The 226,477-nt window shown below is 47.3% G+C and overlaps 1 protein-coding gene across 4 annotated transcripts; it reads right to left on the minus strand.

The window, feature by feature from the left end:
* Positions 1 to 79,267: 79,267 nt before the first annotated feature.
* On the minus strand, positions 79,268 to 205,980 carry LOC144753099 (lysophosphatidic acid receptor 6-like). 4 transcript variants are annotated; one of them, XM_078640888.1, is made up of 3 exons: positions 205,655 to 205,980; positions 205,503 to 205,563; positions 79,268 to 81,256 (listed from the first exon to the last, which is right to left on the minus strand). In XM_078640888.1, the coding sequence occupies exon 3, from the start codon at positions 81,200 to 81,202 to the stop codon at positions 80,087 to 80,089; it is 1,116 nt and encodes a 371-aa protein (XP_078497014.1). In that variant the 5' UTR covers positions 81,203 to 81,256; positions 205,503 to 205,563; positions 205,655 to 205,980; the 3' UTR covers positions 79,268 to 80,086. The 4 variants fall into 4 exon arrangements, with proteins under 4 accessions (XP_078497014.1, XP_078497012.1, XP_078497013.1 ...); XM_078640886.1 differs by having other exon boundaries at positions 205,339 to 205,563; XM_078640887.1 differs by lacking the exon at positions 205,503 to 205,563.
* Positions 205,981 to 226,477: the final 20,497 nt, after the last annotated feature.

A 226,477-nucleotide genomic window follows, 5' to 3' on the forward strand; every position in this document is an offset into this window, starting at 1 on the left:
TAAGTGAGCTTGGGGGGTGAGGGGTGGTTCTCCCCCAATAATGTTTTTTTTTTTAATGGCAAAAGTGGTGCCATATACAACATATTTTTCATTGTATATTCAAATGTATTAACTTTTAAAACATAGCAAATGATGACCCTACAGTGCATTGGGATACCCAGGCATACCCACATTCTTACAGAGAACATAGAAGATAGACCAGAGAAGCACCACTAAATATGTATGACTTGCTTTTGCACGTTTTCCATCAAGGTCACTGCTTTGTCTGTAATGTTTGGCACCTGAGGGCAGACCGTGGGTGGCAGACAGAAGCCACATGGAATTCTGGCTCATTTTCGTGTCGAGGATCCCACCAAGAAGAGCTGAGCCACAGCAATCATCTGCACAAGGGTCCGATCTAGCTGCTGTGCCGTGGCTGGTCAAGGCCCATCACCCGACTGGAAGCAGGATATCAGGAGAGAGGAAACAGGTCAGGCTGAGCCTATCTCCCACCAAGCCTCATTTGGAAAGCACCTTGCGCAACTGGGGGCTGCCAACACTGTAAACATCCCAATAGAAGCAACGCTTTCACACCACCTCTCCCTGAGAAGAGAAATACAGAACCCCCAAAGAGAAAGAATGCACAGAGGTTCTGAAGTCACTTCCTGCTCAGGTGGAAATATGCCTCAGAGGAGCTGGTACTGCCCACAAATACTGAGGCGATGCAGCTGGAAAACTGCTGGATGGTGCCCTTCACCCACGCAAGGGAGCTGACTGTATAAACCTTCTTGTGCCCACCCCCTTCCCTCGTGTGTCTTAGTGCACTTAAGTAGACCTCTATCTGCCTGCAGCGCTCTTTAAATCAGCAATGGTACACCATATCACAACCCAGTAACTTAACACAATATAAAAGCATAACATAACACAGAAAAACGTGGCACACCATACTATTTAACAACATAACATATCATGCAATTTCATAATACAATAAGCCAACATACATGACATAGCAGCTCTTATAAGGTGGTCCGATTCTTACAATGTTGCTCACATAGTTTTATGTTTAATATAACCTTTCATTTAAAACAGCAGGATCACAGATTTTTAATGTTTTCAAAATCATCTTTAGTCCAAAGTGTGAAAGGAGGATCTAACTTCCGGGAAAAGGTTTAATGGCAAAGGGTCGTTGTAATGATTAAAAGGTTTCAAAGTTGACAACATTTTTCAAATAGTGCATTCATCCTCGGTTTAGAACAGGCTCCAGAATGCATTGTTTTTTGGGAGGTAGGGCTGCGCAGGACCAGTGATATCCAAACCTGGGGGATGGAGGGTGTTCAGGGCACTGATTGACTGGTAATCAAGGGCAGAGATTAATTCAGACTCAATCTTAATAGCCTTATCCGTGAAGGAGTCATCAAATTTTTCACAGTTCTGCAAAGACCCTTGACCCGGTGACAAGAGATTAGGATGACGATTAGCTTGGGACTTGAGTTCGAACAGTATTTTTGGACTTTTTTTGCTTGGTTTAGTTGAGTTCTGAAAAAGGTGGCCTTCAAGTATCTTTTGTATTTATTGTATAAAGCAAAACCAAATGGGATGATGACAGCTGATCAGCCAGAAAACGGTCTCAGGATGCTTGTTTCCGGTCCAGGGAAGACATGGCTTGGCAGTTCGGGCTGGACTGTTCCCATGAGGCACAGGGTCAGACTGATTTGCATATGGCTATGTCTGAACTGGGGTGGCGGAGTGAGCTAAAGAACGATGATGGATTAAAGCCAGATCAGTTGACTGGGGGTGAGTGCTTGCAATGTTCAACATTCCGTCCATCACCCCCTTTGGTTTTGCTTTGTGTGCCATAAGTTGGCAGGGTATGCCCAGACGTGGGACCCTTGCTCACTTTGCCACTAGATTCAAGCTAGCCTGGCTGATGACGGCTGATTAGCCAGAAACCAGTCCCAGGATGCTTGTTTCCGGTCAAGGGGAAGACATGGCTTGGCAGTTCGGGCTGGACTGTTACCGTGAGGCACAGGGTCAGACTGATTTGCAAATGGCTATGTCTGAACTGGGGTGGCGGAGTGAGCTAAAGATTGATGATGGATTAAACCCAGATCAGTTGACTGGGGGTGAATGCTTGCAAATGTTCAACACTCCGTCCATCATCCCCTTTGGTTTTGCTGTATTTATTGTATATGCTTCTCAGGGATCTCAAATGGTAGAGATGTTCAAGGGAGGGATAGGATCGCCACAATCTTTCTGCAAGTCTTAAATTTCTTCTTTCAGAATTAAGACTCTCAGTGAACCATGCTTTGGAGAATTTAGAGGACATTCTTTTAAGCTGTAGTGGAGCAACCGAGTCTAGTACATTAAGCAGTGAGTGGTTATAGTGGTCCATGAGGTCGTGTGCATCCGACATGTGCGAGGGAGGGGGCAGGATGTGATCACAGAGAGCAGTCAGATCTTGCAAGTTGATGTTCCGTAGACATCTTTTCAACTGTTTTGGGTTCTTAGGCTGGGATCTACTAGCTCTTACCAAATCCAAGGTGAAGAAGGTGATGCAATAGTGGTCTGTCCAATCACATGGGAGGATAGAATCCAGGAGGATGGAGTTGGGCTTATCAATGACAAGATCTAAGGTAGCTCCTTTGATAGGAGTCAGGCTGTCACAAATTTGGATTAGGTTGAGGTCAAGTAGGAAGGATTTAAGGCTATTGACCACCATATCATTTACATCATTCCAGTGGAGGTTGAAATCTCCCAGGAAGATCTGAGTACCATGGAAATCAGCGTTGGCCAAGATAATGTGAATGATCTGTTCTGTGAAGGGAAGGTTGTCGCGAGTGGGGTGGTAGAATGTATGCAGTTTGCATGAGTGATTGTTGCCACCAGTCACTTCAATGCATAGGTATTCACAGGACGGCAGGAGGTCGGCATGTAGTACTTTCACTATTAGATTGCTGTGGTGTAAACATGCGATGCCTCCACCTTGACCACTAGTTCTGTCCAACCTAAAGATATCATTACTTGGAGGCATTAAAAAGTCCAGGGTGGGAGCAGCTGACTCATTTAGCCATGTTTCCGTCAAAATTACAAGGTCAAGATCCTGGGCAAGGATGAGGTCGGCAATGTCCGCCGCTTGTTTAACAGCCAATCTGCAGTTTAGGAGCACACATTTTAGTCTTATGTTTGTGTCCATTGGTGCAGGTAGAGTGGTGGTGACTCTCGATGTTGTTCTCATTTAAAGTTCTGGTGCTTGGCCTAGGTTCTCTGAAGGGGTCAATAGGGATGGATTCAATTTGTTGCAAGTTTGGTATGGTGGAGGATGTGCTGGATCATATGAGAACAGTAGGGAATAAATATCTATCAGACAGGAAGGTTCTACATCTGGAGGGGCGAGAAGGGTCTCTATTGTGTGGAGCGGAGGCCCAACTATGTGTGATGAGGGATGGTGACTGCAGAGTATAGGGTGGGAAGGGAACAGGGTACATACCCTAGATGGAAGCGAGCGGGGATGGTGATTGTTCCTAATGGAGCAGCTTAGTCTGGAGTTATCTGACAATTCCTCAGTGACAAGTAATAAGCTACAAACCTCTGCCTTAAGTTGTTGTAGGCTATCTCTATAATAGCAAAGCGGGCAAATGCACTCCTATTGCAACCTGGTGAGTTGCAATAATTTACATAACAATAATACATATCCTGTGCTTAGGCCAACATAGTCATAAAAGCAATGGAATCATACAAATTTAAATTAAGAACATACCAAGGTCAAACAACCTTCCATTTACAATTCTGTGCACATTATCAGTAGTTACATTTTATATATTGTATAATGCAATCATCCCCTTAGTAAATGTAGTCACCAACCCAACCATGTTAACCATTACTCATCCTGCTGCAGTGTGGCAGGATGCAGATTTTTACCTTCTGGCGGGTTTAGCCAACATATAAAAACCCACAGGGACATTTGATCACGTAGATTACATCTCCTTCGGGGAGTGGACACCACCCTTGCCCTAAATTGGCACACAAACAAGATGGAGGAAACTGAAAAGTGGGGCAGGACAGAGGGGTTGGTATACTCCACTATCTGGGGATGCCATGATTGCATTTCAAAGGCAGCATCACCTTTGAGGCTTCCTGACTTGGAATGCTATTCTGGTTTGGAGGAGGTGTGAAGCACTTCCGCCCAGAGCAGGCATTGTTCCTGACCTCTGAGAGCAAAGACTCTCACCCCTTGAGGTCAGAAACAGGCCTGGTGGTGACAGCCTGGCTAAGACTAGTCAGAGACCACACCAGTACTTGGTAGGTTTTCAGGGGTCCCTCTGAGGTGCCCTTTGTGTGCATTTATTAATAACACTGGCATCAGTGTGGATTGATTAGGAGGAGATGTTTGGTACCAAATTTCCCTAGGTACAGTGAAGCCATCATGGTGCTGGGGAACCCGCAATGACGGGTGTCCAGCCCATGTACTCTATAATGCAGGCCTGCTCACTTACAAGACCTAAGAACAGACTAAGATATTTTAGGGTCATATCTGCTCAGGCAGATAAGACCACACATGTGGTATAGTGCACCCTGCCTTAGGGCAATAAGGCTGTAGGGGTGACTTACCTATATCTCATGAAGTATCTGTGGGCATGGCACAGGGATGTGTGCCATGTCGACTGTCTGCACCAAGACACCCATCCTGAAATGGCAGTTTGCATGGTCTTTGTGATAGGTATCTAGGGTGGCTCAATACAATCTGCAGCCTTAGTGGACGTTTTTAAGTTCTAATGCCCTAGGTACTGGAGGTACTATTTAGTAAGGACTTACAAGGGGGCTGAAGTGGTAACAATTGTGGAACAGTTTTAGAGAAATATCACTGGTACTTGGAACCTGGTTAGCAGGGACCCAATACACCTCAGTAAAAGTTGCATCAAAAATCAGGCAAAAAGTGAACGGGTACTGCAACAAAAGTTGTGCTTCCAGTTCCCACAGCAACAAGCAGAAAATCAGTCCTTCCAGAAAAGCAGTCCAGTTGAGTCCTTTAAGCAGCACAGCAGTCCTTCTGACAGAGGTTCAGTTCAAAATCCAGAAGTGTCTAAAGATATGGGGTCAGAGTCTCAGTACTTCTACTAAAAATGCCTTTGATGTAGCGGGGGACTTCAAAAGAGACATCAGAAGTGCACAAAGATCCCTTTTAGCCCAGCCCTTGCTCCCGATTATCAGTAGTGAGTAAAGCAGCCCTTTGTGTGAGGGCAGGACACAACCTATTCAGATGTAAGTGTGAACCACCTCTATGTATGCAGATAAATACAGATGTATCTCCTGTCACATTCAGCCCTTTCCGTGTTGTGGCTGTCAAGAGAAAATACACAAAGTGTAGGTATCACTCACCCCAGATTTGTATTGGAGACAGGCTGCGAAGCACAAAGAATTAGGAGCATAAAGGAATGCCCATTTTCTACAAGTGGCATTTCTAAAATAGTAATGTGAAATTCAACTTCACCAGTAAGTAGGATTTATCACTATCATTCCAAGCATACCAAACATGGCAACACCTCTCCTTTCTGTTCAGGAAGTAACACTTGCAAGTATATAAGGAAATTCTCAATGCTAGCCCAGTAGTGGGAGAGTCGGCCTCACAGTTAAGTCAAGTCAATTCAGCTTTATTCAGTTAAAAAGAAGTATATCCATAAAAGCATTCTAAAAAGAGTAATCCTCTTCACAGTTCATCATTGTCGGTACAATAAAACGCATAAAACTTTAAAATCAATCCATAGGTTGATAAACACAGTAAACACAGTATAATATTTTCTAAATCAGAGTAGATAAGTACAAACAATAATTTGTACATAAAGTACACGAGTGCGAATATTTAAGTATAAACGAAAGGAGCATTACATCTCTAAAGATCATTAATCATTATGTAACCTGCTTTCTTCGTAAAATAGGGCCTCAAGGTGTGAGTTGAGCTTTCTTCCTTTGATCGCCCTTTGGGTACAGACCACCAACGCATTGCAAACGTTCTCATTTTCTAAATTACAAATAAAATCAAAGGCAATTTTATAGAAATACAAGTTTTCCTTTAAAAGTAATGAGCATAAAGCGCTCTTCCTATTGTCTCTATAAAAAATACAAAATAAGATAAAATGGAGAGTTGCCTGGTACAATTTTCCATCACTGGGGTACTTAGGAAGATTTCGGTTGCACTTGCTCATGATTGGAAAAGCTACTAAGAAGTGGATGGTCCCCATTCCCAACCTTGTAAGGTAAAATATATGTTTTGTATTCGTGACCTGGAGTAGGTACCGCTGCGTCCCTGATCCAATGGGCCTATCACAATAAGCCCTACTCAACTTTTTCGTTTTTGCCTCAGTTTCTCTTAGCCGTTCTCTTGACTGAGTCCAGTTTTCAAATCTTATTTGCAATACCCAAGGATTTGTGTGGGATTATTAAAATCAATGTTCTCAGTGCACTCTTTTAGGAGATTATTAATAACCATCAGCCAGGGGATTTTTCTATTGAGCTCAAGAGTGAGGCAGTCCTTGATATTTTTCTGCGTAAATTTGGTTCCCTCCTTGCTCCAAATTCCATGCCAAACAGTGAGAGCTGCTGCATAAATATGATCGTCGATATAAGGTGCAGCCAGCTCTTCATGGACAATATATGAGGGGGTTGAGTTAGGAACAGCTAATAATCTTCTTAAGAAGATGTTTTCTTGAGTCTGAAGAATAACATGATTAGTCATTCCCCATAACGCAGTACCGTAGCAAGTTCCAATAAGGCACTTACTTCTGTAGAGGGTCAGAATTTCCCTTATTGGCTTATTCCCCATTTGTTTGAAAATCTGAAGGTAGCCTCTGTTATCCGGATACTTTTTAATTTGCAGGAGTCAATATAAACTCCCCAAAGACCCTTTGATGTAAATAGAAGGCCCAAATATGAAAATGATTGTGTTTCTGCTATAGGCATCCTGTTGACATGGTGTCCTAGTCTTTGGCTTCCCTTTTCCACAGATCATGGTAAACATTTTTTTAGGATGAGTTTCAAATCCTTTTCATGCATATATGCCGCAAATTTTTCTATTAGGCCCTGAAGCATGTTGGCAGTTCTAGACAGCAAAACCACCTCGTCCGCATAAAGCAGAATGGGGGTGACGCGGTTGCTAACCCTAGGAGCGTCAGCTTTTAAGTTTTGCAGACATTCATCCACTCCATTTATATATAGAGAAAACAGGAGTGGGGCAAGGACACAGCCCTGCCTAATCCCACGTGTTACTCTGAAACGGGCCCATATCGAACTCTTGTGGTTAAAAGCTTATATATTTGTGACAAGTAAGCAATAATGTCACATGGGGCGCCCATCATTAGGCCATGCCTAACACGGCGAGTTCTCTGACACCACTGCCACCAGACCTTCCCCACCGCCCCAGCCGCCAACACCCCCGAAGCCCTAAGATGCATCCTCCTCAACGTGCGCTCCATGTACAGACGGACATGGAAATCTGGAACCTCCTGGACTCGCTCTCTCCCGATGTCGCCTTCTTCACCGAAACCTGGAGCAATGCCTCATCGGCCCCTGATATCACCATCACCATCCCGCATGGGTACAGGATCCATAGGAAGGGCCACCCCAAGGAGGCATTGCCATCATGCACAAAAGCTCTCACCACCTCCAGCGAAAGCTACCCCGCCGCCGAACACTTGCACTTCCAGGTCCAGACCAGCCCTAACGCCACACTCTGTGGCACCCTAGACTACACCCCCCCGGCCCCTGAGCACCCTTTGCCAACACCATCACAGACTTCATCGCACTCCGTGCCATCACCACCACAGACTACATACTCATCCGAGACCTGAACTTCCACCTTGACAACCTCAACAATCCCAACTCTGCCACTCTCCGGCACAACCTCACCAACATCGGACTGAAACAACTCATCACCACACCGACCCACAAAGCAGGACACACTCTTGACCCCATCTTCACAGGAGATAGCAGCATTCACTTCAGCCACACCACGCAGCCCCCATGGGCTGACCCCCATTGTGTACACTTCATAGTCAACAAATCCAAGCCACCCAAACCGGCTCAGCGCCTCCCGCGCAGAACCTTGAGCAGAGTCACTGAAGAACAACTCAACTCCACCCTTAACGGTAACACCCCCCAGCTGCAACCAACGCTAACCTTGTTGCCATGGAGTTCCACACTGCACAGACAAGCTCGCCCCGCTGCGCATCCCCCGACAAGCAATGCCCTAGAAAAGCCACCTGGTTCACCACCGATCTCCAGAAAGCCAGAAACACCTACAGATGCCTGGAGAAGAACTGGAGAAACAGTAAGACACCCGACAACCACACCACCTACAAGGACTCTATGACGGTATACCATAAACGCATCAGAGCCACCAAAAGGACCTTCATCCAAAACAGAATCCTCGCCAACTCCGGCAACTCCAAGGAACTTTTCATCATCAGCCAGGAATTCACCAAGCCCCGCAGTGAAGCCACTGACATCACCCCCTCCCAGGACCTCTGCGACAAACTCAGCTCCTACTTCCACCTGAAGATAAAGAAGCTCTACCACAACTTCAACGACCACACGCCCAACCCCGCAGTCAACCCAACCGGCGACAGCGCCAGCCAGACCACCATCTCCGCCTGGACACTGATCACGACCGAGGAGACCGCCGCAACCATGAAAGGCATCCACTCCGGGGCCCCCACTGACCCCTGCCCACCCCATATGTACATCACAGTGTCGCCACCACCCTTGCACCTGTATTACAACGCGCCATCAACACCACTTTCAAGACCGGCTCCTTCCCCGACTACTGGAAACGCGCAGAAGTCACGCCCCTGCTCAAGAAGCCCTCAGCAGACCGGACGGACCTCAAGAACTACCGGCCCATTTTGCTCCTCCCTTTTGCAGCTAAAGTCGCCGAGAACACCGTCAACGCAGAACTGTCAAGGTTCATCGAAGATAACGCCATCCTCGACCCTTCTCAATACGGATTCAGATGCATTCACAGCACCGAGCCCACCCTACTCGCCGCTACTAACAAAATCCGCACCCTCCTCGACCACAGCCACAACGCTGCCCTGATTCTACTCGACCTGTCAGCCACCTTCGACACCGTCTCCCACCGCACACTAACAAACAGACTACACGATGCCGGCATACAAGACACCGCCCTCGACTGGATCAGATCACTCCTTACCAGCAGAAGCCAAAGGATCAGATTACCACCCTTTCTCTCCCAACCCACTGAAATCAACTGCGGAGTCCCACAGGGATCATCACTCAGCCTAACCCTCTACAACGTCTACATGGCCCCCCACACAGCTATTGTCTGACGGCACGGCCTCAGCATCGTCTCCTACGCCGAGGACACCCAGCTCATCCTCTCCCTCACCAATGACCCCAACACCACCAGACTCAACTTCCAGAAAGGAATACAGGACATTGCAGCCTAGGTGAACAACAGCTGCTTAAAACTCAACTCAGAGAAGACAGAAGTCCTCATCTTTGGAACCACCCCTTCGGAGTGAAACAACACCTGGTGGCCCACCGCCCTCGGCAGCCCCCCCTCCCTCCCGACACCCACAGACCACGCCAAGAACCTCGGCATCGTACTCAAATTCTCCCTCTCCATGAATCGACAGTTCAATGCCGTGACCTCCAGCTGCTTCAACACCCTCCGCATCCTTTTTTGAAGCCTTATTCCCTCTCTGGTTTGAAATTACTGATCTGTACACATCTCTCATTGTAGGCCCTCTGAAATGAGTGCGGTGTCCGTGGGTTGCTCTCTACTGAGTGTCATTTGAAGCCAATGGGACTTTGTCGCTGCCTGGAAACATGCTGAGACTGACTTTCTCTATGCAACAGAAATTCTTATTCTAAAGTGCTCACTCCTTCTCTGTAGGCATCTCAGTTACTCTTACTACAGCAGCATCATTCCGTTTAGTCATTTGCTACACCATTTGAAAATAAGTATTAACTGTCTTCGTTGGAGCAATAAGTGGCTACAGTCTGAGGTACAGTTGTTTTTGGGACGCAAATGCCATAAGGAAGCAGAAGTGAAAACAGTCGAGCAGGGTCCTTTGGCAATAGCAGAAAACATGTAAAATGCAAATAAGGAAGTAAACAAATCCCCCACTCAAAACCTGTTGGGCAACCATTCGTCAAATCTTTAAAAGTCTGCTGGGTCCATCCTCGGTCTCCTTGGTACACTTTGAATATAATCAGACGCATGAAACTGTCTTTTTAGGGTGTCAGCACTCAGATAAAATGAGGCCCGATGAAATGAGTGTCAATTGTCTTACTTGCTTCTTGAGTATTGAGGTATATGAGCATGTGCCATTCATAACAAATTAATCGAGGGGGCTGGAGGCTTGGTCTGTAGAATTGCGTTTTCATTGGTTAGACAGAGAGGTATGTAATCGTCAAGGCTTAGGAATAGAGCCTTCATCTCTTGCCTGCTACTTCATTGTCCTTTAAATTGGTAGCTCCCTAACCCTGGAAGAAGCAAAGGGTTTTGTAAAAACAGCACTTTGAGGCAACAGTTTTTGCCATGGATAAGGGATCCATATCAGTGCATGCTTGACCAATGGCAAGGCCCTCGTTCCCAAAGCGAAAGTAGTGATTAATTGCATGAAAGCAATTGTCACCATGTTAAATAAAAAAGAAACGAGTACAGATGTGTGGGCATGGTAATAAACGTTAGAAAAATAACCATGGGAGGTTCCAAATGGCAAAATCATGTATCTTGCGTGAAAGCGAAGTATAAAAATAAGACATCGTAAACACCAAGTGCATATTAGCTGAGCAAAAGAATTCAGATGCATTTGTATGGTTTTCTTGAATTTGTTCACCTTACGAAATACCAGGATTTATTAATTTTGAAATTGGAAATCCAAAAACAAGCGCGTTTTAGCCAGCTCGGTCCGAAATAAAACTGGACAGAGGTTTGTTGTTCCTCTGTTTTGTTTTAACAAATCCGTTTATTCGGAGAGATGCAGTCTTTCTTAGCTTAACCTAAACAATATCAATGAACATGGAGAGTCCAGGACTGAAGTCCCAATGTCTGATGTAAATGAAACCACCTGATAAAGCAGATATTGGAAGTAACTGCAGGGCTGGATATGCATGATTGTTGCAAAGAGGCAAAGGATCTTATAGGCAGAGAGTGATCCCCTTAGAGCCACCACTGTCCACAGACCCCTCTATGATGGAAACTACGGTTCTCTACACACAACCTCTGGGTGTAGGGCTGGTCAATTCCTGTCCTCAGACCTCCCTCCATGCGTGTGGAACTTCCACTGACCACAGACCACGTTCCAGGTCTCTATCCTGATCAGCTTCCCGCAGTGCTATCCCAGAGATCAGACACCCATCGAGCGCTCACAACGTGTCTCTGTTCAAAGCTGCATCAGACACTACAATCCAAATACTGAGACATCTGCAGAGCTCTCCCAATGCATCTCTATACTGAACCACACTCTGCTTTGTGCTCTGCGTTGTAGCCTTCTGCCCAAAATGAGTGTTGTAGTTTGTCAGCACAATACAGGCATATGGTGCTGATGGGTGCTTTTGTTTACTGCACTGCCTGTGCTGAGTGGGACTGGGATTCAGAGTCCAGTGGCAGTAGGAAGTGACCGCACCGGCCTGGGAGTAGCTTCCAAAGACCAATGCAGTCATAGGGGGAGCTTTTACAAAACATCTCTATCCTGAACTACACTCTGCTTTGTGTTCCTTATGCTAAAACTCCTTACAATGAACTCCCTGAAGTGCTTGCAGGGGGCAAAGCCCTGAGTCAGCCAGACCCTGAAGTGCTACTCCAAAACAGAGAGATTCACCAAGCCCCACAAGGGATCTCTATTCTAACTGCTATCCCAGTTCGAACACACACACACACACACACACGCACACACACACACCCACACACACCGAGCTCTTGCAATACGCCCAATGCATGGTATACAACTATCCCATTGCTAGGACTTCTATCCTAGGCTTCTTCTTGCATGCGTGCAGTGACAAATCTAAGGCCTTTCATATAGCATATCTTTCCTGCGTGCAGACTGGTGTTGCTGGAATATATGTACAGCTCACACTCATTTGTTTGGCCTTGTAGGACTGACTCCCATATTGCATTCCTAGCTCAGTATTCACAAAGCTCTTTCAATGTTTTCTTCTGATATTTCTAATATCACTCTATGCACAATACTGTGGTTTCCAGACATTAATAAAGCTCCTCACACGCCTCTATTCTAACCTGCATCTTGCAGTAGCACTGAAACATGTACACATCTCCCAGAACGCATTGCTGCCTGAATTGAGGTGTACACTGATATCTGAGCACTGGTGCCTCCAAACGGAAGGACCCAAGCAGCTCTTGCAAACTACCTTTATTCTGACTACAAGCTGAAATCACAGGTCCATAGCCTTGTTATTTCTTACCTCAATGAACATTGAGACCCACACTACAGGTATTTGGCTCATGCTGGTTTAATACTTTTGCACTCTGAATTATCAACACCCCACTGGTATTTGTATTTTTGGGGCGCAAAATTAAGACAGTATTGCAAAGTTAATACAGTGCTCTAAGGTATACCTTATGGAATGGACGAACCCCTGAACATTGATGTTTCCTCACCAATTTCAGCGCACCATTCTCAAAGTCTGGGACATTTTACAGGGCCTAATTCCTCCATTTCTGATCTAGTGAATTTGTCCACAGACAAATCCAGGGTAATAACCCACGAGGTAATACTGCACAAAAAAGTACAGCATTCCCTGTAATATTAATGTACATGCAAACTCCAGTTTACACCCAAATCAGTATTTGGTGGTCACTTATATTGAGGCCTTAAGACATTGTCAGGTTTGATGGCACTATAGGAAATCAATAACTGTACATTAGGGGGTCCCATCCCTGTACCTTGCAGGTGGGCCTCAGAATTTTGGTTATGCCACTGGATCCAGCAAGGCCTATATGATAATAATGCCTAACACATCAAAACTTTAAATAATACAGTTCACAGGAGGGCAAATCCCTGCTGTGGTCTCTGAATATCCTTCAAGAGCATGGAAGAAGAAAAGGGAAAACAGAGAAAGAAATCAAGTCATTATTACAGCAATGTAGACCCGTTCCCCTGAGCAGCTGTCCATAGTCCCGTAATGCCTAAAGAACCAGCAACTACCCCATCCCTGACAGTAGTGAAGCCAGTGTGTCATGGGCCCTAGTGCAAGGAAGGAAATGGGTTCCCTGGCTGCTGTTTGAATGATAAAACACAACAGAAATCAGGATTTAATGGGCCCCTCATGCCTCTGTGCCCTAGGGCCATACCAAGGAAAGCTACACCCATGATCCCTCAGAATACACCACAGGTCAGCCGAGCACCACCAGTCATGAAAAGAATTCATCCTACCTATGTACTCAAGCTGTCCATGAAAGTCTTTGCCAGGTGAACCTGTGAAAACACAAACTTCTTTCCCTTGTGTCCCGCTCTCAGTCTTAAAGGAGGGCCGGCAGAAGGTGTAAGTCTTTGCCACCACATACTGCCAGATGTACATAAAGGCCCTCTTTCTGGCTCCTCTCTGATCACCCCTGTCTTCCTTTAGATTGTCTCCCACAGTATGTTGTCCCTCCAGTCTGCAGATTGTACCACCAATCTCATCCCTGAATTTCTGAGGCTGGAGTAAAGTCTGTAGGTTTTCCTTACCCCCTGATTTATGTCACTCAGTTGCAACAATCCAGCTAGCACTTACTCCATAAGACCTGGGAGGGTCTCGGTAGAATTTTCTCCTGGAACATCCAACACCCTTAAATTGATGTTCCTCTGCAAATTATCAAGCATCCCAAGCTTCTCATGAAGTTTCAATATGGCTTCCACCACACTCAGATTGAAAATGGTCATCTGGCTGACACCCTATGGAGACACCAATAGAGTTAGCCCACACACAGCAGATAGCAGTCAGGTGGGCAGGGAGCACGCAGAGAACAAGAGCAAATGTACATGGCATAATATGACACGGAAAACTGAAGTAAGGGTAAGAGGAGTACCCCATGGGGCACAGGGTCAAGACTGATTTGCATATGGCTGGGTTCAAACTGGAATGGTATGGAGAGCAAAAAAACGAAGGATTTAGGCCCAGGTCTCTGTACTGGGGTGAATGTATGACATTGTTCTGCATTCTGTCCATCAACTGTTGTTTTTGCATTTAACATAAGTTGAGGCCCTCTGCTCGGAACAACTCTGAATGTATTATACATCTTCACCTCATTCACAACCTCAACAAATATGGTAGAATTATTGACAACCCTCTTCTTTGGCCAGAGAAGCAGAAAGACTAGAGGAACGAATAAGCCCACTGTATGTGGTGAAGTGGAATAGTGACTCATCTTTTGGGCCTGTGCATATGGAGGGCACATTTTTATTTACTGCAGTTATGTACCTGCTGTGCAAGGAACAGGGATTCTGAGTCACTTGGCACTGTGATGTGATTTCACCGGCCCAGCTGTGGCTCCACATGGACGATGCAGTCAAGAATGGAGCATATAATGCTGCTCTGCACTGTACATTGACGTTTTGCCTGCCCTTGTGGCATACCCTGGGGTCCTACCTCGGCACAAGCAGTCTCCCGCTGGACTCTACCAGAAAAGCAGAAGGACTAGTGGTCCTAAAAAGCCTTCTGCCCAAAATGAGTGTTGTAGTTTGTCAGCACAATACAGGCATATGGTGCGGATGGGTGCTTGGTTTACTGCACTGCCTCTGCTGAGTGGGACTGGGATTCAGAGTCCAGTGGCAGTAGGATGTGATCACACCGGTCTGGAAGTAGCTTCCAAAGACCAATGCAGTCATAGAGGGAACTTTCACAATACATCTCTATCCTGAACTACACTTTGTTGTGTGTTCCTTATGTTAAGACTCCTTAGAATGAACTCCCTGTCGTGCTAGCCCAGAACTGAGAGACCCACCAAGCTCCACAAGGGATCTCTCCACTAACTGCTGTCCCAGTTCTGACACTTATTATTTACTGAACAGTAAGTGGCACCAGTGACAAAGCCTGGGGGTCATGGGCCCTGGTGCAAGCAATGAAACTCAGCCTCCTCAGTCAACAATAAAATACTGCTAGAAATGAGGTGCAGCATGCCCATCACATCCCTGGACTCCGGTGTCACTACACCTGCTACACTAATGTAATATACGGATATCCAAGTTCCTCATTCTACTCGTCTTTCCTTCCCACCATCCTATATCCATCTAACCCCACTCTCCTCTCATTTCTTTTCATCGATTTATTGCGCTCTTGTCTCTACTCTATCCCCAGCTCAGTCTCTCTCTTCCCCCTCTTCTGTCTCTCACTCATCCTCATCTCCTTCCTCCCTTCTCCTAATTTCCAGTCCAATTTCCCTCCTTTTCCCTTGCCTCTTTGCTCATCTTTTTCACCCTTCTCTTTCTTGTTCAAACTTATTTCCTTCTCCCATTCGGTCACCTTTACCTACCCTTCTACTTATTCTTTTACCCTCCCCTTTTCTTTGACCCCTTCCCTCTCTCTTTTTTATTGCTTCCACATCTGGGCACCAGCACATTGCACTGGCCGCAGCAATGGTAGCTACACTCTTGAGTGGCACATACTCCATAAAAGCAAAGTTTTTTGAAGTTGTGCTGGAGAGTTCCACTATAAATTGTTAAACACTTGCAAAATGTAATCAAAATCTAATATAATCTGTAAATATGTTATCTCGTCTTGAGTACTTGACTATGTAACCTGTAAATACGTGCCCTTCTTTCCCTTATGTGTCCTGCTCCCCACACCCCTACTAATCGTTCTGTTACTGGTTGATTCAAAACCTGTCTGTATTTTGCTACGTTCCCCTTTAAATTGCACTGACACCCTCAGGGGTCAAGTTTGCGCTCTATAAAACACATGAATAAATAAATAAAAAAATAGGTATTTTTCTTTAAAGCTTACTATCACTCAGATAGAACCCATAATGGCTAGGCAGCCTTGGCTGGCTAAAAAAAGGAAGTAAAAAATGGTTATTTAAAACTTTGTACACTCTAGGGCATTCACAAAGCCTAATGAGGTGGCCCCTTGAAAGGTGGGGGCCCTGGACCGGAGCCTATCTTGCACATGACTGAAAATGTCTCTGGTGGTCAGCCAAAGCAACAAGGGGGAAGTGGAAGAAACAGGAAAGCAGCACGGAGGGCAAGAGTGTGAGGAAGCAACACGGATCATGCGGTGAGGCAAAGGGGAGAAGCACACAGATGATCACAATGGGTAGGGGACAGGAAGTGGCACTCAGAAAACAGACAGCAATACAGGGGCGAGGGGAGAGACGTTCATGAGGGCTACAGTTCGATATGCAATGGTCGGGCTCCAAGCCGCCCTCTGTACTTGCTAAGCCACAATGTGGCTCGTAACAAACAATGCATGCCCTGTCTAGTAGGCTCTGATACTAGGCTCTAAACTATAGGTGATAGTTAGAGATGCGGACATAGTAAGGGGGTGGGGCTTTATCCAGACACTGCCAGAGGTGCGACTCATACAACAATCCAACAAACATTTGCAATGCAATAGGTCTCGCATTTACGCGAGTTTGACAATGCCTTTTATTTATGTGTTGGGTTTTAAAACATAAAAAAAGGCATTGTCATTGACAATGCTAATAGCTTAAAGGTGTGCGACTTCCTTTTTTAAAGATAAAGAGAAGATGAAAAGCGCAAATCTTGCTAAGGTTATCCATGTAAGCATAAACAAATCATGTGTACTAAATAAAAATGAAAGCGCGCATGGCACGCTGAATGTTGTAGGAAAGCCTGTTGCAGGAAAGCCCGTCATGCCTGCAGTACCAGAAACTCATTAAAGAAAATAGTGCTTACGGATGAAATAAGACGTACCGTGTAACAACCAAAGTAAAAGGGCCAGTCTTCATGGGAGGTTACAAATCAAGACAGGGCCGTACTAAGGAGGGACTAACAAACCTATTAACTAATCAGAAGCCAGCCTTTACGAAGGACAATGAGAGGGGCGGGGCTTCAAGTGCATACTGTAATACAACATGGCTCTCAGAGCAGCGCATGCGCTGCCAAGGCTCGACCTAAAAAAAAACAAATAACAAGGGCTTTTGGTTCAGTAAAGTAGAAGTGGTTTAGAAAAAAATATTGAATGAAAGATACCAGCCCGATGAACAGGCATGAAATGAATAGTGGTTTTATGCTTCAGGTGTCTGACTTCCGTATTTGCTTGTATTACCCCTGAACCTTATCAGCCCTGCTTACCAGGGCCGGACTGGGAACCACAACCGGCCCTGGCAAAGTGCTCGGCCGCCCCCCCTCCCCACTCAGGGGAAGGGGGGATTGGAGGTGCCGCCGAGCTCTTTGCCGGGGCCGGTTTTCAGCCGATTCTGGTACAGTGCCGATTTTGAAGCTATGCTGCAAAAACGGCCCTGTAACAACAACAGCCCCCAGGGGCCCAAAGCCGTCCCCCACCCGTGCGGCTCATTGGGGGATTGCCTGGTGCCCTCTATGGCCAGTCCGGCCCTGCAGCTTACAGGGAATATGAGCCTTAGCATTATTAACAATTGATGATAAAACAAATCTGCTAGGATTTAAATGTCTGAGTTTCTGATTGCTCAGTCAGTAAGCCTGAAGAGTGAAGGATGGCGATCTCTATAGTATTGGCTGGCTGCTGCTGTTCTTGAGGTGTCTAAGATTTAAGGTTTTATCCCACCTTATCATTTCATGGCAGAATAATTCATTTGTCCATCTTACCAACGCCTTCCTAACTATCTGAACATTGTTGAGTAGTTACTCTTAGATGCCTTCGTAAATTATCCCCAAAACATCAAAAATGGGAAAGTTCATGGATCTGGGTACGCATCACTACTCATATTCATAAATGCAATTGTGAATTGGGCCAATCAAATTGACGTTACTCCTTGGAGGAATTTAGTCTATTGTGTTAGAAATTATTTGTTGTATTTAATTCTCTCGTTTAATCATATTAAAATCCACTCAGGCATTTTCAACCTACAAACATCTCGTTTCTGTTGCCTGTGATAACGTTTTTCCAATCGCATTTTCACTATGACGTATCTCCGAGCAGGGAATGGTGCAATATCGCTTTTTCCTAAAGACAAAGTTGAGAAACTGAAGCAAATGATGCTTCCTCTGCATCGCTCGAAGGTGTTCCTCTTAGTAAATTGTCTCTAAGAACTGCACAGAATTCGTTGCTGCACCACAGTGGAAAGCACCTGCTGTCCCAGCTCAGCTTTTGGCAATCTTGACCCGGGTGTCCTTAAAGTGAACAATAACATTGAGTTTGGGCAAACATCTATTCAAGTGGGTTCTCATTTTGGGCCAGCCCCGTCGCAGTCATTGTCAAAAGCAGTACTATTCATTCTTTACGCATTTTATGTAATACTTATTTCAACTAGTGGTGTCACTGCAGTAAAAAACAGGAACATAAACAAGTCCAATAAACCACATAATACACATTACACAGATTACAGAGCAGGTAACAAATTCAAATCACTTGATTTTGGCATCATAATGGGCAAAGCAATTGATGATGGGGTAGGGTAGTCTAAGAAAGTGTTTTGTGTATATGATGAGGATGGCCTCAGCTGTAGCCTCAGATGGAGTCTTGTGTTCATTGTGAGGGTGGAGTGCAACAGCCTTCAGGGTGTCAAGTGCACATCAAGGGAGGGGGGGTTGTGGCTTCAGATGGAGTCTTGCATTCATTGTGAGTGTAGAGTGCAACAGCCTCATGCGATGTGAAGTGCACATCAAGCGAGTGGGTTGTTGTAGCTTCAGATCGAGTCGTGCATTCATTGTGAGGGTGGAGTGCAACAGCCTTCGGTGGCATGAAGTGCACATCAAGGGAGGGGGGGTTGTGGCTTCAGATGGAGTCTTGCATTCATTGTGAGGGTGGAGTGCAACAGCCTTCGGTGGCATAAAGTGCACATCAAGGGAGGGGGATGTGGCTTCAGATGGAGTCTTGCATTCATTGTGAGGGTGGAGTGCAACAGCCTGTGGTGCTGTCAAGTGCACATCAAGCGGGTGGGGTTTTGGGGCCTCAAATGAAGCCTTGTCATCATTGTGAGGGTGGAGTGCTGAAGCCTCAGCTGGTGTCTTGTGCAGTTTACAAAGGTGGGGTTCGTCAATCGATGTCTCATGAACACCATGATGGGTTGGTTTTGTAGTGATTGTGGTCTCTGGAACATCTTGTGGGGTGCATTTTGTGGCGATCGACATCTTGTGACCATCATGAATGGTGAGTGCTGTGGTTATTGAAGTCTCATGAAAATTAGGGGTGAGTTTTGTGGTATTTGAGGTCACATGAACACCATGGGGGGGGGGGGGGTGTTATGGCAGTAGAGGTCTCATAAAAATCATAAAAGGTGGCTCTTGTGGTAATCGAGGTTTCATGGACATCAGAGGTGTAGGTGTGGTCAGACGGCTACCGGAGCCTGCTCCTAGCACAGTTAATAAGGGTGCAGCTATCGTTAAGGCAGCAAGGGCAGTGTCAATGTGTGCAGTGAGGAGCCCATTGCAGGCTGCTCCCAGCATGGAACACAGAATAGTAATTGTCACTTCTTTATTTAATTTTTATTATTACGCAGTTTTACATAGCGCAGGCTTTACCCGAAAGGTATTCAAATTCTTTACTTGAGCACCAGTTACATTACCCGCAGTCACATTATTTATTTATTTTTTTAACACCTTGGCTTCTGCGCGAATTCTGCTACGGTGCTGGACATTCCAATCGCGTGCATGGCTGGGACGGCCCCCAGCCGTCATGCGCCCACGCCCACTGTGACTCATGACGGCCGGGGGCCGTCATGAGCATGGAAGGGGTTAAGGCACTAGGAGGTTAAGTGATTTGCCCAGAATCCCAGGATGTTGAGCTGACACTGAGTCTCGAACATGGGGGCTCCTTAGGATGGCAGACGGACTTGCGTCCGTCCACCACCCTAGAGGAGGAGGGACCGTCCGCAGGGGCAGCGGCGGTCCCTCTAGTGCAATTAGGATGTGACCGCCAGCCTGGCGGTCACATCCTCAATATTTAACATTGCGGCCGGTGCTGCTTGAAGCAGCACCCGCCGCAAGGTTAAATATGCATGCTTAGCATTTGCATGCACAAAGCAGCAGGCACCGCTTCGTGCATGCAAATGCAGGGGGGTACCATAGGTACCCTCCATGTGCACCCCCCACCCCCCCCCACTCACCCAGGGCGCCCGCAACGGACCCCCAAAGAATTCACCATATGCCTTTCCACGGTGGAGAATCCGCCGCGGAAAGGCATCTGTTTTTCGCCATCCTAATATGGCTGGCGATGTCTGATAGACACCGCCAGCCATGTTAGAGCTTTTCCGCCGCGGTCGGAAGGCGACCGCGGCGGAAAAGCTGCGGACCGGTTTTGATACCCACCGCCATCCTAATTTGGCGGTGAGTCTTTTGGGCCTCCCCAGCGGTTTTCCCGCATCTTCCGGGCCGGCGGTGGCTTCCGCCGGCCCGGAGGATGCGGGAAAACCGCGATCCTAATCGGCCCCATGGTTTGTTTCAAAGTCAGTGCCTCTGCAGTAACGCCACATCCTCTTTCATCAGTGCATTAGTGCAGCAGGTGCACTTCCACCTGGACAAGGTTGAACAGTTATCATTAGTACATGAGGTGCAGTGGCACTGTGTTGCAGTAGCGATAAGAAACCCACTGCAGCCTGCTCCCAGCAGGGAGCCAGGGGCGCCGCTGTCACTGGTGCTGCAGGTGTAATGGCACTGGGCTGTAAGGATGTGAGGAGAAAGCTGCACCTTGTTTCAACTATCATTAGTGAGGCAGATGCAGGGCATAGGGGAGTGAGGAGCACACTGCAGCCTGCACCCACCTCAGACTACAGGGAAGCAGCTATCTTTAATTCATCAAGTGCAGTTTCAAGATGTGTAGGGGGTGAGGAGCTCACTGCTGCTTGATTAGCTGCTGCCTGATTCTAGCATGGAGCACCAGATGCAGCTATCTTTAGTGCAGCAGGGATTGCTTAATTTGAGCCAGTGCTTTAACCTCATCGATGCTGATGACTGCTCCTGGCTGTCATGAGTCACAGTAGACATGTGCTCATGACGGCCGGGAGCCGTCCGACCGTTGCCGCTCCGCCAACGCGCGGTTTATTCCCTGCCTGTGCGGGTGAATGAATTGGTGGGCGGAGTTCGGACAGCTCCCGGCCGTCATGAGCACAGGCCTACCATGATTTATGATGGCCGTGAGCCGTCCTGGGTACCTGATCGCCACGCCCAGCCAAGCCGCCCTTCGCACCGCGGCCGAATTTGCCACGCGGCGAAGGGGTTAAGGTGCTCAGCCCAGCACCCAATTGTCAACACCAGCGCTGGTGACAATCTGTCACAAGGTGGCACTGTCTGGCTAATTTAGAGATGATCACAACAGGTAATTATTAAATCTATATATACATTAAAAATGACTGTTACCTGCCATTCTTACAGCTTTGGAGGCCTGAAATAGTCTGAATTGTCACACTCATAGGCGTGTGATGGTTAGTAGTTGTGTTGTTACTATCATTGGCAGCATGGCATGGGCATGTGGTGCAGGCTGCATGGCCTCAAGACGAGAACCCTGGCAATTCATTTATTTACAAATTATAACTGGCAGCAAGTGCAGTTGCACCAGGGTCTAGGGGTGTGAGGAACCTACTGCATCCTTCTCCCAGTCCAAGGACAGGGCTATCATGAGTGCAGCGGGTGCAGCGTCGCTGGGGTCCAAGGGTGAGAAGAGCCATTGCAGCTTTTGCTTCCAGCACAGGGGTGTTTCTATCATCAGTGGAGCAGTGCTAAGGGTGCAGGGGTGGGTGAAACCCGCTGCAGTCTGTTCCCAGCACAGGGGCACAGCACTCAATAATGCAGCAGGTGCAGTAGCACCTGGGCCCGGGTGTGTAGAGTTCACTGCAGTCTTCTCCCAGCACAGGGGTTCAACATAAGGGCAGCAGGTACAGTAGCACCGGGGTCACAGGGGCAAAGAGCCCACTGCAAGCTGCTCCCAGCACAGTGACACAGCCATCGTTCGTGCAGCAGGGGTAGTAGTACCTGGGCCCAGTGGTGTTAGGTGATCACTACAGACCGCTCAAAACACAGAGGTGTAAATATCATTAGTGCAGGAGGGTCAGTGACACTGGTGCAGAATGGTCTGAGGAGGCCACTGCTTCGAGCTCCGAGTACAGGTGCACAACTGTCATTATTGCAGCAGGTGCAGTGGCACCGGGGTCCACAAGTTTGAGACGCCCACTGCCTCTTGTTTCCAGGTCAGGGACTCATTTAAGAATAGTACAGCAGGTGCAGTGGCACCAGGGTCTATGGAGCCAGCGGCAGCCTGCACCAAGTCCACAGGCACAGATGTCATGAGTGCAGCAGGTGGAGTGATACCAGGGCATAAAGTGGAAGGAGCACATTGCAGCCTGCCCCTATCCCAGATCACCGAGGCTCACTAATTGTCAATGCATCTACTTCAGTGATGCCGGGGCCCCGGAGCGTGAAGAGACAACTGGAGCCTGCACAGAGCACAGGGACACAGCTTTCAATAGTGCAGTAGTTAAACAGCACCAGTGCCTTGTGGCGTGAGGAGCCCTCTGTAGCCTGCTCCCAACAGAGAAGCTCCACTGTCATCAGTGAAACCGGTCCAGTGGCACCAGTGTCAAGAGCCCACTGCAGTCAGCTCCTAGCTCAGGGGCACCACTATCACTAGTGCAGCAGGTCCAGTGGCACAAGTGTCAAGAGCCCACTGCTGACTGCTCCTAGCACAGGGGCACCACTATCACTAGTGCAGCAGGTGCAGTGGCACCGCACACAAATGCTGACAACCACACATACGAAATGACAAACACAAACAAGCATTTGCAAAGCCAATATATCTAGCATTGGTTGCCACTCTTTTGGTTTTGCCAATGAGTTTTTGTTTTGTTATGGTTTTTGTAAAAACTTATAACAAAATTAATTTTTGTTTCATCAAACCGTCTTGTCCATTTTTGTTTCATCAAAAAGCACAAACTGGGCTACTAGGCCCTGGTACTAAAGAGGCCTAATATTCCTGTGTACGTGCACGTTGTGCAAGAGCAGGATGCCATCACTCACAGTGAAGTTTGCCAATGGCTGAAGTTGGCTGACTCGTTGCTGCAAGCTACATGCTGTAGTGGGCAGAAGGAACACGTGAATGGCATAACAAACCAATGGATGAAGATAGAGCTGGGACGCCATCACTCACAGTGAACGTATCCAATGGCTGAAGTGGGCTGGCTCATTGCCCCGTGCTGAAGGTTTGTAAAGGGTGGAAGAGAAATATGAACGACACAATAGACCAATAAAGGAAGAAGGCGTTTGAGAGCCTCTATAAGTTTTACAAACTTCAAAAAGCCTTGACTAATGCCAGACACACAGTCTGACAGCACATCAAGAGAGTCAATCAAGAGGGAGGGACCAGGAGCTATTAAAGGTCCAGCCACCCATGCTCCTAACTCTAAATATTCATACAAATATAGGGAGGCTGCTCCTGACGCAGGGAAGGTAGAAGAAAGGGGAGGCTGGAATATCAATTGGTTCTGGGGAGACCTCCTCTTCGGATGCTAAAGTCCTTACACACCCAAATGGATTTCTTGCTTCATCTTTGGGCTTTTGCTCTTCGTGGGGCCAGCACTGCAATGCCCCACGGGCCCCGCAGGAGGGCTCTTCTTCGGAGATCTTCACTGTTTGCCGTTTTGGTGAGTGCTGGAATGTGAAAGTAGGGTAGTGTGTGTAATAGTGTATTAAAACTACCTAACGTGTGTCGTATAACTTGTAATCAAGTGGTACCCTTGGTAGGGATAAAAACAAAGATGTGAGTACTATCAATAGGAGACTTATGACCCGTGACAGTCCCACAGTGGTCAATATTAGGGTTTTTCTATATGCTTAGGTCGACATGTTTCATGCCTTTATAGTCCCAACGGGATCCGTGGCGTTTCTTCAGGACCAGATCATAAATCATCTACCCTACACTCAAGTGGGAGACGCATCTGAGGTGTAAATGAAGAAAAACTCATTTTGGATTTCCTATTGCTATGCGCATGCTGAATCTAAATCTCTAAATCGAACCAATCTGGTGTTGTGTTGATTTCCCCTTAGATCGAGGCAGAGGACCGCGTCCTAAATGCGGTATCAATTCGTCCTGCACGGATTCGAGTTCAAGACCTTCCCTTCTCTGCCCGTCTGTAGGTGTGGGCACATAAACACAGACATATTGACACCCATGCCCACACACGTTCCCATACAGACACACTGAGATGAAGTGTTACAGCGCATGTGCAAAAATAAAAAAAAATACCTTGCAGGGAAACACTAATGTCAACACAAACAAGAACTGACAGAGCCAATGTGAAGGCACTCTCCGATTAAAGGGGTGAACCTCTGGCTTTGCCAGTGTTGTATTGAAATAGATTTTATTTAGAACCCACAGGCTGAATTTTACAGGAAATAAGTTTAACTATAAAATGTACCACCAGCTATTTCAGGGTCATGCATCTAATTGTTGTTCGAACACCTCAGTTGTTAATAGAAAAATTGTACTATCCTGGCGGTAGAAAGACAAAGAAACTGACTTAGCCACATTGGCATAAACCACATACTTGTTAACGTTTACTAGCTACATTTTATGAAAGGCTGATGCTGTCAAGAGTTCCGAAGAGACTTCGACTGCACTCAACACCGGCCGACTCCCCGATTGCCACCGAGCCGCCCCTGGACGCACCCATGGACCCTTCACCTGCCAAGCCTGCAAGTTCTGCTGCATCAGGACCCACACTACAACCGCACACGCCAAACAGAGCTCCAACAACAACCACCTGAAGTGCATCCTGCTCAACACCCGTTCGGTCCACAGACACGCCATTGAACTATGGAACCTACTCGACACCATAACTCCGGACGTCTCCTTTCTCACGGAAACCTGGATGAATGCCTCATCAGCGCCCGACATCACCATAGCCATCCCGGACGGATACAAGATCATCCGAAGGGACCGCATCAACCAAACAGGAGGAGGCATCGCAATCGTCCACAAGAACACCATCCGCATCTCGACCAATTCCGACGACACCCTCACAGCCACCGAACACCTTCACACCGACCCCAAGATCACACTGAGAGGCACCCTCATTTACTAACCCCCAGGACCCCGCACACAATTCAGCGAAGACATCACTGACTTTGTCAGCCCACACGCCCTCCCCTCCGTTGACTACATTCTCCTAGGGGACCTCAACTTCCACCTGGAGAATTACAACGACAACAACACCACCACCCTGCTGGACAACCTCGCCAATCTCTGACTCAAACAACTGGTGAACACCCCCACCCACTACGCCGGACACACGCTCGACCCAATCTTCTCCTCCAGCAAGCACATCTCCTTCAGCCACTCCACCGGACTCCACTGGACAAACCACAGCTGCGTCTACTTCAGCTTCAGAAAGAACACAACTCACCACTTCCCGCAACACGTCCCCCGCAGAAACTGGAACAAAATTACCGCCGACCAGCTCACCACTTCACTGAATCAAAACGCTCCCGCCAGATCAACGGACCCAAATGAAGCAGCCATCAATCTCGCACACTGGATCACCCACTGTGCTGACGACCTAGCACCCCTGAAAAACAATCCCAACAAGCCAGGAAGTAAAAAAGCCTCCTGGTTCAACGACGACCTCAAGAACTCCAAAAAGAACTGCCGCACCCTCGAGAAAGCCTGGCGAAGAAACCCAACCACAGACAACATGACCGCCCTCAAGAACGCCACCCGCAAACACCACCAGCTGATCTGCACCACCAAGAAGTCCGCATTTAAGGATCGACTAGACAACAACGCCCACAACAGCAAGGAACTCTTCAGCATCGTCAAAGAGCTCACCAATCCCAGCGCCGGCAACAACGACATCACTCCCTCTCAAGACCTCTGCGACTCTCTCGCCTCGTTCTTTCACAGCAAGATCGCAGACATACACAACAGCTTTGGCGACCAGACCACTGCCCCTACCACTGAACCGAAACCCCCCACAGCCACCCTCCGCGCCTGGACCCCGATCAGCACCGAAGACACCATCTGCATGATGAACTCCATCCACTCCGGATCGCCTACCGACCCATGCCCCCATCACATCTTCAACAAGGCCGACTCCGCCATCGCACCCCAACTCCGGGACATCATCAACTGCTCCTTCAACACCGCGACCTTCCCGGAGAGCTGGAAGCATGCCGAACTCAGCGCCCTTCTGAAGAAACCTTCAGCAGACCCCACCGAACTTAAGAACTACCGCCCCATCTCGCTCCTCCCATTCCCCGTCAAAGTCATAGAGAAGACCGTCAACAAGCAGCTCGCCGCCTTCCTTGAGTCTAACAGTTCCCTCGACCCTTCACAGTCGGGCTTCCGAGCTAACCACAGCACCGAGACCGCCCTCATCGTAGCCACAGACGACATCCGAACCCTACTCAACAACGGGGAAACAGCGGCCCTCATCCTCCTGGACCTCTCCGCAGCGTTCGACATGGTTTGCCACCACACCCTAGTACAACGCCTCAGAAACGTCGGGATACAAGATAAGGCATTGGATTGGATCATCTCGTTCCTAGCCGGAAGAACCCAGAGAGTCCGCCTCCCCCCTTTCAGATCAGAGGCCACCGAAGTCATCTGCGGCGTACCACAAGGATCATCACTCAGCCCCACCCTCTTAAACCTCTACATGAGCCCCCTCGCATCCATCGCACACCGACACAACCTAAACATCATCTCCTACGCGGACGACACTCAGCTAATCCTCTCCCTCACCAAAGACCCAACCACCGCCAGAACCAACCTACACGAAGGGATGAAAGAAGTAGCCGAGTGGATGAAGAACAGCCGCCTAAAACTGAACTCAGACAAGACAGAAGTCCTCATCCTAGGATCATCCCCATCTGCCTGGGACGACTCCTGGTGGCCACCGGCCCTTGGCAGCGCATCCAAACCAACGGACCATGCTCGCAACCTGGGCTTCATCCTAGACTCCTCCCTCTCGATGACCAGACAAGTCAACGCCGTCTCATCATCATGTTTTAACATCCTACGCATGCTCCGAAAGATCTTCAGATGGATCCCCATCGAAACAAGGAAGACGGTCACCCAGGCACTTGTCACCAGCCGACTGGACTACGGTAACACCCTCTACACCGGAACCACAGCCAAACTGCAGAAAAGACTTCAACGCCTCCAGAACGCCGCCGCTCGAATCATCCTGGACATACCTCGACAAAGCCACATAGCCGAACACCTAAGCTACCTTCACTGGCTCCCTGTCAGCAAGAGAATCATGTTCTGTCTCCTCACCCACGCACACAAGGCCCTCCACGACCTAGGACCCAAATACCTCAACAATCGCCTAACCTTTTACACTCCCACCCGCCAACTGCGATTATCCAATCAAGCCCTCGCCATGATTCCACGCATCCGAAGGCCACCATGGGAGGAAGATCCTTCTCCTACCTGGCGGCGAAGACCTGGAACTCCCTCCCCACCCACCTCCGTCTTACCCAGGACCACCTCTCCTTTAGAAAACAACTAAAAAACTGGCTGTTCGATCAATAGCGAACCCCTCCCCCTTAAGCGCCTTGAGACCCTCTGGGTGAGTAGCGCGCTATACAAATTTCTGATTGGATTGGATTGGATTGGATGAAGGGTCAAGAAAGGAACCGCTCCAAATTAAAATGGATCAGATCTATAAGGGATGCAATGTCTGATATGTTTCCATTCAGGTGAACTTGGTTTGGATGTCACGCAGCAAATAATGACCGATTTACGTCCTTCAGTTGCAAAACTTACTTCGTCTTGCTTAGAAAATGTAAGTAAAAATAGAGCAGTACTATGTGTTTTATGTCACAAGAAACTTTTCAAAAGTATTGTTGTAAAGTCTATCAGTCGGAAATGCCTTGAAAATATGGAAGTTGTGCGGAGTTCAATCAAGAACTCGAATGTCACTTCTGCGTTTCAGGTGACATCGCCTGAAAAGATGACAATATCTTTATGAACAAGCAGCACATCACGACCTTAATATCTGAGACCACAAAGGTCTTCCCTGTCTTTTAATACAAATAACCACCTTGGGTGAAGAAATGGGTATACAGCTGATGGCAGATGTCGGGAACATCAGTCCCCCTGGGTATGAATCACAGTGTAAAAAAAACACAAGATCAGGAAGTACTTCAAACTCATCATAAGAAAATTAGCTTCCTCGGGAGTGGAGCTAGGCAAGTCATTGGGCAGAAAAAGTCCAATTAGGCCCTACCAATGAGCCATTAAACAGGCTTTGTATAGCATAAAAAACGCCAAGACAGGCCAGGGAAACAGAGCAGAAGAGACCAGCAACTAAGTAAATCCAGGGGTGTTCTAGCAAACACTACGTTATGCGACCATCAAGCACCACTCAATGCATCACCAGGAAAGAGCAGCAAAATGCCTTGATGAACTAAAACTATAAGGGCCCGGAAAGCCACTAGGAAATGCTACCGAACTCTACCCGGAGGCACCAGTAAATAGTGCTGGGATAGGGGGCACCAAACACCACCAGCAAACAAGAAATATAGGAACCAGCAAACACAACAAACAGAGGCCAATAATCTTCATCAGAAGGGGCCATCAAACACCATCATAAGGGATCATCAAATGATTTAATGATAGAATACCAAAATCACCTGAAGTCCAAATGTCCACCAGGAGGTAATAGCAGACACCAAAGAAAGAATACATATATCTCAACAGATAGGACCTGAACACATCACACAACGGACCAGCAAGCATGAATAGGTCACCATGATGAACCAGCAAGCAGCCCGGAATGGGATCAACAAACTCAATCTGAATGGACTATCAAACACCACCATGTAGAAAGAGTGAAAATCATCAGTCGGGGCAACCAGTATAGGATAGCAAACAGACAGTAGCAACTATCAAACACAACCAGGAAGGGTCAGTGCCATTACCACAAGGGACCCCTTCGAATACTAAAAAAAAAAAAAAGCACACAAGATGATGGACGGAATGTTGCACAATGGTAAAACATTCACCCCCAGTCACAGATCTGGGTTTAATCCATCGTTATTTTGTTCACCAAGCCACCCAAGTTCAGACATGGCCATATGCAAATCAGACTTGACCCTATGCCTCATGGGAACAGTCCAGACCGAACTGCCAAGCCATGTCTTCCCTGGACCGGAATCAAGCATCCTAGGACCAGTTTCTGGCTACCAGACGTCTTCAGCCAGGATAGCTTGACTCCAGTGGCTTAGTGAGCACGGGACCCACGGCTGGGAATACCCTTCCCACATAGGGTGAACAGCAAAACACACAAGATGATGGACGGAATGTTGCACAATGGCAAAACATTCACCCCCAGTCACAGATCTGGGTTTAATCCATCGTTATTTTGCTCACCATGCCACACCAGTGCAGACACCCCTTCGAATACTACCATTTGGGATGTCCAAATATCTCAAGGAGTGATCCACAAAGATCACCAGGAGGCATTTCCGCAGACCAACAGGAGCAATCAGCAAACACCACTACTAGGGATCAGTACACACTAGCAGGAGGGACCAGCTGACACAGCCATGAGATTATATACAACTAAAGGCAAATTGAATATGAATAGTGCCATACCACCAAACACGCAACAATGTGTTTCCCCAAGTGCTAATCTCACTGAATGCCGGATGATGAGTTAGGAACACTTGAATATCTTTTCAGTCCTTCTATCATAATGAAGTGATTTCCAGTGTATTTAAATTGATGTCATTCAGAACTCCACCCCAATGTGTTTCAATATAAAATAAGAGGCTTGTTTCTTATTACTTCTGATTACTCCTGGGTTTCTGTGCCCATTTGCAACTAACGAGAGTAACCTGATCACATACATAACCCTCGTGGCACAAGTTATTATGAATATTCCATGCTGATGAAAGAACAAAATGCCATGCTTGTGACTTCTAATTGGAAGAATGGATTCATTGGTTACAATTAGAAGAACTCATGAAGGGTGATGTTATTTCATAGTAAACAGAAGTGTTAATCAATGACGTACTCAATACTTTATCAACATATATAAGGATTGCAAACCCTTTGAAGTGCCCCTATCCTACAGTCCTATAACCAGGACACCCAATTAACACCCAGGTACCAGCAAACACTGCCTGAAGGCACTAACATCCTCTCCTAAGATAGGACAAACAAACATCAGCAAACTCGATCAGGAAGGGAGAGCAAACGCTACCAGAATGTTTGTATATTTGTTGTATTTGTATAGTACAACGTCAGAGGCAAAGATTCAGTCAATAAGTGATTTGCTGGGAACCTGGATCCTCAAAGTGGAGGTGGAAAGTTACTGCATTGAGATTGATTGTTCTTTGAGCAGGTGCGTTGTCTGCTTTTTCCAAAACTGGAGTTGGGTTGGGCCGAAATGGAGCAGAACGGGCTAATGAACACTACCAACAGCAACCAGGAGCACTATCAATAATGAAACCTAATCAACCTCAGCAAAGGTCAGGTGCACCAATCAGGAAGGGCGGGGAACCAGCATAAGTAGTTTGTGCTAGCAGAATGAACCAGATAAAAATGGGCCTGAAAAGCCCACCAGGAGAGACGAGTAACTACCCCAGGGACCAAAAAACAGCAGGAGTGGGGTCTAACGATTTGATCATTTGAAGTTTTAGTTCCTCTAATAACTAAAAATAGTGACAGTAATTATGATAACAAAAACAACATCAACAATAATAAGAGTACACAGGCTGGGAGTTTCCAAAGTTTTTGGTATGTTAAAATCTAATTCCCATTTAAAAAAAAAACTTTATTTGAATTCCAAACAGAAGTACCTGAATAAGTCTTAGTCAAGCAGTTTCTCGGCGAACAGCAGTGCTCCTCAGACAGCCTCCCGTAGACTGCTTCTCTCAGACCACAGGGGCTATGTAATATTCCCCGGGAGTTCCTCTTTCACCCCCCCAGTCTTTCCGAGGAGACATCACATCCTGGTGCTTTCTGAACTCCGCGACGCAATCATGTAATTTCACCCAGCAAGTAGTAGTGGTGCCCTAATAGGAAGTGAAAGTGGTGGCAGAAGACACAGGGAGCGTTGGCACACGTAGAGGACACGTTCACCTAGAGTAGGCTGCCTTTTCCCCTAAGGACGATTGCAGTGGCATAACAAAACGAGAGGGCCCCCCTGCAAAGTACATGGAGGCCCCCCCCCCATGCTCTGGACCCAGTCAGTAGCTCTCAGGCCAGGGCCGGACTGGGAACCCAAAGCAACCCTGGCATATTTTGTCAGACCAGTCTCTCTATGGTACGTAGCGAGCCAGCCTGCCTTTTGCAAGTGGGCTTGGGGGGTGAGGGGTGTTTCCCCCCCCCAATAATGTTTTTTTAAATGGCAAAAGTGGTGCATTGTACAACATATTTTTCATTGTATATTCAAATGTATTAACTTTTAAAACATAGCAAATGATGACCTTACAGTGCATTGGGATACCCAGGCATACCCACATTCTTACAGAGAACATAGAAGATAGACCAGAGAAGCACCACTAAATATGTATGACTTGCTTATGCACGTTTTCCATCAAGGTCACTGCTTTGTCTGTAATGTTTGGCACCTGAGGGCAGACCGTGGGTGGCAGACAGAAGCCACATGGAATTCTGGCTCATTTTTGTGTCGAGGATCCCACCAAGAAGAGCTGAGCCACAGCAATCATCTGCACAAGGGTCCGATCTAGCTGCTGTGCCGGGGTTGGTCAAGGCCCATCACCGACTGGAAGCAGGATATCAGGAGAGAGGAAACAGGTCAGGCTGAGCCTACCTCCCACTAAGCCTCATTTGGAAAGCAGCCTGCGCAACTGGGGGCTGCAAAACTTTGTAAACATCCCAATAGAAGCAACGCTTTCACACCACCTCTCCCTGAGAAGAGAAATTCAGAACCCCCAAAGAGAAAGAATGCAAAGAGGTTCTGAATTCATTTCCTGCTCAGGATGAAATATGCCTCAGAGGAGCTGGTACTGCCCACAAATACTGAGGCGATGCAGCTGGAAAACTGCTGGATGGTGTCCTTCACCCACGCAAGGGGGCTGACTGTATAAACCATCTTGTGCCCACCCCCTTCCCTCGTGTGTCTTAGTGCACTTAAGTAGACCTCTATCTGCCTGCAGCACTCTTTAAATCAGCAATGGTACGCCGTATCACAGCCCAGTAACATAACACAATATAAAAGCATAACAACGTAACACAGAAAAACGTGGCACACCATACTATTTAACAGCATAATATATCATGCAATTTCATTATACCATAAGCCAACATACATGACTTAGCAGCTCTTATAAGGTGGTCCGATTCTTACAATGTTGCTCACATAGTTTTATGTTTAATATAACCTTTCATTTAAAACAGCAGGATCACAGATGTTTAACTTTTTCAAATCATCTTTAGAGTTGCACTTTCATCAAACAATCTACTACACTCTGTCTCGTATTAAAACAACAATGGTACAACCTCAAACAGGGCTAATCTGAGGCATGCACTTAAATATTGAGCCCTGTCCCTTATGGGGTCATCCAAGAAATCAGGCATCCGAAAGCCCAGCCAAGCTAACTAACACATAAGTCAGCCTCACCCTTGCAACCCAGGGCATTACAGTCAGGATTCTGAAAAAACAGCTTTTCAGAAAAATGGTCACATTTTTTTATTTTTTTTTAAATCAAATATGATGTCAATAAAATTCATCTTACTGATATGCTTCTTACTATTATGACCATATTATCAATACTTTCAGCCACTGTGAATCTATATCATAAATATGCCCACCCACACTTCCTGTCCATGGCATGGGCTGCGCTGGCAATGTGGTGCCAAGAACACACACATGTTGGAGAAAGTATCTCTTTCTAATAAATATTACAGTCAATGATGTCCGGCGCATTTGAACTGACTTATTGCTAACTTGAAAGCAAACCATAGCATCCTTAGTCAGCTGTTCTCAAAATTGCTGCATTGTGTATTTTTTAATCCTTTGCACCTTAGGAATGACAAGCACCACTTTAAGACTGCATTATGACGGAAAGGCAGACAATGCGCTGTAGAAAATACAGGGGCATCCAAGGTAGGTCCAGGAGGGCCGGACCCTTGCCAAATATTTAGGATATCCAAATAGAAGACATCCACATAAAATGACTCTAAATTGCATTTGTTTACATAGCGAATGAATAGCTGAATATCTTGCATGGATCCGGTTCTCCTAGACCTATGTTGGACACCCCTGAGAGACTCAACGTTTGCATTTCTTTCCGAGGAGGCACAGAAAGAAAAAGTAGCAAGAGAAGCTTTGTATTTCAAGTGGCTGCTGAATTTTAACAAGTGTAGATTTTAGAGCTAACAGTTCTAAAAGCAAATCGGCTACAGTGCCAAATGACCACCATGGACAGACGCACAGAAAGCCCAGGCTAAAAAGAAGATGCATGAACATTTGAAAAACCAGTCTGCACTAGGGGAGTGCCGCTCAAGTCAATAAAACAGTAATTAGTGGAGGTGGCAGCCTACACAAAAGTTAGTGGAAAGTGCTAGAGGCGCTTTTCTGCCTGCAGATCCACTCTTTTTGTGTAATCTAAGTCTATTTGTTCATTTCAGAGTCAAAGAGGGGAGCAGGGATCTATCTTGAAAGACGTGCCTACGTTAAAAAAATTTTTTTATTTCATCATAACAATGTACACAGTTTTGTTAAAAAAAGAATTGTTCCTGTACTGATATGACGACCTTGAGTTTTCTCAAGTTGAAAGGAGATGGTCTCCTGCATTGTAAAGATTGGTTTAAATTGCTTTTTTAATTTTTTGATTTGAAGTGTGTGCACTACAGGGCAGTCTGACAAAGGCAGATAACAATTAGCAAGGGTGCTGAGGGCGTGTGGTGTGGACAGGCAGGAGAGCAGTGTCGCAGAGACTTGTCATGGACAGGTAGACTGATTCACAGGAGTCGGCTCCTTAACACTGGGCAGTCAATACTGGCGTGGCACTTGGTTATAGTGCGGCTGGGTCTCGGATTAAGGCTAATGGTCTCATAGTGTACAGAAGAGCAGCAGAAGTGCAGAAGCAGGGGCCTCAGGTTCATCCTCCACCTTACCTATAGAAAATACAGTAAGATAATCCAGCCAGTGCCAGATCAGTAAAATGATCTAGCAGACAGGCTCTCACCACTAAAGGCACACATCAGTGGCTGAAATAGCAAATACATCCAACTCATACAGTGCACGTTGCACTCATTGAATAGTGGTTTCATCTGAATCTGTTTTCAGCTTAATGTTATGGCCTATGACACAATAATGTTACTCAAAAAGTATAACGTACTAAGATGACTTTCTTCAAACTGCCGCCTTTTGAACCAAGTCTCTTTTATTATCCTGAAAGGCATGAACTCTTTCTGGAAGAAGCGCTCATGCCAACTGCTGAAACAACATAAGACGCCGGCTGACTTTGTGTGACCTCCGACAAACAAGGATGTACATATTAGCATGTTTAATTTATATTTGAAGGAAAAAACTGCAGGTGATTAGGCTGCATCTAAGTTCTCTCCTGGCCTTAACAATGTGCTTGTAATGCTTAATCGGTCTAACTCGGTGCGGAGCGGATGCGTGCTAAACTCCTCCATATAAGTAACTGGGACTGCTGGGGGGCAGAGCTAACTAGCAACCAAGATGGCTGCCTAGGCCGATAGCTCCCCCGTCTCTTCTGCTATCCTGCAAGAATCCTGCGTACATACCGCATTTCGGCGGCTCATGACTGCAACCCCGTGTTGCTGAACACTCTTGGAGCCCGACTGGCGCTATTTTGACCCCTGAGCTGTACGGCATCCTTTTACAGCGGACCCTGCGGCCTTGCGGAGCTCCGGCGGGGCTGCGTGTGGCGTGACCGCGCAGACTTCGGAAAACGAGTCTGGTGATCTGTCGGCGGAGCAGACGATAGAGCCAAGGTGGCGCCTACCCTCGTGCCAGCTGGAAGGGTAGAGGAGCTCGCCGCTTCACCCGAGGAGTGGGCACACTGAGGACAGCCTGATTGGCGGCAGCGCCGCGAGTGGAAGCAGGAGCGGCCTGCCATCGTTGACGGAGAGAATACCAGCAGCGCCTGGGCATCGGAGCGGATGCCTATATGCCTGCCCCCTGGTTTTGCTGACGGACGGTACGGGGTGCTCTGCCCCTTGCCCCCCCCTGGCTCTACGGGGGCCTACTCGTCGAGGATTGCTGCTCTGAGAGCGGAGAGGCGGACCGGGATCGCCCCCCGGCCCCCGTGCTGCAACGTCCGCTGCGAGGAGCCGATTGTTCCCACGGACGAGACCCCTGGGGCCCGCCCTGAAGTTCCGGCGGTCTGACACCTCTCGTGTTCTGGGCCTGGTGCGAGGGGTTGAGCCTGTGGTGTAGAAGCACGATCCCTGAGCTGCGGCCTGACTGGCGGCCTGCCGTGGGCCTGAGTGGCTGGGGAGACTTCTGGGACACTCGCGCGGATATGGTGCGCGCCATTTGGAGCTGGCTGTCCCCCTTGGAGGAGTGCAGGGGATGCGACACCCGCAGCGGGGCCCCTTGTTGGCGGTGGTGCCTTCCCGCGGTCAGTGGCATTAATAGAGGCGGAGCCGGGTCCGAGTCACCCTTTGGAGCACAAACGCTGTACTGAGCTGCTGCGGAGGCCCTCGGGCCCTGAATCCCCCTCGAGGACACCCTGAAACAGGGTGAGTGACTCTCTACGATAGCCCGCTCGCCTCCCACGCGCCAGGGTAACATCTACTCACACCTGCTGTGGAGGCCCTCGGGCCCTGAATCCCCCTCGAGGTCACCCTGAAACAGGGTGAGTGACTCTCTACGATAGCCCACTCGCCTCCCACGCACCAGGGTAACATCTACTCACGCCTGCTGGGTGGCTACCCCACGCGGGGTGGTTGCCATAGACGCTGATATTTCCCCCTAGTGGAGTCTACTGGCTGTCCCGCGACGGGGCCACCTTTGGAGTGGGATCAGTTTACGGTGGAGGCCAGACGCTGACCACACAGTTTTGGGGTACGCGACGCTGGTGCCTTCATTGCTGAGCGGTCTATGCGACGCTGCTGCAGTTCTCGGTGCACCAACGCGGAGGCCTGGTCGGCGGTTGTTACCGGTCCCCGGGCGGCTCCCAGTTCCGTGGGTACGACCGTGTGGCTGGCATGGGGCGCACGGATAGATCGCAGTCTAAGCTATCCTATGGCCCTAGGGAGCCCAGGCCCGGAGATGCCAGAGGAGGTAATGAGAATGGGGAACGCGACACTACGGACGACACCCAGAAGCAAGACTTGGGTGGCCTCCTCATAGCTATGGAAAAAAGCCTACAGGGAGGGATGGCTACACTGGGAACAAAGCTAGATGCTCTCACCTACCGCATGGACCGCATGGCTGAAAGGCTAGACAAGCACGCGGAACGAATAGACATGTCTGAGCGCCACCTTACTGAGGTGGAGGAAGCGCAGACCTCTTTGGATGCTGAAAATAAACAGTTTGGTCAGGCACGGCCCGTGCAGGGCGTTATACCAGGGCAGTGACGTCAGCGGGGGAGGGTCAGGGTGGGGGGTTGTAAAATGCGGGATATGGACCATTACAGGTAAGTACCGAAAAAACTAAATAAAACAAATTTTGTTGCCCACGCTGCATCTCCAAATGTGATGCAGCGCAGGTAACGAAATTCGTTTTTTATTTTTTCGGTACTTACCTGTAATGGTCCATATCCCTCATTTTACAACCCCCCCACCCTGACCCTCCCCCGCCTGACGTCACCGCCCCGGTATAACGCCCTGCACGGGCCATGCCTGAGTTTGGTAGCGCTATGTAGTCCCTACGTGACAAGACTGAGGATTTGGAGGCCCGCTCTCGGCGATGTAATCTCCGTATTATGGGCCTGCCCGAGACCACTCAGACTGGGAAAATGGAGTTATTCATTGAGAACTTGCTGAAGAAGCTCCTTGGCGACATGGCTTTCTCCGCAATGTTTGTGGTAGAGAGGGTCCATCGTTCCTAGGGCCCGCGCCCTAAGCCGGGGGCACCCCCGAAGCCCATAATCGCCAAACTGCTTAACTATAGGGACCGCGATGTGGCTCTAAAGCTGGCAAGGGACAAACAGCCACTACAGTATGAAGGCTCGGTTCTCTCATTATTCCCGGATTTCACTGCCAGGGTACAGGAGGCACGGAAACCGTTTGCGCCGATGAAACGACAACTGCGTGAAATGGGAGCGGACTACGGGATGTTATACCCAGCGAAACTGAGAATCAACAGACATGGGAAGTCTATGATCTTTACGGACCCCAAAGCGCTCCAGAGGGCCCTCAAGGACTGGCAGAGGGAGAACCGATCGCCCCGGAACGAAGAGTCTGGCGCTGTGAGGGGCTCCATGGATGACCAACACTGACTGAACTTTGCACAGATAAGCTGCACGCTTTATACTGTTTGATGTTCCAGGGTCCAGGGGGTGAGGGGGAGTGTTGAGGAGGCACTTCATGAGCCCTAAGTTATCCCCCGAGCTACTGGTGGGTTCTGGATGGGGCGGAGTGGGGGTTCTATGAACGGGGCAGTCATGATAGATCACTGTCCAGAATGATAATATGTGGTTGTGCATAGGTGGCCTCGGATTTATAGATATGTGTTGCGCCGCTACGTGCTGTAATGAACCCTGCCTCATGCCCAGCGGGATATCACTGTTATTCCGGTAAGAGTTGGTGGGTCGGATAATGCAGCAGATGGTTTTACTTACTTGTTTTTGCAGCACGTGTGGTGCAGCTGTTTATGGTCTCCCTATTGAGGGATTCCCGGCTAGAGTTGATGGTTGTACGAACACTAGCCTTGTTTTGGAACGGGGGAGGGGCGGGGGCAATGTAAAGAGTTCTTCTTTTTCGATTGGAGATTGCTACTTGCGAGCTACCTTTGCCCTTGTGTGATACCCACTGAGTTTTGATGCAGGGGGGGAGGGGGGGGGGCTCTGTTCTCCTGTTATGGGTTTTGGTATCCTATGGTTGGGTGGGGAGGAGTGGGTGAGTTCTGTGGGAGGGGGGGAATCCACGGCCTAGTTGGGGAAGGGCAGGCGTGGGTGGGTGTGCGACGGGGGGTGGTCAGATGCTGCGGCGTCTGGAAGGGGTTGAGGGGGATGAGGTTGTGTTGTGCGGGAATGTTTTTCAAGTTTCCATGTGTGGCAATGGCAGAATACTTTGGTACGACAGTGATCCGGACACTATTGGTGGGGGAGCCACATAGACCATTTCGGAAGTGATGACCCAGAAAGGGGAGGGCTCTGATACACTCCGGTTGCTGACATGGAACGTTTGTGGCCTAAACGACCACCGTAAGGTGCGAAAGATCTTACAATATTTGGCTAGACACAGAGTGGATGTAGCCCTACGGCAGGAAACGCACCTTCCCCAGACAGCCATATACTGCGATACCGGGGCCTCATGGGTAATGTACCAGCGGCAGGGGGGGAGGACATGACGGCCGGAAGCTAACAGCGTGACGGAGCTCCTCCTTCTGTGTATGGTGTCTGCAGAGAGCTAGCACTCAACACGTTTGTTTCCTCGGTGAGTTTGTGCGGTTTTCGGTATTCGATCTGATCTGCAGAAATAACGGCACTGAACAACGAACAACGATTGACTGAGGCGGTTTTGTACATTTAAGTGAGCTTAGAGGGTAAAGCCTGCCTCCGAGCTCGAGTCCGAGCCTGAGTGTGCGATTATCACAATTCACCAGCTGCATCGGGCGGGGCGTTTTTGGAGCAGTGCGGATGGTCCTAGGCGGATACGGCGGCGAGTCGGCTGTGCCGGCGTGGTGCAAGGAACTAGGAGCCGCTAGGTTTTGGCGGCAGGCTTCTAGGAGGTTGATTTCCAGAATTGGAGGGTCTTGGTCTGCTGGATGGGAAGTGTACCAGGCTGACGGTACTGTCAGGTTTGTCTCCACCCCCAGTAAGCCGTCTAATTTAATAAGACATTTAAGCAATAGTACACGGCCTAAAGACAAGATATATATCCTCCCCACTGCACATGTGAGTCACCAGGGGAACGGGGCAAGCAATTACGGGGGGGCTCTGGGCTCAGACCTATATAACTCCACACAAATCAGCAAAAAACAGGTTTCCCGTAGCCAGTACTGGTACCAGGATTGGGTTTCCTGCATGGAGGAGGGAGATCACGGTGCTGTTAGCGTCAGTGTACAGTCAAAAAATTGCTCGGGTAATCGTGGCTGCAAGTCAGATACTTCTGCCTCCCAGGTTGGGGTAACTCGCTATACACTACGAAATCGGGCTACGAACACAAACGCTGTAACAATACCTTCAAAACTATCAATTTCCCCACCTGTGATACAACTGAAGGCGAGAGTCAGGAGAGGCAAGACAAGCCTTGGCGGGGTAGATACCCCCCAGGTAAGGGGAAAATCAAGAAAGTGAGAGCTGGTATATCGGGAGGGATATCTAGCCTCCCCAAGGTTACACCATCACTAAAATCGTACTATAAGGTCTTATCCTCCAGCAGTGTAGATCAAGGAAAAAAGATGGCAGCAAGTGGGCCTAAAAACACCACTAGTACTGTAACCTCTACCACTACTACTACCAGCGCCGCAAGCATCGCAAGCTAAATCCGCAAGCAACACCACAAGCAATATGCCTATAACTACTACTAGTGCTAAAAGCACTATAAGTGCCACAATAACGACAGGTAATGCAGTGGAGGGGACCCTCGCTGGGGGCATATAACTGGTGGCTGCATGCTTCCTATACCTCCTATACTTAGCCCATCTAGACCAACAGACCCTATAGACCCGCCACCTCATTTCACTTCATCCCCTATACAAGATACAGTACATCCAACAATAGCATTGTCGAATAGTTTTTTAGCTCTCACCATTCAAGACTTTGCACAAGACGGTGAGGCTGAGCGGGCTGAGCAGGTGGAGCAGGACAGTTGGAAAGCTGGAGATGACAATTTAGGAGAGGAAGACTCATCCACAGCCACAGCAACACCTAAGGATGAGATACTTGCAGTGACTCGCACAGATAATATCCCTATAATGCCAGCTGCAATGTCAGTCCCTGGAACATTGGCTGATATATTATTAGGGCTAAAAGAGGACATCGGAAAACGTTTCACTATCTCAGAAGCAAACCAGAATGCGATTCAGGCTTCTTGTGAGACACTTGCCCGGAAGGTGGAGGAGGTTGCATCAAGGACGGATGCGTTAGAAGCAGAGCTGCCAAAAATCAAGGAGGCCCTAGGCGCTTCCACAGTGGCTTTTGATAAACTTGCCCAGCAGAACCGGGAGATGCGGGATGACATTGAGAGGTTAGAAAACCACTCGAGAAAGAATAACTTAACATTTTTTAATGTTCCTGAGGATATTGAAGGCAGCGATATTAAGGCATTCATAGTAGCGGTCCTAAAAACAACAGCGCTAAAGGAATCCCCTGATGTGGACTTGGACTTATCAGCAGATATCCAGAGGGTTCACCGTGATCCATATAGGAGGAAGCCAGGCAAAGAGCACCCTAGAAAAATACTGGTGAACTTCCTTACTTATGCCATTAAAGAAAAGATTCTATCACTGGCCCTCAAAACAGGCCATATAAAATCATCTTCCTTCTCCAGTATATTCACATATATGATCCGTTCGGATGTTTCATATATAACAGCTACTAAACAATGGGAGTTGGGCAAGAGAGCGGTAATATTTAACTCATTGGGGGCCAGTGCTCAGCTGAAGTTCCCCGCTTCGCACCGTGTAATGTGGAGCAATCATATGCACATTATACATCAGGTGGAGGAAGCAGATGTTCTGATCGAGAAAATAAGGGCTGGCAGCGAAGGGGGGAAGTAGAGTATCTAGATAAGCAGCTGGTTATGGGTAGGATATAGGGTGCAGCTTAAGAGTATCATAGTATTCTCTGCCAGAGAACTATAAGCCCTATAGCTGTCATATTCTATATTCCCTCTTAGTATACATTTCACATAAAATATACACACTTTAGAGCACAAATCACCAATGTTTGAAAATCTAAGTTTAATTTACACGTATCTTTTTCAACCATACACAGGGGGGGGGGGAGACCGTCAAAGGGCATATGCTCAGGAAGAAAGGGAGGGTTCTCCAGGGAAGGAAGGGGGTATTGGGGTTATGGGGGAAGGGGGAGGATGGCGGGGGGTGTGGGGGGGAATGGGGGGGAAACAAAAATTAAGTTCTCATCACACTTTAGCTTGGCGGATGGCCCCATTGACCATATGGGGTTTTGGGCGTAGGGTAAGGGGAGTATTTAATGACTAGTAACAAGGTTTCTGATATCTCTTGGAATGTCAACGGGCTCCGCTGTCCCAGAAGACGAAGGTTAGTCTTGAAGGATATAGAACAATCCCAAGCTAAAATAGTTCTTCTCCAAGTAACCCATCTAAGCCTCAGTGAGGGCAATGAGATTTTTGGTAAACTACGATGGATAGGGGCTTTTTGTTGTTCTGGGCAGTCGGCTGTAAGTAAGGGGTTAGCAATCTTGATAAAGATAGGGACAGGAGGCTCCATTAGATCAACATCAACGGATCAAACAGGAAGGTGGGTCATGGCGCAGTTAGATTTTAGCGGAAATTTGCAGACTATTATTTCTTATTATGGCCCCAACACAGACGATCCCACCCACCTACTTAAGGTACAATCCAATCTGGTGGAGGTTAGATCGCCCATTATTATCGGGGGGGACTTTAACGCCCTGCTTGATCCCAGGCAGGATCGATCTAATTATTGTCAGCATGTGGCAGCACCCCGATCTAGGCGTGCTATGGTCAATATGATGCACGAGCTTGGTTTAATTGACGCTTGGAAGGTCAAGGGAGGGTCAGCATCAGGATATACCTATTTTAGTAAAAAGCATGGCCACGCTTCAAGATTGGATTATATCTTAGTAGACAGGTCATGTTTAGAGCTCCTGGAGGATATAAGAATATTACCCACCATTATATCTGACCATGCACCCATTATGTTCTCGGTTTCGACTAGTATGGCTCCTACTACGGCATCATTTAAAAAGGTCTGCACTGTACAGTCAAGATATAGTTACCTCCCTTAGATTATCTATAGCCAATTATTTTACCGATAATGTTGGTTCCACTCTCCCTGACTATGTTTGGGATGCCTGGAAAGCACATACCAGAGGTCTTCTTCATAGCCTGATTTGTTCGAAAAACAGGGAGGAGGCGAGGAAATGTAAAACTTTAGAGAATAAAATAACCTCGCTAGAGAACGCTCGACTGGGTACCCAACAACCAAATCTAAAACGGTTACTAGACGAGTTGGAACTCCTCAGATCAGAATATAGAGGGCTATTAGATCTAAAAATAAAGGCTCAATGGGATGCTCATGCCATGGATAACTATGAGTATGGGGAGAGAGCCGGCACAGTCCTGGCAAGTAAGATCAGAGCGGACTGTGTGCGGAACAATGTAGACAGGTTAATGCTCAACGACCAGGGGAACATATCCTGCCAACAGAAAGACATGGAAGATCATTTGCTTTCTATGTTCTCTAAACTCTATGAGGAAGAACCATCTTTAACATACGAGAATACCGTACGATGGTTGGAGAGTAAGGCCCTAAGGTTTGGAAGGATGCCAGCCCTCCACTATACGAAAATTGCCTCCGAGCAACACTGAGAATTGCACGTTTAGAATCACTATTAACTCATAATGTATATATCACGGTGTGGAAACCTTTTATGGAATGGGGAACAGCAATGAGGCTGGGATAAATATGCAAGGTCCAATGATTACACCATGCCTTGGTATAAAAAGGCAGGCCGGGTCGACCCCAGGCGAAAGCAAGAACTCCGGCCTGAGGCACCCAGGATAAGAATGACCCAGCAGATATCCCCCACATATGCATCGAAACGATTGTTGCAGACCCGACTCCATTGCCTGCGATGCTGGTGAATCCTCGGGACCGACGTACGGGTATTCTTGACTCTTTGAACCCTGTCATACATGCTTGCCACCGTATGATGGATATCCAAGCGTGATGCCTGCTGTATGCTCCAAAGGCGGCCATAGACTGGTGCACCTTGCTGACCCCATGCAAGGAGAAGGGAGTGCTTTCGGCAATGCGAACGTTGAATATCCACAATATGGGGGATCTGTTTGAGGGAGGTACGGCTCGAACCTGGGAAGAGATAGAAACTGACGACACAACATTCCCGCTGCTGGTACTTTTTCAGTTCTGCAGGGTGAGGCACGCACTGCGAGAACATTTGGGTGAGGATATGGAGGAGCCTCCGACGGTGGCAGCTTACGATTACACAGTCAACGCCAAGTCCCCCGTTAAATTAATAACTAATCTGTATCGCATTACTCTCTCAGAAAGAACGACGGACTATGCCAAGCCAAGACTAGCATGGCAACTTGATTTGCAAATTGAGATGTGGCAGTATTGCTGTATAAGCACTAGGAAGATTTCCCTGAATGGACGTCACAGACTCCTCCCCTTTAAGTTCCTGAATAGAACTTATTATACTCCTGAGAGATTATATAGGTACAAGCTGCGGGATAGCCCAGAATGCGAGAGATGCGGAGCCCAGATCGCTGATTTCTTACATGTGGCCTGGTATTGCCCAATAGTACTCTCCTTTTGGCACGCAGTATACGGGGAGGTTAACAGGATTGCGCAACTAGCTCTGACCCCGGACCCTTTCTTAACTTTATTGGGCTACTTGAAGCCCCTGCGACCGGCGCATAGGAGGCTAATCGACATGGCTTTTTTACTTGTTAAAAGATGTGTTGCGTGCGCCTGGATGAGGGGTCCGCCACCTACATTGAAGTCTTGGTCTAGGGACCTGACATATTTTTTGCATGCAATCTGAACTTTATAGTGAATTAATGCCTCCTCGCAACAGGCCCAAGAATTTCTGGTCCATGTTTTTGGTTGAGATGCAGTCTCGAGACATTATGGAGGAGGAAGATGAGATCGACCGGGGAGGTGTGGGAGACTTGGATAGGAACACAGAGTCGCCTCATGAAGCGACTTGCACGGAGGTGCAGTAGACGACTTAGCTACATACTTCGGGAGGTTGGGGTTACTGACGTCTGATCACTGATGAAAGTTTATCTGAATACTCCCAAGGGAGATCCTCTCATTACGTAGCTGCCTGGAGTTGTGGGACTTGGGTACATGCAAAGTGCTATTTCCCGTTCCCTTGATTGGTGTCAATTTTGTTTATGATTTCTGTGATACCTAACAATGTACATGTGTTTATTATTTATACTTCTGCAGCCACTGATTATTGCCAATGATCATGTTGATTGTTTCGCTGTCTGTCCCTTTTTTTAAATGCTAATAAAACAAATAAAACAATTTTTTTTTAAGTAACTGGGACTGCTGAACTTTTGCTGGTATGATGACACAGGGCCCGGCCGTCCTGGTGCTCACCCTTGCCTTGCAGTGCATGCCCATTCACTAAGCCCGACTCAAGAACTTCTACTGAGGCAGCCTACTAAACAACTTTCATCCTGCAAATCCAATAAGCGCAATGACCTTTTTAAGGATCAGACTGGCACTCCGCTCTGCTACAGGCTGTGCCATCTGCTGTCTTGTGAGTGAGCGCAGAGCGATGTTGTCTTTCTTTTATTTCCATGATGACTGACTTGGAAATAAAAGAAGAACAACAGCGTTTAGTTTAACCCAAGTGCTGCTACTTCTAAAGCAGGCATTTAGGCTGTGCCAAACAACTTTTAATGGGCCAGGTGGCTTGATGTAATATAGAACCTCAATAAGAAAATCGGCCCTGTAACAAAACCGGCCCCAGGAAACCCCAGGTACTGCCAGTCTGGGCCTGTCTCAGAGCAGGGACCCACTGCACGTGCACAGTTCCAGAGGGGGGCCCCTGGAGCTCAGGGCCTCCTGCGCTGTAGGGGCTGCGGGGGCTATTCTTATGCCCCTGCCATTAAGCACAGTGACAGTTAACTGGCACACTCATTTATTCCACAACGCTCCAAACACCAATCAGATGAGCCAAGGAACTAATACGAAGGAATAGTGCGGAGGGGGGAAGAAAAATTAACAATCAAGGTAACTTAATGAAAGATGTATTGCCGAGCATGAGTTAAAATCATAGTTAGACCAAAGACTTTCATAAAGAGGAGGCAGCTCTAGGAGGTGGAGACTGCCAGGAGAGAGTGACCGTCATTGATGAGAAACAATACAGGAGGAAAGAAGCAACAAGAAAATAAGAGCGGTCAAAAAGCGCGAGACAGCAGGCCATACTGGATGTATAAGACGAAAGAGAGACTGAAAGAGGATGCAAGATGATACAGTCAAGGAAAGAGAATGAAAAGGAGATCGAGAAGGACAGTCATTACAAAAAGTGGGTATAGACAGTTAGTGAGTAATGAAGGAGCCCTCTTAAATAATGTGTACGAGAGAGAGTAAGTGAAAGAGTTAGGGATAAAGAGAGAGAAAGACTACTTAGAAAGTCGGGATAGTTGGCAAATAGATAAAGGAATGAGTGAGAGACATAGGTCAGAGAGGTAAGGGTAAAAAGGAGGGACATTTATGGGAAAGAGAAGAAAACAAGAAAGGGAAAAACAGAGAAAGAAACAAAAGAGCGAGAAAAAGAATGGGGGTACGGAGAGTCCAGAGTGACCACCTCTGAGCATATGCTGTCTAGAGAGTAAGATTACCTGAAATGAGGGTCACTCACATTGCACGTAGGGGACTATATGGAAGAATCACAGACGAACAGTACATCATGACAGCAGCTAGAGAGAGGGGAGGAAAGAAAGCAGGATGAAAACTACACGTTAGGAGATAACGGAGATCAAGTAACCCACAGAGAAAAAAGTGAGGCAACCAACAGGGAAAAAGAGGGATGTTGTGTTGGGGATAGAGATTTGAAAGGTGATGGGAAGACACAAGGAATGATTGCATTGAATGCAGCGTGACTGTTTACTTTATTTCGAGTAGCAGAGCTCTGAGAGCTTTTACACAAGTTGTCAGTGCTTTCCTACAACACAAAAAACATACATTTTAAGGAAGTGCAGTGCACTCATTTGAGTGCAGTTTGAAAAACCACCCAGCTTTCAATATTCATGGAGAAAAAACATACATGTAAAAGGAGCAATGTCCACTATTCAGAGGGTCATTGGGATGGAGCTGCAGACCAGGGCTCTGAGCCATAGGGCCACCCTGTTACAATACCTAGACAGGGACAGTCTAAGCCGACAGCGCCACTGCCAGAGTCACTGGATCTGAACCTGGCTTGGCTCTCGTCTCCATCCCAGAGCAACATGTGCAATCCACATCTGCGGTAAATGTAATTCTGCTTGATGTTGTAAATTCTAAAGCAAGTCCATTTACTTGGTCAGATGTCACTTTTTTATTGGGGGGGGGCAGCAGAACCTACCTCTGAAAAGCCAGACCAAGCAATGCAAGGAGTCACTCATACCCAGATTCCATCCGCTGTCAGGCATTGTTAAAACAGTTGCCTTTGTTCAGTACTTGCAGGGGCCCCATTAGGGCCTTCTGGGTTGTGACCAGGTGGTGAGCCATAATGAATGCTATGATATCGGCCCAGTACCCCCAGGGGCTGCCAGTTACTCCATGCCTCCCTTTATTACACATCAAGGTAGAAAGAAAAGGGCTGTTGGTGGACTCATCTGTTTGGGTGACCCCAGTTAGTCCAGCGCTAGCCTCACTACTTCTTTAATCCCGGGGAATCACAGCCCTTCAGCAGCTGAAGGATGCCAGCATGGTTGGGAGAAGGCTGATGCAGGACTCATGAGACCCTGTTGCTCTTTGCTGCTTGCCACCTCTGTAGTCTGACTCTGATAATGGACTCTTACTGAGTGTGCAGGCTGGATGTGGGAGGGTCCACAGACAATCACTGAATCCGGCTTTAGTCATCCATCCAGGCCTTCTGCTACAGCCCTTCACCCACTCCTGCAACTAACAAAACCCTGGCCTGACTTCCTGTAGAATCAGTGGCTTCCTAAAATGTAACAATAAAGTGTTACTTACATTTCTTCAGAGAAGTGTCAACCTATTGCACTTTTTCTGCACAAAGAACAGAGCAAGTTGGTAAATATCAGGACAAGCAATGTGCATGATTGAGGGGTCCCAGGAGGCCTCCTGCACCATGGAGGGGGGGGGGGTGACTAAGCATTCACATTCACACACAGAGTTCTATAACTTGTCTCTCCCTCACAGCATTTCTTCTTCCTTTGAACTTCCTTTTGACTTTCTCCTTGTTTCTGCTCTGTAGACTGTTTCTTTCTGCACTCCAGCACTTGATTCACAGGTAAATCCTGGGTGCCCTTCATTCCAAGTTCCAGGCCTCTGTACACAAGCAAGAAACAAAAGCTATTAATTGCAACTGTTTATTTTGTGTGCAAGATCTTCAGAACTCTGCTACCTGCCCAAAGAAAGGCTGCAGCTTAATAGAACTGGTGTGACTTGTTCAGGCCTGTGCTTCAGCACTCTCTTCAGTGTGGGGCAGAGGGAGTCCCAGGCCCCTTTGAGTGTAGGGAAGCCTGGGGGCCCCCATGTACCACTTACACCCCTGCTTCCAATGCCTCCCAGCCAAGGACATCTTAAGCATGTTGGGGTCCTGGGCCAAACACCTCTGCCTTGCACCCTTCTCCCCTTCTACCTTGCACCCTTCTCCACCTTGCACCATTCTTCCCTCTGCCATGCACCATTCTCCCCTCTGCCTTGCACCCTTCTCCCCTCTGCCTTGCACCCTTCTCCCCTCTGCCTTGCACCCTTATCCTCTCTACCTTGCACCCTTCTCCCCTCTGCCTTGCACTCTTCTCCCCCTCTGCCTTGCACCCTTCTACCCCCTCTGCCTTGCACCCTTCTACCCCCTCTGCCATGCACCATTCTCCCCCCTGCCTTGCACCCTTCTCCCCTCTGCCTTGCACCATTCTCCCCTCTGCCTTGCACCCTTCTCCCCTCTGCCTTGCACCCTTCTCCTCTCTGCCTTGTAGCACCCTTCTCCACTCTGCCTCGTAGCAACCTTCTCCTCTCTGCCTTGCACCCTTCACCCCTCCCCCTTGCACCCTTCACCTCCTCTGCCTTGCACCCTTCTCCCCCTCTGCCTTGCACCCTTCTCTCCTTCTACCTTGAACCCTTCTCCACCTTGCACCCTTCTCCACATTGCACCCTTCTCCCCCTTCGCCTTACACCCTTCTCCCCCTCCACCTTGCACACTTCTCACCCCTCCTCCTTGCACCCTTCTCCACTTTGAACCCATATCCCCCTTTCCCTTGCACCCTTCTCTGACTTGCACCCTTCTCCCCCTCCCCTTGCCGCTTTCTCCCCTCTGACTTGCAACCTTCTCGCCCTCCCCCTTGAACCCTTCTCTCCCTCCCCTTGTACCTTTCTCCCCTCTGACTTGCACCCTTCTCCCCTCTGCCTTGCACCATTCTCCCCTCTGCCTTGCACCCTTCTCCCCTATGCCTTGCACCATTTCCCCCTCTGCCTTGCACCCTTCTCCACTCTGTCTTTCACCATTCTCCCCCTCCCCGTTGCACCTTTCTCCCCTCTGCCTTGCACCCTTCTCCCCTTCTACCTTGCACCATTCTCATCTGCCATGCACCATTCTCCCCTCTGCCTTGCACCCTTCTCCCCTCTGCTGTCCACCCTTCTCCCCTCTGCCTTGCACCCTTCTCCTGTCTACCTTGCACCCTTCTCCTCTCTGCCTTGCACCCTTCTCCCCTCTGCCTTGCAGCCTTCTGCCCCCTCTGCCTTGCACCCTTCTACCCCCTCTGCCTTGCACTCTTATCCCCTCTGCCTTGCACCCTTCTCCCCTCTACCTTGCACCATTCTCCCCTCTGCCTTGCACCCTTCTCCCCTATGCCTTGCACTCTTCTCCCCTCTGCCGTGCACCCTTCTCCTCTCTGCCTTGCACCCTTCTCCCCCTCCGCCTTACACCCTTCTCCCCTCTACCTTGCACCGTTCTCCCCCTCTACCTTGCACCCTTCTCTACCTTGCACCCTTCTCCTCTCTGCCTTGCACCCTTCTCCTCTCTGCCTTGCACCCTTCTCCCCTCTAACTGACACCTTTCTCCCCACTGCCTTGCACCCTCTCCCCTCTGCCTTGTACCCTTCTCCCTCTCCCCGTTGCACCCTTCTCCCCTCTGCCTTGCAACTTTCTCCCCTCTGCCTTGCACCCTTCTCTGCCTTGCACCCTTCTCCTCTCTGCCTTGCACCCTTCTCCTCTCTGCCTTGCACCCTTCACCCCTCGGCCTTCCACCTTTCTCGTTTCTGCCTTGCTCCCTTCTCCTCTCTGCCTTGCACCCTTCTCTTCTCTGCCTTGCACCCTTCTCTCCTCTGCCTTGCACCCTTCTCCTCTCTGCCTTGCACCCTTCTCCTCTCTGCCTTGCACCCTTCTCCTCTCTGCCTTGCACCCTTCTCCTCTCTGCCTTGCACCCTTCACCCCTCAGCCTTGCACCCTTCTCCTCTCTGCCTTGCACCTTTCTCCTCTCTGCCTTGCCCCCTTCTCTTCTCTGCCTTGCACCCTTCTCCTCTCTGCCTTGCACCCTTCTCCTATCTGCCTTGCACCCTTCACCCCTCGGCCATGCACCCTTCTCCTATCTGCCTTGCACCCTTCTCCTCTCTGCCTTGCACCCTTCTCTTCTCTGCCTTGCACCCTCCTCCCCTCTGCCTTGCACCCTTCTCCCCTCTGCCTTGCACCCTTCTCCCCATCCCCGTTGCAACCTTCTGCCCTCTGCCTTACACCCTTCTCCCCTTCGCCTTGCACCCTTCTCTACCCTGCACCCTTCTCCTCTCTGCCGTGCACCCTTCTCCCCTCTGCCTTGCACCCTTCTCCAATCTGCCTTGCACCCTTCTTCCCTCCGCCTTGCACCCTTCTCCCCTCTGCCCTGCACCCTTCTCCCCTCTGCCTTGCACCCTTCTCTTCTCTGCCTTGCACCCTTCTCCTCTCTGCCTTGCACCCTTCTCCCCTCCGCCTTGCACCCTTCTCCCCCTCGTCCTTGCACCCTTCTCTACCTTGCACCCTTCTCCACTCTGCCTTGCTCCCTTCTCCCTGCGTCTTGTACCCTTCTCCTCTCTGCCATGCACCATTCTCCCCTCTGACTTGCACCCTTCTCCTCTCTGCCTTGCACCCTTCTCCCTTCTGCCATGCACCCTTCTCCCCTCCGCCTTGCACCCTTCTCCCCTCAGCCTTGCACCCTTATCCTCTCTGCTTTGCACCCTTCTCCCCTCTGCATTACAACCCTCTTCCCTCCGCCTTGCACTCTTCTCTACCTTGCACCCTTCTCCTCTCTTCCTTGCACCCTTCTCCCCCCTGCCTTGCACCCTTCTCGGCCACCCCCTTGCAGCCTTCCCACCAAATGGAGAGGGCTGCCACCTGGAACAATGGCACCATTTTAAAAGCATGATTGACTAGGGCCGGCCCTGACTGGGCCCAAACCGGGTGCACTGGCGATCGGGGGGGGCAAGTGCCCCTCCTTGCCCTCTCCTGCGGACGCCCATGGTGATGAGTGAGAGTATATTACAGGCATTTTGCAGATGAATGTTGTGTTTATGTTTCATGCAACACTCATATAAAAGTTTATTTTATATCATAACATAACAGGATCTCATATGCAATAAACAGAATGGTGCCAGATAATATTTGCAGTAATATTAATAAGCTGCTGCTATATTGCAATGTTGAGAATTTGGGCGTGTGCCTGTGCACAGTCAGTGACCTGACCAAAGAGGGCAAGAAAGAGATGAAAATGAAAAATAAATTCAAAGCTGTACAGAACAGGGGCCCCCAAATATGTGTGGCCCAGGACCCCAAAATGCTTAAGATGTCCTTGGCTGGGAGGTATTGGAAGCAGGGGTGTAATTGGTGCATGGGGGCCCCCAGTCTTCCCTACACTCGAAGGGGCCTGAGACCCCCTCTGCCCCACACTGAAGAGAGTGCTGAAGCACAGGCCTGAGCAAGGCACACCAGTTCTATTAAGCTGCAGCCATTCTTTGGGCAGGTAGCAGAGTTCTGAAGATCTTGCACACAAAAAAGAAACAGTTGCAATTAATAGCTTTTGTTTCTTGCTTGTGTACAGAGGCCTGGAACTTGGAAAGAAGGGCACCCCAGGATTTATCTGTGAATCAGAGTGCTGGAGTGCAGAAAGAAACAGTCTAGAGAGCAGCAACAAGGAAAAAGTCAAACGGAGGTTCAAAGGAAGAAGAAATGCTGTGAGGGAGAGACAAATGATAGAACTCTGTGTGTGAATGTGAATACTTAATGCCCCCCCCCCCCATGGTGCAGGAGGCCCCCTGGGATCCCTTAGTCATGCACCTTGCTTGTCCTGATATTTAGCAACTTGCTCTGTTCTTTGTGCAGAAAAAGTGCAATAGGTTGCCACTGCTCTGAAGAAATGTAAGTAACACTTTATTGTTACATTTTAGGAAGCCACTGATTCTACCGGAAGCCAGGCCAGTGTTTTGTTAGTTGCAGGAGTGGTTGGAGGGCTCTTGCAGAAGGCCTGGATGGATGACTAAAGCAGGATTCAGTGATTGTCTGTGGACCCTCCACATCCAGCCTGCACACTCAGTAAGAGTCCATTATCAGAGTCAGACTACAGAGGTGGCAAGCAGCAAAGAGCAACAGGGTCTCATGCGTCCTGCATCAGCCTTCTCCCGGCCATGCTGGCATCCTTCAGCTGCTGAAGGGCTGTGATTCCCCGGGATTAAAGAAGTAGTGAGGCTAGCGACAGACCAACTGGGATCACCCAAAGAGGTGAGTCCATCAACAGCCCTTTTCTTTCTACCTTGATGTGTAATAAAGGGAGGCATGGAGTAACTGGCAGGCCCTGGGGGTACTGGGCCGATACCATAGCATTCATTATGGCTCACCACCTGGTCACACCTCAGAAGCCCCCACTGGGGCCCCTGCAAGTACTGAACAAAGGCAACTGTTTTAATAATGCCTGACAGCGGATGGAATCAGGGTATGAGTGACTCCTTGCATTGCTTGGTCTGGCTTTTCAGAGGTAGGTTCTGCTGCCTGCGTCTCTCCCCCCCCCCCAAAAGTGAGATCTGACCAAGTAAATGCACTTGCTTTAGGATTTACAACCTCAAGCAGAATTACATTCACCGCAGATGTGGATTGCACATGTTGCTCTGGGTTGGGGACGAGAGCCAAGCCAGGCTCAGATCCGGTGACTTTGGCAGTGGCGCTGTCGGCTCAGACTGTCAGTGTCTAGGTATTGTAGCCGGGTGGCCCTATGGCTCAGAGGCCTGGCCTGCAGCTCCATCCCAATGATCCTCTGAATAGTGGACATTGCTCCTTTTACATGCATGTTTTTCCTCCATGAATATTGAAAGCTGGGTGAGAAAGATGGGACAGCTTTTCTGTTTTTCAAACTGCACTAAAATGAGTGGACTGCATTTCCTTAAAATGTATGTTTTTCGTGTTGTAGGAAAGTACTGAAAACTTGTGTAAAAGCTCCCAGAGCTCTGCTACTCGAAATAAAGCCAACAGTCACGCTGCATTCAATGTAATTATTCCTTGTGTCTTCCCATCACCTTTTAAATCTCTATCCCCAACACAAGATCCCTCTTTTTCCCTGGTTGCCTCACTTTTTATTCTGTGGGTTACTTGATCTCCGTTATCTCCTAACGTGTACTTTTCATCCTGATTTCTTTCCTCCCCTCTCTCTAGCTGCTACTATGATGTACTGTTCTTCTGTGGTTCTTCCATATAGTTCCCTTCGTGCAATGTGAGGGACCCTCATTTCAGGTAATCTTACTCTCTAGACAGCTTCTGCTCAGAGGTGGTCATTCTTGACTCTCCATACCCCCATTCTCTTTCTAGTTCTTTTGTTTTTTTCTCTGTTTTTCGCTATCTTGTTTTCTTCTCTTTCCCATAAATGTCCCTCCTTTTTACCCTTACCTCTCTGACCTATTTCTCTCACTCATTCATTTATCTCTTTGCCAACTATCCCGACTTTCTAAGTAGTCTTTCTCTCTCTTTATACCTAACTCTTTCACTTACTCTCTCGTACACATTATTTAAGAGTGTTCCTTCATTACTCACTAACTGTCTCCCACTTTTTGTAATGACTGTCCTTCTCGATCTCCTTTTCCTTATCTTTCCTTGACTGTATCATCTTGCATCCTCTTTCAGTCTCTCTTTCCTCTTATACATCCATTATTGCCTGCTGTCTCGCGCTATTTGACCGATCTTATTTTCTTGCTGCTTCTTTCCTCCTGTATTGTTTCTCGTCAATGACGGTCACTCTCTCCTGGCAGTCTCCACCTCCTACAGCAGCCTCCTCTTTTTTAAAGTCTTTGGTCTAACTATGATTCTAACTCATGCTCGGCAATACATCTTTCATTAGGTTACCTTGATTGTTAATTTTAGTTCCCCCCCCCCGCACTATTCCCTTGTATTAGTTCCTTGGGTCACCTGATTGGTGTGTGGAGCGTTGTGGAATAAAAGAGTGTGCCAGTTAACTGTCACTGTGCTTAATGGCAGGGGCATAAGAATAGCCTCGCAGCCCCTACAGTGCAGGAGGCCCTGAGCTCCAGGGGCCCCCCTCTGGAACTGTGCACGTGCAGTGGGCCCCTGCTCTGAGACAGGCCCAGACTGGCAGTACTAGGGTTTTCCTGGGGGCGGTTTTGTTACGGGGGCGATTTTCTTATTGGGGTTCTATATTACATCAAGCCACCTGACCCATCCAAGGTGTTTGGCGCGGCCTAAATGCCAGCTTTAGAAGTAGCAGCACTGGGGTTAAATTAAACGCTGTTCTTCCTCTTCTATTTCTGTTATATTGTACTAGCTTGTATTATGCTAGCCTGTGTCCCTTTACTTATGATGTACCTGCATTCTACCCGTGAGGTCATCATGCAGTAGGCAGTGATAGTTTGACCAGCTGCGTCTGGTAGGGATCGTTCTGTGTTTCTCCTGACAATAAAGATTCATCCAGAAATCAAGGAACCTCAATCTTGTTATTCATAACATTTTTTGGCGACGCTCAGACGCAGTGGAAGTGGTGGAGCTGGAGATACATCAACACAGGATAACGAATTCGGCGTGCAATTTAAAGAAGAGGAATGAAATAGAATAAATTGAATGTGAAACAAAGAAGATGCTCAGCAACAACAATCGTGAGTAATTTTAAGTGCTCTAATAGTGGGAGTATTGTCTATGTGCGATTGGCAAAAAGAAAAAAGCTTGGAGAGAAACGAAAGCATCAAGCAATGTTTAAATTGTGAAAATTCCAAGCTGTTCGGCTCGGCTATCGCATGAAATGAAAACTGACAAAGACTGTTTATTTATGTTAGCGGGAGTGTAAGAAGAATTATTACAGTGGAATAATCATTTGGAAACTATCAATTTGATAAAAGCAAGGACTGTCCTGACATTACATAAACGGCGCAACATAGAACATTCAGAACTGCGCGCGCAAATGGAATGAAAGATGCACATTGTGAGCCCGAGAATAAGCTGAAAGCGGGTATCGCATACTCTCATTATCGACTGAATGTTTTTCAAAGACAATTCGAAGACCTATTAGGCCTCGGATAAATCGTATGTCATCTCGGTCTAATGAGAAATATCCCACATTAGATAGAGTGTAATAAATTACTCACGAAGTTGCTGAATGAAGCTGATGTTTCCAGCATGGATGCGTGCTAAGAAAAAAGAAAAAGAAGAGAATTTATCATTAGGTAAGAATGATAAGTGTTTTATCAATGTTGGTGATAAGGTTAAGGTTAAACCTGGCCTCAACACTAATTTTCTGAATAAGTTCAGAGGCCCGTTCCAAGTAAAAGCTGTTGGTGGGAATTGGGTGAGATTGATTAATGGACAGACCTGGAATTTGAGGCGGGTTGCTCTTTACCAAAGAAAGAATGGAAGATGCAAGTTTGATATGGAGGGAGATTGTGAAAAGATGGGTGTGTCACCTTGGATGATGATGGATGATGAAGAATTTTGTGGAAATAGTGACACTGCGGGACAAAAGGGGGATGTTTTAGATCGGGAGGTGATACAAAGTGATGACGGAAGGAGAGGAGATGAGTTAGTTGTATCTTCTCGTGTTTTGAGACAGGTTGGGGAAAGGAGAGCTCCTCAGTATCTTAAAGACTTCTCAGTGTCTGTTTGATTTTTTATTTTTTTTTATTTTTTCCTACTTTTGTTCTTTTCTTTTGAACGGGTTTTCTTTTAGTGTAAGATGGGGAGATACGTTATATTGTACTAGCTTGTATTATGCTAGCCTGTGTCACTTTACTTATGATGAACCTGCATTCTACCCGTGAGGTCATCATGCAGTAGGCAGTGACAGTTTGACCAGCTGCGTCTGGTAGGGATCGTTCTGTGTTTCTCCTGACAATAAAGATTCATCCAGAAATCAAGGAACCTCAATCTTGTTATTCATAACAATTTCCAAGTCAGTCATCAGGGAAATAAAAGAAAGACAACGTCGCTCTGCTCTTACTCACAAGACAGCAGATGGCACAGCCTGTAGGGGAGCGGAGTGCCAGTCTTATCCTGAAAAAGGTCATTGGATTGTTGGATTTGCAGGATGAAAGTTGTTTAGTAGGCTGCCTCAGTAGAAGTTCTTGAGTCGGGCTTAGTGAATGAGCATGCACTGCAAGGCAAGGGTGAGCAGCCGGGCCCTGTGTCATCATAACAGCAAAAGGTCAGCAGTCCCAGTTACTTATATGGAGGAGTTTAGCGCGCATCCGCACCAAGTTAGACCGGTTAAGCATTACAAGCACATTTTTAAGGCCGGGAGAGAACTCAGATGCAGCCTAATCACCTGCAGTTTCCTCCTTGAAATATAAATTAAACATGCTAATATGTACATCATTGTTCGTCGGAGCCCACACAAAGTCAGCCGGCGTCTTATGTTGTTTCAGCAGTTGGCATGCGCGCTTCTTCCAGAAAGGCTTCATGCCTTTCAGGATAATAAAAGAGACTTGCTTCAAAGGGTGGCAGTTTGGAGGAAGTTGTCTTAGTATGTTTTACTTTTTAAGTAACATTATTGTGTCATAGGCCATAACATTCAGCTGAATACAGATTCAGATGAAACCACTATTCAATGAGTGCAACGTGCACTGTATGAGTTGGATGTATTTGCTATTTCAGCCACTGATGTGTGCCTTTAGTGGTTGGAGCCTGTCTGCTACATCCTTTTACTGATCTGGCACTGGTTGGATTATCTAACTGTATTTTCTATAGCTAAGGTGGATGATGAACCTGATGTCCCTGCTTCTGCACTTCTGCTGCTCTTCTGTACACTATGAGACCATGAGCATTAATCCGAAACCCAAACGCACTATAACCAAGTGCCACGCCAGTGTTGAATGCCCAGTGTTAAGTAGCCGACTCCTGTGAACCAGTCAGCCTGTCCATGACAAGTCTCTGCGACACTGCTCTCCTGCCTTTCCACACCCCACGCCCTCAGCACCTTTACTAATTGTTATCTGCCTTCGTCAGACTGCCCTGTAGTGCACACACTTCGAATAATTTGTACTGGAAAAATTATTTTTTTAACAAAACTGTGTACATTGTTATGATGAAATAAAAAAAACTTTACAACGTAGACACGTCTTTCAAGATAGATCCCTGCTCCCCTCTTTGACTCTGAAATGAATAAACAGACTTAGATTACACAAAAAGAGTGTATCTCGTGGCAGAAAAGCACCTCCAGCACTTTCCACTAACTTTTGTGCTACCACCTTCACTACGTACTTTTTTATTGACTTGAGCTGCACTCCCCTGGTGCAGACTCGTTTTTCAAATGTCCATGCATCTTATTTTTAGCCTGGGTTTTCTGTGCATCTGTCCATGGTGGTCATTTGGCACTGTAGCCGATTTGCTTTTAGATCTGTCAGCTCTAAAATCTACACTTGTTAAAATTCAGCAGCCACTTGAAATACAAAGCTTCTCTTGCTACTTTTTCTTTCTGTGCCTCCTCAGAAAGAAATGCAAATGTCGAGTCTCTCAGGAGTGTTCAACATAGGTCTAGGAGAACTGGATCCATGCAAGATATTTAGCTATCCATGCGCTATGTAAACAAATGCAATTTAGAGTCATTTTATGTGGATGTCTTCTATTTGGATATCCTAAATATTTGGCAAGGGTCCGGCCCTCCTGGACCTACCTTGGTTGCCCCTGTATTTTCTACTGCAAACACAACAATGATGGACAGAATGTGGATCAATGTCACACATTCACCCCAGTCCAAAGATCTGGGCCCAAATCCATAGTTTTTCCACTCCACACCACCCTGGGTTAGACAATGGCGATATGCAAATCAGCGCTGATCCTGTGCCCCAATGGAACAGTCCAGTCCGAACTACAAAAGCCATGTCCTTCCCAGAACGGAAACAAGCATCCGAGGACCGGCCCGGTTTCGAGGTAACACCTCTCTTCAGCCCGGCTAGCTTGATTCCAGTGGTGTGGAGTGCCTGGGACTCACGTCTGAGCATCCCCAGTACACTTAGAGCGGTAACTGCAAACACAACAATGATGGACAGAATGTGGATCAATGTCACACATTCACCCCAGTCCAAAGATCTGGGCCCAAATCCATCGTTTTTCCACTCCACACCACCCTGGGTTAGACAATGGCGATATGCAAATCAGCGCTGACCCTGTGCCCCATGGGAACAGTCCAGTCCGAACTACAAAAGCCATGTCCTTCCCAGAACGGAAACAAGCATCCGAGGACCGGCCCGGTTTCGAGGTAACACCTCTCTTCAGCCCGGCTAGCTTGATTCCAGTGGTGTGGAGTGCCTGGGACTCACGTCTGAGCATCCCCAGTACACTTAGAGCGGTAACTGCAAACACAACAATGATGGACAGAATGTGGATCAATGTCACACATTCACCCCAGTCCAAAGATCTGGGCCCAAATCCATCGTTTTTCCACTCCACACCACCCTGGGTTAGACAATGGCGATATGCAAATCAGCGCTGACCCTGTGCCCCATGGGAACAGTCCAGTCCGAACTACAAAAGCCATGTCCTTCCCAGAACGGAAACAAGCATTCGAGGACCGGCCCGGTTTCGAAGTAACACCTCTCTTCAGCCCGGCTAGCTTGATTCCAGTGGTGTGGAGTGCCTGGGACTCACGTCTGAGCATCCCCAGTACACTTAGAGCAGTAACTACAAACACAACAATGATGGACAGAATGTGGATCAATGTCACACATTCACCCCAGTCCAAAGATCTGGGCCCAAATCCATCGTTTTTCCACTCCACACCACCCTGGGTTAGACAATGGCGATATGCAAATCAGCGCTGACCATGTGCCCCATGGGAACAGTCCAGTCCGAACTACAAAAGCCATGCCCTTCCCAGAACGGAAACAAGCATCCGAGGACCGGCCCGGTTTCGAGGTAACACCTCTCTTCAGCCCGGCTAGCTTGATTCCAGTGGTGTGGAGTGCCTGGGACTCACGTCTGAGCATCCCCAGTACACTTAGAGCGGTAACTGCAAACACAACAATGATGGACAGAATGTGGATCAATGTCACACATTCACCCCAGTCCAAAGATCTGGGCCCAAATCCATCGTTTTTCCACTCCACACCACCCTGGGTTAGACAATGGCGATATGCAAATCAGCACTGACCCTGTGCCCCATGGGAACAGTCCAGTCCGAACTACAAAAGCCATGTCCTTCCCAGAACGGAAACAAGCATCCGAGGACCGGCCCGGTTTCGAGGTAACACCTCTCTTCAGCCCGGCTAGCTTGATTCCAGTGGTGTGGAGTGCCTGGGACTCACGTCTGAGCATCCCCAGTACACTTAGAGCGGTAACTGCAAACACAACAATGATGGACAGAATGTGGATCAATGTCACACATTCACCCCAGTCCAAAGATCTGGCCCCAAATCCATCGTTTTTCCACTCCACACCACCCTGGGTTAGACAACGGCGATATGCAAATCAGCACTGACCCTGTGCCCCATGGGAACAGTCCAGTCCGAACTACAAAAGCCATGTCCTTCCCAGAACGGAAACAAGCATCCGAGGACCGGCCCGGTTTCGAGGTAACACCTCTCTTCAGCCCGGCTAGCTTGATTCCAGTGGTGTGGAGTGCCTGGGACTCACGTCTGAGCATCCCCAGTACACTTAGAGCGGTAACTGCAAACACAACAATGATGGACAGAATGTGGATCAATGTCACACATTCACCCCAGTCCAAAGATCTGGGCCCAAATCCATTGTTTTTCCACTCCACACCACCCTGGGTTAGACAATGGCAATATGCAAATCAGCGCTGACCCTGTGCCCCATGGGAACAGTCCAGTCCGAACTACAAAAGCCATGTCCTTCCCAGAACGGAAACAAGCATCCGAGGACCGGCCCGGTTTCGAGGTAACACCTCTATTCAGCCCGGCTAGCTTGATTCCAGTGGTGTGGAGTGCCTGGGACTCACGTCTGAGCATCCCCAGTACACTTAGAGCGGTAACTGCAAACACAACAATGATGGACAGAATGTGGATCAATGTCACACATTCACCCCAGTCCAAAGATCTGGGCCCAAATCCATCGTTTTTCCACTCCACACCACCCTGGGTTAGACAATGGCGATATGCAAATCAGCGCTGACCCTGTGCCCCATGGGAACAGTCCAGTCCGAACTACAAAAGCCATGTCCTTCTCAGAACGGAAATAAGCATCCGAGGTCCGGATCGCCATTGTCTAACCCAGGGTGGTGTGGAGTGGAAAAACGATGGATTTGGGCCCAGATCTTTGGACTGGGGTGAATGTGTGACATTGATCCACATTCTGTCCATCATTGTTGTGTTTGCAGTTACCGCTCTAAGTGTACTGGGGATGCTCAGACGTGAGTCCCAGGCACTCCACACCACTGGAATCAAGCTAGCCGGGCTGAAGAGAGGTGTTACCTCGAAACCGGGCCGGTCCTCGGATGCTTGTTTCCGTTCTGGGAAGGACATGGCTTTTGTAGTTCGGACTGGACTGTTCCCATGGGGCACAGGGTCAGCGCTGATTTGCATATCGCCATTGTCTAACCCAGGGTGGTGTGGAGTGGAAAAACGATGGATTTGGGCCCAGATCTTTGGACTGGGGTGAATGTGTGACATTGATCCACATTCTGTCCATCATTGTTGTGTTTGCAGTTACCGCTCTAAGTGTACTGGGGATGCTCAGACGTGAGTCCCAGGCACTCCACACCACTGGAATCAAGCTAGCCGGGCTGAAGAGAGGTGTTACCTCGAAACCGGTCCGGTCCTCGCATGCTTGTTTCCGTTCTGGGAAGGACATGGCTTTTGTAGTTCGGACTGGACTGTTCCCATGGGGCACAGGGTCAGCGCTGATTTGCATATCGCCATTGTCTAACCCAGGGTGGTGTGGAGTGGAAAAACGATGGATTTGGGCCCAGATCTTTGGACTGGGGTGAATGTGTGACATTGATCCACATTCTGTCCATCATTGTTGTGTTTGCAGTTACCGCTCTAAGTGTACTGGGGATGCTCAGACGTGAGTCCCAGGCACTCCACACCACTGGAATCAAGCTAGCCGGGCTGAAGGGAGGTGTTACCTCGAAACCGGTCCGGTCCTCGGATGCTTGTTTCCGTTCTGGGAAGGACATGGCTTTTGTAGTTCGGACTGGACTGTTCCCATGGGGCACAGGGTCAGCGCTGATTTGCATATCGCCATTGTCTAACCCAGGGTGGTGTGGAGTGGAAAAACGATGGATTTGGGCCCAGATCTTTGGACTGGGGTGAATGTGTGACATTGATCCACATTCTGTCCATCATTGTTGTGTTTGCAGTTACCGCTCTAAGTGTACTGGGGATGCTCAGACGTGAGTCCCAGGCACTCCACACCACTGGAATCAAGCTAGCCGGGCTGAAGAGAGGTGTTACCTCGAAACCGGTCCGGTCCTCGGATGCTTGTTTCCGTTCTGGGAAGGACATGGCTTCTGTAGTTCGGACTGGACTGTTCCCATGGGGCACAGGGTCAGCGCTGATTTGCATATCGCCATTGTCTAACCCAGGGTGGTGTGGAGTGGAAAAACGATGGATTTGGGCCCAGATCTTTGGACTGGGGTGAATGTGTGACATTGATCCACATTCTGTCCATCATTGTTGTGTTTGCAGTTACCGCTCTAAGTGTACTGGGGATGCTCAGACGTGAGTCCCAGGCACTCCACACCACTGGAATCAAGCTAGCCGGGCTGAAGAGAGGTGTTACCTCGAAACCGGTCCGGTCCTCGGATGCTTGTTTCCGTTCTGGGAAGGACATGGCTTTTGTAGTTCGGACTGGACTGTTCCCATGGGGCACAGGGTCAGCGCTGATTTGCATATCGCCATTGTCTAACCCAGGGTGGTGTGGAGTGGAAAAACGATGGATTTGGGCCCAGATCTTTGGACTGGGGTGAATGTGTGACATTGATCCACATTCTGTCCATCATTGTTGTGTTTGCAGTTACCGCTCTAAGTGTACTGGGGATGCTCAGACGTGAGTCCCAGGCACTCCACACCACTGGAATCAAGCTAGCCGGGCTGAAGAGAGGTGTTACCTCGAAACCGGTCCGGTCCTCGGATGCTTGTTTCCGTTCTGGGAAGGACATGGCTTTTGTAGTTCGGACTGGACTGTTCCCATGGGGCACAGGGTCAGCGCTGATTTGCATATCGCCATTGTCTAACCCAGGGTGGTGTGGAGTGGAAAAACGATGGATTTGGGCCCAGATCTTTGGACTGGGGTGAATGTGTGACATTGATCCACATTTTGTCCATCATTGTTGTGTTTGCAGTTACCGCTCTAAGTGTACTGGGGATGCTCAGACGTGAGTCCCAGGCACTCCACACCACTGGAATCAAGCTAGCCGGGCTGAAGAGAGGTGTTACCTCGAAACCGGTCCGGTCCTCGGATGCTTGTTTCCATTCTGGGAAGGACATGGCTTTTGTAGTTCGGACTGGACTGTTCCCATGGGGCACAGGGTCAGCGCTGATTTGCATATCGCCATTGTCTAACCCAGGGTGGTGTGGAGTGGAAAAACGATGGATTTGGGCCCAGATCTTTGGACTGGGGTGAATGTGTGACATTGATCCACATTCTGTCCATCATTGTTGTGTTTGCAGTTACCGCTCTAAGTGTACTGGGGATGCTCAGACGTGAGTCCCAGGCACTCCACACCACTGGAATCAAGCTAGCCGGGCTGAAGAGAGGTGTTACCTCGAAACCGGTCCGGTCCTCGGATGCTTGTTTCCGTTCTGGGAAGGACATGGCTTTTGTAGTTCGGACTGGACTGTTCCCATGGGGCACAGGGTCAGCGCTGATTTGCATATCGCCATTGTCTAACCCAGGGTGGTGTGGAGTGGAAAAACGATGGATTTGGGCCCAGATCTTTGGACTGTGGTGAATGTGTGACATTGATCCACATTCTGTCCATCATTGTTGTGTTTGCAGTTACCGCTCTAAGTGTACTGGGGATGCTCAGACGTGAGTCCCAGGCACTCCACACCACTGGAATCAAGCTAGCCGGGCTGAAGAGAGGTGTTACCTCGAAACCGGTCCGGTCCTCGGATGCTTGTTTCCGTTCTGGGAAGGACATGGCTTTTGTAGTTCGGACTGGACTGTTCCCATGGGGCACAGGGTCAGCGCTGATTTGCATATCGCCATTGTCTAACCCAGGGTGGTGTGGAGTGGAAAAACGATGGATTTGGGCCCAGATCTTTGGACTGGGGTGAATGTGTGACATTGATCCACATTCTGTCCATCATTGTTGTGTTTGCAGTTACCGCTCTAAGTGTACTGGGGATGCTCAGACGTGAGTCCCAGGCACTCCACACCACTGGAATCAAGCTAGCCGGGCTGAAGAGAGGTGTTACCTCGAAACCGGTCCGGTCCTCGGATGCTTGTTTCCGTTCTGGGAAGGACATGGCTTTTGTAGTTCGGACTGGACTGTTCCCATGGGGCACAGGGTCAGCGCTGATTTGCATATCGCCATTGTCTAACCCAGGGTGGTGTGGAGTGGAAAAACGATGGATTTGGGCCCAGATCTTTGGACTGGGGTGAATGTGTGACATTGATCCACATTCTGTCCATCATTGTTGTGTTTCCTGTATTTTCTACAGCGCATTGTCTGCCGTTCCGTCATAACGCAGTGTTAAAGTGGTGCTTGTCATTCCTACGGTGCAAAGGATTAAAAAATACACAATGTAGCTATCTTGAAAACAACTGACTAAGGATGCTATGGTTTGCTACCAAGTTAGTAATATGTCAGTTGAAATACGCCGGCCACCATTGACTGTAATATTTATTAGAAAGAGATACTTTCTCCAGCATGTGTGTTCTTGGCACCACATTGCCAGTGCAGCCCATGCCATTGGCAGAAAGTGTGGTGGGCATATTTATTATATAGATTCACAGTGGCTGAAAGTATTGATAATGTGGTCATAATAGTAAGAAGCATATCATTAAGATGAATTGTATTGACATCATGTGTTACGGCGTACCATTGCTGATTTAAAGAGCGCTGCAGGCAGATAGAGGTCTACTTAAGTGCGCTAAGACACACGAGGGAAGGGGGTGGGCACAAGAAGGTTTATACAGTCAGCTCCCTTGCGTGGGTGAAGGGCACCATCCAGCAGTTTTCCAGCTGCATCGCCTCAGTATTTGTGGGCAGTACCATCTCCTCTGAAGCATATTTCCACCTGAGCAGGAAGTGAATTCAGAAACTCTTTGCATTCTTCCTCTTTGGGGGTTCTGTATTTTTCTTCTCAGGGAGAGGTGGTGTGAAAGCGTTGCTTCTATTGGGATGTTTACAGTGTCTGGCAGCCCCCAGTTGCGCAGGCTGCTTCCAAATGAGTTTTTTTTTTATCCTCATTTTGCGCATGAATGTATAAGGAGTATGACGGGAACTTGTGACATCCAGTTGTTTTGCCTTCACTCTCTCTGCTTTACTGTTCCGGCAACCGAGAGTATCCCTTTGTTGGATCAGTCATATTTATTTGTGTCTGGGGGGGGAGAGCTAGCCTTTATGGCTACTCGGCGGGAATGATTCCCGTCTGAATTATTGTCACCGCTTTAATCATTGGACATATTGTATTTCATCCTTCATTGCCTTACGTATTTAGCACATGGTGATTTTCCCAAATTTCCCAGAAGTTAGATTTTTTGGTGGGCTTTCCTTTCCTATTCATTTTGTGTGTTGTTATTATAGAATTTAGCCAGTCCCCGTGTAATGGAGGTACTGGTTTAACCCAGTTTAGGCATATCTCCCTTCTTGCGAGAAGTATTAATACAAATAATAGATTTTCCTGTTTTCTGGTTAACCTCTCTTTGCTTAAATCAACCTTGGTGTTAATCCCAAAAATAATTAGAGTTGTACTTACTTCTAGATGTTTTCCCAGTACCCGGCATATCGTCTTACCAACTTCTTGCCAGAAGAGGTCCAGGAGGGGACAGCCTTGGAACATATGCAGATCATCCGCCTTTTCTAGCCCACATTTGGGGCAGGACTTTACCCTGGCTCCTTTGAATTTTGACAATCTTTTGGGTGTCCAGTATGCCCTGTGCATTGTAAATGAGTGGTTTCTCTTCAGACGTGCTGGTTTAATGATTGACCAGCATATTTCACTTGATTTCTGCCATAAGTTTTGTAGGTCCGGCTCTATAATGTCTTTACTCCATACTGACTCTGGGATTGAACAACTTTCTTCTCCTGCAGCGATTAGAGCCCAATACCATCTTGATATTTCCTTCTTTATTGGGGAAGTCTTAGTAATTTCCTTCTCCAGTTCTACATTCCCTGTTCTTTTATCCTTAAGTGAACTTGCCCAGCTTGTAAGTTGATAGTATTTGAATTTTGACACTGATGCGTTAGTAATTTATGTTAGATGTTCCCAAGGTTCTATTGAGTTCTCCATCATGAGTTGGCCCCATTCATTGATTCCAGCCGTTTTTAATGGTAATGCCAGGGCATCTTTTAGGCATTCTGGAGTACCAGGGGAATCCCAAATAGGGGCCATGGAACTGTTGTAAGGAATGTTGAAGATACTTCTGATTTGATACCAAAGTTTCGCTGCGTTATTTAATATCTTTAATTTTATCTTTTTGAAGAATTTCGGGTGTCCGAATTCAAACAAAAAATAGTCAGTTTTGTTTGTCAATAGTTGGAGAAATTGAGAATAGGATTCGTTTTTATTTACAAGGGGTCTCGCGTTCTTGAACTGAAAGGCCCTGCAGTATTCAACCGGATCTGGGCTGGCTATTCCCCCTTGTTCTTTTTTCCTCCTTATTTTGTTCCAGGCAATCCTTGATCCTTTTGATGCCCATATGAAATTCGCTATCTCTCCCTGGATCTTCTTCAGGTAATCTCTCTTAAATTCCAGTGGTATTACATTAAAAAGATAAGTAAATTTAGGAAGAATCGACATTTTTACCATGTTTGATCTTCCTATAAAGCTCAGTGGTAACTTATCCCATACTTTGAGAAGTTTTTTGGTCTCAAATGCAATCCCATTAAGGTTTAACTGGGCGATTTTTCCTAGATCTTTGACCAATGTTATACCCAAATATTTTATTTTATCTTTGGAGTATGAGGTATTCTGGAGTACATTCCAGCTCATAGATTCGGTTTTTGCTTCGTTGGTCAGATATCCAGACACTTTGCCAAATTCCGCAATTGCCTTGTTTATTGCTGGAGAGGAACTTTGAAGATTATCTGTAAAAATCATTAGATCGTCCGCATATAGCGCCACCTTTTTGGCCCTCTAGTGATATTTAAAAGGGGTTATTGACCCATTGTTTCTGATGGTATTTGCAAGAGGTTCAATGTAAAGGTTGAATAGCAATGGTGACAAAGGGCAGCCTTGCCTAGTTCCTCTTTGTATCTCGATGTTATTGGTGAGGCCCGCATTGATTAAGATCTTTGCTCTTGGTTTTTTGTAAGTTTCAGCTACCAGGTGACTAAAGCATTGTCCAAGGTTATATTTAGTAATGCCTTTGTTTAGAAAAGACAAGTTGACCCGGTCACACGCTTTAGCAGCATCGAAGGTAACTATAGTCAGGGGGATTTTTTCGCAAGTTGCTACTTCAATCACAGCAAAGAGCTCGTGCGTGATCTCACATATTTGTCTTCCCTTTATGAATCCCTTTTTGTCCTGGTGTACCAAATTTGGCATTACCCTGGCCAGTCTCCTCGCTTCAATTTGCATAAAGATTTTGTAGTCGCAGTTTAGCAGCGAGATGGGTCTATAAGACTCACAGTTTATGGGATTTTTCCCTGGTTTTAAAATGATGCTGACAGTTGCGTAGTTCCAAGAGTCTGGGATTTTACCCTTTTCCTTATATATTGTGTTCAATAACCTCGTTATCGGTGGGGCCAAGATTTCTCTCAAAGCTGAGTAAAGTTAGTTTGGTAGGGCATCAGGTCCGGCTGCTTTCCCTCTTTTCAGAGCTTTTAGTGAGGCTTTCACTTCTTCAATCGTTATTTCTGAATTTAACTCCTCTTCTTCTTCCGATAATTTAGGTAGAAGTAGGGGGTCTATGTATTTACCTATTTGTTCTTCTGATGAGATGGAGTCTTCCTTGTATAAGTTGGAGAAGAAATTTTCGAATTCCTGCTTAATTACACTTTCTTCGGAAGTTATGCCATTTTGATTGCTCTGTTGTATGCTGGCTATTTTGTTTCTGGTTTGATCAGTTTTAGTTTTCCATGCCAACAATTTTCCGCATCCCTCACCATACTCATGATTGGCAAGTTTGCTAGCTTCCCACTTCATCTTCACTCTATTTTCCAGGTAGTCCGCCAGTTTTTCTTTTAATTCTCTCCTTTCCTTCTCCAATGTATCTCTTTTTCCTCTGTCATTTTCTGCTGTTATCTGTACATCAATTGAGTTTATGATTTTCTCCATGTCTTTAATTTCATGTTTAACGAGTTTTGATTTGTGGGCTCCCAAGCTGATGAGTTTACCTCTGATAACTGCCTTATATGTGTCCCAAGTAATTTGGTCTGAAGTGCCTGCTCTATTATCTTCAAAGAAATTGGCTGAGGTTATACCCAGTTCTTCCCTTATCTTGGGGTCCAATAATAACGTGCGGTCAACTGTCCATCTGTGTTGTGATTTATTTATTGTGGTTTGTAGTGTTACTTGTACTGCCGAGTGGTCAGACAGATGCTCTGGTAGATGGTCTATTGCTTTAATGTTACTGTGCAGGTTTTTACTTATCAGAAAATAGTCTATTCTGGACTTGTGGCCTAGTTTTTTATTGTGTATGGTAAAAGGACACTCCTTGTTACCCTTCTCTTTCCACATGTCAATCAAGTCTAGGTCATTTTTGTAAATACCTAGCCATTCTCTCATTTTTGGTAGATTGGCTTGTCTACCTGGAGGGGATCTATCCAATTTAGGATCCAGAATAATGTTGTAGTCACCTCCCAGTAATATTGGAACAGTAGTTGGTAATAATTCTGTGTATAATCTTTGGAGGGGATTTGGATCATCAGTATTTGGTCCGTAATAACCCGCTATAATGAGACTGTTATCATGTATTTTTACTTTGGCTAAGGCCCATCTGCCTTTGCTGTCCACTACTTTATGTTCGACTTTTACATTAAGTGATTTTTTGAAAAGTATTGTGATGCCCTTGACATTGCAGTCTTGGTTGGTGCATACGTAGGGGTCCACCCAGCTAAGGGTTTTTACTATTTGTTCCCATTCAGCCTTTAGGAGATAAGTCTCTTGGAGAATAATCACTTTGTTGTCTATTTCCTTTAAGTATTCGATGATCCTTCTTCGCCTGCTAAGTCCGTTAATGTTCCAGGAGAGAATTTTGAGTTCTTTCGAAGTTGTCGTCATGTTTTTTTTTCTTTTTTTCATGGGTTCTTTAGTTCAATTTCCATTTTCTTTTTGTCGTCCCGGTGAACTCCTAATTTAGCTAATGAGGATGTTTTTTTTCTTTTTTCTCCCTATTTTGCTCCCCACCCGTGGTGTTTTTTTAATTGTTTTTGTATTTTTTTGTGACATTCTTTAGTACCCACCCCGAGGAAGCCTCCTATCTTTTCTTTGGGCGGTATTGGTCGCCCTTTTGAGCTCCATGGTTCGCCTTATTTGCTAGTCTCCCCATCTTAATTTAGTGTCGTGGTCCGCAGCTGCTCCTTAATTGGTTCTATGAGGATCTTTACTTCGCTGGGTTCTCTAATGTTGTGCATTTTATTTCGCCACATGATTCTCAGTGCGGCGGTAAATTTCATCTGGACAGTGGCTCCTAGGGATTTTAGTTCTTACATAAATTGTCCTTGCTCCCACTGTCTATCCTGGGTGGCTTTAGACATGTCAGAGCGGATCCTGAATGACCAGTTGTCTTTATTTAGGGAACTGCTCGTTAAACCTTCACTTAAAAGTCTTTCCTTTAGTGTGTATGTTTTGAAGTTTATTAAAATTTTCCTTGGCGTCTTTCTGTCTTTGCATTTCCCGAAAGGGTCTTGGTGTATCCTCTGTATGTCATCGCTCAGGTTTGCCTCTTTAGTCCAGGGGAAGTATTCTTCAAGTAAAGAGATGGTGAATTTCTTGATGACAGGCCCTTCCAGATTCTCCGGTACGTTTAAAATCCTCAGATTATTTTTCCTTGCTTGATTTTCTAGCGATTCTAGTTTTTCTTTAATGAATCTGACAGAGTCTCTTAGTTTCCTGATCTCCTTTTGATTGGTGTCCACTTTTTTGCTAAGGGTCTCCACTACAGACTCAACTGCTGACACCCTATCGCCCAGTGCATTCAGTTTTTGATCTAGAGTTTCACAGACTTCTTGAATCTTGGCTTGGTTGGACTCGGACACTGTACATTTTTCTCTCATCTCTCCCAGCACCTTCTGCATGAGATTTTCCATGAGTTTTCCTGTTTGCTCTAGGAAGGTGTGTGGGGGGGGGGGGAACAGTCTGGGTAGCTTGTACTGGGCTCTTTTGTGGCTGATAGTATTTGATCTTCTGGTGCCACTGATATTTCTATTTGTGAACCTTTGTGGGTGGTCGTTTCTGTACTCATTCTCGGACTGTTGTCTCTTTGTTCTTCAGTTTGGGGCGGTGCTTTTAGTAGGGAGCTACTTTCTGGAGTTTGTGTAGGTTGCTGTACTTTAAAGAAGGATCTCAGCGAGGGGGTAATTCTGATTTTTTGGACTGGTTGGGTCCCTCCTTTATCAGATCTAGGCTTGGGCTGTTGATCACGGTTAGCGGAGCCTCTCTTCTTCCTTTTTGTTAATACTGGCAATATCGCTTGCTTATTTGGGGGGAGGAAGCTTTGTTTAGGGAACTGCCTATTCCTAAGGCAATAGCTCAATCTTATCCAAGACCCTTCTTCACGCTCTAGTCTGGGTTGTAGGACCCTTTTCTCCCCCTTTTCTCTTGTCTCTACCAGTGAAATCTGCGCCGCTGAATCAGCCCCACCTTCGCACTCTGCTCTTCACCCACCTTCTGCACCCTCCTTTGCTCCTTCTGTTCTCGATGAAGCCCCCTGATTAACTCCCTTGCACCCTACAATCAAGTCTAGAGTGATACCCCCTGACCTTTTTTCTCCCCTCGTACCTTGTTCATGAGGTTATAGCAGAAGCAGAAGGCAGTCCTTCTTTCCTTGTCTGCAGGGTGTGTTTGAAACCGAGTCCTCGATTCTACACCCCACTCTTCTCCCCCTCCATACAGAAGCTCTGTGGTACTGACTTCCTCCGTACTGGGCTTAAATTGCTTAGTCCTCAGTGGGTAAGCCAGGCCAATATTGAAGTTAGCAGAGGGAGTCTCTTGATTGCCAGCGTCTCCGTGTCCGATGGCGCTGCCTTGTTTGCCCCGGAAACAATCTCGACTATGCCGAGTCTGCTGGGTTCTCTGGGTCCTTTGCTCTGTGCAGCCGCTGCTGCTGCCGCTCTTCCCCCGGAAGAGGCAGTCAACTCTGCCGTGGGCCCTCCGGCATTCCCTCCTTGCACCCAAAGCCGCCGCCCAACGACCAGGAAACACCACAGCGGTGCCGCTAGTGTAACAGCCCCTGATCTCCTGCGAGCCGAAGTCCCGCATCCCCTGGGGGTCCCGCTTCACCGGAGCCTCGTCAGTCGATCAGCGCGGCCGCTAGTCCTGCGGAGGTACACCAGGTCTGTAAACGTCTTTTTCTTGTGTTTAGTATTTAGTTGGCATTGTATTGTAACCGCTATTGCATCTCAGCGGCTGTAGTGCTCGTGAGGGTTACATTTTCGGGGTAAATCTGAGGACGACCATGGAGCTCCCGACCGGACCTTCTAGCCGGCCGCCATCTTCCTCCCGTCCCCAACAGCAGATTTTCTGCCTTCCAAATGAGGCTTGGTGGGAGGTAGGCTCAGCCTGACCTGTTTCTTCTCTCCTAATATCCTGCTTCCAGTCGGGTGATGGGCCTTGACCAGCCCCGGCACAGCAGCTAGATCGGACCCATGTGCAGATGATTGCTGTGGCTCAGCTCTTCTTGGTGGGATCCTCGACACGAAAATGAGCCAGAATTCCATTTGGCTTCTGTCTGCCACCCACGGTCTTCCCTCAGGTGCCAAACATTACAGACAAAGCAGTGACCTTGATGGAAAACGTGCATAAGCAAGTCATACATAGTTAGTGGTGCTTCTCTGGTCTATCTTCTATGTTCTCTGTAAGAATGTGGGTATGACTGGGTATCTCTTAGCACTGTAAGGTCATTTTCTGCTAGGTTTTAAAAGTTAATACATTTGAATATACAATGAAAAATATGTTGTATAATGCACCACTTTTACCATTTAAAAACAAAAACATTATTGGGGGAGAACCACCCGTCACCCCCCAATCCCACTTGCAAAAGTCAGGCTGGCTCGTTACGTACCATAGAGAGACTGGTCTGACAAAATATGCCAGGGCTGATTTGGGTTCCCAGTCCGGCCCTGGCCTGAGAGCTACTGACTGGGTCCAGAGCATGGGGGGCCCCCTCCAAGTACTTTGCAGGGGGGCCCCCGTTACACCACTGGTGTGGACTTGTTATCATACTGTAGACTTTTGAATGAGTTTAAATGATTCATTTTCACCTGTAGAGAGTACTGCAAAATAGATCAATTCTAGACTGCTTAAGGATGTATCTGTTAATGAAAAGATGCTCATTATTCTTAGAGAAGCTACCACAAGTTATGCTTCTCTTACAAATGACAGATTTACTTTATTACATAATAGCTGCGTATCTATATTATTAGCATATACTAGGCGAAAGCATGAATAAATACATTTATTTACAATGAAGAAAGTTGCCAATGACTAGAATCGCATGAAAGACTGTCAGACAGTGGTCTTTATGTTGACAACCCAATGTCCTTAGTTCTCGATCACTTCATCAATGAGTCTTCAATTTCCGGTGCCTCGCCATTCCCAGAGCCTGACGATGGCACGTCTGTAACAGTGGTCCCTATAGTGCTGGGTCCAAGCTGGGAGTCCCCGGACGCAGCTCCAGAACCTGTTTTTCCTGGTTTGAACCGGTGTCTCTGATTCCTGGTCCCTTTGGAAAAAACAGTTCTCAGACATGGCAAGAAATAGAATGATTCCTTAAAGAGGGAATAAAACTTGTCTGTAGAAGAACAGTACAAAATAGGATCCAGACAGCAATTGGTTCCTGATAACAACCAGGTTATGTAATAAGCAACTTCCACCTGCTCTAATAGTCCACAATGTGTTGGAAAAAACAGCTTAATTGTGACTCCTATTGTCCTTGTAATATGCACCGGTACGTAACAAATGATAAATATAACTAAAAATACACTTATGGCTTGGATGGATTTTGATTTCATTACTTTGGTCACTGTAGTGCTTAGGTTTATTTTTAATATGAATCTGCCCAATAATGTGTATCAAATGATGGTGATTCCAAAGGGAATAAGGAGTCCAGAAAATATGATTACCCAGTTCCACACAAAGTATAGCACAGCCATCTCAATTTGATGGAAGCTCAAACATTTAGTAGTATATTTATATCCATTGTTTTCAATATAAGAAAAAGTGGAAATCCTTGGAAAAGGAGGCATCTCCATACTACAAGGGAAACTTTCTTAATGAATGAGTTTCTGGTTAGGACTGATCTCTTCACATTGTGGACAACCGTGAAGTACCCAAGTAGGCTGATGAGGGTAAGAAAATCGATACTTCCGTACATGTGAGTAATCAGGAGGAACACTTTGAACTGGCAGAGGAATGTACCAAAGGTCCAGTCGTCAGTCAAGGAATAGATGATGATAAGAGGTGCAGCCGGTGTTATGATGGCATCGGAGATGGCCAAGTTGAACTAGAGGATAGTGGTTGAGTGCCATTACTTTATGCGAAACCAAAAAATCCACACACTGATGCAGTTCAGTATAAAACCACAGAAAAAATCAAAGCTCAGGAAAACTGGGATGAAAATGTGTATCTTCTGCGGCTGGCAATCTGTGTTATTGTCTGAAGCGTTCATTGCCAAAGCACAGATTGGATACTACTTGACTAAAGTCCAGCTTCTAAGGTAAACCTAAAAGCAAAAAAAATAACACAGTTTAAGACAAACTTTTTGCATAATTTGCTTAACAAATAAAAGGACAATAATCCCCCAAAAAATATTACGTTTGCTTCTTGTTACGGTTTCATTATTTTCACACGGTAAAGGTCAGTTCCTACTCTGGTGATGGAAACATCAATGTATTTATCTACTAGTTATGCTATTAATAGTGAATTTTACATCTTACATGTAAAAAAACAGATTAACACTGCAATGGAGAAAGTATGTGTCTACTAAACGCCAAAACCAATATCCCCAGTCCATCTGCATCAGTAAAGATATAATTTACCACTCAAAAATAAATTATATTGTACAGTTCAGAAACTAAGAGGGAACAGATTCTGATCGCGCATGCATTTGAACTGAGCCAGGAAAAAGGAACCCAAAATTCACTGGATAAAAATGCGGAAAGAGGAAGAGACACCAATCCTGAAGTTGGACAGGCCTAACAGAGGAAGTATCTTACTATGTGGCCTAACAATGTTCAGGGCGTATTAACACACCTTCTTCCCTCCTTGCTGACTACTTACAAATGAAGGATCCCAAGCATGGAATTGAATAGGATAACTGCAGAGTATTCTTCATTACTGGAAGTATCCAGTTGTTTAGAGGAACAATCTACCCTACAAGTCTTAAATTGGCTGTATGGCATCCGGATTAGAGGAGGAGGAACCAGACCTGGATGAATGTATAAAAGATCCCAGAAATGAAGATATGCTAAATGATAACTTTAAAACTACAAGAGCAACCAGGAGACCGAGCAAGGACAGGGTATTTTAACTTTTGAACAAGTATCCCTATATGTATCATTTAACAAAATGTTTTTTAGAATCAATTGTAGCTTGTGAAATAAATACACTTGGATAAATATATCAATTGCACCAACTGCAGACCTAAATTCTGTTTAAAAATTGTTTATAGAGGGATATCATATAAGGATCTACAATAAACAAAGATTGGTGCCCTGTGATATAAAGCAATCACGCAGTGCAAATAGTGCAGTGATAGACACTTTTAAGTGATCAAAGATCAGGCAACAGACAATTGATAGGTCAGTAACAGGTCTAATACATAAAATGTATAGTTTTGGTAACGGTTGGATCCATTACTGTATATCCAAGGCTCCAAATTGACCAACTTATGAATTGGTTTGTCTTTATGCCAATTGTTGTCAACGACGTTTCAACCCAAGAGGTGTTTAAGAGGTCATCATCATTACAAAACCCACAATTATGCAGAGCTAACGGATAAATATATAGGGACTGTAGAAATTGGCACCTATAATATATCACGGTGAAAGGAAGAACCCTCCAAATACTTCGATGTGGCAATGATGAGTATTGCAACTTTGAATAGAGTGAGTCGTTTTCCTAGAGCTGCAGCGTATGCCTGAGTCCTGCTGACCTATTAAAAATAATGGGGTAACCCACAAAGCTGAAGGACCTGGGTACAATGTGATACATTAAACAAAACGGTCCTAATGGACACCTAGGATAAACTGAATTAATTAACATATCGTGATTCAACACAGCTAATCCTAGATTACAAATCTACAGAAAAGGTTTAAATATTGCTTCTGAAAAGGGAAAAGTACTCAGAAATTACATCAGACAAAGAAATACAATTGAATGCAAGACACTCAGTATTGAAAATCAACAGCATATATACATTAATAACATACAATGGTTGCTCAATTGAGTGCTACAAGGTGTTCAAAAAAAGTACTGCTGCATAAGTTATAGAAGAAAAAGGGGGGAAATGCACAACATAACCAATTCCATTTGAACCAGAGCCTATCTGTACATCATATCAAGCAACTAAATTGTCTTCCACTATATTGAGGTAATTGCTTGAAGAACTATTGCCTCTCTGTGGATAGTCTATTCAATCCAGGCGGTAGAAAGTGGAAATTGTCAATCTTTCAACCCGAAACTTGGGAGGGGCCAGTTAGAACCTTAGATGCAGGTCCTCATAATGACAGGGTGATCGAAAGGAGGGGAGCAACCTATGAAGGAGAGGAAGTATACGTCTCATTAAAACCATAGTAATAAAGGTGTGTGTAGAGTGGCACAAATTATTTCCCTAATGTGTAAAAACTCTGCACAGTCTGATGAGAGGACTGACGAATGGATCCTGATGACAGTGAAGGCCATCCGGCTCCTCATCTGTAGGGGAAGCACCTTCCTTTCACTATAAATTCAACATGAGACTACCATTAATTGCGGAATCACAAAGAGGAGGCCCTACCTCTGATGAAGTTATTATGAATAAGAGCTCACCCTGAATTGTAAACGTAGAAACTGGGAGAAAGCGGCCTTATGGTAAAAATCAAATCATGATCCGCGCTGTAAAGAGAAGCGCAAACTTGTGTCACTGTGTACTTGCTCTAAATGTCATCATGAGTGCGAGTGTTCACAAAAGGGGAGGAAGACCTCACAGAGAAAACATATCTAATCTGTATGGATCAGGGTGGGAGAGCCCCGCGCAAGTTAATCAACAAGCCAAAATAATTAATTAATTACTGGCATGTAAGGAACTTTGAATAAAAATGTGGCAGCCCCGACACTCACCGACCACGCATGCAACCTGGGAATCATCCTCGACTCAACGCTCTCAATGACCAAGCAAGTCAACGCAGTCTCCTCCTCCTGTTTCAACACCCTCCGCATGCTCCGCAAGATCAACAGATGGATTCTGACAGATACAAGAAAGACAGCCACCCAGGCCCTCGTCAGCAGCAGACTCGGCTACGGAAACACCCTCTACGCGGGAGTCAGGAACAAGCTCAAACGGCTACAATGCATCTGCACGACTGATCCGCAACGTACCACGCCACACCCCCCCCCCCCGAACTGAGAAACCTGCACTGGCTCCCCGTAAACAAGAGGATATCCTTCAAGCTCCTCACCCAGGCACACAAAGCACTCCACAAGAGCAGCCTAGCCTACTTCAACAGATGGCTCTCCTTCTACATCCCCAACCGCCAGCTACGCTCCGCCGACCTCTCACTCACCACCATCCCGCACATCTGGAGAACAAACATCGGTGGGAGATCCTTCTCCCACCTCGCCGCCAAGACATGGAACACCCTCCCACTGAGCCTACGACATACCCAAGACCTGCTGACCTACAGGAGGATACTCAAGACCTTGCTGCTTGATCAGTAGCGCCCCCCCCCCGCCTTGAGACCCTCACAGGTATGTAGTGCACTTTACAAATGATTGAGTGATTGATTGAAAAGGAAAAAGCGCACTGCAGCAAAACCAGTCTGCTTACCTCTCGTGATACAAGGTATCACTGACTCCCTCTCGGCCACAGCACAGAGAGCGGTCAGAAAGAGAGAAGATAAAGATGATGTGGCATCAGTGTGGTGGCGGCGCGTCCTGTGAAACCAGCATTGACGCATCACGTCCACCCCTGAAGTGTTCCGGACTAGTTTGTGTTGTAATCTTAGTTATTTAAAGGAAACCTCATTAATTCTAATTATTTTATTTATTTAGGAAGTTTTATATAGCGCGAACATGACCACTGAGGGTATCAGAGCGCTTTACAGTTTATGCATCAAGAAGGGTACAAGCAAACAGAACAAAATCGACAAAAAATGACAAATTCACAGTCTAAAAATGTCTGAACATTCTCGTGAGCAAGGCTGCTGAGCCACAAATCAACGGCTCTAGCCCCAGAATCAGATGGAGAGACCAGACTGAGACTGAGGCAAAAATGTCTTCATCAGGAGCCCTTGGACTTCTTTTTTGAGGAAGACCTTGGAAAGGTTCACCCTGGCTTCGGGGGGGGGGGGGGGGGGGGGGGGGAGTTCCAGATCCTCAGAGCCATACCTGAGAAGGCTCGGTTGTAAGTCTGTTTTTTCTTGAATTTTTGCGGTCTGACCAAAATGGTGCTGGCGCTTCTGGAGGCTCTCGAACCACATGAGAGCTCCAGTTTCTATGCGAGGTACAGCAAGATCTTGAAGTGGATGGCTTTGTGTGCCATGCATGCAATTTTTAACTGTATCCGAGTCTCATATGGAAGTCAGTTCAGGGTCAGCAAGTCCGGAGGAATATGGTTGAATATTTTTGTGCCAGTTATGAGCCTAGCAGCAGAATTGAGGGCAACCCTAAGAGGAGCCATCTTTATTCTGGGCAAGCAGCAAAGCGTTGCCCTACCATAGTCCAGCTTTGAGATCACTAATGCTTGCAAAGCAACCTTTAGGTCATGAGCAGGGAGATAGGGTTTGAGTTTCCTTTGACTACTGAGTTGGTAGTTTGCTCCTTTGGTAAGGGAGCTGATGTGCTTCTGCATGTTCAGACATTTGTCTAGTATGATACCCAGAGAGGATGCTGAATCCAAGAAGAGAGGTCTGCAGTTAAGAGCAGTAAGCTGATTCAACCATTGTTCCATGACCGTAGAATGTTTGTGGGGTGAGATTAGGAGGAGGTCCGTTTTTAGAGCATTTAGTTTCATTTGGTTACTTGTCAGCCAACTTTGTGTTTCCAGCAGGATTGAATTGAGGGATTGAATGTCCTCGAGGGAGGCAATCTCAGGTATAGTTGGGTATCATCCCTATACTTGTGATAGAAAATGCTGGATGATTTCAGAATTTCTGTCAGAGACTCCATGAACAGGTTAAAGAGCGTGGGAGACAGTGCTGAGCCCTGGGGAACCCCCAGCATGACTGCTGCAGGATGTGAAAAGGATTGCTTCTCCTTGAAGCCTTGGAATCTATTCTGAAGGAACGAAGAGAACCAATTGAATACAGGCCCAGACCGCCCCACCTGTGTTTCAGAAGGTCAATTAGGTTATTGTGTTTGACAGTATTGAATCCTGACGAGAGGTCAAGAAGGATCAATAGGCACGACTGATTATGGTCCAACATTCTTAGCGCATCAACGACAATGTGCGTTAGTGCAGACTCTGTACTATGACCCGGGCGGAAACCAGATTGGCATTGGTCTAGGAGTTGAAACTGTTCAAAGTGGTAACAGAGTTGGGCAAGCACACATTTCTCCAGAAGCTTTGCCAAGGTGGAGATGTTAGAGATTGGGTGTAAGTTATGAAGGTCTGTGGGATCAGCAGATGGTCCTTTAGAATCGGGGTAACTTGAACCGATTTAAGGCAATCGGGAATAGCACCTTGCCGAAGTGATGCATTGAGGATAGTAGTCCAAAGTGTTAGAAAGGAGGATCGAACTTCCGGGAAAAGGTTTGATGGCAAAGGGTCGTTGTAGTGATTGGAAGGTTTCAAAGTCGACAACATTTTTCAAATAGTGCCTTCATCCACTGTTTGGAACAGGCTCCAGAATGCATTGTTTTTTGGGAGTTAGGGCTGTGCAGGGCCAGTGAGATCCAAACCTGGGGAGTGGAGGGTGTTCAGTGCACTGATTGACAGGTGATCAAGGGCAGCGATTAATTCAGACTCAATCTTAATAACCTTATCCGTAAAGAAGTCAGAAAATTCTTCACAGTTCGGCAAAGACCCTTGAACCAGTGACGAGGGATTAGGATGACTATTAGCTTGGGACTTGTGTTTGAACAGTATTTTTGGACGTTTTTTTGCTTGGTCTAGTGGAAATCTGAAAAAGGTGACCTTCAAGCATCTGATGTATTTATTGGATAAAGCAAAACCAAATGGGATGATGACGGCTGATTAGCCAGAAACCAGTCCCACGATGCTTGTTTCCGGTCCAGGGAAGACATGGCTTGGCAGTTCGGGGTGGGGTGGACTGTTCCCATGAGGCACAGGGTCAAACTGATTTGCAAATGGCTATGTCTGAACTGGGGTGGTGGAGTGAGCTAAAGAATGATGATGGATTAAACCCAGATCAGTTGACTGGGGGTGAGTGCTTGCAATGTTCAACACTCCGTCCATCATCCCCTTTGGTTTTGCTGTATTTATTGTATATGCTTCTCAGGGATCTCAAATGGTAGAGATGTTCAAGGGAGGGATAGGATCGCCAAAATCTTTCTGCAAGTCTAAAATTAAGACTCACAGTGAACTATGCTTTGGAGAATTTAGCGGACATTCTTTTAAAAAATGGGTCCACTTGCTTATTAAAATATTGTTTTATTATAAGAAAAAAATGTATACATTTATCAAACACCATGCAACTGTTATTACAAACATGAAATCAGTTTGTATTTGAATTGAACCACAACAATAATATTATTTTAAATGGTTCTTGCAATTACTCTCAACCTCTCAGACTAAATGAGTTTCTGTAGAAAATAAGCTTACGTTTACCCACCAAGTAATAAAATAGCATTTATGTCTTAACCCCTGTTTCCTATGATCCAGTACGGACTATGGGCAGCACCACATTTCATCCTTTATGAAAAAGAAAAGGCCTGGAACAATCCAACAGAGTAGACCAGTTAACAGGTATTAGTTAAATATCTCACTCTGTGTAGCATTCGGATGCTGAGGAAATAAAGGCAATTGTTGACATTGTAACCATATATTCAATAATTAAAGTCTAGATGCAGAGTTTAGGAAAATAATACCTTAAGAACATTGTGAAGAAAACATAAATTGGCCTCACCACTGAAACTGAATTGTTTAGGAATGACAAAAAAAATATTTTCAAATCTTGGACGGACGGGTATGTATGTATTCTCAAAATATATATATGTACACACACACACACATATATGTGTATATATATATATATATATATATATATATATATACATACCACATTCCAAAGCGCTGACCTTCCCCCCGCCTATTATAACAGCGAGCTTGCAACTGTAGCCCATATATATATGCTTCATGTTAGTTATGTGTTGTTTCTTACCATGTATTGTACACTGAGGCCAATCTAAATAAAATGAAACCAAATGAATTGTATTGGGATCATAAATCGCTAGCAAATGTAGGTGAAAGACATGAGAATGGGTTCTCTTCTGTGACAAAGTTCCTTTCAGCATCGTCAAAATAGCCATTAAAGTCAAAAGATGCTAGTGGTCACAGTGGGATGGAAGATTCTGCCAAAATATAGTGAAATGGAAATGAGAGCTAGGATCATGCTACTTTTCCATCACCTTTCATATTGCTCTGATATTTGCCCAGTTTGTAATATGCATTCATCTCACTATATTAAGGATATCTTTGGTGAGAACTCCACAGTGGTTATAATTATGATGGAATCAAAACTGCTATTTGTGTGGACTTGTTATCATACTGTAGACTTTGGAATGAGTTTAAATGATTCATTTTCACCGGTCGAGAGTACTGCAAAATAGATCAATTCTGGACTGCTTAAGGATGTATCTGTTAATTAAAAAGATGCTCATTATTCTTTGAGACGCTACCACAAGTTATGCTCCTCTTACCAATGACAGATTTACTTTATTACATAATAGCTGCGTATCTGTATTATTAGCATATATTAGGCGATAGCATGAATAAATCCATTTATTTACAATTAAGAAAGTTGCCAATGACTAGAATCGCATGAAAGACTGTCAGACAGTGGTCTTCATGTTGACAACCCAATGTCCTTAGATGGGCTCTCAATCAGTTCATCAATGAGTCTTCAATTTCCAGTGCCTCGCCATTCCCAGAGCCTGACGATGGCACGTCTGTAACAGTGGTCCCTATAGCGATGGGTCCAAGCTGGGAGTCACCAGACGCAGCTCCAGAACCTGTTTCTCCTGGTTGGAACCGGTGACTCCGATTCCTGGTCCCTTTGGAAAAACCGGTTCTCAGACATGGCAAGAAATAGAATGATTCCTTAAAGAGGGAATAAAACTTGTCTGAAGCAAAACAGTACAAAATGGGATCCAAACAGCAATTGGTTCCTGATAACATCCAGGTTATGTAATAAGCAACTTCCACCCGCTCTAATAGTCCACAATGTGTTGGAAAAAACAGCTTAATTGTGACTCCCATTGTTCTTGTAATATGCACCGGTACATAACAAATGATAAATATAACTAAAGATACACTTATGGCTTGGATGGATTTTGATTTCATTACTTTGGTCACTGTATTCATTGGGTTCATTTTTAATATGAATCTGCCCAATAATGTGTAACAAATGATGGTGATCCCAAAGGGAATAAGGAGTCCAGAAAATATGATGGTCCAGTTCCACACAAAGTATAACACAGCCATGTCAGTTTGATGGACGCTCAAACATTTAGTAGTATCTTGTATATCCGTTGTTTTCAATAGAAAAAAAAATGGAAATCCTTGGAAAAGGAGGCATCCCCATACTACAAGGGAAACTTTCTTAATGAATGAATTTCTGGTTAGAACTGATCTCTTCACATTGTGGACAACCGTGAAGTACCGGTGTAGGCTGATGAGGGTAAGAAAATAGATACTTCCGTACATGTGAGTACTCAGGAGGAACACTTTGAACTGGCAGAGGAATGTACCAAAGGTCCAGTCGTCAGTCAAGGAATAGATGATGATAAGAGGTGCAGCCGGTGTTATGATGGCATCGGAGATGGCCAAGTTGAACTGGAGGATAGTGGTTGAGTTCCATGGCTTTATGCAAAACCAAAAAATCCACACACTGATGCAGTTCAGTATAAAACCACATAAAAAAACAAAGCTCAAGAAAACTGGGATGAAAATGTGTATCTTCTGCGGCTGGCACTCTGTGTTGTTGTCTGAAGCGTTCATTGTCAAAGCACAGATTGGATACTACTTGAATAAAGTCCAGCTTCTAAGATAAACCTAAAAGCAAAAAAATAACAGAGTTTAAAACAAACTTTTTGCATAATTTGCCAAACAAATAAAAGGACAATAATCCAAAAAACAGTCACACGTTTGCTTCTTGTTATGGTTTCATTATTTTCACACTGTAAAGGTCAGTTAAAATCTGAATCATCATCATCACTGAAAATGCAGATGTGGAAGGAGCCTGGTCGTGTTGTCCAGGTTCCTACTCTGGTGATGGAAACAGCATTGTATTCATCTGCTAGTTATGCTATTAATAGGGAATTTGACATCTTAAATATAAAAAACAGATTAACAGTGCAATGAAGAAATTCTGTCTCTACAATGATGAAATTAAGTGTCTACTAAGTGCCAAAACCAATATCCCCAGTCCATCTGCATCAGTGAAGATATACTTTACAACTCAGAAATAAATTATATTGTACAGTTAAACAACTAAGAGGGAACAGATTCTGACCGTGCATGTATTTGAACTGAGCCAGGAAAAAGGAAGCCAAAATTCAATGGATAAAGTGGAAAGAGGAGGAGCCACCAATCCTGAATTTGGACAGGCCTAACAGAGGAAGGATTTTTACTATGTGGCCTAACAACGTTCAGGGAGTATTAATACACCTTCTTTCCTCCTTGCTGACTACTTACAAATGCAGGATCCCAAGCATGGAATTGAATAGGATACCTGCAGAGTTTTCTTTCATTACTGGAAGTATCCAGTTGTTTAGAGGAACAATCTACCCCACAAGTATGTAATTGGCTTGATGGCATTCTGATTAGAGAAGGGGGAACCAGACATTGATGAATGCATAAATGATCACTGAAATGAAGATAAGCAAAATGATGACTTTAAAAACTACAGGAGCAACCCGGAGACCTAGCAAGGACAGAGTTTTTTTAAACTTTTGAACAAGTATGCCTCTATGTATCATTTATCAAAATGTTTTTAGAATCAATTGTAGCTTGTCAAATAAACCCACTTATATACATATATCAATGGCACCAACTGGAGAACTAAATTCTGTTTAACAATTCTTTATAGAGGGATGTCATATTAGGATCTACAATATGCAAATATTGGTGGCCTGTGATATAAAGCGATCACACAGTGCAAATAGTGCAGTGATAGACACTTAAGTGATCAAAGATCAGGCAACAGACAATTGTTAGGTCAGTAACAGGGCTAATACATAAAATGTATAGTTTTGGTAACGGTTGGATCCATTACTGTATATCCAAGGCTCCAAATTAACCAATTTATGAATTGGTTTGTCTTTATGCCAATTGTTGTCAACGACGTTTCAACCCAAAAGGTGTTTAAGAGGTCATCATCATTACAAAACCCACAATTATGCAGAGCTAACGGATAAATATATAGGCACTGTAGAAATTGGCACCTATAATATATCACAGAGAAAGGAAGAACCCTCCAAATGCTTCAATGTGGCAATGTTGAGTATTGCAACTTTGAATAGAGTGAGTCGGTTTCCTAGAGCTGCAGCATATGCCAGAGTCCTGCTGACCTATTAACAATAATGGGGTAACCCACAATGTGAAGGACCTGGGTACAATGTGATACATTAAACCAAACGGTCCTAATGGACACCTAGGATAAACTGAATTAATTAACATATCGTGATTCAACACAGCTAATCCTAGATTACAAATCTACAGAATTGAAAATCAACAGCATATATACATTAATAACATACAATGGTTGCTCAATTGAGTGCTACAAGGTGTTCAAAAAAAGACACCTGGGCTAAAACTGAATTCATTAACGTATCTTGATTCAACACAGTTAATCCCAGATTACAAGTCTACAGAAAAGGGGTAAATAATGCTTCTGAAAAGGTAAAAGAATGCAGAAATTACATCAGACAAAGAAATACAATTAAATGCAAGACACTCAGATAGTATTGAAAATCAACAGCATATATACATTAGTTACATACAATGGTCGCTCAAATTAGTGCAACAAGGTGCTCAAAAAAAGTGCTGGTGCGTAAATTATAGAAGAAAAAGGGGGGAAAATCCACAACATAACCAATTCCATTTGAATCAGAGCCTATCTGGACATCATATAAAGCAGGTAAATTGTCTTCCACTATATTGAGGTAATTGCTTGAAGCAATATTGCCTTTCTGTGGATAGTCTATTCAATCCAGGCTGTAGAAAGTGAAAATTGTCAATGTTTCAACCTGAACATGGGGAGGGGCCAGTTAGAACCTTAGATGCAGATCTTCATAATGACAGGGTGATCGAAAGGAGGGGAGCAACCTATAAAGGAGAGGAAGTATACGTCTCATTAAAACCATAGTAATAAAGGTTTGTTGCATAGAGTGGTACGTACTCTTTCCCTAATGGTCAAAAACTCTGCACTCATTCACAGTCTGATGAGCGGACTGACGGATGGATCCTGATGACAGTGAAAGCCATCCTGCTCCTCATCCCTAGGGGAAGCACCTTCCTTTCACTATAACTTCAACATGAGACTACCATTAATTGTGGAATCGCAAAGGAGGTGGCCCTACCTCTGATGAAGTTATTATGAAAAAGAGCTCACCCTGAATCGTAAATTTAGAGACTGGGAGAAAGCGGCCCTATGGTAAAAATTAAATTATGATCCGCGCTGTAAATAGAAGCGCAAACGTGTGTCACTGTGTACTTGCTCTAAATGTTATCATGAATGTTAATGTTCACAAAAGGGGAGGAAGAAGAACTCGCAGAGAAAACAGATCTAATCTGTATGGATCAGGGTGGGAGCGCCCCGCGCGAGTTAATCAACAAGCCAAAATAATGAATGATTTACTGGCATGTAAGGAACTTTGAATAAAAATGTTGTTAGAAAGGCGATCCCGGGGGAGGCAGAAGATGTCTGACTGACCACCCCTAGGTCCACCTCTCAGTCGAGAAGTAGCCGAGCGTTATCGAGAGGCCTCCTGGGTGAGGGTCCTCTCCTAGGATCGTACAGCAGGGTAACCACAACACTACAAACGGACACCACACAAGAGGTTAAGTTCTTAAGCTTTATCAAGGATAAAGGTTGCTGGTTCTCAGTGATATGTACAAGCAGATCGAGGGATCTGTAGAGTCTCGTAAAAGAGACGGGGTAGCGGGACAGTCTCAAGATGGGTGCAGGAAGGGATACCCTGCGCACAGCTCTCAATCCTTGAGCCGGGGGTTCCGAGGGGTCGAGCTGCGGCAGCGCCAGCAGGACTCGACAGGTGGTCGGTAACGGAGAGGAGGCCGCGGCCGTGCCAGCAGGCTCTCAAGATGGTTCGGCAAGGTGGGCCGCTGCAGCGCCAGCAGGCTCTCAAGATGGTTCGGCAAGGTGGGCCGCGGCAGCACCAGCAGGCTCTCAAGATGGTTCAGCAAAGGTGGGCCGCGGCAGCGCCAGCAGGCTCTCAAGATGGTTCGGCAAGGTGGGCCGCGGCAGCGCCAGCAGGCTCCCCGGGTAGTTTCAGGTTACAGGAAAATGAGTTCTTCTGGTGTCGGCCGTGACAGCGTCAGCAGGGCTTTCCAGTCCAGGATACAACTGGCGTCCTACTCCGGGGCTGGCCCTGATATAGGACTGGGGTCCTTTGATGTCCGGACCCTCGCGCCTGGGAGCCAGAGGGGCCGGGATGATGGTGTTCAGACACCCAGCAGGGGGGTGGAGCCAGCGCCCACGGAGGCCGGGGGGCGATCGATACCAGGCGTCCGGGGACGACTGGAGGCCCATCGAAACTCCCCTTCCTCCGGGATCGGTCGAGTGGCCACTTGACCACCTGGGCGGATCTTGGTGCCTCGATGTCGGGGCTTCGCTGGGGCCTGGGCCGGGGCCGAGGCCACGTGTTCGTGACGTGGTGGGCCCAAGATGGAGTCGGCGAGGCCTCGTGCTCAGGACGTGATGGGCCCACGATGGAGTCAGGCCGGTGTGGTGGTCCGGGATGGTAACCAGACCGGTAGTGTTGGGACGTGCAGGGTCGGGCGAAAAGGGGCCGCCTGAGGCTTGGTGGAGGCCCGATGTCGTCCTGGGCCCGCCATGCGGGAGGGGTAGGACCACGCCATGAGGCCGGGTCCAACACGCGTCCCCTCCAGCTGAAGGCAGGGGAGAGTCACCCATCTTCTTGGGGGTTCTCCTCGCCGAGGCGGAAGAATCAGGACAGGCCGTCAGCATTGGCGTGGTCGTTGCCGGGGCAATGCTCCACAATGAAGTCCATCCCCTGCAGGGAGATGGACCATCGCAACAGTTTCGGGTTTTCTCCCCGCATCTGCATCAACCACCGCAGGGGCCGGTGGTCGGTCTGGACCCGAAAGTGGGTGCCGAAGAGGTAGGGCCGGAGCTTCTTTAGGGCCCACACGACGGCGAAGGCTTCCCTCTCGGTGGTGCTCCACCGTTGTTCTCTGGCCAGCAGCCGCCGGCTGATGAAGGCAACGGGAAGGTCGGCTCCCTCAGGGTTTACTTGGGAGAGGACAGCCCCAATGCCGTGCTCCGAGGCGTCGGTTTGGACCACAAACTCTCGGCTGTAGTCGGGGGCTTGGAGCACAGGGGCGGTGCACATGGCAGTCTTCAGTTTTTCGAAGGCGGCTTGGCACTCGGGGGACCAGCGCACCTTTTGTGGTAGTCTCTTTGAGGTCAGTTCTGTGAGGGGCCCCGCAATGCTCCCATAGTCTTTCATGAAGCGCCGATAATATCCAGTGAGCCCCAGGAAGGCTCGGACGGCGGTTTGGGTGACCGGGGGCTCCCAGGCCTGGATGTCGTCGATCTTTGGCTGGAGGGGAGCCACCTGGCCGCTCCCCACTTGGTGTCCCAGATAGGTCACGGACCCTTGGCCTATCTGGCACTTGCTGGCCTTTATTGTCAGTCAGGCCCGGCGGAGGGCCGTCAGGACCTCCCAGAGGTGGTTCAGGTGCGCATCCCAGTGGACGCTGTACACCGCAATGTCGTCTAGGTAGGCGGCGCTGAACTCTTCTAGCCCGGCCAGCACCCTATTCACGAGTCTCTGGAAGGTGGCCGGGGCGTTCTTCATGCCGAAGGGCATCACCTTGAAATGGTAGTGGCCATCAGGGGTCGAGAAGGCCGATCGCTCTTGTGCTCCAGGGGTGAGGCCGATCTGCCAATACCCGGCTGTGAGGTCGAAGGTGCTGAGATATTTTGCGGCCCCCAGGCGATCGATCAGTTCATCCGCCCGGGGGATGGGATGGGCGTCGGTCCTGGTGACGGCGTTCAGCCCCCGGTAGTGAACACAGAACCGGAGCGCCGGGGGTGTGCCAGGGGCGGCGGCCTTCAGGACCAGGACAACGGGACTGGCCCAGGGACTGTCGGAGGGTTCGACTACCCCCATAGCTAGCATCTTGGCCACTTCGGATTGAATGCAGGCCCGAACTCGGTCGGGCACTCGGAAAGCTCTGTGTCTTACAGGCGGGCTGTCTCCGGTGTCCACATCGTGGACACACCATCGGGTGACTCCAGGAGTGAGGGAAAATAGATCTGCAATTTGCCCCAGCAGCTTCTGGCAGTCTTGGTGCTGTTCTGGGGTCAGGGTAGAGGAGAGCGTGACCCCTTCGATGGAGCCGTCCTTCTCGGTGGTGCTCATGAGATCTGGTAGCGGCTCAGAGTCGTCTTCAGCTCCGCCATCGGTCGCTAGCAGCAGGCTCAGTTCAGTGCAGGCAAAGTGCGGCTTGAGCCGGTTGGCGTGTAGAACCCGGAGGGAGTTTCTGGAGGACTCCATGTCCACCAGATAGGTGACGGGGCTCTTGCGCTCCACCACTTTGAAGGGCCCCGTCCATTTGTCTTGGAGGGCACACGGTTCAACCGGGGACATGACCCAGACCTGCTGGCCCGGCTCGAACTCGATGGACGAGGCGTTCTGGTCATACCAGCGCTTCATCTCCTCCTGGCTGGCCTCCAGGTTGGCTTCGGCAAGTTCCCGGAACTTCCGAGTCTGGTTGCGGAGTGCAGCCGTCTCCCAGCCTTCCTTGACCAGGCTGAGGGGGCCTCGGACCGGGTGCCCATACAATAGTTCAAAGGGGCTGAACCCCAGGGACTTCTGGGGTACCTCGCGATATGCAAACAGGAGGCAGGGCAGCAGGACATCCCATTTGCGTCGTAGGGGCTCTTATAGGCCCTTGATCATCCCCTTCAGAGTTCTGTTAAACCGCTCCACAAGTCCATTTCCTTGGGGGTGATACGGGGTGGTGAACTTATATGTGACCCCGCACTGTTGCCACAGGGACCGCATATATTTAGAGATAAAGTTAGTGCCCCGATCACTCACGACTTCTCGGGGGAAGCCGACTCTGGAGAAGATCCCCATTAGGGCTCGGCCTACTACTGGGGCCGTGATGGTTGGGAGGGGGATGGCTTCAGGATAGCGGGTGGCATGGTCCACTAGAACGAGGATGAAGCAGTGTCCCTGAGAGGTGCGGGGGTCCAAGGGTCCCACGATGTCGATCCCTACTCGCTCGAAGGGGGTGGTGACCACGGGAAAAGGCTGGAGGGGAGCTTTGACTTTTCCCCCGCTCTTCCCGCTGGCTTGACAAGTCGGACAGGAGCGGCAGTGATTATGCACATCGTTGCGCATCTTCGGCCAGTAGAAATGGGTCACCAGGCGGCTGTAAGTTTTGTCCTGCCCCAGGTGCCCGGCGAGGGGCACATCATGTGCCAAGTTCAAGAGGAAGTCTCTGAATCGGAGGGGAACGGCCAGCACCTGGCTGGCCCCTAGTTCGGCAATCTTCTGCTCGCTGTAGAGAAGGTCGTGGTCCCTATAGACCCAGTGGGACCCCGAGGGGTCTCCAGTGGCTTGAGTGGCGGCTTGTTGTCGGAGTCCCTCGAGGGAGGGACAGGTTTTTTGTTCCTGTCGGAATTGTTCGCGGGTGGAGCCACCTTCTTGGCGCCATTGAGCTAGTTCTGGAAGGTGGCCGAGCTCGTTGATGTCTTCTTGGCTGGGCCCCTGGGGGCCGGGTTCAGGGTCAGCGCCCTCGGGGACGGCGGGCGGTGGAGGTGCGGGCCACTCTGGTTCCTCGGTCGGGGCATCCTCCGTCGGTGCGGAGGCTCGGGCGGACATGGAGCGGGTGGTCGCGCAGACCCACTCTGGAAGGCCTAGCATCCCCAGATGCTCTCTCCGCTCGACGCCGGCCCAGAGGGAACTCTCCAGGTCGTTTGAAAGGAGGCTGTCCACGGGGGCATCGTCCCGGACGGTCACCCTTAGCATACCCGACACCCCTCCCCATTCGAAGGGGATACGGGCCATCTGGCACAAACTCTCTGAGTTGTCCGCCGTCCGCACCGGGCACAGGACATTGGGGAGAATTTGTTCTGGGTTCACCAAGTGGCAGCGGACCGCCGTCACGCTGGCTCCAGTGTCACGGACGGCTTCGGCCCGGCGTCCATTGATGGTGACCCATTGGCGGTATTTCTGTGTGTTGCCTGGGATCGGGTCTCGGGGGATCATGTCTCGATCACCCAGGCATGCTAAGATCATAGCGGCAGGCTCCCACTCGGCCTGCTCGGGGCCATTGTCTTCTTCCTCGCCTCCTTCTGCACTCAGGACGGCGGCCGTGATCTGGCGGCTCGGGGGACCGGTGGTGCCGGGTCGGTGGTTCATCGGGCAGAGGGGGTCATTCGCATAATGACCCTGTCGCTGGCATCGGTGGCACGTAACATTCGGGCGGGGCCCCGGTCTTGCCGGGGGAACCCCCCTTCGGCCCAGGGATGGCGAAGTGGAGGTAGGGGCGGACCCCGGGGGGCGTCTCGGCCCCTGTTCTGGCCACCTCCGCCGCCTCGTGGTTGGTGGTTCCCCGGGGATCACCGGCCGTAGTCTCCCATCGGGCTCCGTGGAACTCTGGTGCTCACCCATCTATCCGCCTCAACAGCGAGTTTTCGTGGCTCAGTCAGTTTGCTGTCGAGGAGGTGCTGCCGGAGTTCCATGAAGCAGTTGTTGGAAAGATGTTCCCATATAATGAGGTCGACCAGCTGCTGGTAGGTGGTGACCTGGCTGCCTTTGATCCACCGCTCGAAGGCTCTGCTGTAAAAGTTCACGTACTCCACCCAAGTGGTACCGGGGATTTTTTTACAGTCTCGGAATCGCTGCCGGTACATTTCGGGGGTGAGTCCGTAGCGAGTGAGCAGGGCGGTTTTCATGTGTTCATATGAGGTCATCTCGGCATCAGGAAGCTCTAGCAGAGCGTCCCTCCCTTCGTTGACGAACTTCCCCCACAGGCCGGCGCCCCAGTCCTTGAGGGGTACTCGATGGGCGGTCATGGCCACTTCATAGGCTTTGAACCACTGTTGGATGTCGTCGTTTTTATAGTACTCTTTGACGACATCCTTGGGTATGTGCACCTTCGTGTCCACCGGCGGGGGCAAGGTCTTGCTCCCGGAGGTGCTGGTCTCGTTGGTTTTGGCCTTGATTTCTAGTTCCTTCAAGCCGCGCTCATGCTCGAGCATGAGTCTCTTTTCCTCGAGGTCTCTTTGTCTTCGTTTCTCCTCCAGGTCTCCTTCTAGTCGTAGTTGCTCGAGTGCTATTTTCCTTTCCGCCAGCTGCAGTTCTCCATCCAGCCGGAGTCGGGCGAGCTCCAATTCGTGGAGCCGGTTCCTCTCTCGTTCTCGGGCGTCTTCGTGGGGGCCTGTGCCTCGATTTGCGGGTCTCTCCCCCACTGGTGTTGTGTCGGTCTCTGGGCTTCCGTTCGGGCCCGGGTTGTCTTCACTCTGGGGGGGCGCGTCACCGGCGTCCACCCATGCCTGTAGGGCCGATTTAAAGTCCTCTTTGGTGCTTAGGCCAGTGGTAGCGATGCCCAGGTCTTTGCAGAATTGTTTTAATTCCTTGTGACTGTAGTCTTCCATTTTTTCTTTCTGGAATTCCGTAGTCTGTCTCGTTTCTTGCGTAGTCATGGTCGTGGTGTGTTTTTCTCGGTAGTGAGTGAATCACTCTCTGTACGATCTGCGTCGGCTCGGATCCCGTCGCCTGCCACCACTGTTAGAAAGGCGATCCTGGGGGAGGCAGAAGATGTCTGACTGACCACCCCTAGGTCCACCTCTCAGTCGAGAAGTAGCCGAGCGTTATCGAGAGGCCTCCTGGGTGAGGGTCCTCTCCTAGGATCGTACAGCAGGGTAACCACACACTACAAACGGACACCACACAAGAGGTTAAGTTCTTAAGCTTTATCAAGGATAAAGGTTGCTGGTTCTCAGTGATATGTACAAGCAGATCGAGGCATCTGTAGAGTCTCGTAAAAGGGACGGGGTAGCGGGACAGTCTCAAGATGGGTGCAGGAAGGGATACCCTGCGCACAGCTCTCAATCCTTGAGCCGGGGGTTCCGAGGGGTCGAGCTGCGGCAGCGCCAGCAGGACTCGACAGGTGGTCGGTAACGGAGAGGAGGCCGCGGCCGTGCCAGCAGGCTCTCAAGATGGTTCGGCAAGGTGGGCCGCGGCAGCGCCAGCAGGTTCTCAAGATGGTTCGGCAAGGTGGGCCGCGGCAGCAGGCTCTCAAGATGGTTCAGCAAAGGTGGGCCGCGGCAGCGCAAGCAGGCTCTCAAGATGGTTCGGCAAGGTGGGCCGCGGCTGCGCCAGCAGGCTCTCAAGATGGTTCAGCAAAGGTGGGCCGCGGCAGCGCCAGCAGGCTCCCCGGGTAGTTTCAGGTTACAGGAAAATGAGTTCTTCTGGTGTCGGCCGTGACAGCGTCAGCAGGGCTTTCCAGTCCAGGATACAACTGGCGTCCTACTCCGGGGCTGGCCCAGATATAGGACTGGGGTCCTTTGATGTCCGGACCCTCGCGCCTGGGGGCCAGAGGGGCCGGGATGATGGTGTTCAGACACCCAGCAGGGGGGTGGAGCCAGCGCCCAGGGAGGCTGGGGGGCGATCGATACCAGGCGTCCGGGGACGGCTGGAGGCCCATCGAAACTCCCCTTCCTCCGGGATCTGTCGAGTGGCCACTTCACCACCTGGGCGGATCTTGGTGTCTCGATGTCGGGGCTTCGCTGGGGCCTGGGCCGGGGCCGAGGCCACGTGTTCGTGACGTGGTGGGCCCAAGATGGAGTCGGCGAGGCCTCGTGCTCAGGACGTGATGGGCCCACGATGGAGTCAGGCCGGTGTGGTGGTCCGGGATGGTAACCGGACCGGTAGTGTTGGGGTGTGCAGGGTCGGGCGAAAAGGGGCCGCCCGAGGCTTGGTGGAGGCCCGATGTCGTCCTGGGCCCGCCATGCGGGAGGGGTAGGACCACGCCATGAGGCCGGGTCCAACACATGTGAAAAGGAAAAAGCGCACTGCAGCACAACCAGGCTGCTTACCTCTCGTGATACAAGGTATCACTGACTCCCTCTCGGCCCCAGCACAGAGAGCGGTCAGAGAGAGAGAAGATAAAGATGATGTGGCATCAGTGTGGTAGTGGCGCGTCCTGTGAAAGCAGCATTGATGCGTCACATCCACCCCTGCAGTGTTCCTGACTAGTTTGTGTTGTAATCTTAGTTATTTAAAGGAAACCTCATTAATTCAAATTTATTTATTTCTGAAGTTTTATATAGCGCAAACATGACCACTGAGGGTATCAGAGCGCTTTACAGTTTATGCATCAAGAAGGGTACAAGCAAACAGAACAGAATCAACAAAAATGACAAATTCACAGTCTAAAAATTTCCAAACATTCTCAAGAGCCAGGCAGCTGGGCCACAAATCAACGGCTCAGGCTCCAGAATCAGATGGAGAGGCCAGACTGAGACTGAGGTAAAAATGTCTTCATCAGGAGCCCTTTGAGGAGGACCTTGGAAAGGTTCACCCTGGCTTCGGGGGGGGTCCAGATCCTCAGAGCCATACCTGAGAAGGCTCGGTTGTAAGTCTGCTTTTCTTGAATTTTTGCGGTTTGACCAAAATGGTGCTGGTGCTTCTGGAGGCTCTCGAACCACGTGAGAGCTCCAGTTTCTATGCGAGGTACAACAAGATCTTGAAGTAGATGGCTTTGTGTGCCGTGCATGCAATTTTTAACTGTACCCGAGCTTCATATGGAAGCCAGTTCAGGGTCAGCAAGTCCAGGGAAATATGGTTCAGTTTTTTTGTGCCAGTTATGAGCCTAGCAGCAGAATGGAGGGCAACCCTAAGAGGAGCCGTCTTTACTCTGGGCAAGCCGCAAAGCGTTGCGCTACCATAGTCCATCTTTGAGATCACTAATGCTTGCAAAGCAACCTTTAGGTCATGAGCAGGGAGATAGGGTTTGAGTTTCCTTAGGCTAATGAGTTGGTAGTTTGCTCCTTTGGTAAGGGAGCTGATGTGCTTCTGCATGTTCAGACATTTGTCTAGTATGATACCCAGAGAGGATGCTGAATCCAAAAGGAGAGGTCTGCAGTTAAGAGCAGTAAGCCGATTCAACCATTGTTCCAGGACCGTAGAATGTTTGTGGGGTGAGATTAGGAGAAATTCAGTTTTTAGAGCATTTAGTTTCAGCTGGTTACTTGTCAGCCAGCTTTGTGTTTCCAGCAGGATTGAATTGAGGGATTGAACGTACTCGGGGGAGGCAATCTTCAGGTATAGTTTAGTATCATTCGTATACATGTGATAGAGAATGCTGGATGATTTCAGAATTTCTGTCAGACGCTCCATGAACAGGTTAAAGAGCGTGGGAGACAGTGCTGAGCCCTGGAAACCCACAGCATGACTGGTGCAGGATGGGAAAAGGATTGGTTCACCTTGAAGCCTTGGGATCTATTTTTAAGGAACAAAGATAACCAGGTAAGTACAGGCCCAAACAGCCTCATCCTGTGTTTCAAGAGGTCAATTAGGTTATCATGTTTGACAGTATGTATCGAATGCTGACAAGAGGTCAAGAAGGATCAATAGGCTCGACTCCTTATGGTCCAACATTCTTAGCGCATCATTGACAATGTGCGTTTGTGCAGACTTTGTACTATGACCTGGGCGGAAACCAGATTGGCATTGGTCTAGGAGTTGAAAATGTTCAAAGTGGTAACAGAGTTAGGCAAGCACATATTTCTCCAGGAGCTTTGCCAAGGTGGGGATGTTAGAGATTGGGCAAAAGTTATGAAGGTCCGTGGGATCAGCGAATGGTCCTTTAGAATCGGGGTAACTTGAACCGATTTAAGGCAATCTGGAATAGCACCTTGCCAAAGTGATGCATTGAGGATTGTAGTCCAAAGTGTTAGAAAGGAGGATCTAACTTCCGGGAAAAGGTTTGATGGCAACAGGTCGTTGTAGTGATTAAAAGGTTTCAAAGTCGACGACATTTTTCAAATAGTGCCTTCATCCACAGTTTGGAACAGGCTCCAGAGTGCATTGTTTTTTGGGAGGTAGTGCTGCGCAGGACCAGTGAGCAGTGTTCCCGCTAACCTGGGCGGCTGCGCGGCCGCCCACCTTTAAGGTACCCAGCGCGCAGTGTCCCTTGTGAAGCGCGCACAAGTTCTCGCCGCTGCCCGCTTTTAAAGCACGAGCGGCGAAAAACGGCAATTTAATGGTTGCCTGAGGCCATTTGTGAAAGTATTCCTGTTAATCATTGCGCCCGTCACGCGCTGCAATTATCAGGAATACTTTGACAAATGCCCGCAATCAGCCCGCATTCTCTCACAATTGAGAAAAGACATGTAGCAAGTCCAAAAGCATGACGTGTGCTTTACACGTTGTGCTTTAGACTTGCTTCATTTCTTTTCTAAATAGAGCACAGCAGGGTACTGATTATGGGCCATTGTGAAAGGATTCCTGTTAATCAAAGCACCCATCATGCGCTGCAATCAACAGGAATCCTTTCACAATGGCCCATAATCAGCACCCTGCTGTGCTCTATTTAGAAAAGAAATGAAGCAAGTCTAAAGCACAACGTGTAAAGCACACGTCATGCTTTTGGACTTGCTACATGTCTTTTCTCAATTGTGAGAGAATGCGGGCTGATTGCGGGCATTTGTGAAAGTATTCCTGATAATTGCAGCGCGTGACGGGCGCAGTGATTAACAGGAATACTTTCACAAATGCCCACATAATTCACATGCAATGTAGCGTCCGTGAATGCACAGCTGCCTGCCTTTAAAGGTTATATTCGCCATGTGTGGACTGCGAGTCCAAACTGAGAGGAAAGTCGATTCCCTTTTTGTTGGAAAATTAACAGGTTTCCAAGCAGTACTATTTTCACAATCCTAGCTTCCTTAGACTGGCATTACCCCCCCTCCCCCACCCCTGTTCACGTGCATATGCAGACACCAAGCTACATGGGTAGATTTCGACTGTGGAAAGTCAGACAAACGAAAGAGGAACTCATCGATAATGGAGCTATAGTTCAGAGGTGACGAGAAAGCAGGCATACTGGCGAAGGCGGCCTTTCCTCAGATAGCGCCCTGGGCAAAACCAGATTTAGCCTCTTTCCCACTCGTCTTTAATTTTCTGTATGTTGAAAACTTTGGCGGGAAAAGACTAAAAATGAGGGTGAAGGAGGGGGGGGGGGGCAAGGTTAAGGCACTCCACGTGAAGAGAACGAAACGATATGATGATACAGTCACCAATAGGCTTCCTACAAAGTGTGCACACTTTACTTGTCTGCTATGTGGAAGGAAAACTGTTCCAGGAAGCTTCGGTGTCTCTCGGAAGGGGAGCGCCCTGTGCCTGGGCCCAGCTCGCCCATGGTATAGGTCGGCCCTGCATAATGGGCAAGTTACACAATATTAAACTAACCAGAGCAGTTACTTTCCCAGCACTAGATGTAGTTTTTTTCCCCAGTATAACAGAACGTGCACAACAAACCTACATCATACAGAGAACCACAGCTGATTGGCAGTCCAGTGTTTAAGAAGGGGTCTCACTCACTAGCATGGCAGGACGCAGAGCACTGTAAGAACTGCGAAGGTCGCTGCTAGTGGGCTGTACTATATATAGTCTCGCAAGCACCAACACAGCCAGTGACAAATAACACAGAGGTTATCACAATAACCACATGAGGCATGAGAGGAATAGAAATATACAGGCATAGAAAAACAAATGAGAAACAATGAAAAATTGCTCGCAGTAAAGTGGAAAATAACTTTATTACGAGTTGCTGTTTATTTAACGTGCACTGGATGGAGTTAGATATTTTTTGTCTTGCAACAATGTTTTATGTGGGATTCAGTGTCAATAGTCATGGTGTAGGAAAGACACAGCAAGGATGGCTATTTAGTGGACCAATAGCTAATATCAGAATAAGAAACATGCATAGTGCTTGAAATTGTACCTTTAAGTGACGGAGATTACCAATCACAGATACATCAACCTTTATACCTGCCACTCTCCATGCATTACTGAAGCTCACCATGTATTTAATGTATGGAATAATTTCCTCTTTAATGCTCTTGCCCAGTCATCCCTTCTCTCCTCAGTCTAAGTGTGACCTCTTGCTCTGCTGAGTTGGAGAAATGAGGCAGGGGAAGAATAGAGAGGTATTGTGAATGGCAAAGGGAGAGAGATAAAGAAGGGGACAAGCGGGATAGTAGTACAGGTAAGGTAGAGAGATGCTGAACATATGGCGAGATTCAAGCTAAAGAGATGAAGGTAAGTTAGCCAGAATGAAAGTGGCCGAGGGGAAGAGGTAGGCGGATGGTTTTACATTCAGGTCGAGTGGCAAGGAAATGCAAACGAGGGACAGGGAAGAAGTTCAAAGAGAATTGTGACAGAAGGAGGGGAGTTTGAAGCGCTAAAGAGGGAGAGACGAGTGAGGTGTTTAGAGAAATGGAGACAACAGATGCAAAGTAGACAAAGAGTGGTGAGGATCAAAGGGCAGAAAAATGATAAGAGGCGTAGGTAGACTGGTCAGGAAAAGACAGTGGTGAAGCTAAGAGAAAGCGAAAGCAATGGAGTGATGGGTAGAGAGACAAGTTGTAGAGAGAAAGGAGGTGAAGCAGAGATATAGAGGTGACATAGTTAAAGAGAGGCAGTGTTGATATAGAGGCAGAGAGACAAGGTGAGATAGAAAGGAAAGTGGCAAAACAGGCACAGCGGTGATGTAGAGTTGTATAAAGAGGGTAGGTAAATTAAAAGAGGGTAAAATGAAATAGAGAAGGAGGTACAGAAAGAGAGAGAAGAGCGCGAGAGCAAGTTATGATTGATTGGAGTAGAGGTAGAGAGAGAAGAAAGGACGAGAGATGGGATAGAAAGAAGTGGTCAGATAAACAGAGGTGATGTAGTGAGAGGTGGAGTAGAATAAGCTGAAGTAGTTAGTAAGATGCATTGTAAGGAAGGATGTGGCGGAGTGGTGAGGAAGGGAACAGGTGAAAAAAGGCATAGATGAGAGAAGAATTTAGAGGTGAAATAAAGAGATGAGATTGAGAGAAATGCAAAAGGTGAGATGGAAACAGAGCAGTGAGGTGCACAAGTAAGGACAGGGTAGAGCGATGCAAAGAACAGAGTGCTAGGGAGGTAGAGATGTAGAGGTAGGTACAGAGAAGCAAGGCTATATGAGGTGTGGTAGAAATGTGTATTTGAGAGAGATGGGAGCTAGAGAGAATTTCAATAGAGATAGAAGAGGCAAGTATACACAGATCTAGAGCTATGTAATGGGAAAGATGTGAGGTAGAAGAAAGGAGTTGAAGTAAGAAGAGAGATGATGTTGCAGAATAAGTAAGTGAATGTTTGATTTGTTCAAATGCTCCGTCCATCATCCCCTTTCGTATCGCTTTGTTCGCCCTAAGTGTGGCAGGGTATGCTCAGACGTGAGTCCCTTGCTCACTTGGCCACTGGATTCAAGATAGCCTGGCTGATGAGGATTATGAATCGAAAATCGGTCCCAGGATGCTTGTTTCCGGTCCAGGGAAAACATGGCTTGGCAGTTCGGGCTGGACTGTTCCCACAAGGCACAGGGTCAGACTGATTTGCATATAGCCATGTCTGAACTGGGGTGGCTGAGTGAACTAAAGAATGGTGATGGATTAAACCCAGATCAGCTGACTGGGGATGAGTGTTTGATTTGTTCAAATGCTCCGTCCATCATCCCCTTTTGTATCGCTTTGTTCGCCCTAAGTGTGGCAGGGTATGCTCAGACGTGAGTCCCTTGTTCACTTGGCCACTGGATTCAAGATAGCCTGGCTGATGAGGATTATGAATCCGAAACCGGTCCCAGGATGCTTGTTTCCGGTCCAGGGAAGACATGGCTTGGCAGTTCGGGCTGGACTGTTCCCACAAGGCACAGGGTCAGACTGATTTGCATATAGCCATGTCTGAACTGGGGTGGCTGAGTGAACTAAAGAATGGTGATGGATTAAACCCAGATCAGTTGACTGGGGGTGAGTGTTTGATTTGTTCAAATGCTCTGTCCATCATCCCCTTTTGTACCGCAGAATAAGTAAGGCAGGGATAGGTAGAAGATGTACAGAGAAGTCTCATAAGTAGTGAGAGAGGGGTATATAGAAAAATGAGATCGAGAGAATATGGGATAGGAATGGCTTCTGTATGGTGATCTACCATGTACCCCATCCCGACTGCCCAACTACATGTACATCTGGTATCCCGACCTATTTAGACTATGGCGGCATGCTAATCCAGCGTGTACTCCGAGACCTAACTATGCAAGGCCCAGGACACTACAAGCATGCTCTCATAGTGGACAAAGGATTGTTGTTCCGGTCCTGCTTTGAGCACACACTGGTGGTAGCAGCATACAGTGTTTTGAGATTGATAGTGTGACCAGAACATTTTATTTGAGATAGTGGGAGAGCAGCCTACTGCCTCTCTCATGCAAAATTCAAAGCGAGATTAGTACTGCGACTAGTAAATCTGTTGCGCAACTCGTTAGTTGCTGAAAAGGCGCAAAGACTGACTGCAGAACTTCAGCTGCATTAGAGGTAGCTGACGAGCGCGTGTTAAGTGATTTTATAATTTACAAAAGACCATTTTTATTATTAGATGTAGCAGAGTGAGAGCTAGCTCACTGTAGCGACTGACTCACTTTACTTACTTCAGAAACGCCGGGCGCAATTAAAACTCTCGGGATCAGCAGCAGCTGCACAATGGTGTGCTCTGGGACGCCGAGGTCGATGGGTTGAGTCATTTTTCATGTAAAATTTACTGAGGTGCCACTGGCTGCAGCCTCCCACATCTTATTCCCCAGAACTGCAGCCACTTGCTCACAACGCCGTTCTCTCCGGATGTAATGTCAGTCATCATTTAATGTGGCACCGCGCGAATCGTATTATTACATTGTACCAGCTAGACCTGCAAAGCAGCTCAACCAGCCCCCAAGCCTGCCAGGAGCAGCTCTTATGGAGCACTGTGCATGGCACACTCCACTCCAGCTTTAGTGTTAGTCCGAATTATTAGTGCATGATTACCAGCCAGCGCTAGGATTTGAGAGCCAACAGGCCCTATACTTATGCGTGACTTTGCATTTAAATGCGGTGATGCGGACCACCACACTGAAATGCGTTAGTCTAATGCCCGATGCGAGATACTTGGCAGGCCTGCATGTAAATCCAGATGACCCATACTGAATGCAGAAAAAGCTCAAAACCAATTTCTTCAAAAAGTACTATATACTCAATTCATCAAACTCGTAAGTGAATTAACGTCATTCAATTCACAGAGCCAGATAGTTATAGCACCTACATTCAAGATAAGAGGAAGTGGAGGGTAATGTGTGAAATTAAGGTTTGTCAGATGGTTCCAGTATGGCATGTAGGAGTAAACACCATGTTACAGCGGCGCATGTAGAAGAATCAGAGAGCTGCGTAAATTATCAGCTATGAATGTCTCTAAAAGCTCCATGTGTTGTACATCCGAAAGACATAGCCTTTCCTTCATCCCCTCGGTTGTTTTGTTTAAAAGTTCAAAAGACATAAATAATAAGTTAGTGCTTTTATTGCCATATGATACAGAAGAAAAAGCCAGAAGTAATCATTCTACAAGATTAGAAGCAATACCCCTTATGTTTAAATGATTTACTCCCAAAACCGTCATCTGTTAGTAGAAGAGAGATGGCTGTGGGCCCCTCATGCCCTTGGGTTTAGGGGCCATTAACTTAAAACCTTTCCCTTGCCAGGCCTTTCCAGGTCTCGCCTATAGACAGCCTTAAGCTGTTGTCAAAGACGTATTGTGGACACAGGGGTAGGCAAAGAACAAACTGAAATACCCCCGCCCCCCACCAATTCGATCAGTACCGCAAATGCCATCAGGAGAGTGAAGCTAGTATGGTCTGTCCTCCCGAGAAGAGGTCTTTCATCCCTCTTATCTATTAATCTCTCCACCCTTTAAGCCTTTCATCCAGCGTCCATTTCACCTGTCTATTCATGCTCCCATCCGTCTGTCTTTTCATCTAGTCCATCCATCCTTCCTTTACATTTCCATCCATCATTTCACCCACCTTTTATCAATCACCCAGCCTTTCACCCAGCCTTTCACCCTTCCATCCAGGTTTCCATCGATCTATCCAAACATTCATCCTTCAATCCATTCTTACGTGCACCCACCCATGCAAATATAACTTTACTCTTGCATCTCTCAAACCTTTCACCTTTGTATCCATTCTTTTATTGACCTCTCCTTCATGTCGCAGTTTCTTCCTTCTTTTCATATTTTATATATTTCATTCTTCCTTTCTGCCCTCCCTTTCTCTTTCCCTCTATATTCCTAATTCTTTCTCCATCTATTATGGTTTCTACCCCACATTTAAAAAAGGATTGCGGCAAGTTTTTAGATGCAAACTCAACCCAAAAGTATTGGAGCGCTTTACATGATTTATTATTATATATTTTTTTGTATGCATGGGGAGAATAATTGATTTGCCCAGAATCACAGGATGTTAGGCTGACTAGAGACTAAAAACCCATCTCCTAAATCGATAGCTCGAGCATTAGGCCCACAACCCCAACCGCAAGAGCGGAAGCATTTTCAATATTATATACAACTTGATGCAAAAAACAACCATGGACAAAGCCAATAGTCTTGACTTCTTGTAGGTGTAATGTTACTTGTCTTATATATCTGAATGCAATGACAGAAGCAGCTTTTTATCAGTAGGGTGGCACACTATGCGATGCACATATTTTTAGTGTAATTGCTTTTAAGCCACACCCTTATTTGCATCGGTTACGCCCCTTTGAAAGATCAACGAGTATTTTCATCTAACTCAAAGCCCTGGTCTACACACGCGGTCAGGTTCTTGGCGCACATAGCCTTGGCTGCAGCCCACACAGACCTTACTCTGCTGCACACAGAGGAAAATAATTAGAGGGAACATTGCCAGTGAGATCCAAACCTGGGGGAATGGAGGGTGTTCAGTGCACTGTTCAACAGGTGATCAAGGGCAGAGATTAATTCAGACTCAATCTTAATAGCCCTATCCGTGAAGGAGTCAGCAAATTCTTCACAGTTCACCAAAGACCCTTGACCCGGTGAAGAGAGATTAGGATGACTATTAGCTTGGGACTTGATGAGTTTGAACAGTGTTTTTGGACTTTTTTGCTTGGTTTAGTTGAGTTCTGAAAAAGGTGTCCTTCAAGCATCTGATGTATTTATTGTATAAAGCTAAACCAAATGGGATGATGACGGCTGATTAGCCAGAAACCGGTCCCAGGATGCTTGTTTCCGGTCCAGGGAAGACATGGCTTGGCAGTTCGGGCTGGACTGTTCCCATGAGGCACAGGGTCAGACTGATTTGCATATGGATATGTCTGAACTGGTGTGGAGGAGATGGATTAAAGCCATATCAGTTGACTGGGGGTGAGTGCTTGCAATGTTCAACATTCCGTCCATCATCCCCTTTGGTTTTGCTTTGTGTGCCCTAAGTTGGCAGGGTATGCCCAGACGTGGGGGCCTTGCTCACTTTGCCACTGGTTTCAAGCTAGCCTGGCTGATGACGGCTGATTAGCCAGAACCCGGTCCCAGGATGCTTGTTTCCGGTCCAGGGAAGACATGGCTTGGCAGTTCGGGCTGGACTGTTCCCGTGAGGCACAGGGTCGGACTGATTTGCAAGCAGCTATTTCTGAACGGGGGTGGCGGAGTGAGCTAAAGAATGATGATGGATTAAACCCAGATCAGTTGACTGGGGGTGAGTGCTTGCAATGTTTAATACTCCTTCCATCATCCCCTTTGGTTTAGCTTTGTTTGCCCTAAATTGGCAGGGTATGCCCAGACGTGGGTCCCTTGCTCACTCTGCCACTGGATTCAAGCTAGCCTGGCTGATGACAGCGGGTTAGCCAGAAACCGGTCCCAGGATGCTTGTTTCTGGTCCAGGGAAGAAATGGCTTGGCAGTTCGGGCTGGACTGTTCCTGTGAGGCACAAGGTAAGACTGATTTGCATATGGCTATGTCTGAACCGGGGTGGCAGAGTGTGCTAAAGAATGATGATGGATTAAACCCAGATCAGTTGACTGGGGGTGAGTGCTTGCAATGTTCAACACTCCGTCCATCATCTCCTTTGGTTTTGCTGTATTTATTGTATATGCTTCTCAGGGATCTCAAATGGTAGAGATGTTCAAGGGAGGGATAGGATCGCCACAATCTTTCTGCAAGTCTTAAATTTCTTCTTTCGGAATTAAGACTCAGTAAACCATGCTTTGGAGAATTTAGAGGACATTCTTTTAAGCTGTAGTGGAGCAACCATGTCTAGTACATTAAGCAGGGAGTGGTTATAGTGGTCCGTGAGGTCGTGGACATCCGACATGTGCGAGGGAGGGGACAGGATGTGATCACAGAGAGCAGTCAGATCTTGCGAGTTGATGTTCCGTAGACATCTTTTCAACTGTTTCGGGTTCTTAGGCTGGGATCTACTAGCTCTTACCAAATCCAAGGTGAATAAGGTGATGCAATAGTGGTCTGTCCAATCACATGGGAGGATAGAATCCAGGAGGATGAAGTTGGGCTTACCAATGACAAGATCTAAGGTAGCTCCTTTGATAGGAGTCAGGCTGTCACAAATTTGGATTAGGTTGAGGTCAAGTAGGAAGGATTTAAGGCTATTGACCACCATATCATTTACATCATTCCAGTGGAGGTTGAAATCTCCCAGGAAGATCGGAGTACCATGGAAATCAGCGTTGGCCAAGATAATGTGCATGATCTGTTTTGTGAAGGGAAGGTTGTCGCGAGTGGGGTGGTAGAATGTATGCAGTTTGCATGAGTGATTGATGCCAACAGTCACTTAAATGCATAGGTATTCACAGGACGGCAGGAGGTCGGCATGTAGTACTTTCACTATTAGATTGCTGTGGTGTAAACATGCGATGCCTCCACCTTGACCACTAGTTCTGTTCAACCTAAAGATATCATAATTTGGAGGCATTAAAAAGTCCAGGGTGGGAGCAGCTGACTCATTTAGCCATGTTTCCGTCAAAATTACAAGGTCAAGATACTGGGCAAGGATGAGGTCGGCAATGTCCGCCGCATGTTTAACAGCCAATCTGCAGTTTAGGTGCACGCATTTTAGGCTTATGTTTGTGTCCATTGGTGCAGGTAGAGTGGTGGTGACTCATGATTTTGTTCTCATTTAAAGTTCTGGTGCTTGGCCTAGGTTCTCTGAAGGGGTCAATGGGGATGGATTCAACCTGTTACAAGTTTGGTATGGTGGAGGGATGTGCTGGATCATATGAGAACAGTAGGGAATGAATATCTCTATCAGACAGGATGGTTCTACATCTGGAGGGGCGAGAAGGGTCTCTAGTGTGTGGAGCGGAGGCCCAACTATGTGTGATGTGGGATGGTGACTGCAGAGTATATGGTGGGAAGGGAGGAGGGTACATCCACTAGCTGGAAGCGAGAGGGGATGGTGATTGTTCCTAATGGAGCAGCTTAATCTGGAGTTATCTGACAATTCCTCAGTGACAATTAATAAGCTACAAACCTCTGCCTTAAGTTGTTGTAGGCTATATCTCTATAATAGCAAAGCGGGCAAATGCACTCCTATTGCAACCTGGTGAGTGGCAATATTTACATAACAATAATACATATCCTGTGCTTAATCCAACATAGTCATAAAAGCAATGGAATCATACAAATTTAAATTAGGAACATACCGAGGTCAAACAACCTTCCATTTACAATTCTGTGCATATTATCAGTAGTTACATTTTACATATTGTATAATTCAATCATCCCCTTAGGAAATGTAGTCACCAACACAACCATGTTAACCATTACTCATCCTGCTGCAGTGTGGCAGGATGCGGATTTTTACCTTCTGGCAGGTTTAGCCAACATATAAAAACCCACAGGGACATTTGATCACGTAGATTAAATCTCCTTAGGGGGGTGGACACCACCATGGCCCTAAATTCACTAGTTCCCTCACAAACAAGATGGAGGAAACTGGAAAGTGGGGCAGGACAGGGGGGTTGGTATACTCCACTATCTGGGGATGCCTGGATTGCATTTCAAAGGCAGCATCGCCTTTGAGTCTTCCCGACTTGGAATGCTATTCTGGTTTGGAGGAGGTGTGAAGCACCTCCGCCCAGAGCAGGCATTGTTCCTGACCTCTGAGAGCAAAGGCTCTCACCCCTTGAGGTCAGAAACAGGCCTGGCGGTGGCAGGCTGGCTAAGACTAGTCAGAGACCACACCAGTACTTGGTAGGTTTTCAGGGGTCCCTCGAAGGTGCCCTTTGTGTGCATTTATTAATAACACTGGCATCAGTGTGGATTGATTAGGAGGAGAGGGAGATGTTTGGTACCAAACTTCCCTAGGTACAGTGAAGCCATCATGGTGCTGGGGAACCCGCAATGACGGGTGTCCAGCCCATGTACTCCATAAGGCAGGCCTGCTCAGTTACAAGACCTAAGACCTACGGACTAAGATATTGTAGGGTCATATCTGCTCAGGCAGATAAGACCACACATGTGGTATAGTGCACCCTGCCTTAGGGCAATAAGGCCTGCAGTAGGGGTGACTTACCTATATCTCATGAAGTATCTGTGGGCATGGCACACAGGGATGTGTGCCATGTTGACTGTCTGCACCAAGACACCCATCCTGAAATGGCAGTTTGCATGGTCTTTGTGATGGGTATCTAGGGTGGCACAATACAAGATGCAGCCTTAGTGGATGTTTTTAAGTTCTAATGCCCTAGGTACTAGGGGTACTATTTAGTAAGGACTTACAAGGGGGCTGAAGTGGTAACAATTGTGTAACAGTTTTAGAGAAATATCACTGGTACTTGGAACGGTTGTATGACGTTACAGCACATACTTTTACAACGCATGCCTTTACAGCGCATTTGTCACAATGCAACATCCTTTACAACACATTTCATTACAACGCATGCCATTACAACGAATTGTCTAAAACTACCTTTACAACTAATTCCATTACAACGCATACCATTACATTGCATGTATGGTAAGTATTGGATAGTATAGGGGTAAAAATTACTATTCTAACTCCATGGGGTGCAACACAGAAGTGTCTAAAGATATGGGGTCAGAGTCTCAGTACTTCTTCTAAAAATGCCTTTGATGTAGCGGGGGACTTCAAAAGAGACATCAGAAGTGCACAAAGATCCCATTTAGCCCAGCCCTTGCTCCCAATTATCAGTAGTGAGTAAAGCAGCACTTTGTGTGAGGGCAGGACACAACCTATTCAGATGTAAGTGTGAACCACCTCTAAGTATGCAGATAAATACAGATGTATCTCCTGTCACATTCAGCCCTTTCCGTGTTGTGGCTGTCAAGAGAGAATACACAAAGTGTAGGTATCACTCACCCCAGATGTGTATTGGAGACAGGCTGTGAAACGCAAAGAATTATGAGCATATAGGAATGCCCATTTTCTACAAGTATTCAAAAAGGGGGTGGTGATGGACAGAGTATCTGAATTAAGCAGAACACTCCTACCCAGTCAACATATCAGGGCTTGATCCATCACCGTTTTTTAGCTCACTGCACCATCCTAGTTCAGAACCTGGCTATATGCAAATTAGTCCGTCCCTGGCCCAGTGCATCATGGGAACAGGGTAGACCAAACTACCAAGCCAATTCTTTACTGGAAAGGAAACAAGCTTCCGGGGACAGTTTTCAAGCATTACAGCCGCACTGAAGCATGTTGGCAGTTCTAGACAGCAAAACCACGCCGTCCGCATAAAGCAGAATGGGGGTGATGAGGTTGCCAACCCTAGGAGCGTCAGCTTTTAAGTTTTGCAGACATTCATCCACTCCATTTATATATAGAGAAAACAGGAGTGGGGCAAGGACACAGCCCTGCCCAATCCCACGTGTTACTCTGAAACAGGCCCATATCGAACTCTTGTGATTAAAAGCTTATATATTTGTGACAAGTAAGCAATAATGTCACTTGGGACACTGTGGCGGGGTTGAGGAAGCGGCACGGAGACCAGCTCTTGGGCTATAAGGTTTTATTTTGATAAAGGTTTTTTTTTTTCTTAAGGGGAGTCTCTCCCGGGCCAATATAGCAGAATTCGTGGTTGCTGTAACGACTATTGATCTTCTGAGGTCCCGGGCCAGGGGTGGTGTGTCTACTGATGGTAGCTTTTCCGGAGGGTCTCCTCGGCATACCAAACACTTGTCGGTGACATCACACGCCGTCCTTCTTGCTTCCTCTCTTTTCCCCAATGCGGGGACGTCTACGTCATCCGGGGGCATGCTCTCCTCCGCTAGGTAGCCCCAGTTAAAGGAGCCGTCTTCCATTTCTCCACTATTGTCCTTCCATAGCGCTTCCGATTCAGGCATCCATTCATTCTGGTGCGGAGGGAAAGAGGGGAGGGTATTTGGATCAGCAACCCACCATTCAACCTGTGGGGAGATTCTCTCTGTTTGGCCAGTCCCTTTGTTACACTCCTCCCTCCCAGGATTCTCCCGATCGGGGAGAGGACAACTCCTAGACAGGTAATCAGCATTGCTATGGTCCCTACCCTTCTTATGTCTAATCACAAAGGAGAAAGGTTGCAGAAACAAAAACCATCTAAGAATTCGAGCATTCTGAGACTTATTCCTGTACATCCACTGTAGTGGAGCGTGGTCTGTGTATAATGCAAAAGCTTTCCCTTCAAGATAATATTTAAGTTTTTCTACAGCCCACAATATGGCCAAACACTCCCTTTCTACAGTAGGGTACTTTTCCCTCGGGTGTAACTTCCTGTTTATGTAAAGGATCGGGTGTTCAAAATCGTCACTTCCCATCTGTGATAGCATAGCCCCTATGCCTGTGTCTGATGCAGCTGTTGCTAAGAAGAAGGTGTTATCAAAGTTTGGCGCAATGAGAACTGGACTGGTTTTAATGGCAGTTTTGAGATCATTAAAGGCATGTTTTGCTCCCGGAGGAGGGCGTTGTAGTTGTACTGGTCGTACCTCCTTTTTTAGCAGGTCTGTAAGGGGACCGGCCATTTCAGCAAAGTTAGGCAAAAATCGCCGGTAGTATCCTATAACCGCAGGAATGTTCTTAATGATTTTCTTGTGGAGGGGAATGGAGTTTCAATTATTGCTTTTATTTTCTCCTCTTGTGGAGCAATTACTCCGTCTTCTAACATAAAACCCAGGTAATTGACCTTGGAAAAGGCAGCCCTTGATTTTTTTGCATTGACATGAAACCCTGCTGTTTTTAGAGCGGACAGGACAGTTTGGATGTGTAATAGGTGTTCTGGCCAAGAGTTACTCAATATAACAATAGCGTCCAGATACACCGAGCAGAAAGCAGTATAGGACTGGAGGATCTCGTTCATTAATCTTTGAAAAGTTGCTGGTGCCCCGTGGAGCCCGAATGGTAGGACATTAAATTCAAAGAGCCCGTCATTGGTAGCAAAGGCTGTTTTACACCGATCCTCTTCTCTGAGGGGCACCTGCCAATATCCTTTCGTAAGGTCTAACGTGGTAATGAAACGAGCCTCTCCTATGCGTTCAATTAGTTCATCCACTCTTGGTATTGGATAGGCATCGAAGGACGATATTGCATTTGGGAGTGAAAGTCCATACAGAACCGAGTTGTTCCGTCCGGCTTTGGTACCATTACAATTGGGGACGACCAACTACTACGGGATGGTCGTATTACCCCCTAACCGTAACATCTCTTGTACTTCCTTTTTTATGTCTTGTCGCCTGGCTGCTAGTATTCGGTATGGCCTCATCTTTACATGTTTCCCTGGCTCTGTCTCGATTTATGTTCTATTAAGTTAGTTCGTCCTGGGGTATCTGAAAACATGTTAGCAAACTCTTGAAGAACGGTCATTAGTTCGTTCTTCATTACCCGAGTTAGTTCGTCATTCACTGGTAACATGTCCATGGTAGATTTATTAGAGCTTGGTGGTAGTCCAAACTGGGTAGTCTTGGGGATAGGCCTCAGCCATTTCTTCAGGAGGTTTATGTGGAAACATTGTTTCCGTGATGGAGATATCTGTAACCGGTATGTCGTTGTTATCTATGGTTTCTATGATGGGATATGGACCCATCCATTCTTTCTGGAATTTCTGTGAAGATGATGGCAAAAGAACTAACGCCCAATCCCCTACGACCATCTTCCTCCACTTCTTCCCTCTGCCATAATACGGTTTCTGTCGTTGTTGACTTCTCTCTATGTTTGAGTATGCTAGGTCTCTTAGCTTACCCAGTTTACTTTTTAGTTGTTGTGTATATTCTAGAAGTTCTTTTGACTCGTTCACCTCCTCTCTTTCCCAAGTCTCTCGAGTTATCTCCATCAGGGACCTAGGTTGCCTCCCATATAGCAGTTCAAAGGCAGAGTATCCCGTACTGCTTTGGACTTGAGCTCTTAAGACAAAAAAGAGCCAAAAGGTAAAACTCTGTCCCAGTCCTTATTTTCTAGTGTCAGCATCTTTCTCAATTTTGTTTTTAGTGGTTATACCTCTCCACCAGGCCATCGGTCTGGGGATGATAAGCTGAGGTGCGTATTTGGTGTATGTTCAGCATTTTACTAACTTCCTTCACCAGCCTGGACACAAAAGGAGTACCCTGATCTGTCAACACCTCTTTGGGAAATCCCTCCCTTGAGAATAGTTCTAGGAATTTCTCTGCAATGTTTTTAGAGGTGGGAGCCCGGAGAGCAAAGGCCTCTGGAAACCTTGTGGCATAGTCAATTATCACCAACGCATAGGTATTCCCTTTGGAGGTTCTAGGGCCTCCTGGCCCCCGACTACAGCCGAGAGTTGTGGTCCAAACAGACGCCTCCGAGCACGGCATTGGGGCGGTCCTCTCACAAGTGAACCCTGACGGAATCGACCTTCCCGTGGCCTTCATCAGTCGGCGCCTGCTGGCTAGGGAACAACGATGGAGCACCATTGAGAGGGAAGCCTTCGCCATCGTGTGGGCCTTAAAGAAACTCAGGCACTACCTCTTCGGCACCCACTTGCGGGTGCAGACCGACCACCGGCCTCTGCGGTGGCTGATGCAGATGTGGGGCGAGAACCCGAAGCTACTGCGATGGTCCATCTCCCTCCAAGGGATGGACTTCACTGTGGAGCATCGCCCTGGCAACGACCACGCCAATGCCGATGGCCTGTCCCGGTTTTTCCGCCTCGGCGAGGAGACCCCACAAGAAGATGGGTGACTCTCCCCTGCCTTCAGCTGGGGGGGACGCGTGTTGGACCCGGCCCCACGGCGTGGTCTTAACCCTCCCCGCATGGCGGGCCCAGGACGACAACGGCCCACCATCAGACCCCGGGCGCCCCTTGGCCCGACCTTACACAAACTACCAACGAGAGCAAACCCCCTGACACACCATCGCTCTCCTCCCCTGGAACATGGCGGACCCAGCACATCCCCAACCCTACCGGCCCGACTCCATCCTGGGCCTATCACGTTACGAGCAGGAGGCCTCGTCCGACTCCATCTTGGACCACCACGTCCCGAGCACGTGGCCTCGGCCCCGGCCAAGGCCCCAGCGAAGCCCCGACATCGAGGCACCAAGATCCCCCCGGGTGGTAGAGTGGCCACTCAACAGATCCTACAGGAGAGAAGTTTCGATGGCCCTCCAGTCGTCCCCGGACGCCTGGTATCGATCGCCCTCCGGCCTCCCTGGGCGCTGGCTGCACCCCCCTGCTGGGTGTCTGGACACCACCATCCCGGCCCCTCTGACCCCTAGGCGAGAGGGTCCGGACATCAAAGGACTCCAGTCCTATATCTGGGCCAGCCCCGGAGTAGGACGGCAGTTGTATCCTGGAGTCGAGAGCCCTGCTGATGCTGTCGCGGCTGACCCCGAGACGAACCCTTGTTCCCTGAAACCTGCAACCATCCTTGGAGCCTGCTGGCGCTGCCGCGGTCCATCTTAGCTGAACCATCTTTGGAGCCTGCTGGCGCTGCCGCGGTCCATCTTAGCTGAACCCTCTTTGGAGCCTGCTGGCGCTGCCGCGGTCCATCTTAGCTGAACCATCTTTGGAGCCTGCTGGCGCTGCCGCGGTCCATCTTAGCTGAACCATCTTTGGAGCCTGCTGGCGCTGCCGCGGTCCATCTTAGCTGAACCATCTTTGGAGCCTGCTGGCGCTGCCGCGGTCCATCGTAGCGGAACCATCTTGGGAGCCTGCTGCCGCGGTCCCTCTTAGCTGAACCATCCGTGGGCCTGCTGGTGCTGCCGCAGCCCATCCTCTCGGAACCCCCCGGCTCGAGGATTGAGAGCTGTGCGCAGGGTATCCCGTCCGTCCTAAGGACAAAGACTCTCCCGCTACCCTGTCCCCTATTTACGAGACTTTTCAGATCCCTCGATCTGCCTGTACCTATCGCTGAAGACAAACAACCTTTTATTCTTGATAAAAGCCTAAAGAACTTATCCTCCTGTGTGGTGTCCATTTGTAGTGGTGTGATTACTCTGCTGTACGAACCTAGGAGGGGACCCTCACCCAGGAAGCCTCTCGCTAACGCTCGGCTACTTCTCGACGGAGGGGTGGACCTAGGGGTGGTCATTCAGACATCTTCTGCCTCCCCGGGACCGCCTTTCTAACACGCGCCATCAAAACCTTCTTGTTTGTTTAATTATAGGCTGTTTTCTGTGCCCTCTCTCTTTCGGTGTTGTGTTGTGTTTGCCTTCTCATAGCGCCAGGACGCCCCTTCGCAAGGGCAGCTGTGCGCTGTATAAATGAAAATAACATAACATAACATAACATGTATCTTGCTCCTTCTCTAGTGCTATTATAACCTGATTTCTAGAGTTATCAAAAACATTGTTAGAACAATTGACCATTAAAATACAGAAGTTTGAAACCAAAAGAATTGGAAGAATTGTGAGTCAGTACAGACTTTCTTTAGAAGTAGGGGGCAGGTAACAGAAACCAGGACAGCAAGTCCTCCGTTAACCCTTCCATTCCAGGAGGGAACCGCTGTGGCAGTGACCGTAGAGAATCAGTCAATATGGAAAGATTCTGTAAGCCAAGTTTCTTGCAGACTGATGAAGCCTGGCTTGAAACCATTAAAAACTGCAAAATCATTCTTTATTTTATTTTTTATTCTTGCGATATTCCACGTTGCAAACTTCAGGATTATATATGTTAAGACTTCGGTTGAATCAGATTCTTGGTTAGTCTGAACTTGTGTGGTCTCTGTTGTATTTTACACTTTTCCCATCACAGAGGTCGTAATATACAGCCTTATATAGTCAATCGGGGTCGCTGCATCTTCTAAGAGATGAAAATCTATTTGACAATGGGATTGGTGTATGCCAATCTACTGGGAGGGGTCAGTTATCGGGATGGATAAATTGCTCCATGCCTGGTTTGTGAAAGAACACCAAGGGGCCTGTGATGATCGTGACATCTTGATGTCTTGGTGGCATTACACCGCTGGTCAAAGTTCACTAAACAGTGCTTTTGCCATTTCTGGGAAGCTGAAGGTTACGACAATGCAGGCCCCTTGGCATCATTTAAGGGATTTCCTTACCCAACTTACTCTTTTATTTTTATTTATTTATTTATTTTTTTATTTTATTTTTAAAAGACCTTTATTGTCCAACACATAGTGTACACAGCATCATAGCTTACAACCCAGCCGGGCCAGCAGCAGACATAGAACCTTGTAATATATAAGGCAAGTGAACACAGCTTCAAGTCCGGCAACCCTGGGGTCCGGTAGCGCATGACCGTACTTCACATTTCACCATAGCATGTATACATTCAGTGTCTAGTAAGTGTGTGGTCTATGGGTTTTTCCTGTATAAAGTCAGTGGATCGAGTTGGATGCGCCGAATCTACCCTCATCAGTGACGGCGGTGGCAGCCGTGCCCGTCATGTCTAATGTGTGTCATTAGTGAGTGCCTTTGTGCGGGCCGACATTCGGACGGGCTTGGCGCCATATGAGGGAGTGTTGAGAGCGTTCGGCGACTACGCGCGTTTGGGGCGTGTAACTTCCTTGTGTATCCATTCTGGTGGAAAGATTTGTTCCGCTCCTCACTGACCGGGCGAGGAGGCCAAGCGTCGGTTGTTACACCCGAGGGTGTCCCGTGGTGCAAAATGGTATAAAGCATGAAGTCGTACGTGTGTGGACATGGTCTAAGGGAGGATGAAACCAAATCAACAACTAACTACAAATCAGGGACATGAGTTATACAGGAGGAAGGTAGGGCAGGTATGTGCAGAGTTAGCCATAGTGTCGAGGAAGTGGAAGTCTGAATCAGCGTGTCAGTTGTGTCTCGCGGGGTATGCAGGCGGGGGGGGGGGGGGGCCGGGGCTCAGGAAAGTGCAATTCGCCTGTGCAGCGGAGCTATTAGGGGGGGGGGGGGGGGGGGGCGGGCCCATGAGCGGCCGGTGGGTGTGGCAGTCCGGTGTGGGGCTCTGACCCTCGTCGCAGCGCCACATGTGACGGTGCATCTCCGGGAGCGGGGCAGGTAATCGTCAGTGTGTGACAGGAGAGTACAAGTCAGAGAGTGTGTTGAGCCTGACGGTGACAGGAGGGTGCAATATGCTTCATGTGTGTTCATTAAAGTGTCTTATCGGGGAGTATGAGTGGCAGCACGTGCTCTTCACGTTATTCCCTGTTCCGTACATTTCTGCAGGAAGGAGTGTAGTATGTCCTCCCATTGTTGTGCGATGGGGAATTTTCTGAGCCCTGCTGTCTCCTCTCGTTGCAGGGCAGAGCTCTCAGCTCGCGCCCAGTTTGTCAGCGACAGACACCAGTGTCGGAGGTGTGGGGGTGTGGCTGCTTTCCATCTCTTGGTGAGTAGTCGTTTGGCTGTGATAAGTCCAAGATCCCAGTATCTAGTCTGGACCCTATTTAGGTGCGTGCGCTTATACAAACCCAATATGCACGCTTCCCACGTGTTTGGTATTTGTTCCCTAGTGCAATGTCGGAGTATCTTGGTCACTCCGTCCCAGTACTGCTGGAGAGCAGGACAGAGCCAGAGCATGTGGAGGAGATCTGCGCCTATGAGAGAGCAGCGGCCGCAGGCTGTGTCTGTTACTGAAAAGTATTTATTTATTTTGTCAGGGGTGAGATACGCGCGGTGCAGTATATAAAATTGTATGATTTTAAAGCGTGGGTTGCGGGGGATGTTCACTGGACCAGCCAAGATCATAGCCCATTCTTTATCCGTCCAGTCCTGCCCTCTGTCTGTCGCCCATTTCTCCCTTAGGTGTACAGTCGCCGGGTGCGTATGTAGGAGAAGTGCTTGTGTTAGCCAATGAATAATGTGAGTGCCGTTGCACATGACATGCAAGTACTGCATGAAATGGTGTGTTGGTGGCTCACTAGACACGTCCCCCCAAGCGGTGGTCAACGCATGAACGAGGGATGCGTGTGTCAGGAACTGCCCAGCCGGGAGGGATGCATCCTCCACCAGGGCTGCAAAGGGTAGTAGGGAGCCGTCAGAGTAAAGGTCGCCCATCGTTTCCACTTCTGCGGTGATCCAGCTATCCAGCTGTACAGCGGATAGGGTCCCTGCCGTCGTCGGGGTGCCTAACAGTGGCAATATCGGCGCATATGGCGTCGTAGTCCGTGTTAGGCGTAAGCAGCGGAGGAAGCATCTGCGTGCCACTGCGAGTAGTAGTTGTGGCAGTCTTGGAGTCCGAGTCAGCGGATGGAATAGTATTTAAATCTGGAACAGGGACCAAACTGTAGTATCTGTAGCCGTGTCGCTCAGATTCTTACCACCTAGCCAGCTCGACACCCACTGCATTTGCGCTGCCAGATAATACAATTCCATGTTTGGAACTGCTAGTCCGCCCTCTGCAGTGGGCATGTAGAGTTTCGTCAATGCGACCCGAGGCCGACCTTTGTACCAAATCAGGTTCCGTAGCAGGACTTCAAGGTCTCGGAATACCCGGGTAGGTACATATGTTGGTATGTTCGCAAAATAGTACAACAGCCGCGGTAGCACTATCATTTTAGCTAAGGCTATGCGGCTAGGGACATGGAGCGGTAGTGTGTTCCAGAACCCCACTTGTGCTCTGGTAGAGGCGATCGCCCTCATCAGGTTGCCCTCCAAGATGTCCATTGGGTCTCGGTAGATGTGTATCCCGAGATATCTGAACGTACTGGGGTACCACTGCAACCTCCCACCCCGATGCATATGTCACATTCGGGAACGTCCGGGCCAAAGGAGTAGGCCCCCGATTTGGCCCAGTTTACTCGTAATCCCGACATTTCCTCAAAAGGTGCCGAAGATGGTAGTAAGGGACTCTGGGACGTTGTTGAGGTCCTTAATGTATAAGAGGACGTCGTCGGCATATAAGGACACTACATGTAGTCCGTCCGCCAATGGTATTCCCCAGTCAGCTCCCTGCGACCGGAGCATCGCGGCTAGGGGTTCCACCGCCAGAAAGAACAGCAGGGGTGACAGTGGGCAACCCTGCCTAGTGCCTCTTCGCACTCGAATAGGGTCAGAAAGTAATGTCCCAGTGCGGACTCAGACCGTGGGTTTACTGTATAAGAGGCCGACCATCATCAGATAGTCATCCCCTAACTCAAACTTCTCCAACACTGCTCGCAGGTAGGGCCATTCCACCGAGTCAAAAGCCTTCTCCAGGTCGAGCACAAGGCTTCCTGCTCGTGGCCATTGTCTCGTGGCATATTCCTGCAAGCGAAATAGTCGTCGGATATTGTGGGATGTGTGCCTCGTCGGTACAAACCCGTTTTGGTCTTGATGTACCAATGTAGGAACTATAGGGGCCAGTCTACGGGCTAGTGTGGAGGCAAGAATCTTGTAGTCTGTGTTCAAAAGTGCGAGCGGGCGGTAAGAGCCCATCTGTGTGCCATCTCTGCCAGGCTCGAGTAAGGAGACAAGCGTCGCCTCATTAAGGGTCGGGGCAGGGCGAAGTCATCAGCGGCCGCGGAATACATCTTCACCAGGTGTCGGATCAGGACGCCTGAGGCGGCCTTATAGAACTCGGCCGGTAAGCCGTCCGGCCCCGGGGTCTTACCGTTCGAGAGGTTAAAGATGGTGTCGCGGAGTTCCTCGGGGTCCAGTGGTGCTCCGAGGTCATCCTGTTGTGCCGCTGTCAGGGTAGGTAATCGTATGGCAGAGAGATAGTCTATGATGGCAGGTAGCGGAACATGGAGTCGGGAGTGGTATAGGTTAGTGTAATGCTCCGTGAATGCCTCATGTATTTGGCACTGGGCGTATAGTGTCCTGCCATCTCCGGCTTGTATGGTCGATATTGGAGCCTATCGGTCTTCCCGTGCGATCAGCCAGGTCAGCAATCTACCCGGTCTGTCACCTTGTCTGTGGATCCGGGCAGAGTGTGCCGCAAAGTTAACACTTTTCAGACGGTCTAGTAGGCGGTCATGCTCCGCCCTAGCAGTAGTCAGTCGGGCGTCCGCACCCCTCCCTGCAGGGCATTCAAGGTCTAGTAGTTCCGATTCCAGTCTCGTCAGGTCTCGTTCAATTTGGAGTCTCATGTGTCCCTGCGTTCCCAGGCAGAGCCCCCGTGTCACCACCTTGAAGGCATCCCACTCGGTTTGGGGAGAGGACGCCGTGCCAGCATTTAGTTCAAAGTATTGGGCCGATTGCGTAAGCAAGGATTCTCGGAATGTCGCGTCATGTAAGGGGTCCGGTTGGAGGCGCCATGTGGGAATGGGAGGATGCGGGGCGTCCCATGCAATGGTCAGTGTGTGAGGGTTATGATCCGAGTGGGTGCGGCCCATGTATTGAGAATCTAGGACTAGCGGAAGGAGGTCGGGGAAACCATGGATCTGTCCAGGCGGACATGTAGTGCATGCGCGCCTGACCAATAGGAGTATGTGCGTGTCGTGGGGTTGCGGGTCCTCCATGCGTCTTGTAGGCGCCATTGTTGGGCCCAACTGAGGAGAACCTTCGTCGTGACGTGTGCCTGAGCGTTAGGTGGGGGAGCAGTGGACCTGTCTAAGTGTATGTCCAGGACACAATTATAGTCTCCTCCAAGGATCCACGGAAGCCCATGCCAGGGCGCCAGTGCCGTGGAGAGGCAATCGAGGAAGCCCCCCTGTTCAGTGTTAGGGGAGTATATGGAGGCAAGTACCACCGGGTGCCCATCAAGTCTGCCTCTCACTATCACGTACCGGCCTCCCGCGTCTATCTGTGTATCCATGTCTGCCCAAGGTGTCCCCGGCCTTATCCATATGAGTGCCCCACGGGCATAAGAGGAGTATTCAGTGGCATAAATTTGTCCGCGCCATCTCCTACGCAGCGCGTGGACCTCGGCCTTGTTTAGATGTGTTTCCTGTAATAAAACTACATGGAATTTATGGCGACGTAAATATGAGTATATTTGGTAACGATGGTGTGTGCATTCCTCTCACATTCCATGTGCAGATCTTAATTTCAGCCATATTCGCTATCTTGGTATGAGGCATCCGCCTCTCCTGTTACCCACCCTCCAGGCAACCGCTTCCACAAGTTACCCCCCCCCCCCTCCACCCCCCGCAGACACAAACGCCTACATTTCTATCAAGGGCATAGGCAGTACTCTGAAGTGGGGAAGGAGGAATGTAACTGGGTTCACAAACAGTGCTAAACAGCAGTAAATACCAAAAGGTCGGCAACGGAACATGTTGCCGTCCAAACACGCCAATAGGGCGAAATATTAACGTTCAAGTCTAGGGGGCAGCTTGAGCTAGGTATCAGTAAGGCAGTTCTCCAACGTCTAATCAAGTGAGATCGATTCGTCTGTTGCCCCTCCCCGGACCACAAACGATTTCCGCCATATAGTCAAATGCGGCAATCAAAAAGGCCATGTCCTCATCAGTGGTGCAGTCCCCAGGTGACTACGCTCACATCAGTGAGAGAGACAAACTGTGCCCCCCGATTGTGCGGGGTAGAAGCTCGTCCACGTGTTATGGATGGTTGAAATAACAAACCCACCCCTACGGTGCCCCTCCAGCGTCCATACCTTTGGGTGGGTACTCACTGCGCTAGGGCTTATCTGTCTGTTCCCAGGGCGGCGAGGGGCTTCCCCAGCTGCAGCCGCATCCGCTGCATCTCAGTGACCGGTCGTCCATGTGCCTCACCTCCGCCCCCCCCCAACTTACTCTTCTTACCATGTTAATACTCTGGAAGAGAGAGTTAGGGTTGTAATATCATTTTTTAAGTGAACCAGTGCACAGCCTTGTTCTTCAGGTCCCCCCATTGCTCTTCGGTCCTATCTGGCAGCTCTGGCACATTTTTCAAGACAATTGTGTAGGGGGTTGACAGGGGTGGAAGATGCAGGGGCCTCTGACAGTTTCTTGATAGACGGGGGATAGAGGAATGTTTATCCATATGTCTATTGTTAGTTATTGTTGTGTTGGCCTTATCAGAAATCGGCCAGGCAGAAGGCCATTTGCACACGTCATTAGTCTCTTTCACTTGGCAGAGGAGTGCTGGGTCTGTAATAATTACATTGACAGCTGTGTGTTGACTATGTTTCGCAAGTGTGCCACTGGTTCAGGCCTTTGGAAAGGTTACACCAGGGTTTTTATCAGGCAATAGTTTCTCTGTAATCAATTTACGTCACTTTTCATCTTGGATATTTCGGACAATAGCTTCCTTTCAATAGTGTTGATCTTCCCATGTGATTTCTTAAATTGGGTTCCCAAATGTTGTGGATGGCTGGAAATTGATGCGCCCTCCGTACCCATAGGAAATTTTTGTAGGGTGTGACTTTATAGTAAGACCTTGACCTCTGGCCTGGTTTGACTCTCACCAGCAGTTCCCCTGTGCCGTCGGCACTCCGCAGTCCTCCACCCTCCTCCTGGTGAGGTTCTCGGCTGCTGCCAGCTCTGCTAACGGATCCTGCCTGCCTAGATCCTGCCTGCCTCAGCCCGCTACACATCATGCTTTCTCACCTGCAGCCCCTAGCCATCGCCTGTTCTCCTGCATTATTTATCTATTTTAACTTTTGCTTTCCCCCGCTTTTTCATTCTTTTAATCTATTTTTCCTTTTGCGTGTTCCCGCCGCTGCTGCTCCTATGGCCCCTCCCCTGGACAGTCCCCGCTCCCGCCTCCCAGCTTCTCATCCCTCTCCCCTCCCCTATTGGACGTGTGCAGCGGGCGCGTCACTGGCTCGCCAAAGGCGAGCTCATCTGTGCACGTCCGTGACCTGACCGCGACCAGCACCGGGGACCCTGGATCTCCCACCATCCATCACTATGACCCAGCCACCCTCCTCGCACTCAACCCTGGAAGAAACAACAACAACTGCCAGCAGGCCATGCCTAACACGGCCAGTTCGCCTGCCAGCACTGCTGCCAGACCTTCCCCACCGCCCCGGCCGCCAACACCCCCGAAGCACTAAGATGCATCCTCCTCAACCTGCCCTCCATGCACAGACAGCCGTGGAAATCTGGAAGCTCCTGGACTCACTCTCTCTCGACGTCGCCTTCTTCACCGAAACCTGGAGCAATGCCTCATCGGCCCCTGATATCACCATCGCCATCCCGGATGGGTACAGGATCCATAGGAAGGCATTGCCATCATGCACAAAAGCTCCCTCCTCCTCCAGCGAAAGCTACCCCGCCGCCGAACACCTGCACTTCCAGGTCCAGCCCAGCCCTAAAGCCACACTCTGTGGCACCCTAGCCTACAGACGACCCGGCCCCTGAGCACCCTATGCCAACACCATCACCGACTTCATCGCACTGCATGCCATCGTTACCACAGGCTACATACTCAGAGACCTGAACTTCCACCTTGACAACCTCAACGACCCCCAACTCTGCCGCCTTCCGGCACAACCTTACCAACATTGGACTGAAACAACTCCTCACCACACCGACTCACAAGGCAGGACACACTCTCAACCCCATCTTCACATGAGATAGCAACATTCACTTCAGCCACACCACGCAGCCCCTATGGACTGCCCACCATTGTGTACACCTCATAGTCAATAAATCCAAGCCACCCGAACCGGCTCAGCGCCTCCCACGCAGAACCTTGAGCAGAGTCACTGAAGAACAACTCAACTCCACCCTTAACGGTAACAAACCCCCAGCTGCAACCAACGCTAACCTCGTGTCCATGGAGTTCCACACTTGGATCGCCAACTGCACAGACAAGCTCGCCCTGCTGCGCAACCCCGACAAGCAATGCCCTAGAAAAGCCACCTGGTTCACCACCGATCTCAAGAAAGTCAGACACACCTACAGACGCCTGGAGAAGAACTGGAGAAACAGTAAGACACCCGACATCCACACCACCTACAAGGACTCTATGACGGTATACCATAAACGCATCAGAGCCACCAAAAGGACCTTCATCCAAAACAGAATCCTCGGCAACTCCAAGGAACTTTTCAGCATCATCCAGGAATTCACCAAGCCCCGCAGTGAAGCCACTGACATCACCCACTCCGAGGACCTCTGCGACAAACTCAGCTCCTACTTCCACCTGAAGATAAAGAACCTCTACGACAACTTCAACGACCACACACCCAACCCCGCAGTCAGCCCACCGTGCGACAGCGCCAGCCAGACCACCATCTCCGCCTGGACACTCATCACCACCAAGAAGACCGCCGCAACCATGAAAGGCATCCACTCCGGGGCCCCCACAGACCCCTGCCCATCCCATATATACCACAGTGCCACGACCACCCTTGCAGCTGTATTACAAAGCGCCATCAACACCACTTTCAAGACCGGCTCCTTCCCCGACTACTGGAAACGCGCAGAAGTCAGGCCCCTGCTGAAGAAGCCCTCAGCAGACCTGACGGACCTCAAGAACTACCAGCCCATTTTGCTCCTTCCTTTTGCAGCTAAAGTCGGCGAGAAGACCATTAAAGCAGAACTGTCAAGGTTCATCGAAGATAACGCCATCCTCGACCCTTTCCAATCCGGATTCTGAAGCATCCACAGCACCGAGACCACCCTACTCGCCGCTACTGACAAAATCCGCACCCTCCTCAACCACAGCCACACCGCTGCCCTGATTCTACTCGACCCGTCAGCCGCCTTCGACACTGTCTCCGACCGCACCCTAACAAAAAGACTACACGATGCCGGCATACAAGGCACCGCCCTCGACTGGGTCAGATCATACCTTACCGGCAGAAGCCAAAGGATCAGATTACCACCCTTCCTCTCCCAACCCACTGAAATCAACTGCGTAGTCCCACAGGGATCATCACTCAGCCCAACCCTTTACAACGTCTACATGGCCCCGTCGCAGCCATTGTCTGACGGCACGGCCTCATCATCGTCTCCTACGCTGACGACACCCAGCTCATCCTCTCCCTCACCAATGACCCCAACACCACCAGACTCAACTTCCAGAATGGAATGCAGGACATTGCAGCCTGGGTGAACAACAGCTGCTTAAAACTCAACTCAAAGAAGACAGAAGTCCTCATCTTCGAAACCACCCCTTCGGTGTGAAACACCTGGTGGCCCACCGCCCTCGGCAGCCCTCCTGACCCCCACAAACCACGCCAAGAACCTCAGCATCGTACTCAAATTCTCCCTCTCCATGAATCGACAGGTCCAGCTGCTTCAACACCCTCTGCATCCTCTTTTGAAGCCTTATTCCCTCTCTGGTTTGAAATTACTGATCTGTACACATCTCTCGTTGTAGGCCCTCTGAAATGAGCGTGGTGTCCGTGGGTTGCTCTCTAAGGAGTCTCATTTGAAGCCAATGTGACTTTGTCCCTGCCTGGAAACATGATGAGACTGTAGCCACTTTCTGTTGTATAGAGAAAAGGTCAGTGTGAGGTATAGTTGTTTTTGGGACGCAAATGCCATAAGGAAGCAGAAGTGAAAACAGTCGAGCAGGGTCCTTTGGCAATAGCAGAAAACATGTGAAATGCAATTAAGGAAGTAAACATATCCCCCACTCAAAACCTGTTGGGCAACCATTCGTCAAATCTTTAAAAGTCTGCTGGGTCCATCCTCGCTCTCCTTGGTACACTTTGAATATAATCAGACGCATGAAACTGTCTTTTTAGGCTGTCAACACTCAGATAAAATGAGGATCTGATGAAATGAGTGTCAATTGTCTTACTTGCTTCTTTAGTATTGAGGTATATGAGCATGGGCCATTCATAACAAATTAATGGAGGGGGCTGGAGGCTTGGTCTGTAGAATTGCTTTATCATTGGTTAGACAGAGAGAATGGAGCCTTCATCTCTTGCCTACTACTTCATTGTCCTTTAAATTGGTAGCTCCCTAGCCCTGGAAGAAGCAAAGCGTTTTGTAAAAACAGCACTTTGAGGCAACAATTTTTGCCATGGATAAGGGATCCATATCAATGCATGCTTGACCAATGTCAAGGCCCTCGTTCCCAAAGCGAAAGTAGTGATTAATTGCACGAAAGCAATTGTCACCATGTTAAATAAAAAAGAAACGAGTACAGATGTGTGGGCATGGTAATAAACTTTAGAAAAATAACCATGGGAGGTTGCAAATGGCAAAATAATGTATCTTGTGTGAAAGCGAAGTATAAAAATAAGACATCATAAACACCAAGTGCATATTAGCTGAGCAAAAGAATTCAGATGCATTTGTATGGTTGTCTTGAATTTGTTTACCTTACGAAATACCAGGATTTATTAATTTTGAAATTGGGAATCCAAAAACACACGTGTTTTAGTCAGCTCGGTCCAAGGAAACCGGACGAAGGTTTGTTGTTCCTCTGTTTTCATTTACCAAATCCGTTTATTCGGAGAGTTGCAGTCTTTCTTAGCTTAACAAACAATATCAATGTACATGGAGAGTCCAGGACTGGAGTCCCAATGTCTGATGTAGATGGACCCACCTGGTAAAGCAGATATTGGAAGTAACTGCAGGGCTGGATATGCATGATTGTTGCAAAGAGGCAAAGGATGTTATAGGCAGAGAGCTACCACTGTCCACAAACCCCTCTATGATGCGAACTACGGTTCTCTACACACAACCTTTAGGTGTGGGGCAGGTCTATTCCTGTCCTCAGACCTCCCTCCATGCGTGTGGAACTTCCACGGACCACAGACCGCGTTCCACGTCTCTATCCTGATCAGCTTCCCGCAGTGCTATCCCAGAGATCAGACACCCATCAAGTGCTCACAACGTGTCTCTGTTCAAAGCTGCATCAGGCACTGCAATCCAAATACTGAGACATCTGCAGAGCTTTCGTAAAGCCATCTCTATTTGTTTATTAATTTATATAGCGTGAACTTGACCCAAAGGTTTCAGGTATCAGAGCGCTTTACATGAGCACCAGTTGCGACACACAAGGACACATTCATTTTTTGTTAATCTCTCCGTGCCTAAGTGATTTTCCCAGAATCACAGGATGTTGAGCATCATTGCCGAGACTCGAACCCGGTTCCCCAGATTTGGGATCCACCGTCCAAATCTTTCTACCAATCATCTCTCCCTCTATCCTAAACTACACTCGGTTTTGTTTGCCTTATACTAACACTCCTTACAATGAACTCCCTGAAGTGCTACCCCAGAACAGAGAGATCCACCAAGCCCCACAAGGGATCTCTATTCTAACTGCAATCCCAGTTCTGACACACACACACCCTCTTGCAATACCTCCATGCATGATATTGCAGTTCGGAGACATGGCGGACACCATCATGCATCTATTCGGACTTGCATGGTATGCAACTATCCCACTGCTTTGACTTCTATCCTAGGCTTCATCTTGCATGCACGTAGTGACGAATCTAAGACCTTTCATAAAGCATATCTTTCCTGGATTCAGAATGGTGTTGCTGGAAAATGTACAGCTCACACTCTGTCCTTTGTATGGTCTTGTAGGACTGACTGACATATTGCATTCCTTGCTCAGTATTCACAAATCTCTTTCAATGTTTTCTTCCGAGATTTCCAATCCCACTCTACGCACAATACTGTGGTTTCCAGACATTAACAAAGCTCCCCACACGCGGGGCCTAATACCTCAAATTCGGATATAGTGAATTTGTCCCCAGAAAAATCCAGGATAATTATCGATGAGGTAATACTGCACAAAAAGTACTCCACTGCCCATAGTATTCATTTACACGCAAACTCCAGTGTACACCCAAATCAGTAATTGGTGGTCATTTATAATGAGGGCCTAAGACATTTTCTGGTTTGATGTCACTAAAGGAAATGAATAACTGTACTTCAGGGAGGTCTCATCTCCATACCATACAGGTGGGCATTAGAAGTTTTGATATTGCACTGGATCCAGCAAGTCCTATATGATACTGATCAAAGAAAAAATTCTTAACACATCAAAACTTTAAATTGTACAGTTCGCAAGGGGGGCAAATCCCTGCTGTCGTCTCTGAATATCCCTCAACAGCATAGAGGAATACAAGGGAAAACATGGAAAATAGAGAAAGAAATCAAAAGTCATTATTAGAGCCCTGTAGACCTGTTCCCCTGTACACAGAGCAGCTGTCGCTAGTCCCGTGTCCCGTAATGCCTACAGAGCCCGCAACTACCCCATCCTTGACAGTACTGTAGCCAGTGTGTCATGGGCCCTAGTGCAAGGAAGGAAATGGGTCCCCTGGATGCGGTTTGAATTATAAAACACAGCAGAAATCAGGAATCTGTGGGCACTCGGGCCTCTGTGCCCTAGTGCCATACCAAGGAAAGCTATGCCCTTGATCCCTCAGAATACACCACAGGTCAGCCCAGCACCCCAAGTCAGGAAAAAAGATTCGTCCTACCTATGGACACAAACTGTCCATGAAAGTCTTTGCCAGGGGAACGTGTGAAAACAAACGTCTCTCCCTTGGTTCCCGCTCTCAGTCTTAAAGGAGAGCCAGCAGAAGATGTACGTCTTTGCCACCACATGCTGCCAGATGTACATAAAGGCCCTCTTTCTGGCTCCTCTGTGATCATCACCCCTGTCTTCCTTTAGATTATCTCCCACAGAATGTTGTCCCTACAGTCTACAGATTGCATCACCACCTGTATTGTATCACCAATCTCATCCCTGAATTTCTGAGGCCGGAGTAAAGTCTGTAGGCTTTCATTACTACCCCCCCCCCCCCCCCCCCCCGATTTATGTCACTCAGTTGCAATAATTCAGCTAGCACTTACTCCTTAAGACCTGGGAGGGTCTCTGTGGAAATTTCTCCAGGAACATCCAACACCCTTAAATTGATGTTCCTCTGCAAATTATCAAGCATCCCAAGCTTCTCATGAAGTTTTAAAATGGCTTCCGCCACACTCAGTTTGATAATGGTCATCTGGCTGACACCCTATGGAGACACCAATAGAGTTAGCCCACACACAGCAGATAGCAGTCAGGTGGGCAGGGAGCACGCAAAGAACAAGAGCAAAAGTACATGACATAACTTGACACATACAACTGGAGTCCGGGATCATTCGTAAGGGTAAGAGGAGTACAAATTAAACACTTTAAGAGTCTGATACATAGGGTAAAAAGTCAGATATGATGGTTAAAGTGAAAAGCATGATGGCCACACATGTTACCAACAGGTTTTGCCTTGTTGACCTATTGGTTTTCCAATGGTTTTCAACCATGCTGCAGGACATTACTGTAACATTAAAAATTAAAAAACGAATCCTCTGACATGAGGTGAGTTGCATTGGTAAGTAAAAAGAAAAAGTAAAGCGTAGGTGAGGTGGGAATGGCAGGAAAGGGGGGGTGGGCAGAGTCAAAGCAATGCGGGGAGACAGGAAGGGGGCAGAAGCCGCATGCACCTCCGGCAAGGGAGGTGGGCAGCAGGGAGATCTTAAGGATTTTGGGGATCCAGGGCTTACCGTAATTTGAGGCCCTCAGCTCGGAACAACTCTGTATTTATTATACATCTTCAGCTCATTCACAACCTCAACTAACATGGTAGAATCATTGACAACACGCTTCTTTGGCCAGAGAAGCAGAAAGTCTAGTGGAACGAACAACCCCACTGTATGTGGTGCAGTAGTGTCTCATCTGTTGGGCCTGTGCATATGAAGGGCACATTTTTATTTAATGCAGTTAAGTGTGGAAGGAACAGGGATTCTGAGTCACTTGGCACTGTGATGTGATTTCACAGGCCCAGCAGCAGCTCCACATGGACGATGGAGTCAAGAATGGAGCATATAATGCTGCTCTGCGCTGTACATTGACGTTTTGTCTACCTTTGTGGTATACCCTGGGGTCCTACCTCAGCACAAGCAGTCTCCCGTTGGACTGCACCAGAAAAGCAGAAAGGCTAGTGGTCCTAAAAAGCCTTCTACCCAAAATGAGTGTTGTAGTTTGTCATTCAGAACACAGTGGTCCCCTTAGGGAAAATCACGAGAGGAATAAATATAGACTCAGTCATAGCTATATTATTTGGACTTGTCCAGCCGGACAGAGGTCGTGTGGTTAAATATAAGAAATGTTACACAACAATTCACAAAGTGGGGCACAAGCCTGGACCCGACTGAACACGTGTGCAACAGACATTTAGTGACAAAAAAGGGGCTTGTAGGCAAAAGCATGAGGTTTGAAGTACCAGTAATTGCACCCTGTCATGGTACGTCAAAACATTACAAACACCTTTACATTAATAATACACATTAGTTTTGTTTGAGCTTGTATAAGGTGTTATGAGATGTCGACGGCGTTTTGATCCGTTATCTTGATACACGGATCATCATCAGGACATAGATATATATCTTGATACACGGATCATCATCAGGACATAGATATTATGCCTAACAATTATAGCCTCAGATGCCGATAGGCTGAGCCAATTAGGGTTGTGGCAGTAGGTCCTGCTGCTTAGACGCGGTAGCTTTCTGTAATGCTTCCCTAATGTAGTAAGTTAAGGACAGAATAGTCAATGTGGGCGACCGTACCGGTGCTACGGTTGGTCGGCTCAATTTCGTCCATGGGCAAGCGGCATGATGGCCGGGCAGAAGAAGGTGTAGCGGCGCGATCGCGGGGTCTAGTTTGTCAGCACAATTCAGGCATATGTTGCGGATGGGTGCTTGGTTTACTGCACTGCCTCTGCTGTGTGGGACTGGGATTTAGAGTCCAGTGGCAGTAGGATGTGATCGCACAGGTCTGGCAGTAGCTTCCAAAGACCAATGCAGTCATAGAGGGAACTTTCACAATACATCTCTATCCTGAACTACACTCTGTTTTGTTTTCCTTATGCTAAAACTCCTTACAATGAACTCCCTGTCGTGCTACCCCAGAACTGAGAGACCCACCAAGCTCCACACGGGATCTCTACACTAACTGCTATCCAGGTCTGACATTTATTATTTATTGAACAGTGAGTGGCACCAGTGACATAGCCTGGGGGTCATGGGCCCTGGTGCAAGCAATGAAATTCAGCCTCCACAGTCAACAATAAAATACTGCTAGAAATGAGGTGCAGCGAGACCATCACATCCCTGGACTCCGGTGTCACTACACCTGCTACACTAATGTAATATACGGATCTCCAAGTTCCTCATTCTTCTCGTCTTTCCTTCTCACCATCCTATCTCCTCCTCACTATCAAACACCACCATGTAGAAAGAGTGAAAATCATCAGTCGGGTCAACCAGTATAGGATAGCAAACAGAATGTAGCAACTAGCAAACACAACCAGGTACAGTCTGTGGCATCACCACAATGCACCCCTTCGAATACTACCATTTGGGATGTCCAACTATCTCAAGGAGTGATCCACAAAGATCACCAGGAGACATTTCCACAGACCAACAGGAGGAATCAGCAAACACCACTACTAGGGCTCAGTAAGCACTAGCAGGAGGGACCAGCTGACACAGCCATGAGAATATATACAACTATGGGCAAATTGAATATGAATAGTGCCATACCACCAAACACGCAACAATGTGTTTCCCCAAGTGCTAATCTCACTGAATGCCGGATGATGAGTTAGGAACACTTGAATATCTTTTCAGTCCTTCTATCATAATGAAGTGATTTCCAGTGTATTTAAATTGATGTCATTCAGAACTCCACCCCAATGTGTTTCAATATAAAATAAGAGGCTTGTTTCTTATTACTTCTGATTACTCCTGGGTTTCTGTGCCCATTTGCAACTAACGAGAGTAACCTGATCACATACATAACCCTCGTGGCACAAGTTATTATGAATATTCCATGCTGATGAAAGAACAAAATGCCATGCTTGTGACTTCTAATTGGAAGAATGGATTCATTGGTTACAATTAGAAGAACTCATGAAGGGTGATGTTATTTCATAGTAAACAGAAGTGTTAATCAATGACGTACTCAATACTTTATCAACATATATAAGGATTGCAAACCCTTTGAAGTGCCCCTATCCTACAGTCCTATAACCAGGACACCCAATTAACACCCAGGTACCAGCAAACACTGCCTGAAGGCACTAACATCCTCTCCTAAGATAGGACAAACAAACATCAGCAAACTCGATCAGGAAGGGAGAGCAAACGCTACCAGAATGTTTGTATATTTGTTGTATTTGTATAGTACAACGTCAGAGGCAAAGATTCAGTCAATAAGTGATTTGCTGGGAACCTGGATCCTCAAAGTGGAGGTGGAAAGTTACTGCATTGAGATTGATTGTTCTTTGAGCAGGTGCGTTGTCTGCTTTTTCCAAAACTGGAGTTGGGTTGGGCCGAAATGGAGCAGAACGGGCTAATGAACACTACCAACAGCAACCAGGAGCACTATCAATAATGAAACCTAATCAACCTCAGCAAAGGTCAGGTGCACCAATCAGGAAGGGCGGGGAACCAGCATAAGTAGTTTGGGCTAGCAGAATGAACCAGATAAAAATGGGCCTGAAAAGCCCACCAGGAGAGACGAGTAACTACCCCAGGGACCAACATACAGCAGGAGTGGGGCCGAACGATTTGATCATTTGAAATTTTAGTTCATCAAATATCTCAAAATAATGACAGTAATTATGATAACAAAACAACATCAACAGTAATAATAATAATAATACATGGGCTGGGCGTTTCCATAGCTATTGGTATTTTAAAATATAATTCTTCCTCTGTGTTTATGCACATTAAAAAAAAAACTTTATTTGAATTCTAAACAGAAGTACCTGAATAAGTCTTAGTCAAGCAGTTTCTCGGCGAACAGCAGCGCTCATAAGACAGCCTCCCGTAGACTGCTTCTCTCAGACCTTGGGGGTCATGTAATATTCCCCGGGAGTTCCTCTTTCACACCCCCAGTGGTACCTCTTTCCGAGGAGACATCATATCCTGGTGCTTTCTGAACTCCGCGACGCAATCATGTACTTTCACCCAGCAAGTAGTAGTGCTGACCTGATCAGAAGTGAAAGTGGTGGCAGAAGGACACAGGGAGCGCTGGCACACGTAGAGGACACGTTCACCTAGGAGTAGGCTGCCTTTTACCCTAAGGACAATTGGACACAAGACATACCATTCCATGTGTACCTACCGCACGTCGAATTTTGTACGTCATAGTGGTGGATTGCATTGTGGGTGTTTTGATCGAGTGTCTGGGTGTGCGTTACAAAGAGTCAGAGACACGCGAGGTCAGCTTGATTAGATTCTCGAAAACGTGATGCCTTTTTTATTTTTACTTATTCTCAAGGCCGGCTGTAGGGCAGTGCGGCTGGTGGGGCTGCACGGGGCTCTGACCTGTGGAGGGGCGCTGACCTCAGCGGGCGCTGTGTTTTACCAATAACTTAACATTAGAGCAATATGAGGCACTTTTTCCAGTGGTAATGGGAGAATCCGAAAAGGCGGTCATGGGGTGTGGGGGTGCCAAAAATGATTGTTCACTGGGCGCCACCAGCGCTAAAGCCGGTGTTCTGCTTATACTTGCTTGCCAGAACCGTTTCAGGACACGAGACAGTGGGCAGCTAAAATCCAAATTGTTGTTATATGCAGGGCTGCAGGTCAGGTTAACTTCTTCTTGTTCCAGGGTGACAGATTCCACTAAATTTGAATACTCTCAGCTAGATTCATCATTGTTAATTCGGCTCGCAAACACTTTGCGAGTGCAATTTTTGCATTTGGGATTCATCATCCCAAATGCAATAAATCGCTAATTGCAAAATCGCATATTTGCGAGGAATTGCATTTAAGGAATCTCTATTTGAGATTCCTTAAATGCAAATCATTAACCATTTATTATTAGCGAATTCGCTATTTCTGGCCGCTATTTACCACGAAGTCTGACTTCGTGGTAAATAGCGAAAACTTAGAAAAATGCAATTTAGTGCATTTTTCTAAGTGGTATGTTACACACACACATGTCCTTTGGACATGTGTGTGTGCAACTTCAGTCTACATTTTCATTTCAGGGGTGCCAGGGTGTCCTTTGGACACCCCTGGCACCCTTGAAATCGCATCCTTATTTGCGATTAGCAAATTGCTAATCGCAAATAAGGAATAACTCCCCATTCATTCCTATGGGCCTTTAGGCTAATCGCAAATAAGGAAGATGTAGGAATCGCATTTCTTTATGCAATTTCTACATGAATCCCGTTTTGCAAGTCCTTAATAGCGATTCCTTAATAATCGCTATTAAGGACTCGCAAAACGGGACTTTGATGAATCTAGGGGATAGTTGTGGGTTAATGCGCCCTCCTTTAAAAAAAACTGCGTATAACCTTCGGGTCTCATATTGTAATCACACTGTCCTAGCTCACAGGGTCAGAGAATTTGCTACAGTAATTTGCCTGTGCCTATGCCTGGCAGGCCAAATTTGCGAATGCAAGTGGAATTACCAGGGCACAAGTCCTAAAGAAATAGTGGGGGGACTAGTTTGATTAGCAAAGTACAACGTCGTCAAATGATATCACAGGAAGTGATGTGACTTGAAGTGACGTCACCATCCTATCAAATCCTTTTTTTGAAGGAATGTACCAGGTCTCCCTTTATTCGTTGAAATGGCCACTTCCTTTGACCGTCATGCAAGCTACATGAAAGTAAGCCTGTAGCCTGGGTGGTGGCTCTCAGCAATTTGAAGAGATGGAACAACACATACGGGTACTTCAGAAGAATCACATGGGCTGCTCCATATGGCACTGACCCACATGGCTACAACTGTAAAGTAAAACTCTGGCATCAGAAAAATAAACGAATCCACAAAGACACAACAGTTTGAAAATTGCCCCAAATGTTTTTTGATCTATCTGTATTATTGACTAGTCACGTTTCATCGTCAAGTCATCACTGCATTAATTTAGGTCTACGCTACTGCGAATGATTTGCTGAATTGACATCAACAGCACGGTCCCTACGCCAATTTTACTTAATTGTGAAACATTGATTTTTCATGAGTAATATTTCTAAAAATGCGATTCAACACTAGCCACAGGGATGATAAAGTGAGAAAGTGTATATGAGAAACAAGAGAGGAGAAAAAGAAGTAGCATGAAAGAGAGAAGGCTGGGTTTGAGGGAGGGTAAGTCCTGTGAGAGAGGAGGGAGGAAACTGATGTAAAGGAAGGGGTTATGAGAGAAAGCTGGATTTTAGAGAAGGTAGGGTGTGTGTGTGTGGGAGAGAGGGGGCGTTTTCAGTCGGAGGGCAGTGAGAGAAAGTAGATACATGTCAGTGTGTGTAAGACAGAGCAGCAGGATAGTAAGAGACTGTGGGATAGAGGAGTTCAGCAAGGAGTGAGAAGACAATAATAGAAGATAGAGGAAAGGACATTTTGAGAAAAATATTAGAAGGAGGGGAGTGAAGTGAAGAAGAAATAGAGTTGTGTGTGTATAGTCTGCCCCTGGAAAGTGTGGCAGAAGAAGCAAGATCAGGTTGTCAGAAATTGGTGCGAAATGTGAAAAAAGAAATATGGGTTGATTGGAGGATACAAAAGATTGAGAAAGGGGATGAGGAGGGTGAAAAGGTGAGGATGTGGTGCATCTGTTTGTAACAGGAGGATGGGGTGTGTTTTAAAGAGAGAAGGAATTATGGGAAGCACGGACCGATGTGTAAGACACAGATGAGTGGAAGAGCAAGGTTTGGGGAACGGAAAATAGGTGGATGCCTAGCGGTCCTCGTTCAGGGACTTGCAAATTGCCAATACAAGTGGGGAGTATAGCACCGTTGCTAGAGTGAGTTGCAGGGGAACATGTATCTTCTTTAACAGTAGTAAAAACTCCTATACTTGCCCTACGCGGTGATAATGTAGATAGGAGTTCATTTGGCAGGATATGTTTGAGATACAGGAAAGAGTGAAAAAGAAGAGGAAAATGAGACGAGAGTGAAAGTGAATATAAAAAGAATATTGGAAATTGGAAGGAGGAGAGAACGTGAGGCATAAGAAAGAAGAGTGTGTGGGGAGGAGAGTAAAAAGAGACTGGAAAGCGAAATTGTGTTTAAACTAGAGAAAGTAAGGAACAAGAACCAAGGAAGTGAACAGGAGTGGAGGAAAGGGGAAGAAGGCAGGAAGAGAGGAAGGGAGAGCGGCTGAGACAGGGAGAAGGATATATAAGATTTTTCCCTAAAATGGTTCTGCTAAGAATTGGTCTCTGCCACTAGCCCCTTTAACACGGAGTAGTGAAGGTCTCTGTAAATAATTGGCATCTACACCATCTTGTCAAAGGTTCATCTAAAATGTGAATTTGTGGAGGAGGAGCCTAGCCCGCGGCCGTAATGGTCACCCTTTAGCTCGGCTCCCGCAGCCCTCCGTCCTGATTGCCTATCCTGTCTTCTATCCTGTCCGGGGACGACACATTTTTGGGGCATTGGAAACATAACGGCTTGTTTGTACTTACCATCCGACCCCGGGGTCTCGGTGTGCAGTGGCTCCGGAGTTGTGGCCTCTGAGAGATCGGGGCCTCTGCGAGACTTGGACCGGGACCTGGCCGGTGAGATCCGACGGCTCTCGGCCCCGGCCGAGAGCGAGAACCAGTGTTGGGAGCCGATGTGCGAAGATCCCGGCGATCCTGACCCGGGCCTGCCCTGGTGGCCGCGCGACCGACGTGGGTGAGAGGCCCGGGGACCTTAGTCTGTGAAGGGGTCTCTCCCCGCCGCTGCTCTGTCCGGCGGCCCTGGTCCTCGGGGCCCGGACTCCGCTTGATTGGGGCACCGGTGCTGGTGCTGGCGGAGACCCGTCTCGGGCGGACATCCTTTTGGCATTGAGGCCGCCCTTGCTGGGACCCCCGGAGCTTGTAAAGTCCTACATTTGAGAACTGTTCTTTCCGGGGGTCTTGGTGAGCGGCGATTGGGCTGATTCACGAAATGGCGGCCGACCCTCTGAAACGAGAATCACCCTGTGGCGGCGGGCCCGTGTTGCCTATTGGTGTGGGGAGCGGAGCTGGTGGACGTGAGCCGACGGTCAGAGATATCCTGGAAGCCCTGAGATCCCTACACGCTTCCCTGGCCCTGGGCGTCTCGGTGGGTACGCCACGATCTGCCGCCATTTTGGGCGGCCATTTCTTCTTGTCGCCCTCATGTTTCGAAGACTTCATTGCCTCGCCCCCCTAGATTGACTTGAGTGTCTCCGCCACTGATCGGAGATCGTGTAGTGTGTCGGTGACTTTGAGGCGCCCTGCTTTTCAAGGTTCGGACCCCGGGGACTTGGATGCTGTACTGCGACCCTGTTCGACATTGTTGCCTGGAACTATTGGTGGACTGCCTCCTGTGCCTGCTTCGATGACTTTGCCTGTGTCTATAATTGGGGCCACCTCGCCCGCTCCAGTGGCGCAACTGAACTCCTGTTTTTCATTGCTCGTGCTGCGATATTTGATGCATCGATACTTTCTGTTTGGACTATTGCTCCCTTGTGGATCTATCTACCCCCCACGTAACTATGCTAGTCACCATTCCACTCGATTATATGCTGATTTCGTATTTAGTATGTGGTTTTACATTGCCATGTGGTGGGTGGGGTTTGTCGCTCGAAAGGGTTGGGGGTGAAATGTACAACTTCCGTTTGATTCCCGGTATACGATTTAATAGCATAATTGTTTTTAATCGTAGAAAGGTGGGAGGTCCCCTTCTCCTAATGTTTTGTGGCGCGTGATGGGGTGTCGTCCTGGTCTGTTTTTGACTGTGCTTGTCTGGTTGGGCGGAGGGCTGCGGCCGCCCGTTCGGATTATGGTTATTCTGCTCCTCCCTCCTGTCTTCTTTTCTCCGCTTTTGTTGCCTTTTTGTCTCTTTCTTCTTTCTTACTTCTCGCTATATTTCGGGTTCTGGTTTAGGGCGACAGGCACGCTGTTTGAAGGGTGGGCCATAGCCTTCTACAGGGGTGCAGGGTGGGACGGGTGGGTTGGGCTCTACTTTTTGTTTGTCTTCTGGTTCTATGGCCCTTTTGTATCTCTTTTTCGTGAGGCCGCGTCTGTCCCGACCTCCTATGGTGTGTTTCGGGTGGGGGGTGTGGCGTCGTTAATCCTCCTGCTATGTTTCGGCTGTCTTTCTCCCCGATCGCCATACCCCCACTTGGGCCGCTACTCCTTTTGTCTCCTGTCTTCCCGCCACGGGGGGCCTGTGTCGGCGTGTCTTCTTCCTTTCGTTTTTCATATTTTCTTATTTTCCTTTTATTGTTTTATTTGGTCTTCCCTCCATTTTCCTTTCCCTTCTCTTCCCCTTCCCCACTTCGTCCCCCCACCCCTTTTTTTTTTTCCTTCCTGTGTCCCAGAGGTTACTATGACGGGCTGGTTTTGATGCATTGTTTTTCCGATCCCTCTGTTCTGGCTTGGTAGTGTCTTGGGTGGCGGGCATGTTATGAGGATAATGCTCAGGGGCTGATTGTGTCTCACGTATCCTGATTTCTTGAATGCATTGTATTGTCCCCCCGATATTTTGCCCCCATGCCCCCTTATTAATGTTGAGGTTGGTTTGGGATATCGGATGCCTCCGTATTGAAAGTGAGCCTGTCATATGTCTTCTCCCCATATTATAAAATTAAGCCTTATTTACTCCTGTGTTTTAGCCCTTTGGTTTCTGTATTTCTTCTCCCCTTCTGCGATTGTACGGCCTCTGCTTTGTATTGATTGATTATGTAATATTTGCCTGGTGACTCCTGATTATTTTGCACATTGCGGCCGGCCGGCTTGGTTGTAGGCCTCGATTTGTCTCTCCTTATGATGTCAATAAAGGTTTTCAAAAAAATAAAAAATAAATAAAATGTGAATTTGTAACCAAAGCCAACATGATTCATTCTCTATGAACTTCAGGGCTACAATAAAATCCATACATATATACATTAAAAATCATCTATATACACATACTTAAAAGTAATAGGTATACCCACTCCACTCAAATGACATTGACAGATTTTACATATCATTTAGCACCCAAATCACCTGTTACAAATAATATCATATATTGTTGTCCAATCATCACTATATGAGCCATAAGACTTTCTGAATACTCTACAATTGTTATCAAATTGACAAACAATTTGATCTATGGCGATTGTTTCGAATAATGTAATTGTAATGTAAATAATTTAATGTTGCACATGTATGTGAGAGATGGTAGGATTGAGGTATGGAATTGTGGTTAGTACGAATATGATTGTATAGTATTTTAGAATTTTGATTAATGTGATGTATACATTGTATAGGTGTGTTTTCGAATTGTTAAACTGGTGAAAATGTAACCAAAAATAACGAATAAGAAATAAATTAAGAAAATAAAAAAGATTCAATCTAGAAACAAGGTGTCATGACACATAGTGTTTAATTCACATGGAGTCAGGAACTCAAGCACAAATAAGGTGAACAGTATTGGCAATTTCTTTATTTGGACAGTGTCCAATCACCACATCATACAAAACGGACGATTAACAAGTAGTATTCTATTTTGTAAGTAGAGTGCAGTACCAACAAGATTGAGCAACATTCATACCATATTTTAGAATTTCAATTTATATCCCTCATCATAAATTGGATACTTAAAAGTAAATCATTAGGCTTATCAGTATCCCATACTGGGCAATTTTACACAAATTTATATAAACTAAAAAAACCTTATGAGTACTTGTCCTCAAATAAGATACAGATATTTTGTAGTCCATAAAAGCATTGTATCCAATGTACGGGCATAGTTCAAGCAAGTTTGTAGGTAAAGAAATAATAGTCTATGTGATCCCAAGCCCACCAATTTGATTAGGTATGGCTAAGTCCTTTCCTTGTTTACAATAGGCATGCTGTAGTAAAGATCTCATTCCTATGAAAGGTCATTTATTATAAGAGTATAATGAGATCGATTGAAGAGTGATCTGCCCGATCCTAGCTATATTATATGTGCAGTAACATCGCCATATATACTAATACTAGCAGCCCGCCCCAGAGTTGCCTGGGGCAGAAAGGGGCTGGGGCAGTACACCCGCTCCTGCCCTGACCCCCTCCCGCCCCGACTCACTCCTGCCCCGACTCCCTCCCTCCCCCCTCCCACCTGTCCCTCTGTGCACACCCGCTCCCGCCCCCCTCCCGCCCAGACACCCTCCCGCCCGACTCCCTCCCGCCCTGATTTCAATGAGCCTTTACTTTACCTGAGCTGCCGCTCCTTCCCGCGATCTTCACTTCACCGCCGCTCCATGTCCGCCGCTCCTCTTCGCCATGACGCGCCCGCGCTCCTCACTTCACCGCCGCTCCATGTCCGCCGCTCCTCCTCGTCATCACGCATGTCACGGCCAGCGCTACGTCGTGGCCAGAGCAGCGTCGCGGCCGGCACTACTTTCAGTGCACTACTTTTTTTTAAAGTTATATTTTTAAATGTACGTTTTATTTTAATTTGTATAGCCTATGTCCATCTGCACACCCTGACAATTTCTACAATGTATCGGGTGTGTGAATTGGCGCTGTGGTTCCAGAGTTTACCTGACTCAAAGGTGCGTGTTCTCTCTTTATAATAGTAGTATAGATAGTAGTATACTCAATGCGTTTGTTATGGATATACAATGGAAAAGAAGTCCTCACTTTTATGACATATCACCAGTTTTACAAAGATGGATAGCAATCTATCCAGCCCCATCTACATTACTCAAGATAAAATGAACAGCATCATTATCATAAAGTTATAACCCAAAGTCATATGCATCTGTGTCTTTACATATTTTCCATGTATTTCAATATGCACACTACAGTAAAGGTCTCATTCTTACAGAATGTCATCTATTATGTGTATATAATGGGGTCTATTGAAAGGCGTTCCACCCAGCCCTAATTATATCACATTCGGAGTCCTCATGTTCAGTATCATTGGTACATATAAAAATGTAATATATTGCGAGTTTTGCATTGGTGCGCTATGGAAGAAAAGTCCTCATTGTATACAATATTACCCATTATGTAAAAATGGAGAGCGGGTTACCCAGCTCCATTTACTCTATGCAGAGATATTATCAGACATTTCAGAAAGGGGCATTCATCTCAGCTCACCTGATCCGGGAATAAGCTGTTCCTGACATATGGCTTGTGCTCCGTGTTCATAGTGGGCGCCATCTTTAATCCCCCTTTATGTATTTAAGCTGCATAGGTACACGACTATGAATACAGGGGTTGCTTCTATTAGTTCCCCATTAGATTATATTTGAGGTCCAATTTGCAGTATCATTAATATATAAAAAATTGTACTGACATATTCTGCGCGTTTGCACTCTGTGTGCTATAGGGTAAAAGTCCTACTTTTTACCCAATATCCCTCATCCTACAAAAATGGAGAGCAGCTACCTGGCCCCTATTTGCTTAATGCAGTTTTGTTATCGTAAAATCCAGAAGGAGTATTCATCCCCACTCACCTGATCCAAAATTAAGCAGTTGCTTGCATACGGCATCCGCGTTCATAGTGGATGAGGTACACAGTAGACACCTTAAGTGTATGTGTGTATTAGGCTCTTGAATCCTTAAGAAAAGAGAACCAAACCTCTTCAAATATCTGCATTTTGTTTTTTAGCTTATTTTATAAATAAGGCACTCAAAGCATGCCATGTCATACATGTTGTCTAATCAGGTCTGTAATGTGGGAATTAGAGTCGATGTCCAGAGTCACAGATGGGCCAGTTTAGCCACCTGTAGGACAGTGGAGAGCCATCTATTATTATGCTGAGCCACATATAGGATGTCAGAAGTATTATGCAGGAGCACTAGCTGAGCCGTCAAAGGCCTGTCCACCCCGAGATCTTTCCTTATATGGTCTCAAACCTGAGACTAGAAGGCGGTCAGCCGGACACAATCCTATACAATGGGAAACAGCCATTACATAGCAGCTGCTTCCCCGCATGCCATTAAAACACAAGCGTTGCCACGCATGCGTTGTAACAATGCGTAGTGCATTTTTATGTTTCGCCCTGGGCGTTGCAACTGCGTAGCAGTTGCTCCGCCCACGGCAAAATCTCATGATCCTACGTATGGGGCTTTGGTTCTGCCTCTGTCTCCCATTGGCTAGCTCCATAAATGGAGGCTAGCCATTGGGAGACAGAGGCTGTCAATCACGCTTTCCCCTGAAAACGCGATTCGGGGGCGTTTCTGGGTCTTTTTTAAGCCCCGCCCCTTGTTGCCGTGTGTCCCGGGCCGCGCTGTGATTGGCTGCCGTCCCGGGAAACCTCAATTCCATGACGGCGATAGCAAGTTCCTTCCTTCATCATAACTCTCTTTATTGTGTTAATGCCTTCTAATAAAGTTGGGCTGTCTTAAAATTACACTACAAAGGATCTTGCCACGAAGAAATGTAAAATTAGTTTCTAATCCGGGCATTACTTCCATTTCAAGGGGGTAATACAAGCAAGGAATATGGGTCTTTCCATCCCTTACGTTGGTGGGGAAAATCCTATATAATTTGAGCACAGTTTGCCCGTCATACTTCTTGTTCACCCTGTAGTCTTCGCTATTTTTTCGTGCTTTCTTCTTTCGATCTTCCTCACAGACAGAAAAAGGTCCCATGCCCGTGTTTTGTTCCTCTAGCCGTTATTCGTTTCCCTCTTGTTTCAGTGTCGAGAGGGATGCGAAATTGTTTTTGTGATGTGAAAATTACATTGGCGAAGGTTGGGCGGCAGAGCGATAGTTTACAACTGTTATTATTTGACTTTGCTCTGGAGGTCCTTGCCTCCTAAAATTACAAACATCATCCGTCCTTTTCTCAGCGCCTAAAGTACACGGTGTCAGCTGGAGGGAAAGAATGAGTTGTGAGGCGCGCAGAAGTGTTGCCTGGAGAGTGCGCCCGCTGAGAGCGGAGACAATTTGGAAACCGCAATCCCTGTGCCTTGATTGAAATTATTATTTTCTCTGTGCTTTAGGGGAGAGCGAAAGGATAGGAATGTTTGCTCCTAATGGGAATGCCCTTGAAAGAAGAACTAGGTGCAATAGCGTGGGCGAGGGGTGTGTGAAAAATATAGATATGGCATTGCTTGGATTCGAGGTCCCCCCTCTCTCCCCAAGCCCCATAGAGCAGGAGACAAGGAGAGTGCATTGTCACCGCCGCCATCTTTTGCGCCCCGGATTTGTGAAAACAAAAAAAAATGTATAGCAAGGGGTTGGCTTTTAGGCGCTAGTTTGCACTGTTACCGTCACCTTTCAACAGGCCGACAAGTGGGAGAGTGCCACTTAGCATCAGCCAGCAGGTGCCAAAAAAAAATAAAATAACAATAATGTATTTTAGCGATGAGTCAAATCTTAGTTTTTGCACTTGTCTCTGCAGGTGTCAGAGCAAATATGCACTACAGTCTTGCAGTGTTTTCTAAGGTAGTTCCTGGCGAATTAGTACCAGTTGCCATTTCTGTTACACATAACAGATACCTCCTTAATACGAAGGGAAGGAACGTACAATAGCTTTAATCAAACATTTAGAATAATGAAAGGATACGTAGTGCAGAGTCCCTAGTCCCGGCCTATCTTTCACGCAACATCGGCGTGCAGCGCGGTCTATACACAGGAGCGCCCAATGTGCACCGATCCGTGAAAAGATCCATCTCTGCCACTTGTTCACACTGTCTCTGGCTGTATCTTTGCTGCCTTGCTTCTTTCTAATCTCCATGCTGCAGGTCTTTTGTTTTCTTTCTTTGATGTGTTATCTTCACCTCTTGTATTGGGGAGCTGTTTTTGCTGTCGATGCTGCGAAACCCTAATAATCGAACAACTGTTAATGGTGGAGCCCTGGACCTAAACCATACTGCCCAGATTGATCAGTCATCTAATAAGACAGGGGACCTGCTCCCAGCTTCTCTCCCCTTCGGTGGCCTCAGCTTCTCTCCCCTTCTGTGGCCCCGATCCCCGGCTCCGGCGGCAGGTTAGCCCAGCACCATGTGACTCTGGGCAATAGCTCGCTTAATCTTCCCGACGGCCCCCAGCGCCTAGAGACCCTTACGGGTGATTGTGCGCTTTACAAATGTGGACTTTACTTTACTTTACTTTACTTCTGTGGCCCCAGCTTCTCTCCCCTTCTGTGGCCACCAGCTTCTCTCCCCTTCTGTGGCCACCAGCTTCTCTCTCCTTCTGTGGCCACCAGCTTCTCTCCCCTTCTGTGGCCACCAGCTTCTCTCCCCTTCTGTGGTCCCAGCTTATCTCCCCTTCTGTGGCCCCAGCTTAACTCCCCTTCTGTGGACCCCAGCTTCTCTCCCCTTCTGTGGACCCCAGCTTCTCTCCCCTTCTGTGGCCCCAGCTTCTCTCCCCTTCGGTGGCCCCAGCTTCTCTCCCCTTCGGTGGCCCTAGCTTCTCTCCCCTTCTGTGGCCCCAGCTTCTCTTCCCTTTGGGGCCCCAGCTTCTCTCCCCTTCGGTGGCCCCAGCTTCTCTCCCCTTCGGTGGCCCCCAGCTTCTCTCCCCTTCTGTGGTCCCCAGCTTCTCTCCCCTTCTGTGGTCCCCAGCTTCTCTCCCCTACGGTGGCCCCAGCTTCTCTCCCCTACGGTGGCCCCAGCTTCTCTCCCCTACGGTGGCCCCAGCTTCTCTCCCCTTCGGTGGCCCCAGCTTCTCTCCCCTTCGGTGGCCTCAGCTTCTCTCCCCTTCTGTGCTATGGTGTGCTAGGGAGTGCTAGGGAGTGCAGAGTGACTGCAGAGTGCTAGGGAGTGCAGAGTGACTTCAGAGTGCTAGGGAGTGCTAGGGAGTGCAGAGTGACTAGGGAGTGCTAGAGAGTGCAGAGTGACTAGGGAGTGCTAGAGAGTGCAGAGTGACTAGGGAGTGCAGAGTGACTAGGGAGTGCTAGGGAGTGCAGAGTGACTAGGGAGTGCTAGGGAGTGCAGAGTGACTAGGGAGTGCTAGGGAGTGCAGAGTGACTAGGGAGTGCTAGGGAGTGCAGAGTGACTAGGGAGTGCTAGGGAGTGCAGAGTGGCTAGGGAGTGCTAGGGAGTGCAGAGTGACTTGGGAGTGCAGAGTGACTTGGGAGTGCAGAGTGACTAGGGAGTGCAGAGTGACTAGGGAGTGCTAGGGAGTGCAGAGTGACTAGGGAGTGCTAGGGAGTGGAGAGTGACTAGGGAGTGCTAGGGAGTGGAGAGTGACTGCAGAGTGCTAGGGAGTGCAGAGTGACTGCAGAGTGCTAGGGAGTGCTAGGGACTGCAGAGTGACTGCAGAGTGACTGCTAGGGAGTGCTAGGAAGTGCAGAGTGACTGCAGAATGCTAGGGAGTGCTAGGGAGTGCAGAGTGACTAGGGAGTGCAGAGTGACTAGGGAGTGCAGAGTGCCTAGGGACTGCTAGGGAGTGCAGAGTGCAAGGGAGTGCAGAGTGCAAGGGAGTGCAGAGTGCAAGGGAGTGCAGAGTGCAAGGGAGTGCGAGGGAGCGCAGAGTGACTAGGGAGTGCAGAGTGACTAGGGAGTGCAGAGTGACTAGGGAGGGCTAGGGAGTGCAGAGTGACTAGGGAGTGCAGAGTGACTAGGGAGTGCTAGGGACTGCAGAGTGACTGCAGAGGCTAATGGCAATGTAAATGACAATACCATTTATTTATCTGTTTTCAAAACCAACACATACATACAAATTTTTTCATTTACAATGCCAATAGCTCTAACTTTTCCAAAGGCGAAACCATTGCATTGTAAATGCTTGTTTTTAAATGCATGTGGTTTTACCATGCATGCCTTTACAACTAATTTTGTTGTAAAGGTATGTATGGTAAAGGTATGTATGGTAAAAGCACATATGTTGTAAAAACATATAGGCGATCCACGTCGTTGTGAGCAAACCGAGGCTCTTCCGTTTCCTCACAAGACATGCACCGACCCTCAGACAACTGCAGGAACCAGGAATCAGGAGGAGAGAGAGGTAAAGGGGGATTGGGTCTGGGGTGGGGGTTACTATTTTAGAGTAAAAGGAAGTCGGGACATGCAGGGTAGTGTTTTAGGATAGGGAGACGACTGGGGGTTGGGGGGGGTCGTGCAGGGGTTGTGTTTTAGGGTAGGGAGAGAACTGGGTGTCAGGGAGAGTCGTGCATGGGTAGTGGTTTAGGGTTTAGGGTGGGGTAAGGGGGTCGTGCAGGGTAGTGTTTTAGGGTAGGGAGAGGACTGGGGTCGGGGGAGGGTCGTGCAGGGGTAGTGTTTTAGGGTTTAGTTTAGGGTAGGGGGCTCGTCAGCGGCGTCACTAGGGGGGTGCGGACCGCACCGGGTGACACCATACATGGGGTGCCACCAATCTGACTGGTTACGCTGTGTAACACAGCTCTGCAGCCTCGCCTCTGCTCTGCAAGCGCACCTGCTTAAAAAATACTGCAGCGTGCCCTGAGCTCGGCTTTCCTGACAGAGTCGGCCCGTGCACTGCCAGAGCCCCCACCCGCACAGCTTGGAAACAGACAGAGGATGCAGGGGTCAGAACACACGGGAACACACAGTCAGACACACATGGCACACGCACAGGCCCCCCCCCCCAGATTTAATGGTTTCATTTACATTCTGTCTCTTGCAGTTTTCCTTTTCTCGTTATAGGTAGGGATCCAGCTTTCAAAGTATGAATGTTTCACATTTCAGACTGGATTCGGTCAAATTTATTTTTCTCCTATTGGCACTTATCCAGATTTTTCAGTGATGAAGAAATTAAGTTGGAAGTAGTATATTTTCACTTTCATTTAAATGATAAACGTGCACAGTACTCGCACCGTGGTGTCTTAGTGTGTTAAGGAGACACATACAATAAAGTATATATTCGCCTGAAAATATTAGCACGTGCAGCTATGTAAACTTAATTTGGAAATCTTTTTTTAATCTCCCTTATGCGCAGCTATCGGCCGGCCATCCGTCAAGCGTATCGCAACAATAACATAGTCTAGTATTTTTCAGCGTTTACAAATAAATGGAAACAGGGATCGAACTTTGGGAAGATAAGGGAATTATGCAGTTTTGCCAGAATCACACAGTTTGGTGAAATCCGGATTTGGATCTAAGGGGCAAATTTACAAGCCTCTTGCGCCTCTTTTACGGCGCCGTTGCGTCACTTTTGTGATGCGGCGGCGCAAAAGATGCGCCATGGTGTGGGGTATTTACAACGTCACGCATCTCCGAGATGAGTCACGTCTTAAAGCCCTGCGCCAGAGGGAGGCGTTCCATCGCAGGGAGGGCGTTCCGGCACAGGAACGCCTCCTAAAAGTCGCTGAGTGAAATCTACAAGATTTCACTCAGCCACTTTTAAGCCATGCTGCGTCAAAACCCTGCGCCTGCTTGAAGCAGGCATAAGGATTGACACAGCATTTTCAGGATAGGGCACCCCCGAGCCTTGCTGGAGCTGCGTCGCGCTTGCGACGCAACTCCAGCAATGCACCGCCTTTACGGAAGCAGATGCGTCAAGCATCTGTCCATTTTTGCCCCATGATGCGCCGCATTGTAAATGTGGTGCATCCATGGTGGCGGAGCCGTGGCGCACAATAACTGGCGCATCCCTGCTGATATGCAGGGATGCGCCAGTTACTGTAAATCTGCCCTAAAGTATCCTGTTCCCACATCTTGTAATTTAGCTGCTGGATCACGCAAAAATGGAAACTAGCATGAAACATGTTAAAGGCCAATAAAAATGTATTTCCCTTTTAAATCTGCAGGCACAGGAATGTTCCAAAAGTTGTCATTTCCGATTTTGGAGTAATTTATTGCAAGAGGCTGACGGGGGACATAGGTAGACAGGAGGTGAATGTGTAGACATGATGTCAAAATTAGGAGCCGTGAGAGTAAGGGTAGGTGAGGAAAGGTAGAGATGGGAGCTTGCAAGAGGGAAGGAGCAACAGGAAGTTAATGAGCAGGATTGGGAAAGGAGCTAGAAAAGTTGGGAAGAGAAGACCAAAACAAAAAAGATGGATGCAAGAGAAAATAGCCTTTAATTTGCTTATGTGTTAGGAACATCTCTACTAGTCAGAAGGTAGTAGGAAGTTGAGGGAGTCGTTAGAAGCACTCCGGGATGAGTAACGTGCATTCTATTCCATAACAATTCAACTCTGTCGGCTCAAACTATTTTGAGAGTTTCATTATTAATTTCTTTACCAATAGTTTTCACATTCTGTTTTGTAGGTTGAGACAATATTCCGACACGTTGCGATCTGAGCTATGATAAACCAAACAGCTTTATCAAGAAATTTATATTTGCTTGTTATTGATGAGTGAGAACCTGGCTTCAGCTTTCATGTCCCCCACAGATTATGATATCTAATGCAAAATGTATTTGTATAGGGCTATGCAATGCTCAACGTGAAATGCTTATGCCAACTCCTCCAATTTTAGGGATTCATACAGACTAGAAGATGGAATAGATGAAATGCCTATATTTCAGAGGATTTTAAACTAGGGTCTAGGAGACTTCCAGGCTATCCACATAAGGTAAGCATCCTTAAAATTAATAGAACTAGAAATTAGTTACATAGCAGCTGCGGCTGCTAGCCATTACCAAGCAACTCCCCAGTACCTTGACTGCCCTTCACCTCAGCCGGGGCCATTTAGTATCCTAATGCCACTCGTAGCTAGGGCCACTGGAATTATGCAGCAGAGGTGGGCCACATTATGTGGGAGGGTTGACTAAATTATGAAGAAAGAAAAGGGATATCACCTGGTGTAATGTGGCATAATTTTTGATAGGGTGTTATGGTCCTGTTATTTGCCAACTGTGTCCACTGGCGGACTCAGAGCGGAGGAGTTCCATGCGGTAAGTCGTGAGGGGGTGACACCGACCCTAGTGACGCCACTGGGGCTCGTTCATGGTAGCGTTTTATGGTTGGGAGAGGACTGGGAATCAGGGGTTGTGTCGTGCAGGGGTAGTGTTTTAGGGTTTAGAGTAGGGTTGGGGGGTCGTGCAGGGTAGTCTTTTAGGGTAGGGAGATGACTGGGGATCGGCAGTTGGGTTGTGCAGGGGTAGTGTTTTAGGGTAGGGTCGGGGTCGTGCAGGGTAGTGTTTTAGGATAGGGAGAGGACTGGGGTCGGGGGAGGGTCGTGCAGGGGTAGGGTTTTAAGGATTAGGGTGGGGTTGGGTCATGCAGGGAAGATTTTTAGGGTAGGGAGAGGACTGGGGGTTGGAGGAGGATAGTGCTTTAGGTTTTTGGGTAAGGTCGGGGTGTAACTTACCTTAGACACTTTTACCAAGTGTATGCCTTTACCACCCATGCCTTTGCATTGTAATGGCATACGTGGCAAAGGCATAAGTGTGATAAAAGAATGCGTTGTAATGGTAGGTCATTGTAGGAGTACTAGCATAGGAATACCCGCATTGTAACGGTACGCATGGTAAAAGGGTGCGTAGCACTGTCATACATTCCTATACATTATGGACTCTATCACAGTCTGTTAAGCCACATCTCTAAAACTTGAATTCACAAAAAGGGCAATGTGCCACTTTGCTGATGAAGGATCTTTAAAAAGCTATATTTAAGGAGCACTTCTCATAATCTCTTATTATAGTCTGCCAATAGAGTAGCCTATTTAACATCCAAGAATTGTGTGTGAAGATGTGTTACCTGGCAGGCACGCAGTGCTGTGGAAGTGGGAGAGGAAAAACAGGAGCCCAACAATGTGACATGCAGTCCCACAATAGTCCCCCCAAAGTTTTTCCAAGTGTGGATATACTGATTAATGGGCGAGCTAGGGAGATCAAAATGCGCCTTCCCCATGGGATATGATAAGGCATGGACAACTGATTGTATCTTCATAGTTGGGAGGATGAAATCGAAAATTCCCATCTAAAATTGGGAATGATTTGATGGAGCCATTAAAGGCAAAGTCTTCAATGTGGTGAACACCATGAGTAACCCAAATGGACCAGTGAATTTCCTTCCCACCTATCTTTTTAGGTCTTGCGTGGCGTACTGCGCACATGCGCAGAACTTCACTAGCGAGGGTTCCGCCCCGCCCCTCTTCTCCATTGGCTGGCCTCCTAAACAGTTGCCAGCCTTTGGAGAAGAGGTCCTAGTGACGTTCTCCTTTCTCTTTTAGCCACGTCCTTTTCAGATTGGGTTCCTTGACTTACTGCTGAAGTAAAATGTTTCTTATCTTCTTTATGTGTCCAGATGGCCCCATAAAGAAGATAAAGAACCTTGTATGCCAGCAGGAAGTCGAGGCGTCTAATTTGAAAAGGGACGGGGCTAAAAGGTTAAAGGCAGCGCTTTCCCTCTCTCCGCTGTACTCTTCCCTCTCCACCACCCGTCTTCTCACCTTCCCCCCCCTTCCCTCGGTGCACAGTTTCTGCAGTCCAGTTTCCCCTTTCCTGTGGGTGCTGGCTCTACTCACACACAGTGCTGCCTCTCTTGTCTTTCTGCACCTAGATGAGTCCTTAGCTCTGCCCCTTCGCATCAAACACACCCGTGTGTTTCGTTTGGGCCTGTTACTGCGCGGTTTTACATACGTACACTGTGTTTGAAGCACTGTGTTCCGAACCTGGTCGGTTTCACTGTCAAATGTTAAGAGAATCACACGAGGCCTCCCCTGGGACAAGGCACGACTCATTCATTCCAAAACTGTGATCCATCACCCGGTGCAGGGCAGGCGCATTGACCACATGAAACCCGTTACCATATGCTTATTTAATTTTGGAAAATCGAAACCCAAAAATGTTAATGCAGTGTTTCAAACCGATGTATGTAACTGACGAAACACCCGGGCCTCTCCAAGGGAACCGTGAAGCATGTGGATATCACGGGACGCAGGCGGGAGCTCAGCGCACACGAGCCCTACAACCCTAAGCTCTTTTACCTTTGAAAAATCGGAATTAACTATTAATTTAAAACCACTGGATTCCCCCAGCGCGGACTTCACTGTAAACTGCAGAAAGAAACACGAGATCTCCCCAAGGGACCCTCACACACCCTCACACCCTCACCCTCACACCCCCTCACCCACTCACCCCCACACCCCCACACACCCACACACCCCCTCACCCCCACACACCCCCTCACCCTCACACACACCCTCACACACCCTCTCATCCTCACACACCCATCTCCCCCTCACACACCCTAACACACCCTCACCCTCACACACCCTCACCCTCACCCTCGTCAACCTCATACCCCCTCACCCTCAGACCCTCACCCTCAGACCACCTCACCCTCACACCCACTCTTACACACCCTCACCCCCTCACACCCCCTCATCCTCACACCCACTCACCCTCACACACCCTCATCACACCCCCACACCCTCCCACACCCTCACCCACCCTCACACCCCTCTCACCCTCACACACCCTCTCACCCTCACACACACTCACGCTCACACCCTCCCACCCCCTCACCCTCATACCCCCTCACCCTCATACCCCCTCACCCTCATACCCCCTCACCCTCATACCCCCTCACCCTCACACTCCCTCACACCCCTCTCACCCTCACACACCCTCTCACCCTCACACACACCCTCGCTCACACCCTCACACCCCCTCACCCTCATACCCCCTCACCCTCATACCCCCTCAACCTCATACCCCCTCACCCTCACACTCCCTCACCCTTGCATACCCTCACACACCCTCTCACACTCTCACTCACCCTCACCCTCCCTCAGACACCCTCTCACCCTCACACACCCTCACTCACCCTCACACCCTCACATACTCTCTCTCACCCTCACACACCCTCTCACCCTCACCCTCACACACCCTCACTCACCCTTTCACACCCTCACTCACCCTCTCACCCTCACCCACCCTCACACACCCTCTCGCCCCCTGCCTCACCCTCACACACCCTCTCACCCTCACACACTCCCTCACCCTCACACACCCTCTCACACCCTCTCACACCCTCACACCCTCTCACACCCTCCCGAAACCCTCACTCGCCCTCTCACCCTCACACACCCTCTCACCCTGACACACCCTCACCCTCACACACCCTCTAACCCTCACACACCTTCACTCACCCTCTCACACCCTCACACCCTCTCACACCCTCCCGAAACCCTCACTCGCCCTCTCACCCTCACTCACCCTCTCACCTTGACACACCCTCACCCTCAGACCCACACCCTCACACACCCTCACTCACCCTCACTCACCCTCACCCACCCTCACCCACCCGCTCACCCTCACACCCCCTCCCCCTCTCACCCCCTCCCCCTCTCACCCCCATCCCCCTCTCACCCCCTCACCCCCTCACCATCACACACCCTCTCACTCACACCCTCCCCTTCCCCCTCATTACCCTCTCACACCCTCCCCATCCCCCTCACATACCCTCTCACCCCTCTCACCCTCATGCACCCTCACACACCCTCACCCTCTCACACCCCCTCACACCACCTCCCCCTCCCACACCCTGACACACCCTCTCACTCACACCCTGCCCTTCCCCCTCACATACCCTCTCACTCCATCTCACCCTCTCACACCCTCCCCTTCCCCCTCACATACTCTCTCACCCCCTCTCACCCTCATGCACCCTCACACCCCCTTACCCTCTCACCCCCCCACATACCCTCTCACCCTCACCCTCACACCCCCTCACCCACACACCCCCTCACACCCCCTCCCTCTCCCCCCCCTCACACCCCCTCCCCCTCACTCACCCCCTCTTACCCTCACACACCCTCACACACCCTCACACACCCTCACCCTCACACACCCTCTCACTCACACCCTCCCCTTCCCCCCACACACCCTCTCACCCTCACACACCCTCACAATCCCTCACCTTCACATCCCCTCACCCCCAACCTCACCCTCCCTCACCCTACCTCACACCCTCACCCTCACACCCCACCTTCACACCGTCTCACCCTCACACCCCCTCAAGCTCACAAACCCTCTCACCCTCACACACCCTCACACCCTCACTCACCCTCTCACACCCACACACCCTCTCACCCCCTCTCACACCCACACACCCTCTCACCCCCTCTCACACCCTCTCACGCCCTCTCACACCCTCAGCCACGCCCTCACACACCCTCAGCCACACCCTCACTCACCCTCATTCACCCTCACTCACCCTCACTCGCCCTCCCACACCCTCCCACACCCTCATGCACCCGCTCACCCTCCCTCACACCCCACCCTCATACACCCTCACCCTCCCACACCCTCACCCTCACACCCTCACACCCTCACATCCCCTCACCCACACCCCCTCACACCCCCTACCCTCACACCCCCTCACCCTCACACACCCCTCACCCTCACACACCCCTCACCCTCACCCTCACACCCCCCTCACTCTCTCACACCCTCACTCACCCTCTCACACCCTCACTCACACCTTCACTCACCCTCTCACACCTTCACTCACCCTCTCACACCCTCACCCCCACACCCTCTCACCCCCACACCCTCTCACCCCCACACCCTCTCACCCCCACACCCTCTCACCCCCACACCCTCTCACCCCCACACCCTCTCACCCCCTCACGCTCTCACCCTCACTCACCCTCTCACACCCTCACTCACCCTCACTCACCCTCACCCACACACCCTCACACCCCCTCACCCACATACCCCCTCACCCTCTCACACCCTCACTCACCCTCTCACACCCACTCACCCTCTCACACCCTCACTCACCCTCTCACACCTTCATTCACCCTCTCACACCTTCACTCACCCTCTCACACCTTCACTCACCCTCTCACCCCCTCACCCCCACACCCTCTCACCACCACACCCTCTCACCCCCACACCCTCTCACCCCCACACCCTCTCACACCCTCACTCACCCTCTCACACCCTCACTCACCCTCTCACACCCCCACACACCCTCACACCCCCTCACCCACACACCCTCACACCCCCTCACACACCCTCACCCTCCCTCACCCACATACCCCCTCACCCTCTCACACCCTCACTCACCCTCTCACACCCTCACTCACCCTCTCACACCCTCTCACACCTTCACTCACCCTCACTCACCCTCACCCACACACTCTCTCACCCCCACACCCTCTCACCCCCTCATCATCTCATCCCCTCACCCTCACATCCTCTCACCCCTCACCCTCCCTCACACCCCACCCTCATACACCCTCACCCCCCTCACCCTCACACCCCCTCACCCTCACATCCCCTCACCCTCACTCACCCTCTCACCCCCTCACCCACACAGCCCCTCACCCACACCCCCTCACCCACACACCCTCACCCCCAATCTCACCCTCATACACTCTCACCCTCACACACACACACACTCTCACCCTCACACACACACACACTCTCATCCTCACACACACACACTCATCCTCACACACACACACTCTCATCCTCACACACACACACTCATCCTCACACACACACACTCATCCTCACACACACACACACACTCATCCTCACATACACACTCACCCTCACACACACTCTCACCCTCACCCTCACACACACGCTCACCCTCAGAACTCACCCTCACACACCCTCACTCACCTTCACCCAAACCCACTCACCCTCACTCACCTTCACACACCCTCACACACCCTCACACACCCTTACAGACATTGCTTGCCTGTGGCGACGACTTCCCTTGTAAACTCCTGGCACGTGAGGGGAGAGTTGGGCTCGCAAAACAGTTTTACCACTCTCTGAAAATGCTGCATATTTCACTTGGAGAGCGCGGGTAGTTTATGATTTCACTTGAAGCGGGGGTGTGTTTCTTTCCCAAGGTCTCTGAAGTAGCATCTAGGCGCTGCAGCTGGTCCATTCTGCAGGGCTGTAGGGGGCGCTGTATAGCGTGCCTTCACTGTTCGCTGTCCCGTCTTCTCGAGGATTATCTCTCTCCATCCAGACATATGTCCCGGTTAGCACCCACTCCCATTGTCAGACGCTGATTGAGCCAAAGTCTGATGGTCCTAATTTACACCTTTGCCTTCACATGTACTGACTAATCTGTGCCCCCCTCTCACTGCTAAAGGGAGTATAGCCCCTCTTGCCCTGCAGTGGATGCCTCTCGCCAGTGACCCGGTCACGCCCACTTCCTAATCTGCCACAAGGCTTTCTCCCACTGAAGCGTGTACTCTTCCTTTGACACCCCATCCCCACTCTCATATGTTCCAAGTCTTCACCCCTTCCCCCAAAACAGCAACGGGATCGCTATTCACAGAGTCACAAATATGCAGAAGGTTGTCGACATCTTGTCCCCTCCAAGGTGACCCTGTAGGGTCTCAGACCCAGACTTATAAAGGGCTTGGGGTCTCCTTCAGTGTAGGGACCACAATACCCCAGGAGGGTAGCGGAGGATGCTGGGATATCCAGAGAATGTAACCAGCGATGCTCCCTACCAAGGGGTGTAACCTTAGACGTCTGTCCTCACGGGAGACAGTGCCAAGAGGCCTGTCTGTGAAGGGAATTTAACTAGCACCTGCCTATAAAGGGAATGTAAGCCTAGATGGCTGGCTGCCAAAGCATTGTTGCTGTAGACGCCTGGATGCCCTGAAAGTACCGTCCCAGATGTCTTAATACAAGGGAATGACTGTGGAATGTAACCATACATGTGTACACACTGGAATTACTACATGATGTAACCTCCGCAGCCAGGAAACGTAGGTGTGTAAATGTCCCTGTAGTATGTAGCTGTATATATCTCGTTACGCTTGCAGTGTGACTACCAATGTCAAAGGTTACAAGGAAGCCTAACCGCATGATGCTAGATTCTTTACGATTGTGGAAATATTATTAAAGACTGTTGTTACACACCCAGGGAATGTAATTGCAGATGCCTCTTAAGCAGTTATTGTACATTTCTAGCGACCCATGGGGTGTTAGCGCAGCTGTTTTGGAATGTGCAGTGCTGCTGTGTTATTCAGTAGATGTGCAGAGGCGGGGCAGCTGTGGGAACGAGGTTAGACAACTCGGGCAATGAGTAGGTAAGTAGGTGATCGGCCTAAACTGGGGAATGACTGCCCGAATGCTGACTGACCAGCTTTGGAAATCTCACTGATCATTGATTCAGAGAGCAGAACATGCTGCCGAGAGGAGGGAGGGATTTTTTTTTTTTACAGAAAACAGTGGTCCCTACATGTGGACAAGATAACATACAAAAAACAAGCATCAAATAATATAGCATTATCATATTGCATATGGGGTTTTTTAGTCGACTAAAAAACCCCATATGCAATATGATAATGCTATATTATTTGATGCAATGGTATGGTTATGTTTAAGAGATTGAGTCTGTAGCACTGACCACAAGTATACAGACAGATTTTCGCTTTGCCCTTTTGGCCATTTCTTTGTTGTTTTGTCTTGATTGTTGTGGGTCACGGCTGTGCCCACTGGTTATCTTTTTTGGTTCTTAAAATTCACTTTATCAACCAGAACATTTAAAATAAATTTTCTTGTCCGGCTGGACAAAAGACATACTACTTATCAGGTGTATGATTGTTTTTTGTATGTTATCTTGTCCACATGTAGGGACCACTGTTTTCTGTAAATTGTAACTGCCCAAGGTCCCTATGGCATACCTTTCGAGTTCCCTTGTCTTTGTGAAAACAGAGAGGTGGGAGGGGGCAGGCAGCCATGAAAAGGGAATACTGTGTAACCTGGTTCCTATGCTTCGAGCCTTTGCTGGCTCTTGGAATTATGCTCTGGGGCGCTGTGTGTGTGTGTGGCTCTGTGTATGTGTGTGTGGCTCTGGGTGTGTGGCGCTCTGGGTGTGTGTGGCGCTCTGGGTGTGTGTGGCGCTCTGGGTGTGTGTGGCGCTCTGGGTGTGTGTGGCGCTCTGGGTGTGTGTGGCGCTCTGGGTGTGTGTGGCGCTCTGGGTGTGTGTGGCGCTCTGGGTGTGCGTGGCGCTCTGGGTGTGTGTGGCGCTGTGTGTGTGTGTGTGGTTGTGTGTGTGTGGCTCAGTGCTGGTGTGTGGCTCTGTGCTGGTGTGTGGCTCAGTGCTGGTGTCTGGCTCTGTGCTGGTGTCTGGCTCTGTGCTGGTGTCTGGCTCTGTGCTGGTGTGTGTGGCTCTGTGCTGGTGTGTGTGGCTCTGTGCTGGTGTGTGTGGCTCTGTGCTGGTGTGTGTGGCTCTGTGCTGGTGTGTGTGGCTCTGTGCTGGTGTGTGTGGCTCTGTGCTTGTGTGTGTGGCTCTGTGCTTGTGTGTGTGGCTCTGTGCTTGTGTGTGTGGCTCTGTGCTTGTGTGTGTGGCTCTGTGCTGGTGTGTGTGGCTCTGTGCTGGTGTGTGTGGCTCTGTGCTGGTGTGTGTGGCTCTGTGTGCGTGTGTGTGGCTCTGTGTGCGTGTGTGTGGCTCTGTGTGCGTGTGTGTGGCTTTGTGTGCGTGTGTGGCTCTGTGTGCGTGTGTGGCTCTGTGTGCGTGTGTGGCTCTGTGTGCGTGTGTGGCTCTGTGTGCGTGTGTGGCTCTGTGTGCGTGTGTGGCTCTGTGTGCGTGTGTGGCTCTGTGTGCGTGTGTGGCTCTGTGTGCGTGTGTGTGGCTCTGTGTGCGTGTGTGTGGCTCTGTGTGTGTGTGTGGCTCTGTGTGTGTGTGGCTCTGTGTGTGTGTGTGGCTCTGAGGCTGTGTCTGGCTGTGTGTGTGGCTCTGTGCGTGTCTCTGTGTGTGTCTGTGTGGCTCCGTGTGTATGTGCATGTGGCTCTGTGTGTGTGGCTCTGTGTGTGTGGCTCGGTGTGTGTGTGGCTCTGTGTGTGTGTATGTGGCTCTGTGTGTGTGTGGCTCTGTATGTGTGTGGCTCTGTGTGTGTGTGTGTGTGGCTCTGTGTGTGTGTGTGTGGCTCTGTGTGTGTGTGTTGGGGTGCAAATGCAATAGGTCTCGCATTTGCGAGAGATTAAGCTATTGGAATTGTAAATGACAATGCCATTTATTTATCTGTTTTCAAAACTAACACATAAATAACAATTTTGTCATTTACAATGCTAATAGCTCTAACTTTTGCAAAGGCGAGACCATTGCATTGGAAATGCTGGTTTATTTTATTTTAAAGGTTTTATATAGCACTGGCTAGACCCGGAGGTATCAGAGCGCTGTACATGAGTATCAGATCATAGTTACAGGTTCCATTGTTACAAAGGTTACACAGTATTTAGAGCCTGGCAACATAGTTACTTGTAAGGTCGAGATAACAATAAGCACAAATACGTAAGGGGAAAAGAAGGCAAGGGGAGAGATTCAGGGGGTAGGAGCAGGGGAAGTAGACAGATAATGAAGGCGGGAAAGAGGAGGGGAGGGTGAGAGACACAGCATGGGAAGAGGAGGGGAGGGGTGACGGGGACACCTTGATTGTCGCGTTGCTCCAAAGTGAGGTTTTTGAGTGAACATGACTTGGGACTTGCACCAGCCTACGAGCGATGTGCCAATACGTAATGGGAAGAATGAATGATCAGGTTGAGGAGAGGAGTAATCAAAAGCCACAAAGTGTCATAAATGGCAAGGTCCTTAGACGTCTGCAATATGTGATGCTCCAGCAACACCCATAAGGATATGGACCTGGAACTAGGCAAACAGTACACGGAGTGGACCAGCTGTTTTGTTGATAATGTCAAGAGATTGTCATCCACATAGTAAAAGCCCTTAACCTCACCCACTGTTGTGTGAATACCCTCAGGGTTGTCATTAGATCAAACTGAAATTGGCAGAGGCTCCAGAGACAACAGGAACAACAACAGGGACCATGGCCACCCCTTTCATGTGCCACGGAGGATGTCAAAATACGGAGAGGAGAACCCCTGGCCCCCTCATGTGACAGAAGCAGTGGGATCACCGTACATGCCCCATGTTAGTGTGAGGAAGTCATGACCTACGCCAAACCTCTCCATGGTCTGAGAAAGGTAACCCCAATTGACCCAATTGAAAACCTTTTCGGCGTCCAAGGAGAGGAGGACCTTCTCGTCCACCTCATCCATCACCTGCCAAATAATCTGTGATTGGTCGAGGAGTGTCTGGGGACATGGCACACCTGAGAGGAGGAAAGGAGTCATGATAACGTAATCCAAATACGTTGCCAAAATCTTAACATCTGCACTTGGCAAAGAAATCGGGCGATAGCTAGAACACTCCAGGGGGTCCTTCCGTGGATTAGGGAGCACAGAGATTTGTGCCCTTAGAAACTCAGAAAGATGCCCGATGTCTAGGGCCTCCTGATGAACCGAGACTAAGATGTGGATGGTCTGGGCTTCGGTAGCTTTATAAAAATTCAGCCAGAAATCCGCCCTCACCAGGACCCTTCCCGGTAGGCATGGCATCAAACGCCGAGGTGATTTCCTCCGCCACGATCGCTCCATCCAGAAGCTCAGATTGGGTGGGTGTCATGTTTTGTAGTAGGGTGTCAAAAAGGTAGATTCTACATCTGGGACCGGGGATATTCCAGCTGTGTGTAGGTGTTCATAATATTTCTCAAATCCCGCCACTATTGCTTTCGGATGGGTGTCAAGGCGAATCTTGAAGAATCTTGTTGGTTGGGTTGGAAAGCTAACAGCCTACCCACCTTTTCACCCTTTTTGTGAAGTTTTAGTCATATGCAGAAGGTGCACTTCTCCGCCTCTGTGGTACAGAGTGTGTCCAATTGGTATTAAGCCTGTAGAAGCTCCCGTAAAAGCAATGGGTCCGTAGAGGAAGAGTAGGCTGCAGTGCTTAATTTGTAAAAAGATAAGTGCCAGGGCCTTCGTCAGGAGACCACTGCAGCTTGCAACACTCACTCCCCTACCAGCACTGCCAATGACAGTACAAACACAACTACTAAACATCACACTCCTACAACTGTAACAAATCAGACTCTTCCAGGGCACCCAGCACTAAGACAATCGCTTGGGCAACAGATGTTAGTCATTTTTAATGTATATTGAATAAAACATGGTTTTTTTAAATCGCTGTTGTTGTGCTGATCTCTAAATTATACAGACACCGCCACCAAGTGGCAGACTGTCATAGGTGCCAGTGCTGACAATTAGGTGCAGGTGCCGAACACCGGAAACCACCGTCTCAAATTGAGCACTGGTAGGCAGTAGTCAGGGACCCGATCCGTGCTTTTGGTTGCCTTCTGGAGTCTGAAAGCCTCAATTTGGTCAGCACCAAATACCTCATCAGCATGCCACGAAGCGCAGCCTTCCCTGACCCCTACAACGTCTGCACTGAGGTCACCGAGACTTTATTATCCTCCAAATATCTTTCTATATATTCTACATAATCGCATGGATGTATTTGGCAAGGATTTGGTTGTATTGTGGCATGCGTTTTACACACCTGTGGGTTTTTGTACCAGGTGGTTGTGATGGTAACACTGTGCAGCTCTGCCTTTTGAGAACAGACACATCTGTTCTGGCAAAGCGTAAGTGGTTCAGGTTCGAGTATAGCAACATAGCCTGCACAGAGATGGAGATCACGTGGGTGGCTGTGAGGTAGAAGATGAATAACCTTAAAGAAGGCGGAGAGCACAGATGCTGGCATCTCACTGAAAAAGGGCGAGCATTAATACTTTCTTGAAAAAGTGGTAAATGTTTCAGAACACGTATTTCCTGGACAAATGGTGGGCATAGGAACACCTGCAATAACAACCTCTCCTGGATAAGGCTTTGTTGCACTGAGTCTGAAAGAGCACGAGACAGGAAAACAAATGTGCTTGTATCAAAGAGACACCACTTTCAAGCAGTTTCCTAATTAAAGAGACTTCTGTGAGCCTTCCTCAGCCTTATGGTAAGGTGGACGGCGTCCCCTCTGCAAAATAAATGGGGGCACTCCGTCCATCCGCGTCATCCCCTCGACTTATGCCCTGGGAATAACTTAAGTGAACAGCCACTCCTCCAGGTTGAGAGGAGCCTTCTGCCGTTGTCAGCCACTGTGATTCCCAAGCCGTTTCTGCTACAGTGTCTCACTCTCTCAGGTGGCTGACAGTACAGTAGGGCTGGGGAAGAAGGGAGTCAGTCACCAGCATGGTCCACTCTCAGGAGCTTGTCTGCAAAATGAAAGAGGCCCACTCCAGACACCCCTTACCACTGCGAGGCTCTCTTGCTTCTCCCGGGGGCAGAATTCCTGCCACTGGTGCCATGCCTTGGCATTTCAATTTGGGCGTGAAATCTTCCATCAGAGTCACATTGGGAAGTCCGGCTTTCGGCCAGTGTCCGAGGCTCAGTGCTGAGTCAGATGTGGGACTTTTTTCCCTGTACTTTTGCTAGGGTTGGGGCCTGCTCACACTGACCGATAACCTTTATTGTTGAATAATTAAAATCATCACAAACAGGTGGAATATAAAAATGCATTGGATTGTGCACTGTCACAACAAAACATTGAAACGTGGAAAATATTATCGGAGATACACCACGTTTCAGTATAATGATCACCCAACATTTTGAGAATTTTCCTCCAGTTCATAATTTAAAGTGCCATAACTAAAGTATTCAGTATGTAAACAGTACGAAAGTGTCAACCTTCTCGGGTTGACATTCTATTTCTAATATTAGAAATCAAATATTTCACATAAATCACAAATGACTTCGCTACATTATGTATAAAACGAATAATTATAATATCTGATAAGTTTTGTCAGGAGTGCCTCCGCTACCCCATATTGTAGAATATACAGATACAAAAGTCATAGTTAAAATGCCATAGTTAAGAGTCATTGTAAAATTCTTTTTTAAAAGGAGCCTTTCACAAAGTCTTTTAAAAAAATTGCATACACTATCCCCTTTTTAATATCAGAAAATAAAATGCAATAATTAAATAACATAGGTAAAGTGCAACTCCTTTAAACCTCTAACCTAGGGAGGCCACAGCAGCCCTTTCCCAAACTAGCACAGACTGTCAATGTCCCATTAACACATGCAGAAAAGCAGTGGTCCAGCCTAAGCAGGGACATCACATGGAGTGCCTCCCCCTGGCCCACCGAAATTAAAGGGCATGGGTGGGATGCCTGGCCTCCAATGCTTCCTTGTGCAGCAGAGGTCACACTTATCTCGTGGTGGGGGCCATTGGAGGGCTCGGATTTGGTCCAGCTGCCATTGCCAATGAGCTTGTTGTTTATTGTTGATTGCTTATGGTATCACTGTGCTGGTTAGATGCGATGTGTCTTTCTTACTCTACTTATCTTTGGGATACAAGATTGTGTTGACTCTTTGTCCAATATTTGTTGATTGTATACGACTGGGAATACGGGTGGGACATCCCACATGTTTTTCTATTTCTATTAAAAATTAAATAAAGAATAAAAAACTGAGGGGGCTATTCTCAAGAACGTGCGATCTTCGCCAAAATCGGTTAACGCAATCTTTCATATCACCGTCTATCACGGGAAAATAACTAAATGTTAATGTCCTATTCACAAGATGGCAGTAACATGCGATAGTATCCCGATAAGGCGTCAAATATCCGCAATAAAGTCACCGGGGCGGCGATAAAAATCTAAACCCGAACGTGAAAAAAGTTGCGAAGGGCCCAACTGCGATAAAAAAATGCAGCGATAAGCAGCGCCACGCTTGCAAGTCCCACAAGTCAGGCGGGAAAATCACTATAAAAGCAGCAACAAAAAACACAAACAAAACACATACAGCTGTGAAGCACCATGGAGGTAGCCGGAGCAGGTACAGAGGACAAGCAGAACCCCACAACCTCCACGGTGGACCAGCCTGGGACCATCATTGGGGAGACGGTGGAAGGGGGGACCGGATGCTGCACAACATGACCTGAGCCAACAGCAACAGGGTAACGACCAGGGATTGGGGGCAAGGGGGGCGATGGGCACAATGGCACACATGCACAAGTAAGTATAGCACATCTGCGGACAAACAATGCCCAAGAGTCAAAACTCCGACCAAGAGCCCAATTTACGCAAGTCTGCTACATCTCAGCACTGTATGAGCACAGAAGTGAAAGGCACACCGCCTGAAAGGGATGAGTGCCAGCCAAATCAGAGCCGAAGGGGCAACTTACCCACAATGCAGCACACACCCCTTAGATGCAGAGCACCCCAACATTGACAACAATGTGGTACAAACTGCAACATTTTCACAACAGAACAGAGGACACAACTGCTGCCGCTTGTGTTTAGAACATGGCCATTCGCATTTGGCATAGCAGGAAACTGTGAGATGACAATGTACAACTACAACCTCACATCCCTGATGGCGTAGAAATGCCAAGTGTCCCGCTTCAAATAGGCATCTCCTCATAAACAGTCACAATGTACATTGCCATGCAGTCTGACAGTAAACTTGTACAATGCGTGAACCTACATGTGAACATGTAGTGTAGTTCCTATTATCCCAACAGGCTCTGCGCATTGGAATAATATCTTCAATAGTATAGACGTAGGACAGAGGTTAACTAGGTCTTCTACTGACGATATTAGACTTAAAGTTTAGTGTTTGCCAGCTAGCTCAGAGTTCACTAGAAACTTTCTCGAATAGACAAGGAGGAGTTTAACCTCCCTGGATAGACAAGAAGGGATTTAGTTTCTGACAACCATAGAACATGACAACTTTGCTCTCCCCTAATCAAGAGTGTATCTCTAGAGACGTGTGAAAACAAAAGACAACTTATTTTACTCAGTCAGTTCAGTGCATTCTTAGTTTCACCAGATTGTAGAGAAAAGGAAGAGATGGGCGTGTTCAATAAAAAGATGTTATTTATTGATCAGTCTCTTTTCTCATACAAGAGAAATGAATCGCTATTATTGCAATACTTATTGTTAAGTAAAGTGCATACAGTAATAACAGAATTATAAAATAATACTGTAAAAGCATTGATATGGTTTCTTAGCCATATGATACTTAAAATGGATAAAATAGATACATACATATATACATTGACTAATCGTACTCAACTGGTGCTTCTAACTACGCCTACCCCAATGTACCTGACCTAAGCCTAATACGTGGGCGGGAGTAGATAAGTAGCAGTTTAAGTTAAGTTTGCTTTGCCAAGGGTCTGCTTAAAGAATTCTCTGCAAGGGGTTATTCAGTTCAGTACCTGGGATTTAGAAGGCTGGAGGGCTGGTATCTCTATCTCAGGGCTTGATATCCCAGCTGCCTGCAAGGGCGGCTGGAAGCGCCGGAGCTGGATTTCTCGGCAGGAGAAAAGGCAGCGTCTCTCTCTCAGCGCGTCAGAAAGGAGGGGCAGCGTCTGTGGGCTTCGCTGTCAGCTGGGCTCCTCGGCAAGTCTCGCTGCTCCAATCTTGTCACCACCTCGTGTGTTTGCTTAAGGCAATGTCGGTATTATTTATACCTGAAAGGTGCCGAGATTGACGTAAGGATGGACATAAATACGTCAATAAGGATGTCATACGAACTGGTCGTTCGCACATTCTTTACTGAAGTTCTCGGCTAAATCAAAACAATGGCTGCGGGGATTTCCCAGGTCGTGGTAGGTTTGATTTGTTTTGAGAACACCGTATGCCTATTAGGGGGCTGGAGAAATAGTGCTTGCCTAATGAGATGGCATGCGCTATGACCTAATCAGATAACGGGCTTCTGTGCCGTTGTATGGCTAATCAGATAACGGGTTTCTGTGCAGTTGAATGGCTGCTAGTTAATTATTAACCAGACAAGGGTCAGAAATAGGGGGATCAATACAGTACCCATAGTAAATACATCACACCCACTCCACGTAATCTATGTCCATATTTACAAATCTAGGCATAGTAAACAAAACTAGTAGTGCATGTGTATACCGAACCACCCCAAAATACAATCAAATGCATTCTGAAAATCGGAAATGCGAAATACACAAAAAAATGAGTATAGTTACTATATGCACTTCAAGCAGTATAATAATGCTAAATCTAATACGCATATTTTGAAATCAGCATGAAATTACACATGAAATGGCTCTTAATACAGAAGAAAAAATTCGAGACCATCTCATCACAAAATCATAAATACTTGTGAACATGCTAGAGGGTAGCTAATGTCTCTAGAGTAGCTAAAAATAGAAATTTTGTTCTCTAAGAATAGTTTTACTTTAAGCAGAAGATAAGTGTCCCAAAAAATTGTAAATATTTTTGGAAATGGATGGGGAAAAAATGTCTCGCTCTTTGTAAAAACTGGTGAGAAAATTTCTTATTGCTTTATTTTCAAAGTTGAAGGCCAAATTCAGGGTGTAGGGAACGCCGTGTGCTAGTTTGTTCAAAGTCATTCTTTCTGCTCTGGTGAAAACATCATATTGTTGGGACTTTCGAAAAAACTGTCAACTGCTTCTTGCGAAAGTTCCACTAACTCGGAAAAATTTTGTAACATGCATTCATGAGCATGATTGCCTTCATTGATGTTTCGATCAGCATAGCTGACAGAAGGTCGTACCTGATCGATGCTGCTTTCATCTTGTACTTGACTACTCTTCAATCGTAGTGGTGAAGTCTCCACGAATGCCGTCATCAGGATTGGTAGCCGCTGGGGACAGTACAATGCATGAGCCGTTACCGGACCCAACAAAGTCTCTGCGTCCATTGGCACATCCGATTGTAGTGTCAGACAGGTGTCCAACACGCATTCTTCGCCGCATAGCAAGCACCTTAATACAGGCATAACACAACTTTGCCACATCGGTCTAAATGAAAGAAACCAAGTCATGTTCAGGTCTCTAAGCCGGGCTATTCCAAGGACTTTAGTTATGCGGTCCCTGTAGCGTATGGCTAGGATCGTTTCTTCCATTGTCGCTGGTGTCTTGTCTGTGACGTGGTTTGCCATAGCGAAGTAACAGGATCAAAAATAGGATGCCTGCCACTAGTCCCAAAAGGAGAGGAAGTCCGCCAAAGATGGAATGGACAAAATCAGGAAAAATACCCAGGATGGCTTTGAATGGGGTTAAAGCTCCCGAAAACACTGTCTTAAATACACTCGAGATTCCACTTGTATCAGAAATATTTAAGATTTCGCTCAGTATTTCTGCGAAATGTATGGGGGAATTGGTTGATAACAGTGAATGAATTTCTGCAGTTGTCCTTGCAACTTGGAGATCATACGTTTCTTTTGATGACGTTAACCGGGTTGGCGTCTGTAGGAGCACAGTCTTCATTCTGCTTAAAGTATCAATTCGAATAGAAGAAATTTTCAAACTGGGCCATAACCTTGCCTCCCTGTCTCGAGCATCGTTTGGGAACAATACTCGTTCACAGCACATGACCTTCGTAGTCACGGTTATGAAATGAGGTTTTCCGGGCAGCAGACTGCAACATCTGCGATCTACAATTAGAATGTAACTCCCGTTCGAGAGTCTCCTAAAGAATGGTTCTATTTGTGTTGCAGGTGTGCCTAGCTGGTGACATGAAAGGTTATTTGTAGTCCCTTCACAGGCTCCATGCAAATTAATACCCTGACACAGAAGTGTACCGCTTAGCGACCTTGCACAATTATTGCCACTAAGAAACACATTCTGGCCTTTATTACTAACACATGTGTGTGTATAGGGCAGGTTCCATGTTGACTTAATGTACCCTTTACCCAACCTTTCATACTGGCCTGCCTGTATATATTTTTGGCAGTATTGAAACTGGAAAGTTGTTATCGGAATATTTATTATCCCATGTATTATCCATTCAATGACAGGTCGTTCTGACATTGTCAATGGTAATCTCTCAAGTTTTTCAATGCTCAGAATTGTATAGTCAGCACCCTTCTGTGCCAAACTGATTTGTTTATCAGTAAGGTTAAAGATATTAAATAGTGACGTTGTGTTGATTAAACGCCAAGGCACATAGCCTGAACGCAGATTTTGTAACGTCCAGCCAAGTTGTACAATAGAACGCAATTGGGACTGACCGTGTTGTAACATCAGTAAGTTTTGCGATATTATATCGATTGCTGAAGACACAATACTGTCCAGTGAATATATTCTGGAGGACAGAGTCATTAACCCATTATCCACAACAGAAAGTGATTTTTCCAAATTAATACGGTCAATTTCCCGTATTTTTCTGCTGTCTCAATTTGAGTTACTTTCCAAGCTTCATTGTAAGCTGCATATATAGAGGCCGCTATGAAACGTTTTTGACGCTGTTTCCGTGGTCCCATAATGAAATCACGCAAGTCAGCACCTTCTTTAAGTAAAGTTAGGTGTTGCTTAATTTCTGCCAGTGTGGATGTTTGTAGCCATTGAAGGCAGAGCTTGCCCACACTGTAAGTAGTTACTATCCCTGGATGTTGTCTTTGGGAATATCTAGGGTTTGGCCTGGTCAATTTGAACCCCTGTATTTTGTTCAGGAATCTGTCTTGACAGTTATTTGTGTCTGTGGGCCAGATCAACCATTGTTTCCAATCAGGATGTGTTCTGTTTTGGTTTAAAATATGGTTCACGTCTATCTCAACATCTATAGAGCTATTACTGTTCATTGTTGGCTTTGGAATAGACGGTTTGGTTAAGTCTTTGATTTTGGCTAAGCCAAGACAGGTAGTTTGTTGAATAGTGTCATTCAAAAATATAATTTGTTCTGGGATCATGCAGGCTCTGAACAATGATTCTATACCATGTACTTGCCAATCTTTTGTACCCCAAACAGTTTCAGTGTTATTGTTCCAGAAATCAAAACCAAATGTATTCATTTGCTCAAAAAATGAATCGGAATATATCAATTTCGTGTTTGTAAGCATGGTCTTCATACCTGTCTTATTCGACAATTTGAAATAAAATGTTTCTGCATTACTTGTGTTAAACCCTGAAAAATATGAATATTTATCATAAATTGTTTTAGAACTACCCTTTGGAGGAGTAGCACAATGTTCCCATTGGTTATAATTTAAAACATTTCTAGGTTGTGCAGATTTATGGAGATAATGGTTACCATAGTGGTTGTAGCAGAACATTTGATCATAATTAGACGAACCCTGCAAATAATCATGTTCTGTAAATTTAGCAGACATTACTAGGTCAGACATCATATCATTAATACTTTCAAAGTCCCAATCATCAGCAAATGTGCTTGGTTTTACAAAGTCACTTAACGAGATCTTAAATTGATGTGGATACTTCAGGATTTCAACCGGGCCATAGATTTCATAATCAGTATTGTCCCATGCTACACCGCCTGGTATAGGATTGGCTGTGAAGTTCACTGAAGAAAGTTCTCTTTTCTTGACGTGTGAAGATGTGTGTGGTTTAAGGACCAAGTTGATTTTCTGGCTTGCTGTGTCCATTTTAGCATATTTTCCCTCAATGAAATGTCCCAAGCATAGTACCATGATGAGCCAAAGTATGAGGACAAATGCACCTAATGTCACCCAAATTTCAATCCATGGAGATGTCAGATAGGTTCTCTTTAGTTGAAGAAAAAGTTCCTTTGCTTTGTCTTTAAAAGTTTTTGTTGATGGCTGTACTTCTGGTTCACTTGGATCTTCTGAAAAATCATCGAAGTTGATGAAGTAGCCGGATGCCGTTCTGTCGATTGTTCCAATTGCTTCTGGATTACTTTTTGGTTTTGGATTTTGCTTTGTTTCATTAGCAAAGTCTGTTGTTACATCATCGTAGGTTGTTGTTCCTTGATGAAAAGCTTTTAATTGGGTTTTAAGAGGTTCAAGTTCCATTGCTTCATTGCATAGTCCTTGTTGTTTCACTGTAGATTTTCCAAATGTGATCAGTCTTTCAGTTTGAACCTCTGTGGATGTAGCAAACTTTGGTGTTCTGCTACTTCTTGGGAGTTCACTTGGCCTATTATTTGTTATCGGCCACATGATTGTGGTTTAACCAGGTCGATGGATATGACTCGGTTCTCCTTTTTACCAGCAGGGGCGGTAGTTCTACTGATCTTGTCCCGTTGATAGACAAGACAGGAACTGCTTTTCTGTAAGAAGGCCCAAATTCCTTCTTTACCGCGATCTTCTCTCTGACCAGATCCCCGACTTTTGGAATCCAGACAGGCCTTGCTGGGACAGGTGGTTTTTCTTCAGTGGTTGTTGGCTGCTGTTTCAACTTTGTTGCTCAGGTCTTTTCTTGTTTCATTTAAGTCCTGTAAAATAGCCAAGCGATCTTTGATATCAAAGCATTTTTCTTTAACCACTGAAGTCTGACTATCTAAGTCCTGGATTAACATTCTAGTCCCAAACAATAGTTCGTACGGACCGAGTCCTTTCAGAGAATTTCTTGGCCGGTTATTTAGACTACGTTGGACACTTATTAAATGTTTGACCCACCCAACTCCTGAACCTAATATCTTTGCTGTTATAGATTGCTTTATGCCTTGGTTTTTTCTTTACACCATCCCGTTTCCCTCAGGAGGGAAGTGAGAAGAGTCCCGCAATGCAATGTTCATTCTGGCCAGGCACCCCCCATAAGCTGTTTTTAGAGCTAAAGGAAAGATTTTGGTCATAACGTAACATGCTTCTAGCGTATATGCCATTCTAGACTCGCAAATCTTTGTATAACAGTTCCGACGTCAGCCGAAAGTTGGGGTCTACTATATAAGTGAAAATAGTCTTTACATGTTAATGTGACGCATTATTCATACTGGGTTTTTATTCTTTTTGTTGATTTTGATACATTCTTGAGTGAAACGCCATGGTATTAAACCGTTTCTCTCGCCACTGCGATCTCTATTGCAGTCTGGGCAGTTTTTTACAAAAATTTGATGATGCAGGCTTTTGCCTGGCCACCAGTACACTGATTGTAATTCTTCCAGAGAATCTTTTAGCTTAAGGTGTCTAAGACCCTCACCCATATGTGCGTCTGCTATTAACAAGCCTCTCCTGTCCGTGTTTGGAATTACTCTATCCCCCACTCCAGGGATTTGAGCAAAAGGGACTGAGTTTGCATCGATTATGTATGTATAATTGAGTGGGTAATTGATCGGTAGCGCTGAGCAGTCGCCTTTTGATGACGTTTTTACTGCCAGCACAGTTTCACCGTCAATGTATTTTACTGCACGCTTCTTTGTAGCTACGGAAGCCGATTTAGTTGCTACCGCTGTGGCTGTCTCAGCCAATGAATTCCCTGCAACGTGAACGCCATCACGCTGATGACTCAGTGAATGTATCACGTGAGTTTTTGGTAGTTCTTTCTGTAAAAGAACTACTTGTTCCCAAAGCACTTTTTGCTTTATTGTTGCACCTGTGTCATCTTTGTAACCGTTTTGAATCCATTTCTGTAAATCGTTATTGTATGATTTGACGCAGTAATACGAATCGCACACTATAAGTGTCGGGAATTCGCGATCGGCATTATCTAGCGTCATTTTTAACGCTATTATTTCAGTTTGTTGTTCTGAATTATTTTCCACTGAGTGTGTTTTTGTAAGTAGAGGTCTTAATTTACCTCCGCGCCACACTTCTTTTACAATTTCGCATGTGGCGTTGTAAGCCAGCTCTCCCCAAACTGAGGGTTGAGCATGACCGTCTGTATATATTACACAGGCGTACTGTCGTAAAGGCAGAATGTCGATTGGCAGAGGGTATTCTCTCTCATATTCTAGATATTTTAATTCTTTCATTTCCGGGTCAAAATAGTATTTTACTTTGTCTGTAGCAACAGAATTTACCCATTGTATCCATTCTGGATTCAGTGCAGTTGTCGGTAAATTACATGGTGTTGTTAATGCCTCAAAAGCTGAATCTGCTGTTCTGACTGTAACCTGTCTACCGTCGGCTTGGTATTTTTCTTTTGCTACAGCTGTTTGAACCGCATGACTAATGTTTTCCTTAATGCTGAACCTTTTTTCAGCTTCTGTGTACAAATGTGATTTGTATGCAATTGGTACCTTCTCTCCTTCATTAGAGGTCAGGTATGTGAATCCGCATCTTCCTGGGATGACTCGAATCACAAGGTTGCGTGTGTTGTCACGTGTTTGCGATTTTGTTATAACTAACATATCTGTTTGTAAAGATCTCAAAATTTCTGTGTGTTTTTGAGTCCAATTGATTCTTTTAAAATCTGGTTTTATAAGATCATAGAGAGGTTTAACTCTCTCTGCATAATTTATAATGTAAGTTCTTCCGAAATTTAGGAAACCTAGAATTGATTGTAAGTTTTTTAGTGTTCTAGGTGCTTGGATTACAGCACATTTCTCTAGGAAATTGTCAGCCAGGCTTTTGCCTTCACTTGATAGTACATATCCTAAAAACAGGACTGTTAGATGGGCAATTCTTGACTTTTTAAAGTTGAATTTGTAACCCTCTGCTGCGAACCCAAGTATTATGGTGTCCACTCTCTTCAAGTGAGTATCCAAGTCATCATCTGTTAGATAGATGTCATCGACATAAGATAATGCCTCATCATCATATATTTGTAGTAACTCTGTTACTCTTGCTGAGAATAATCCTGGGCTGTTCTTGAACCCCTGGGGCAAACGACAGAATTTTTTTTGCGCACCATTTATTGAGAACGCGGTCAAATATCTGCTCTCTGGTGCTATATTTTGACAGAAGAATCCATTAGAGATGTTTAATGTTGTTTTGTATTTTTTGCGCACTATGTTATTCATTAGTGCAGCACTATGCGAGTTTTGTACTGCAAAGGTTTTGCAACATGAGTTAAGGTGCCTGTAGTCCAAAACAAGACGATATGAAAATGTCTGGTTTGGAGACAGGAAACAAAGGATTATTCATTTGTGAGGTGAAAGTTTCAATCACCCCCTGGTATTCAAGTTGATCTAGGATCTCTTTTACCCGTTTTCTAGCTTCTTGCTTAATTGGGTACTGCCTCTGAGCAGTAGGTCGTGATTTTAACTGGATTTTGTGAGGAGGAGAGTCCTCATCCCATCCCATATGGTTTTTATATAATGCAGGAGCTTGGGCTACTGCCCACTTTCTTGCAAGTGTATATTTTTTATGAATTGGAATATGATTTGAGAAGGCAGGCATAATTATTTCTTCGCCATGAGGGCACTCCCTGACAAACTCTGGTGGCCAGTCTCTTTCAGCTAGAAGGATGTCATAGCCCTTGGAGAGATTATCCCAAAAGAGACCCCTTATTTTCCTAGTCTTATCCCCCTCTATACGCAATGTTATTTCATATATTTTATGAGGTTTGCTAACTCTGGTATCTGCAGTTTCCACCTGAATGTATTCATTCGTGTCCACTGTCTCCAGATGATTCATAAGGATCTTGCGAGCTATGCTCACTTCTGCTGCGCTGTCTAGCATTGTCTGAGCCCATTCTCAGTTTTTCAGCTGTGTCCTCTTTATTCTCGGCATGGTTGATTACTTTAATACTGGCTACCTTCTTTTTTGGAAACTGTAATTTTTTATTTTGATGAGCAGGTTCCTTGTCTTTGGACTTGACGTGCTCTTCCCTGTGTTCTGACCGTCCTCTTCTTTCCGATTTCTGCGAGGAAGTCTGAAAAGATTGAGAGGGACGTGTATCAATATCTTGATATCTATCAGGTTTCTTCAGATTATCCCTATTTCTAAGGTTGTATTTTTTCTCAGAGGGCTCCCTCTGGGGAGACTTGTGTCCTTGGTCCGGAGATCTTTCTCTCCGCCGAGGAGACCTTCCTCTGGACTGGAATCTTTTTTCTTTTGGAGTGGATTGTTTATTTCCATCCCAGATCTTCTTTGAAGTGTTTAGATTATTTTTAATAAATACCTTTTCAGGTTTTTCTATTAGTTGGGGTTTCACTGGTTTCCCACCCAAACTATCTCTTCCTAGTTCTTCATAGGATTTTTCTATGATTCTGGCAATTTCAAATGGTTGGTCTGCTATATCTGTCTCTTTCAACCTCTGGCGGATCGCCACATTTGCTGCTTCTCCCTTTATATTGGCTAATAATATTGCCGAGACCTGTTTGAAGTCTTTTAGTAGTTTCATACCAAGAGTTAAAGCAGGTTCTGGACCGTATTCATCTTGAATTTGTTTTAGCACATCTGGTATTACTGACATGGATGGAACACCATGTGTTTTTGTGTAAATGGAAGCAAAGACTGTACCCCAAGTGTCACAGTCCTCCACATGTGGTGCGATTCCCATTCGAAGACAGATAGTCAGAATCCTGTGTTTCTCAACCGGGGTGGTATCTGGAAATACCGCCTCTATTTGAGTGATTTTTTGTGCTAACCAGAATGGAATTTGTTCCCGTTTTGCGGGTACTTTACCTAGACAGGACTGTATGTTCTGTGGTGTAATTTTATTTGTGTTCCCCTGGTGAGGGATCAGCTGTGGAATTTTAATAGCTGGTTGGACTGTTGAAGTCCGCATTACATATTGGACTAATTGTCTATGTATTTTAATTAATTGTTTTAGCTGTGCTAAAAGTTCTGGTGCAGACATTTCTTCAATGTCTGGATGTGGTGTGTATCCGGCTAGGACCGGCCACGTTGCTCCTGGTCTACCTAGTGGACCGAGCCGGTGATGTGATTATTATGTTTTAGGGCGCCATTAAACCAGAGCAGGTGCTCTTGGTATTTGAGTGGTATTTCCACCTCCTCGAAAGGAGTGTACTCATTAGGAGGTTCCTCTATTTTGTAATAGTGGAAGTCCTTTGTTACAGCGTTTGCTGCTGGAAAGTTTATCCATGAATAGAATACCTCTGTCTGCCGATATTCGTGTGCCTCAATTACGAATATGACTGTACCACCTCTCGGTGTCAGCCCATTTTCTATAAGTTTTAAAGTTATAGATTTTCTTATGTTGACCGGGATGAGTATTGCATCCGGGTCTTGCTGTAGGAGACTATTGTCAGCCGCTAGGAGTTGAGCTGCTATTCTAGCTGTCTCCCTTTCTTCTTCAGCTTCTGACATTCTACTGTCAAGAAAGTTATTTTGTTTATTTGCAGATCAGGTTTCTATGGAAACAAAGATTAGATGCACAATATTTTGGAACAGTGTATCCTTCAACGTTGAATAAACCAAGAACCATACATAGGAGTCTCCTCCTACTAAGTTTGGCGGATTTAACCTTTCACCCACTCCAGACGTCTTTGGAGTATTATGGGGAAAAGGGGTCTGTGTGAAAAAGCACGACTGAGTTACTCTAATGTCCTCCGTTAGATTTATCGCCTATCCAAACCGTTGGGCGCCATGTAGTGTAGTTCCTATTATCCCAATAGGCTCTGCGCATTGGAATAATATCTTCAATAGTATAGACGTAGGACAGAGGTTAACTAGGTCTTCTACTGACGATATTAGACTTAAAGTTTAGTGTGCCAGCTAGCTCAGAGTTCACTAGAAACTTTCTCGAATAGACAAGGAGGAGTTTAACCTCCCTGGATAGACAAGAAGGGATTTAGTTTCTGACAACAATAGAACATGACAACTTTGCTCTCCCCTAATCAAGAGTGTATCTCTAGAGACGTGTGAAAACAAAAGACAACTTATTTTACTCAGTCAGTTCAGTGCATTCTTAGTTTCACCAGATTGTAGAGAAAAGGAAGAGACGGGCGTGTTCAATAAAAAGATGTTATTTATTGATCAGTCTCTTTTCTCATACAAGAGAAATGAATCGCTATTATTGCAATACTTATTGTTAAGTAAAGTGCATACAGTAATAACAGAATTATAAAATAATACTGTAAAAGCATTGATATGGTTTCTTAGCCATATGATACTTAAAATGGATAAAATAGATACATACATATATACATTGACTAATTGTACTCAACTGGTGCTTCTAACTACGCCTACCCCAATGTACCTGACCTAAGCCTAATACGTGGGCGGGAGTAGATAAGTAGCAGTTTAAGTTAAGTTTGCTTTGCCAAGGGTCTGCTTCAAGAATTCTCTGCAAGGGGTTATTCAGTTCAGTACCTGGGATTTAGAAGGCGGGAGGGCTGGTATCTCTATCTCAGGGCTTGATATCCCAGCTGCCTGCAAAGGCGGCTGGAAGCGCCGGAGCTGGATTTCTCGGCAGGAGAAAAGGCAGCGTCTCTCTCTCAGCGCGTCAGAAAGGAGGGGCAGCGTCTGTGGGCTTCGCTGTCAGCTGGGCTCCTCGGCAAGTCTCGCTGCTCCAATCTTGTCACCACCTCGTGTGTTTGCTTAAGGCAATGTCGGTATTATTTATACCTGAAAGGTGCCGAGATTGACGTAAGGATGGACATAAATACGTCAATAAGGATGTCATACGAACTGGTCGTTCGCACATTCTTTACTGAAGTTCTCGGCTAAATCAAAACAATGGCTGCGGGGATTTCCCAGGTCGTGGTAGGTTTGATTTGTTTTGAGAACACCGTATGCCTATTAGGGGGCTGGAGAAATAGTGCTTGCCTAATGAGATGGCATGCGCTATGACCTAATCAGATAACGGGCTTCTGTGCCGTTGTATGGCTAATCAGATAACGGGTTTCTGTGCAGTTGAATGGCTGCTAGTTAATTATTAACCAGACAAGGGTCAGAAATAGGGGGATCGATACAGTACCCATAGTAAATACATCACAAACACAATGTCAATCTGCATTTCCCCTTCACATTGCGGAGGGAGAATCAACACCTCCTGCAGAATAGACCCAACAACTTAGCACTGATGATGAAGAGGACCTCCCCAACATCTACACCGACGCCCTCCAACAGCTAAGGGACAGCTCCGGCACCCCACCTCCAGGAGCAGGGCAGCCCAGCTGCATCCATGAGACCCCACCCCCTGCACAGACCACACAGAAGGATGCACCCACCACCACGGCTGTCTCCTAGGACCCCCACGACCAACACATGGCCTTCCAACGTCGAGTGTTAGGGTGCCAGGAGAAGATCACGGGCCAGCTGCAGGTTGGGTACGACCTCATGGCAGCCAAACTAGATGCCATACATGGGTGTCTAAGTCCCATCAGGGGCCACTCACAGTCCCTAATGGACACCCACTGTCCGCTCCTTGCTCTACAACAAGCCATGGCTGACATAGCTGGAGTCATGACTCTGTGCCAAGAACAACTGTCCAGTCAGAGTGGCCCAGCGAGGTCAGCAAGGAGTTGCGTCACATGCGAATGATCATGGAGAACATGGAGTGGATGCAAGCCTCACAAATGGCTGCACACCAGCGAGATATAGCTGTGATCTTCCATGCCCTGCAGATCCTCTTCATGGCATTGCCACCACAAGGCCTGGCGGGATGGATGCTGGTGCTACCACTCCCACATCTCCTCCCCCATGAAGTGTTGGTGCCACACACTGCAGTGGACACTCCACCTCAGGCCCCTGATGTGTCACTGCCACACAGTGATGCAGACAAAACACCACTACCCGCATGTGAGGCACCTGACACATCAGAGGACGAAGATGTTGATGAATCTGGCTTTGTGGTAAGAATGAAGTGGTAGCATTCATCTCCGCCATATGGCCGGGTTCAGCTTAGTCCTGCCCTCTGCATCATGCCCTGGAATAACACCTCCCACTGTCCCCTATACACTGAGCGACACTCACCTTGGACCTCGACATGGACTTCCATATTCGGTTTGGTTACCAATGACACAACAATCACACTGAGGACTGTAGTCTTCCAGTCCCTATGAACTTGCAATCCCGAAAGGACTCTGGGTGGCCCTCCAAGGGCCAATAACGTAAAGTGGGGTTTGCATGGCCCTGTACTGGTCCAGCTTCAACACTCCACTGAATGTGAATAAAACATTCCAATTCACATCGATGTGTCATGGCCATGATCAATCAAGAATGAAAGTATGGTTGAATGTAGGGACAGTGATTCCACAAAAAGGTACTCTCTGGGTAATGCTATCAATGCGCAGGTATGGCCGTGACCCAGATAGGCATTGAGACACACATTGTCATTCAAATCAACACTCATCACAGTTTAATACAAGTGAAAGTGCGTAAACTTTATTAGCATATGCGTGTCGGTACGGGCAAGATAAGTGCCACAACATGCAGACTAATGCAGCAGTATGTCAGAATGAGGAAAGTTGCCAAGTGCCGGAGTCCTCTCCGGGGGAGTGCCTCACCTTTCACAGGTGTGTGTTAAGCCCGCCGCTGTCCACTCCGGGGGGGTGCCTCACCTTTCACAGGTGTGTGTTAAGCCGGCCGCTGTCCACTCCGGGGGAGTGCCTCACCTTTCACAGGTGTGTGTTAAGCCGCGTTGTTGTCCGCTCATGTATTCGGAGTCCAGGCGAATGCAGCCATGTCCTCTGTTGTCGTGGGATATGTGACCAGATCTCTGAGATGCAACAAGGAATTGGGACATGTGCAATATGTTCCAATCTGTTGTGGCTGCAGGTACGTAGTTACTCATCCATGAAAGCGATTGCAGCTTCGTAGGCTAATATTTCCAACATGAGGTCGTTGTCGACTTCATCAAACAGGACGGCGAGTCCATCCATTAGCAGGTCCGGACAGATGTGCTGCGTCCACCCGCCTTTCACCAACTTGCACTACAGCCCAATAGGGGAGCGGTTCAATGTGGTCACTGCACACAAGGATTTGTGCAATCTCCCAGATCCAGCTGCCAGCATGTATGCCAAGTATCAGGCATCCCATAAACGGGTATCACGGGGACACTCCTGGTCATGGGCCAACAGGGGACACACACATGTCAAAATCCAGTTCATCTACCGTCCTGTTGGATAGGCAGACATCCATGCACCACTTGAATACGCACGATCGACAATGCAACACAGGCTGAATGCAGGTGACGTTGGCAAGGCGGAAGCTTAGCCGGTAACTAATCCGCATCAATGGCAGTGCCCCCAGTAAATGCAGCATACATGCACGGTACAGTTCCACGTGACAGGGGTTGTGCATGGGTCCAGGATGTTCTGTCATTGCGTCAGTGGCTCTGGCTGATGCAGCACTGTTCTGACCTGCGCCAGTTCTGTGGATGAAATGTCACAGCTCGGATCAATGAGCTGTTTTAGTGTGCAACAGTTGTATGCCTCCGATGGTGTGGGAGTAAGTGTGAAAGCCATTCCATGCAAGATAACTTCTATCTAGGACTTCTGTCTGTGGGGTTCTTTTGTTGTTTATTTTTTATGTTTATGTTTATCTTTATGTTGTTCCTTCGTTGGGCTGTGCGTAGTGTGGGAGTTGTCATCAGCTGCTATGGTATCTGTCAGGGGGTGCCAGGCACATGCAATTCAGAGGTCGGAGGTGCAGATGTGCTGCCGCCTGATAGTGCAAACAAAGGAGCTTTTATCCCAAGTGTTAGTTTGTCATCTGCTTGCATTCAGGAAATGTAATGTGGCTTGTTGGGGGTGGGGTTTGGGATGTGTGCGACTTTGGGATTCATGTTTGACATGTCTTGCATGTGGCATATGAGTGGCATTACTGTGTGTTACATTGCCTTACAGCTGCTCCTCCCTCCCCCCGAACACATTTACTTATGTGTGCTGCGCGATTGCATCACTTGCCCTCTTATGGCACAGTATTGTCATGCCTGTCTGCACATGTCCACATGCCTGACAACGACACTGATGTTAGCTATTGAAGGTGGTGGGTCACGCGAGTGTAGACCTATAGTAAGGATAGGGCGGACACAGATGTAGGGTACATGCCCGGCTGAATTGGTGCTGCAAATGTGGCTAGGCATTTGGCTTATGCTGCGGCAATACAGATACACACAAAACTTGGCATGTATGATCCTGTACCCTTAGTGGTCTTGCGCTCCTTTATCACTCCGTTAGTGCAAGCCCACACCCCGGGTGCATGCATCATTGCAACATTGTCACTTACAGGGGGGGGGGGGGGCAATCGCTACATGTCCAAGCTCTTACCCATTGCCTGAGGTGACATTGTTGCGTCTGTTGTCAACAGCACAATGCAATGTGGTAGGGCCCGGCCATCATTCATATATAATGACCACACGGACACACTTGGATAGGTAGAGGAACTGGCTACAGGCACATGCGCCGGCCCCTTTTTATTACCAGGATCACATATCCAGTGACGCCTGTGCTGGATGGGTGTGGGGTGAGTTTGAGCCAGCCCTCAGGGAGTGGTTGGTGCTGGCAACACCTTGAACAGTGATCACTATTAAAGCGGAAACAGAAGAAACCAACAAAACACAAACAACTGCAAAGCATCATGGAGGTAGCAAGTACAGAGGTCACCCAATATTCAATCAGAAGGGGCCATGACTTGTGGTGCACTGAGGTAGGAGAACCAGAGCCGAGTGTGCTCATGTGAGGAAATTCTCAATTATTGTGTCCCTTCAGGATATTCCTGCTGCAGATGCAGTGGGATGCGTTACAACTGCCTCATCTTCATCATCGTCCCAGGTCTTCCACACTGCCTGAGGTGACATTGTTGCGTCCGCAGTACGTAACTCAATCATAAAGGGTCCATGCGTTGTGGCGCACAGAGTTAGTGTCACCTGTGGCGCTCATGGGGTGCGCAGCCAGCGATGATGCGTCATCCGGGCAGGCCGCACAGAGGGAAATGTCTTTTGCCTAATTAATTCCACCTCAAAAATACCACGAGGCGTGTTGACTTGTGGTGCACAGAGTTAGTGGCACCTGGAGCGCTCAGGGGGTCCGCAACCAGCGATGATGCGTGATCCGGGTGGCCGCACTGGTAGCAATGTCTTTTGCCTACTGGACTGCGTCATCTGCAATCGTGACTCAATCTGAATTGTGAGCCCTACTGACCCCAGTGGTGTAGGTCGAAGGCAGTAGTCAGCACAGACATAACTCCGCGGTGCTGTGGCGCTGGGTTTTCAGGGGGCCTGTGTCGAGGAGGCCAGCGGTCACAGCGGCGGCCTTGTGGCAGGGTGAGGGCCACCGCCTTGGCAGATGCGTTGGTCTTCCCGGAAGTGAACGACGCCCAAAGCCCCAGCCTATTTATTCACACTCCTACCCTATACTGGCATTCACCGAACCAGCCCACTCTGCTTAAGGGGGGGCGGGGGGGCGGGGCGACACAGCTACGTGACCGAGGTCTTCCCCACTGCCTGAGGTGAGATGGTTGCATCCACTGTCCACAACACTACAAGCACCAGCTGTATATGTCCACATGGACATGTCTGTGCTCTGCATACTGAGGTCTGTCCAGCACATCACTGTCACATTTGGCATTGTGTGCATTCTTATTCATGGGCGACTTGCCTCCTTCACACATACATGGTTCCCACCTCTCCCCACATTCTGCAATTGTGTGGCTGAGGGGCCATGCCGTTTTCGGAAGGTCAGATGTCTTGTTCTGCGCTGCCTAGGTGGTAGTCCACAGGTGAGATCGGGGGGGCCTGGGGGTGGTGGCAGTGGATGGTATGGCCCTCTTGGGTCTCCGAGCTGCATGATCAGTGTCTCCATGACATGTGCTGGTCTTCAGATGTGGTTCTGGGCTGGGTTCCCTTTCATACTGCAGGTAGTCGTCCTGCTTAACACCAGAAAAAGGCAGGTGTTAAATCCCTGCTGCGAACGCGCCTTATCGCCGGATTTTGGATCTCATCGCAGATCTGGAGGTCGTTGAGAATATCGCGAAGTGGTGTTTTCATATTTTTTTGCATGGGACCCCCTACTCTGTGTATTATTAGCGTTAATTGACGCTCTCCTCCGTAGCAATGTTTTTTGCGGAAGCTATCGCTGGAAAACTGGTGATATCGGCTGTTTGCACCAACTTGAGAATGGGGCGATAATTTCACCACTTTTGCTGCGCTAAAGTGCCGATAACTCAGCAAAAAGTCCTTGAGAATGCGCCCCAGAGACCCAAGACTGCAACACAGAACTGCATGCTCCATAGGCTCCCTATTGCATTTATTTCGTGAATAATGTTGGGATTGGGCACTGTTGAAACGCCAAAGTAATAGCTAGCCCAGGTTTTTTTTACTCCACACACATTTACTAGCGTTACGGAAGGCTGAGATTACAAACCATGTCTCCTGGACCACAATTAGAGTGATGGTGATTCTGATGGCAAGGCCAAGCAACCAACCTTCCCAGGTAAATGTCAACCTGTGATTGGTCCTCTTCGCATTTGAAATAGATTCTTTATTTCTAGGGTATATGATTAAAATGATAAATCCAAGATTATATGTAAAGACTCCTAGTTCCATGGTCAAAACATACCACTCAGCTACATCTTTTGGTGAGGTTTGCCCACTCCCCTGAATTACCCATCTTGTTATGGGTCCTCTCAACATTCTTTTTCACTGCACTCGCTATCTGTATTGTGCAGGTTTAAGTTGCCTCAATATTTTCATGTAATGGGAAAAAGGCAGAAAAATGTTGGAAGCCCTTTAGATTGGGTCAGAGGCAATAGATGGTTAACTAGCAGCATATTTGGTGGATACCATTGTTTAGGATTGCAGAAATGAAAACTATCATTTCATTTAGATGCAAGTTATTTATTTTGAAAGCTCGTCTCTCCAAAGGTAGCAATAGCAAGCCGTCAATGCTTACTCCAGGAAAAGGTAAAGATATTAGCACTCAAATACAAAATGTCACATTAATCATACCTGGTAAGTAACTTATCCGGTAAGCCTAGCTATATCTTTTAAAAATGGGACTGATTTAGAGAAGATGGTTATGGAATGAAGCAACAAAATATGCGTTCCCTGACTAATAGTCTCCCAATTACCAGAAAACATCTTCTGACGTAGCTCGGTGTGTGTGTGCAATGTGTCCTGCTAAGTGATAACGCAAAGTAGGCCACCCTGCCAGACTTAAGCACTGTCAGGGCCAGGTAAGGGGGCTAGTTTTGGACAGGGAATGTGGAGAATCAACAGTTGTCCAAAAGTCTTATGGTAAGCATCAGCTGCTGAGATGAATTTTTTTATTACGGTGGATACTCTGCCCCCATGACTAAATTGCTGGTGTGTGACCAAAAAGGCAGATACACAGAGTCAGTCTGACCATGCTCACAAAGTCAGTCGAATCTTTGTCATGTACAGAATGACAATGGGCCGGCTTGAACAAACACAATATGATGTGATCGTCTTTCCACAACAAATTATCCCAAACCTTAGGAAGTGACAGTGAGGCCTGGGAATATTGCTGCTTATAAGCAGCACACATAGAATCCATCCATCCACACATCCTTCATCATCCACTCTGCCACCCACCTATCCATCCATCCATTTATCCATCCATCATACCCATCCATGCTTCTACCCATCTATCCATCCATCCACCCACTCTGTCATTCATCCATCAATTCATCCACTCTGCTATCCACCCAGCAATTCATACACTCTGCCCTGTATCAGTCCACTCTGCCATCCATTCACCTTGCCACCCATCCACTCTGCCATCATCTATCAATTCAACCACTCTGCCATCCATTCGTCATTGCTGCTATCCGTCCATCCAACCACTCTGACATCCAGCCATCCATCCATTCTACCATACATCCACCCTGCCACTCATCCACCCTGCCATTCATTCATCATCCATTCACTCTGCCATCCATTTAATCATCTTTTCATTCACTCATTCAACATCCCTTTACTTTGCCATCCTTTCACCTGCCCTTCCACCTATCCATCCATCCCTTTACTCTGCCATCCTTTTGCCTGCCCATCGATCCATTTCTTTACTCTACCATCCTTTCACCTGTCCATCCACTATACATCCATCCCTTCACTCTGCCATGCTTTCATCTGTCCACCCACCTATCCATTCATTCACTAATTCATCCATCCATTTACTTTGCCTACCTTTCACCTGTCCGTCCATCCAGTCATTCATCCACATTGTGGGAAACTCTGTTCTTGTTGCAATACCCCTTCCCTACTTTTGGCCTGTTTTTTATGCATCTTTGCAACTTTGACTGAGGTGAACTGGGTCCGTGCTAACCAGGTTCCCTGTACCAGTGTGGTTTTCCTAAAAAATGTACCACAATTGGCACAACTACAGTAACCCCTATAAGTCCCTATTAAGTCGTACCCCAGGTATCTAGGGCATTGGGACTGAGGAGGGTCCACTGGGGGCTGCAGTGCAAATTGTGCCACCCCCTGAGACTCTTCACCATGACCTCGCAAGCAGCCATTGCAGGCTGTGTGTCTTGGTGCAGAGGAAATGAAGAGTCGACGTGGCACACATCCCTGTGTGCTATGCCCACAGACACTGCATGACGTATAGGTAAGTCACCCCTACTGTAGGCCTTATAGTCCTAAGGCAGCGTGCACTATATCCCATGTGTGGACATATCTGCATACGCAGATATGACCCTTCAATATCCGAGCCATTCTTGGATATTGTAAGTGCACAGGGAAGCCATAGAGAGGACATAGGTTGGATACTTGTCATTACAAGTTTCCTAGCTTCATGGTGGCTTCACTGTGCCCTAAGATGTTTGGTACCAAACATCTCTTCTTAATATTAGTTTTGGCCAGCCTTCCACCAGTAGACATGTTTCTCACCTCATGGGGTGAGAGCCAGCACTCAGATGCCAGGAAAAAGCCTGCACTGGGTAAAGGTGCTTCACACCTCCCACAGGCCAGAATGGCCTTCCAACGTGGAAAGCTTTGAAGGGGATGCTGATTTTGAAATCTGAGCCATGCAGCTCCAGCTAGTGCAGAATGCCAACCCCCCCCTTGTCCTGCTCCACATTTGGCAGGAGGACAGGCAGTAAAATTAGTTACATTTGGAGGTGTGCCCACCTTTAACCAGCACCATCCCCAAGGTGGGGTAGGTGATGTTGACACAGCTTTTCCAATTCCTCCATCTTCGGAAGGCACGAATTAGCCTTTCAGAACTGGGATAGTGCCCCTTCACACAGGAAGTGGTCACTTAGAGGGTGTTGACACTCTAAAGGTATGTAGCCCATTGGCTACTCCCTGTCACCCCTTTTAATGCCCCTAACTTTAGTATGTAGGTGGCATCCCAAGACCCTGAATTTTAGATTCGATGGTCACAAAGATAGAGACAAATAAGAGCTGCTGATCCAAGGACTGAACCGCTGCTGCAGAAAATTGGCACCAAACTCTGTTGCCTTAAGGACTCAACAATCGTGCCGTGCTGTCTCATCCTGCAACCTTGAGGCCTCCAAGAACCCCAGATCACTTCCATCCATTGAAAAATCACCAAATAACTCCCTTGGAGTAGAGATACTACTACCCTGCAGCCTGAAGGCACCGAACCTGCAAAATCCGGTTTGTCGACTTGCTGCTCCCCCGCCACTGACACAGTATCCAAACCAAAAGTGGTACACCAGCCCCGAGGATCAAATCTGTCTTGCCTTTAAGTTTGGAGACACCAGGATCTACCAGTGCTGTGCCACACCAATACCCGGGATACCGGACCCTCTGCAGCATTCACTAAGACAACAGTCCAATCCGGACTCCAGCTGCCCAAGAAGCAGGCACCCATTGAGGGACATCGAGACCCCTGAGACATACTTCATGAGTAGCCCAGCTGTCCCGAAATCATCTCTCCAACCTGCCTGCCCTTAACCGCCTCTACCTTCTTGAAGCTCGCCGCCCAGCTGTTCTTCCTGCTCTGCACCCATCCCGCCTTGACCAATAAACCACCTGTGCTCCCATGGTCCTGGGGCCCTTGTGACCTGCTTCCTTGAGTAGGGCCCCTCAGACTTGCCTTTAAGTCCCCTTATGCAGTGAGTTTTCAGGCGGTCCCCTTCTTTGGAGCGCACCAGCTACCAACAACCTCAGCACCCTGCTCCCGGCTGAATCCGAAATGCTCCAGACAATCTGCTGGCGGCAAATTGGATGTGGCCTGGCTAGTTACCTAAATGCCGAAGGTGAACCTTAAAAACCAACTGTATGGGGAGCTTCGCGCGCAACCAAGATGGCCGCGTGAGCATAGGGCTCTCAAGACCCTCGTAATCTCCCGTTTATCCTGATTTTTATTGACGTCTTCGTACAGATGACCCACAGGATAAACTAAAACTGCAACGTACGTCCCGATCGGACCCGGGAGTCCGGAGCTGTGGTGTTGGGCAGTTTTTCGGCCTTTGACTCGAGGAAGCCTGGTGCTGGAGTTGGCGGTGTGCCCGGGGTGTAATTGAACAACAACGGCCATAGGTGGCGGTTGGCATCCGGAGCTGGTTTTACTTTCACTTTCGATTTTGCCACCGGAGCCAGATTCCAGATTCCATCGGGGACACATGCCCGACCTGACAATCGAATGAGACTTATATTGCTGGAAGTGCTGATCTTTGGTCGGAAGGCTGCCCGTCTCTCTCTGCTGATCAAGTGCCATTTTTTGGTCCTCCTGTTTTCCGCTTCACGGCCCTCTGCCATGTTGATCGGCATCCCTGACTATTGGGTGTCTGCAAGTGCTCTTTTTGTTGGTTTTCCCCCCCTTCGGTCCTGTCTCGGACTCTACCTGAATATCTCCCGTAATGGCGGGGAAGCCGGAGGGAGACAAACTGAAGCCTAAACCTACCAGGCGGGGGAGATATACTCAAACCAATGTTATGGATCGATATGCCCAGGTCAAGTGGTCGTCCAGCGGACCGGGTAGGCCATTGGAAGAGGCGAGGGATGCGCTGCCTCTGACCACCGACCCAACTTTGCAGGACATTATGGCTACCATCAAAGGCATCAAATTGTCCCTCAAGAAGCAAATGGAGACTCTTGCTCATAAGCTGGACACGGTGGCGATCGATGTCAACTGGATTCGTACTGACTGGACTAAAACCAACTAAAAAGTCAAGTCCTTGGATATAAAAACTTCGAGTTTGACGGGCGATGTAGTAGACTTGCAGACCGTAGTCCGCAATTTAAGAGCTTCTAATGATCTGGTTACGCGTCGCCTGGAGGATTTCGAAGGGAGGGCTCGGCGGAACATCCGTATCGGAGTTCCGGAAAAGGCAGAGGATCCGGCAGCTGACCTCTTCGTGGAAGACCTTATTACCAACCATCTGGCGCCCAAGGGAATGAGTCAAATTTTCACCGTTGAACGAGCACACAGAGTCCCGGGAGGTAAGCCAAAGGTGGGTGCCCCACCACGGCCTACGATAGCACAAATTTTTTACTTTCGAGACAGAGATGCTATCCTTCAGGCCTCACGAACGGGTGGACCCTTGAAATTTGAAAATTCAACCATCAGTTTCTATCCTGACTTTACCCAAGCGGTCCAGAAGCAGAGACTCAATTTTCTTGGGGTAAAAAGGAGACTCCGTGATATGGGCCTCAAGTATGCTATGCTTTTCCCCGCAAAGTTGCGGATTGAATACGAAGAGCGGGCCTATTTCTTTGATAAACCCGAGGTGGTAGCTGATTGGCTGGACACTCTACCTGCACGACCAGACCCGGAGCAACGGTCCGGTGGAGCGGAGGGAGATTTGCCCGAACAGGAATGAACATCATCTATCTGGTTTCTGGGGACGCTTCGGAGACTAACACTGTGGGGTCTTAATATTGCTGTATGATCATTTGTAGATAGCAGGGGGTGTATGGGTTTTCTGGTGGGTCTCTTTCCTCCTCAGTCCGACTTTTTGTAGTTTAGTTTAGATGTGAGGGCGACAGGCACACTGCAAGTTGGGGTGGCTTTCTAGGCTTATGCAGGGGTGCAGGGTGGGGGGTGTTCCGTAGGGTTGTTTCAGGGGGTGGGAGGAGGGGTTTGTTGGGATTTCAGTTTTTCTTTTTACAAGGCACCATATTGCAAGACTCTTTCATTGAAGTGCTGGACTCTGGCCGGGGTTGGATCCTTTTCCTTTTTCGTGATGGGGGGTAGAGGGTTGAGATTGGCGAGTTGGAATGTGAATGGGTTGGGGGATAGGATAAAGCGTGGGGTTGTATTGCAATTGTTAAAACGTTATTCCCCTGATGTGGTCTTACTCCAGGAGACCCACTTGATCGGGAATATGTGCCATGCCATGAACAGGAAGGGTTATCGTCTTGTTGCCCACGCAGGTTTCTCCTCTGGTTCCTGGGGGGTGGGAATCCTGGTCAGGAATTCTCTCCCGCTTGAGATTGATGATACAGTCCTTGATGATAGGGGGAGATATGCTGCCGTATCTGGGCGTTGGGAGGGTCGGACACTTTCCCTGGTTTCTGTTTATGTTCCTCCGGGTTTGCAGTCTACCACCTTTGCTGATCTGGGGCAGGTCTTACTCGATCTCCCTGAGGGCACTTTGATCCTGGGTGGGGATTTTAATGCTGTTGTGTCTGGTATGCTTGATAGACATCCGCCTAGGGACCTTAGAGGAGCGCACGGCTGGTTGCCTGGTTTAATTGACACCTTAGGCCTGGTGGATTGTTGGAGATTGCTGCATCCTACCCAACGGCAGTACACGTTTCACTCGGATGTATGACGTTACAACGCATACTTTTACATCGCATGCCTTTACAACGCATAGTGCTTTTAGGCGCTGGATAGCGATTTATATAATTTACTATTCCAACTCCAGTCCCCGTGGATAGTAGGGAAGGTGTTGGATAGTATATTAAATACATTCCCTATCCTAGAGCGCCCCCCAGCGCTATGCGTTGTAATGGTTTGCGTTGTAAAAGTTGCGTCGTAATGGTAGTGCGTTGTAAAAGTTTCGTTGTAAAGGATGTTTCCCGTTTCACTCTGGTGCACATGGCAGCCTCTCTAGGATAGATTACGTGTTGGTTCCAGCGGCACAGGCTTCCTCTGTTGCTGAGGTCAAACATATGGCTCGAGGTATTTCAGATCACTCCCCTATATGGCTTCGGGTCGAATTGGCGTCGGGGGCCAAGGGACGGGTAGCCCTGATTAACCCTTGGTATCTCGGAAATCCTAAAACCCGTAGGGAACTGGTTCGGTCTTTAGATCTCTATTTTCAGAAGAATGAGGGTTCGGTCTCTTCTGTGGTGTCGTTGTGGGAAGCCTTCAAAACTGTGGTGAGGGGACTAGCCCTGTCTTTCATTGCTGGAGTCAAGAAACAGAGAGATGAGGATATTGTACGGGTGGAAACTGAAATAGCGGATTTGGAGTCAGATCTAGTGCAAGAAGGAACCCGCGCCAAGATGCATATTTTGCGGTTGAAACAGTTGGAATATAAGACGCTAGCTACTGATACTGTGAAGGCTCTTGGTCGGGAACAACAGGGACGTCTGTATGATGTCGGAGATAAAGCGGGTAAGCTGATAGCATGGCTGGATAAAAGAGATAGAGCGAGTCGTGTGGTGCCTGAGCTTGAGATTGCAGATGGATCTCGGGTCACCGACCCAGCGGAGATAGTGGCAAGCTTTGCTGAGCATTTTCAGGCAGTCTACTCTCCGGTCTCGAGTAGGCCGGAGGAAGACTCACCTATTGCTGCGAGATATCGCCCTGCCTTGTCTATCTGACGCAGACCGGGAGCTTATGGATAGCAAAATAACTGCAGACGAGGTGGCATTGGCGATGCGTTCCCTGCGCTCGGGTAAGGCTATGGGTCCAAATGGTTTGCCGATAGAGCTATATAAGCTTCGGCCTAATAAAATTGCTCCTTATTTACGGGATATGTTTTTGGAATCTCGAGAACAGGGTATTCTCCCCTGAGATCAGCGGCTTGCGACAATTGTCGTGATACATAAGGAAGGGAAGCCGAGAAACAAATGTGGATCGTATCGGCCGATCTCACTTTTAAATGCCGAACCTAAAATCCTTGCAAAGTTGCTGGCCAATAGATTGGTTACGGTTATAAGTGATCTAATCCATCCAGATCAATCCGGTTTTATTCCGCATCGCAACACAGCACTGAATCTCAGGCGTCTACATGGTGCTCTCGCGAGGGCGGCGACGCTGCGTGAGTCGGCCATTTTGGCATCATTGGATGCCACTATGGCTTTCGATACTGTGAAATGGCTGTATTTGTGGGCAGCGTTAGCTAAATTTGGTTTCGGGCCGGAATTTATTGGATGGGTGCGGCTTCTCTACAAGGACCCCCCTCGCACAGATAGTTGTTAACAGTCATGTCTCTGATCCGTTTAGTCTTGGGCGTGGTACCCGTCAAGGTTGTCCTTCATCACCTCTCCTGTTTGCATTAGCCCTTGAGCCTTTGGCAGCGTGGATCCGTTGGGAACCCTCTCTGAGGGGTATTCAGTGGTCCCTGGAATACGAAGATCGTATCTCGTTGTATGCGGACGATATTTTATTATATCTGACTTCACCCAGAAAATCATTGATAGTATTGTGCGACGTATTGACCTCTTTTGGCAGAAACTCGGGCCTGGTTATCAATTGGACGAAGTCGTATCTCTACGTGCTCAGTGGTGACACCCCTCTCCTCCCGCGCAATTGTCCCATCCAAGTTACACAGGAAGGGTTTAAGTACTTGGGTATATTTGTGTCTCTGGACCCCTCCATTTGATATAAAAAAAATCTTGTCCCTCCTTTAGATCGTTTGAGACAGGACGTTGCGGGTTGGCGTAGGCTTCCGCTTTCGCCACTCGGACGCGCGGCTCTCTTTAAAATGATGTCCCTCCCCCGTTTTTTGTACGCCCTCCAGAATACGCTTGATGTGGTTCCAGCTAGTTATTTCCGGGCGGTAGAGGGTCTTCAGAGGAAGTTGCTATGGGATGGTAGGCCTCGCATAGCGCTTGCCAAACTCACACTCCCATGGTATGATGGAGGTATAGCTCTTCCGGATATCAAACGATATTATTGGGCATCACAATTAGGGGCAATTAATCATGGTATGTATGGCCCGAAGTTGAACCCTGGTTTTGCTATGGACCGGTGGCTTCTGCCTGGTGGTGACTATTATAGGGCGTTGTATACTAAATCGGTGGTTGGCTCTTTGACGAGGCCTACGAAGTCGGCCGTTCGCATTTGGAAAGACGTTACCAGCTCGTTGGGATGGAAGGATCGTTTGACATTAGCAACCCCGCTTTTTGGCTCTGATAGACTAGGCAAATTATGGAATACTAAAGGATTTGATAAGTGGGATCTCATCGGCATTACGAAGGTGGGAGACCTATGGGCCAAGGGGCGAGTGAAGCCGTTTTCAGCCTTACAGGCGGAGTTTGACTTGAGTGAAACGGAATACTTCCGCTATGCCCAGGTCCGATATGCCCTGATGTCGGTCTTTCAGGAAGGGGAAGTAATACCGCAGTATACCCCACTGGAGGATCGGGTGTTGGATGGCCATATGCCCGATAGTACTATCTCCCTGGTTTATAAGAAATTGATCAACGATAGGACAGACCTTCTGCTCCATTTGCGTGATCTCTGGACCCGTGACAGCCTTGAACTAGATGATGAGGACTGGCAGTCTGCGATCTCCTCTCCTAAGGAGGTTGCGATTCCAGCGAGACTCAGATTGGCTCAACTGAAAATGTCACGGGTCCCCGTCTGGTTCAGATGGGCTTTTCTGAGGAGGGTTTGTGTAAACGGGGTTGTGGATTGTTGGGTACATTTCTTCATATTATTTGGGAATGTCGGGAAGTTGCTGATTGTTGGAAACGAGTACAGGAAGTGATGGAGGAGGTTACAGGTGTTGCTCTCCTGCCCGAGGCTAGGCGCTGCTTACTGAATGTTTGGGAGCTGACTGATTACAATGTTGCTCAGACTCAGTGGGTGACCTTGAGGGCCATGATCGCCAAACGCAATATAGCGCAGCTATGGGGATCACAGAAGCCTCCTACTCTTGATTTATGGATGGAGAACATTGGCTGGTGCATGTTTAGGGAGAAAACAGTCTATCTGGCCTGGGGTCCCCCCCGGAAATGGCATAGAATTTGGGGTCCTTGGAACCGATATCCGGGTGACATCTGTGTTCCTCCAGCAACTACCATCATGGATGTTCCACTTTCCCCCTGACCTTAAGTTGATTCTCTTTTGTTCCCCTCCTCTCCTCCCCTCCCCCATTATTGTATTATTTGTATTGCGGTAAATTAAGGGGATTTTCCGCCTCGGTACAAGATATGCACTCTGTATTTTATATTTATGCCTTGTTTGTTGGTTTTTCTAATAATAAGAAATATATATAAAAAAAACTATGATTTTATATGCATTTTTCTATTTTCTCTCTTTGACTTCAATGGTGTGTCATTGCGGACAAATGTGATTTATTTTGCGAATTTAGAAAATTCATATCTCGAAACCATCTTACTGTAGAACAAAATTCTTGGTCAGAAAACATATAAAAATCTGTGTTCTTTTTGTAAATTGGTCTTGGATTTATTCTCAAGTGTGTGTATCATTTATTGCCTCTCTGAGTACCACAAATGCTTAGCACTACCCTCTGATAAGCCTAACTGCTCGCCCACGCTACCACAGATAGAACGTTAATATTATCTACTTTTGCCTCTATACCAATCTGGGTCTCCCTGGATTCTCTGCACAGTGTACTCCATTTTGGTGCACTATATAGACAGCCAGTTTCCTGCACACATAATCATTCATCCACCCACTCTTTCATCCAGACTTCCTTCTTTTCATCCTTCCTTCCAATATTCCGTCTTTCTTTCCTTGTTCTATTTACCAGCTGTATTGTTTCCCTTCTCCTGCTTGTTCTTCTATTGACCCAGTGTTCCAGCGTTAATGATGAGTGTTTGTCTGACAAGTTGCAGACAGAAGAAACCCATAAAGAACCCCACCCCCGTTGTAGCTGCTAAAGTGGGGGTTTCACAATGCCCCTGTGTGGAGGTCAAAAACAGATTCTTGGATTGAGAGAGATCAGGCTAGGATATTGAAATGATATATGGAAATTTCTTTTCTACCTATTCCACCTTCACGTTTTGGAATGTCTGTACAATCTTGCATGGATTATGGCAACTCTCTTTATTTTGGCTTGCTGCTAAATTCTAATAGGAAACTGCAATATCATCAGAATTAGGCTGACCAAATGATTTTGGGCACAAAAAAATGTGACCATGTCACTCAAGTCCTTCGCCAACATCAGTGGTTACCAGCGAGGAATAAGATTTGCTTTAAGACTGTGTTATTATGAGTGATTTTGGCACTTAAAAACTTCTGAGGATCGGTTTTTGTTCAATGTGCCTTGTTTCCATCTTCAGTTATGGAGAGGCAGTTTCTGTACTAAAAGCTGCTAAGGAAAGGAATTCACCTTCAGCCATCAGGAAAGCTAATTCTCCTAAGGTTTCAGAAACTGCAGAAGATTCAGCTGTTTATTTTATGAAGTTATCTTTGATAATTTACTTGCTTATGACGAATTTGAGTTGTAGACTTCACTTTATATCTCCCCTTAATAAATGAATACATACATAGATACATATGATGGTTTGCCTCGGTCTGCCTAATGAGACCTTGGATGTTTAAGAGTTGGGTGCTTGTCTAGGGTTGAAATAACCAAAGAAGCAATGTTATGACATTCAGTATGGAACCACCACTTCTAATTTACTGAAGCTAAATTGTGAAATACTTAATCACTGTATTTGATGGTCTATGTTTTTTCTTGTTTTTTTCAATGTTGGAAGTTTTACTTTATTTTTTCCAAGTATGTGCATGTGCCAAACTCTTGCTGTTTTACCTAATCTGATGTGTTCTTTATCTACTCCGGGTCTGGTGGCTTAGTGGACTAATGCATCCACTGAAGGGGCCTGTGTTCGACCTAATGATCACAGGTTCAAATCCTGGTGGGTCCACTCAACCTTTTATCCATCTGAGGTTGATAAAATGAGTCCCATTGAGTTGGGTAACAATAAACATCTGTTATTCAGCGCCATGAGACCCACAGGTGATAAGTGCCCTTTACAAATGCACGTGTTATGTTATGTTACTCCTGGTTCTTATGGGAAACAACAGTTTCGATTTCGCACACTAGTGCAGGTAGGGAAGCTAGCTTGCCAAATGTCATTCAACGTCAAGTGGCCAACTAAAGCTTTGCTCCTTGGTGGCACATTCTTTCCCTGCCCTATGGCTCAGAAACACCCTTTTCCAGCACAAGAACTATCCCTGTGTGGATCTGAAATGTACTGGAGATGAGAAAAGGTACTCCCAGTGAGATGGGTCATGTACGAGGCTGGCACAGACTTTTTTCGATTGGGGTCGCATTCTGCTAGGGGGGCTATGGCGTACAAGGGAGTAACTTGGGAGTTAGTTTTGATTAGATTTTTAAGGCTGATAAGACCTTTGATATTCTATTTTTAAAAGATCCTATTCCAAACCACTTTCAGATTTTGCAACTTTGGTGGTATGTAAGCTATAATAGAACATTGGAATGTTGGGAGCTCCACTGAAGAGCTCCCTGCTTCTACGGGCCGGTAAATGCCTGCAGAGCAACATTCCAATGTTTTACAAAGGCCTCTCAGAGATTGAGGGGATTTAAATCCCCACGAGCTTCGAGAAGCATTTGTTAGAACATTTTGCCTTCTAGTGGCAGAATGTTTTAATAGCCTTATAGCCCTTTGTAGCAGGGCTATACTGGCTATTAAAGTCTCAGTCCCTTGTTAAAGTCCCTCGCCTTTGGCTCTAGCCTTTAACGCGTGAGTGGGCCTTTAATAGCCAGTATAACCCGCTAAAACAAGCACGACCTGTCATTCCAGTCCTGCCTTACAATGTTATCTTTCCTAAATAACATGAAGGAAAGTTACAGTTCTATTAGGGACCTGAACGTGAAGTTGATCCCACTCGTGATCATAGGGTTATGAACTGATGCTCCCCCAAGGGTTGGATAGAGTGCATATTTTGAAACAGATATCTTTTATATATGTATAAGGTGATGTCTTTTTTTACATGTGTAGTAAATACATGATTGTTAAAAAAAATTATCTTTTGGTACTTGTTTTTCTCTCCAATTATGCAATATCTCTTGTAGCCAAAGAATATTAGGTTCAGGTGTGTACCTAAAACATGTTTATTCAGTTTTTACTGCCATGAAGGAAGCAGAGCTAAAAATGTTAGGGAGGAGAAGGCTTTTCATCACCTACAAAGAAAAAGGACGGGGTTTTGTGGACTATATTGTACTTGATTGGTTGACTTCTTGGTACCTTATGCCTTGTATTTTTCAGACCTTGCTTTGGTAGGCAATGTACTACTTTGTGTGTTGACCATTGTAAGTAAGCAAAGGAAAGAGGAGAACATAATCTGATCCTTCCCATAGAATTAGTGACTAGTGTTTTTGTAGAAATTACCAATAGGTGGCAGTATACCCTCAGATATGATGTTGATTATTTTAGTAGCACTTGAAAATGTTAATTAATTTTGGCCAGAACAAAATAAAAAATGTTGGTATGCTGCTGATTTGATTAACTTTGGATAAAAGAACAAAGAAATTTCGCATAGGGCGGCTATTGATAATCTGTGCTAGTTCTATGTAACTGAATTATGTAGAGATTTTCAAAGGAATACATTTTACCACATCTAGTTTTTTTACACCTAGTTGAGATTTTATTTTGGCCCGATTTAGGTATTATTGTTATGGCGTTTTCAGACATATTTTTTGCAGTTTCGATTTGTAATTTGTTAGCATATTTACGTTCTTTCGTAAGTCAAATCACCTACAGTTTTTAGGTCTCGTTTTTTCAGAGTTAAACTACTGCTGTTTCCGGCTTTTCGCCCGCCTCCGATAATTTACATGCGTCAGACAGTGAATCACAGGGGGTTTCCCGGCTGGTTTTCGTCGGGCCACACCTAGTGCGTGCAAACCGGTTGTCAAATATTACCCGTGCGTTTGTTTGTGTGCGCACCTCAGATTTGTATAGAACATGCATGCGCCATTAGACTGCTGTCCCTCTTTCCTCGTGTAAGAAAGGGCTTCACAGGGTGAATCCCTGCCTTTGGCCACGGGAATAAAAAAAGATATTTCAGCAATTTCTCCTGCTTTTATTGAGTATGTAAATTATCGGAGGCGGGCGAAAAGCCGGAAACAGCAGTAGTTTAACTCTGAAAAAGTTTACTGGTCGTGCACAGAACACATTGCTGGCGAAAAGAAGAAGAAACAAGCATTGGTAAAGTCAATAGGTCTTCCTGTTTTATGCAACTCTGCCAAGTTTCCCAGGCCCATGCTTGATGTGCTTCTCCAATCCATTTGTTTGTTTCTTTGAATTCTGTGACTTGTAGCCTTTGTTTATTCCATTATAAAACAACATTTCTATAATTCAAAGGGAGTAGAACCTGGACTGGGTTGCCACATAATGCACAAGGCTGGGAAACTTGGCATCTGTCCTTATAAGTGGCCAGTATATATAAGCAATTACCAACATTATATCAGTCCAGTACTAGTGGTTCTTTGAATCAACCACAGGCGCGTGCTTTAGTTGAGCCATTACTAGAGGTCCCTTGAGGTTGACAATTGGTGAGAGTGCTTAAGGTAGCGTGTGGCCAGGGTTGGTCTGGGATAGAAAATACACCCATGCACTAAAGTAAAAGTGGCCTCATTAGCGAATCAAATAGCTAAAAAAAAAAAAAAAAAAAAAAAAACACAAATTCTGCAAATTGTGGCGTTTTTGAAGCTGTAAAGACTCATTGTATAGGTCTTTTGCATGGTATGGTAGAGTGCATGTGTACCTGCTGCTTGCAATGTTTGTAGCAACATCAGGGAAATCAACAGTAAAAACTAGCCCACCAGATCATAATGGCCACACACTGACCTGTCAAGCCTGACCCTCTGCTAGCTGCTATTATGAGGGGGAAAGTATGCTGTCTTTGCTGTAAAACAGCTAATCTGTGATTGCCGTGAGAGTGCTGTATTCCATGTCATTGATATTCTGTGAGACTACATCTGTGTAGGGTCCTTAAGACATAGAGGGGCTTATTAACAAGCCTGTTTCGCTGATGGTGCGTCACTTTTAATATGGGAAACAGTGACATACTGCCGGCGCGAGGGGATCGTAAATAAGCTCCAGAATCTTTCTGTGCTAACAGTCTTGTGCTGATTAGACTGGGTGTGCGGATTCCATTTGAGTCAGTTGGTGGCTGACTGGCTAGGAAGAACCAGGCTCTGGTCGTGTCTACAACAAATCTGGATTTGCTTACCTGGAGTCTCCGCGTTAACTTCACAAAATTTGGCGATGAGTACCAGTCAGTGTGCCATGACGCATGAGGTAGTTTGCGAGTAACTGATCGGTTTTCCCACAATATTGCCTCATATGAAGACTTTTAGGTGTATTTTTATATATTTCCTGGACTGGCGAATTATGTCTGGCTTGAAGAGTTTCCCAGCATATTTTAGAGTGTTGACTATTTGTGGAATAGGGACCGTATTAATGCATCTCCTTCAATAGAGGGTGGTGTGAGGAAGAGGTGTGGCGCCGCGGCCAGGGCGACTGACGCTGGAATCTGGGGACCACGGTTCGATCCCCGGCTCCGGCTGCAGGTTAGCCCAGCACCATGTGACTCTGGGCAATAGCTCGCTTAATCTTCCCGACGGCCCCCAGCGCCTAGAGACCCTTACGGGTGATTGTGCGCTTTACAAATGTGGACTTTACTTTACTTTTACTTTTGGGGGAGAGCGTTCAGGGGGACAAAAAAAAAAAACACTTACCTGCAGCCAGCCGAGTCAAGCTCTACTGCTCCTCTTCTCCCAGGCACAGGCTCCCAGACTTTATTGCAGCCAATCCTGACACTCTTCTCATGTCATGAGAGCAACATCAAGATTGGCCGGAGGGCTCTGAATTTGCACTCCCAGTGAGACTGGGATCCTTTGCCTGCTCTCTCCAACCGTGCAACGCAGCTCGGGTTGGAGACCGCTTCAGTGCGCATGCGGCCGTCCCACTAGTTCTCTTGCAGCCTGTCATTCTCCATGGCTCCGCCTCAAAAAACTCGGCAGGAAAGCAAAAATAAAACAATAATAAAACATGTTTATTATCATATTATTTTTCCTCTTGTACTGTTGCCCCCATAGCGGAAGAGCCACCACTGGCCTCCTTGTTAAAGGTTGATAGGGTCTGTACCCGAGGGCTTTCTTGAGCCTTTATTCGTGTTTTCACACGGCTCGTACTTCTGGCGCTTGAAACATAGGCAGTGCTCCTACCTTCCCCTTAGTCCTGTATGGTGATTTTAGCTCAGTTCATACATTCGTGTGTTGATTAGACTTGGTGCGTGGATTCCATTTGAGTCAGCTGGTGGCTGACTGGAGGGGAAGAACCAGGCTCTGGTCGTGTCTACAATAAATTTGGATTTACTTACCTTGAGTGACAGAGTTTACTTCGCGAAAGCCTCCCTCTTAAGCCTGCTATTAAATAGACTACATGTCTATTTCTTCAAAGCTACTCTCCAGACTAGATAGCTGCAAATAGTACCATCTATGTCCTGGCTGGCACAGTGATACTAGAGTGTTCAGCATTTTTACATGCCTTTCACAATATGAAAATTGGAATTAAGCTTCCGAGTCAGCTAGCGCAGTAAGAAAACATATCCACTATATTCCTTTGTATTGTAACTGAACATATTTCTTTAAATTAGAGGCATCTTTGTGGGAGAGGTGTGGCCCCGCGGCCAGGGCGACTGACGCTGGAATCTGGGGATCAGGGTTCGATCCCCGGCTCCGGCGGCAGGTTAGCCCAGCACCATGTGACTCTGGGCATAGCTCGCTTAATCTTCCCGACGGCCCCCAGCGCCTAGAGACACTTACGGGTGATTGTGCGCTTTACAAATGTGGATTATTATTATTATTATCTTTGAAATCGTGTATAGCTTATGCTAACTATCACTGATACTTTAATTCTGAAGTGTGCAGCATTTGTTACCCTCACCCCCATGTGGACAGTGCTCAGGGGCGCTGGAACTCAAAAACAGAATAAACAATAAAGAGGACTGTTTAGATTTGTTTATGTCTTAACATTTGATGTGTATTCAAAGACAGAGGTCAAACGCCTGTCAATGTCTTCTTACAAATTACTGCTTATTCTTTTTTTTTTTTTTTTTTTTTTTTTTTTAACATGGAGGTTGGTGTTTACTTTTCCCTTCTCTTACTGGAAAATGAGTGCATTTTGCAAAGATTTGACAATTGTTCAGGATTACAGAGAATTTGAAAGAAGAAGACTACAGTATGTCAAATGTTTTCTAACAAAATTGAAATACTTGTAAAAGATCTTTACAAATATTTCAAAATATATCAGCAGCAAGTAAAGAGCAAATAAGGCATATAGTTTTTTTTCGATCTCTGGATTAGCATTGAAACAAAGATTTTAATAGGATCAAATCAAATTAGGACACTTTACATGTGTGATAAATATGTACAGATACCAAATTTCCACAAAGATATTGTTTGAACGCCTTATGAGTTTAAGAGTAAAACTGTCTCTTATGCAAATTAAATGGTCATTTCAATAGAAGGCAAAGGGATTAAAGGATATTTCAATAGGAAAAGGGCTCGCTATTGATGGTAGCACCCTACACTTTATGAGTTAGTCATATATATGGGATAGCCTGCTTCAAAATGCAGCACTGGACACATATTACAACCTTGCTTTCCTCCTGCTGAATGGACGTTGCTTGTATGCTACTCTGCCTTTTATGAAACACATTGATTTTTCATTAACCCTGTGATGTCTGCGGTGACGGGACATTGACAGCGCCCCCACACTCTGAAAATGTCCCAGCAGTACTGACTGAGCTCAACTGGTGATGATCAGATTTGTATTTAAGAATTGAGGGTGAACTGGGTCCAGTGCCGAAAGGCCATGTGAGACAGAGCGAGTAAGCTAGCAGGCACTGTGTATGGATATTTATTTATTTACCATCGAAGGGGTAGTGTGCCTATCCTGAACTGATGGTACAATTTACAATCATGAGGCTTCGTAATAAGGTCCCAGTATCCTTCCAATAGCGATTCATCCTTTATCTCGAGGAAATCCCTTGACAGAGACTGGCAAATGTGGGAGGAGAATCTCTTGATTTTGACCAGCTCCCAATATGCTGCTCTAAAAGACCTTTTTGAAGGAAATTCCACAGCGTCTGGGTGTTCCCAGAGATTCCTCATCCCCATATCAGTCAAGAAAGACCTTATTGCAGTCAACCATGGGATCTTATGAGATCGACTCAACCCCCTCACTTCTAGTAGGGCCTTGGCATTCAGGTTAAGTTACGGAGTGGTCCAAAGACGCCTCCAGAATGCCAGTGGTCTGTAGTGTGCTACATCTTCAAGTGTGTGACAGCCAAGGTCAAGAAACAATGGAATTAGGGGTGATGATTGCGGCAAACCTACTATCAAAGTCATAAATTTTGATTTTGATTTGATGTGGATTTGTAGAGCGCGAATTGCTGCCCTGAGGCGTCCAAGCGCTAAATTTATTTTGGGCTAGAGAGTGGAGATAGATTGCAAAACCCCCAGATTTCAGCACCATATAATATGGCTGGGTACATTTTGGTTGTGTATATCTTAACAATGGGGGCAATGGGTTTAGTTCGAGACAATCTGTGCTCCTTAACCAGGGCACCGGCCAGCTGGGCATGTTTTAGCGCTAGCATTTAAATTTGGGGCTTGCAGCTTAATTTATCGTTAAATGTAACACCCAGGTAGGTAAAGACATCTGTTTGCTCCAGTAAGGCGCCATCCATATAAACACTCGCCTTAACTGGCTTGGACCTATGGAGCACCATAAACTTTGTCTTCCCTACATTGACCACAAGCTCATGTTCGCGGCAGAACACCTCAAACCGAGATAGTGCCATCTGCAACCCCTGTCTCGTTTTGGATACAAGCAAGGTCTCGTCACCGAACATGAGCAGTGGTACTTTCATACCAGCTAACATTGGTGTATCAGTTGGGTGGTTTGCGAAGTACTGGACCACCCCATTTATAAATAAAGAAAACAGGGTGGGGGCCAGCACACACCCCTGGTGAACCCTTTTACTGACCTTAAACCTTTCTGTGGTCTCACCTGGTTTACCCCAGCGAACTTGTGCATACGTTTTTTTCGTGTAGTTTGACCAGGATAGCAACCAAACATTGGGGCATCCCCATTTCAATAGTGTCCTCCACAGTTTCTCCCTAGGAACAAGATCAAATGCGGACTTTAGATCCACAAATGCAGCAAAAGGTAAGCCACCACCTAAAGCCACCTCCTTCCGATCGATTAATACAAATCTAAAAGCCTGATCATGGGTTCCTGTATGTGACCTAAACCCTGCCTGTAAGGGTGTTAAAATGTCGCCTTCGGTCATCAATCCCTGTATCCTCCCCAGTAGTAGTCTCGCTACTATCTTTTGAACAGCATGGATTAGACTGATGGGTCTATAATTTGCAGGTGCAGAGCAATCCCCCTTCTTATAAATCGGTATGATCTCTGTGCCAGACCAAGATGCTGGGAGCGGGGCACCACTAACTATGGCGTTTGCTAGTAGCTTTATGTATGGGACCCATATGTCTTGGTTTTGCTTAAACAAATATGAAGGGATGTAGTCTGGCTCCGGGCCCTGCCACTTTAGACTATTTTCAATACGGACTCCACCTCTCTACATGTAAACTTCAGTGGTCCTTCAGCTAGAATATCCGGGACTATTTCATCACTACTATTTGCTGCCTTAAACTGAGCTTCAAAAAATGTCACCCATTGTTCGGGTTCGACATGATTACATGGGATCTGTTGCTGCGGGTTGTTCCCCCATTTGAGTAGGTGCCAAAACTGGGTCATGTTTCTCCCATTACACCTGTAGCAGGTCCTTCCATCTTTCTTCGTCACACTCTCTCTTAGCTTGTCTCTCTGAGGCTTTATAGTTAGCTCTACACTGTTTGATGCTACCCTGTGACCTCAACCTTATTGCTACCACAAGGGCTTTATAATCCTTTCTGCAGGTGTTCTTGTACCATGAACTTGGCTTCAGGGGTCTTATTTTTTTAATGAGAGTTTTCTTTGATAAAAACGTTTTCAAACCCATGAAGAGTTTATTGTGAACACTCGGTAGAGTGCCATTTAACGCCTCCTGAAACTTACAATCGGAGAGTGTCAACAGGGAACCCGAGACCATGTCCCTAATCTGTGTAACGTTGCTATCATTAATAGCTACCTTTGCCCACCGAACCTTTCTTAGATCGTTGGTAATAGTTACCGTTGAAGAGATTAGGTCGCCTTCCCTCTGTGAGGAACTACAGAAGCTTCCATCGTTAATTTTTAAGACCAGAGGGTTGAGATCACTTTCTGGCCTCGTCTGAACCTCCATATCTAGAACTGATGACCACAATTCCACATTGACAAGAATGTAATCTATAGGACTACCAGTTCTTCCATTGTCAAATGTCATTGCACCCTGCTTATCAGACTGCGTCCTCCCATTTGCCGCCCTTAGGCCCCTTTACAGACAAAACCCCTTCAGTTGGAGGGCGGCCTCAGTCCATTTCCTTACTGGTTGGAGGTCCAGATGAGGGATGCCCCAAAGTGCATCCACATCTTTACTCAACCTTCCATCTTCAGAATCCAGGGGTTCGAAACAAGTATTAAAATCCCCAGCGATAATCAGGTTGCTAGTATTTACATCGGAAATCAAATAGCTTTCAAGAATTGTAACAACATTTGAGCTCCTGCCGCCCAGTTGTCCCCGCGAATAAACATTATATATTGTTATGTCTAGCCCTTTTGGTGATGTGACCCGTTTGGCCATAATGTCGGGGCTATCAATTATTAGCTCGTCCACCCTTATCCCCTCAGTTTGTCTCACCCAACAAGTCAACCCACCAACTGGTCTACCCCTCGGGCCCCTAGTAGCTGCTTTAAAAAAATTAAATAGCCTAGATGAAAAACTCCCTCTACAGACCATGTCTCCTGGAAAGCCCACATATCAGTAGACTCCATATATGACGTCCAATCTGTGGACGTTATTTTTGTTTCTAATCCCGCTATATTCCATGAGGATAGAGTCATGCATGGCTTCGGGGGACTAGACCCTCCTCTCTATTCCCATCAGTTGATAAATGCTGGCCTATACTAGGCGTTCTTAAGAGGGATTGGGCAATTAATTTAATGGGAATATCCTGCAGTTCACTACCCATGCTGATGCTCCTTGAGCCAACTATCGGTGTTACACCTGGAGGAACACTCACTACCCAATGGATTGCCAAGACTATTTGCTTGGTTCCCATCAACCAGCTTTTTACCCCCACTGCCTACAGACCATGATATGGGGTCCCTCCCTCTCAGTCAGTCAATATCTTCGAGGGTTGATAGTATTTCAAACCGATTATTAGTTTGTACCGGGTAATCAAACTGATTGTAAACATCATTAGAGGCCCTCACTTTCTTGTATCGAAGCATCTTCCATGGATTGTAAAAAAAAAACCTAGGGGAAGTAGTCTAATTTCATCTGCAGCAGGGGGGTGGTGTCCAGCCATCTCTAGAATATATTGAACCAAGGAGGGTGACCTAAAGCTCAGTACCACACAGTCGCCAGCCATGGAATTATGTGCGTGACCTACCCAGTGAATTCGTCGCACCATTTTGAACTCGTCAAATAATTGGTGCCTAATACCTGTCTTTTTACTCACTAAATGGAGCGCCTTGTTTTTGAGCGTTAACCAGTGCTCTCGGGTACCCAAAGGGAGTGGGGGCACATTGGCTATGACGACCGTATAGGGCGTGGCTTCTGGGGGGGGGAGGTGGAGTCTGGGTAGCATGTTAGAATCCCCTTCTATACCCTGCTCAACCTGTCTCCTTCTGGCCCCTTCATCCCCACTTTGCTGCACCAGCGTTATGGGGGCACCATTGGTTGTACTAGAGATAGGGAGGCAGGCTGGACTTACCACCCGTTGTACCAAACCAGGACCTGTTTGTGCATTTACCAGATTTCCAAGCTGCAAACTAGGTAGAACCCCAGAAGTGTTACACTGGACCCCCCCAATGGCACAGGTGGTAGATTGGGCGGTGTTCCCTTGGTTACTACCGGACAGGCATTGCTTGATCTTATTGAGCCTTTCATCGACTGAGTCTAGTCTCTTAAATATTGAATCAATGAGGGCTGCTATTTGTTCTCTTATTAATGAGCATAGTTCCTCTGGATTGAGCTGAAGGTTGGTGCAAGTCACCTGCTTGGGTTGGGACGATATTTTGATTGGTGATGGGTTAGCGACGGGGTTAACATCCGAATTATTAACACTCGGCTTCCCAAAAGCATGTACCCTTCTGGGTTACTTAATGGCAGCCAGTGGTTTTTGTTTAACTGCACTTTGACCTTTCCTTTTTTTAGTAGGTGGTTCAGCCCCTGGTCCCCCCCATAGCTTTCTTCCTCCTGGTCACTACCATAGCAGGGCTCTGTATACTACACTGAACATGCATGGTACCCATTGTGGGGGTCAGAGACATCTCAAGTGTCAAACAAGGAGGAGTTGTGTCACATGCTGGTTCTATTTCGTTACTTGACAGTGGTTGGGGAATCTGGGCACATGGCAGAGAGCCTCCCCATAATGGTGCAGGTTCCAATGAGAGCCTTCTCTCAGTTGCCTGGATCTCATGTATTAATACAGATTCAGCTCTACTTAGGAAAGCATCTAGAGTGCCCACCACGCTATCCCCAACCTTTCTTTTGCTCATGTTTAAAGAGCCTCAGTGCCACACGATTAACAAGAACCAGACTAGCTTACAAGTATTTAATACAAGAAATAGATATTATGCTTACAGTTCACCGCAATTCGTGTCAATACCGTGGCCCGGCCGGCCTCCGATGGGCGCCCACCCTTTGGGGGGTGGTGAGTGAGTGAGTGAGTGAGTGAGTGAGTGAGTGTGTGTGTGTGCGCACACACACATATAGGTACGAGAATCGAATTGGAAAACTGTGTCTCGAAGGCATGGACCTATCTAGTAAGACTCAATCCATGGAGATTAAATAGGTCAAAGATTTTCAAGCAAGATGTTCATGGCACTCTGAGTAATACCAAACTCTAAACCCACAAAAAGAAATATTGAGAACATAGAGAAAACTCCTAAATAGACCAAACATAACACATTTCACTAAAAGCTACAGAGTGACTGCAAACATTTAGACTGTATGCTTTTATTTTAACTAGTTACTGCTTCAAACAATTTCTCTCCTTCACAATTTGCTAGCCTATAATAATTCTGTTTTCCAATTACTTTGCTTACTCAGCATAGAAGGATTAACGAAATAATGTATATGCAGCACTGTTTTTTCTACTGTTTAAAAAGCAACAATGTGTTCTTTGTTTCTGCTTTCTATGTCTCTCTCCACCCCAAAGCATCATGCTAGGCTGGACATTGATTTTTGATTTTAAAATATTTATAGAGCGCAACATTCACCTGGCGGTTTCTTGGCGCTGTGAAGGGAGGGTACCAGAGGAAAAAGATGACAACCACAAACTCAAGAAAGTGGAAGCAGTTTTACAGAGAGAAAGCCTGTTTAAAAAGAAAAGTTTTAAGGTCTTTCCGGAAGGGAAGATAATGCGTGGCCGATCATAGATGGTCGGGGAGAGAGTTCCAGAAGGTGGGTGCCAAGGTAGAAAAATTGGCCCCTCCCCACTTTTTGCACTTATAGCGAGGGACCAGCAGGAGTGACTGACGACGAGCGCAGCTCTCTGGTGGGGGTGTACTCCCTGATCAAGGAGGAGATGAAGGCGGGAGCCGAGCCCCGTCGTGCCTGGAAGACCATACAACCTACTTTAAATAGGGCTCGCTCCCTGACAGGCAGCCAGTGAAGCGCCTTCAATAAAGGGGTTGAGTGGTGGGAACGTGATAGGCCATAAACTAATCGAGCCGCCTGGTTTTGGACCAGCTGGAGTTTCCGCAGACTGTACGCCGGAATGCCGTTGTAGAGGGCATTCGCGTAGTCCAGCCGGTGTATCACCAAGGCGGACATGATCAGCTTAAGTGCCAGGGGAGAAAAAAAGCGGGAGACAGTGCGGATAGTACGAAGGGTGAGGAAGCAGGAAGAAACAACAGAACTAATCTGTGAGTGAAGGGTGAGATGATTATTAAGTTTGACACCTAAAGTCTTAACTGAGGAAGAAGGAGTGGGGGGGGCCAAAAGAAAAAGGCCAAAACAAAGAGTTCCTGGGACTGGAACAACCACCCGTGAGAACCAGCTCGGTCTTGTCAGGGTTCAGCTTCAGGTGGTTGAAGTTCATCCAGTCCCTGATAAAAATCATAACAGACTGGAAATTGGAAATAGAATGAGAAGAAGAAGATAGATTAAAGATGAGCTGGAGGTCATCCGCATAGTTATACATGGTGACCTCCAGCTGCTGGAGAGCAAAAATCAAAGGATAGATATAGAGGTTAAACAGAAGAGGGGAAAGAGAAGAACCCTGGGGAACACCACACGTGACCCTCAAGGGGGCGGCCGAGAAGTCCCCCATCCGAACCGCCTGGGTGCGGTCCCTCAGGAAGGAGGAAAGCCAGACCAGGGCCGAGCCCCCGACTCCCGCCGCTCCGACACGTGACAGCAAGATGGAATGGTCCACCGTGTCGAAAGCGGCGGAGAGATCGAGGAGCACCAAGGCCTGATGTTGGTTTTGGTCCATGCCCTCCCTGAGGTTATCCAGGACCGACACCACTACGGACTCGGTAGAGTGTCTAGGCGGGAAGCCTGCCTGACGGGATGCTAGGCCCCCATTCTCCTCAACAAAGGAGCTGAGTACCGCGGTTACGTGGCGCTCTAGCACCTTACCCAAATAGGGCAACAGTGAGATGGGGCAGTAATTGGCAGGGGCAGAAGGATCAGCCCCGGGCTTCTTAAGGATAGGCACTATGGTGGCGGATTTGAGAGCTGGAATCACGACCCCCTGGGCAAGGGAACTGTTCAAAAGTGAAAGAGGGGGCTGGGTGCAAACAGAGTAAATCTGTCTGAGAATGCGAGCCGGGCAGATGTCAGCCGGAGAGCCTGACTTAACTTTGGGGAGTATAGCCAGGAACGCATCTTCAGTAAGAGGAGGAATCGAGGTGAGAAAAGACTGGGCAGTCGGGGGAAGGGGATCAACAAAGGAAGGGGAGGGAGGGGGATATTAGATTTAATATTACTAATTTTATTCAAAAAATAAAAATTCAGGGAGTCACATAAAAACTGGGTGGGAGGGGGTTTAAGGGTAGCCCTGTCCGAAAAAGCCAGGTCGTGGACAGAGGCGAAAATCTGCCTGGGTTTATTCTCCGCAGCCAAAATTTTTGCGGAGAAATAAGCTGTTTTTGCACCAAGTATAGCTCTCTTGTACTCTCCCAAAAGGGTGGTATATTGGATTTTCAGTATGGGACAGTAGTCCCTTCTCCACTTCCTCTCAGACCTCCGAAGGGTCAGCTTTTTCTCCTTTAAATCCTCACTGAACCACCGGTTGGCCTCATTGGGACGTCAGACCGATATCCGCAGTAGGGGAGCTACCGAATCGCAACCTCCGGCGAGCCAGATGTTAATGGAGGCGGCTTGAGATGATGAAGACAAGCCAGCCAGGTTGGGCGAGGAATTCAGGAGGGAGGATGATAGTGACGGGAGATCAACACGACTCCAATTGCGTGCCCAGATGTTTTTGGCAAGCGGGACTTTTCCTACAGGGCTAAGGTGAAGGGAAAAGGTCATTAGGAAGTGATCCGACTAAGGACAAGGGGAGACAGACAGCGATAAAACAGAACAGTTGAGGGACCAGACCTGGTCCAACACGTGTCCGTGAATATGCGTGGGGACTTGCACATGAGAGACAAAGTTCAAGGCCTGAAGTGATTCTGAGAACTGTTTAGAGGAAGTACACTCATGGGGATCAGTAGGCCAATAATTAAAGTCCCCTAACACAAGGACCGAGGCATGGTTGACCACCAGGGTGGCCAAGAGGTCCTGGAGGGCTGGCAGAAACAAGGGCGAAAACTGAGGTGGACGATACATCAATAAGCAAGTGAGCGGGGGGAAAAAGTGGGTGAGCGAATAACAAGATAATCAGTGGACACGATGGGGGATGAGGGAAGAAGTTGAAAATTTAATTCTGACCGGGCAATGAGAGCCACACCGCCCCCTAACTTGCCAGCCGGGCGGTCTGCGCGGAGGGCAACATAGGAGGGGGGGGGAGAGCAGCAAGGAGGGAGGGCAGGGAAGACTCGCAAAACCAAGTCTCGGTTAAAAATAACATGTCGGGCTTATGTGTATCAAGTAAAACAAACAGCTCCTGATAGTGCCTAACCGCCGACCTAGTATTAAGTAAGATAATAGATAGAGGGCGGGGTGATGGTGAGCTAGAGTCGCTTGACAACTGAATCGTGCGGTGCAGGGGGGGGGAGGAGAAAGGGGGACTGTGGAGTAGGCAGGGGAACACAGACCGAGGGAGGCAATGTAGTTGATGGTAGAGTCAGCCAACGGCCAGCGCCCCTGAATAGCCGATAATTCCTCAGAAGAATATGTGATGAATTGGGCATAAGGACGCGCCCCCAGCCCCGTCTGGCCGCGGACGGGCGCAGACGTTCTTACCTTAGGCGCACCTTCGGCGCGCCACCGGCGCGCCCGCTGCGCCCGTCCGCTGCGCTCCCGGAAGCACATTGCTTTTTATGTGCTTTCCCACCCGAACACTGGACCGCTAACTCCGGCCAGGCTCGTGGGACACCCCACCCCAAGATGGCGGCTAGCCCTCCCCTCTTGGCCCTGAGGCCGGCTGTAATCCACGAGGGAGGGCAGTGGAGGCGCGGGGAAGTGGCGGCACCCTGCACAACAAAAAACGGGTTAGTGCAGACAAGGTAGTGCAATTTAAATATTAAAATGCAGTGGCGAATATTTATATAACACACTCCCAAAGCGCAGCTTACAACTTGCTCTTGGTACCGGGAACCTCCAAGCAAACCCCAGGCGCTGCCACCAGCCTGAGAATTCGCCATTCGCACATTGAAAGAAGGAGAGGCGTCTGGCTTGAATGGTTTGTTGCTGATGGTGTATGTTTAAGTAGCACTGTACTAAGCAGCACTGCCTACAAAGAATGCCTGATGCACCTATGTTACTGGGTTGTACGGCTAATGCAATACACACCGTCTATCTTACTATGAAGTACAGCTAACGCAATACACACAGCCTATGTTACTATGGTATATGGCTAATGCAATACATGCAACCTATGTAACTAGGGCGTATGGTTAAGGCAATACGAACTTTCTATTTTACTATTGTGTACGGCTAACGCAATACACATTCTATGTTACTATTGTGTACGGCTAACGCAATACATGCAACCTATGTTACTAGGGCGTACAGATAACGCAATACACATTGTTTATCTTACTATGACATACGGCAAATGCACTACACACAGCCTATGTTACTAGGGCTTACAGCTAATGCAATACACACCATCTATGTTACTCGGGCATACACCTAATGTAACACACCTCGTCTAAGTTTCCATGGCGTACGGCTAATGCAATACACACCATCTCATCTATGTTACTAGGGCATAGCCTAATCTAACACACACCGTCTATGTTACCATGGCGTACGGCTAATGCAATACACACCGTCTATGTTACTATTGCGTACAGCTAATGCAATAAACCCAACCTATGTTACTAGGACATATACCTAATGCAATACACACAACCTATGTTACTAAGGCATACGCCAAATGCAATACCCACCATCTATCTTTTGGTGTAATGGCTAACGCAATACCACACAACCTATGATACAAGGGCGTTTGGCTGATGCAATACAGACCTTGCCTGCTTGATGTGATAAAGCACCCGTTTGAAGCAGTTTTGATTTTAGCCAGAGGGCTAGAACCCACAGAACATGTGTTCGTGTATCTTTCTGTTCAAATATAAGTCCCATTGTATACATGGGAAGCATATATTAAAGGCTGCTTGAATCTAGCTTCCTACAGCCTTTTTTTTTTATTTCAAAAGTTTTTATTAGAAAAATATTATATACAGTACAGATATAGTGAAGGCAATAGTGGTATCGTTATACGCCGCAGAGGTTACAGTAGGCATATCGTTGATATGATTGGTCACTTGTAAATTAGATAGACAATCACGACCTTTGCCGTTTGCTGCCGTTGGTGGACTTATGTATTGCCCTCAAAGCGAAGAGAAGAAAGTAGAAAATGAAAGACAGGGAGAGGGGACAGGAAGGGTAGCGCGATAGTTAGCAGCCATACAGTTTGCGAAGGGGGGCGGTTGGGTATGGGGGTACTGGGACATGTGGCCAGCCCAAGGTGGTTTGTGCGAGCCCATGAAGTTGTCCAAGGCGTGCCACATCTCGTCTTTTGGGGTGGGGTTGGGTGAGTATTTTAATGTTATGTTGTGCGCCCCTCTTAGGAAGGTGATCCAATTGAACCAACTTTTGAAAGATGCCTTCCCTGTGTCTTTCCAGTTAGTTAGGATAGTTTTAACAGCCGCTGTGAGCAGGAGGTCAATCAGTTGGCTGTTGTTTTCTGACTGCACTTCTGGGGGCATGAAGGCGTGACTACCCCTAGGAAGTCTGGTTGTAGTGAGTACCCCATTATGCGGTTTATGAACTCTCTTATTTTCCCCCAGAATGTCTTGACTTTAGGGCAGTAAAAGATAAGGTGTGCTAAGTCTCCTTTTTGTTTGTGGCCTACAGCCTTTAACAGTAGGAACATCGCAGCTAGTTAAGTCTATCTGAGGTATTTTCATTCGGTAGCTTATTGGAGGTGCATTCATTAAATTGCTCCTTGAAAAGCTTTACCTGGTATCTAAAACTTTTTATACCCAATTATCAGCACATGTGCTATCAAGATTGTGACTTTCATCCTTTAGTTGGATAGTTTAAGATGATTTTTGATATTTAGCTGTAAATTACCTTATTTAAAGATACTGAAACCCAGTTTATTTTCATCCCTGGAAGGATGCTGGCATGTCTCTGGTGTTCCGCTCTTGTGGAGAACAGATGCTGCAGTCAGAGGGGCTGCGATCAGTGGTGCAGTCGGTGCAGTGGCACCGGAGCCCAGAGGGGTGGAGGGTCCATTCTTCCCTGCAACAGCTGCAGTTTAATAAACAAGCGATCTTGTGCGAGCTGCGTGCCATCACAAGGAATACAGTGGACAAAAAGGAGACAGATAACAGAATCGAGAAAATGGATAGAATAGAATAGATAGGGACAGAGGGTAGTGGACAGATAATGAAGAGTGGAGTGATGCAAGGAACAAGAGAAAGATGAGGGTGTTCAAATGGAAGGAACAGATGGAAATATGCACGTGTGAATTGAAAGGCTCAGGGCAGAATGGAGATATACAAGCAAAAATAGAGGAGATGGTAAGGGAAAGCAAGTAAAAAGCACTGGACGCCTGGAGATATAAATGAGAAAAGGAGACAAGGGAGGGAATATTGAGATGCCAGTGAGAATAAGGAGAAAGAAAGGAGAGCAAGTGAAAAGGTGGGGCGATATGGGTAGTAGGAAAAGGAGAAGAGGGTTTAGAGGTACAGGGGAGGGAGGAGAGGAGTGGAGAGGGGCGAGTAAGTGGAGGTGCTTTGAGAAGATGCCGGGTGAAAAAGGGAAGAGAACAGAGTAGAGAGAAATGACAGAATAAAAGGATAGAGGCAAGAATAGTAAAAGAAGAGCAGAGTGATACAGAGGAGAGTGGATATACAAGAAGAGATGTAGACATACATAGAGGGTTGTAAGAAGGGATTGGGAGTTAAGAGATACACTGAAGTGGAGGGCAGTAAATGGTATAAAGCATCTGGAACTTGAAGGATTAGGGGGCATATTACCAAGGGTGGCGATAGGCAATTATCGCCGGTTTAGCGGCCGTTTTCAAACGCTAAGCGGCGATAATTCTATCGCTCTATTAGCAAGCTGTCGCTAACTGATGTTAGCGACAGCTTTTAGGCGATAGCGAGCGGTTTGGGGCCCGCTTTGCATGTCAGCGATATTTATCGCTAATGACATGCAAAGTGGGCGTACCCAACCTGTTAGCGACTGAAAGCAGTCGATAACGTCGCTATCCCCGATTAGCAAGGCAGGCGATGGAAATATTCCCGCTATTGCCAAAAACCAACGCCAGTTTTTAGCCATGTTATCCAGTGGGAGGTGGATAACATGGCTAAGAGCATTTTGTTGCTAATGCGTGAATATCGCTGTATTCTCAGCGATATTCACCCATTTCGCCGCTATCGCTGGATATTTTAGCACAATGGAGAAAAACGTTGCTAATAGCATGTTTTCTCTGCTAACATATCCAGCGATAAAAAAATCGTCTCTAAGCCTATAGCGATAATTATCGCTACTTGTTGGTAATATGCCCCACAGTGTCAGGATGTGCCAGCCGCGCCAAAAACAGCAATGCCACTAACCTTAGTACCACCAGCGGGGATGATGGAGTGAAGAGAAGTTCCCCTAATCCCCTGAGCGCAACCCCACACAGAGTAGAGATACACTACTATGCAAGGAAGTAACCCGGGGAATAGGAAAAGGGATGCAATAATAAACTCTGCTGCGGAGCTGGTCCTTCTTATACCTTAAGTCTGGTCTAGGGCTCGGTATAGCTTCAGAACAGAAGTCACCCCAATACACATAAGCTGCAGATAAAGGAACAAAAGAGGGGTATGAGAAGTACTCAGGGATTCATTCGCACCTAACAACAGGATGCAAGTATAAACAGATACTCACTAGATGATAAACAGCAACATTCCAGAGAAACTCCAAGAAATGATAATCCCAGCAAGACCACACAACTCCAGATACTGATAGTCCAAATGTCGGAGAAACTCGGCGTCCTTCTAACTCCTGAAGCAAACAGGCAGACACACCTGAATGCAGAGCGGGAAACAACGATGACAAATAAAGCAAGAACCGGCTGGAAAAACTCCTGGGAAAGCTGGGTTTCAAAAAAGCAGTTTCCGTTGTGGTGTAAAAACATCAATGGAAAAAATCCAGGGAACAGCACGAAATAGAACTCCAGCGGGGAATACCATCCGCTACACAAACGCTGAGCAGGTAAGATTGTCAAGCCCCGACCCCAGAAAGGGGAGGGGCTATATAGGAGTGGAAATCCAGTTGTCGCCTTCTCCATCTGCCAGTATTGCGTCCCAGGGGATTCTGGGACATGTAGTTTGCCTGGCGCCATCTACCAACAGACCTGGTAACATGTATGCAGGGAAAAAGAGCCCTAATTGTAGGTGCAGGGGAAACCCATCTTTCCTGGCCTACGCTGGAGAATCGCGACATACAGAGAACAACTGACGAGTGATGCAGGAGAGAAGAAAAGTGAAGGACTAGATACAGAGCAAACTGGAAAAATCAGTCATACGCGGAATGTAGGGAAGGGTAGGGTAGGGGAAACAGAATGGATACGGAGGACAGAAAGTAAAGGACCAGAGAGATGCAGAAAAAAAGGAAGACAGGGAACGGTCGGGAATATAACCATCAGTGGAGAATGGGGAGGTAAGAGGAAGTGGAGAGAAATAAGCAGAGTGTGGCAAGGGAAGGCAGAAAGGTAGTGTGATCCAGAACACAGGGTATATAGGGAGTGCCTGGAAATGTTCATAGAATGATGCAGGGGAGTGAAGAAGTACAGAGGAGGAGCAGCAGAGCTATAATTCATGTAAAATGTGCGGTAGCACTTGTGCCCCGGGGATTGAGGAGCTCATTGCACACACATTTTAGCTGCTTTTAATACCTAACCTCTGGGACAGGGGGGGGGGGCATTTTCTCTACTTGTATTAGGGCCAATTGCTCACTGCCTTCCTGTAGGTGGAAGCCTCAAGCTCCCAATGAAATACGCCCACAGGCAGGAAAGAATACTACTTCAGTGGAAAAGTATTCTGAATGGGCTGTATTCCTTTCAAATTACCCACATGTTCGGTGGGTATGTACATTTAAAACAAGCATTGACAAAGCCTATAAGTCCTGCATTGGTCGCCTACCTTTTGATAATTCTTGTTTAGTTTTGTCATATTTTTTGCAAAACTTTATTGTTTCATAATATGCCGGGCCCTCATCACTGTAAAACATTTAATTTCCAACAGGCAAGAAAGATTTTTTTCGGTCTAAAAAAAAACACATATTTCCATAGTACTCCCTGGCCAAATATTACCATAGTACTCCCTGGCACTCAAGGGAACTACTTTGTGTGTGGATGAGTTCCTTGTAAAAGGGCTGCATGCCGTCAGCCAGTGGCTGAAGAACTGATACATTGCCCCTTAATGCATACTGGAGTGGGTGGAAGAAAAATGCGAATGATACCAACCATAAACAAATGGATGAAGTCTGGCTGGAATTCCTGTAAGTAACTATATTATACGCATTATTTTAGTAAAATCAAAAGGTCTTGAATAAGTCAGAGCTAAAAAAAAGTCAATCAGTCTGGCATTGGCTTCAAGCCTCTTGCAAGAAAGAAAGAAAGAAAGAAAAAAATGAAGCAAAAAGAAGCAAGAAGGCAAAAAATATAGAAAGAAACCAAGTCAGGGAAGAAAGAGGAAGGACAGTAAGAATGAACAAGCATTGGCATAGCCAATAGGTCTCGCCTTTGGGACGTTATAAGTGTTTAGCCATGCAACACTTGATGTTGCACCAAGGATATTGTGCTGCATAACAAAATACTTATAAGGTCCCAAAAGGGAGACCTATTGGCTATGCCAATGCTTGTTTATACAGTGACAGCACAATGGCCATAGGTATATATGCTAACATGCCCACTACGTACCTTTTAAAATTATTATATGTCACTGAGCCACCTCATTACCACGGTCCAGCTGCAGAAGACTTGTGTGCGAGAGAGGGTGTTATGCCAAGTGATGGTGTGAGTCAGACGGTGTGAGACAGTGTATATTAAGGCGTGTTAGAGAGTGGTAAAGTGTGTGCTTACACATCCTATCAGTCCGAGAATCTGGCCGGGACGCATGCAAATAACAGGATTCCATAGGTATGAAGAGGACCTTGGCAAAGAAGAACAATTATTAACCGTTCGCCAAAAAAAGCACAAGACGGTGCAAAGTATATGGGCATAACAAAAAGCAAAGCTCCTCATATTTAGTGGGCATCCATGAGGATTCTGAGTGGCTAGTATATAAACTCCTCGTGATGCAAGAGGAGAAAAAAGGTAAATATTGTTCGTAGAGAAGGGGGAATCTTAATCGGAAATATAGTCTCATCCTCGCTAAAATCTGTACGGAATACCTCCATCTTTCTGGCTTTCAGAAAGCTTCCTAAAACCTGGCTTTTTACTCTCCCTCTGTAGGTCCTTTCTTTGATCCTTCTTAGCATTGCAGATAGCACCAAGACGCCCTAGGACAAACGTCGCGCTTTAGAAATTAAAATCAAATCTTAAGGAGTAGCATTCTACATGCCCACAAAGCACTTCAGAGTCTGTTCTGGGGTATTAAGTGCTGTATAAATACCAATTACATGCAGTGAGTTCATATTCCAGTTTAGAGGGAGGGAAACTGTTAATTGCTAAGACCAGAAAAACAAACTGAGCCAATTTGCAATTTCTTCAATCCAAAAACTTGCTTCACTCCTTTAACTGAAGCCTGAAGAAACTGAGAACTGACAAAATATTGAATGATTGGTGTGCTGGGGTGTAACGTACAAAAAGCATGCAAGAGTTAACTAGAAAATAAAGTTATCAGGCAGATACTGAAATCATCATTTTAGGTAGACAACTGTTTGCAGTAACAATTTTGAATTTGTTTTTTCTACCAGTTTAAAGCACTACTAGACCCTGAGCATTACTACAAGTTTAAACATCTTAAATGCACGGTTGTTGTGTTATCTGGTGTTGTACACTGTATATTTAGCCTGGCTGTCCAAATAAGCAAGCGCAGGCTCGCTTTGAAGTTGGCAAGATGAGGCAAGATCTGAAGATTTCTTCAAATCAGCTTGTTACCAAAGCTTGCTGTATCTTTTTTTTCAAGGCCTTCTCAAAGTGCCCTACCAGGCACCCGCTCGTGTACTCCATTTACTGCACTGAGAAAAGTTGTTTAAATGTTGTGCAAAAATTAATAGAATTTAACTTTACATGCTCCCACTGATCAGCCAGGGGGGCGCTGGGTGCACTTAAATGGCAAACTGCACTGGGAATATTTTTGATGCTCGTCACCTATTGCTGCATTAAGAGTTTTTCCAGTGATTGTTTTCTTTCATAGTATTGTTTTACAGTTCACTATAATGAAAAAGTCATACAGAACGGAAAAGTTCACTTCAAGCTACAACAAATGATGGAAAAAGCGTCAAACTGCAAGGTTTTCTACATCTTTCTGGCACTAGGTAATAAAACCATATGGTCGAACTACACGGATTCATATGCCTGCCAGATTGATGCCAATTACGTACAGAGGCATTTCTATTGTTTTTCCTTCTATGGATAAATAAATAATAATTGAAAAGTTGAAAAATATGTACAAGTAAACCATTTATTAAGGCACTTTTTCCCTCAAGGATGTTTAAAAACCAAGTCAAGATAACCGAATAATCTGCAGGAGTTCAACACAGATTAAACATTAGCTGATAAAACTAAAGCCTGTTGGGTAATTTACACGGCTTGTCAGGATTACTACTACTGCTGAGAGACAGATCTCGCAGGAGAAAGTACTTTTATCGCCTACAACCTCGGAACATGAAAGGATTTCTAAGAAACGGCTCACTGCATGGACCCACGGTGAGCACAAAGGTGAAACAAACGCGCGCCTCGCGTGTCAGCAGGGGAGGGGGCCTGTGCGATTCCCTTGCGAGAGCGTGCAACCATATGGCGCCACCATATGGTGCCGCACGCTTCTGCAAGGAAATCACCAGACATGCACGCGTTGCAATTGCAAGCAATGCAACGCGTGCACGTTTTTGCCCCCAAAGCTGTGCCGATGGCATTAGGTCTCTCTCCTATGCAGCGCATGCACGCTACGTAGGCGAGACCTAAAAATGGCAGTAATGAAAAAAGGCAAGAAAGAAAGAACAAAAGAAAGAAATGTAGAAGGAGAAAAAGAAAAAAGTAAAAAGAGGATAACTTAATCCAGAACAGTTTCAATGGACACATTCTGGTATGAAATGAAATAGCAGCAATCAATAAAACAAAACATTCAGAAAGGAATTTACAACACCATTGGCTGAAGATGTGATCTTATAAAAATGGAATGTGCATCAGGCTTTAAACATAAAGGCAACAAAAAAATAACTATACAGTAGAAAACAAAAACACTGGCACTGAAGGGAACTAGCTTCAGTAGCAGCCGGTATTTTCTTCGAGTGGAGGGGCGGGTGGGTGGGTGGGTGGGGGGTGAGGGGGCTAAGGGGTTATGAAGGGAGGGGGACAAAATAAGAATTTTTTTTTTTTTAACTTACCTTCAGCTGTCTGCGTCCCGTGTCGCACTCCTCTGCTCCTCTTCAGGAAGGCACAGGCTCCCAGCCTGCCCTGCGGCCAATCCTGAAATTGCTCTCACATGAGTACTGCTTCAGGATTGGTCTGAGCGCTCTCAATTAGCACTCCAGGACAGACTGGGAGTCTGTGCCTACTCTCTCCAACCCCAGCAATGCAGCTAGGGTTGGAGAGAGCTTCACTGTCCATGACGGTTTGGCTGGCCTGATACGGCCGGTCAACCCATTGCGCGTAGTGAAGGGAGTGCACTACCACTCCAGTCAGTGCTGTCACACCCCTAGCCCCACCCCCAACACTTGGTAGGAAATGAGAAATAAAACAAGTGGTGTTTTATTTTTCCTTTCCTGCTATTTTTGCAAAGGGGTGTGACGCCGCTGACTAGCTTCTGAACAGATGTGCTCTTTGTGAGTGAGCAAAATGAAGTTACTCAAGGTGAAGCTAACCAGTGGCTTAAGGAGGCTGACCTACCGCCCCATGCTATATGTTGTAGTGTGCGGAAACAAAATGTGAATGACACACCAACCAACAACAGACCAATGGAGAAAGAGAGGTGGCTGAAAGCCCATATATGTACTTATATTATACATATTTTAGTAAAATAAAAAGGCGTGGCTAACACCAGATCTACAAATGTGAGTATTCAAACCAGCTGAAAGCCAAAGTGATGCATGCATCGTAAGCTTGAGAGGCAGCTAAGTGAGGATGTGCTTCTAATGTGTGTTATCGTGAAACAATGGGAAGCCAATGTTGAGAGTGGTTTACAGGGATGAGAGAGGTTTAACAGGGGCTGTAATGAAAACTTCCTCACTAAAGTCAAGATGCTGACTGGTGCACCACTCACCGCTGGATACTTCTCAACAGAACGTGAAGAAGTCAAATAACTTTCACTTCATTCTGCAGGAGGGACGTTGTTAATGTGCATGTGAAATCCCAGAATCCCCTATGCAGTAGACTGCAAAAAGTAGCAAATGATAAACATCTCTGCGGAATGGAGCTTTGCCTTCTAGCCTGAGCTCTATAAATCCCAGAACACGCGTTTGTGTCTCTCTGTTTGTGATATGTTTCCTTTTAAACTCACTGTAACCAATATGAAGTACTTCTTTGAAAGGTTGCTTGAATCGAAAGTTTCTTCCCAGCCTTTAACAGTAGAAAGGTTACAACAAGCTAGGTTTCAAGTGAGGTTTGTGGACTTGAACTATAGTTCTCATTCGCACTTGTGGTATAATATTTTTTTAAACTAAAATGTCATGATGGGTGCTCATGTTTAAGATCTTTGTGCCATTTAGCTGTAAATAACAGTACAGACACTTTTTAGGTCTCGGTGGTCGTGGGCTGCGCACATGCGCAGTCTCGCCAGCGAGATTTGATGATTTTGAGGAGCTTTCACTAACGGGCTTTAAGCCCCGCCCCTCTTTCCCATTGGCCGGCGTCACCGTTTATGCTAAACGGTGGCCAGCCATTGGGAAAGAGCTTTCTGTTACATGGACTTTTCTCTTTTACAGACGGCCCATTTGGATGGGCTAGTCTGCCTTCCATCTGCTGCAAAAGGTTTCTTATCTTAATGGGGCCATGTGTTTCAAACACATGGCCCCATAAAGACAAGAAATCGGCGGACCGTGCATGTTCTGCTGCTGGTCTGCCGTAGCGGTCTTACTGGACTGATGCCAGTGTCTTGGATCATGGACCTCAAACACCTTGTATATTGTTTTAATACCTTTAGAAATAGCTTTATGTACAATATTACAACCGAAGGTGTGATGAGTGGTGTCGTTTGCAGAAGCTGTTCTCCTGCCAGCACGGTTTTAGTCCTACCCCTTAACATAAAATGATGCTCCAGAGACGTTACAGGACAGGGTTTTCGTGTAATGGGTAAGAAGACCTCAGAGCAGGACGTGTGTGTCTACAGTAACAAACGTCTGGCTGTTGTAAAGCATTTACTAAAATGAAATAAATGATTAAAAAGCCAGAGGTTAAAACGAATGTCCCCGGGCTCCTGTAGAACTTAGAAATAAATACAAATTGAGGGAGCGAGGCGAAGGGCGGTAATTCTCTTTGGGTGTGTAGGCAGGAGCCGTGTTTCGGAGGCTTCGAGAGCAGACATCATGCATTGCCACGGGCTGTTGGGGCCATGTTCTGCTTGAACTCTGTCCCCGGTGCTGCGGAGACATGCTATGGTCCCCTAATTTCTCCTTATCGAATATGCGTATCCATCTGACCGCGAACGGGCTGCTGCGTGGCCTTTGCTTCCCAGCTGGGTACTGGAAGAGCACAGTGGTGTTCCAGGCAGGTCGGTGCTTTTTATACCCCTCAGCGGGGTTTTTAATAACACAGGAGACATCTTGTGCCATTCTGTGCCCAGGAGGAGGCTGCAGTGCTAGTCCAGCGGGGAGGATACGCTGCTTGCAATGCTGTGGTGGCGAAGCCACGTGTATGTAGCGCGAGCTCCGATGTGTTGCCCATGTTCCGGGCTTTATGTTGATTTGTGCATGCATGTAAGCTGCTATGGCAGCCGTGAGCCCTGTTTACATTTATGTCCGTGTGGAATGCAGAATGGTGGCCGCTTGTTACCCACTCCACACGGATTAGGCGTTATAAGCAAGCATTAAATCCTCTGCAAATGGGATTCAGGGGAGGTCATTTTAACACAGTGCCCTAGTGCTTAATATAATTTTCTGCCCCTTATTCCTCCCCAGGGCTAAACATGGGCATATCTTGCATGTCTGTTATCTGCTATTGCACATCACAGCTCCAGTGCAGCGACACAGTATCCTGATATTGAATTTGACCAATTATTCCATCGCAACGAATGAACATTTCTGTAAACAAAAGTGCACATAGTTGCTTCCACTGGTGGCCTAGCTCAGTTCAGGTTCCAGTCGATTGTTAGTATTATGTTTGTGAATAATGTGCAAGGTTTCCTTTTGATTGCGTTCCGTAAAGCATTGACCTGGAGCCTGGGTGGTATGCAAGCATGCAGATCTCAGCATCCAGGGTGGCGTTGGAGCAGCGCTATTTCTGCTCCTGTGATGCCGCCGGCATCATTTCCTCTCACTCTGCTGATGTAACATGGACTGGGCCTGACCATGGTAGGAAGACGAGACCGTCCGAGGAGACGCTCTCAATCCAATCTGACTATATTAACAGAATCGCAGTGTACCTCTTTAGGAAATCTTTAGCTTGGCTTTCGAATAATTAAATGGAGTGGAGGTTTTGAGTTTGTATTAAAATAAATAAACCTTTCACTATGCGCATGTTGGATAGCTGTGCTTTCATAGAGAGATTAATTCAGCGCAGGAAAGTACTATATAAAAGAATAGATTAATAGGTAAATTAAAATCTGGCATGAATGTGTCCTAGGACCCACATTGGATCCTGATTGAAGGCACTGTAAATGCTCTTTATATGCAGGCAGATTTGTGCTTGGGAATTGTAAATGCACCGAGAATGTTTGCGTTTCAGTGTCAATTTATTGTCTGGTGTCGATTTATTGACTAGATGTGTTTGTTTGGGCCAGGTTTTCTGTTTTTTCACAGTGCATATGTTTGTAGTGTATTTGGACCATGATGAATCAGTCAGTGGAGTTTGTGTAACGCATATTTTAAACGCATTATTTGCATTTACAGAGCTTGGGGGTTGTTGTCTTGTAGGCTCATCAGCAGCAAATGGCATGGAACAGACTAAAGCTGCAGGGGCTGTCTTAACATGGTTTTTGAGGCGCATGGTCTTCATTTTACTCAGTAATTTAATCAAGCCAGACCAATGTGTTTAGAAGAAGAAGAGAAGAGACTTCACATGTGGACTCATTTTTAGAATTTACGAGAACTTGATGATGTCACTTATAAGAATCCTAGCCGCTGAGCTGATAACGATGAAGCTTGGTTTTGGTGACATTTACCCACAACCACCTGGGAGCCATCTGCTGTTGAATGATGGATTCAAGCCCGAATGGGCTAGCAAGAAAAATTCTCTGAACGGATATTAAAAGTGACCCTGCCTGGCTCACGGCCAGGGTCTTCTCAACGGGGTCGGCTCCCCCTTCCTCTCAGCGGCGGCAGGTTTAGTTAAACTGGTATGTTGATATCGGGAGTTTGCATTGGCTCAACATCCTGTGATTGTGGGCAAATCACTTAATCTCCCAGTTCCTAGGAAAAACAAGCATTAAAAATACAATAGGTCTCGCCTTTCATTAAGTTAAAGCCATTTGCTTTGCTATACAATACCATTAGCAATGCAAAGGGCTTTAACTTAATCAAAGGTGAGACCCATTGCATTTTCAATGCTTGTTATTTTGTCATTGACGAGGATTTTGCAGGCAGAAGTTCCCAAACTCCCATTGTAATACATGCTCAGGCCAGAAAATGAAAATTGCTTCAATGGAAAATGATTTACTACAATGGAGGCAGAGAATCCTCTGCCTGCACTTTTTTGTTTAAATGTTATCATCATTGTTTTTATTATTCCAATAATGCAATGCGGAATGGGTCAGGGGAACAGCAAAGTAGCCACCCACCATATACAGTCAGCATTGTGCCTAAGAGGAGCTACTTTCTTCCTCACCAAAGCAAACATCCTATCAGAAGAAAATATACATCTGGAAAATTCTGTGGGCGGATCCAAACTAGCCGTCCACCACCACAAGATACAAACACACTTCTGGGTTCAAAAATGGCAAAACCTCTGGAGCCATGCTTCTTCATGCTTCAAAAACAATTAAACAACTATAAGTAACCTATGGCAGCTGCAATTGTTACTAGCGGGGGTCAAAATTGAAGTTAAAGCTACAGGTTGACCCGTAAGGTTATTTCTGGATGGCTTCTGTGTATGTGTGAAGAACATTGAAGCAACATCCATTCCCAGCTCAAAGGCCGAGCTTCTGAGATTTGCTTCCTATTCCTACATTCTTGCTATGAACTGTAAGGAGACCCAGCTTCTATGTTCTCACCACCAGAACTTGAATTTACTTTCCACTCATTTGAGGGATGGAAAATCTCATGTCAAAGATAAGAAGCCCTTTAAGATATTCCAGTTTATTCATCTGTGAGTGGCTACGCACAGTATCTCGAAATGCGACATGACCAGTGTCAACTAGAGCCTAAAAAGTGTTCTCTCAAGAAAACATATTTTGAAAAACGCTTATCTCACCATCCATTCCCGAGGGTGCCATGTATTTGTGTCTACCTTTTCTGGTCAATATAGTAGGGATAACCTCCATTTTAATAAATATTACTGGTTTAACTGAGCGTCACGGAGTAGATAATTGACTCCTGTCTATATTCTTATCCTAGCTGAAAAGAATTTATGGAGCTGGAAGGATCAGGCAAAAAACAACTTCCTTTGATATTAAGGGAACTTTCCTAAATAATTAATAAGCTCTGGAACAATGATTACGCTCTAAAGCTCCATTAGTTGCCTCTCCAGGTCTGGATTAATTAGTCATTATTCCTAGCATCCCACAATTTAGCACAAGAATGGACCCTTGTCATATGTAGACCGAGAGGGAGAGAGCGCCAGACATAGGAACGGGGAATCGTCGAATATCTCAACATATAATGTGGAGACTGACACATGTTACATGTGAGTGGTTTATTCAGACCTCGATTCAACTTTGCTTTCTGGTGCTCTGTGTTTTTGCAAGTCTAGACATACCAGAATGTAAAGAAGGATGAGTGTGTTGATGAGCTACTATATAATGGGCAAATCTATACTAATATAATAAAGAGAGAACCCAAACCTTTTAGGCGGGTAATCTCAGGAACCACAGCACCAATCACAACACCCAATACAGCGTTGGAAAGGGCAGTTGCAGCAGAAGGACATAGGCTATGCAGACGCCCACCATATACATTTAAAAGGTAGAAGAACCGTGCCAGCAAAGTAGTCCCTTGTGGGCGTGTCTGCGTTGTGCTGTGGGCGTGTGCTGGGGGGCGTGACAAACGCTGGGGGCGTGTGGTACGTTCCGCCCTTCATGCCATGTTTCATATCGTGTGCTAATCCCACCCTGCTCCATTTAAATACCCCTTCACCCATAATCATAACCCACCCTTACACCTTAAAATACACCAACACCCTTAAACACTAACCCATCTTAACCCTATAAATATACCCTGTACCCCAAAACCCAAACCTATCCCTAAACCCTAAAAATACCCCTGTACCCCAAAACTCAAACCTAGCCCTGAACCCTAAAAATACCACTGTACCCCAAAACCACCCCTGTACCCTAAAATACCCCTGTACCCCAAAACCCAAACCTACCCCTGAACCCTAAAAATACCTCTGTACCTCAAAACCCAAACCTAGCCCTAAACCCTAAAAATAACCCTGTACCCCAAAACCCAAACCTACCCCTGAACCCTAAAATACCCATGTACCCCAAACCCCAAACCTAGCCCTGAACCCTAAAAATACCCCTGTACCCCAAATCCCAAACCTAGCCCTGAACCCTTAAAATACCCCTGTACCCCAAAACCCAAACCTACCCCTGAACCCTTAAAATACCACTATACCCCAAAACCTAAACCTAGCCCTGAACCCTAAAAATACCCCTGTACCCCAAAACCAATACCTATCCCTAAACCCTAAAACTACCCCTGTACCCCATAACCCAAAACTATATCTGAACCCTTAAAATACCCAAACTCCCCAAAACATATACCTCAGAACCCCAAAACATATACCCCTATACCCATACTTACCTTATCCAAACATTTAAAAAAACATGCTTTTACCATTCATGCATTTACAACGAATTTCGTTGTAAATGTATGCGTGGTAAAAGCATATAAAATGTAATGCCATGCGTTATAATGGCATTGCGGAGTCATGGTAATTTCGTAATGAAAGTATGCGGAGTGATGGTATGCGGAAAGAAAGTTGCGGAATAATGGGTGTTTACCCTCCCCCGGTAAGTACATTGGTGGCACGGCGGCCCACATCTCCAGCAACATACTCATATTTTTTCACCACCCATTTTAAAAATGCACAGGTCTCTCTCATTGATGGCCAACACCGACATACACTTTTAGACACACCTCCCGCCACAAGTTCTAGAATTGCGAACTTTAGAGCTGGGGAGCTACGTTCGAATCTCGGCATAAGCTCAACACCCTGTGATTCCAGGCAAATCGCTTTGTCTCCCCGTGCCTACCACAAATGAACGTGTTCTTCTGTAATGTAAATTGTGCTCATGCCATGTTGTCGAGTTTGCGCTATATAATATTGCAAGGAAAAATAAAGTAGGGAAACTCGAGTTCACACACTACTGAACGTGCACTCTTAAGTGCATCAGCAGTGCACTGTGAATCGGAGCGTTTCACAGGCCTGTCACAGATAAGAAATGCTATCAAAACGAAATCCTACAAAACAATATACTACTGGCCGGCAGCAATTCATACCCGGACAACGTCGGGACGGGCTGCTAGTTTAGTATGTAAAGAGAAACTCTACATTAGGAATGGGCAGCAGGCTCATGGGTGGGAGATGCTGTGCAACTGAGCTTTTATAATGAGGTGGTAGGAAGGGGTGGCAAACAAAGTGGTTAAGGATGTTAGGCATGAAAGAATCTGTGCTGAAAATATTTTATGGGTCCTTTCCATGTAGCAAGTTAAAAGGCAACTGCATGCGTTGCGGTGGCAAAAATGAGCTTACAATCTTAGGAAATCTGGTAGTTGCATTAAATGCTTACCTTTTAATTCCCTCACTCAACTTATATACATACCTGGGTACAGGTGAATTCAAGGTGAGCTCTAAATATGTTTTAAAGTTGTTAAAATCATAATAAGCGTTAATCTGGACCCGGATAGTCTTAGCCTACTAACTCTTGAATATTCGCAAGGCTTTCAATGAAAAGAAAATACAAATCTGAGAGTTTCAAGGATTTCATAATCTAAACTACACTTTCACTGGTGCTACTATGGTCTTCAACCCTTGATTTGCAAAATCTCAGCACCACCGGAAGATTTGCAGAAGAGGAACATAGTTCTCACATTGAGGCACGTAACGACACCCACTTGATCAAAATTGCAGGGGTCATTCCATGCAGAGCTTTAAAAACTGAACAATAGGTTTTTTAGTTGACTATGCTGTTTTACTAGTAACCAGTTAAGTTGTTTGGGAGGGCTAGGGTGTGTGTTGTTACAAGGGGCCTTAAACCCCAGCCTAGCCACTGCAATTTGTTTTGGAATCATTAGTGAATCCAAACAAATTTCCGAACCATTTATCATGGGAAGGAAACAGGGAGAGCTTAGCGCTGGGAACATTCAAACAGAGAGACCAATTTTCCAACATTATAAGTGGAAGACAACTATAGTGTTTCAATAATGTTATATTTTTCCCATAAACAAGTTCTCTTTTCTACCTCCACCATTTTTGTATTTACTTTTCTATTAGAAAGTCCCAATTCCTAATATGATGTTTAAGAAGCAATGTAAAAATGTTAAAGGCCATGATTACATTTATTTCTTTAGTCATCTACTGCAGTGTGCAAGTAATTAGGAATCTCCAGCAGATACAAATCTGACAAATGTACTTGTGCAAATCAAGAAACATCAGCTTAAAAAGCAATCTTTTTTCCCCATCTGCTTTTCTGAAAGTTATCCCATGTTCTTATCTCTGACCAACCTGCATTCCTTACAATCTCGCTGTTTGAGGTATAGATTCTGCATAGAAATCAACTAGCATTGGCCGTAGAGAGTAGGATTTTTGAATCCTCCATTTTATTTCAATTGAAGTAGTTAGTTCTTTATGCACTACTACTGCTAGATTGTCACTTGGGTACATTATCTTGATTGTATCGTAATTCTTATAGTGACATCCAAACTTTTCTATTAATTCTTATAGGAATAACCACTTGGCATGGTTGAATGTCTTCTTCTCACCTTCCGTGGTTTCAACGAGCTGGAATCCAGTCTTTCTTGTAATTGTTACTAGCAATACTTACATCAGGTGTTTGTGCCAGTTTCTGTGCATGTATTATTTCAGAATAGCAGCCGTTTGTGCTACCCCTTCTATGATAGGCAGGTGCATAGATGCAGGTTTAGAACCATTGCGGTGGCATTCCCTCACTAGAGTGGGGACGTTGCCTCACACAAATGATGGAACCCTTCTGCCTCAGACCTGACCCACATCGCATTAGTGAATGATACATTCAGCAAAAAGGCTCAAGAAAGTGTTCCTGTGAGGTTACTCATATTAAGTGCATCAGGTGTGGTGGGACAAGCAGGGTTCCAAGGACACCCCAGAAATCCAAAAGAAGGGGCCATAGCCATTGAACTTTCCCACTTTTGGGAAGGGTTATTTTGCCCATATCCGCAGTCACAAACACAGACAGGAACAGACACGGTGCCACCGTTTGTTGCATGATTTCGGCTCCCTTCACATGGTCACCCGGCGAGGAGCCAGAATCACATGGTGGCAGGCAAGGCGGGCTGGGAACTACTGCAGAGAGTGGATTTCCAGCTCCTTTTTCGAGGCTGCAAGCGGGTGATGTCCACCCCCACATCACCAGCAGCCTCAACAACCTTTTGTTCTCATTTTTTGCTGGAAGAAGGAGGTCGATGGGGCAGGGGCAGAAAGCCCTCTCAGGAGATTTTCGTTATAAAGCCTCGCCCCCTCCAAGGCCACGCCCCTCCTCACAAAGCCGATTTTGTTCTAAAGTTGGAAGGTCTGCAGGAAGTGCACACAGACATTCGCCAACAATGCTGCAGGGCCTGAACTGCAAGTATCTATGCAGGGGCAACTTGTGTCCCAGCCTGTGAGTGGTGGCCCAAAGGACCCCATGTGGAAGAAGGGCATCCTATGGATAGACCGGCACATTGAGTGACCATCTCAGGCCAATTGCCATAGTGCAAATATCGGCCCACTCACCAGCCCGCTCCCAGCAACATGCATGTCGCAGAAATAAGCAGACAAGACAACTTATTGTTGGAGAAAAGTAGCTGCAGGTTTATTAGCATATACACATGCCAACAAGGTGGGTTATCTTACAGACGATCCAAAGGCAAGCCGCCCCTCGCGACCTACCACCTGATGGGCCAATTTGCAACGTGGCCATAGCCAATCGTTGCTTAGCGGTTATGGTGAGGAGATAGCCCCTCCCAATTCCGGTGAACCATTGGTCCACCCTCTTGCTCACGCCCCCCCCCCTACGAGGGGCGGAGCGTTCAAGCGACCCCCCGTTGTACTGGTTTCCAACCGCCCGTAGAATAGCGGGGCGCCGTCGCACCCCCAGGGTCCACCGCACAGACTTCCTGGGGATATTAGGCCTCAGCATCCTTTGTGCTCCTGAAGAGGGTACTCCCGGGTACCTTTCCGCCTCTGGATCGCCCTGTAACTCCGCCTGCAACACAAATGAGAAAACATTAGAAGAAATTTCCCCCCCCACCCTGAAGACGCCGGGTATGCAGTAGGGAGGGAAACAGCATCAGGGTGAGGGGACGGAGAACAAAGAGGCCGCTAGGTGGGCGGGGGAGGAATATATACTCTCCCCCGCCCGCAGCAGGCCGGAAGTGGCGCGCGGGACCCACCGGGATCTTGAAGCGCTGGGCTGCCCCGTGTGCCATCTTGTGGCACTAAGGGGGCCGCCCTCTTACTAGTGTCCCCTGCGGGGACGTGTCAGTCGGCCGCATAGTGCCAATATCGGCCCACTCACCAGCCCGCTCCCAGCAACATGCATGTCGCAGAAATAAGCAGACAAGACAACTTATTGTTGGAGAAAAGTAGCTGCAGGTTTATTAGCATATAAAGTAAAAGTAAAGTCCACATTTGTAAAGCGCACACTCACCCGTAAGGGTCTCTAGGTGCTGGGGGGCCGTCGGGAAGATTAAGCGAGCTATTGCCCAGAGTCACATGGTGCTGGGCTGACCTGCCGCCGGAGCCGGGGATCGAACCGTGGTCCCCAGATTCCAGCGTCAGTCGCCCTGGCCGCGGCGCCACACCTCTTCCCAACAAGGTGGGTTATCTTACAGACGATCCAAAGGCAAGCCGCCCCTCGCGACCTACCACCTGATGGGCCAATTTGCAACGTGGCCATAGCCAATCGTTGCTTAGCGGTTGTGGTGAGGAGATAGCCCCTCCCAATTCCGGTGAACCATTGGTCCACCCTCTTGCTCACGCCCCCCCCTACGAGGGGCGGAGCGTTCAAGCGACCCCCGGTTGTACAAGTTTCCAACCGCCCGTAGGATAGCGGGGCGCCGTCGCACCCCCAGGGTCCACCGCACCGACTTCCTGGGGATATTAGGCCTCAGCATCCTTTGTACTCCTGAAGAAGGTACTCCCGGGTACCTTTCCGCCTCTGGATCGCCCTGTAACTCCGCCACAGCCCTGGGTGTGGCGACCGTCGCAGCCAGGGCCCCCCACCAAGGCCGGCTTTCCTCCCACTATTCCTAGCTCATAGTTTTTAGGGCCTCTCCTCTAACCAGCCTGAACCAGTAAAGTTTAGATCGGGCAGGAGTGCTAAGATATCCTACAAAAGCCCCTTGCGCATGGCGTAAGGTCTCCCAGGTCTAACGACATCCTGTCTCCTCTTGTCCTTTAAAATATACGCAGCGCAGGACTTCCTGCGCATTGGCTCCAGCGCCTCCCTAGACGAGCGCCTTGCCTACAGAGATAGAGACATGTAAGACCACTGAAAATTACCTGACCCTCACTGGTGGCAGAAACCCCACCGTGAGTAAAATTGTGGTCAATCTATCAGGTGCATAGCATGCCGTGATGGCGAGCTCAAAATTCGTAAAAAGTGTCAACCTACACTGCTTGCCAACCAGGGACTGGTCACAGATGCCTGCACCCAGTTAGCCGCTTGAGACCCTGAATATATACACCAAGAAGGTGTAGTCTAGAAAGATAGTGTGTTGACAAGGTTCCCTATCTGGTGGACAAGGAGCATCCGCTGGAACCTGTCTGAACGTGAAATACAGAGACACGCACCTCAGTCCGGAAAACCCATGCCTGATCCTCAAAAGGCACCCAGCGCCCGCTGCCCCCCGCAGCACATGGCGAGGGAAAACTGGCCCAGAACCACCAGACTGAGTGTCACACACTATCACCATCACAGGATCTAGCTAAAGATTGGCTACCCCTGACCTAGCAAGGCCTGACGGAGGCCAGCCCCTCGCCCCTAAGTTGACTACCTGGCCCCGGGGAAATGAACTTGTAGTAAACCCGCAGGGGGGTCAATGACCGAAAGCATGTTAAGCAAGACAGTTGGTCGCGTTTGCCAAACCTGTCAAAAGGGGAGGACTTAAAGACTGTCTAGGATGATCTAGATAAACCATCTCGTGGTGCATGCCTGCACCTCCATCCGCCCATTGGATGACAGTCAAATTTGCTTAGTTGCACAAAATTACGGACACCCCACTAATACTTCCATGCATGGCCGACCACGACCGGCCACCCTTCAATGTGTGACATTTACATGGTTCAGTGCACAAAAGGGTGGCATTGGGTTATTTCCCTGTAGATTGTAAAATACTGATATTACCTGCCCCTTCTGGGCCCTCAAAGTACGTCAAAATACAAAATACATCAAAATACGAAGTGCCTCATAGGGTGCCTGGTGCCCAATACATTAGTTGGACAACTCACTTCGTGGCCGCAAGCTTCTCCAACAGGCGAAAAAGCCCGTATTGAGTTTTGCATCTGCAACCTCCCTATAACACTATGAAAGGTATGTCCTCAAGTTTGCCAAAGTACAAAACGTATTCCTTTGCCTGACCTATGTTGGACCCTATGAAGCTTAAATCAAGCCGCCTATCCCACTGTGTATACATGTAGTGCAGCTAAGGCAAGCGTCTACATGGACGCGTGAGTGCCAACATGTGATCCACGATAGAAACCAATAGAGGCCATAAAGCTTCCACCTGAGCCACAGGGAGCCAGGCAGAGAGGTCTAGGTGGGATCAGGCAGGAGGGGGAATATGTTTGCTAAAGCAGGCCCAAAATCCGTGCAAATAGACAATGCCACACCATGGTGCCCTTGAGCCAGGGGATAGAAAACTGGCGAGGCTGGGTACAACCAAGCAGGTGTCTCGGCGTGGGCCAGAAGGTATGAGTTGTATGTGTGGCAATGCAAGCACAACTGATCTGCAGGGCTACAAAGCGTGCTCCGGCCAGAGTGCTGAGAAAAGCTGGAAAATGGCCGCTGCTACAAAGTCTCCCTATCTATACTTCCACAAGGAGTGCTACCATACAACAAGCCCATGTGATGGTTTAGTCAATGCTACATGGTGTATAAGATAACTAAGCCGCAACAAAATCTTTCGTGCATAGCCAACCAAGAAATAGCCGTCCCCATCCATGGCTGCCAAGGTGGCAACTGCTATGGTTGACATGTCCAAAAATACAGTGCACTATGGGTGACATAGGAGGACCTGAATAACACTTTCTCGCCAGTAATAGAACGAAGAAGCAGAGAGAGGCCCAAATCAGTAAAGACACCCAATAACCCAACAAGCCACTCTATAGGGCCAAGGAAAAGGCTGCTATAGACAGAAATCCCGAGCTAGAGTGTGTCTGGTGAAACACTACATAGATAATCTATTTAGGGAGTCAGAGTGCCAGGTGAGAAATAAGGCTGTGTAGCTCAGAAGGAGCAGCGAAACACAAACTTACAGTCGGTCTACAATGCCTGGCACCGTAGTACAGGAGAAGGGCAAATGCAACATGCCTTGCGTGAAGATTCACCTTGCGCTGCAGGTGAAAACGGCTTGCGCCGTCTTCGCCTCCTCCTGAGCACGCCAACGCAGTCTAATAACAGAATGACGCCGACCACGTCCAAGTCTCTTTATATTCTTCTCGACCTGTGAGAGCGAAACCAACACCAAGGTCGCACTACCGCCGCACAGCGTATAGGTGACCGAGCCTAGTATGTCTCCCTGCAAAGCTACACGTTGCGCCACCAGGGCAAAAAGTTTACTCTTCAAAGAATACTAAAAGGTGTCTAATAGATCAAAACTGAACCTCCAAAAGCAAATTGGAAGAGTCACCCAGTACATTACTATTAGTAAGCTGCTGTGTAAACGTATTGCAAACACGTAACCATCCCCGAATAATGTATGGAAACACAATCTGACATAGCAAGAATATGCCCTGGCACTGTCAGTAACCTTCCCAAAGAGGGCATGAAAGGGCTGGATTGTAACAAACGGGCGTAATACGTATCGGGCCGTAATGACACCTGGTGAGAATCTGGGTGTCCCTTACCCTAGCTCACCAACCGCAGTGAGCTAAGACCCTTCTACCTGTAGACAGTTCGGGCGGCCCCCCGGAGGGAGGGCGGTTCTCCATTGCGGTTCCTGCAAATGAGACATAAAACAGCGATTAGAAGCCCCGCCCCTGTTCATATAACCATACGAAATCGGTACACTGAGACTGGGGCAACTGCCCCCTTCCTACCAGGCAAGCCTGTCAGTCAGTTACGAGAACTGATAATCCCAGTTACATAGTCGTAGGAGTTGGGCGGGGCAAACCATAGAGAATCTACAGCGCCAGAGGCAGTAGTGCAGGGAAGCGTCTAGTTACCAGAACCATAGCTCACATGCTAAGCATAGTCACAGGGGATGCAAGCACTGGCCACAATCTGCCACTGCTTACCGAGAAACCCGACCAATCATTGTCCAGTAAATCCACCAATTGCCCAGACTCATCAGTTGTTACACGGAGAAAAACCAATTATTCCACAGGAGCTACCTGCTCTGCTCATACCGGTTGACTACCAGAGACCCTTCCACCTGTAGATGGTTCAGGTAGCCAATGCAATTAGGGCGGTTCTCCAGCTCGGAGCCCGCATATGGACATGGAACAATAATTGGGAGCCCTGCCCTCTCATACCCTGAAAATGTTCTAACCTGACGCAGGGTCAGCCAATGCCCCCCCCCCGCGTTACCAGGGGCATGCCTGTTCATCAGATGTGCGAACTAATATGCCCCTATTACCTTCTCAAAAGGGGTTGGGTGGGGCAAACGTTTGCGCGCCTCCAGCGCCGGAGGCAGTGGAGGTGTTGAGTCTAGCCACTAAACAAATAATAAAAAGCAAAGTAGTAACTGACCATTGCGCTTAGGTGTGTGAGAAAAGACACATCTTAGCACGTCCCCTTACCATAATACCCAGAACACTTCATCCCAGGCCATCCTTAACCTCAACCCAAATAATAGATGCCCTCTATTACTCGGAGGAAGGCCTACAATACATATATATATTCTCGTACACTGTGGAAGTGTCTTACCCATGAGTACTTGTGGTAAAGAGACCCAAAACGTGCAGGATGCCTTCCACCTGGGTTTGGTACTCTTAAGTAACCTGCACCTGTCAATATTCACATGACACACACTGCTTGCTCCCTCTTACAAAACGTATCCTTCCGGTACTTGCAAAAGTGTCACCAAACCTACGTGGTGAAGTCCTTTTGGTGACTGTCCCCAGACTGACACCCTGTTCGCTAAGTCCAAATCGTGCTTGCTTATTGTACTTGCACAGGAACAACCATTACTTACGTACAAATGTTCTAGGGATAGACAACTGCCAAGAGATGCAGCCCATGCCTCTACTTGTGCAATGTACGCCTATGTAACTATAACTCATGTTGCATGTACCACTTGCCAAGCAATGTAAGATGCTTCTTAATACTTAGCCCACGTTTGTCACTTTGCTCCATGTGACTAGTGTACGATGTATATGGGGCGCTCACGTAAAGTGCTCCCATGAACCCGTTCTGTCCTCAAAGTAGAGCGCCTGACACCTACTGGTAAAGAGCGCACTAAGACAGGCGTGGCAAAGCCTGGGAGCGGGATGAAAACTGCATCATACTGTGAGGCGAAAGTAGCCTCGAACCTGTTCCCCCGCAAAGGCCGTAAACCGTGCACAGCGGGGCTACAAGCGATTCTCAATCGCTCTGCCACGTGCGGCCGGCAAAAGGAGCTAGCTGTTTACGCCGTGGAAACGGGCAAAATTCAACGCGGCCGCGGCAAAGCCCAGCCTGCGCGTCCCTCGCTGCGACTCCCAAATAGGAGGAAAAGCATCTACCGTACCCGCTGTACCCCCCACGCGCTGGATAACAACGAAGAAACCCAACACTGCCTGTTCCAAATTTACGGCATACTTAAAATCTGCGGCAATCGGAAAACACAGTG

The sequence above is a fragment of the Lissotriton helveticus genome, chromosome 5_1 (assembly GCF_964261635.1).
Source record: "Lissotriton helveticus chromosome 5_1, aLisHel1.1, whole genome shotgun sequence".
Taxonomy (NCBI): Eukaryota; Metazoa; Chordata; class Amphibia; order Caudata; family Salamandridae; genus Lissotriton; species Lissotriton helveticus.

What these genes read in the sequence shown, in the direction of transcription:
- LOC144753099 (XM_078640887.1), bottom strand. Translation starts at nt 81,202, where the DNA reads ATGAACGCTTCAGACAACAACACAGAGTGCCAGCCGCAGAAGATACAC.